The sequence below is a fragment of the Sturnus vulgaris genome, chromosome 16, assembly GCF_052056855.1.
Source record: "Sturnus vulgaris isolate bStuVul1 chromosome 16, bStuVul1.hap1, whole genome shotgun sequence".
Taxonomy (NCBI): Eukaryota; Metazoa; Chordata; class Aves; order Passeriformes; family Sturnidae; genus Sturnus; species Sturnus vulgaris.
Genome location: NC_142258.1, coordinates 15,522,853 through 15,808,679, shown reverse-complemented (window position 1 = coordinate 15,808,679; position 285,827 = coordinate 15,522,853). Strand labels below are relative to the sequence as shown.

The 285,827-nt window shown below is 53.1% G+C and overlaps 2 protein-coding genes across 5 annotated transcripts; both read right to left on the bottom strand.

Annotated features, from left to right (window-relative positions):
- Positions 1-12,157: 12,157 nt before the first annotated feature.
- Positions 12,158-15,720, bottom strand: LOC106861672 (noggin-2-like). The gene has a single exon (XM_088174692.1). The coding sequence runs from the start codon at positions 15,476-15,478 to the stop codon at positions 14,846-14,848; it is 633 nt and encodes a 210-aa protein (XP_088030818.1). The 5' UTR covers positions 15,479-15,720; the 3' UTR covers positions 12,158-14,845.
- A 43,952-nt stretch (positions 15,721-59,672) lies between these two features.
- Positions 59,673-229,286, bottom strand: LOC106861690 (ankyrin repeat and fibronectin type-III domain-containing protein 1-like). Of its 4 annotated transcripts, XM_088174688.1 has the most exons (22): positions 229,199-229,286; positions 225,945-226,162; positions 139,519-139,559; positions 100,872-101,000; positions 75,139-75,340; positions 74,616-74,823; positions 74,131-74,325; positions 73,761-73,874; positions 73,088-73,185; positions 71,551-71,641; positions 69,674-69,781; positions 69,345-69,444; positions 68,689-68,821; positions 67,833-67,952; positions 67,267-67,482; positions 66,805-66,971; positions 66,259-66,409; positions 65,351-65,519; positions 64,930-65,096; positions 63,871-64,081; positions 62,908-63,578; positions 59,673-60,851 (listed from the first exon to the last, which is right to left on the bottom strand). In XM_088174688.1, the coding sequence occupies exons 1-22, from the start codon at positions 229,269-229,271 to the stop codon at positions 60,564-60,566; spliced, it is 3,870 nt and encodes a 1,289-aa protein (XP_088030814.1). In that variant the 5' UTR covers positions 229,272-229,286; the 3' UTR covers positions 59,673-60,563. The 4 variants fall into 4 exon arrangements, with proteins under 4 accessions (XP_088030814.1, XP_088030815.1, XP_088030816.1 ...); XM_088174689.1 differs by lacking the exon at positions 100,872-101,000; XM_088174690.1 differs by lacking the exons at positions 139,519-139,559; positions 225,945-226,162; positions 229,199-229,286 and adding an exon at positions 106,947-107,182.
- Between the last annotated feature and the right edge of the window lie 56,541 nt (positions 229,287-285,827).

Here is a 285,827-nt window from a genome sequence, read left to right as displayed (position 1 = left end):
GGTGCCTGTGCTGCTCAGCTGGGCACAGCTCAAGGGGCCTTGGTTGCCCAAGGGCTGGGGGCCCCAGCCTGCTGCTGGGATCAGGAGCTGCAGCACAGAGATGCCAGCCCAGGTCTCCAAGGCAGCAGGGCCTGTTGCTGCTCAAACTTGCCTCGAGCAGCTCCTGTGGCTCCAGCATCTGCTCAGTTGCAAGCAGCAGCAGCAGCTACTGTGATATAAACAAATGCCTGATTTTTGAAGTGGTGGTGGGACTGAAGTGCCTGCTTCCTTGTCCCCTTTGGGAGTGCTGGCACATGAGCAGGCCTGTATTGATTAAGGCAATTCACAGCCCCAAACTTGCCAGAGCTCCAGAAGTGTTTGGACAACGCTCTCAGCCACATGGTGGGAATGTTGGGATGTCCTGTGCAAGGCCAGGAGTTGGGCTTGATGTTTGGGGGCCACTTCCAACTCAGGAAATTCTGTGAATTCCTGTGAGGCAGCAGAAGTGTGAGCATATGGTCAAATGCATGTGGCCACACTTCTCCAGTCCTCCAGAGTGTCTGGAGAGGACATCCCTCCACTGCCTTTGCTGATGATTTGGGCCTGAGCTCCCAGTGAGGGAGGAGACCAGGGGCTCTCTTGGTGAAACCATGTCAGACCGAGCAGGTGACACGGGACTTGCTGGATGAGTTTTGTCTGAAGCTGTCCTGAATATGAGTTGTTCTGAAAAGTGGTGGTGGTACATGGCTGGCAGCCAGATGGTTGGGGGAAGAAGTGATACTGAGAGGAAGGGCTGGGACAAAGGGCTGGGAAGGAGGGACCAGGGTGAACAGAGAGAGAAGGAAGGCAGGAGAGGAGAAGTGGGAGGGAGGGAAGGGAAAGAAGCTCATAGGAAAACATGGTGCGAAGAGGGAGAGAAGAAAGACAGTTTGGGGGGTTGGGGGGAAGAGAAACACACAGAGAGTTTTGTAACAACTTAAATTCATTCCAGACAATGTCCAAGGAGCCCTGGCAGCACGGGTTGAAACTAACCCTGCCTTTGATTTTATGAGTTCATTATATGTTGTTTGGGACAGTGATTCATGCATCTTGGCTGCTTCACATTTTCCCTTGTGTCACAAATGAAGAGGGGACCACGAGATGGGTTCTCTGGATGGAAAGTATTCCCTCAATTGTTAGGTAGATGTCTCTGTGCCATGCAGACATCCCAGGAGAGTGGTCTCCTGGGCTGCCCCAGCTCCTGCACAGCACACACAACATCTGTGTCTTGCTCCCTCTTAAAGGGAAAGCACAGGAATGGCTGGGCAGAAGGATGCCCAGTGGTGGCCACATATGTTCTGTGCCTGCCCTTTGCTGCAAAGCCCAGGATGGGCCAGAGGATGGACAAATGGGAGAGCTCAGGCTGGTGTGGGGTGCATATCCAGCCACCAAGGATGGTCCTGTGACAAGTGTCGCAGAGCCCATCTCTGCAGATGGTGAGGGAGGGTGGCCCCAAGGTCACAGTCCCAGCTTGGAGACCATGCTGAGATCATACTGCAGCACTGCTCTGGATGCTCCTCACCTCCATTCCCACCTCAAGAGCATCACTGCACTTTCAGATTGTCACTGCACAAAGGTGTGAGGTGTTGCATGAATTACAGGAAAAAACATTCAGGAACAGGCTTCCAGACCATCTTGGTTGGGAATATTTGCAACCCTAATAATAGGCCCTGGTCAGAAAAGTAACCAAACCTGCCCAAGACAGCATCAGTTAGCATTAGAGCTTACTGAAAAACACCGATGACTTGGTTGGGTATTGTTACTATTTTTAGTTTTCTGTGTCATTTCAGACTTTCCAATGAAAGGAAGAAAAGAGTCTCACAGATTTTTAAAATCCATTGGTAGAGAAAATACAGGCCTCCAAAACTGGATACCAAAAGCTCTTTGCCTGGCATTTTCTGATTTTGATTTAAAACTTCTCTTTAAATGAGACAAAGTTCAGCAAACTGTTATATTTTGGCTGGAAAGGCATTTTTCAGTGTAATTGGTCCTAGCCTAAGCCCTATGAATGACAGTGCTTCTACATTGGCAAGCTGTGAGCAGCCTGCAGATCTTCCCATGCTGCTGTACCTTAGATTGGGCAGCGGGAAAGTGCCTTGAAGATCCACACTTACTGGGTCATGAAAACCTCTGCAAAGGCCTGAAGTAGCTCAAAAGGAGAGCTGAGACTTCCTTACAAGCTTGCACTAGTGCCAGAGGAGCTCCATGTGGACTTCCAGGTAGAACCACCATACAGAAACCCAAGTTGAGATGGGCTGTGGTGAAGAGGACAAGGAGCACTGAAGTGGGGTGGCTGAAAGCTCAGGGTCTGGCAGGGGGGGACCAATAGTCCAGCCCTGCAAGCCCCAATCTGCCCTGCTCCGACTGAGCTCTAGAGACCGAGGTAGCCCACACTCCTCCTGCCTTCAGGCCTGGGCTCAGGCACTGCTGTTCCTGCGGGGAATCTCTTCTGAGGATACAGTGCACTCATTCTGCTGGGATTGCAGGCCAGCATCTTTCCCCAGCACAAGCTTCACTTCAGGAAAATGAGGGTTTTTTTGTTTGAATGTTGTTGTTTTTAAAGAGAATTCTTAGGAAAAACACTCACTGAGACAGATCAGCTCATTTTCAAAGCTATCCTGAGGCAAAAGGCAGAGGGTGTGGGCTGTGATACACACCCACATCTGTACAATGAGGAAGGCAACAGCGCAAAGCAAAAACAATTGCATGAAAAGCTTTCCAACAACAAAGTTTGCAAACCCGCAGAGCCCAGGCTATTTCTTGTGGTCGGTGGGTAAGAGTTCCCAGATAATAGGGCCTGACAATGGAACAATGGGGGCCGAAAGACGCAGTTCATGATTAGGAGTTATATAACAGTGGCTGGCATTTATTAATAACACTCGTGTTGGGCTTCATTTTCTTAGTTAGCACTTTTCAGGTTCAGAGCACTTTACAACCCCTGGCTGTTCCATACTGGATGCTTGGCAGAGGTGACCTGGAGCAATAGGAACAACCTTCATCTCTGCTTCTCTTGCAGACCTTAGAGGGGAAAAAGGAAAATGCCAAGTAATGGGCTTTCACGGGCTATTTGGGACCTCTCCTGTACTCCACAGTCATGGAGTGGTGTAAGACCACAAAGGAACATCCTTTGGGAAAACAGAGTTTTCTGGGATGTGTTACTGAACCTTAATGCTTACAAAGTGCTCCTTTTCCTGGAGAACAAGAAAAACTGGGACTTCCATTGGAATTCAGGAATAAGTTTGGGTGTGATCTCGAAAGGGAACCAGCCCTAGAGGAAAAATCCACAGCCAGTCTGCAGTGATGGCATCTGCCTTCTGGCACAGTTCTGGGAGCAGGAGTGAGACATCCCATACAGACACCCCGATGGCTGCCATGACGTCCTGGGACACGCTGGTTGGAGCAGTGGGCACAGCTGCTCCTGGGGGATGCAGTCAGGGTGGGCTGGGCCAGGACAGCGGCTCTCTGTGCCCGGCTCTCATGAGACCCTGACGCAGAGCAGGAGATATCCCGTCAGCACAGGGGATGAGCGGTCCAGTCTGAACAGGTTGTCTCCTTCTGGTCTGGCTATTTCTTGCTCCTCTGACTGTTGCTCATGGTATGTGCTGACCGCTCAGCCTGCTCGTGAAAAACAAGAGAATTCCCGTCCAAGCTCTGGTGCCAAGCAGGCAGCGACGCTTTTCTTCTGAGCAGGCCTGAGAACCTCTCCTCAGCCCTGGGAGGCAGATGTCTCAAAAGCAGCTCAGACCTGGGAAAGTTGTGGTCCAGGATCAGACTTTGGCCTCAAACACTCAAACAGCTCATCAGACAGTCCCCAGTCTGCTCCAGAGGCAGAACCAGTGCAGGCAGGAGAAAAGCCTGCCTGTTCATGGAGGTGAAAGCAAAGGACCTCATGGCCCCACAACTCTACTCCTAAGCAGGAGGCATGGGGGAGCTGCAGATTCACACAGAACACTGCAAGGAGGAGGCAGGGTTTGCACCTACAAGGGATAGGACCTTGTGCCTTTTTCCACTGGTTCTAGAAGTGCATGTGCTCCAGAGAGCAGTCCTGAGGCATGGAAATTCACACTTCCAGCAGAGGCCCAGAGATGCTAAGCAAAGCCAAGGGCAAAAAGCCACCCCAGGCACAGGGCTATGACAAGCCCCAGGAGTCCTGGGGAGTTGCCTGAACCTGACTGGAGGCACAGGGCTGTGATGCCGAAGTAATTCCCAGAGCCCGCTGAGCAGTGCCAAGCTGAAACATCCTGCAAGAGGAAATCTCTTTGGTAAGATCAAAATCATTCACATCCGTCTGGATGTGCCCGCCTGCACAGGACAGATCTTGAGATACTGTGACCCTGCTTTTTTTTTTCACCTGGTCTCTCAGAGATGCTGGCAGCACCAGGAGCAATTTTAGCACTTGTAAGCCATCCTCCCACATGGGAGAAAGCCTCCCAAACCATCAGCTAATGCTGTCTGGTGGAGAGCAGATTGCACTCCAAATGCCAGAAGCATTGATGGTTCAGGGACTGCTCACTGGCAACCATCTGCCTGTTGATGGCTTATCAGCTCTTTTTCCTCAAAAGGGTTTGGGGTCTCACCCTGCAGACTAGTCCCTGCACATCTTCCCTGCCTGCCTGCCAAGTGGTCTGTAGGGCAGAGACAGCACGGTGCCAGTGGCTGAACATCCTCTGTGGTGCAGCCAAGTACAGACAGGGCTGCTAGCAGGGGTCACTGGTGACACGCGGGTGGGGCTGGGCTGCTCTCAGGTCTTTGGCTGCAGAATGTATTGCTGGTGGTGCCAGAGGAAACCAGGGTGTTTCTTGGGGTTCATGTCTCCTCATGGGTCTGGCTCTGGCTTGGGAAATTCAGTCCTGGGGCTTCTTCCAGCTCCTCCTGTGCGCCTTCCTGCACAGTTGGGGTGAATGACAACCAGGCTGGATCAGGGGACCCCACACAGCATGACCATGGTCATGCTATGTGATATGGAGACTAAGAGGGGACTAGTGCCCCTCAAGCCTCCAGCCCAGGACATCTGATCCTGATGATCACTGATGGACTACCCAGGACAGCCCAGCATATGGGATCCAGCTGCCTGTGCCTGACTTCCGGTGAGGTGGGATGAGGTGAGACTGCCTGGATGAGATGAGCAGCCAGGGGAGATGATGAGAGTAATTTCAGACCTTTTAAATCAAGACTTAGATGTGCCCTTTGCTGCTGAGATTGAAATCAGGACTCTCCTAGCTTCAAAGACAGTGAGCATAAAAGGTCAGATTTCTTTACTGTATGTCCCAGGTGAGAGCTATAGCCAGATCTGTCTAACAGCCGAGTGTTCCAGGCAGGAAAATCCTTTTGTTATGTGCCCTGAAGTACTGAACAGAAAAGGCTTAAATACAAATTATTTTTTTGCAGGGAGAAATACATACTGACCCAGGCAAGCTGATGAGGATTAAAACATTCTCCTCACACTTACTGGGAAAGGATAACATTCACCATCTGGCTGAAAGGAACTTTTGGTTCTTTTTTGGCACCCTAATCTGAATGCAGAGTCAATGGGTTCAAACTGGGTCAAAAGGCTCTGGTGCTGTCTGGATGAAACCTCTAAAATCCCCATCGTGACATTTCCCCTACAATTTAATTTGTTGGGAAATTGCATAGGCAGAAAAATAATATAGTTTCAAGGTAAGTTTGGTCCAAAAAATTTTCCTGCCAATGCTAAATGCAGTTCCTGGGGCTGTTTCCTTCTGGCATTTGTCTCTGCACCCATCTTCCATGCCTTCCCACCTCCAGATGTGGTACATTCAACATTATGGCACTGGCTTAATGACAGATGGTGCCAAAGCTAGTCTCTCTGGATCGTAGTGGCAGCTACTCAATGGTTCATCTTTGTGTATTTCTCCATCTGCTCTGCCTTGTTTGAGGTTTTACCCTGTTGGAGGTTGGGGTTTTTTTGCACTTGTCCTGATCATGGTCTGTACCTCAGAGATCAAATTGAAGAGCTTTTAAGAGAGGGAAAGGAACTCCATATTCTCTGAATCCTTGTGCTGGGGATTCCCTGGCTGTGCTCCAGCAGCTCTCTGGGCACAGCAGAGCCATCCTCCCCCCTTGGAGCTCAGTGTCACAGAAGAGGAAAGGAAGAAGTAGGGAAGCCATGACTGCAACTGTAAGTCCACAGGGTTCGTTAGCAGGAATTACTGCTTTATTTACCAGTGCACTCCTCTATGCCCAGGATTAAGTCTTCACATCCCATGTTGCAGCAGGCTTGCCCAGAGTATGTGAACAAGAGCTCTTATTCTCCTATGTAGGCATTCACAGAGTCACCTCCTGTCTGTGCTACACAGAGGGGGAGGCTGGCAAATGGTCTTTCTTAAGCAGATGTGCCACATAGTCCTTGCCAGCACTATTTGATGAAAAATAGCATTAAAGTATAAGATGTTGATGAAGATCATAGGGAAAAAACCTGACTGAATTTTCACAATTCCTTTCCTGATTCCTGTCTCACTACAGTTGGTTGAATGTTTCTAAATTCAGCTATGCTTCAAAAATTTCTGACCAAAAAACATAAGGATGTTTTTAGAAAAACGTTTCTCAGTTTTTCCCTTCTGGTTTGGCCATGTGTTTGACTCACTGAGAGGAGACTCCAGTTGGTTTTTCTGACTAGAACCACACTTTAAAGAGAACAGCCATTCCCTTAATTTGGGCTGATAAATCTCGTGGGCACAGATGAAGATAAATCACATTTTGAACCCATAGTACAAATTCTCAGAGTTTAAACATTTGTGTGGTATTTGTTAAGCAATTTGAAGTCTTATTGAAGTAACTGAGCTGGACAACAGGGTTGGACCTGACCCAGGGCAACAACTGTGCACAGACACTAGGCCTGCATGGAACAGGGATAGAGGGGCCTGGATGAATCCCACTTCACTAGGAACACTCATGGAAGATATGTCCTTTCTTCTATGCAGGATATCTTTGGTTGTGCTTCTTCCACTGCTCCCTCTGGGAGGATGAAGGGATGCTCTGTCAGCCCCCGTGGGCAGGCAGCCTTTATACTCCTGGCATGCTAAAACTCTTCATGAAGAGCAAATTTTCTTCAGCCCAGAGGAGAGTCACGGAGGACTTTGGACTTCTTGTCTGCAGCCTCCAGAGGAAAAAGGGGCTCTGGCCACCAAGGGATGGCCCAAACGGGATCCCAGGGTCAGCAGTGGCTGCAGCGAAGCTGGGGTTCCTGGAAAGCCGCTGCGTGCCCAACACGTGCCATCCCACCGGGGCACAAAGCTTCGGCACTGCGAGCTCCGGCTGCTCCACAGGACGGCACCGCTCCCTAGGAGGGACGAGCTCCTTCCCGGCACCAGCACACTGCGACTCCTCCAGGGCATTTGGCAGAGGCTCTTTCATGTCCCATGGCCGGATGCTTGAGGTGGTGCACTCCCTCGCCTCCTATGGAGACACCACGAGGTGCTCCGAGCCCTCTTTGGGTTCCGGGACCCTCGGGGCTTCGAGCCCTGTGGCGGTACCAGGACCCCCCCCAGACCCAGCGGGTCCCGCCTGCCCCGCGCGGCCGCCAGGTGGCACCGCCCTCCCGCAGGACCGGGGGCGGACCGGGACAGCGCTCACGGCAGGACCGGGACCGGGGGCGGACCGGGACAGCGCTCACGGCAGGACCAGAACCGGGGCCGGACCGGGACAGCGCTCATGGCAGGATCGGGACCGGGGCCGGACCGGGACAGCGCTCACGGCAGGACCAGAAACGGGGCCGGACCGGGACAGCGCTCATGGCAGGATCGGGACCGGGGCCGGACCGGGACAGCGCTCACGGCAGGACCAGAACCGGGGCCGGACCGGGACAGCGCTCATGGCAGGATCGGGACCGGGGCCGGACCGGGACAGCGCTCATGGCAGGATCAGGACCGGGGCCGGGACCAGGGCCGGACCGTCGCTGGGACAGCGCTCTCGGATGGGGGCGGGGCAGCGCGGACAGCCCCCCCTTGTGGCTCCATGAGGACGTAGGACACTGCCGTGCTGTGTCTGGCCTGTGGTCCCTTCAGCAGCCACCGTTAGGACCCCGAGAGCAGTGTCCGGGAGCAGGCAGAGCCCCCGTGGTCCCGCTGAGAAGCCACGTCCCAGCCCAGTCCAGCAGCCTGGGCAGAGGGCACCTCCCGGTACAGTTCAGCCCAGGGCTCTGTTGGGTACCACGACAGCACGAACACCATCACCACGTCCTTTCTTAGTGTCCTTCTTTATCCAGCTTCATGGCTATGCGTTGATTCCCAGCTGCCTTTGCTGGCTCAAAGAGGTGTCCAAGAGGATTCCTGGCTGCAGTTCCTGGGTGGAAAGGGGAGAGACAAATGTAGGCACTTTCCTAAAATATGGTCAAAGAGCAGAACACCAAGTGCAGCTAGTATCTCAGCTCCAGGATGAAATATGGTCTCTGTCCCAATAAAATGGATAAACTGAGCCAAAGCTGGAGGCCCAGTCCTTTGCTAGTACCACCTCCTGGAGAGAAAGTGTCTTTTGGCAGCAAATGTGATGGAAAAAGACTGGACAATGTTCGATGACACAGCCAGCCTCAGAGGGGATCTGATGGCTCTTGCACAACCCTCCAAGAAGCTTATGGACTCAAACACCTGTACATGACCCAGTATCCATGACAAGGAACTTTTTTCTCTGGCATTGTTGTTCCATTTCCCACCCAAGACTCAGAGATGGCTCTCCAAAGGCTGTCCTGCCATGGCATCCAGGGATACAGACTTTACTTCCCTTCTCAGCCTCCTGCTAACTCCTCAAAGGCTGCCTCCAAAGCATGGAGCATGCTGCTCCATGCTCCATACAAGGAGCATGCTGCTGCTCAGTGGGTGGAATCAGCATCCTGGGAACTCCAGGGTCCCTGCTGTGGATCCCCAGCAGCTCTGGCAGCACTGGCTCTGAAGCCTCAGCTTCTTTTAGTGGCGTGCAAGACTCCCCTTGGGAAAAGGTCCAGATCTTACCAAAAATGGGGGAGCCAGTGAGCTTGGCTGGTCACCTTGCTCTCATTCACCATCACGGAGAGATCACTGGTTTCCATGGACCATGTTCACAGGTGACAAAGCACAGGACATGGCTGACCCAGTCAGGTCATCTACGAGCAACCATGTCCCATATCTGGATACTCTTCACTCCCAGCTTCCAGATACAAGAAAGAGCCTTTCTCATCACATGCTGTGTCATATTGCTGGGACCATGGGCTTCTCTGAGGGCTCCTCTCCCTTTTTAGCATATCAGTGTGATGCTGATGAGCCCACCATATCCCAGCAGTGGTCCACGGGCCCTTGGTGGTCTGTGTCCCGCTCCAGGGTGCCCGGTAGGAGGCCAAAGTTCTTTGGGCAGGTCATTGAAACTCCTTGGGAGGAATAGTGGGGCCTGCAAAAAGATGGGCAGAATCAGTCCACTGAAATTCACTGATGGGCTTGGACATGGCTGCAACAGCAACATCCCACACAACAGTTTCCGGGTTTGGGTCAGACTCATCCAGACGAAAAAATAAAATATGTAGACTGTTTTGCTGTTTGCAAACAGGCCCTTTTTTTTTTTTTTCTTTTTTTTTTTTTTTTTTTTTTTTTTTTTTTTTTTTTTTTTTTTTTTTTTGTGAATGGATTCATTCACCGTCCTCCTGAAAGGGCCATTTTAGCCAATGGCCAGTTAGCAAGCGCTGCCTCCCAGCTCTTCGTGATTTGCTCTTCGTGACTCTGCCTCTCTGATTGGGCTCCCGGTGCCACATGACGCTGTCCCTTCTCCTTGACAGCGTGTCTGACACTTTTAGGCAGAATACCAAACAGCTAATGCCGAAGAGCAGCCTTTGGACTGCCGTGGGATGCTGCTCTCTTAATGTTTGGTTTTAATCACTGAGGGGGAGGGGAGGCTCTTGCAGATGAGCCAGCAGCCTTTCTGCCACCTCCAGAGTGTCAGTGAGCCTTACACTCCCTCATGGAGAGGGGTTGGGGTCCTGCTCTGCCGAACAGCAGCTGGGCACGCGGTTGGGTTTGCTATACACGGACAGAGCGAAGGAGAACTGCGCAGGAGTGGAAAGGTATCCTGGGGTATGTCTTGCACAGAGAAAGCAGAACCCCCACCCTTGTATCCAGTAGCCCTGAGGAGATGGTGAGACGAGCCCACCTCTGCCTACCCTGCAAGGCACACCTGTGGTCAGCACAGCACCACTAAGGTTGGAAAAGACTTCTGATATCACTGAGCATGGTGCACCCTAGCACTGTTAACCTCAGCAGTGTGGCTTGATTTTCATTGAGGTGATGAACGAGGAGCTGGGGGTGCCTGAGGAAGTGGGTCCAGCTCAGCTGAAGCTCCTGACCAGCAGCAGTCAGCAGGATGAGCTCACATAGAACCTGCTGCTAGACCAATCAGGGCGTGCAGAGAGACTGGCTTTCCAATAGCTCCTGGTAGCCATGACAGGCTGTGAAGGCAATTCACAACAAATGCTCGGGCTGGAGGAGAAGGTAAACACGATTTTTCATGTTGGGAAAAAGTTTAGTCTGGGCTTTAAAGTTTGAGGAGGGCAATGACTTCCTCCAGTCCATTCATCTGCCTTTCTAGGAATGATGAGTGATGGGCTTAGGTCATCATCTGGGCCTGAGTCAGATATCTCAAGAGCTGGCACTAAGTATCTGTGAACTCTGGCCCCGTGAATCTGAGTTACCCTGGCAGAGCCGGCGTGCTGACAGAAACTGAGTTCCTGGACACTAGCCTTAGTTGAGGGGACATGAGCTAAACAGGGAGAGGCAGGGCAGAGAATGGGGATGAAAAACCATTTGCCAATGAGACAAAAGAATTAACCTGCTGCTGGTGTTAAAACTAAACTGGGATGTGAAAGAGGAATGGAAAGGTGACTTCATCCCATCGAGTCAAATGTCAGGAGCCATCCTGAACTCATTCTCTCTTCTAAGAAGAAACAGGATAATCTAAATCTGGGCTTCATGCATGGGAAAGCAATTCACCAAGTGATAGAAGGGCCTTGACATGCAGAAGGAAGAGATGGAGACCTCTGCAGACCTGAGAGAGAGGCAGTCAGGCTTTGTAGGGACTACAAGGAAGAGATCCAGCTGTGATCCAGCACATGGTGTTGGAGCAGGTGAGCTCTGGCCAGTCCTGGCTGTGGAGAGGAAAGCTGCCTTTGCTTTCCTGTCATGCCAAGGGACATGTGCCTGCAGGGCATGGAACATCCATTGGGTCCTGTGGAACTTCTGCCCTGCCTGAAGGAAGAAGTGGTTAAAGGGCTGATCCTCCAGATAACCACCTTCTGCTTAAGTGTGGAGACTCAGTGTGGAGGAGGGACATTGCAGAGCATGAGGCTCACTGCGGCTCCACAGGGCATGGGCACGTTTCCCCTGCCAGCTCTGGGCAAGCTGTGTGTCCGGGTGTGGGGGTCACAGCCCTTCCAGTAAGTGCCCACGGCTGTGCACGGCTTTTGACAATGTAATGACAGGCAGGACCTGAAGTAGAAGATGGCACCCACCCTCAGTGCTCCTGTCATTTCCCCAGGCCATGACCCCGGAATACACTGGGAAAGGCCCATGTCTTCAGAAGCTGGCACCCACCACATCTCGGGGTTCTGCCCGTTCTGCCCCTTTCCCCCTGCAGCTCATCCCTTAATCACAAGCAGCTTGGGGAGACAATGCAATAACCGCACCAAAGAACCAGGCTTGTTCCTCTTTGTCTTCCTCTCCTTTGAGGCTCGGCGGTTGAGGCGAGCCATCACGCCCACGGCCCGGCCGTCACACGTCCGGCTCACCCCTCCTGGGGCAGCCGGGCTCCTCGGCATGAGGGCACCGCACAGCAGCACCAGGTGCACAGCAGCAGAGGTGCCTGTGGTCCAGCGCTGTAGCAGATTGCCAAGGCAGGGCCTTGTGGGCTGGCACACACCCCATGGGGCTGCCCTCTGCCCCAGCCCTGGCCCTCACCGAGCACCTTGGCTCTCAGGTCTCATGCTTTTACCTCCAGACAAGCCATCATCTCAAGCGGGACCACTGAGTTGTCCCCAGAGATGAAGGCAGCCCCCCTCCTCCCTCCAGCACATGGCATGGAGGCTTTTAGGCTGGTTTTCCCTGAGTTCACACAAATCTCGCCTTCCCCTTTCCCAACCCCCCCTTCCCTGCACAACTGAACTCAGCCATTGAGCCCAGCGAATGGTTTATTTCCCAGGTTAGCACAAAGCAGGGGTCTCTGTGTGCCCCTGGAACCAGCAGAACAAAACGCACAAAGACGTTAGAGGGCCATTTGTAACCAAATCCCAACACACCAGATACTGTTGGGATTATGTCAGAAATATTTTCCCAGAATGCCTTCCCCCATGCTCCCTCTTACAGATGTTCGGCCCCCACACCACAGATGTTGTTCCTCTTGCAAAATGAGCTTTCCCCTTTCTCTCTGAAATGCCCCTGATGTTTTGCACATTGTCTTTGACGAAGTCTCGTTTTCACCCTGCCCTCTGCATCCCCCCCTTCCCCGATCCCTCACTTACAAATGTGTGGAAAGGCCAACCTCCCTCCTCACACGGGGATGAGGGGATGGCTGCAGGGCTCTGCAGGAATGGATGTCACTGTCCCTCTTGTCTTGCCCTCACCATGCCCGTCTCAACAACTTTTTAAGCATCAATCTGTGATGTCCAGGCTCTGTAGGCCTGCTTCACGGGCCTTGCTAGACCTCAGTCCCCTCAGACGATGATGGAGGGATACAAGCCTGACCCCTTGGAGGGTCCTGGTGCCTTCCCATGGGCTTGGTGTAATGATGCTCTCCTGTGCTGTATGACAAGCTGAAGTGGGGCAGGGTCTCTTTGCTGCTCCATGGCCACCTTGGGGGAGAACACCTCCTCACTGGCCAGGGCCTTTGGCAGCAGTTTGTTCCTCAGGGATGCTGGGCACGTTTCACCAGTGGGAGTGGCAAGACCTTTCCCTCCAGCACCAGTAGCCCACGCAGAATAGGCAGGGAAATGGCCTGGCAGCCCGTCAGGGCCACGCTCCAAGCCCTGTGACTGACTGACCGACAGACAGACAGACAGATCTCCATCGGCAGTGGGCTCGCACTCCGGTGCCCTGTCCGGTGCACTGTCCGGTGTAGGGCTTCTCCCCAGCCCGGCTGTCGGAGCCTGCTCTGCGGAGCCGTCCCGTTTCTGCCTTGCCCTGGCTCCATGGGAGGCACAGGAGCTGAGCCCAGGGCTCGTCTCCATCCTTCCCTCCTTTGCTAGCAGCGGCAGCCGAGAAAAAACATTTGTTCCGACACACGCGGGGTTGCTAAGCTGTGTCAGGTGCTTTGATGGCCGGGGCAGTAACCTCGACCGCTTCCTCTGCCAGCGGGAGAGCCGAATGCGAGAGCCGCAGAGCATGGAATCTCCCAAGGACTTCAGATGACACCTCCATCCCGGGACATCGGGACTCTTTTATGTGTTACGAGACATTTCTCTCCCGTCGGTGTTTTTCTCTCTCCCCAACACGTTATACACGCAAAGAAATCCCAGCGCGGGATCCCGGAGAGACAGAAACCGGTGGAGCTGTCCCGACTTTTCGGGCATCTTGTGATTTACACCAGCGTGGCCCAGGCAAAGCCTTTTATTCATCACCTGCTCTGAGCAAGAATCCGAGTCTCCACTGGTCCCCCCAGGGAGCTGGAGTGCAGCACTGGGTTTTTTCTTCAACGATAGAGTTTATTGCTAAAAATGTTTTGATCAGTGATAGCTCATATTTACATTGATATGTTTTAAAAGGAATATTCAAGTAAACATTTCCAATAGTTTCTGGCATAACTCTAGCTTTTTTTTTCCTATACACAAACGATAAAAATAAATAAACTGTACACAGAAAATTTCCTTTAACATCTCTACACGACTATATGTATTCCCACACAACAAAACAATTCCACTCTTCCATAGATTTGTAATTTTCTTTAAAACTTCCCTCTTAATTAATTGTTATACACTTTTAAAAAAACCCTAGAGATCTTGGTAAATTAGTTCAAACATCAGTGACAAGGTCTGAAGACCAAAAAAAAATACAGCACAGAGAAACAACCGTTCAGGGATGCTGTGGTTCTTGTTTTTCTTTTTTTACACCCTCCGCCGCTTTTCTCTTTTTTGATAAAAACATCTTTACAAGAAATCTCTGCCCTTCCCTTCGGCAGGGAAGTGCTTGGGTTCTGTGGGGATGGGTTCAAAATGTGGTCCTATGTCTTTAAAATAATAATAATAATAACAATAATAATTATAATAATAATTAAAAAACAGCTGCGATTTCCCCCCTTTTCCTTTAAAATCTCTCTATTTACACTGCTGGTAGTGTTTTTTTTGCTTTTTTTTGTGGTTTTTTGTTTTTTTTTTTTTTTAATTTTCCTTTTGTTAGAAGGCTATATATGTATAAAAATAGACATCTGATTGTAGTGCTTTACTGTGCCTTTGGCCTGCCCTGCAGTTCCTGGGTTCGCTTTTCCCCCTTTTGAATAAAATAACATTAAAAGAAGTCCAAAGAAAAAAAATTAACAACAAAAATCAAACAACAAAAACCCCCAAAAAATTAACAAACCCCCCCCAATAAAAAAACCAAAACCAAAACAAAACAAAAACGAAACAAAACAAAACAAAACAAAACAAAAAACAAACCCAAAACAATACCAAGAAAAATCCAGCAAAACCCCAAAGCGGTTCATCTTCTCCCACTTCGCTCTGGGCGGGGAGGGTGGGAAAAAAAAATACCCCCAATAAACTATCCCAAAAAACCCCACCCCCCCCCCCCCAAAAAAAACCACCCGAAAAACCTCCCCCCGCCAAAGTGATCCGGAGGAGGAGGGCGGCAGTGCAAGGGGCCGGGGAGGCTTAGCAGGAGCACTTGCACTCGGAGATGAGCGGGTACTGCACGGGGATCCAGGTGCAGTACTTCTGACTGGACCAGCCCTGGCAGTGCCAGCGCAGGAAGGTCTTGGTGACCGACTTGACGGGCTTGCAGAACATGCCCTCGGGCAGCGAGCAGGACTTCTCGGCCAGGCAGTTGCCCTCCTTGATGTAGCGCGGCCAGAAGCGCACCCCCAGGTCCTTCCAGGCGTAGAGCACGGGGCAGTGGGTGTGCGCCCAGAGCCACTGCAGCACCTTCCGCCGCGCCTTCTTGCCCAGCCGCAGGCGCGGGCCCCGGGGCGGCCCCAGCTCCAGCCGCCGCAGCTCGGCCGGCAGCGCCGCCCGCCCCCGCCCCGCCGCCGCCGCGGCGCCCGAGGCGTTGGCCGGCCCCGGCACGGCCACGGCCATGAAGCCGGGGTCGAAATGGCTGCCCAGCTTCTTCCTCAGCGTCCTCTCGTCCAGGTCCTGCTCCTTGGGGTCGTACTCGGGGTCCGGGTGCTCCACGATGTCCTTGACGGGCAGGTTGTCGCTGGGCGAGGGTCGCAGGCGCAGGAAGGGCTGCCCGCCCGCCGGCAGCCCCAGGCAGAGGAAGAGCAGCAGCGCCCGGATCGCCGTCATGCTCCGGGCGGGCCCCGGCGCTGCTCCCGGCGGCCTCGGCTCCTAGCGCTGCCCGGCGGCGCCCGCCGGCTCCCGGGGGCTCATAAATAGGCAGAGACACCAGTATCCGGCGGGGCCCGTTACTTTAAATAGCCCGGCCGGGGTTGTGTGACAGCCGCATCTGAGGCTCGCCCCGCGCCCGCGACCGCTGGCTCCCGGGGCTCCCCGCCGGGCCGGCTCCAGCCGCGGTCGGCAGCGCCGGGGGGTCCGAGCCTCCCCCGCGGGGGAGGGCAGGGCACGGCGGCGGCCGAGCCTTCCTCCTCCTCCTCCTCTGCCGCCGCCGCTGCTCTCGCTCGCTCGCTCCCCCCCAAAATTCACAGCGGACTCGTCTCCATCGCCATGGTGACAGCTGGGCCGAGCCCCACGACAGCTCGTCTAGACGGTGTGACAGGGTTTGGCGTGAGACCGGAGCCCGAGAATAAAACCCTCCTTTATAGCCGGGCGCGCCGGGCGAGGGGGCGGGAGGAGGGTCACGGCGCCGGGGCGGTCGGGTGGCCCCTGCGCGGGCACGGCCGGGGCACGGGGCTCAGGCGGCGGTGGGCGGCGGCAGCAGCGCCCGCAGCCCGGCCGGGTTCCTCCTCATGGCGAGCGGCGGGGGCGGCCCGCGGGCCCCCGGGGCATCCTCGGCGTGATGGGGCTGGGGGGCCGGACGGTGTCTCCGGGACCGGCGAGGCGGCGCGTCCCTATTCCCTGGCGGCTCCTCGGCGGGGACGGGCAGGGGCGGGCTCGGCCGCCGCTCAGCAGCCCCGGCAACCCATGCCACTGCCGCTGCTGCTGCCGGTTCTCCGCAGACCCGGTCCCCACCGCGCTCAGCGCATCCAGCCGCGGCTCAGCTCCTGCCCTGCGCTGCCGGCTCGGCTCGGCTCGGTGCGGTGCAGCCCGGCCCGGCGGGGCTCGGCTCGGTGTCGCTCGGCTTGGCTCGGTGTCGCCGGCGTCGCCCGATATCGCCCGCTGTCGCGATGTCCCGGCCGCCCGCCGCGCTCTGCCGCGCCGCCGCTGCCGCCCAAGTTAAATACGCGCCGGGAGCGGCCGCCCCGCCCCCCCTGTCACTTTCCCCGCGCGCTGAGTGACAGCCGGGTCCTGCCACCACCCCCTGGAGCCGCCCACCCCCCTCCGCGGAACCGCGTCCCACCTGCGGCCCCGGGCCCGCCGGGGGCCGTCACCCCAGCGGCGGGCACGGCACGCGGCTGGAGGCGATGGTCCCGGAGCAGCGGGGCACTGCACCAGCCCTGGGTCCGGGCACCGCACGGACCCCCGGGGAGCTGGACCCTCACTCTGCCTCTGCTTTCCACAGCTGCTTTGCTGCCCCGTGTCTGCTTCTCCACAGGGGCCCAGCCGCCATCAAACCACCTTCCGGCCTTCCGCAGAGCTTTAGTAGAACAGGGTACCGTGTCCTTAGAGCCCCTCTGGGACAGCACACCAGGGTGGGACTGCTCCAGCACTAGCATCTCGGCACCCTCTGCAAGGGAGCCTGTAGTCTTCCAGGAGCATCACTCTCACTTGAAAGAAAGCGTCCCTGCATCCCTCAGTGCAACACGGTGTGATAACCAGCCAGGTTAAAACACTGGCTCTTCCCTCACCTCCTCAGTGGTGTGGGGCTGCATCTTTTTTTTTTGGAGAAGAGCTGGACCCTCAGCCTTTGAGGCACAGAAACTGGTGTGTGTCAACAGTGCAAAACCTCAAACCCTCCTCACCTCCTTTACCTCCACATTGCTGAGCACTGAGCTCACACTTGAACCATATCCAGAAATTGGACACACAGCTGGTTTCTCCAGGCTGTCAGTGTGTAAGAACATTCCTGCCCATGCCAGTCACTCTCTCCCAAAGCCATGAGATAACCAGTTACCCACTGGAACCAAGGCAGGGTGCAGAGGGACTGAGGTGGATGGTGGGGCCAGTTTCTCACTGCAGTGTTTCTGACCTAGCAAAGTGAGCGGCTGCAGCGATAGGTCAGCCCAGAGCATCCCTCTGGAACATGCTGGGAGTTGTACAGAGCTGGCTTCACTTACTAGACTAAGTAACAGAGCATCTCCCCGGCTTCTGTCTCTTCATCATCCCAGAAATGCCAAATGTTGGGTTCAGACAGGAAACAAAAACAAACCTCCCTAAAACAGAGAGACTGGACATCCAGCCCTGAGTCTGCATAGTCAGAGCATCTGCTGGACACTGGGGAGACAGAGCTGCAGCGCCAGCGTGGGAGCTGATCCCAGTGCATCCCAGTAATTTACTGTGTGTAGAGGTTTAAATGCATCTGGCCTTTCTTCCCTCCCTTTGTATTTCCGCTTTCATGATTCCAGCTTGATTTGCTGAACTTGGAGCTTTTCTTCATTCATTTGGCTCACACATACTCTGCAATTAGACCCATGAAACTGTACCGTTTCCCAGCTTTTTCAGCATTAACGCTCAACAATTTTCAAAAGAGATGGGTATTGCTGTCTCCTGAGGCTGAATATTATTCGTAAAATGTTCTCATTATCTATTTTCTGACCCCAATGCACATACAGTGCTTGAAGCGAAAGCAACCTGAATGTGCAAGATGTGCTCTGCCATCACTTGCTGCTGGGTGGGAAAATGCAGCGCTCTCAGCACTGTCAGAACTAAAGCAAACACAGAAATGAGAAGCAGCTTAGGGCAGAGACACCCAAGAGTCAGGAAGGGGGCAATTACTCAGCAAGATGTACTGCTGTTGGCACTGCTGCCTGAGTAAATCCTGGTGGAGTGATTAACATCTGACTGTAATTGTAATAATAAAATCTGACATGTATACAGCATTTTTCACCCTAAAAGATCCCAAAGCACTCAAGTAACTTAACTCCTTCCGCTGTCTCCTGGACTTTATAAACATGCTTCTTAATCATCTCACTCCAAGCAAAGATGTCTTTGGTCTGGCCACCCTCACCTTGCTTCGACAGGTTCCCCCGTGGGAGAGGAAAGGCTCTCAGGATGGCCTGGAGATGATTTCCCCTTCTGGAGGCAAGAAAAAGACAAGCCCCAAGGCAGGAAATTTAAGGCTTCATTCTGTCTGCAAGGTCCACCATGAGAGTCAAAGGCTGCTTCACCCTCCCCTCCCCTCCCTTCCCCTCCCTTCCCCTCCCTTCCCCTCCCTTCCCCTCCCCTCCCCTCCCCTCCCCTCCCCTCCCCTCCCCTCCCCTCCCCTCCCCTCCCCTCCCCTCCCCTCCCCTCCCCTCCCCTCCCCTCCCCTCCCCTCCCCTCTTTATCATCCCAGAAATGCCAAATGTTGGGTTCAGACAGGAAACAAAAACAAACCCCCCTAAAACAGCGTGGCTGGACATCCAGCCCTGAGCCTCTTCTCTTCTCTTCTCTTCTCTTCTCTTCTCTTCTCTTCTCTTCTCTTCTCTTCTCTTCTCTTCTCTTCTCTTCTCTTCTCTTCTCTTCTCTTCTCTTCTCTTCTCTTCTCTTCTCTTCTCTTCTCTTCTCTTCTCTTCTCTCCTCTCCTCTCCTCTCCTCTCCTCTCCTCTCCTCTCCTCTCCTCTCCTCTCCTCTCTCCTCTCTCCTCTCTCCTCTCTCCTATGGCTGCCTGCATGGACCAAGAGGCTGAGCAGTACTGAGCAGCATTCACATGCACCTTCTCTCTTACTGCTCCCTGTGAGCACACAGCCCAGCTCCCAGTCTGGCCCTTAATTAAAGGATTTCTAGTTGGACAGGGTACATATTCCATATAGAAAAGCCTTATCAAAATAATTCTATATAAGAAGAAAGATGTGATGTTAAAAGCACTTTCTGAAAGGCTAAAATGGTTATCAGCTGCTTATTTTTGCTTCTTTTCCTTATCTGGCATAATTTTGCCAGCTAAAGAAGACCTGGACAATTTTGTGACAAAGTAAAAGGGCATTTTTAGTTCATGTTTGAAACTGTTTTCACTTGAAGACTGTAAGCTACCTACTCACAGTAGCAGCTCCAAGTAGCAGCAAAGCATCAGTGATACTCTCTTACCAACAAAGTTTTCCATCTGACAAAGTGTTTTATCTTTTAGCTTGTGTCAGACAGCATGAATGGAACTCAAAGCCAGATGTAAAGATACCGAGTAAAACTGTGTTTATTACAAAGGCGTTCCTATTCCTTCAGCTGTAGGTACAGAAGCTTCATATCCACACCTGAAACCTTGGAAAAGTCTCTTGCCAAAAGCAGCACAGGAAGCCCACACTTGGGAAGACGAGACTGAGAGGAGAGAATTGATGAGAATTGAAGAGAATTGAAGAAAGGGAGAGGAGAAGAGAAAAAGAGAAGAAAAGAGAAGAGGAAAATAGAAGAGGAGAACACAACTCCCAGCCAAATATATTTTGTCTCTTTTGGTTGTATTTTTCATGCTGCTTTCTATAAGTTTTCCAGGATCTCTTTATGCTTGAGAAATAATGGTGATAGGCTGGCATGGCAAATAGGAGGAAAGGCTTGGGTCTGACAAGACAAAACCCTAATTTTCCCTTAAAGAACCAAAAAAACAAACCAAACCAAACCAGAAAACAAAAACAAAACCAGCAACAACAACAACAACAACAAAAACAAACAAAAAAACCCTCAAAAAATAAAAAACAACCACCCAACCAAGAAAACAAAACCCCCAAAAACAGTGGTGCACCAGGTTTCCATTAGAGATACGTTTATTTTCCAGTAAAAATACATTACCCTGCTCTCATCAGTAAGTCTAAAGAAGCAGTTCTCAAAGTCTGCCACAGCAAGTGGCTGGTAGGGATCCATGGGCAGCCTCGGCAGCAGCTCAGGGGCTGGCTGGCTCCTGCTCTCTGCTGCGAGCAGGACACGTTCAGAGTCTGAGAGCAGCTGGCTGGCCCCAAATCCTGGTGAAGGTGACAGGGACAGCAAAGGCCACACAGCCTCTGGGGCTGGCGGTCACTTGGCACCTCTGCACAATGTGTCTTTAATTGGCCAAATTCTCCCGGGGAGAAAAGGTCACTATAAGGGTCTGATGAATGGGACATGGACACACAGACACACAGAGTGTCCCTCATGTTCAGCACAGAGCTACTGAAGTTTATTTCATGTGAGTAGTTCAATAATCCTGGTTTTAATGAAGTTACTCACCGGCTCACATGTTTCTCTGAAAGTCAAGCTAACAGTGTCCCAGTGGAACCCTCCAGCCGTGCCTGGGAGGTCAGCACTCACCCTGTGCTGAGTTCACATGTTCCAAAAAGCTGATGGGAAAAAAAATCACCTCTGAAGCTCCAAGGAAGAGATTACTTGGAGATTAGGGGATTAACCCTAACACTAACCCTCAGAAATACATTTTCTCTCTATCAGGTAGGGTGGTTTTGCTATTCTGAGCTTTCTGGCATCATTTTTTGCCCCTATCATGACACATTTTTCAGTTTTCCAAGCTCCTTGTGACTTTGTCCCTCTTGGCATCATGATTTTGTGCCCCATCCCTCTCTGCCTCACCCCTTTCCAGTGGTCACCATCCCTGGAAGTGCTCAAAAGACATATGGATATGGCACTTGGGGACATGGTTTAGTGGTGGCCTTGGCCGTGCTGGGGTAATGGTCGGACTCAATTATCTTAGGGGGCTTTTCCAAACTAAAGGAATCTAAGATTCTATTACTTGTGTCCAAACTTATTTCTTGCCATACACCAGGCCTGGTATCTCCTTTTTTTCTGTGGAGATGTGCCTTCAATTTCCCTTCAACCTCCTTGAGTTGGTCCTTCTGCATTCCCACTGTGATTCCTGCTCTCTGCACTGGCTGCAGCACCTGCATCTACCGTACCTGATGCCACTCAGTTCAATGCCCCATTTCCCTATTGTCCCTGAGACTTCTAAAATTACTCTACCAGTTCCAGTTAACAATCAGCCCAATTTCTGACACATTTTAAGTGATGCCTGATGTTATAAATACTTTTTAAAAACCTGCTCTATCCCCATTATATGGGAAGAAGTCCAAGGTGGTGGTTTCCTCCGGCCTCTCTTAGAGCTTGGAGTTGGTTACATCCAATTTACTATGGCCTATATCCTGGACAACCAGGAGACATTCCCAAGGTGGTGGAGAAGGCTGCTCTGAGCTAAAGATTTGGTTGCTCTCGAACCCATTCCTAGTGATTACAAAACTCTTCAGCCGCTGGGCCATATTGACCAGGCTGATGCCTGCACACAGCACAGCAGGCAGGAAGCAGGAGGTCGTTTCCCTGCAGCCATCAGCAGGTTTGCTGTTATTTGCACTGTGAACGTTCACACACATCAGTTGTTGTGGTCCAGTGCTTGTGGGAAGGAGAGCTCACCCTCCAGCAAGGGAATCTGCAGAAGGAAAGTCCCTGGTACAGCAGTTTGATCTTCCTGAGCCCTGCTCAGCCTAAAGCATGCACCACACATCCTGGGAGCTCGGAAAAAGCTGGGATATCAGGATGGATCCCTCTAAAACTCCTCTCCCAGGCAACCTGGAGGAACACTGCTCAGTGCAGAGACCAGGAATGATCCCTGGACATCCGCCAACATTAAAAAACAACAACATGGAGCTCTGAGGTTTCTGCCCGCTTGGCATACATCTGTCATCACATGTGTTGACACAGAGAAATGCTGCCACGTCACGTTGTACGTGGCAGTTGCTGTCAACACCAGTTCAGGGCAGAGAGAACTGCTCAGGGCAGCTATTTTTTGAAAATGCCCTGAATAAAGGGCTGGACCAAGCCTTGGAGACACAGCCTACCACTAGAGGTGGCCATGCTGGAGAGCACTCTGGCTCAGAGACTCCTGAGACACGGCCCAAGGAGAATGTGTGTAAACCAAAGACAAATGACCAACCTCAGGCCAACCTGGTGACACCAGGTTTTGAAAAGTTCGCTTTCTGCTCGGACAGGCCTTTTGTCACTCTGGAATACAGGAAAACCTGGTGGCCAGTGTGAGGAACTCTTGTCAGGCAGATAAACAGGGCATAGAATCACAGAATCATTAAGGTTGGAAAACACCTCAAAGATCAGGAAAACAGCTCAAAGATCATTGAGTTCAACCATTAACCTGGCACTTCCAGGTCCACTGACAAGCCAGAGCTCTACACAGCACATCGAGCCATTGCCCAACACAAATGGGAATCTATAAGGACCAAAGATCCAGCTACAGCCCACCCCCAGCCCACTTCCCGTCCAAACAGCCATCCCCCAGAAAATGCTGCTGAAGGACACAGCACTTTCTTTCTGCTGCCTCCTCTCACCTGTCCTCAGTGCTGGCTGAAGCTCTCCCTCCTGAGGGCTCTGGCAGGCTGGTCCCAGCTTGCCTTTGATCCCTTCCCCAAGCGACTGCTGCAGGCTCCCTGTTAGGCGCAGGCCCATGTCCCATCCCAGGGATCCCCTTACAGTGATCCCATCCCAGTAATTCCATCCCAGCCAGCTAGAGGCTGAAGCAGCACCAGCAATGATGCTCCCAAGGACATCAGGCTGTGGCTGTAACCAATGTGGGATGGAGGGCAGGACTGTGACTGATGTGCATTGGACGGACCTCAGCATGCTCCAGCTCAGCTGACAGAAAGGACAGGAATGCACAAGGAACATCCAGAGGTTTGGTCACCTGCACTCAACCCTACTGCCCTTGCACCACCTAGTGTACTACTACCCAGGACATTGGCACCTGGGTGACCTGCCACGCTTCGTCTGCCTCTGCAACTGCACCTGCGCCCCAGTCTGGCACCCCAAGCACACCCCATCTTCCCCTGGCTGTGTCTTGGGAGTTGCACTGAAAGCAAATGTGCATGGGTGAATTTTTTACTTTTTTTTTTTCTACTTCAACGTATTTTTAACCTTTAAGGATTTTTTTATCTTCTTTGATTTTTTCCTTCTTCAAATATTGTCCTGGTGGGTGGCCTCAAGAGGCAGAGAGGTGCTCCCATAACCATGCTGGGGTGCTGCCTGTGAGAATGCCTTGCCAGCTGACACAGTGAGTGACTTGTGCCCCTTGCTCCAGGACACTGTGGGGTCTCAGAGCACTTTGCTCCAAGCTCATACACATGCACAGCCTTTGCTGGGTCTTTCCTACAGAGACACTCCAACCTACTGACTAGCTTAGGGAAGCTACATCCCAGAGATTCTCCTAAGGAGAGGCATCTCCTCCTTCCAGCACTGCTCCTCTCCATCTTCAAAACATCAGAGGAGGGCAGAGCTAGGAGGGTCTGACAGCTTTAATCACCAAGAGTCAGGGAACCTCAGTGACTTTGAGGAGCTGGGCCCAGTGCCCACTAAACCAAAGTCTGTGGAGTAATCCTAGGAGAGTGTGTTCAGGGGTTCAGTGTGTCCTGCGAATCCTGCAAATCCCTCTCCTGTACAAGGAACAAAGGTCAGTTCTAGGGTACCTGCGTTTGCATCCTCCTGTTTCACGTATCTCCAGGAAGGACATTTCTCACTGCAGTGACATGGGTCCCTGCCCAGGAGAAGCTAACGGAAAACAGCAGGAGGCATGAGCTGACACAGGATGGAAAATAGGATCCTATGTCAGCATGTGGCCTCGTGCTGTCCCTGAGGATGTCACTTTTCATAGAATCATGGAATCTCCTGAATGGGAAGACACCCACAGGATTCATCAAGTCCAGCCCCTGTCCCTGCACAGACATCCCAACAATCCCACCCTGGGCATCCCTGGCAGCGCTGCCCAAACACTCCTGGAGCTCTGGCAGCCTCGGGGCCGTGCCCATTCCCTGGGGAGCCTGGGCAGTGCCCAGCACCCTCTGGGAGAAGAACCTTTCCCTGATCTCCAGTCACATCTCCTTCTGGTCCATTCCTTCTGCTTCTCAATGCCAGCAGAGTCACTCCACACTAGCAGCTGAAGGGAAAATTCCTTTTATGTTTAAATCCCAGGGAATCTGGCTGTGCCCCTGAGAGTGGATAGCACTGAACCACCTCATCCCTCAACAAAGCCCACCTCAAAGCCAAGAGGGGCAGAGCAGGGCTGCTGGTGTTCAGGAGATTCTCCTGATGGGAGAGATTTCTTTTCACCCTTTTTGCGGTCTAAAGAGGGAAACTGGTAACAACTCAGAGCATCCTCTGCAGCCCAGTGCTGGGGGTCACACCAGCTCTGAGTAGCCTCCTACCTTTTGTTTTCTCCCACAGACTTGTTCTTAAAAAAAGAACAGGAATCTTGCCTGTTGCAGATGGTTCATCTGGAATTTTTTCCTTCAATCTGAAAATTCAATTTATTTCAGCTACAGGAGACAAAGTTTTACATCTGACAAAGATCATTCTAACTCAAGTTATAGGAGACAAGGTTATATATTTGACAAAGATAATTCTAACTCAAGACACAGAGCAGCATCCCAGTTTTCCTGTGTGCAGGCTGGAAGTCCTGCTACCTGCTTCAAAATCTGTGGGAAAGACAGCTTTCCAGCTTTCCTTGGGCTTTGGTCAGATCCCTAGGGGAGTTTATATTGCACCCATGCAGCATCCTCTCAGCTGTATTCTGCCACTCTATTTGTCTTCTCTTGATTCAGCTCCAGCTTTACTCGTTGTCATGGTTTAACCAGCACACTTGTCCGTGAGGTGCTGTGGAGATGTAGGGAGATAAACACAGAGCCAGGTGACTCAGGGACGTGGCACAGCTAGGGGGTGGGTGCCAAATACTCCCTAAATGCTTGTTTGAGAAAGTCTGCCTGTGAATAACAATTCAATGTAATAACGTCATCTCTGAGTGGTTCTAGCTGTCCCTTGGTGCCTGAGGAGTGGAGCAGAGCAGCTGTTGTGGAGCAGGGGAATGAGCATCCCAGAGCATGGCCAGAGCAGGCAGCGAGGGCCCACAGCAGCACATCCCAGTGCCCACCAAGTGTTTCTCATTCCACTTGGATGGGAGCTCCAGCTCTGCATTCAGAACCTGTTGACCTGGCAGTGGTCAGGGCTTGGGCTGTGCCTTGGGTGCTGCTGCCTGAGCTGGGCTTTGCTCGCCTCCCCTGGGACAGCCGGTGTAGCTCACACGGCCAGAACCTGAGAAGGCATTTGCATTTTAGCCCAGATTTCCCACTTAATCGGGACCCTTCCGTCTAGTCACTTGCTTTTTTAAAGCAATGAAAGAGATTTCCCAAATCCAGGCAGCTCTAAGATTACACACAGGCAGAGACACCATCAGTCTCTGTCAGTCATTCACTCTGGCTGGAAAGTTGGCGGCAAAGGCGTTCAATTGCAGGAGCAGTGAAACTGAGCCTGGCTCCGGCCCTTGGTGGGTGCGTGGAGCTGCTGCTCTGCCCTGTGACATCTCACTCCTCCTCAGCCCATGCAAATGGTTGCAAAAGATGCAGATTCACACCCAGAAGCTCATGGGTTCTTGACATGATCTTTGTTCTGATGGACATTTCAGAGGGCATCAGCAAAGAAAGAGCAGAGGCAGGGAATAACATGAGAAGGAACAACATCAAGCTTGGGAGAGCTGTGAAATGTCTGTTTCAATGTGAGAATGGACTCTTCAGGACTCTTCCCACCCAGGAGAGAAATCCCTTGTGTTCATACCACCCTGAATGGCCCCTCCGAGGGCTGCGGGGTCTCCCAGGAGAAACAGTGAGCTTTTCAGAAAAGCTGCATCACCTCCCTTAGAGCCCTCTGGGGCTGGGGCTCTCGTCTGGGGACAGACACTGTCAGGCAGATAGGGCAGTGCCTGCCTGTAGGGTGACTAGAGGAGGGGAGGAGTTCCAGCACTGGCTGGCTCCTGGTGAGTTCCCTGGCAGGCAGGGCTTCCTCTGCACCCCCTGTTTCAGCAAGCAGTGGGAGTGACTCTTGTGCAGCCCCTGCACATGGAACCAGCCACTGAGGGATGCCATGGGGGCAGGACAGGTGCTACAGGAGAGAGGACACGAGCATTGGTTGCAACAGATTAGAGGTGAATTGGGGAGGGACAACTGCACCTGCAGCTTTGAAACTGGGCTTTCCCTTGGCATCTGCATGGAGTCCCCAGCTCTGCTTCCCCAGCTGGTCAGGAACAGAGGAAATTTTTTCCTTAATTTGATCTAAATTCAGGACAAGTCTTGATTGTCTTAACCTGCATTTAACAAAAAAAAGCGATATAATATTTCTCTAAAAGTTTTGATTCAGCACTATCTAGACTTTCCTGCTCCAGCATTTGGCCCCCTACAGGGAATATGGTGTGGAGAGTGGAGGTGAGGAAAGGATATGAAAGGTCACCCCTGGCAGCATGTGGCATCTGAGGGCTTGGAAGGCAGGGTGATGCAGACAGAGAGGATGTGAGTTCCTTGCTGGAGAAGAGTGAGAAAGGCAGCACTTGCTGTAGGAGCACATCCTTCCCTCCATGCTGATACGCAGCCCAGACCTGAAGCTGCTTCAGGTTACAGCAGGGGCTTGGCAGGTTTTTTCCAGTGAGGAGTCATTTGTTGACGTTCTGCACCAAAGGACATTCCTTGTTATTCAAGCCAACTTCAATTAACCAAGTCAAACTTACAGTCCTGCTTCTCAGCGCCTTCAGACATCCCCATTGTCCCATCCCCTCCTGGTCACCACCAGGGTTCCTGCTGTGTTCTTGCACTCTTGACTGCTGCACCAAGCCAGAAGCAATAGTAGCTCAAGTAAGAGACAGCATAAACCTGATGCTTGTTCCCATGCCAGGAGCACTGACTGGACCTGGCTAGAGACTGGCCGTGCTGGAGCTGGCTGGAGCCAGGCTTTGTGGATATGTTGAATGGGATAATCTACTAAATTAAGTATCTTATTCTGCAGCTCATCACCTTGTCTGTCTCATTTTGTAACTCTTCAGCTTAGCTGGGAAGATTTGGATGCTGGTTATTCAGCAGCACTGTTTAAATGTTGGCATGTCTCCTTGGCTCACGAGAGACTACAGTTAGATACACCAGCAGTTAAAGAGGGGTGTTTACATCTGTGCTAATCACAGAATCACTTCCAGTCCAGACTGGCTTGGGTTGGAAGGAACCTTAAAACTCATCTTTTCCCATCCCCTGTCACGGACATGGGCACCTTCCACTACCCCAGGTTGCTTCAAGCCCCATCCAACCTGATGAACACTTCCAGGGATGGGGCAGCCACATCTTCTCTGGTTCTCAGCTATCAACAATCGATCTCATAGACTGTCTGGAGATCCCAAAACAACCACCTGGACCAGACTGTCAGCAATGGCAGAACAAGCCCTGAGGGTACACGTTTCTGCCCTCTTCCAGGCAGCCCCACTCCAGGAAAATACAGCAGCAGATACCCAGGTTTTGCTGCTACAGCTCTGCTCAGCTGCATCCCAGCCACAGCCCATCTGCCTGTCTTCTTTCTGTCATCCTGCTTTGCACAAGGCCTCACTCTGGTGTCTCACACCCTCTGACTCCTTGTCCCAAGCTTCCCATCTCCAACTGGTGACACAAGCTGCCACAGGAACCTCAGTGAATCACAAAACTCTTGATTTCACATTCCTAGGCCTCATACAGGTCTCCCACATCCACTCCCTGCTGCAGCAGGTTGGCAAACAGTGTCACCGAGCCCAGGCCCTCCAAGACCCTCCATCTGCATTGGGCACAAGCATCCTGTTCGCTTTCAACTTGAGAGATCGTCTGGAGCTGTGCCAGGGGAGGTTTAGGTCGGATATCAGGAAAGGTTCTTCCCCAGAGGGTGCTGGGCACTGCCCAGGCTCCCCAGGGAATGGGCACGGCCCCGAGGCTGCCAGAGCTCCAGGAGTGTTTGGACAGCGCTGCCAGGGATGCCCAGGGTGGGATTGTTGGGGTGTCTGTGCAGGGACAGGGGTTGGCCTGGATGGTCCTGATGGGTCCCTTCAGACTCCGGAGATTCTGTGATTCTGTAACTCCCCATGTGTTCCACTGAGGTCAGCCCTGACTGCCTGCCTCCAAAGACTCCTCCAGCTAAAAGGGTGCCAGTCACAGGAGTCCCAGCACTTTGCTGACTAATTTCCAGTGGAATCAGGAAGCTGGGGTTACAGGGGGAAGTTATGAATGAAAGGAGCAGCACAGGGTTCCACGCAGACCAAGGGCATTACTATCCTACGCGACGTGTAATTAAATTGTGGCGCTCATGGCCACAGGATGCCACACGGGCTAAAAATACACACGGCTTTGAAATGAGATTAGACAAACTCACCGAGGGCAGGCTCGTGGTGGCTGTTACACGCATACCACTCCTGGCTCAGGAAGTCACTAAGGCATCAATTGCTGGAAGATGGAAGGGTATTACAAGGGCAGATCTCCTGCCTCTATCTGCTTGCAATTTGTCACCATCGCTGGCTGGGACTGAGTTACCTTGGCTGACCCAGCCCTCACTGCTGCTCTCCCTGTGCAAAGGATGGCAGTGGTAGTTTTGAGGGTCTTGGCACTCTGCCTGAGCCCATCTGTGTGCTCTCCTGCACCGCCTCAGAGCTGCCTCACCCAAACCTCTGAAACCAGGGCTCAAACCCCTCCTATTACGTACAACCATCCAGAGATGCTGCTGCAAGGTGAGCAGTTCCTGGCCCTCTGTGGCCTGATAAACCCATAAGCCCATGAACCCTTTGGGCTTGTCCTATCCTTACATGCTGGGGAGCTCTTGGGATGGATGAGCACCAACTCAAATCCTTGCCTGCCCCACTGAAACTGGAACTGCTGGGTATGTGCTCTTCCCAAATCCCAGAAACAAAATCTCTGTCTCTGCAGGCATTTCACCAGCAGCCTTGGGGTGCTGCTGGTGCAGAACTGATCCTTGTGATCTGTCAATGTCTGGCTGAGACCATATCCCATCCAGGGCAGGTGATCCAGATGTGCCATGAGCTGACAGCAGGGTTCTGGTCCTGGCAGTGGGAAGTCACACCACACTGCTTGCCCCTCTCCATCCCCACTGGGCTCAGTCTTTGCACACCTCAGGGATTTCTTCAGGCTCTCTCATCTCTCCTCTTCCCTGTCCTCTGTCCTCTTTCTTACACTGCAGAGGTTTTTCAGGTTCACTGGGCTGCAGTCGGTGAGTTTCAGGAATCTTGCTCTGCTGTTAGCTCTTTAGGCTGGAGTCTCCAATCCTGATGCCTTCTTCTCTGTGTCTCTACAGCATCCCTTGGCCTGGATGGACAGACACACTGGAGCATGTCCAGGGAAGGGAACAGAGCTGGGGAAGGGGCTGGAGCACCAGGAGAGGCTGAGGGAGCTGGGAAAGGGGCTCAGCCTGGAGAAAAGGAGGCTCAGGGGGAACCTTCTGGCCCTGCACAACTCCCTGACAGGAGGGGGTAGCCAGGTAGGGGTAAGGCTCTGCTCCCAGGGAACAAGGACAGGATGAGAGGAAATGGCCTCAAGTTGTACCAGGATAGATTTAGATTGAATAATAGGAAAAATTTCCTCACTGTAAGTGTGGTCAGGCATTGGAGCAGGCTGCCTAGGGGAGTGGTGGACGCACCATTCCTGGAAGTGTTCAAAAAATTATGTAGATATGGGACTTGGGGACATGGTCACTGGTGGCTTTGGCAGTGGCAGGGTGAATGGCTGGACTCAGTGGTCTTAGAGAACTTTTCCAGCCCTAGTGATTCTGTGATTCTGTGAAGAACTCCACAATTAAGGCTCATGCTATCTCAGACAGCAATGGCTTGTCAATGTTTCCATCCCTCCACGATCCAGATCTGCTCTGGTGCCTCAGTCTCTTCTGCTTATCTGGTTGTACCCTGTAGCCTGACCCCGTGATGGTGCCTGTGGTTTAGAATGCTGGGCAGGGAGCATGGAAATGCTGGGCCGGCCATGGTGCCATGCATGTGGACAGGCTGGTGCAGGGATGGGGCACCGTGTGTAGCCTCCTCTCCCAGGAGTTTCCTTCACCCTCCCTGGTGAAGGGCTAGATCCTCGATGGAAAGCGAAGGAATAAAATCCTGATAAAAACGTTGACTTTGGGATTTGTTTTTGGTTTTTGATAGATCACCAGGAAAAAAAATTTAAAATTAATAAGTCACTCTGTTGAGGAATTAGGTCCAAAGCCTGGTGCAGCTGAGGAAGAAACTGTTTCTTTATATAAAACATGAGAGGGGCCATGAACATGCCAAATCTGAATTTGTGTGGATTATTTTGGAGACATGAAATATTGTCACCTTAAAGAGAGGGTGGTTAGAGAGGTATGGCTTGAGAGCATTTAGAAACATCCAGTACTGAAGAAAGTGAGAAAAGACACAAGTGACAGGATGGCCTCATGTGCTCACAGGCTTGTGCTCCAGTGCTGCCCTGAAAACTCTGCCTGAAAACTGTCAGCCTAACCACAGGGAGGACACAGCAGCTGCATGAAGGTGTTTGAAGCAGGAAGGGTGTAGGTGGTGTATGCACAGAAGCAGCACTGGCAACTTGCAGTGGATCTGGGACTGGTCCCCACTCCACAGACCGACCCAGCTTGTACATGCCAGGTAGCTGGCCAGGCCTTAGGGACCGAGCTGAACACAGCTCAGCACGTTGGCTGGCACCTCCCCACCCCATTCCCTGCCCAGAGGCAGCACAGGCAGCCTGGGCTTTGGGGAAGCTTTAGCTGGAGGGAAGCAGGAGCACAGCAGCTGGAGCAGCCAGTGGCCCATGACAGAGAGCAGTGGAAGGATGCACGGCCATTCCCTGGGTTCCCTGCTCTTCTCTTTGGAGTAAGGCTCACCCACGTTATTTTGAGGTGAGAGAGGTAAATCTGCAGCACCCAAGGGACAAGAGAGCAGTGCCAAAACCATAGTAAAGAAAGCAGCTGCTGGATGGGAGAAGGGCCATGCAGATGCACCCATGGCTCAGGGACATCTCAGACTCTGGATGTTCCTGGGATAGGTGAGGATTACAGGGGCCTTGGTTGCATTACCAGACTAGATGGAGGTCAGGAAAAGTGGCTAATACTTTTTATGCTGTTGCTTTTTCCCTTTCACTCTTTAGTCGCTAACTTTTTATTTTTCCCTTTTCAAAGGAGTAACTTTCAATTCACTTCTTAAAAACCTACTTTTTCTGTCCGCTCACTTCCTCCACAAACATTTCCACGACTCTGCTCACCCCTCTTCTGCCTCATCTCCATCCTGCCTTTCCCTATTACATGCTTCCCCCTCGTCCCTCCTCCCACGTCTCCGTCTCTCCTCCCTCACCCGCCCCTGCCCCCTTCCCAGGCCCGGAGGTACAAATGATTAGATTTTCAGCCCAATTAAGGCAGGCTGTCTCCTGGCTGAGACAGAAAAGGTTGGCTCTGGAAGGTGGGAAACAAGCTTTGACAGGTCCTGGCGTCCCCAGCGCCCTCCGATGGCTCTGCCCGCTGAGCCCCTTTGTGCTGCTCCAGAAGCGGGACCAGAGCTCGGCTGGGGGCTGGGGTCTCCTCTGCCCCTCCTCTTCCCCAGCCCAGCAAAAAGAATAGCTAATTAAGAGGTCTAAACGCAGGCAAAGCTAATGCCCTATTCAGAGCTCTGAGGGACAGCGGAGAGGGAGGGGAAGGCAGCAGGCGGTGAGCTGGGGAGCGTGGCAGCATCTTCTGCAAGAGCGAGGAGCCGGGGCAGAGTTAACCCTCTCCTCCCTGCCCTCTGGGGCGATGAGTCGGGCCAGACCCATCGTCCCATGTCCCCCTGGTCCCCTGCAGCAGGGATGCCCAGCCACGAATGCTGCCGCTGCTGCCTCGACCCAGGGTTGGCTCCATCCCAAACAGGCTCTGTGAGATGTGCCATAGCTTTTCCACCCCTGTTTCCCTTCCTTACCACACACGGGCAGTATCAAAGGGCTCGCTGGTGCCCAGCAGCACCGTGTCCCCCCTGTGCTTCCCTGCACAGGGCTCTGGCTCTGTCCCAGTACTGAGCCCCTTGCTACCTGTTGGACCTCTTATGGTCCAAGCCTTGAGCCATAAGCTACCTCCCAAGGCAGCTGGGGACAGGCCTGAAGAGCTCAGCCACCTGCTTGTGACTGGATCCTGGAATGAAGGGTTCAGCCCTGCAATAACCCAGGGAGGCTGCTCCTCACCCTGCCCAGCACAGGCAGCTCTGAGCAGGGCATGCTGCCTTTCCCTGCTTCTCACAGCCTGCCCTGAGCCTGCTACAAGACCTCTTACCTGGAGGTGAAGGGTTGAAGATTCCTTGGAAAAGGAGCCAGGAATTTTGGCCAGCCCAAAGGGATGCTTCTGGGATTTACTTTGCTTTGGATAAAAGGAACCATGTCCACCCAGTTGACATCAAGGTGCCCAAGGTGAAATGCAGCACTCCTCAGCACCTGTGCAGGGAATTCCATGAGTGTTCCTGCAGGCAGGATACATGCACAAACCATCCTGTCTCTCCAAAGCCAACTTCCCACCCAGCCCCAAGTCTGAATTGCTGAGCCATGACCCAGGCACAGCACTAGGCAGAGTTGGGCACTGCTCCTGGGTCCCCATGCAGAGGCATGGGACACGGAGAGGAGCAGGATTTCTCATAATGTTTAAAACACTCTTCCAGAAGTCTGTCCCTTTGGGGTTCTTGTGGGAGCTGAGCTTCCTGGAAAGAGCTGAACTCGGGTCCTCATTGCACTAGGAGTGTTTTCAGGGTGAGAGAGGAAATAACAGGTAGAGATGTCTGCCTGCAGTGTCAGCCTCCTTCCCTCCCTCCAGTTCCTGGAGGATTCACATTTGAGTGAGGACATCCTCATTCCAGGTATCCCTGTCCTCCCACTCCAGAGGCTGGGTGCTCACCCACGATGGACCAGTAAAACTTTGCTCTATCCAGGACAGAGCAATTCATGCCAAGAAGCTGGTTAGGTCTTCCCAAACTCCACCCACTTTTTCCATCTCTGCCATGCATGGCACACTCAGAAGTGCCCAGTTTTCCCTGGGCACCCCATGGCCACCAGCCCGTTGTGGCACAGTGCAGTGGGGATGCTGCTCCTGCTGCAGGACTGAGTGCTGCCCATGGAGCTGCTTCTTCCCAGTGACTGCCTGGAGCCAGGGACTGCGGACAAGCTTCTCCATGTCCCCACTACTGCAGGACACTGATGCCATCTGCACTGGATTGAGTCCTTTGGGTGGTGGCAGGTGATGAATGGGCAGCCCCAGTCCATCCCAAACGTTTTCTGTGGAGGGATAGGGGTATCCAACAAAAATGAGCCTCCCAGCATGAATCACTGCCCTGCTGGGAGTGATGAATGGTGCCAGACAGCAATCCAAAAGCTTTTTCCTGCCAGAGAGCTGGGATATTCAGGCCAAACTGTGGTTAGGAGGAGACTGTAATCTCCAGAGCTTCTCAGCCCTGCTTGGAAGCAGCCATGCTCCATCTCCCTGGCCCTGGGTCTCCAGAGGAGCTGGAAGCAGCTACAGGCTGGTGCAAAAGGCACGAAGATTTGTTCCTAGTGCTCTTCACCATCCTAAAATATTGTGGGAACAGGACTCTGCTCTGAGCAGCAGGCAGGGCTCCAGCAGCTGTTTCCATCACAAGCCTCCTCCTGCTTCCCAGCACCTTGAGGCTGCTGCAGACTTTGATTCTGCCTAGCTTTACTCTGCTCTAGGAAGGGTTTTCCCCATGAATTTCCAGTAGATTTCTGTGGTATTTTATTTTAAAAAAGCTCAACATGGTCTTGTCCTGCCTTCAAGTGAAGCATGGATTGCACTTGCACTTCTCCTTTCCAAAAGAAGTCCTTGCTCCTGGCAGAGTCCAAGGCCAGGTTGGACAGGGCTTGGAGCAACCTGGGACAGTGGAAAGTGTCCCTGCCAATGGCAGGGGGGTGGAAAGACATGGTGTCTAAGGTCCCTTCCAGCACAAACCATTCCAGGACTTTCTGATGACTCTCTCACTCCATGACCTGGGGAGTGTGGAGCCATCAGGTCTCACATCACCATCCATCTCAGTTTCCTGTCCGTGGCTTGGATTCACTGGCACCACCCAAGACAATGCCCACACTGGGCCACATGCCCCACACACTCACCGATGGTAAATCTCCTTCAGCCAAAGGGCTGAGACAGACAGAGGGTTGTGGGAGAAAATATAGGTCTCCTCCTCTCTATTTTTCTTTAACACTGAATTGTTTTCTTTAGAAGAACCTGGAGGGAAAGCATCAATAAAAATCTGGAGAATTTCCAGGAGGTTTTACAATGTCATGTCTTTCAAAGGGATTCCATGGAAAATAACATCAGCCAAGTGCCTCCAGACTATGGAGAGTTGGGGGAGATGGTTTTGGGTGATACATCTTGAAATCTTTGAGTGACTTGACCCAAAGCAGGGAGAGGGATTTAGAGAAGAAGCAGAAATGCCAATGAACATCTCCAGCCCAACTTTCCCTAGTCCAACCAGGGTGCCCAAGTGGCCAAGGCAAGCTGGGTACTCCCATCCTGGCCCAAGTGTGCATCTGCCAAAGGGGATGGTGCGAGTTGGGGCAGTTGGAGGGGATGCTCAGGGCCCCTCAGGAGAACCAGCCCTCTTCCTGCTCAGGCTCTGTGGTGTGGCCATTTCCTTGGTCTGGGCCCCAATTAAAAGAGCTAAATGGAAATTGCTGGAGAGAAAGAGTGAAAGAAACAACATTTCCTGCCTGAGGAGATTAACTCTCCAAATTACATGTGAACAGAGGGGGAGGCGAGAGGGGAAAAGGAAACCCAGTTTCCACCCCAATAAAAGCCAGTTCATTTAATAAAGGAGGAGCATGGAGGGGGAAGGTGGCTGAAAGAAAATGAGGCTGGGGGGTGTGGAATTAGCCTTGTCAAACAAGGGGCTCTGCTGTCCCAGAACTACTTCTTTATTGTTCCAATTTTTCATGCTTACTTAGCTCTCAATGCTGCACAAGACAACAGCTCATTATTGGAGGGTGGGGGGGACAGGACGGGACAGACATGGCTGTGGCAGTACCAAGAAATGGAAGGAAAATGCAATTTTTAAAAAAGGAGTCCTTTCCCTGGGCCTTCAGCCTCTTCCCCCTGTGTGGAGCTACAGACATTGTGGCTGGGAGAAGCAGGGCATTACCAAGATGGGCAAAAGGGTTTTCCACAACCTTTGGCATCAGCACTGGGAAAGAAGCAGCTGACCCTGAAATGCCATCTTATGGCCTGGTGAGGGGGAAGAGGGGGCTCCCCCACACAGGGGGGCTCTCCCATCTCCTTCATACTCCTGAAGCCTGTCCCAGTGGCTGCTGAGGGAAGAGGGGCTGAAACAGGGCCGGGGCAAGCAGGGCCGTGGGGACAAAGCCCCTTCTGCCCCGTGGCCAGGCTGTTGGAGCCCTTGCAGATCAGCCAGCCAAGGCACATCTGTGGCATCACTGTCTACTAAACAACATCTGCTCTGACTCTGGAAAGCGACTTCAGCCTCCTCCCCGGTCTCCTTGTTTGTTTTCTCCCCAGGATTTTCCTGATCAGATTGGCTTGGCTTACAAAGCCAAACTCACACCAGAAAGGCTATCAGGATGTTTGTGGGTAGGGAGGTTATGCTCCATATTAGTGATGCTGCCTTATAAAGCCCTGTTTGCACAGGCTCATAAGTCTCCGAAAAATGCTCCCTTTTAGGATCAGGCGCGGGGACAGCTCTAAGAGGCAGAACTGTGCAGCTGATGCTTCCCACTGAGTCACCTCCTACCCCCGCATGAGCGCAGCACTGGGGAGAGGGCAAGCTGGAGGACCTGCAGGGGACTGGGGGGCATAGGAGCACAGATCAGGGAGACGAGCAGTTGTGGCCAGGCTGGATGGTTTTCTGTGGTCCTTGGTAGAAATCCAGCAGACGAGAGTGCAGACTCACCTTCCAGGTAAGAGCCATTCAGAGATGTCAGCCTCTAAAGGTGACAGTCACGGCAGATCAGTTAGGGACACCCCTGGCCCACAAGGAGCACTGATAGGTCCAGTCAGAACTTGCTTGGCTCTGGCAATGGATGGAGGGATTACATTTTGTTTTCAAATGTTTTTTTGATATTTACTTGCTATCCACAGCTCAATCCATCACGGGATGTCCAAGTGCTCCTATGCTGAAGCTGTTCCTGAGCACTGAGACCCAGCTGCACTGTTGTCCCCAGTAAAATTTATGGAAGGCTTCCACAGATGAAGATGTTGGACTTGGAGATGACTTGTACCCACATTCACATGCTACAAGGTTGAGCTACCATTTCTAAGTGGAAGATGGTCAACCCTTCCAAAGCAGAAGCCTCTGCAAATGGATATTTTCCCAGAGTGGAACCAAAATATTTCCCCATTCTCCTCAGTCTGATCAAGTTTTCCAGTTACTGGGTGCAGCTCCCATTTGGGAAGCTAGAAATCCAGTGGGGTCTGTTCTGGAGGCAGGAGAGGCGAGGGTTCCTCAGGATACCCTTAAGCTTCAGGGCGTTTTCCCTTCACCAGGCACAGTCTGGTCAGGGGCACACTATCAACAGTGAGAGAGAAGTCACAGAGCAGGCATATTGCTTTTGGTGCCCGGGGAACCTTTGTAGCCCAAGAAGCTCCTGATGCACTGGACCCAAATCCACTCTGGGTATGGCAGAGGGTGCACCCAAGCTGTGGACACCCCTGTGTCCCTTTGCTCTGTGACAAGGGCTGGTGCCGGATGCCTGGTCCAGAGCGAGCCCTGCTGCTCTCATAGCACTGTGATATGAATGCTGGAAACTTCTCAACTATTCAGAAACAGCTCCTTTTCTCCAAAAATTTGAGGCATGCCTCACTTAGAGAGCTGCATTCCATTTCTCCACCATGACAGTGGCAACATGTGGCAGCTTGGGCTGCAAGCCTGGGGAAAGCCTACCTGAGGGGGAGGCTGCAGCCCATGGATTATAGCTCTGCTGTGACTGCTGTTCTGGAAGTGTCCCAGGTCCTTTTATGCTTGGGAATACTATCCCAGCACCCTCCCAAACCTGGAGCAGCTGCAAAACCTTTTTTGAGACAGGAGATGGAGGATAAACTGGACAATAAATGCCACGGTGCCATGCGCTGGAGTACTTTGGTGGCATTTTGCATTGATCCCTGAGCCTGCTTGGCTTCTGGCTGCAGCTCTGGGCAGGATGACAGTCCATGAGATAGATGACAAACAGCTCCAAAATACTGGAGCTGAAGTTTTACCTGGCAGAGATTGGTTTGGCCTCCCTCACCTGCCTGCAGCAAGGCACAGCAGCAATGGGGGCAGGCTGGGCCTCTCTCAGCCCTTGCACCCAGCGCAGGACAAGGGCTTTTGTGGGCAGCAGTGTCACTGTGCTCCCGTTGCCTGTCCTGCCTGAGGCTTTCACAGCCTGTGAGGATGTCCCAGTTCCTGGAGGACACCACTGGGCTGATGCTCTGCTGCTCCCAGCAGCAGGTGCTGAGTGGGACCAAAGCTCAACTCCTCGTCAGATGCTTTTCAAGGCAGGATGGACAGACAGACAGCAGGAATCTAAAGCTAGGCTGACACCTTGCATCACTGCTCAAGACCTTGCAGGATGGTAATCCCAGGCTCTCCATGAGAAACTGCTTCTCTGAGAATTTTCCCATCACCGCTCAAGTGTGAGCTCCAGAGATGCACATCCACCTGGGGCACAGTTTGGGTTTGTGCCCATCTTCACTGGGGACTGACACCTTCTTTTCTTCCCCCCTCTCTTCTCTGCACTCTCCTCCTTCATCTTTGCCTTCACACAGTAAGGAACAAATTCCAGGGATTTTGCCTGGGGGCCCACAGAGCGGGGGTGCGAGCTGGTCTCCATCTGACTGCGACTGAGTCTCTCCCCCTCACTGGAAATTGAAAGCAGAAGCCGTGGAGCGGTGACAAAAATCTGCATTACGTTATGGCAACAGGATTTCTTTTTTTTTTTTTTTTTTTTTTAGATTTTATAATACATTGTTTTGAAACTCTGCCAGTGATCATCATCAAAGCGAGAGGAGCGCCTTGGAAAGAACAATGGTGGCGGAGGGTGGGGAGCAGGGTGCCTGGGTATTGATGTGTATTCCTTTTTAAAGTCGGTTCTAGAGACAGCATGGAAGATTTCTTTTTGTATTTTCCTGAAGTGCAGATACAATTCAGTCTGGTAAGGGCAGGCAGCAATGCCAGAGCTCTAGATTAAGGTACTGGATTGCAGTCGAGCTGTGGAGCAGTCAATCCCCCCACATTGCCTTTGTCCCCAGGAGGCCAAGGAGTGAGCAGGGAGGACAGGAAACATAGAAAGGTCCAAAACAGAAGCTGAGGAGAGGAGAGGAGAGGAGAGGAGAGGAGAGGAGAGGAGAGGAGAGGAGAGGAGAGGAGAGGAGAGGAGAGGAGAGGAGAGGAGAGGAGAGGAGAGGAGAGGAGAGGAGAGGAGAGGAGAGGAGAGGAGAGGAGAGGAGAGGAGAAGAGAGGAGGGGAGGGGAGCACACTACTGCTAATGCAGAAGGGCCAGGGCTCTGGATCCTGCTGGGAATCACAGCCCAGAGACATCGTCACCTCATAGGAGAGCAGCTTGTGTTCTGCCAGCTCCTCTGGCCACCCATCTGCCCCTCCATCAAAGCCCAGCCAAGCTGGGGGAAGACTCCCACAGCCCCCAGTGCTTTGACATCAGCTCCTTGACCTGTGTGCCACCCTCTCTGCTCAAGCAGTCATTCCACTGCCCTCATTTCTCTCGCTACAAGGCATCTTTCTTCAAGCCAAGCAAAACAAGGGACTTCTCCCAGTCCTTGCCTGCTAAACTCCTGCTGCACAGAATGAGGGGAATGACACAGCACAGCACATGTCCCAGTGACAGCAAATGCTGAGAAACCCCAGTGGCTCAGAGAGACGGCGTGTCAGAGGTGCTCAGATGTTCCCCAGAGCCTGAGTCTCACTTCTGTTCTTCTGGCTTGAAAATAAAGAAAGGCAAATCCCCAGAAATCAGCCATTCACAGTAATTTTCTCACAGAAGCTGTATCAGAAACCTGTCACTCGGTACAAACTCATGAGGATAAAGCTCATTATTTTGGCGTCTTTGCAACATCAGATCACCAGCCATGCCAGTTGCCCAGGTGTGGGACTTCATGGGAGACTGCTGACCAGGTGGGAAGAGCCCACAGTGTCATGGGACCATTTTGCATCACCTGCTGCTGCTCTGGAGTTCAGTGACCTACAAAGCCCTGGCCTGGCTCATGCTGACCCAGATATACTCATCCAGGATGCCAGGCCTGGCTCATGCTTGACCTGTTCCAGATTGGATCTTCAGAAGCTGTTCCTTGCTGCTGCCAGGGTAAATCAGGCTGGAAGTTCTTCTCTGTGCCCTTACCAGCAGGGTCCAGCCCTAAGGCATCTTGCATGGCTTTCATGTTCCTATCACTGAAGCAGGGGTTCCCACATCTTCATAGCCTTGTTTCCTTTCAGGAAGGACAGAAAAAATGCTTCCTTCCTCCAAGCAACTCATAGAAAGTCCCTGTCCCCAGTGAACCCAGTGCCAAGCTTGGTGCTCCAGCTCACTGGGGTGCTCTGCTGTGTCCCACAGTCTCATACCTGGGAGCAGACCTCATCCCATGCATGCCAGGATGAAGCAGAGCTGGGGGAGGCGGACAAAGGCAGGTCCAAGACCATGATTCAAAGCTTCTGAGGCCAGGCTTTCAGGAGATAACAAATCACCTGGGCTCGCTGCTGGTCTGTGCAAGTGAGGCCACCAGAGTGAAACAGTGCTCACACAGCCCACTCCTTCCAGGATGGGCACTGCCAAGGCCACCACCAACCCATATCCCCAGGCACCACATCCACATAGCTCTTAAATCCCTTCAGGGATGGGGACTCCACCATTGTCCTGGGCAACTGTGCCAGTGCCTGACCACCCTTTTCATAAAGAATTTTCCCTGATATCTAATCTAAACCTTCCCCGGCACAGCTTGAGGCCGTTTCCCCTTGTCCTGTCCCTGCTCCCAGGGAGCAGAGCCTGATCCCTCACCTGGCTGTCCCCTCCTGTCAGGGAGTTGTGCAGGGCCAGAAGGTTCCCCCTGAGCCTCCTTTTCTCCAGGCTGAGCCCCTTTCCCAGCTCCCTCAGCTGCTCCTTATCAAACTCGTGCTCCAGACTTTCCCCAGCTCTGTTCCCTTCCCTGGACAACGCACATTAAGCCCAGATCACCTCCTCTGTGCAGCAGCCTCTACAGTGCCACGTTCAGGTGCCCTCTCTCTTTTCCTTGCCAGATCACCTAACAGCAATTGCTCAATTCCCTCACACCACGGAGAATTACACTGCCCATCAGAAACGGTAAATCTTTAAGCTCCAGCCCATCTCGTTAGAAGTGCCCGATGGCAGCAGCTTGGTGCTTCCCAGCTGAGGACATAGCCTGCCAGCTAACGATGGGCTGATAATTAAGTCCAGTCCTTTCCAAGATCAGCTTCCCCTACCAGTTAATCCCAACAGCAAATAACGCTGATTGACTTTGCCTTGGTCTGTAAATGCAGGACTGCTCTGTTCCAAGAGCTCCCTGCTGTCCTCTTACGAGGGGTCCCACTGTACCCCAGGGTCTGCCTGGGTGGGGAGTAGGTGCAAAATGCCTCAGTGAGGTGCAAGCTCAGCTGGGGTTGGGCCATCCCCTCACAAGGTGGGGGGTGCAGCCCCAGCTCACCATGTGGGTGCAAAGTGTGAGTGTTTTGGGATGGTCCAGGAAGGTAGACCAGGGGTGGAAGATCAGAGACCCCCCAGCCTGTGTCCTGTTCTCCATGAGGCAGCCTGGGTTTGTTGAGGCAGCAAGCACTGATGGGAGAGACTGGCCAGGGGAGCAATTCAGCTCCTGCCACCCTGCCCTGCTCCTTCAGCACTGGGCACCAGCATGAAGAGGTGTCCTCAGCTGAGCCCTGGTGCCCACAGGAGATGGCCTTGGTCATTATCATTAAGCCCATCATTATTTTGAAAGCATTATGTGTTCATGGCTTAGTATCAAGGGGAGTTTTGACCCAAAACCAGCCAAAGCCTGACCTCATCTTCCTGCCCCCAGCGAAGATGCCATGGCAAGTCAGGCAGAGTAAATGGGGAAGGTACTAGCAGTGGTAGCAGGTCTTTAAGGATGGTCCCAGATAACCATGGCAAGAACAGGAATTCCTTTGCATTGGTGATTTCAAACCACTGTCCTTTTCACCCATCTCCTCATGTGCACCCATTTTAACAGCAGAACTCTGGGCTCTTGCCCAGAGCAGATCCCAGTCCCACTGTCTTGTTCCTTGCTTTGGGTGGATGGGGACAGCATCCTGAGATGCTGTGTGTGCTCTGTTCCCATTGTGCACAGCACAGCCCCACAGCCAGCTGTGCCTCGGTGGGTACGAGGGGGGCATTTGGCTCTGCCCTGTTAGTGGAGGCCCTTCACCACCCAGCATCTTCAGGAGGCAGATAGCACCAGTCACTTGTCCCTGGCTCCAATTTCGGTGACAAATGTTCTCCTGGAGACACCTTCTGCATTTATATCAGACAGGGTGAAGACAAGAGAGTCTGCCACTATGGCCAGAGATGTGCTATGCAAAGCCCCAGGGTCAAACACGGGGGGATCCCTGGTTGCTTTGAAAGGTTTTCCCTCTCCTTGGGGTTGTGGAGCACAGAAGAGGAATGCTGTGACATTGTAGGAGGGTTCCTGCCACCAGCTGCCTGCTACTAGCTGCACCTGGTGGGAGCCTGCAGGGGCACCAGGAAGCCCAGTTCCATCCCCTCCTCACTCTCTTTGCTCAAAATTAGGACTGGTTGGTATCACTGGGTGCCCTGCTCTCAGGGGAATGGTCCCTGCCCCAACACCTTCCAGGCACTGCACAGTGTTGATGTCTCTCTGTTCAGCTGGGAGATGATGGGCCCATCCTGCCCAGCTGCTCCTGTGAGCTGTCAGTGGGTAACAGCCAAAGAAAGGGCCAGACATTAAAAAGCACTTTGTACCTTGCTGGGCCATGGCTGTCACCGAGGTGTGGAGAGGCATCGTGTCTGTATCCTCTCCTCCTGCCTGTGAGGTGGAGAGCGCTTGCTGCTATCCAGCCTCAGGATCCAGCCTTCTCTCTCCCAGTCTGGGAAGGTGTCAGTGTACTGGATATGGGATCCAGGCAGGATGGCCACCTCCTCCCTTTCACCCTCGGATAACTCGGAGGCTCTCATGTCTCTGTCCCTGTGTGCGTGGGATGGCTCCCAGCCCCAGCTGCCTCCCGCCCTCCTTCTCAACGGGTGCTGCCACGGAGGGTGGCCAGCACACCCCCACAGCCTTCCACAGCCCTCTCCGAGAGGATCGGACTCTCTTTAATGATAAGCAACAGATGGGTATAACTGGCAAGTGCAGGCTTCCAGGGCGGGGGCGTTTAATGATGTCTTTAAACATTGTGAGCGTGTCTGTCTCTCACTCGTGTCCCTTCTGCTGTGCAGTGGGGACGCCTCTCCCCAGGCCGGTGCCTTGGGAAGAACCCTCTCGGCAGCGGGGCAGGTCAGGGAGATGAAAGCATGCCTGTGAGACCCAGCTCCCACCTCCTAGGAGACGGACATCGCCTCCCAGCCGGGGGACAATGGCGGGGTCTGGTCCCCCTGCGTCGTCTCTAGGTGATGTCACATCGATCAGAGCGGCCGTACCGAGGGGAGGGGAACAAACACGCACACACACAAAGGAGCCCGCTTTGAAGTCCCGCGGAGGAGCGTGCCTGCGCCTCCGGGCTGCCCGAACCTCCGAGCACTCGGGCCACGGCCGTGTGTGAACGGGCCCGGCCCGGCCCGGCCCGGCCCGGCCCGGCCCGGCATGGCACGGCACGGCACGGCACAACATGGCACTGCCCGGTACGGCACGGCATGGCACAGAGCAGGCACGGCACAACATGGCATATAGCGAGCATGGCACAGGATGGCACGGCACGGCACAGAGCCTGGTCCCTGCTCAGAGATCTCCCTGAAGACAGGCATAGACAGGGATGAGGGCTCCTCTCAGATATCTCTTCTAGAGGCTGAACAGTTCCAGCTCCTCCAGCCTTTCCTTGTAAGAGCATCACATGGCTCCAGGAGCAGGGGATTTGGTAGGAAAACACTCTTGGGTGCTGCCTGTGCTGACTACTGCCGTAACCAAGCCTGGTGTGTGACCAGCGTTCAGCAACTTGTGAAGAATATGGGAATATTAAAATGTTATGAACTATATGTACCAGTGACTGGCTTTGCCAGCAAATTTTCTCCCTAGCTGTACAGAGCAGCGGTTCCCACCCACAAAAGGAACATGTAGCACACATTACCCTATACTACATCTGCCTTGCTCTCGCTTCAAGCCAACATTGCTGCACTGGTGGCATTACTGGAGTCACCATGATCCTTCCAGCTTGCTACTGCAAGAGGAAAAACACATGAAATCTCCATGGGGCAGCTTGAGCCAGACCACTTGGTGCCCCAAAGCTGTGAGATGAGCTGTGGTGCCTCAGAAAGCTGAGCAGAAGAGCAGTGAGGAGCTGCCCAGGCCTGCAAAAGGAGCACATGGAGCAGGAGCAGTGACTGCAGGCTGGACAAGCTCTCATGCATAGAGCACCATGTCCCCAGCACAGTCCAGTGCTGGTGGGATGGACAGCATTTCCTACTGACTTCAGAGCTCATCTCAGAGGCTGCACCTCCTCCTCAGAGAATAACTCTCTGATTGGTATAATTTTCACTCATTTTACACACCCACTAAGTGCCACATCCGTGCCAACCACCCTGGTTTCCGACCTCCACCCAGAGCATAACTTCTGGCCTTGGTCACATCACAGCTGAACGAAGCAAAAGAAACTGTTGGCTCCAATTTTTAAAAAGTGAGTAATTGTTTTCAGCATCTTCTTTTTAATTAAAAAGTTAGGGATCAACCCAAAAATACATGAGAAGAATTCAATTTTTAGAGAGAGCAGCGCACTTGTCATCCAGAAAAATGAGGCAGCAGGCAGCTAAAAATAGTGTTCTCCTGAACTTTGAAAATCTGTGCCCACTTGTCTTGTGTTGGTTTTCTTATGCTCCAGCTACACGTGAAGCCATCAAAACCTTTTCTCAGCTGCTCTGTTTGGGCAGTAGTTTAATCCCAGAACCCAGGAGCAGAAGAGCCCCAGCTGCCAGGGGGCTGTCAGCCGAGCCCCGCTGAAGCAGCCTCTGCAAACCCTGACTCCAGAGTTCGTTCACAGTGTTAAACACTGAAGAAAGTGGCGGCAATATTTAAAAATAAGGATTTTTCTTCATCTTCTGAAGAAAGTCCTGGCCTGGCCTGTGTTGTTGCAGCTCCTCATGAGCCGGTCGATGCTACAGCAGCTCCTGCAGTGAGGGAGGATGATGTTCATGCCAGAAGCCTCTCCTGCCGGTGCCAAGCAAGCACCAGACCCACTGCGACTACACAACATCCCTGCTCCTCCAAACCTCTCTGGACAAAGGACATACCTCAGCAGCAGCTGGGCTGAGCATGCCTTGGGAACACAGGTGTGGTGGTGCCCACAGTTTGCCATCCTTGCTGATGGAGACAGGAGGGTGCAGCACTTGGGGATGCAGCTCTTTCTGCACTCACAGTGTTGGCAGATGTTCCCACATGGCACAGCACACTTTTCATTTGTAGAGCATCTTCCAGAGCATCTCCACCTTTAAAAGAAACCCCTTGGAAGCCCAACCTGGAATTCCTTGCAGCCAACAAAACAAAAGTCCCATCTTTTGTGTGTTGGATCAGCTGCCTCACATCTGGAGGAGACAAGACACCAAATACAAGAACTGAACCATGCAAAGGAAAACACCAACACCACTATGCACACCTGCGGCCTGAGAGGATAGGGAGGAAGAGAAAAGACATGAAAGAATAATCAAACATTTAAGCAAAAGTTCTAGGGTATCTGAAAAGGAAATCTTCAAGTACCCTCACATCTTTTTCCTGTAGAGCTCCTCTCTGATAACAACACAGAGCATAATTGCCCCTATACACTGGCCAACACCCACTAACCCACTGGTGGAAAACTTCTGGGCTTTCATTTTCCATCCAGCGGATACATTTCTTTGGCATCTTGTATGTCAAACATTCTTGAGGCAACACGGTGAAAACACACTCAGCTCACAAATGGGGGATGTTTTGGGGCTGCAGTAAACACCAGTGCTACTCCCTTTTGGGGACTTCTCCTCCCTCCTCCCCTCTCCGTAACCCAGACTGCACCACAAAGCAGCAGATGCTGGCGCTGCTGCAATTTATTTTAATTCCAACCCCTCTATTTTTTTGTGTGTGTGTGTTGTTGGGTTTTTTGGGTTTTTTGGGGTTTTTTTGGTTTTGGTTTTTTTTTTTTTTTAATTTTGCGTGTGTCTGGGTAAATTTAGTTCCCATAAAAGTGAAGGACTGTCAACACCAGCTTTGGAGCCAACCATACTGTCGGCAGCTGTTGTGCGGGCTGTGCACACAAAGCCCCTGAGTGCACCTCGGGCTGTCCCCCCCAGCCCCCCCCAGCCCTTCAGCAGCTCCAGCTCATGACTCCTTGGCTCTGTCCCGTGGTCCAGAGCCCCTCCTCAGCTCAGATCACACAGCCCTGCCTCCACTCCTCCCAGCCACCCCATCCCTTCCACCCGGCTTGATCCCTCCTGATCTCCGTTCATCCCTGCAGCCAGGCTGCTCCTCCCAAGCTCCCTGTCCTCTCCCATTTCCTACAACCTCTTCCAAGGGGACAGCCAGCCAGAGACACCATCCCTTCGGCCAAGGCAGTGTTCCAAGGCAGCTGGGGAGGGACAGGACATGGGACTGCTGAGGGAGCTCTCCTTGCACAGGGATGTCACCACGGGAGCTGCACATGGCCCAGATGGGATGACCATGTTGGAGGGTCCTGCAGCATTCTCCATTCCCACCCCTCTGCCCTGATGCTCCCTTGTGCATCCCTTGGTTCCCTCTGGGCACCAGAGGAAGCTCAGTGGAGGTTTCCTCCCACCTGAGTTTCTACCACCATGGGGTTCCTATGTGCAGCCTCCTGCAAGCAGGGGCTGAGGAGCTTTGCAGGCAGCAGCCCTTTGACAACTGCTCTTCCATCAGCAAAATTCAAGTATTTTCCTGGAGTTTCCTGTGAAATGGTGTCTGAAGACATTTGGGAGGAACAGGCCCTCTGCACAATGGGGGTAGCCCAGGCTGTCACCACCTGACACCTCAGAGCACAGAGCAGCAGCTCTTGGGCTTGGGGTCACTTCTGCTTCCCAAGCAGCACCACCTCCAGAGTCCCATGGAAGCAAACTGCTTGTTATTCAGATGCTGAGGGACCCCATCCCCACTGTGGGCAATCCAAGGGGGACCTAAGGGCTGAGATCATCTCTCCACTTCCCCACAGCTCCAGGATGACAAGGGGATTGGCTCTTCTCTCCTGAATCATGGAAAGAGAGTTTCCCCCTCTTCAAAGCCGAAGGGAACACTTTGTTTACACACTGCTCTTCAAATGGAGAAGTTTGGAATTGATGTTGGATATGTTTTGTGTGTTGATGTATCTTTGCTGGTTCCTTCCTGCTCCTCCCTGTGCAGGAGTCCTGTCAGCACGGCACTGCTGGCATTGCCCACATACCATGCTGCATCTCTCTACCCCTGGGGTACCAGTTCCTCTGAGTGCCCCTTGGCCGTGCTTACCCATGGCATCACATCATCTCGTCCCTCCTGTGCAGCTCCTGGCACTGCCTGGGTGTCCTGATCATGGCTGGGGTTAAACCACAACACCGGGGCTGCAGGCCCTGCAGAAAAGCCAGCATGGGTCTGGGTCTGGGCTTCCTCCATGCATAGAACCTAGTTGTCCAAGGCAAGGGATCCTTCTTGGAGGCTCTTCTACAGGTGGCAGACTGAATGTCCAGCAAAGAATTGAAATTTCTTGGGGTATGGCCAGAGGACTCTGAGACCCCAGTGAGAAGCATAAACCTTGCTTATGGACTTGTACCAGCAAGCACTGAGCACAGAGCATCCAAGCCTGCTCTGCACCCCACATGCCTTCTCAAGCTCCTAAGCACATCCGACAGGAGGCCCCAGAGTCTGTCTCAGGGTCTACTGTGTGGGTGAGGAAGCCACAGAGGAGCCCCCAGGCTGGAGCAAGTCCCTGGCATTGCAGGAGGTTTGTTCTTCCAGCGCACTGCAGTCCCACGAGGACATGGTCTGCTGGCCTCCAGTTCCTCCAAGCTGCTCATGGGCCAAGGACTCATCCTGCTCCTGACCCGCTGGGACGTCAGCTGCTCAGACAGCCGGGCTGAGCTCCATCAGCCTCTGCTGCTCTGCTAGAGCCTTCTCCATCCAGCACCTCCAGCCACCCCTGCGGCCCATGGGGAGGCTCCTCATGGCTGGGACTGTGACACCAGCCCCCTCCATCTCCATCCCTCTTCTCGGGAACAAGGGGTGACTCAGGAGCCAGGGGGCAGCTTGGGGGCATGGCAAAGTGCCATGCTTGCCAGGGACCAGCACAACTTCACCTTGCTTGGATTCAGCTGGGAAGCGGTTAACACTTTGGTACTGCATTGATTTCTCCTGGAAGGAAGGAAGGAAGTGTCCTCACGGAGAAAAAATGCAGAAATAACAGGGTTCGGGTGGGTGGGTTTTTTGTGGTTGGTTTTTTTTTTTGTAGGGGGGAGTGGGTTTGTTTGTTTGTTTGTTTGTTTTAAAATAACTATTCTTTTTTTTCCAGCCATCTGAGCCACTTGCAGCTGATGGGAGAGAGGACAATGCTGATGAGGGGAATCATTGGGTTTGGGACCAGTACTGCATTTACAGTGTACAAAACAAGGGAGGACATCTGTCCCCAGTGGAGTATTATGCACAGGTCCAGGATTTTAGCACTGTTCTCACGTCCAGTGCTGTCATTATAGATGCACAAAGCAGAGATGGTCATGCACAACCCTGTGTTCCCTCCTCCTTGCTGTCTTCCTTGTCTGCATCCACCATCCCATTGCCCATGGTCCTGCTATTCCCAAATTTCTGAGTGCTTTCCAGCCTCCTCCAGCCTTCTCCCATCCCTCTTCCTGCCCATGGATGCTTTGGGGAAGCTGCAGGCAGAAGCCAAAGCCTGGTCCTTCACACCTCTCCAAAGCTAGCCATGGAGAACACCTTCCTGGGCTGAATGAGGGTCTCCAAGCCTGATTGAGGGACAGCCCTCAAATGCTGGACTCATCTAGATAAAATGTGATCACAGACAGTGTCCTGCCAAGGGACAAGATGTGTGTGGTGCTGCAGCTTGCCTCTTTGGTGAGCCCAGCCCCTGGCTGTGCTCCCTGATAGCAGCAAAAGGGTATTTTTGTCACAGCCCTGTGGCAAGCATGCCAGGCCTGTCTGCAGAAGAGGATCTGGGTGCTCTGCTGGTGTTTCCACAGGGATAACTCGAACTGGAGCAGAGCAGCAGAGCCACTGGCTTGGGAATGGCTGCTGGGAGCATCCCTGGGGAGCTTGTGGAGGGCAGGAGGCTGTTCCTGCCAAGACCGAGCCCTGCCAGGAAGATCGAAATGTTGTACTGAGCCTTCGGCTAGGATGTCCTTGGGCACAGTCCTGTCACTCAGACAATGGGCCCTCATTAGCCCTGTCACACACCTGAGGGTCCCTGGGCCGGCCAGGCTGTGACCAGTGTGGCTTTGCCAAGAGATTTTCAACGAAACCTTTTAGTTGGCTCCAGCTTTCACTTTCGACATGTCCCTCCTCTGCCTTTCCCAGTTATTTCACCCATGCAGTATTTCCAATCCCACCAAAAGAGGTAACTTGAATTGTTAGTGAATATTCTAATGAAGAGAGATGCCTTTCTGTTGGCTTGAATGAGACAGGACTTGTTTGTATGCAATGTGTGCAATGTGTGAGAACTTCGATATAAAAGCAACCTGGGGAATTTGGATGTGTTGGAGAGATCTGTTGCCCTGCTCCTGCCCTTGACTTTGGAGGGTTGAGAGGAGAGGGGCAGGTGAAAGATGAACCAGAGGAGAGAAAAGAGAGAATTGGAGGAGCAGAGCAGGCCATGTTGATTGTATTTTATATATATATATACATATTATATATATGTGAAGGTTTGCACATGCCAACTGGAGGTTTGTGGCCGGGAGGAGAGGCAGTGGTTACAGGGCAGAGATGGCTACCAGTGGTAAGGAGTACCTGCTCTGAGAGCAGGGAAGTGAGCACGTGCCCCACTGCTCTGTACGGCTGCTCAGGCAATTAATTTCCCTTGCCTTGGGACCGTGGAGCAGAGAAGCAGCAGACTGGTGGCTGTGTCCTGTGATTTACAATACATCTGATAGTTCTAGCCCATTAATAAAACATAGAGTTGGCCATGAAAGGCACATCTGCCTATTTTAAAGACTATAATAATGGATAAAGCTCTGACACATGGATTTCTGTAAGAAAACTAGCACTGTAAATAGCATTCCAAAATTATGTATTCCATCAAATTCAATGGGACAGTTATTGTATGCTAATTAAATACTACTGAACTATTTGGATGGTGAATAGAGACACGATTTCAGAAATGCACAGTCCCCCTCAGAACACCCACAGACTCCCAAGATTTTACTGTAATTCCCAGCCTGCAATCCATTCCGATAACGGGCTGCAGGCAGGACAGGGATTCACAGCTCAAGTGACCTGTTTGTAAGGAGTTCTGGCAACATAGGGACATGGTTTAGTGGTGGACTTGGCAGTGCTGGGTTGAGGGTTGGACATGATAATCTTAGAGGGATTTTCCCATTTTAACACTTCTATGATTCTCACAGATGTAATTCACTGTCCAGGTGGGTAATGATGGTAAACAAAGATTACTCATCCTGTCTCCTGGAATCAGACCAGGCCAGAGCAAAACCCGCTCCACTGCTGCTCTTTGTCTCTGGAGAGAAGAGCTCCACATGCTCCTCACTGATGACTCTTCCCCCTTCCTGGTAAGATTTCCTGACCACACTGCTTTCTGAGACTTCCTTCACTTTAATTCACCTGGTTCTGTTGGGTGTATGTCTTGGGCCCTCCATGCAGTGCAAACCCATTTCCATGTGGGTTACAAACAAGCGAAGGCATGAGAAAGGGCTGACTTCAAAGGCACGTCCAGTGTTTGCAATAGGAAGAGAAGCTGGATAAAAGAAAGATCTCGTGCCAGCTCTAAACCGACCTGCTCCAGGTTTGGGATGTTCCCTGGCAGGGATGGAGAAGCCAGGGAGGTTTCCAGGAGTGATGCTGTGCTCCATGATCTCACAGAAGACTCTTGTCCGAAATCCTGGGCTGTAGCACACCACCTCTCATCCACCTCCTGCCAGTGGGACTTCCTCCCCTGCCTCCTCCATATCCCTTTCCAGAAACAGCCAGACCAGAAGCTGATGAAGCAGAGACTGACAGACAGAGAGACTTACAAATCTTCACAGATGCCTCACATTATAGCCCAATACCAGAGGTCTGAACAGGACCTCATTCCACCCAGTCCCTTGGTCTGGGAGCTTTCACATGTCCCAGGACTGACAAGCTCTCTGCACCAGAGCTGGGTATTGATAAAGCCTGTGGACACTTCCAAATCTGCTAAAAAGATGTTCTGAGGTGACAGATCTTAAGCAACACACAGAGCCGAGCGCTGCTCTGCTCTCCACACCCTTCACTGCTGCAAGGGAAAAGCAGCCACTATCAGTGATAGCTGGATCCAATTTATTAGGCGCTTCGAGGAGACATTCATCAGGCAGAGAGATAAATAATCTTCAGATGGAACAATTAAATTTAATTGCCTGAATATTATTTGTCTCCTTCCCTGATGATTGTCTCTGCTGAGCGCCTTATAAATTGGATCCAGCTATCAGCAATATTAAAGGCACTTCCCCTCAGGACTGGCCCAGCTGCCCAAACCAAAACATTGGGCTCAGAATGAACTTTCACTGTTATCGAAACTGATGCTGCCTCAAGACTCATGGGTGTTTTTTTCTTGCAGTTAGACAGGGCTGTGCTCAAGGTGTCTGGGTTTTCTGGTCCCTGGTGGTGCATCTTGAACTCAGCAGAACTGCTCCAACTCTGGTGGCCCTGTGGCAGTGATGTCCCACTTGGCAAAGGCTTGAGGAGGGATGCAGTGAGCCCCAAGGTGAATTGTGCAAGATTTCAGTGTGCTGGATTTTGTTGTGGCTGCAGAAATGAGGAACTGAAATTGTGGGGTCTACTATGGAGTAGCGATGGCATTTTGTGCTGACCATGCTTGTGCTGGCCATGAGAGACCCACATCTCAGCCTGAAGAGACCTTCAGGATGTGTGGGCTCACACTGGCCTGCCCCAGCCAGTCTGCCAGATCAAGAGCCAGCACACTGCAGGATCACATCTTTTCCATGCAGAGACAGAGCCAGGGTAGCCACCTTATTCATATTACTCCAGGCCAAGACCAAAGCTGGAACCCCTTCAACAACCCAGGAGCCATCAACTCCTTCCTCTGTATATGTCTGAAGTCTGGAAAATATCTTAAATATGAGAGAGGAAAGGGAGGGGTTTGATCCTCAGCTGGTGTAAATCAACGGAGCTGCATTGACGTTGTTGGACGATTACTGAGACTTATGTCCTCTGACCCCAAAAATTTCTAGGGTGGGAGGTAATGACTGCAGAGCATTCCAGTGTTGCAAGAGATCTTCCTCCAGCCTGGCTTCAGAAAGGCTGTTAACTCCAGGGGCTGGGAAGCACGGAGATGAGTGTCTGGGTGAAAGAAAGGGAGAAGGAAAGCCCCATGGTACCCAGCTCTGGATACCAACATCATGATGTTCTCAGCCCCTTCTGGGCAGTGGTGGAGCCTAATGCTTCTGGTCTAGCCCCACTGGTGCCCACCCTGCACCCAGGGTACCCTGGAGCAGTCAGTAACTCACCCCACATCGTCCACCCTGCCTGCCTTGGGAAAGATTTGGGTTGTTGGCAGTTGCCAAGAGACACGGTAACACACCCTCCACTCCAGCACTGCCAATCCTCCGACAGATGAGCTGTGTCCAGCCGTCCCTGAGTGAGAGGCAGTGTTTGGAGGTGCAGGCCGGGCACCAGCGCTGTGCTCCTTTCCTGTGAGCAGCAGGAAAAGAAAAGACCCTAGAATCAACATGTTTACTGACGGACTCCTGCACTGTTGGCTACTTTTCTAAGGAAATGAAGCTTGTGCAATCATATTGTCTGGGGGTGTCTGTTCCTAATAACTTCTCAGTCCACCAGCCAATTCCAATCCAACTTGTCGAATGGGGAGAGGTCTCAAAATATTGCGTCCTGCCCAGTCTCCCTGCAGTGTGCTGGGTGGCAAAATGGGGTACAGGAAACTTGGACCACATGAGAAATAGGAGCACCTTCTACACAAAGTCATGGAGAAAAGCAGTAGGGTCAGAGCTGACGCCCAGTAGGCAGCCCCAGCCCTGTTGGGAAGAGGAGCTCTCCAGCTGTGGCCAGAGCCAGATGAGCACCATCAGCTGAGAGAAAATGTGTGTCTGCAAGGATGGAGCTCCAGCTCCTTCCCATACATCCGGGAAGAGAGGACGGAGTGTGCACAAGCTATGGCTGCCAGAACGCCTGGGGCTGGGCGCTGAACAGCCTCCAGCTCCAAGAAGGGGCTGAGGGTCCTCAACTGGAAGGCAAGGGCTTCCAGTGGGCAGAATGTCCTTCTGCTGGGGATGGGCATTTCCAGGAGTGAGCCCCTGGCCAAGCAGAGCAGGACCTGTGGCTGCCAGGCACCATGCTGTGTCTCGCTGCAGTCTGGACAGGGTCTGGACAGCAGTGCCTTGTTTCTTCTTTGGATGCTGGTTTAATTTGCTGAAGGCATTCAATGGCCCACTTGGTCTCTCCACTTCAGCTCTGCCAGTAACATGAGCTTAACAGAGCTAGAGAGGACTATTTTTTTAAGCTCCTATACAAACATGATTTGTTTTGTAATAACTCTTCTTCTGTTCTGTTTTGAAGGAGATGATGGCTCTGGGATCTGAGGAGCTCCGAGACAGCTCAGAGCAGCTCAAATTCCTCCCCACGTGCTTTCAATTAACATCTTCATTAAACACCCATTCAAAGCCACTTCCAGCCAGAGCATGACAGTGCAACAGAGTTTGGCTTCGTGAAGTCACCCAGAATCGATGACAAATCCAGAAGGGCTTGGTTTGTCCCGTACCAGCCATACGTGCAAATGGGAGGTAGCTGCCAACGGAGGGAGTGAGTTAGTGAGTTCCCCTTCTCAGCTCCTCATCACCATCGAGACCCAGAAACAGCACCCAAGCCACAGGAAGGACCTGCTGCCTGTGCACTTGCTGGGAGAGGAATTGGCTGCAGTGGCAAATCACCTCCCCTGGCCTGGCAGCCTGCTCCCAGGCCAAAGCCCTGGTCCCACCAGTGCCAAGGGCAGCTCTCCAGTTGACTTCATTGAGACTTGACCTTCAGTTAACCCAGCAAAGCAGGGAGGTTGGGAAAGCCATCTGGAGGGAAACACCACTACAAAATAGTCCAGATTGGTGTTTCTCTCCATTGTATGTTCTCCCTCTAATTTACTTAACTTGTGGGCATCCAGGAATCCAGTGTATGAACTGCCTGTCTGCATCCCCATGAACAGCCTTGTGTCCTCAGGGGTGACCAGAAGGGACCATAGCCTTCTGCTAGCAGGGCTCCATCTCTGCTTGCACGGCAGTAATGGCACCAGCTGGCTCTGAGCCAGCCAATCCCACATCCCAGATTTGGTGCAGATATTTGTATTTCAGCCTGAGGCAAAAAGGTATGTTTCCATTTTCAGTCAAAACAAAGAAATTTGGGATTGAAATCCCTGTGAGAACTCAGGTGCACTGATAATCCACGCTGAATGCTCAGCCTAGACTGCTGACCTCATCACAGGCTCTTCCCCTTTGTTAGACATCAGGAAATCTGAATCCCCTGGTGAAACCTGGCAGCACTGGGTCCCACCATGCAGGTAGCCCATCCACCTCTCTCTTCCCATCCTCCTTCCTGGTCAGGGTGTACTGGGCACCACCACCTCACCGTGGTTTCTCACTTGGTGCTTGCAACAGTCAGGGCAGCAGGACCAGGCAGCTCCTGCGAGAGGATAAATTGGGAATGGCCAGAGGCTGTCTGCCAGCCTGGGAGTGGGATCCACAGTCATATTTTACAAGGACAACAGTGGGACCTTGGAATATTCTCCCTCCCTTGGTTCTGTGCCCAAATACACACGGTACTTGGGGCTGTTCTACTAAATGTCATCCAAGGGACCTATTCTTTAAATTTTTTATTTTTTAGAGATACCATATATTTAAAGATATTTTTTATTCTTTAAAGATACCATAAAGTCATGGAACCACAGGTTGGGGTTGGAAGAGACCTTAAAGCTCATTTTGTTCTAGCCCCCTGCCATGGGCAGGGACACCTCCCACTATCCCAGGGTGCTCCAAGCCTTGTCCAGCCCAGCCTTGAACACTTCCAGGGATCAGCCACAGCCTCTCTGGGTAACCTGTGCCAGGGCCTCACCACAGATTCAGATACATGGATCTATAATTAGCAATTCATTTCCCACATCCTTTAAGATAAATCTAGCAGACTTTGGCACCTGGTTTGTTTGATGGTGACATTGCAGGGCAAACCTTTGCGAGAGTGACAAACCAGCATGGACCTCACTTCTGCCATGCTCTTTGTACAGAAACCTCCATCTGTGACCTGCTGAGCTTTGCATCAGAGGGTGGCACCAGGCTAAGTTTGTTCTTAATAAGGATCATTTACTGAGTGTGCTGCTCATGGGGGAGCAGGAACAGCAGTGCTGGGACTGGGAGTAGGGAATATCAGAACACTAGGGGCCGTAACACTTCCCAGTACTCTGTCCCACCCCATCACTCACCTGTGTGTGAAGCACACCACGTACTCGAATCCTTTCCTTCACCTTCCTCTTCTTCACCTTCCTCTGCCTCCTTCTCCATGCAGTGTGGCCAGGTGCTCAGTGGGATGGACTTCCACGATCTGGCACCCAGCGCATTTGTTTTCCAATGTTGAGGCATGGTTGGAAACCAGCTGTGTTAAGGGAGAACACTGGGAGTCACCAGGAGTTAACTGATACCAGCAAGGTGATGGGTCCATACAACTGCAAGCAAGAGTGGTGCCATTTGTTTGCAGAGCACTCTGTTGTGGTTTGGCTGTGGCTGGTTCCACACGGGGCTTTGGTGGGGAGATGAATGTGGCTGGGTTCAGAGCAGCATGCACAGCTATGCCTGTCACAGCAAACAGCACCTCGATGGAGGAGCTGCCGCGATCTTCAGCAGGTTGGGCAGCCAGTTCCAACCTGGGATGTCCTGGGGACTGAGACAGCTGGAAGGTGGGGAAACTGGTGAATGAGAGGCTGGACATGTGCTCACAGCCCAGAAAGTCATCTGTGTCCTGGGCTGCATCTTCAGCTCCATTCAGGTGAGACCCCACCTACAGGACTGCCTCCAGATCTGGGGTCCTTAGCTTAAGAAGGACATGGAGCTGCTGGAACAACTCCAGAGGAGGCCACAGAGATGAGGGCTAGAGCCCCTCTGCTCTGAAGCCAGGCTGAGAGAGCTGGGGGGGGGGCTCATGGAGAAGGCACTGGGGAGACCTCAGAACCCCTTGCAGGGCCTAAAGGGCCTCCAGGAGAACTGGAGAGGGACTGAGGACAAGGGATGGAGGGACAGGACATAGAGAATGGCTTCCCATTGCCAGAGGGCAGGGTTAGATGGGATATTGGGAAGGAATTGTTCTCTGGGAGGGTGGTGAGGCCCTGGCACAGGGTGCCCAGAGAAGCTGTTGCTGCACTTGGGTCCCTGGGAGTGTCCAAGGATGGGGCTTGGCGCAACCTGGGCTAGTGGAAGGTGTCCCTGCCCATAGCAGGGGGTGGAAGGAGGTGATCTTGCAGGTTCCTTCCAACCCAAACCATTCTGTGAGTCTGTGAAGTTGAGGACTGCAGTCCATCCACTTAAAAACTATCAAAGAAAGAAGAGCAGAATCATAATTTGTTGCTATCTTCATGTGCAGATCAAATTAAACTTCTTCATGACAAGCACATTTGCATCTTCAAATGTTCTTTGAAGCCTGAGACAGCAATGTACACACTCAGCTTTGAGCATGTGGTTTATGATCTGTGGCATTAAGCTAGGCCTTGAGGGAATACTGATATAAAAACATTGTCTTAACACATTATCTGTTGTGGGTTTTTTCCTTCCCACCAAAAAATGCAATTTTATCCATAGTATACATGTTCATAAAGGATTCTTGGTTTCAACAGAAGATATCCTCCAAAATTCCTGAGTTAGAATAAACTTTTAGATAGTCACTTGTTTGTTTCTGTTTTGGTTTTTCAATGAAAGTGAGTTTGGTTAAAAAAAACCCCAGATTGCTTTTCTTTTTTAAGTGGAAATAAAATAAAATAATACACTGCCGCTTCCTCATGAGTTTGTATCTTTGTGTTCTCAGTTCCTGTTTTCATAACATTTTATTTTTCAGGTTGCTTTGGGAACAGAAGACTTTCCTGTGTGCCAGGAATTTTCTTGGGATGGAAAGAGCTGTTTCCTGCCTGCTCGGCACATGGGTTTGGAGAACCTCAAGCCAAAAAATCCTAGACACACCAAAGTCATCTGGAGCTTTCTGGTGGTGCTAATGTTACCTGGACTCTCATCTCCTCCAGCCCAAGTGTCCTTGTGGTTGGGAAATTGCAATCTTACTCTAAAATCTGTGCTGTCCAGCCCGCTTGCACATGGGAAGTGGTTTTGCCCACAGCGCACAGAGCAGACCAGTGTGTGGTTTCCCAGGAAGACTGGGATCCTGAGCAAAGGCTCCTGGACACGAGCCTCAGGCCAACGGGGTTTTGCTCAGCAGAGCTGCATCTTCTGTGGGCATCTGGGCGGGGGATGGAAAGTGTGGGCACCCTGCAGCAGCCCCTGGATTCAGCAGCATGGACCCGATCACACACCTTCCAATTATACAGCAATGCTATTCATAAGCTCCATGGGTAAACAGTCCCTGTCACTGCACAGGGTGGCACAGAGCTCCTACAGATGATACAGAACTAATTCACTTAGTAATTGAATGTGCTGGGATAGTCCTAGAACTTCCATGCTGTTTTGGATGGCTGGGATGGGTCTTACTTGTATTCTCACCTCCTGTTTGAGGGGAGAAAGGCTTTCACTGCCTTCAATGGGGCAGGCTTGGAGCATCTCACCTCTGTGGCCATTGCAGCAGCCCCTCAGCCATCCCCTATGAGCCAGAACCCATGTCTCAGACTCAGAGAGCAATCTTTGTGAAGCACAAACCTGGATTCATATCTGATAAAGTGAGCAACTCCCCTTGGACAGGAGAAAATATATAAAAAAAGATACTTCAGAATTGATGTCAACAAGTTCCTGATTTTGGGGAGGAAATTCAGTGTCACAATTCAGGTTTATTTCTATCAATTCATACAAAGTGAGCAGAATACCACTGAGGCACGGCTCCTTTGGCAATGGCAATGAACACATTCCAATTAAGCTGCATGGAAGTACTCTGGTTTTCCCCTGCTGTGATTCTGGACCTGGGCCTACCTCCAAGTGACAGGAGAAGACCTGTTTGTCCACCCAGACAGGTTCATACTTTGCTTCACAGTGCCCAGAAGCAAAAACCAATACACTGATCTGCATTTTTATGCCATTAGTGATGAAATGACAAGGACAAAGAGACAAAAAACCCTCAAAAAGTACAAATTGTTCTGCAGCATTATCTCTTGGTGCTCCACAGCACCTGGAAGAGTAGATTATCAGCTGCTTCCAAGGGAAGCTGGGAAATGCATCCCCCTGTGGTGTCTACTGCTGCCTCAAATCCTGCTTCTCCCCACCTCCCAGATGAGCACTACTCATACCTACCCCAGCCCAGATGGGATTTTAAAGGACTCACATCTCCAGGATGTGGGATTGTCCAGGGAGAGTTGGTACCAAACCCAGGAAGGGATGGTGTGTGCAGGTGTTGGGGTGGTGTCAGTGTGTCCAGTGGGACCCGGGTCATGACAATGTCTCTGTGCTGGGCCACTGGTGAGGACAGTGGTGAATCCTGGGGTCATTTCTGGGCCCCTCATGACAGGAAGGCTCCTTCCCTCTTCCTCTCCCAGGCAAGGGGAGGAGGTCCCATACTGTTCCCTGCAGCCAAGCGATCCAAGCTACTGTGTGCCAGAACAGCTCCTGCAGAAAAGCTTTGCAGGGCCAGTGAGACTCTTCCAGGGGCAGAGCTCTGTGCAGAGGTGTGGGCAACCAGCTCCCAGATGCAAATATTGTCCCAGCTTCAGCTGCAGACATTGTCCCAGGTCCACCCCGAAGATCAGCACCTGGCTTTGGGTCATGGCTCCATCTCTCTTGATGGAACAGGGCTTCTAGGAAGGGAGAACAAATTCTTAAGGAAAGGGGAGGCCTTTTCCCCTTCTGGGGTCAAATAAAAGGGCATCAGGATCCATGCTGAGGAGCATCAGGGACGCAGATGTGCCTTTCTGTACACAGCCCTGATCTAACACTGAATTCACTCTGTGACTTCCAAAAAGGCACTTAGTTTTCCATCAGTTGTGCCTTCCCTCTGCCTTGCCTCAGGCTCTGAGCATCAGTAGGTGACACATGCAAAAGGAAGGGCCACCCTGCAGCTCCTGCCCCTTTGGGATGTCAATGCCTGTGGATGTCCAACAACAACAAACACCACGGGAGCCTCTGCACTTACCAACCCACTTCTTCCTTAACCTGGGAGAGTGGGATTGGTTTTAACTTGAGGCAGAAGACAAGCAAAGGAGAGAGGAGATGGGAGAAGTGCCTTTTAAAAAGTTCCTTTGTCGCTCGCCTGCACATCCCATGGTGGTGCCTGCACTGACGTCAGTGCGGTGCTGGTTGATTTGCACCAGCTGAGAGGCTGGCACAGGATCCTCCCCTCCACAGTGGCTCTGACGTGGGGCAGGAAGGGTTCGTGCTGGGATATTCCTGCCCGTGCCACACTGGCTGCCGCAAGGCGAGGAATGGGGAACCTCTGTGGAGCCACAGTTGACACATGCAGCTGCCCACAGAGCCCCTCCTGCACCCTGGCACCAAACGACGGGGGGCTGCTGATCCCTGATCCCTCCATGCCAAGGGAAGGGCAGTGAGGTGGCTGCTGCAGGGGCATCAGCAGCGGGAGCCTCGCCTTGCCAAGGAGTGCCAGACTGGCACCTTGCTGGCAGTGTTTGTGCCAGCTGTGACACAGCTATGAGCTCTCGCTTCCATCCCTGCTCCTCTCCAAGTGTTCTTCCCTCAGTGGAGGCTGCAGGACCAGACCTAGGCATCCAGCCCTATAGCTCTGGGGTGTCACCACCCTGGGGAGGTAATGCCTTGGCACGCCCAAGCTTATCTTGCTCCCTTCCAGAGCAATGAATCCCAAAGAGCATTTTTGTCTTGTACTTTGCTCCCACACATGATTTGTATGTTAATGTAATGCTGCGCAGCATGGAAAGCATCCCACTAAACACTCCTGGGAAAGAACCTTTGGAATCAGGATTGTTTTGGGAGATGGATGGATGATGGAATGCTACACACCAAGCCCAAGAAGGACAAGTGACATGCGGTCAGCAGCAGTTGTCTTTACTATGGACCACAGGAGATCAGAAAGGTAACCTTGTTAACAGGAGACCTAGTGGCTAACAAAATGTCATGCTGTAGGACATACTAGAGAAGCACAATCACCAGAACAAAACGGCATCCAGGGAGACAGGGAAGCCCAGGGGGTTGCAAGAGATGCCCTATAGCAAATCTCTAGTGTTGTACTGACACATCTGCAAGTGCAGGGGGCTGGCTGCATGGGTTCCTTTAGTCTTGGACACAAGTCAAAGGGTCTTCATCTTTAGCCAGCTCCAGTGGCTCTGGCACAACGATTATTGACTTTTTTTCAGAATAAAAATACTAATATAATTTTGTTCCACAAACTGTTTGCAAGAATCATTTCTCCAGGTGCAGTGAAAGGAGGGCAGATAGGAAAACACCCTTCCCAGGGTTGTCCTTGTGGCTCTTGCCCTCTCCTCACTGACACCACAGCCCTCCCCAGCAATCCTCTGAGGCTTTGCCTTCAGTGAATCCCAAACAAAGCTTTTCCAAAAAAAAAAAAAGGAAGGGGAAAAAAAAAAAGTATTGCTGCTTCTTCTTGTAATATTTTTCCTCTCTCTCTCTCCCCTCTCTTCCTCCTTAAAAATGTTTACTTTCAAAAATTCCATTCCTGCAGAGATTTCTCCTGTGCTCTGAGGTCTCTGGACTCCACCCTCCTCTTCTCCAGTCAGAAAAACTGAGTCTCGATGTCTCTTTGGTTAAAAAAAAAAAATCTAAAAAAATAGCACAAACAAATAACACACAACCCAATATGATCCCATTCCACCCCACGGACGCCTGATGAGAGGGTGTCTGTGGAAGAAGGAAGCATCAGAGACGAGCTGTCTGCTCTCTGGAAGCCGAGGTCTCCGCTCCTCTCATACGGTGGTCGCTGGCCCATACTGGAGCACCAGAGGGGAGGTCTCCTTGATGCGCACGTAGAACCGCCCCTCGGGCTGGCTGGTGTGGAGGGACAGAGGCAAGAAGTCATCGGGGAGCCACTGCTCGCTCTCGTCAGCAGCAAACACCAGTCCGAAGTGCTCCAGCTGCTCCTCGCCATAGCAGACGGCGGCCGAGCCGCCCAGCACGTCCTGAGAGACGTCGTTCATCTCCAGCACCACCAACTTCACCACCTCCCTGGCAGGCGTCTGGCTGGTGATGTGCAGCTGTGGAGAGAGAGAGGTGGGAGAGATGGATGGTAAAGGGGAGGAATGAGGAGGAACAGGTCCAGAGGTAGCATATGGCAGGGAGGAATGGTGAGGGTGGAGAAACGGCTGCCCCAGTGGTGCCTGTGAGCAGGTGGCAGCAGCCTGGCACAGAGCCATGGGCACACCGTGCCCAGGGAATGCCCAAGGGGTGACCCAGCATGCCAGGGCTCAAACTGATGGACTGCTTTCCTGCCTCCACTCCTCTCTCCAAGCCCTTGCCAGTCAACCCTTGTAAGTGCCACCTACAGCTCTGCTGAGGCTGCCCCACCATCTCATCACATGTAGCTGGAGACAGACAGTCCTTGTCCTGCTCCTGGTACCATGGAGGGATGTGTGTGAAGTCCTTCCTGTGAGTGGAGCCCACACCCTCAGACCAGCTGGATCACAACAGCTCTGCCAAACTACAACTAAAAGCTCTTTGGAACATGGCGCTAAATTTCATCCCACGCACAAGCTTGGGGTTCTCCCACCAACAGCTACCCTGGCCCTCTGCTCCCCTGGGGACAGCCCTGTGAATCTCAAATCAAGAAAATGAGCTCATCAGGGGCCTGTCTGCTAACAACAGGACTAATGCTGCTTGGCTTCAAAAACCCAAAGGCAGGACATCCATCCTCGCCCAGGCAAGGCAACGTTTCCTTTGGCACATCTTTGAGGGCTTGTGGAGTGCCAGGAGTGCTGCCCCAGCAGGGCGGTCCCAGCCCTGGGCCCACGTGAGCACTGCCAGCCCTGAACAGCCGTGGCAGGGCTCAGCTGATTTACACCAGCCGAGGAGCCGTGCCTTTGAACTCGCCTTTCTTCAAGGAGAACATCATAAAACGCTTTCAAGCAGGCGTGTCCAGAGCTTTGCAACTTCAAAAGCCACATGGGCAGCCCGCCAAGAACCCAAGTGCTGCATCTCAGTTCCATAGAAATCTATGGACATTCCTCAAATGGAAAATAATCTGGACAGGCAGAGTTGTCTCTGCTAGGATGTCCTGGCTGGGTGCAGAGACACTGGCTATCAAACCTCCCCAGCAATAAACCAATCAGCCTGTTGGCTCTGTTCTTCCTCTGCCATTCCCTTAGGGTCGCTTTCAACCCAAACCAGTCCATGATTTAATGATTTTCTGCTCCATCATCCTCAATCCTGGGCACCAGGAATGTCTTGGAAGGGAAATTTCAACATGGGAATGATCTCCATGGCTGGGACCAAAGAAGGCCACAAAGCCAGAGGGGGACCTGCCCAAGATGTGTGTCCTGGGGTATGTCCTCTGTGGAGGATCCCACCTGGAGCAGGTGTGAATGATCAGAGCTGGGGGGATCAGCTCTTGGCAGCAAAGCCCTCATGGAGAGGAGTCAGGTCACATATCTGCTCCAGCATAGTCTGAAGGAGCATGGAAGGAGCTCTGCCTGTTGCCCCAGGTGGAACTGGAGTGGGCTCTGCCACTGGAGTTGCCACAAGCTGCAGAAAAAAGGCTCCTGCTCTCCCTTCCATAATGTGAAGGCTGGAGCAGAGATCAAACACCTGGGAAGGGGAAGCTGTAGGAGGAGCACAGCCATAGCAGGGGTGATGGCTGAATTTTGGCCTGGAAGGATGATGTGTTTGAACACCAGGATATGGCAAGGACGTGGCAAGGACGTGACAATGTGTCCTTTGCTCTGCCTGCCCACACTGGGTGGCAGCAACCTACCGTCACCTGCTGAACCACAGACCAAGAGCTGAACTTCAGCCCCACCACCTTGTCCCCAGAATTCACTGAATGTGGCCCTGGCTCACTCCTTCTGCAGCAGTAGCCATCGCTCCTGCAGAAATACCCTGTCCTACCAGGAGCCTCATTACTATAGCAGGGACAGAGGGACTCAGGGCAGGAGTGCTGTGGGCCTCCAGGCGACCTCACCCCTGGGACGGTGGAGGATGGGGAGGGCAGTGCCAGATATGGGGCACATGAGCCCTGCTGCCTCTGTCCCCATCCTGCCAGCCCTGTCCCTCTGGGCACGGCACAGCCACTCTGCCACCTGTTACAGGCTCTGGTACCTTGACACTGGTCTCTTTGGAGAGTCCCGTTTCATACTGAGGACAGACCCTCAAGGTGACAGAGCCCAGCTTCTTCCCTTGGTCGGTCAAACCCCCGGGCTGCTCTGGCTGCTGCTCCGCCAAGTTCTGAGTCCACTCATCTGAGCGCGTCTGGCAGACGGGCTCGGAGCCCTGCCCGCCCAGGTGGTGCTCGGGGCTGGCTGTCGAGCCAGTCCCCAGCCTGAGCTGGCTGCAGTGGCCCGTGGTCCTGCGCTCGGTCGGGGAGCTGTCCACGGATCCGGGGCAGGACTTTCTCGGGGCGGGGCAGTGGGGCTTGGGGAAGTCCAGGCTGCTGGTGCGCACGCAGTACGCCTGTCGCTTCTCCGTGATGCGCAGCAGCTCGATCTGCCGGCTGGGTAGAACGAAGTCACTGTCATAGAGTGCGGGCGGTGGCTGCGGCTCCCCGGGCGGTGGCGGCACTGCCGATAGGGTCTTGAGCTCGTGGCTCTGCAGGACATCTGGGGCACTGTCCCGCAAGGTGCGGGCCACCCTCCGGCTGCAGCACTCGGGCCCCGAGGAGGAGTACACCAGGTCGAGCTCCTTCGGGCTCTGCGCCCGGCTGGAGTCATAGTCACTGTCGGTGGCCAGGAACACCTCCGAGGAGCCTTCCTCATCTGACAGCCCGTGCGAGTCTGCGAGGGGTGAGAGAAGCAGAGAGGGGCTTAGCCTGAGTGTGGACGACCCTCGCTGAGGTGGAATCCAAGGAAGCCTCTGAAGCTTAGCCCCTTAGCCCCTTGTCACACACCTGTGCTGCGCTCTCTACGGCACAGGCAGAACAGGTCCTGCCCCGGCTGAGTCCGACTGCCCTGCCTATCCTCCCGGCCCCAGCCCTGGCCGCACCTCTGGCACAGCCATCTCTGACCCACCGGGAACGGGCAGCCCCCGAGCCCACCGAGCAGGAGCTTGGCACAGCCGGGTCCTTACCAGAGTTGAGCTTGCGGCTGGTCTCTGGTGAGGGCACTGGGGACGGAAGGTAGTCAAGGTGGGACGAGGAGGATTGGGTTTCCTCCTTCATTGGCCCCCCGGCCTCGCTGAGGAAGCCACTGAGAGAGACCCCACAGGATGGCTGCTTGTAGCGGGCGTGCTGCAGGACATCCATGATCCAGCGCATCTCTCGCCAGATCTCCTCCATTTGCTGCCAACAGAGGAAATGGAGGAGCCCTTTCACACAGCAAAGGACAGCAACAAGGAAATCCCATGGCAAAACACGGAGTCTGTACACACAGCTCTCCCCAGAGCTTGGGGGGAATCCCTGAACTGGGAAATGCACAGAAAGTGCTCTCAGGTAGGAGGAGGATGCAGTTGCTGGTTCAGCACGGGTGCTGAGGACAGGGGCAGCGTGGGAAGCTCTTTTGCAAGTCCATCCCAAAATGCACTTGCAGGCCCTTTTCTAGCTAAGACGGCACATGCACTGCAGAAGCCTTTGGGTGTCTTCTTGGGATTTTTAATGCGATCATTGCAGTAAGAACTTGCTTGATAAAGCAACTGTGTCCTGGAGAAGAAAATGCTCCAGAGAGACCTCAGAGCCCCTTCCAGTGCCTAAAAGGACTCCAAGAAAGATGAAGAGGGACTTGGGACAAGGGCCTGGAGTGATGGGACAAGAGCTGGGATGGACAGGACAAGGGTGACAGGATTCTTACTTCCAGAGGGCAGGGTTAGATGGGATATTAGGAAGGAACTGTTCCCTTGGAAGGTGAGGAGGCCCTGGCACAGGGTGCCCAGAGAAGCTGTGGCTGTCCCTGGATCCCTGGCAGCGTCCAAGGCCAGGTTGGACATGGCTTTGAGCCATCTGGGATAGGGGAAGGTGGAACTGGATGAGGTTTAATGTCTGTTTCAACCCCAATCATTCCATGAATCTGCGAAAGATCAGCCTGCTGCTGCCCACCAAGGGCCACCAACACCAGGGAACACCCCTGGTGCAGATGCTGCTGCCTGAGTCCTGGCAGGTCAGGGGCACTGTCGAGCCTGGCTCCCACCCCATACCTGGATGTAGTCCTGAACCTGCTGGTGCCTCTGCTTGGCGGTGGAGAGCTCGGCATCGGAGAAAGCCTCCCTGAGGCTCTGCTGGGAGAGGAGAGACTCCAGCTCCAGCAGGGCAGACACCTGGCAGTACTGCATGATGAATTCCCGGTCGTACGTGAAGAAGTGAACTGGGAGAGGAAACAAGAGAGGGATGAAAAACGAGGTCCCGTGCTGTGGATGCCATACAAGCTCCTTCCTATTACCCAAGATGAGGAGGCAACACTATCCGTTAGTCCACCCGGACAGCCCTCACTACAACCCTCCATCCCACCCTCCAGGGAGTGAGGGAACTCAAGCCACCCCACTGCTCAGCCCAGATCTCAGGAGGCCTCAGAGGACAAGGGGATCAGCAGGGTTGGGTTTTGGCATTGCCTCTTCTCACCCAGCTCGAAGATTTGCAGTGGCAGTGTGAGGAAGCCAGAGCGAGGGGTGTAGGGGTTGTTCTGGCCTGGAGCAGTGCAGACGTCGTCTGATGGAGGCAGCAGCAGCAGGAAGGAGACCTGATCCCCAAAGTCCAGCACCTCTTGGCTGTACAGACGGAAGTCTTTGGCCTGCAAGAAGATAGTGCAGGTAACAGCTGCACACATGACCTGGTGGGGCCTCTGCCCAGCCCTCGTGCACAGAGCAGTCCTCAGAGACCACCTGCAACCAGGGGACACTGCAGCTTCAGCACACAACCACAGGCTCCTTGCTTCTGGTATCATCTGCATCATCTCATCACCTCTTCTCTAATTTTTCCTAAAAGTCTCGAAACATCTGGTCAAAGTCACCATGGCAGGGTGTCAAAAACGTGCCACCAGCGATGGCTCAGCAATGTGTAGAGAGGTACCCTCCCAGCCGCCCAGCCAGAAGCACATGCCTGTGACTGGGGCTGGTGGGTTGCTTCCCAGCAGATACTTGGCTTGGTGGAAGAAGGTTTCTCTCCATGCAGTCAGGCCCCAGAGGCTGCAGCTCCAGCCCAGCACTGGCCAGGGACCAGCCTGCTTTGGAGGGGCAGAGTTGAGCTGGTCTTGTGCTGCCCAGGACCAAATTACTGGCAGCAGTAACAAACCCAGATTTGCTGTTGTTGCTTTGGGGGTACAGTGTGGGAAGGACAAACAGCTCCTGTGGACACTGTCCCTTGGGCAGGCAGACTCACCACTCACCTTTTGTTTGCACAGCACTAAAATCTGGGTGCTCCAGCCCCACAAGGAGGGCCAGACATGTAGTTCCCCACCTGCTGCAACCACCAGCACTGTGCTCACAGCCCCGTCCCCTTCCTCTGCCCCAGACCTTGGCTCCTGCCTCTACCTCCTGCAATGGGATGTTCACCAGGGTCATCAGCTCCTTGATGGCCACTTGGAGCTCCTGAAACAAGGGGTTCTGGGACCTGTCAGCATCTGTCTCTGTGGGAACATGCTCCTCCACGCTGGCCGTCTTCTGCAGCCACTCCCACTCCTCCCTGCAGAAGGCCAGAGACAGACAGGTAAAGGAGGGAGCAGCTCAGGTGGACACAATTACTCTGAGAGCTGTGTTTGCTTGGCTGTTCCTCTCCCAGACAGTGCAGCATCCCCAGAGATGTGGGAGAGGTGGAGGTAGAGAGGGAAATTGGTTTGCTCTAGGATGAATCAGAATCACAGAATATGCTGAGCTGGATGGGACCCACAAGGATTGTCAAGTTCAGCCCTGACCCCACACAGGACACCCCAACAATCCCACCCTGTGCCTGAGAGTGCTGCATGGCAGGGATAAGAGGGAATATTATGCTGCTGCTGAATCAGGAGGTGATTGAGGCTGTTAGCCTGGGTGGGACAAAGCAGCCTGGCTGCCCTGGCTGAGCAGCCCTGCAAATCCCACCTGGAGATGTTGGGGTTGGAGCGAATCTTGACGTGGCACAGGATGTTGGGGAGCTGCTCTGGCACCAGCACTCGGATCTGATCCACGGCACTGCACAACTTCAAGTAGCCCAGGTAGAGGCCCGGGGAGAGGGCATGGCTGCTCCGCTGGTGATAAGCCAGCTTGTCCTGGGAACAAAGGCACTGCTGGACTGAGCAAGTCCTCACAGTGGGACCCGTGCTGATGCCCTAGCACAGCCAGTCCAGCTGGAGAAGGGGAGTGGCACAGGAAGACAACCGGTGCTGCCAAGGTGAATCTGGCACCAAATTGATGCCTCCCCTTGAAACAACAGGATTTTTGGAGGCTGGCTGGGCTCTGCTCCCCCTCTGCTGTGACCTTTCCAGGCTGAGGGGGAGCAGGGAGCACTGGTGTTTCCCAGGGGAGCCCAGTTGCAATCCCTGGCCCAAGAGCCCCAGCACAGACCTGGACGGAGATGAGCAGCATGTCCAGAGCACTGGGCTCCTCTGGGGAGGACACGGACTTGCGGCTGCTCTGCAGCTTGCAGATGGGGGCCCAGCGGACGCTCTCAAAAGTCTGATTGGTCTTCACCTCCTTCAGGGTGACAATGAGGATGTTGCCCTGTTTGTCTTTGATGGGCTCGAAGAAGACCTGCCCCAGGTCCTGGATGCCCAGCAGCCCCTGTGCGACAGGGTGAGAAGGCAGGAGAAAGCAGAGGGTCAGGGGATATCCTGGAGGCACGGTGGGTCTGGGCAGCTGGGATGTGCCTGCAGCTGCCTGCTGGAAACCAGTCTGCCCAGAAAAGCACCCTGATGGTTCCCAGCCCCTCTGCATGAGACTGCCATGACACCTGGCACCTTGCTGTCCCACGGCCAGAGTCCTGCCAGGGAGGATGAGGCAGGAACACACAGTCATGGCCAGCAGATCCTGGGTTTATCCTGACTGTGGTACATCTGCATGCTGCTCCCACGGCAGCTAAGTCTCCAGCATCCCACTTAAGGTGTTTGCTCCCATCCCAGGCTGACTCTCACCTGCATCTGCGAGATGGCCAGCAGCATCTTGAAGCGTGTCTGCAGGGTGCAGGAGCAGGAGGACTGGGACACAGTGACACACTGCCGCAGCCACAGGATCTCGTCCCACATACATGACACCTGCACACACCAGAGAGTGTCACTGCTGCTGCAGCTGGGTCACACGAGGGGGTTTTGGGGAAATTGCCTCTCTGAGTTGGGTTAGGGTCATGCATGGGCATGCAGCACCTGTCAGCAGGGTGCAAATAAATCCCCGTGCCACAGGTACTGAGATGCCCCCAGAGTCTGTACCGGAGGGCAGCCCTGAGCCCTGTCCATTCAGACATCCATCTTCATCTAGGACTGAAACCTCAAGTTTGAATACAAGTTCGCCAAGGTGGGGAGGGAGAAGAAAGCACTCTCCATCAGTAGATAAGCACCGTCCAGCAAATGATTTTGGCCCTGAGCTGCCCACCTGCCCTTTCCCTAAGTCTGCTGACATTGGAGGAGCCAGGGGCACCTCCCTGTGCATCCCACAGCAGAGGCAGAGGTGCCATGGCAGGATGCTGAGGGGAAGCAGTTCAACAGCCACTGACATCCCTGTGGAGAGGCAGTGCCCACCAGCCCTGGCACACAGCCTGCCCAGTGTGGCACTGGTCTGTCACATCTTTGGGCTTCCAGGGGTTGGGACGAAATGCCATTCCCTGGAAGTTTCCTGGTCCATGCTGAACCCCAGCAAGCAGCAACTCCATGGGCTGCCTGCACTGCCAAGCCCCAGTGTCTGGGCTGGAGGGGCGGAGGTGTTGCCTGATGCCTGCCTGGGTCACCCTGACACTCCTGGCTCTCTGCCCAAGCCCACGGTCCCTCAGCCACCCACCTTGGTAAGCCAGAGGAAATCCTGCATGAGCAGGCAGGAGTAGGTGTCATCAATCTCCACTACAGGGATCTGGTCTTCATGGGTCACCAGGATGTTGTCATCCTTGTAGAAGATGGCTGTCAGGTAGAGGCCCCTGCATGGGAGGGAAAACAGACTTCAGTGTCACTCCCAGCTGCCAGCTCCATCTCCCAAAGGGTCTCTTTCCTGAGGGAAGATGAGATGCCCTGCCCCAGGTCTCCACTTGTCTCCAACAGCCCATTGCAAAGGAGGCCTGTGGCTGGTACGGGAAGCAGGAACAGGAACCCAGGGTGTCCCAGCAGATACCATGGCCCATCATCCTGCAGCACATGGGACAGAGATGGGGCAGACTGTGCAGGGGATACTCTGGGTCTGGATGGGGTTCCAGGTAAGCCTCAGACGTGATGCAGGGGTCTGGGCACCAGCACAGCTTGGCCAGTCCAAATGGAGACACCAAGAGAACCTTTGATCTCAGGGTGATGGGACTCATCTCCACTGACACCACCAGCACACTCCCGGTGCAGACCCTGCTCTAAGCACCCCCAGCCCCCAGTGTGCACCTCCAGTTTTCAGGACGGGCAGCTCTGCGGCCCTGCTGGGACAGGGGTTCTCACCAACCCCGTGCACCAGCCTCTCACCGCTTCAGTGTCTTGAGAAACTTGCTGCCAGGGTGGAAGAGGTGCTTGAGGCTCTTGGAGACCGAATGCTTTCTGCTCTGGGGCTGGTTCTTGCAGGGTTCTGTGGAGCAGAGAGCAGAGGATGCTGCAGCAGGAGATGAAGAGCTGATTTCAACCCATTGGGAAGGCTCTGCCGAGGTCTCTGCTGCCTGAGCTGCCTCCCTGCTCTGCTCATCCATGGCACAGCCCTGTTCCTGCACACCATCCCAGCTCTGTGCATCACACCACAACCCTGGGCAACTCAGCTGTCGTCCACCTAGCCCCCCTGGAGCACTGTGCTGTGGGCTCACCATGGCAAATGCAGTGCTGGTGGACGGTCTTCACCTGGCCCAGCAGATGGTCCAGAGCCTCAGCCTGTCCCCTCCGCCGCGGCGCCCGGCCGTCGTACTCCCGCCAGTCTGTGGGGACACACCAGCATCACCCTGCACCCCTTTGCCTGGGGGACTAGGGGCTCCCATCCCCTCCTCACACATCATCTGAGTGTCCCCCCCGTGCCCCAGCCTGGCAGCAGCTGTGGGTGCTGGGCACCTCTGGGTGTGCTGGGAGATGCCCGGTTTTGTGCCACTCTTCCCAGGAACACCCAGCTCTGCAGAGCACCTCGTGACCACCGACCTCCCCATAGCGTGGTAGGGACACACCAGAGGGAAGGAACAAGGTTCTGTCTGTTGCTGCTGCACTTCACTGGCCTTAAAAAATAAAATTCTTTCCAGTGTCTTCCTCCAGGTCTTCCCCAGTTACTCCAGATGAGTGCTGGGTGCTAGGCTTACCTCGACAAACACATAAATAAACTCCCAGCAGTTCCACCCACTGTGGGACGGCAGCAGAACCATGAGCAGGGCTGGGGACCTGGCAGCTCTTCTCCCTCAGCTTTATATTAATTGCTTTAAACACCCCGTGTCCTGCCCGCTGCTGTTTTCCATGGAAAGTTCAGCTCTGTTAACTTTGGCTAGAACTTGCCGCTATTTTTAGTAGCTTTAAAAACACCCAGGGAGGTGCCTGACTATATTCTGCTGGGCCAGGGAGGGATCTCAACTGAAGGGAGAAATGTTACTGGCAATAAAAATAAATAAACTCCACTCCTGTCTGATTCACTTCAGCCACACTCAATTGATGCCACCTGGATCTTGGTCACAGGGAATGTGACTGGTGAGATGGCAAATGAGCTTTAAAGTGGGTGCAAACATGACAGGGACAAGATAAAGCCAGGGGAGTGGATGGCTGTGCCCTTGCTATGTGAATTCCTAGACATGAAAATGGATTTTTGGTGTTTTCAGCGCTCTGTGGATCTGCAACCAGAGCTGTGCATGGTGCTGCACATCTCTGACCCATCACTGATCACCTCCACCTGTCCCCGATGTCCTCACTGCTCCTGGGAGCAGCAGCCTTGCTCCCTGGGTGCCTGCAGAATGGTGGTAGAGGATGTGCTTCCATGACCTGATCCTTGGGACAAGCTCAGCCTCCCATGGGACTGCTCCTTGTCATTCACCGCACCAATCCCATGGGACACCACACAGGCACCTGTTTTGGGACTGGTGACAAGTGGCAGAGGCCATTCTGGAGCCCCCATAGTCCTGAGCTTCACCCTTTGGGCTGCTCCTTCTAGCTCAGTCCTCCTGGTTCTTCTCCACCCAGCACCCCGGGGTGCCTTGTGTGACATTGGGTGACTGTGTCCTGACACTTTTCCTGGGGCCAGCATGGGGAGGAGAGTGCTGACAGCCCAGAGGTGGTCTATGTTGAGGCTCGTGACCTCCATCCCAGCTCCATGCCAGGGAATTCAGGTCCTTGGGTCTGGGCTGGATGGAAGAGACCATGTGATGGCACAGAGTGGGAGGCCACTGCCACCCAGGACCACTCTGAGTCCTGGCTCGTAGCTACCTCCCAGTTTCCTCAGTGGGATGAGCTGATCCAGGTGGCCTGAAATGGCTCAGCCTTTCCCAGGCAGCAAGGACAATTCAAGGGTGAAAAATCACTATTTGGCAAAGCACCTGTTGGCTGGAGGCAGCATCCTAGACCCCCAGGCACAGCCTGGCCTGAGACTCCAAATTCTGCCTCTGCCCCTGGGTCTGCTCATCCCCATCCCAGCAGTGAGAGGGACCCCTTGATGGAGCTGCTTATCCCCCACCTGCCCTGGGCTGGCTGCTGTGGGAGTGGTCCTGGGGGTACTCACTGGAAGGGATGGCGAAAGGGGGTGTGGAGGCTTGTGGGGGACCCCAGCCCTTCATGTTGTAGGCAGACACGCGGACGTGGTACGCCGTGCCCTGCAAGGAGACAGCACACTCAACACATCCTCACCTCTCCTGGCTTGGCAGGTGAGGCAAGGAGGATTCCCCCCAGCCCACTGTTCCAGTACACCATGAGGAGCACTCAACTAGGAGCCCATAGGCTGGGTCACTGGCTCTTACCCTCCCTCCTATACAGAGTCCTTGTTATGAGATACTAGAGAATCCCTGTGGCCCTGCTGGGCGGGTTTGGGGCACACAGAGGAAGGACTGGACATTGCAAATGCACTGGGGAGATGCTCCAGCCTGAAAGACTCAGTGCTTCTGTGGATTGGGGTGCTGGTGATCCCCTGGAGACAGGGAGGTGGTCCAGCACTATCAAGGACTTGTAGCACAGTGACAGTGATTAAAGCCTCTGATTAAAGCTCAGTCAAGCTGACAGATGTTGCCAAACCTCCAGGCACTCATGAAGGCGACAGGAGCCTGTGAAGCAGCTCTGAGAGTGTGATTGATGGGCTTGGAGCAGTTTGCAGGGATGCTGCTCCGGGCTCCACTCGAGCCCCTCCTGCCACACTGAGGGCAGGTCCCGCCCTGACAGCGCTCCTGGGCTCAGCATTGCTGCTGTGCCTAAGCCCCTCTCACCTCATCAAGGGTGTTCTCTGCTCCCCGAGTCAGTGCTCCCTGCCTGCCTACCCCTGATAAGGGTGACCCATTTATCCCAGCATCTGCCCATGTTCCCATCCTGAGCTCCATCCCTCTGCAGTCCCATGTCCCCAGTGCTGGCCCAGGCATGGCTCTGGTGCTTCTCAGGGAGATAAACCAGCAGGGAGCCACAGTCCCACCAACTATGACTTTGCCGAGCTGCCGAAGATGGAGATGGGGCTGGTCCCCCCTCTCGGTGACATCGACGCTGGGGTGAGGGGTTGGACTGTGCAGGTGGCAGAGGGATGAGCCACTGATTTATTGCCCAGGAAGAGCCTGGGTGGAGATAGGAGTGGGATGGGGGATGAAGGATAAATCAGGCGTTGGGTGAATGAGCCCATTCTGCCTGTCACTGCCGAGTCCCCAGGCACCCTGTCAGGGAGGTTCCCCCCTGTCAGTGGCTGTGGCCGTGTAGGGACAGACAGATGCCTCTCCCAGTCCCACACTCTTGGCTCTGCCCAGGCTGTGCCCATGGCACACAGCGTGGCACAATCCCATTGTTCCTGCTCAGAATAATCATAGAAAAAAAGAATCATTAAGGCTGGAAAAGGCGTCTAAGATCACTGAGTCCAACCACTGCCAAGGTCATCACTAAATCATGTCCCCAAGTACCAAATGCACATCTTTTGAACATTTCAAGGGATGGTAACGCCACCACTGCCCTGGGCAGCCTGTGCTAGTGCCTGATCCCCTCCCCATGGGCTGCACTATGGCCTGTAGCTTTTCCCAACTGCGGACTCTCCGTATTGAGCCCTGCCCACTATGGGCATTCCTGGCACTCACCGACACCAGCCCCTGGATGGTGAAGTGCAGCTCCTTCAGCTTGTCGATCACGGCTTCTCCCAGCAGTGGTGAGAAGCTGGGGGAGCAGCTCCACTCCACTGCAAGGAGAGAGACCCCAAGGTGCCATGAGACCCTGCAGTGGGGACAGGCCACCAGGGCTGGGGCAGCACATCACAGACAGCAGCTCCAGGGGGACTGCAGACAGCACAGGAGGTGGAGGCAGTGGAGTGAAGGCAGGGGAAATGGTGATTCATAGTGGGGGCAAGGTCATCGGGAGCTGCTGTGCTCACCAAGCCACAGAAGATGGGGTCAGCACCTTTAATTGGTGGCTCAGAAGTGGGGAATGGAAGAAATTCTTCCAGAAGCCAAAAATAGCTGGTTTAAGTGGGTGAGGGGTGCAGGACAACAAAGTCTTCTCAGTGTGCAGGATGAGGGGGCAGTCAACAAATGACACCCCAATTTTTGCCTTGGTGCAGGATGATGTTTGGTCTAGCTCAGAGCATTTGAGTGGTGGCCAGGCAGTCTAGCAGCCTTGGCTTCTTCTGTGCTCCAGCATAAAAGTGGCCTGACTGAGGCTTGGCAGCACTGCCCACGGCTCTGTTGTGCTGACATGGGGTACAAGGGGTGCTGTGGCTGTGTGATGCTGCCCTGCTGCAGGGATCCTGGTCCTTACCTTTGTACTTGGTGACAACAGCTGAGTTGACACTCAGGGGCTCCCAGAAGGTCACTTGCAATGAGGAGCTGCTGGCCACAGAGAGGTGGACGCTGCTGGGGGCATCTGGCACTCCTGGGGACAGACATTGCAGGGACTGCTACAGTGAAGACGGTTGCTCTGAACCTCCCCATGTCCCTCTTGGGCCCTTCCCCGGCCACAGGGACATATTCCCTGATGAAACAGGTTCTCCCCTCCATGCACCCATATTGCAAGTCCTGGCCACAGGGTGCAGGGACCCTCTGATGGGTGCTGGTGCCACGCACAGCCCCACTCCTTCCCCCGGAGCAGGGACAGCCTCCCAGCCCCCAGCCCTCCTGCGGTCACTCACGGGCATGCTCAAACCCTGCCTTCATGCGTTTGTAAAGCCGGAATCGCCACTCCCAGGCCTTGAGCTGCTTCTCCTTCTCGGAGCAGTCAGCGTTGGGCGCCTCGTTCACCACCTGTGCCATCAGCTCGTTGACACGCTGCTCCGCTTCCCGCACCAGCGTGGACAGGTGCAGTGAGCGGCTTTCCAGGCTCACAACTGTGGGAGGGTGACCATGGCCGCAGAGCCCAGAAGGAAAGGGAGGAGAAGGTGATTAGGGCAAGCTCTGCCTCTGTTGGCAATGAATCCCCACCCTGAGAATCCATCCCCTCCTCCGTGTCCTGGTCCTGGGCTCCACTGGAGTGCATGGTTCCCCTCAAGCCCTGCTGCAGCCTGCACCAGTCTCCCAGAGCCCAGTGATCGCCTCCCCACCTCCATCCAAAACCCCTGCTGCCCCACTGCACCACACCCAGGTGATGGGCACAGCACAACTTCCTGTCCCAACTCACAGTGTGGGCTCTCCTTCGCTCCTGCCTGCAGCAGGGCCCTGGCAATAGGAGCGTTGTTGGTCATGATGGCGATGTCCAGGGGCAGGAGCCCCTCACTGTTTGGGGTGTTGAGGTCCAGCTCCTCAGGGCTGTAGTGCTTCAGCATCTCCTGCACCCTGTCAAGATCCTGCAGCTCCACAGCCTCAAAGAGGGCAGCATTGCTCTGGAACTGGGTGAAAGGAGAAATGCAGCTGGGTTGAGCACAAGTCAGCCTCCTCCATCCCACCAAACACCCCGGACCCTCACCAGCACCCCATGAACCTAATCAGGGAGAGGGTATCCTCATTCCAAGGGCTTGGGAGCGTCAGCTCTTTGCAGACACATCGGGATGATGCAAAGCAAACACCTGGACCAGCTCCAAATGAACTTGCTACAGCTTAACGCACTCCTGTGCTCCCACCCAGATTCCAGCACCACCCACACAGGGACCCTCAACCCACACAGACCCTCTGTCCCCATCTGGACGGAGCCAGCAGGCACTGACCAGGTAAGACTTGCGGAGCTTCTCCTTCTCTCCCCGTCCCACCAGGCTGCCCTCGTCGAAGGAGGTGTAGTTGACGCGGAATTTCCCAGACAGGTTTCGGTAAAGCCTCTTGGCTGCGTTTGGTGAGGAAGGGCCTGGTGGCTTCCTGGCCTGCACCAACTGCAGGTCCCGCATCTGCTGCGTCATTTTAGGGTAGGATGACCTGGGAAAAAGCCAGGAGGGAAATGAGGCATGAAGGACGTGCCAGAAAGGCAGAGGCACATCTGTATTGTCAGGACCAAGACAGGAATCAGAAGAGCCAGAGTGCTCCTGGGCAGTAGCAGTGGGAGTGGCTGCAAGGTGATAGCCAGTGCCAGCAATGCCCTCACCCATCTGTTTTCAGCTGAGGCAGATCTATTCCTTCTCCTCACCACCGCTGCTGGCCCTGCAGGGGTGTCAAAGGGCTCATATGATCCCTGCAGGTAAGTAATTTCCTTCTAGACACAAGCTGGGATGCCCAAAGCAACCTCAGGCTGCTCAGCTCTACAACTAGTCTGGATCCATCTCACCAGGGCAATCTCCACACACCCAGTCTCCACCATCCAGCTCTTACAGAGATGGGCTGCCCCATCCAGGGATGCCCAGCCTCCTCAGCAGTGCAGGCTGCAGGGCCTGGCAGCCCCCAGATCCTTGCTGGGTGAGTGCTGTCCATCACTGTTGGCTTGGGACAGCCTCATGTACCCTCTTCACACTCACCCTTCCACAGGAACCCGTGTCCTGCAATTACCACCATCCCTCAGCCCTTCTGAGTACATGACTTTTCTCAGTTGTTATTGCAGCAAATAGCACTCTCTGGAAGTGAAGTGGGAGCAGGGAACATTAAGGGCCACTTCTAAGGGCATCCAGACAATGTCAGGTCCTGATGGGGACCAGTGACCCCAGTCTTCTGCTCACCAAGAAATCTAGGCTCCATAGCTGCTCCCTACCTTCTTAATCCATTAACCTACAAAATCTTTTCTCCTCTCTGATTATAGCATCACAGACCGGTTTGGGTTGGAAGGGACCTTGAAGACCATCTAGTTCCAATGCCCTGCCATTGGGACATGATTTTAGTTCTTATTTTCAGTATCTACAAGTCACAAGGAAAGCTAGTGTCTTTTCTGGGGCTCTCCAGGGTGGGAGTTGTCCCTCTCTCTGCAGCCAGGGCCTTCCTGTCTCCACCAAGATCTCATCCCACCAGTCAAAATCCCCTGTTTTGGTGTGAGTGTGGCCCTGTTACTGTGTGGGGCTTTTGCCCATGAGTCATCCCCTATGGCATGCGGGGTTTTCACTGTGTCAAACATCTGATCCCCTTCTTGCTGGATCTCTGGCACAGTTCCCAGAGAGGAGCATCAGGTCTAAGAAGAATTCAGCATGGCTATACTTAACAGTTTCTCTCAGTTTTGACTCCAACCCCCTGTGTATAAAGTCAGATATTTAGGGGCAAGGTCTTCCCCCCTTGCTTTATTGGTTAAATATCAGGTGTGATAAAAGCATGACATGCGCCTGAAGGTCATGCACAAACACTGCAGCAAGGCTGTGCCTGTGGTAAGGATGTTTATAAAGCCATCACTGTGAGACAGGATATTAATAACCCCTTACTCTGTGCTCTTTGTCCTCCTCATTTCAGATGAGGCACAGTGGGCTGCAGAAGGATTCTAATGATTTTACCTTTTATTACTGTGAAATTTAAGAGTGGAAAATGCTGTGGAGGTTGGCTCCTAGCAATCATTCATCTCACCAGCTTCAGCCTGTGGATTTAGAGGTGTCCAGTGTGGCCCAAGCCACGGTGTCAAGTTGCTGCCCTGGGTTGCTCCAGGAATGGACATTATCTGAACACAGGGCTTCATGGATAAGACACTGAGCACCAATCCCACCAATCAAAGGCCCATTTGAAAAAGCAGGCAGGTGTTTTGTCACTTCAGGTGGCAAAATACCCCTGAGTAGCCATGTTGCAAGTAGGTGAGTTTTGAGCAGCAGAATCCTCCTGGTTCTGGTGGGGAGGAAGGGACTATCACCCAGGAACACGTCACCATGTTGAGACACGTGCACAATGCAAGGAAGGGCTGGAACACCAGTCCTGCGTTCTCCAAGACCTGCCTGGCTCTGGACACTGAGTCCTCAGCCTGTGCACACCACGTGTCATCATGGACAGGTTGCAGCTCCTGGCACGGCCTCTCTTGAAAGCTCCTCATGCCAAAGACTCACACACAGCCTTCTGCAGAGGGCAGGGACAGCATCCCAGAGGGCACAGAGGCAGAACAGCAGCAGAGCTTTGTTGTCCCGGGTGCTCAGAGCTGAGAGAAAAGCCACCTGTGCCTGAGCAGGCAGCTGTTCTGGCAGGAAGAGTCAGGAAGGCAGGTCCTGACCCTCAGGCGAAGCCTGAGATGCAAAACACTGCCTGGCATATTTAGGATAGAGAACTAACTCGAGAGGTTCTCCAGCAAAACCTTGCCCTTTCTCTTGTATTTAAGAGCTCCCTGCTGCCCAAGTTCTTCTCTCTCCTCTCCACCTTCAGCTGCTGCTCAGAGGTGAAGGTGGCTCTTTCAGCAGGCTCATCAACAAGATGTGTAAATTCCACTGTGGCTCCCCTTCTTCAAAGGAGGCAACAATGCTCTCCCACACAGAATGCTCTTCCCTCTACGGAAGCTGAAGCAGACCCTGTTGTAACAGATCCCTGCTCCATTAGTGCCTGCAGAATCAGGGTTTTTAAATGGAGTGGTGCTTTGGAGAGAAAGTTCTTTGTTCTGCCAATTAAAATACACAGCAAATGACCCAGTGCAGGCAGACTGCACAGCTGGGAGGAAGCTCTCTCAGAGATGGCAGAAACAGAGACAGAGAAATTTCTCACTGTTTTCCCTCCTCTGATTTGCTGTTAATGAGAAGTAAAGAGATGGAAATTATTCAGGGCTCAGGAGTGAACATCTATGTATATTAAAACAGCTGCCCTCAAGATAAAAGAGTTTCCTGCCCTGTGGTTATGAGTCATCTGGACTCAGTGAAATGGTCTTGATTTATCTAGAGCTAAACTTTGCCCTGGAGCAACTGATAGCTGAAAACAACACCTACAGATGTCCTGCCCTCAGGGGCCGACCAGCCAACACCAGCTCACCCGTGGCAAAGCCCCATCCTGCAGGGAGGTGTGGGAGGAGATCCCACCTTCTCTGCCTGAAGAGTCTCAGTGCAGCCAAACTAAATTTATCCCAGCCGCAATTGGTTCTTGTTGCTAATTATTGTCCTACAGTTTGCAAGGAGGGGACGGGTGCTTTGCCTGCCCCAGCAGTTCAACTCTCTGGCCATGGGGGATGTGTTTGTGACCAGCGGGGAGGTGATGTGGACATCAGGTTTGCAGTGCCCTAAAACCACACACCAGCAAACTCCATCACCCTCTTCATGGAAGAGGCTGAGGTTCTGTGGAAGGATGAGCTGGGGCTGGTCAGATCTGTCTTGGTCAGTTCTGGGCCTCTCATGACAAGAAAAACCTTGAGGGGCTGGAGAGTGTCCAGAGAAGGGAATGGAGATGAGGAAGGGTCTGGAGCCCCAGGAGAAGCTGAGGGAGTTGGGGAGGCTCAGCCTGGAGAAAAGGAGGCTCGGGGGGACCTTCTGGCTCTGCACAACTCCCTGACAGGAGAGGGAGCTGGGATCCAGGGATGACTGGGGGGGTCAGGCTCTGCTCTCAGGGAACACGGACAGGGCAAGAGGAAACGGCCTCAGGCTGTGCCAGAGGAGGTTTAGATTGGATATTGGGGAAATTTCATCCCTGCAAGGGTGGTCAGGCACTGGCACAGCTGCCCAGGGCAGTGGTGGAAGCACCATCTCTTGAGGGATTGAAAAGCCATGTGGATGTAGCATTTAGGGACATTGTTTAGTGGTGGCCTTGGCAGTGCTGGGTTAATTGTTGGATTTGATGATCTTAAATATTTTTTCCAACCTTAGTGATTCTAACTATGATTCTGTCTCAGGAAACCAATGCAATAGAGGTGGCTTTCTATCATCCATCATCCAGAGGATGGATGAGCATAAGACACCTTCATTTTTTCCCTTCAGCATCAAATATAAGCAAATCCAGGTAGTTTATAATGTGGTCTATGGATATTCTGAATGTTAGCGTTTGCAACACTGCAGATCCTGGCCTAGTAATAAGAGTTAATAATTGTTGAAATTCCTTGATTTTAAGCGCATTTTGTTGAAGGTCGTAGCCCCTCTGAATCTCCAGCTGGGAAGCAGTCCCTGACAGACAGGGCTGCTGTGTCCATGACAGAGCCCAGAGCCCACCCTGAGCCCAGTGGGTATCTGAACAGGCAGGGACCTGCCAACAGGTCACCAGGCCTGACATAAGGAAGAAATTTTTTACCACGAAGGTGGGGAGGCCCTGCACAGGCTGCCCAAAGAAGCTGTGGCTCCTCCTGTATCCCTGGAAGTGTCCAAGGCCAGGTTGAATGGGGCTTGGAGCAGCCTGAGACAGTGGAAGGTGCCCCTGCCCATGGCAGGGAGTGAGATGAGATAAACAATCTTTAAGGGTCCTTCCAACCCAGAGGAGTCCACGATTCTATGCTGTGGCTGATGGGGACCGTGCTGGCCATCCCCATAGCCCTGTCACCACCAGGAGCCTGGGCTGTGAACAGCTCGTGTGCCAGTCCTGCTGCTGCTGGCAGCAGTGACCTTCCAGCCACACCCCGAGGCTGCCTGGTCCCTGCTGCCCCCCAGGCTGGCTGTGGGAAGGAAAAGCTCCCGGGTGCCTGCCCAAGGTGGCAGGGAGAGAGCAGGCTCCAAGCACAGCAGCTGACATGAGCTCAGCACTATGCTCCAGTCCCTGGGGTCAGTGTGGGTGGCTGTCATTCCAGGGCACTGCTCCCACCATTCCCAGCCTGATGCAGCAAACAAGGAAGCAGCAGGGCCCCATGTACGAGAAAAAGGGAGCCTGAAGGATGGGGGATGAAACGTGTTGATGACTTTCAAAGGACAAGGGTTGGTACTGGGAGCAGAAGAGGGACTGGGCCCTTGCAGAGTTTGCTGAAGCCTCACAGCCACGTGGATGTCAGTGGTACGTTACCACAAGATGCCAGGGATGCTCTCCTGAACCATGCTCCAATTCAGTCTACAGGGATATCCAGGGATGGAACGGGCAAAAGACAGGAGAAGCCTAAAAACCAGTTAACAGGGAGAGACAACCCAATCCAGCAAAGCTCACCCCAGCTGCGAGCTTGCAGCACCAAGCATAGGCAGCAGGGCAAGGGGGCAAATCTGCCCCTCTGCCCTGCTCAGATGAGACTTCACCTGCAGAGCTGCCTCCGGATCTAGGGCTCCAGCACAGGAAAGTGAGTTTGGAAGAGGCCACAGAGATGCTCCAAGGGCTGGAGCCCCTCTGCAGCCAGGCTGGGAGAGCTGGGGGTGCTCATCTGGTGAAGAGAAGGTTCCAGGGATACCTCAGAGCCCCTTCCGAGGCCTAAAGGGGCTCCAGGAGAGCTGGAGAAGGACTGGGGACAAGGGATGGAGGGACAGGACACAGGGAATGGCTTCCCACTGCCAGAGGGCAGAGATGGATGGGATATGGGGAAGGAATTATTCTTTGTGAGGTTGGGCAGGCCCTGGCACAGGGTGCCCAGAGAAGCTGTGGCTGCCCCTGGATCCCTGGCAATGTCCAAGGCCAGGCTGGACGGGGCTTGGAGCAATCTGGGATAGTGGAAGGTGTCCCTGCAGGGGTGGAACCTGAGCTGTTCCATGACTGTATGATCCTATGAGATCAAGTGGCAAGATCAATATACAGGTGTTTCCTGAGTGAAAAATCTGAGTGTGAGAGGTCTCTCCATACCTGAACACACTTGACCCAGGTCCAGGGATATGCTCACCCCTGTGCAGCAGGAATTCACAACTTAGGGCCATGGAGAGTCAGACACCAATACTCTACAGCAGAGAGCAACACTCAGACCAGCTCCTCTACAGCCATGGGGACAGGAACAAGAATTGCCACGTCTGACATGAAGAGGAGCTGCTGATGCATTTGCATTTTCCACTCTTTTTGCCCAAGCATAAGCAATTTTTCATGACTGGCAAAATAGAGACTGGATTAAAAACGGAACATGAGTAGGGGAGCCATTCCAAAGATGGGATTTCATAACCCACCAAAAGCATGCTCAGAACTAGGACCAAATGCCATGATCAGCATCCCTGCAAGGCAGTAGAGCTCATGGAGCAGCAGGCACAGCAGTTACCCACCCTGGGTTGTGCAGACCACCAAGGCATTTAGGTGCTGTGCAGTGACCTGGCCATGTAGACATGGAAGAAAACACCCCTGCTCCATGGAAACATCTGTCTGCCTAGAAAGTGCACTTGCTTATTGCGACCTGGGTCCAGGGAAAGGCACCAAAGCAGACTTTGTTTGTTTGTTTGTTAGTTTCCTCCAGCTTTTCTCTTTTCTCCTACTTGGCAAACCTGCTGGGTTTTGTTTTGAGTGGAGCTGAAGCGAGCATGCTTCTTTTGTTTAGCAATAACAACTAACTTATATAGATGCTGCTCCTGCCAGGATATGTTTATTGGCGTTCCAGAAGCCCAGTGCTGTTAGACCCCAATGCTCGGAGGAGCTCAGGCCCCTGGGTCAGTGCAGAACTTCCTGAGCACCGATGGCAGCACATGGTCCCTGCTGTCCCCATGCCAGGCACGCTGTGGTTTGTCTGTGCTGCCCAAGGAGTTCATGGCCCATGGCAGCAGAGAACATCCCCTGGACTCACAGCCCACCCTGGTGCAGCACGGCTCTGGAGTGGAGAGCTGACTCCCAGCAGCTCAGTACCCACATGAAAAGCACATCCTGGGTGAGATCTGTAATACCCACCCTGCACCTCTCCAGGGGATGAAGAGGAACATTCCCCCTTGGAGCACTTCCCCTCCAAGCATTCCCCCTGTGCCATCCAGGCTACTTACTCCTCAAATCAGAGGGATTTTGCACCCTTTGGGGAACACTTGTGCTGGGAGAACATGGCAAGGATCTCCTCCCCTCTTTCCCCTCCTGGGTCCAGTCCTCACTCAGCCGTGGTAGAAGGGACTCACACAGGCTGGACACATGAGATCCCACACCACAGGGCCAGCTGGGGGTCGGCAGTGTCCTCCTGAGGCACAGCCATGTCCTCTGGCACAGCACAAAAGAGCCTGCCCAAATGTCTCACCCCCACTGCATCTCCCTCTTAAACCACAGGCTGAATTTGGGAAAGACAGAGACTTCAGGACTCCGAGAGAAGCTCAGAGCCAACCAAGTAGATCACTCGCTGACAGAGTCACATAAAACACCCCACTGCTGCAGGCTCAGCAGTGCCTTTGGGAAGGAAGGGATCACAGATGCTTGAGCAAACTCTGCTGCAACACAATAATGCTGCCTCTTCTTGCTTTTCTTTATTTTTTTAATTAGACTTCCTGATCACGGTTTAAAAGTGAAACCAGAAGGATCCTGTGGTTCAATGCCCATTGAAATGTACCCCAAATCACTTTCACTTGCAGTGTCCCTGTGACATCTGCTGCCAGGCAGGTGCTGCCATCACAAAGTGCCACTGTCCCGGCTGTGCCACGCACGGACACCACCCTGCACCCCACCTCAGGCAGCACTGCCAGGCCATGGGGACACTTCTCCCTGGGACTGTGCTCAGGGACAGGGCACAATGACTGGCTCATCAGCCAAGGCAGGGGAGGATGCTGGCAACAACAGCAGCCCACGAGCACCACCTTGGGCTACAGGGAAGGGGGCACCAGTGAGCACAGTCTGGCTCTTGTCATTCTAGCCCAGCTCCAGGCACCCCAAACCATCCCTTGAGGGAGGAGGCACAAGATTTCAGAGGCTCACACAGTCTCCATCCACAGATCTGTGTCAGGAAGGAGATGCTGGAAGCTTCTACACCCAGTCCAGCTCTGCTGGTTTTACTGTTTTCCCAAGTATTGACCCCAGCAGAGCTCCTGCATGTCCTGCCCAGAGGTTCCTACCTAGAAAATCCACAGAAAATCCACTTATCTGCTTCTGTGCTGCCAAACTTCTGTGGGGATGGAGCTGAGTAGGTCTGTGCATTACGGATTGAGAGCATCTCTGACTGTAGGGGTTCGGGAGCTGCTGCTCGGGATGCAGCATCCCTGTGTGACCCACACGTGTCCCTGGGGCACCTCCCAGTGCCAAAAGCCGCCAGTCCCTCGCCACCGGCACAGGCACTGGAGATGGCTCAGTCCTGGGCTCCTATCTCCCGGCCAGGGCAAACCTTCCTCGCTGCCTCACCACAAAGACAGCCTTTAATTGCTGCTTGACATTAAGTATCTGAGCAAGGAAGTCTTGGGTAAATGTTCTTGCTATGGGAACACACAGTGCTGAGTCTCTTTAATTACATTGTTTTTGTTTGGCTTTTTTTATTAGTTGTGCTGCGGCTTCCCCTCCCTGACAGGCCAGCGAGGCTCACGCTAAATAAGGCCGGGTTTAAAGTCCGCCGTGAAACCCGAACCGCGGCACCAGACTGGCTGGACGCGGTGCAAGCCAGGGTTACGCGGGACACGCATTCCAGCCGCCGGGTCCGGCCCGGGCCCGCGCTCCCCCCGCCCTGCTCACACATCGAAGCCTCTCTGAGAACAACCACCAGGCTCCAAACCACCTCTACAGCTTCCTCCTCCTTGCCCTGTGAAATCCTGTGAACAGCCCAGCCCTGGGCCTCAGGCTGCCCTATTTCTGTTGTGCTCATCACTTCCACACTGGCCCCCCATCTCCATAGCACCCATCGAGCCTGTCTCCATCACATCCCTCACTTCTGTGCTCTCCCCATCCCAAACCACTCTGCCCCACACCTGCTGAGTCCACCTCCAGGCTGCCCCTCAGGAGTCAAAGAGCCTTCTTCCCACTGGCCACACTGCTTTCATCTTCCTCTGCCCTCCTTGTTATTTTAAAGGCATTCCAGAGGATGCTGTCAGGCTTGGATGTGGTTTGGTTGGGTTGTTTGTTTTTGTACTGGAGGTTTTATGATCGCATTGGGAACAAGCCCTAATTGAGCTGCAATTCGAATTGCAGTCCGTGGGTATTTGTTTCATTTTTGGAAGGGCTCAAATGGCTGTGCAGCTTAGGCTGGAGAATGCATTTGGTTTTAACTGGAACCTGATGGAGACAGGACAGAGCAGGACAGGCTGCCCTGAGTCATGATCAAAGTTCCTGGGGAAGTCCAGTGTGGTCAGCCCAGTGCCAGGTACCCACGACACAACAGGCAGTGTTGGTTGTGATCACAGCCCTGTGACCACCCAAAAACCCTGGCACCAGCAGGGAGAGGCAGACTGAGCCAGAACTCTGGTGCCAAGAGCCAAGCGCACAACTTCGGGGCCTGGCTTGGTGGAAGTTTGCAGCCACCCTGCAAATCTCTGTCCCTGAAAAACCCTGTCCCCTGCAAACCCCTGTGCTCTGCAAAAACCCCTGTCTCCTGAAAAATGCTGTCCCCTGACAACCCATGTTCTACAAACATCTGTGCCCAGAAAATCCCTGCAGTTTGTAAACCCGTTCCCTGCAAATCTCTGCAGGGGTTTGTGACCTTGTGCTTGCCTGGCCCCCTAAGAAAAGGAGCTCAGCACCCCAGAGGGAGCCCAGCACCACTCCTGACTGCTCCTTTCTGAGTCAGGAGCTGCTCCAGACCAGAGCTGCTCACAGGGAACAGGAAGCAAGAAGGGGCAGGACCTAAAGGTCAGTGCCCAGACTGCCCTTCATGGGAACTGCGTGGTATCACCTTCCACTGACCATGTCCCACAATCAAATGTGTTCAGCCCCACACCCAAACGTGCCTGATGCTTCCAGCACCAGCAACCAGCCAGACCTTTGCAGGAAGGGATGGGTGGACAGGCAGACAGAGGGACCAGAGAGCACCTGCTCTGCTCCACTCCTGTCCTGCCAGGATCTCACAAGCCCAGGTCAGCAGAGCTCTAGGAGATACCTCCAAGCCACTACCACCACCCTGATTAAATCAGACTTTCACATGGGGAAGCAGATGATCCGTGGGGACTCGCTGCCCCTCTGTCAGAAGGAAACCCTATCCCAGCCTGGCCTGCCAGGAACGAGCAGCACTCCTGCCACAGCTGCATGTGTGCAAACCCTGCTCTAGGGGATCAAATGCAGGAGCTGAGTCATACAACAACTGAAATCAAAGATCACTGAAGGCAAATGAAGAGAGAAAAAGTAACCTTCTGGGTTCACAGGGGCCCACTTTGGATCCAACAAGAGCAGGAGGGAGATGCTCAGCACAGAGATGCCCAGGGCACAACTGGCATACCGAGAGGAGTGAGAAGGGATGTAAAGTCACACTCACCCAAGCCTGGTCCTGTCCCCTTTCCTTTTGGGGAGGAAGCAGAGCAGGGGACTGGCAGAGCCCATGGGGCCAGAGGTTATTCCAATGGGAGAAGGAAGGGGGTTTAGAATAGCAGTGTCCCAGCTGCTGTGAAGGCTGCTGCCATGCACCTGCACTCCACCAAAATGTCGGGGACCTTCCAGGAGCCAGGAAGAAGCACTCACCTGTCTGAGCTTGTGCCAGAGGGATGTCATGTGTTTTGTCATGGCCTCACCCCAGGGTAAGGTTCCACTGTCTCCTCACACCCCTGACACAATCAGGGCTCTCCTCCCGGATGTGGCTCCTCCACATCATTGTGCCTTTTCCTGGCATGGTGGGGTCCACACTCAGGGCTCCCACAGTGGTTGAAAGGTTGGGTCAGCTCCTGGTTCTGCTAGAAACAGGGCTCCAGGGAACCCCATCACCACTGCCTCGTCCTGGGTCTGAGGCTGGCCTGGCATGAGGGCACAGCTCTGCATGCTGGGGGCTGAGACCTGCAGACTCATCACAGCAGTGGGAGGCAATCCATCTGCACCCAGCCCTGCAGAGAACCAAATCTTTTAACCTCCTGCGCCACCTGGTGCCCCCGGGAGAGACGTGCCACCAGGACGCGCCACCCGGCGGGAACCACCTCTTCTCCAGAACCATCAAATTGTAGAAAAATGACCCAAGAAGGTCTTCTGGAGGTCCCCTGAGCTCGCTCCCCCATGCCTATGGCTGGGCTCCATCCTCAGCCTCCTACATCCCACCTGTACTTCCCAGTCCTCCAGTCCATCAGTGGGATGTTTTTTCTGGTGGAAACCCACCTCCATTCCATTGTCCCACACAAGACATCCAGTCAGATGGGACGAGCACTCTGATGGAAACCAGGCTGAAGACTTCCAGAGCTGCACCCAAAGGGGTTACAAAAGGGAGCCCACAGCCATTGATCTCGGCGGGGAGGAGGAGACATCGGCCAAGTCACAATGGAAGAGCAGACAAATGCACACACCCGGCTCCAGAGCTGCTGCCCAGCTGGTAAATGTTACTGGAGTCAGAAACCCGCTTCCTGCTGGAAGGCACCCAGCAGGAGCCAGCCAGCAGTGCTGGGCATGCTGGCCACTGCCCACAGACTGTCCCTGGCACAGCTACCAAGAACAGACACCCCCACTGGGATCTCCCTGGACCGGCATGTCCCAGCCTGGCAAACCCCTTGCCTGGCACAGCTTCATGCCGGGATTTGCTCCTAGCTTGCTCCAGATCAGCTCCCTGCCCAGCACCCTCCGGGATCTTCTCTAACCACCCCACCACGTTGCCCTGGGGCTGGTCTCATACTAGCACCACCCAACTCATGAGCAATACCAGAGGGGCTGGGCCACTGCCACCCAACTACAACAGCATCTCCATGGAGTCAGGGCCCAAAGCCTGCAGTCCAAGAGGAGAAGCCAGTTTTTTCCACCATTTTGCTAGAAAACAGCCTAAGAGTGCCCGAGCACTCTTGTAACCACACTAACAGGGGACAGTAACCACCAGCAGGGCCTCCTTCCAGCTGGGGCTTGCCTGCTCCTTCATCAGACCAGAGCCTTCTCAGCTCATGTGTCATTCCTCTCTCTGCAGAAAGTTCTGAGGTACCACCAAGTAGAGAAACCCCAGCTGAAGATAATGGAGTCTGTGGAGGAATTTCCAAAGCCCCCAGGACAGCAATTAGAAAAAGTTTCCACTCTAATATAAAAGAACAACTATGAAAACCATAGGGATCACCAGGTCAAAACTCCAGCTACCAGGACCTGCTCAGCCTGGACTTGATGGCCTTGAAGGTCTTTCCCAGCTGTAATGATTCTGTGATTCTGTCCCTCCATGCACGGATGTGATGCTGCTGAACTCACCCATGGGACAGGCAGGTCTACAAACACCTTTTCCCAGGTCTCATACGACAGGAGCATTTCCTCAGCATCTCCTCCCCTCACAAGGCACTGCCCAAGCTGGCCGGAGCTCTGCTCCTTCTCTCTGCTGAGGGTGAGAGGCAGGTGATACCCACAGTGAATGCCACGCATGGGAAAGGACAACGTGGTCTTGGCTAAACTGCTTTTGAGATTTGGTATTAAAAAACAGATCCTTCAGCCATCACTCCTGACCTGGACTTGTGTGGGCAAGGAGGTGTCCCTAGAGAAAGGGACAGGACACAGAGTGGCCAGAGCCCCTTTGCTGAAGAGCTCCCCTAGGCATGCCCAGCCACATTTTCCAGTGGCTAACCATTTGACCAAATCCATGCTGATCTCCAGCAGGAATGCATCATCTCTGCCAAATTTCAAGTCTCTTTTTCAAAGAGTGGAGACACCAGAAGCCCTCAAACAAAGAGACAGGAAGAAAAAAAAAGAAATTGGCAAAGCTACCATTTTCCCCCAACCTTCTGTGGAAAATTGAGATAAATAGAGGAAAAAAAAGGAGAAAGTTCAGCCTGAGGCAGAAAAGCATGGAACATTATAGCCCAAACAGTTAAAGCCTGGCAAAGGTTAAAGCAAACAAACTTCCACTGGGAAGTGCTGTACAGCCCTACCAAGGGTAAGCTGTGGTACCCTCCTTGCGCCTCCATGCAGCTCACAAGGATGACTTCCCTGCACCTCAAAAGACCAAGGGTGGCAGGGGCCAATGGCTGCAGGTGGTCCTGGAGATAGGAGGTGGCAGAGGAGCGAGAGGAGACAGCACCACCAAGATCTCCCAAAGCCTTGGGACATCCCTGCTCACACAGCAACACCAAGCAGGACCTTTGAGCCACACACAGCCAGCTTGTGTCTCCAGAGCAAATGGTGGATGCTGCTTCTTCCTTCCTCCCCCTCCTCATCCCCTGAGCAGTGAGGTGAGGGGTGGGATACGCTCATGCTCCTCAGATACCCAGCTCTTCCCACCATACTCCTCGCTGTGCTTTTCACATGTGCTGCAAGAGCTTCCTCAGGACCAAGATGCTCACAGATCTGGGAAACCCCACTGTGCCCACTGTGCCCTGCCACAGGCTGGCCTAGGATGCCACAGCTTGTCCCAGTGTTCACACAGGTGGCTCATGCTGCAATCACACCTTCCCATCATTGACCCAACGAGCCCACAGCCCTAAGGGCTTCCCTTGCTCCATTACCCCAATTTTTCTGTGGTTTGAATGCAGACAAGGGAGGTAGTAAGAGTGACCTCTAGGTAAAGTGTGGGAGCATCATGAGGAGGGGAATTTAACTCTCTCACAGACCACCTGGGTGACCCTGAGCAGGCCACTAAAGCACAGGCCACTGAGCAGGCCTGGTGCTGCGATGGGGTGCCCACCATCCCCTGGGACCAGGGAGAGCAAAAGTTACAACAGCACAGTCCCAGTGTAACACAGGAATAGCTCCACCTGTCTGCTGGTGTTCCTGCCTGGACACCAAGAATTACAGAATCCTGGAGTAGCCAGAGCTGGAAGGGACCAACAAAGGTCAGAAGTCCAGCCCCTGGCCCTGCACAGACATTCCCACAATCCCATCCTGTGCCTGAGATCATTACCCAAACAGTCCTGGAGTTCTGGCAGCCTTGAGGCCGTGCCCATTCCCTGGGCAGCCTGGGCAGTGCCCAGCACCCTCTGGGGAAGAACCTTTGTGAGAGATCCAGCCCGACCCTGCCCTGGAACAGCTCTAGCCATTCCCTGGGTCCTGTCCCTGGTCACAGAGAGCAGAGGTTGAAGCTGCCCCTGTCCTTCAGAAGAATGACGTGATCATGCTGGTGCACGACAAAGACAGCCTTGGGTCCCTGTGCAGTGCAGGATCCCCATCCTGACCTGCCTGCATCATCAGGAAAGAAAACAGCCAGAGAAACTCCGAGTTCATGTGAAGTTCACCCGGTTGAGCTCCTCTCCATAAGCAAAACTTTCCTGCCTGCCACGAGCGTTCCAGAGCTCATGACCGGGGCAGAGCAGAGCCAGGACTGTAGTGGGAGGATGGGATCTCCTGGCAGAATCCATCTTCCACTTGCAGAGATCAGGCAGGAATTCCATCTCCTGGCTCCCAGAACTCCAGGAGTGTGCTCACCACTGAGATCCCAGCTGGACAGCAGCAGGACACCAGGCACAGTCAGGAAAAACAGGAGCACTGACTAAATGCCACAGCAGCTTATCTGTGCGGAATTTCAGGGCACAGAAAACCCAGTCCAGGTTGCCTGCCCGCACAGACCTGTGGGCACAGCACGACTTGGCTTTGGAGCCCGGCTCGTGCAGGGAGGATGGAGCAGGAGGACAGGGGCACAAGCAGGGACAAGGCACATGTCAGAGCTCGAAAAACCTGCACCAGCAAAGCCTTGTCTTCGCCCGGTCCCACTTCCCAAGGAGATCTGGACGCAGAGCAGTCCGCTCTGGGAGGAATCACAACGCAGCCTCACCAAGTGCCTCTGCGCCTGGGGCTGGTCCCTGGCATGGGACAGCAGGGACTGATCCCCCAGGAGTCTCTGATGGGTCACTCTTTCAGGACTCTGTCCTCTGACACAGGCCAGGCTTGCAGAGGCTGATGGCTCCAGCACACAGGGGGAGTGAGCACCCTACAACTCCAGGGCCTGGTGCACAGTGACATTTAAACTGTCCTAGGTTACAATGTAAAGATGTGCCCAAAAGTATGTATTCTACACCATCTGTTGAAACCAGGCGGGGCAGTGACCCTTGTCTCTGGGAAAGATACCCTCTGTTAATGGACCATCTGTTAAAAACCAGGTGGGGCAGTGTTCTTTATCTTTTCCACAACCCATCCTTCCTCCAGGAAGATATCTTCTGTTAATGGGCCATTGAGTGCCACTGCATGACTAATAAAATTACATCATCCCATTGGGAGATGCTCCACTCAGGGGGAGGAGCCAAGCATTTCCTACCTAGATAAAATTTGAGATTTGGAACACCAAAGTTGCCCTTACCCACTGGTTTACAGAGAACAAGAGCTACCAGACCTTTCTACAGGATCACCACTTCAACAAGACCACTTCATCGGGACTGCTACCACCACCCTAACTAGCGGGGTGTCAGGTTGTATTCTGATTCTGTCAGTGGTTTTCTTTTGTACTATTGCATATATTTTATTTTTTCTCTTTTTTCCTATTAAATTGTATTTCTGAACTTGGGAGTCTCTCACTGGTTTTGCTTTCAAACCAGCACATACACCCAAAAGAATTTGGGTTAAGATCATATCTGCCTGGATCTCCCCAGACTATCTCTGCTCCTGTCACTGCCTCTGACCACAGTAACTGCCCTCTCCTCCCGAGGGAAGATGCTTATGAATGAGAATGCTGCTTGGGAATGAAAAAAAAGACACTTTTTTTAGACCCTGCTCCCTGGGCAGAAGTTTCAGCCTCTCTGGACATCACTTACAGTACACAAACCCTGACCTTGGAGGTCTTACCTGCAGTGCCAGCACAAGCTGATGTACAAAGACTAACAGGAAAACTTGAGCTGTAAGCTCAGAGCAAGCCCACAAGTCAGCCGTGGGTCTGGGGGATGACCAACACGAGACCCCAGATGCCAGGTGTCCTAGAGCAACAGCAGCTCCTTCACCAGCAGCTCTCACAGAATCAGAAGATCCTGGAATGGTTTGGGTTGGAAAGGACCTGAAAGATCATCTTCTTCCAGTCTCTCTCCATGAGCAGGAATGCCAAAGTGCCTGAAAAAGGAGGTCAGCATGCCTTGCTCCTTTTAAAGAGTGAGAAGCTGAGGGACAAGGAGGGCCAACTCTTGCCCTCAGCTGCTCAGTGGGCCAGGAGAAACCATAGGTACTACAGGTACCCCAGTCCTCTCTGCAGCGGGTGAAGCTCAGAAGCTCTGGTAAGTCAGTTTGGGTTCTGACCTTAAATGTGGGGTCGGGGGTGCAGAGGAGAAGCAAGAACAGGGGAAGAGGTGAGTAACTACGGTGCCAGGTCATCCTGCAGTCCCTGCCCTCTCAGGGCCCTCGACAACCCCATACTAGGAAACCTGCAGGGTTTGTATGGAGACCACAGCTCAACAAGCCAGAGTCCCCCCTGAGGTGACAGTGGCTCCTTTTGGGCCAGTGGGCCAGAACCCATCCTGACAACACCAAGAAGATATGTTCCTCAGAGCTCTGCTCATCTCAGCAGCTGTTCTGTGGCCATGCTTAACAAACCCTACGTAATGTCACATGTTCATTTTTCAAAGCTCATGAAAAACAGCTTTTTACAGCAAATCAAGAACGCAGCACAAGAAAGAAGTAGACTTGTTGGAGAGATTCCAGAGGAGGCCATGAAGATGCTCCAAGGGCTGACGCTCTGGAGACTGAGAGAGTTGGGAGTGTTCAGCCTGGAGAAGACTCCTGGGAAACCTCAGAGCCCCTTCCAGTGCCTAAAGGGCAGGAGGGCTGCAGAGGCAATTTTTGGAAGGGCGGGCAGTGATACGACAAGGAGGAATGGCTTTAGGCTGAAGGAGGGCAAATTTAGATTGGGTATTGGGAGGAATTTCTTCCCTGCAATAGAGGTGATGACCTGGTGCAGGGTGACCAGAGAAGCTGTGGCTGCCCCTGGATCCCTGGCAGTGTCCAAGGCCAGGCTGGATGGGACTTGGAGTAACCTGGGATAATGGACGGTGTCCCTGCCCATGGCAGGGGGTTGGAATGAGATGATCTTGAATGCCCCTTCCAACTCAAACCATTCCATGATCTTATGACTGAAGGTTAAGGAGAGCTCAGACCTCTCTAGGGAAGGGATGGGCAAAACAAAGCCCCTCCATGATTCTATGGTTGTATGAACCCATTAGTAAGAAACCTGCCCTGACTACAGGCAGGAGATTAACTCCCAGTTAGTGCCTGATGAGCCCTGGCAGTCCCTGTTGGGACATTTCTTGGATGGAAACCAGACTCTGAACAGACCTGGAGGGGGCTCGGATGAACCTCTGCACTGTGGGCAGGGTGAAGACCACATGCATTTTCTCAGTGTGACACTGGCACCTGCTGCCAAGTGTCCAGTTTCACTTTGGACACGGCCAGGCATGAACCTTGCCTTTTCCTGGCCTGAAATCTATCAGATCTGCACTATCTGGCACTGCCTATGTGGGAAATTCTCGTCCATATTGCCCAACAGTTCCTTGTGGCAGAAGATCTTCATCCCTGTCTGACCTTCCCTGTTACCAGAAAAATAAAGGCAGCAAAGGCAAAGTGAGACAGGGAGAGGAATGTCCCTGGGGAGGGAACTTCTGGGGTAGATGGATGAATAGTTTAATTTTGAGGAGAAAGGGAGGGAATATGGAAGTCAGGAGTGGAAGGGAGCATAACTTTCCTCTCTGACATCCACCAGGCATAAGGCTCAGAGGATGTGGAAGCTACGGGCTCACAACTTCCCTGAAAAGATCCAGCCCACACAGGAAGGGTGAGTATGAGGGATGGGGAAGAGTCAGTGCTCAGTAAGACTCCATCAAAGGTGAAAAAAGGTCCTAGCACATGGTCCTCCTTGTCCCAATGTCCTGGGCTAACTCCTCCCTCTCATTTGGACTCCCCAGAGAGTGCTGCCCATCCTGCCAGCATCCAAGCCAGTAGATCCAATATCAACCTGGCACTGTGAGACACTCTCCAGGAAGATAAACAGGAGGTTCCTGAAGCCCTGGCAGGCGGAATTGTCTCTGCCAGAGGAAAACTATCCAAGAGCAGAGGAAACCTGCCCAACAGTGACTGCCACTGCTCAAGCAACAAGGAAGGATTAGAAGTACTAGAATACCTTGGAAGTGCCAGTTGTCAGGACTATCTAGGTACGTCCATGCTTCTGTGTTTCCTGACCCAGTGTCTCCAGATGCATTAGCAGCAGGACCAGTGATCCCTTCTGCTTCCGAGGATGGAGGGAGTGCAGCCTGGCATTCCAGAACGGGAGTGAGCTGCTGCCCTTGCTGGAGCTGATCTGGACACGCAACTCCTCCACACTGCCCTTCCCCAAGTCCAAACTGGCTCATGGAGGAGGAGGTTCATGGCTGGAGAGTTGAAGGGCTGACCAGTAGTAGGAAACCAAGACTATTATGGATATTCCCATTAAAAGAAACATACTGAGATACTTTCATGTGCTGGATAAGGGGATTGGGAGAGCAAAGACCTTCCAAATCCAGTGCACTGGCACTATTTAGTGATGAATAAGGGGGAATGGCTTCACACCAAAAGGTTAAGGCTGGATATTGGGAAGGAATTGCTCCCTGTGAGGCTGGAGAGGCCCTGGCACAGGGCGCCCAGAGAAGCTGTGGCTGCCCCTGGATCCCTTGAAGCGTCCAAGGCCAGGCTGGACAGGGCTTGGAACAACCTGGGCTAGTGGAAGGTATCCCTGCCCATGGCAGGGGATGGAACAAGAAGAGCTTTAAGGTCTGTTCCATCCTAAACCTTCCTATGATTCCATGGGAATACCAGGTGGTGTGGAAAGGCTTAACTTGCACTGATTTTGATACCCATGAGGTTTCCCTTTTATACCAAGGATTGTGACATTTCTGCAATCTACCCAGTATATCCATGGTGATTGGGTTGCCTATTGTAGAAATCCACTGGCACCTTCCAGGCAGAGGCACGTACATGGAGAAGAACCAGTGGAGATCCTGCAGAGCATCCTCCACACTCTTCAGCAGTGGCCAAGGCATTCATCCTGCTTTGCAGATCCTGGCCATGGGAAATGGCAGAGGGATGACGACAATAAAACAAAACAAATCAGGCAATTGGGCTATTTGAGAGAAATTAAAGTGTGCTGAGGGTAATGGACTGAGAAATAATCTTATTGGAGGTATCACCCACCAGTAGAGGAAAGTGGCCAGAGCACCAAATCAGCACAATATTTTATATTTGTCTTTTAAATGTTATTTGTTGCCTGTGATCTCAGAGAGGAAGGGATCTGGCTGAGGGCTCAGGTCCCAGACAGAGAGAACCTGAACATCAGTCTTCTCTAAATATTTTCCTTCTGTTGCTTCCCCAGAGGGCTCAATTTCTCCCACTGCAGTGACATGAGAAACAAATGAATATGAGAGTGCTGGACCTGCTGGAGCCTGTGGCAGCACAGAGAGGGTCCAGGTCTCGCTCTGCTCTCCAGTCTCATTGTAATCACAAGCTGAGCTGCCTCTCCTGAGGAGAAAAACTGGGCTCCCAGAGGCTTGTGGCATCAGGAGGGGAGGCACAAGATCTCTCCTTTCCCATCTGCACCCATAGGTCAGGATGCAGAACCATGACTCCTCTGCCAGAGCTGCCTCTGGGCTAAGGACTGGCTGCAGTCCCACCGGGACCAGCAGCTGCCCTCCAGCCTCTGCCTGCCTGCAGGCAACTCAGAAAATGAGGATAAAAAGTGATCGTTCACAAGTAAATTATTCCTTTGCAATGCTTTCCTGAGGTTAACCCGACTTTCAGGGAGATGTTCGCTCCTACCCACCCCCATCAGCATGTCCCTCTCAGTCATTGTTAAATCATTGTCCCTCCAGCTCTGGGGAAGGGGTGTGAACCCCTGCTCTCCCAGTACATCCAGAGGCACTGGCCATGGCCATTCTCAGGCTGCTGGGGACACCATCAAGCTCTTGAACCACATTGCCTCACGTATAGTTCAACACCAGGACCTCTGGGGCTCCCTGCCTGGCACCCACCTCAGTCGCAGAGAGGTGAGCTGAGGGGATGGCAGCATCAGAACAGCAGCAGAGCCCCTGGCACAAGAATGTCTCTGCAGATAGAGCCCTCCTTGTTCGCTGGGGCTGCAGCTCCTCTTGACCACATTTAATGCCTCTAAACCAACTGTGCAGCGTCCTGCTGATGGCAAGCAAGGTCCATGTGCCACATGGGGGAAGCTCCGGCTGCACGGAGCCCCGGGCAGGGGGCCCTGCCACGGGCTGGCTCTGGGAGCTCGGACACCCCAGCAGAGCCTGGCGCACTGTGGAAGTCCAGCTCCCATCCGGCTAATTCAATAAGTCACAGATACCATGACTTCATAAGGCACACAGGCTCCACAGCTATTAGGGGAATTGGGAGCAGGGGGAGGAGGAGCTGAAATGGAGAAGGGATGGAGACTGGGAGGGTGGAGAGGGGGAAGCTAAAACAAGCAGCAGAACAAAACATCCCATAAATCATGAGGAGCTGCTGAAATACCAGAACAAATGACCCCATAGCTTGGCCATTGTTCCCCAGCGAGGGCTTAAAGCGCTCCCAGTTGAGACAAAGCGCCTCGCGTTTCGTTTCAGCGCCGCGCCGGCCCAGCCGGGACCTGCGCTCGGCACACCCGGGCTGAGCCTGGGGGCTGTGCTCCATCCACCTCGGGTCACACCCGGGCTGGGAGCTGTGTTTCACCCCGGGTCCGCGGCTGGCACCGGCGGCATGGGGCTGGTCACCCACAGAAGGCGCTGCCAATGCGGTGCCCGCAGCTCAGACTGCCTGGAGCATCTCCTCACTCCCACATGTCCCTACAGCTACCAGGCTCTCGCATTCCTCCCCTTCCAATGCAAGGCTCAGGGCCTCATTTTCTTTGTTTTCCCTCACTCAGGCTAAGAGTTTCCTGGTCTGGGAAGAGAGAGATCTCCAAGACTTCTCTGGAGTCTGACAACTCGAGCAGGGCTGTGAAACCTGGAGGAGGCTCTGAGCCTGCCGTCTTCATCATGCTGCTACTCTTTGCCTACCAAAAAGTTGATGACAACTCACTTTGCGCTGGCTGGCTGACAAAGGGACAGATGTCACACAGAGAGTCCTGGGGACAGTTCCACATGACTGTGGACAGCTGTGGGAACAGCACCAGGCTCTCAGTGAGCTGTGCAACAGCAGCACTGCCATGCACTGGATCAGGAACAGTGAGATGGATCAGTCGGCAGCTCGGCATCTCCCCCAAGCCCTGCAGCTCCACCAGGACCACAGCACTTGGTGCCAGAGATGAGGACCTCATGGATGGGGACAGGTCATATGGCTGCTTGCCCACAGCAGCAACAGCACCAATGTTAGGAAGCACTTCCACAGCACGGATTCCATGCCCAGCCACACAGGGAGAACCTCCACACCACTTGAGACCACTTAAAGAGGAAACATTACACTACGACACTTTAAATAACCTTAATGAAAACAGTTCCCTCAAAAACTTCTTAATAACCAAACCCAAAACATGAGGCGGAGTGCAGCAGCATCACACGTGCCACCTCCACCAAGCCAGCAAGGTTGCCATGTCCGGTGGCTCCTGCTCACTTGGCACCTTTCACCTGGGCCTGTGTGGTCTGCACGGTGGCTGCTGGGCAGACAGTTCCAGGCACATCCCAGCGTTCGGCAGTGAGGAGCTGGGATCCAGGGCCGTGCCAGGGGTCAGGCAGGAAAACAATCTGCAGGCAGGGCTGAGCCCGAGGCAGCAGCCTGTCGCCAAGAACAGACACACTGCTGCCAGCATGGCTTCAGCCTCGTGGTGGGCAGCCAAGGAGCAGAACCGAGATAACAGCATGGAGGGAGACAGGAATGTGATGCATTTTTCCTGAGCTGCCATGGGAATAGGCTATTCCGACCGTGGATCACAAGGAGGCTGTCTGACAGGGAAAATGAGAGCAGCCCGAAGAGAAAAAGCAGTGAGTAAGCAATGAAGAAGAAAATAGACGGAAATCAGGGTGAACAAGTGGTGAGTATGGGAAAAGGAGTGTGGGGGAAAAGCAAGCCCAGGAACAAACAGAAGAAGGAAAACCAGAGGTAGAGCTAGAAAGGAAAAGGAAGGGACAAAAGGATTTCGGAAGGACAAACCTGACAGGGCTAAAGCTCCCAATGAGCAATGGAGCTGAGAGGATGTGAGAGGGAACAGAGGCTCCCAGTTCTGCCCACACAAGAGCAAACCAGGGATCGCAGCCCTTCCATTGGATTAAGCTTCTCTTAAGAGGGAAGATAAATGTGAAGCAGATCTCAGGTAACAGGCACTGGAGGAGAGGAGGCCTCAGCTCACTCTAAGTGGGGATAACAGGGATTGTTGGAGTTTTGGCGATGTAGGACAGTGTGAGGTCTCCATGGGAATCACCAGCTTTCACCTTCTTCACTCCAACAGCAGAATGTGGTGGGCTTCAAGTCAAAAGTGCTTTAGTAGCCTTGTGCTGTTTAGGCTTGGGAGCTAGATTAGGACCAGAGACCACAGAAAGCAGAGCTTTAATATAAATGAAATCCCAAACTCTTCCTTGCCTTAGTTACCAGGTTTTGCCTCATCTGGAGCACAAGCAGCCTTGATGACCCAGCACACCATCCAGCAAAGAGGAGAAGGGAATCAGCAAACCTGGGCAAAGTCAGACGTGCAGCCCCCCAGGTTTCTCCCGAAGACTGGGAAAGCTCCTCTCCAGCACCTCCCGGCAGCAGGACATCAGCACAGGGAGCCATGGGCTGAGGTGATCTAGCCCATTCACAGGCCTGAACACTGGGGACTTTGTGGCGCTGGCTTTAAAAAAATACCCTAAAAAAGGCCTAATAATGAAGTATTTATTTCAGTAAACAACGTATGAATGAAAGAAGTGTTTTCTCAATACTTCACTTTTACTCTGCCTTCTCTCCCTTCCCCCCCCGCAATTTTGTTTTTAATAAGTGGAACTAACAGGGCTTTGCTTGCTGCTGGCCTGGCAGGGGAGCAGGGCCATGCTGCACTGGCCTGGTGCAGCACAGGAACACGTGCCATGGGAATAGAGCTGCCCTTGTGCCTGGGGGAGCACGACCCATCAGCATGTCCCAGCCACTGAGCCAGGGAGATGTGCTCTGATGGACTCTGCGAGAGCTGCCTTGGGAGCATCTCTGGGCTGGGACAGCAGCATGGGACATCCAGCCCTTTATTCACCATGGCAGCAAAGAACTGCACCTCCTGGCCCAGGGCTCCTGGCACTGAAGAAGGGCCAAGTGGAGGTGAAGGCATCTGTGTCCTGTCCTGCCTGGCTGTGCTCAGTGCAGGAACACAGTATCAAGCAGACTCTGTGACCCTGTGCAGCTCCTTCTCTTCTACCTCGGCTCCATCCACCCCTACGCTGAGCACCTGGATAACTCGGAACACTGGAAAACTGCCTCAGCTTGCCCTGTGTGGGGATGGGTTGTACTGACAATGCATTTGTAGGAATTTCAAGCAGGAAACCCTAATCCCTGCCCCAGACTGACACCTAGCTTTTCAATGCAAAGAGCACAGATGATGTCATGCTTTTCTACCTCCTCCTTGGCAACAGGCAACAGCAGGTTGAGAAACTGTCCTTTGCCTTCAAGCCTTGGGGTCAAGATGGGCAGGATTGTCAGGAGCTGCTGATTTGGGAAAACATGGTCCATTGCTCTTCCATGCCACTCCTACCCATGTGGGATGAGCTGAACCTGTCACACACAGTGTGGGTGTTCACCTCTGTGCTGAGGCAGGTGAAAGGATGCAGTGGTAACCCTGGGTTGTAAATACAGGCAGATTTGATGCGGGTAGGTATTTGCTCTGGAAGACAAATTAGGCATCTGTAGATTTCACAGAATATGAACCAAGCTTCCCATCAGAGCACAGAGGAGCAGCCTCACCTGCAGCCCAGGATGGTTTGGAGTGACTGAGTGCTGATCCTGCTGCGATGAGCACAGATCCCTGGTGATGTACAGGGAACACAGAGAAAAGCTGTTTCACACCAAGGAAAAGGCCAGGAGGTCCCTTAGCAGGTCATGGCTGCAGAAAAGGCTGGAAAAATCTCCAAATGCCTCTCTGAGGACCTGTGCATGTGAGATGGATGGGAGCAGGCAGCAGGCAGCGTCCCCAGCCCACTGCCACCCCTCATCATTGTGTCCCTCTGGGGTGACCCCTCTGTGCCCTGCCAGCACCTGAGCTCCAGCAGTCCAACCCACCCAATCCTGGCTGCCAGGGCCATACCTGATCCAGCTCAAGACTCCAAGCCATGGATAAAACAGCCAGTACAGGGTGGGAGTCCTGCCTGGCTGTGTCTGTGTCCCTGCAGGACGGGGACATTGGGTCTGTCTCTCTCAGCCTCACAGCCTGAGCTCTGGCACAATGGTACACAGCAAACCAAAGGCAAAGGCAGTCCCTCCTCATCCAGAGCTCCTTTCCAGGCTGCTTCATAAAATCCCTCTAAAAGAGCATCGTCTACCACAGCTGCGAGTCGCTGCCGCACAAGGTGGTTTGCCAAATGCAAGACAGATGGTTTCCCCCAGGAAAACGCTATGGAGTGGGGGAAAATGTACCACAAATATCCCCCAACAGGGCTAAACTGGGACCCGGGGGCTTCAAAGACACATTTAGAGGGGAAAAAGATTTGCTGGCTTCTCATGCTTCTTTGTTATGAATAAAGACAAACTCTGATTGTTTTTAATGAGCTCTTTGTTGTTTCCCTATTTGCTACATTACAAATTCACATATTTGTCTCCTTGGGAGATTGAGAGTAATTTCAGACCAGGTTTCCTCAATATATTGTCTTAGCAAAGGGAAGAAAGTTGTGTAAGTGGAGAAGAAAGCAGTCTGTCCCCAAATACCCAGAATTCTTTGTCTGGTTCATTAATACCTGGTGAGCTTTGATGCTCAAGGAACCTCACAGATAGAGGAAGCCTTTGAGGAGGGTTCCACAGTCTCACACTGAAGTGTTAGAACACACAATAAATGCCAGAAAGACCTCCAAAAAAAGCAGGGAAATTGAAAACCAAACTCTACATTCTTGCAATTTCTAAGCATTTTTCTCTCTTTTTTTTTCCCTTAAGTTTTACCCTCCTTTATCCATCTAAGGAAGCAGAAAGCAATGCAATTTCCAGCTCTTTTAAATGTCCTTACAGGTCACCTCTAACACTGCAATGGCTGGCTGTAATCTGCTTCCAAGACTGTTGCATCAGAGCTCAGAAGCCCAGGACGAATGACTCCCTGCTGAGTGGGGACAGCCCTTTGAGATCTGTGCTCACACCAGGGGCCTCAGGCAGTGCAGCAGTGGGGAAGGAGGGAGCACTTCATCCCTCTGGGCCTTGGGGCTGCCCCCGGGGTGGCTCAAGTGGAACAGCCCGGGACCCCCTCACTGCTCACTCCGGGTGTGGGGACACAATGCAGCCACTGAAAGTGTCCCTGCAGATCCCAGATCTCTCACAGAGACCACCCCACTGCAGCTCTCAGCTCTGGATGATCCCACAGAGGAGCATTGGGCAGTGAGGGACCATGGGATGCATCCTCTAGCAGCTCCCATTCCCTATGGCTCCTTATTCCTGCTCCTGGGGGAAGGGAAGCAGACAGTGATGGGGGTTGCCAGAGGCTGCTCATGTGCCCCAGCTCAGCAGACACTCCCATTACCCACATGAGTCCTGACAGACCTTCAGCTGGGGGATGTTCTGGTTTGACACCTTAGCGGAGCCTGTGCTGTGGAGGGGTTTGTAGGTGCGTTCCGCAGGACAGCGCTTCGACAATGGCAGCAGTGGGAAAAGGGAACAGGAGGGCAACTGGAGAGGCAGAAGCTTCTTCCCCCAGCCCTGTCCCTGCAGCTCTTACCATTCAATGCTCAGAGACCTGGGCCGGAAGGCAGACAGCTCGGCTGAGCCATACTCAGCTTTCCTTCTCTTCTCCTGCTTCTGCTTCACCGACAAGCGGTGGGCAAACCTAGCGAGGCTGCTCTCCGACCTGGGGAGGGGAGAGGAAAGGTGTTAATGGCACTGCAGCCCTTGCTCCAGGCACACCCAGGGCACAGCGCCAGGAGTGCTCAGTGATGAAAGGAGGGGGCTCGAAGCGGGCCAGAGCCACGAGTCCCGGGGCTGGGAAGTGGAGGAACAGCAGCAGGTTTGATATTGCTCAGCAGGCCAGGACCAGCATAGGTCCATGTTAACCAAACTGGAGCTCCAGCCTGGCAGGCTGAGAGAGCCAGGTCCTGCTCCCTGTGCAGCAAAATCACCTCCCCAGGCTGTGCATCCCTCCCCAGACTCCAACTGGTGACAGCCAGCGCCGAAGAAACAGCCAGGGACACGTCGGTGGAGAGAACCAAAACAGACTGAACCAAAGGCCACACACTTCAGGGAAACCCTGGAGCCCCTGTGACCTCCCAGCTGGGGCTCCCAAACACTGGAACCACTTCCCTGAGGAGGATGGACATGGAAATCAGCCGACATGGTAGAGGTTTTGGAGGAGGAAACAGAAATGTGTAAACGGATTCAACTGAAGGACTCGTCTGTGCTGACAAAGCCCCTTCCCACGAGGTGGGGGGCTCCGGTGTCACTCCCAGCCCCTGGGACCAAGAGAAGCACATCGGAAGGCTCTAGGAATGTGCTGCACATTCCAATCCATCCCAGCCCGTCCAGGGGAGAGCTGCTGGTACAGGGCACACCCGCCGTGTCTGTAAGCCCAGTGGCACACAGGCACACCGGCTGAGATTGGCTGGGAGATGCCTGCCCCCCAGAGACCCTTAGCCCTCTGCCCCGGAGCCCCCTGTGCCAAGGGTGGCACCCCCAGCCTGAGACTGGACATGGCACCACAGCCTGTCCCTGCTGCCAGTGTGGAGGACGAGCCTGGGGAGCTGGGACACCCAGACTTGGGCACATGACCAGGCACTGGGGCTGTGTGCCAGCCCTGCCACACACGCTGTCACAGCCACTGCATCTTGTCCTCCTTTCATGTGCCAGCACAACCTGCTCCCACTGCTCAGCCAGCCCCGGGCTGGGCATGGAAGGGGACTGGAGGGATTTGACAGAGGTCCTAGGGGATGAGGGACAGAGCTGGGGGCAACTTGAACCTACACACATAGCTAAAGCCAATCCTCTCTCCTCTCCTCTCCTCTCCTCTCCTCTCCTCTCCTCTCCTCTCCTCTCCTCTCCTCTCCTCTCCTCTCCTCTCCTCTCCTCTCCTCTCCTCTCCTCTCCTCTCCTCTCCTCTCCTCTCCTCTCCTCTCCTCTCCTCTCCTCTCCTCTCCTCTCCTCTCCTCTCCTCTCCTCTCCTCTCCTCTCCTCTCCTCTCCTCTCCTCTCTCCTGCCTCAACCAAAGTATCTCCAAAAAAAAAGAAAAAGAGCAGCTGGTTTTCAGAACTGAGAGCTCCCTGCCTTTCCTCACAGTAATTAGGCCAGCCCCGACCAGCTAACAATTTTTTCCCCGATACATTTTAATCACAGACATCTTCAATTCATTAACTGGTTATTGATTTATTTTTCAGCTTATGAATTGCTGTTGCTGGGCAAGGGGTGGAGACAGCTTTCTGGAGAGGGCTCTTGTCTCTCCAGTCCCCGCCAGCAAAGAGCTGTTCAGACCTTCCAGGGTCATTCTTTGCATTCTTGAGAAAAAAATCCTACTTTGATGTAAAGGATGAGGTTTGCCTTAAAAGAAACCCAACAAGAAACCCAACAAGAAACCCAAACCCCAGCTTTCCCTCGCTCACAGCCGGAGGAAGAGACAATGAAGAGGAATGATCCTGGTGCCCATAGAGCAGAGCCCAGCACCAACACCATCCCCACCACCTCACTCTCCTTTGATCCAGTGTCAAAGCTCAGCTGGAATGAAGAAGATCCCATTTAGGGAGGAGTGAGAGGTGGGCATTGACAACCAGTGCTCTGCAGCAGTCCCAGGCATGGTGTGGACACCAGGATGAGCAGGGCTGACCCAGGAATGGGGCTGGGCAGTGGGAACAGGTGCTGCTGGTTCCCTATAGTACCTCCTCAGTGGCATTTTGCTGTTCCTGCCCCTTCCCACCTGCCCAGGAGGAGCTCCTGCCACCCTGCAGGAATGAGGGCTCTAGCCCCAGATGAAAGGATGCTGAGGGTGTTCATCTCCTGAGATCTTGGGATTGCCTGGAGAATCCTGCCCTGTCTGCTGTGCTGACCCCACCTCCACCACACTCCCTGCACCATTACAGCCACCCCTCCCAAACCGGTCCCCAACAGGCATGAGGGGCTGGGAAATCCTAGATGCCCTGCACAGATGCAGGAAGGCAGCAGCCCCTGTGACAAGAGCCTCTGTGGTGCTGGTACATGGCCCTTGCAATGACCACCACAGGGCCAATAACACACCCAGGAGCTTTACCTGGATGTATCCACCTTCTCCAGCATGGCAGGAGCAGCCACTGCATCCTTCAGATTGGATAAAGCATCTGTGAAGAAGAGCTGGTGGGTGAAAACAGGGCAATGTGCTGCCTGTCATCAGGGTTAGGGATGAAGGAGAGTTAGCCCTTGGGCAAGGTGGGCTGCTGGGGATGGAGAAGCCACCTGGGTGCTCAGGAACATGTGACCTTGCTGTGAGTCGCTAGACAAGGCATCAAGGGCAAGGCACAGGGAGACAGGAGATGGATGCTCTCCAGGCCAGGGCAGGTGCTGCCCAGATCTGCCTGACGCAGGACAGACAAGTCAAAGCCAGTCCATGAATGAGTCAGAAGTTGACCAAGAATCTTGGGATGCTGATTTCACTCCCCAGACCTGCTGGCCACAACCTCCAGCTGCTACATCCGAGGTAAAGGAATGGCTGTGACAGTTCTGACAGCCCACCTCCCCCCTGAGAGCTGTCAGCAGCTCATCCAGCACGAACCAGCCTCCCTCACCTCTGCCAGACCCAAAGCTTCAGCAGAAGTATCACTAATTAGAAGCCAGGAGCACATTACAGATCATCTGGTGATTTATCCAGAGCTGCTTTACATAAACTATGCTGCAGAAGGGGGAATGAATCATACCTGCTCTGCCATGGCTGCGCTGGGAGCACAGCCGACCCACTGCCCCTCACCCCAGCAGGGCCATGCTGCTCCTCAGCTCCTCCGAGCTCCTGTGCTGAGCTACTCCAGGCCCCTAGGGTCAGAATGCTCCCAGGGCTGGGATGCTCCCACAGGCATGGTGTGCCCAGAGCTGGGATACTCCCACAGGGCTGGGATGCTCCCACAGACATGGTGTGCCCAGGGCTGGGATACTCCCACAGGGCTGGGATGCTCCCACAGGCATGGTGTGCCCAGGGCTGGGATGCTCTCCCAGCGCTGGGCACTGTGCCAGGTCTGGGCTCTGCGGGTGGCACTGGGGGTGAGCCTATAGAACAGGGAGGGGGATGCTGTTGACACCACACTGTTACTTACCAAGCACTCTCCAAACAATAACAGATGTCCCTGTCCCCTATGAAGGATCAGTGTTAGGGATTTTAAGGTAGAAACAGGGAAACTGAGGCACAGAGAGGGCATGCAGGTAAAATAGACTCTGTGCTTCTCAGCATCCTTCCCCTTGTGCACTTATCTGATGGGTAAGATTTCGCTGCCTTCCCCCATCAGGACCACACACAGCTCCACAAGTGCTGGTCTGGAGAACGGCAGCCCCAGGTGCCACTGTCATCTTGAGCCAGCTCCATCCCAGCCATGGGATGGGGACAAGGCCAGCACTGCTTCCCCAGCCTTGGGGCACTGCTCCAGGTCCATCTGGGCAGGATCTGGGCTCACCTGCTCAGCCCTCCATCAGAGGCAGCATCTCTGCAGCAGCTCAGCACCCAAGCACTCAGGGCTGACACGATGGGCACAACTGGCACCTGCCAAGGCAGTCCCCACACACCAAAGGGACACGTGGGAAAAGCCATCAATCAGAACATCAACCGCAGCACCAGGAAGAATTGTCTCCTGACAACCAGAGAAGGTTGTTCAGCTACTGTGCTGTATCATAAATCACACCTCTATGACTTGCCATCTGTCAGCCAGATTACACGTGTTCAGAGTCCCATGTCAGCATTTAAGTCAGAACACAGCATCTTTTCCCAGAAATAATTATCAGTGCTGAAGGTTCTTGCAGCAATAGCCATCCTCAGCCCTTTCCTCCAAAGCTTTGGACAGAAGAGAGCTGGCATTCCCAGAGGGCAGGACCACCACTGTGGCACAGTGATGCACAGCCTCCACGTGATATGTGCCCCCTAAGCCCACTGCTTCAGGCACACGGAAAGGCAGGGTCTGGCATGCTAACTCCCCCCTGGCATCAGCCATGGCACCCAGCACCCTGAACAGAGCAGGCAGGGATAGGCAGAGGCAGAGGCTGCTGCTAAAGGGAGACAGGGACAGTGCTGTCCCCAGCCTAGGGTGTGCTGAGAGCCCGGGACTGTCCAACAAGGATGAGCAGAGTGCCCAGAGCAGCACTTGGACCCCAGCCTGGCCTAGGGAGAAGAGTCCAGCTAAGCACAGGGCACAGCTCCTGCTGCCCCAATGCGCTGTGTGACATGGGTCTGTACCCACCCCTTCACCCCACAGGTTTTCTGGGAGCCCAACCCCACGGGGGCGACTGCCAAAGCCCCTAGCCTGCGAGGCAGTGGGAAGGCAGGCAGAGCACCAATGTGGTGGGCTGGCAGCCTGTGCCTCCGGCAGCTCGCTGAGCCGGCACCGGACACGGCACTCCAGCACACAAATCCCTCAGCTGCCCCGGGATGAGGACAAGGGGCTGAAAGCGCCGCTCGCCACCCCCTCGCTGGCCAGGCAGGCGGATGAGCAGTGACATTTCCCAAAGCTCAGGACAGAAATACACAGGCACTGGATTCATCCCTCCGGCTTCACCCGCCACACACAGGTATGAATCCGGCCAGGGGTTCGCAATCACCACCGCATTCCCCACACCACAACTGGGAAGTGATGACAAGCAGAATCCCGCTCTCTCCTTCCCTCCCTCCCTCCCCTGTGGTGATCCGCTAAAAGCCTTTTGGCAGTTTGCAGCCGCCGGGGTGAGCGTGTGCCTGCAGGAGCCCGGGTGCCTCAGCCCCTGCTAGCACAGCCACTCCGCCATGGCCAGAGCTGCAGGGACACCAGAGCCACGGGAGAGGGATGACCAATGTCACGAGAGTGCCAGCCCAGGCACCAGCGCAGGATTACCAGCACCAGCAACACCTCTGCTCCACCACCACATCCAGTCACATCCCTCACCACCACATACGGACCAGCCATCCATTCCACAAGGGATCACAAGCTCCCACTTGTTGCACACTCCATAGTCTGAGACTCGGGAGTCAGCACGTGCCTATGGCTCTGAACTAACCCAGACGTGGGCAGGCAGCTCTCAGCCTCTTCCATCAGCACAGACAACAGTCCCAAGATGAGCCGTGGGCTGCAGGCAGCCTGGGCAAGCAAGCAGTGTTTCAGCTGGTCCTCCCTCCTTGGGGAGCAGCCCCTGCACAAACAGTTTTGAGCTGGGCTTATCCCCAGCGGCATCACTGCTGCAGCCACTCTGGGGAAGGTGGCAGTGCCCGGGGTGAGCAGTGCTGGGAGCACACAGCCCTACACTTCCTGCAGCTGCGGGGTTCGCCTGCTGCCAGTGGCTTATTTGCACAGGTACAGTCAGGATAAAATAGAGGGAAAATAACCAAATTTGGAAAGGTTCTTCCCAAGCAGGGAGCAGTCTTTCGGGAGAGAGACGGTTTGGAAGAGACAGACTCAGGGCCCCGAACACGCAGCCAGCCTCCAGGCAAGCGCTGGCTGCGCACATCGCTCCGGCAAGCCCCACTCACCGGCACGCTTCCCACTGACCACAGTCCCGGTCACGAGAGTGTCTCCAAAGCAGCAACCTGTCCCTGAAGGGCCAGGACCCCAGTGAGCCATGCCCAGCTGTGCCCTGCAGGGACAGGGACAGATGCCCACGAGCGATGCTCACTCACCTGCACAGCCTCTGCTCCCCGTGCTCCTGGTGCTCAGCTCAATCACTGCCACAGCAGCAGCCCATCCCAGAGCGTCTCTTCAGGAGAGTCCCTGTCCCCTCTGTGCACGCTCCCATCCTGAACGGGGTCCCCTGCTCCCATCTGCGTCGCCTGACCTCCTCAGCTGCCACCTCCGCTTCCCTCACCCATCACCTCAGGTTTCTCGTTTGCTCTGTGCTTGGCTCTTTTTTTTTCTTTTATTTTTTTTTCCTCCCAATCTTGTTTCTATAGAAACGAGATTAGCAGAGGGGGAAATAAAACAGCCCCATGTGACTCAGATTCCGACACTGAAGAGATCTCCTGGTTGCGCTTTACATAACCAGGAGCCTGTGCGGGCTCAGATGGGGGTACTGGGTTCGGATGAGGGACACAGGGCTCAGCCAGGGAGAATCAGGCTCAGGAGAGCGGGATCAGGCTCAAGTGAGGAGTACGAGGCTCAGCTCTGAAAGGACTACCAGGCAGAAGGCAGTGAAGCCTCAACTCCGCTTGCTTTGGGTTTGCTGTGACACCCCTGATGCAATGATATGTCACCAAACCCTGGTGGCACCCCCGTGAGCCCCACCCTGAATGGCCCTGCCTCACAAGGGGACAAAGCAGATGCAGGGATGCTGAAAACTACTCTGAATTCCACCAAAACCTTTGGGGTCCTCAGGTGAGCTTTGGAGCAGAAAGCCCCAGGACCCCCCAAGCTGCCAGGCTGTCCTACCCCTGCCCTCCGCACTCGGGAAAGTGCTTTGGGCCACTGGTCTCCGACCTTCGTGGACTCATGGGTGACCATGCAGGCAATCTGGTGAGCTGAAGGCAGCCACATTCCTCTGCTGACATTCCTCCTGCTCAATCTCCCAAATCTCTGAGCAGTGCCCATGGCTGGGACACACAAACCATGGACTCAGCTCTTCATCACTGTTTTGGGGACTGACACAGGACACTGCCCGAAAGAGATTTGCCAAGCCCAAACCTTAGCTCCAGGTGAGCTGGGAAGCGCTGAGCACCCTGCTTGAAGATCCCTCATGTGTTTCCTTAGCTTGGAGACAGATGCTGATTGCACATGGCCAGTGCTGCCTGCCAGGGTGACCTACCCAGGGCTTCTGCTGATGAAACTCCCATGTCTGCATGGGATACTGCCCTTCTGCTGCACCTCCGGAGGCTCAACTCACCTCCCACTCTCCAGGTACTGCCCAGGACTGAGAGGCAGCGTGTCCTTTTACTTGGATACTTTTAATAGTGATAGGACAAGAAGAAACAGTTTTAAAGTAAAAGAAGGGAGATTTAAATTAGATGTTTGGAAGAAATTCTTTGCCTATAGTGTGATGAGGCCCTGGCATAGGTTGCCCAGAGAAGTTGTGGCTGTCCCTGGATACCTGGAAATGTCCAAGGCCAGGATGGATGGGGCTGGGAGCAACTTGGGATAGTGGAAGGTGTCCCTGCCCATAGTAGAGGGGTGGAACAAGATTATCATGGAGGTCCCTTCCGACCCAAACCATTTCATGATCTCTAAGATTCTATGAAATGGGAATCTAGGATGATGTCCTGCCAGAACACAGCAGTGAGGTGCTTTTCCCATGGAACAGCACAGGAGCTCAGCTGGGCTAGCAAGGCAGCAGAACATCTCAGGAAGTTTGGCTCCTACCCAAAGGATGGGACATTGGCTTATCCAGTTTCTCCAAGTTCCTGGTTTTCCTTTGGGATTTCAGTGTCCCACTTCTCAGGCTGACTCAGCTGTGATTAGCTGGTGAATTCTGCTGCTGTGCCAGCCCCAGGCCTGCCTGCAGGATATGACATTAGGAAACCTCTCCCCACCTAGGGCACACTGGTGTTCAAGGAGGTCTCATTTCCCTCCCTGACAAGCTCAGGACAGATCAGACTTGTCAGAGCAGCTGTGGGCAGCCACGCTGAGAGCAAGTGATGAATTTGGGTAGATCCACCCAACCAAGCTTCTCCATCCCAGAGGGCTGTGGATCTGTGTGATGTGCCAAGGCTGAGTGGTGCTGCAGAGAAGGAGCCAAAGGCTCATGCAGTGCTGAGGGGATGAACTCTGTGAGGACCCTGGCTCACCCACCTGCTGAGAACAGCTTCACACCCAAACCACCCTGTCTGGTAGGAGCCAGCAGAGCTGGAGATGCCTGTTCTGATGCAGCGAGGAGGGTGCTCAAGTGCAGGATGGCTGGGCAGCAGCCTAAGGCTTCCCAAGCCCAGGGAGAGGGACCCTGGGGACTCTACAGATGGGGAAGGAGTGACAGGACTTGCATGAGAGGGCAAAGAAAGAATGCAGAGGGTTCATCAAAAGGGAACAAGGAGAGATGTCTGACAGCCCTGGGATACGAGGCTGCAGCTCTGTACAAGTTGATCCTGAGACCCTGAACCACTCCAACCCCTGCCACAGCTCACCCCAATATGAGCCATTGCTTTGATTACCCTAAAAGAGTAAAGGAAAGATGGGTCAGAATGCAAGCCCCTGAAAACCACAGCCCAGGCAGCCCCTTTCATTGGCCCAACACAGCTATGGTCACTGGGGACTTGAGGAAGAGATTTTTATAACAACAAAAGTCTCAGTGGTGACTGACACTTGCCAGATATTGGGGGGCATAATTAGTGCCTAAAGCCTGCCAGTGAGCACTGCTGTGCCAAGCCTGGCTCTTCACAAGCCAAGCAGATGCAGGCACCAGGACTGATGCTTGGAGGGACCAAGCTGGACTCTGCAGGACCTGGCTCTGCAGCCAGAAGCCAGGCAGAGCAGACGGGATCCTCTATTTAAAGTATGATAACAGGGTCACAGAAATGTCTGCCAGCAAAAGCACTTGGATACCTTGATCTAATTATAGCTGGCATTATCAGGCTGCATTACAATTAGCACGTCAGTGGCCAGTCTCTATTTCTGGTCTGGAATATGAGGCAGGTCGGTATTCCAAGGAAGAAGGAGAAGGGAAGCAGGGGGAGCAGGATGGAGATACCTCAAAGTGTGTTTAAATAAGAAGCACAGCTGCTTCCAAGTGCTGTGGAAAGGCGAGTTTTATTTGGAGGGTGTTTATATGGAAAGTTAAGGAGAGAAACACAAGCCATCCCTTCAGCACAGCCTCTCAGTCATCTACAGGCAGCTCCTGACCCTGCACCTGCTCGCTCCTCACGATGGTGAGGGCTGTCTGCACCTCCAGGTGAGCTCTGGGTCCCACCAGACCTGTGGGGTCCTGTGCCTCAGAGCAGAACCCTGGCCTAGCTTTTCATGGAATTGTTAGGGTTGGAAAAGTCCTCTCAGATAATCAAATCCAACCATTCCCCCTGCACTGCCAAGGCAACCACTGAACCATGTCCCCAGGTGACACATCCACACAATTTTTAAATCCTTCCGGGGATGGGGAGTCCACCCTGCCCTAGGGCAGCCTTTTCCAATGTCTGACCATTCTTCCATTTCTTCCAGTGAAGAAATAGTCCTCAACATCCAATCTTTTCTAAGCTATTTAGAAGCCAGATTAAAGCAGCATCCACACACCCTATTTGAACTCCACAAAGCCTATTCCCATCAGCCTGTCCAGTGTTCAGCACCAGGCCAGTAACTTAAGGACAGTCAACCACAGCCAGAATCCCTGGAAATGGCTGGCATTTTTAGAATATCTTTTTGTTTTCTTTGAAAACCAGAGTTTTGTCAAACTTAGAGCATTTGATGCAAGTATATGATGCTAATCGAAGCAGAAGGAACCATCTGACGAGCACCAAATTAAAATGTTCCTTTGTTTTGGCTTTCAAACACTGCATTTTAATACTAATGCACAATCTGAATGGAAGGTAAATTTGCATGTCCTTCTCCTAAAAATTCTCTCTCAAAACAATAATTTTACTCATTTGCATTTTGACAATAACAACTGTCCCCTCTCTGACCAACATCTGTGCTATGACAGAGATGCTGGGCACATCTGCAACAGCCTGGTGAGTCATTCTGCACCCCAACGTGCCTATGCCACTTGGGGGACTGGACCTGCAGCATCTCGCCCCTGAGCAGACACCTTCCAGCTGGAAATCCATCCCCACAGAAAGCATCCCAAGGGTGGACACAGCAACGAGGCAGCAGGATGTGCTGCTGAGAGCCCAGGGGTATGAATGTGGTCTGGAAAGGGACCCTGGGAGAGGTGGGATCTTGAAGACAATGTAAGACAGTCAGGAAGTTTCCTCTCTCTCCAGACTCCATGCAATATTTAGACTAGGATCTGCACACTTGTGCCACTGTCACATGAAGATCCTGCTGTCACCATTTGGTGAAGGGTTTGGGGCTGCTGCTGGCTGAGAGCTGGAGATGCCCCAGCTATGTACACCCAGAACCCCCCAAGTCAGGGCTGAGCCCCAGTGTGGGCAGCAGGGGAGGGGGGATTCTGCCCCTTCAGGTGAGACTCCACCTGCACAGTTGCCTCCAGCCCTGGAGTGCCAGCCCAGTAATGATGTGGAGCTGCTGCAGTGAATCCAGAGGAGGCCATGGAGATGCTCCAAGGATGGAGCCCCTCTGCTCTGGAGCCAGGCTGGGAGAGCTGAGGGTGCTCACCTGGAGAAGAGAAGGCTCCAGGGACACCTCAGAGCCCCTTGCAGGGCCTAAAGGGGCTCCAGGAGAGCTGGAGAGGGACTGAGGACAGGGGATGGAGGGAGAGGACACAGGGAATGGCTTCCCACTGCCAGAGGGCAGGGATGGATGGGATATTAGGAAGAAATTGTTCTCTGTGAGGGTGAGGAGGCCCTGGCACAGGGTGCCCAGAGAACCTGTGGCTGCTCCTGGACCCCTGGCAGTGTCCAAGGCCAGGTTGGACAGGTCTTGGAGCAGCCTGGGCTAGTGGAAGGTGTCCCTGCCCATGGCAGGGGGTGGAACAAAATGAACTTTAAGATCCTTTTCAATGCAAACTGTTCCACAATCCTATGATTGTATGCAAGCAAAGATCTTTTTCTGACTCCCAACTATGAACCAGATTGCTGACAAGGACCATTGCATGACTGGCACATGCCAGTGTGCTTCACTCACTTTAAACCCAAAAATCCATCCATATACAGACAACAAATAAACAAAACCTACAAAATAACGTGGCCAAAAATTCCTTTCCTTGGGCAAAATCCCCATCACTTTGCTTGTTTTCAAGAATTCTAGAATTTCCCTCTGTGATTGTTTTTAATGAAGATATCTATCACTTCTTCCTGAGCAGCAGGATGGAGCACTTGCGCTCTTCCGAGCAGACTGTGTGAGCATGATGGATTGTCCACGTGCCAAGTCAGAGGAACGTGCAGACTTACCCCTGTCTTGCCAGGAGCCAGGTTTTCAGAATTCCCCTACTACCAATTACAGATTTCATCCTAATTAAAAAGATACTAGGGAAAATAAAGAAAAGGACGAAATCCAACCAATGTCTTTGCTCACGTGCAATCAGCAAGGATGGGTGAGGCGGTTCCTGAGGGGCTCAGCCCTCCTGAGACCTTCACCTCCCTCCAGTCCCGCCAGCTGGGCCCACACATGGTGAGCGGCCCCACGCCGTGCTGGCAGCCCTGCCATGCTGTCCCCAGTCCCCACGCACCCCCATCACCCCGTGTGTGCCTTCAGCCTGCTCTCTGTGTGCGGGGACAGACGCCCAGGGGGATGTGCCATTGTTTAGTCTGTGCGCAGCCCTGGCGCTGCAGCCGCCTCTTGTTTTCCATGGCCCTGCATCTCACAGCAATGGAAACGCTTGTTATTCTGGGCTGCTGGGCTGCCAGGCCCTTCCAAGAGCACAGAGCACTGATGTGGTTAAGGCGAGCCGGCCGCACAGCCTCCATGGCTTCGGCTCCTGGCTGGCACCATCTGCTCCAGCAGACCACACCGCCTGCAGAGCGGGACAGGCAGGTGACATGAGCTGCCTGTGCCGGGCACACGGCCCTGCAGGGAGGGTGAAGAATGGGACAAGGGTAACAGAGAACAAGCCCGGACCCCAAATGCACCAGGATAACTGCCCAGAAATAGACCCTCAGCATCCCACTGGACTCAGTGCTCAGGAATGGTGCAAAGCAGGGCCAGGACATGTCCCTTTGGGTGATGGAGCACTGCAACAGGCTGCCCAGGAGGCCTGGGGAGGCTCCTTCCCTGGATATATCAAAACCACACCTGGGCAGGATACAGCAGCCACCTGCTGTAGGTAATGCTGTGCTTTAGCAGGGGTTGGACAAGATGATCTCCAGAGGTGCCTTTTAACCCCAACCATTCCCTGATCCCACGGCACACATAGCCTGACCCATGGCTCTACTGCCTATGCAAGATCTGGGTAGTTGGGGGGTCCTGGTGACCCCCAAGGACACCCAGTACCTCTGTGTTTCACTCACGAAGTTCCTCAAACTGGTTAAGACCTATCAAAGAAATTAAGACCTATTAAATCTCAACCTATGGAGGATACTGGGCAACCAAAGGGAAAAAGGAGAATGGCAAAATTCCACAAGTCTGATTATGAGATATAACACTGGTGTTCACCAGCACCAAAGAGGAAAAACCCATTGAAGTATTTTAATGGTCAGAAGAACATGACCATAAAATGCCACTGTATTACCACAGCACTATTCTGCCCTCTAAGGTTCCTCCCCTACAGAGAGTAAGTGATTATTAGGGACAGCTGGGCCCACACCACAGAGCCCACTCTGCTGCCAGCACTTCCTGGAACCAGGATGGGGCTGCAAGAAGATGCAGAACTAGGGGGTACCTGTGGAATTCCTGCCCTGGCCCCTGGGTGGATCTGGCTGGAGGCTGGGAGGTGGAGACCCTCCAGGCCACAGTTCCAACCACATTTGTCCATGCTAAACAAAAACCTCCCTCTCTGGTTTTCCCTCAGGACTTGTGAGCATGACAGGAATTAAATTCCAGTCTCCTGGCTGGGCTCATTGCACTGGTGCAGGAATCTGCATCTTTTTCTCTTCCTTGTCCCAGTTCTTCTAAGTTCAGTGAAAACCCCTCCACACGTTTCCCAAGGCACTTCAACACACATGGGGACGAAGGATGCTGTTTAGCAGCCCTTGAAATAATGGGGACCAGGAGAATGGGAAACACATCCCTACAGGCACACCATGGCTTCTTCAAACTTCCTCCCAGTCCAAAATTTCCCTTGAAAAGGCGTGACGGGGAATTACAAAGGGCTCTCTTGCAAGAAGGGGAAAATGCAGGAGAGAAAAGCCCTTGGCATGCCTCCCCCCAGCCGGCTCCGGCCCTGCGGCTGCCATGAACGTTTGAGGGACTTGAAGGGATTTGCAACGCAATAAAAACATTCCTGTTTGCAAAGCATGAAACCCCAAAAGTTTATGGGAAACCACTGTCTTCAGGATGTCTGCATATCTTCAGGCATCCTGGGAGCTGTAGTTCAAAGAAACCAAGAAAAAGCAAGCAGCCGATAATGACGGTTTCTGGACAGAGGTTGTGTGACTATTGGCTCCCACACGAAAAGTCTGCATTTCTGGGATGCTGAACCCATTTCTGCAGCCAAGTGAGAGGAGAGCTCCTTGGTGCCTGGGGCATGAGGGACTCCAGCACCACAGCGAGGGAGAGTGAGAGGCACCCAGGGAAGGGCAACCCAAAAACCAGGCATTGATGACTGGGAAGAGGGAGGCGCTGCAGCAGATGCCAAGAGGGATAGGCCAAAGCCATTTCCAGGGCTGGGAACTTGGCTGGAGCATGACCTCTCCCGCGAGCTAAAACCTCTGTGCCTCAGTTTCCCCATTAATTTTTATTATCTCCCTATTCCCAAGGGATACAAGGATTGGCCTTTGCTGTTTGAACACTCATGGGGAGCTGAACTCCTCAGAAGCCAGCTGTTCACATTGCACCAGCAGCATTAAATCACCTCCAGTCCCATTTCCTTTGAGCCCACAAGGGACAGCTGTACCAGCCAGGCTGCTGAAGGGCACTTTATTCCCACACAAGATACTCTTCATGCAATAGTCACCTCCCAGCAGGAGAACCAGGAGCATGTGATGTGACAGCCTCCAGATGAGGCAGTGCCCATCAGCAGAACTGCCTCACCTGAAATGCCCTGGGGTGCAGGGGCAATGGTGGAGGTACAGAGGTACAGAGATGTGAGAGGCTGTCATCCTGGACTGAGCACGGAGTGATGCAGGAGGTACTTTCATTTCCAGCCAAGGAATCCTGAAGCAAAGACCACAACCTGGGTAAAGCCAGGACTGGAGACATGAGTCAGGCAGGTGACCTTCTCACTACCTGCTTTTTATCGTGGGCCTGGGCTTCACAGGTGTCCTGGGGTACAATGCAAAAATGTGTATTCTATCACCATCTGTTAAAATGTAGGAGGGGTGGTGATCCTTATCTCTGTGGGAGATATCCTCTGCTGTTGTGCCATCTGATAAGATCAGGGGGATGATTATCGTTATCTTTTCACAACCCATCCTTCCTCCAGAAGATATCTTCTGTTAATGGGCCATTAAGTCCTATTGTGTGACTGATAAGATTACATCATCCCACTGGGAGATGCTCCAGCCAGGGGCAGGAGCCAAGCCTTTCCTACCTAGATAAAAAACTGGGGTTTGGGACCCGAGGGCAGACCTTTCCACTGGATCCCAGAGGAAAGTCGGACCATTTCCACATCATCGCTGGACCTTCGGAGGAAAACTGCACCTTCTACAGGAGCACTGCTTCAACTGAACCACATCCGTCATCCAGGAGGACTGCAGCCACCATTTATATGGACTGCTACCAACACCCTGACTGACAGGGTGTCAGGTTGTATTTCTGACTGTGTCGGTGGTTGTTTATTTTATATTATTGCATGTATTTTATTTTTTCTCTTTTCTCCTATTAAATTGTATTACTGACTTGGAGTCTCGCACTGGTTTTACTTTCAAACCAACACATTTATTGGCGCCCAACGTGGGGCACGAAGGGTACTGAGAAAAGTCAGTATTACAATTTTGTTTTCACCATGATTCTCAACATGCTTACATGGGTTTTATATCTTGCTCTCTATATTTTTCCACACATGAGGAACTATCTGCCAGCTGCAATGCTCCTGTGTAGACCAGGATATGGTATAAAAATTGCTTTATTGGCCTATTATGTCTACTGCATGATCACCTCTGAGGCAATGAACATAATCCGGAATATATACTCGACTTTGTTTGCTTGTCCTAGTCTAGGTTGTTACATCTGAGGTTTTAACAATCACACCCAGCCCTTGGGGGGAGGGGTAAAGGATGATTTTTTCCAATCTTTCCGGCCTGATACAGTAGTTTTTGGAAATGTTGAGTTCCCGTTGGATGCAAAGGACAGCATAATATTGTTGTTAGTTCTGCTTTGTCTCCTCTGCACAGCCTGCAACATGCTTAGAAACAAAACACTACATGATGTATTGCAGCGTATTCTTGAGGAAGAGGAAAAAAGAAACAAATCAACTTCGTCCACGTCTGCACAGAATGTCACAAAGAGGAGAAGAACCAAACAAAAAGCAACAGTGTCCGTGTCTACGCAGACTGCCACAGAGGAGGAAAAAGCCAAAAGCGCCATCAGCATCTCCACACAAACCATCACTGAACCAGAACAGCCTAGACCAGTAGCAGTTGCCCCCGTTCAGAAGAAGAAATCAAAGAACAAATCAGTTCACATAGTGACTGACAAGGACATGGCAGGACCTTCGCACACAGTGGAAGAGACAGAGCCAGAAATCATCACTCGCTCTCTATCCCTGGGTGAGCTGCGTGACCTGCGGAGGGAATTCACCCGCCAGACAAATGAGTCCATCCCGACCTGGCTGCTCCACATCTGGGACGCTGCAGCCAATGACACCATTCTGGATGGAAGTGAGGCCAGGCATCTGGGATCTCTGTCCCGGGATGTGGTCATTGACCAGGGGATTGGGAGAACCCAAGAAACTCTCAGCCTCTGGCAGCGACTGCTGACAAGTGTGAAGGACAGATACCTTTGTAAAGAAGATCTTCAGGTGCACCAAGGAAAATGGAGCACAATAGAACAAGGTATCCGATGCCTGGGGGAATTGGCCATGCTGGAGATCATTTTCTCAGAAGATGAGAGGTTTCCTAAGAGCCCAGACTGTGTCCGGTGCACGTCACAGATGTGGTTGAGATTTGCACGGCTTGGACCAGAGATGTATTCCCGTTACCTGGCAACGCTGCAGTGGAGGGAAGGTGAGGACATGGTAGGCATCTTGGCCAATAAACTAAGAATTTATGAGGACACTGTCACAGCCCCATTTCATACTCATGTCTCATCCGTGGAAACAAGGCTGGTGGAGCAAGTCCGAAGCTTGATTGAAGAGGGCCATCAGAAACTAAAAAAAGAACTTAAGGAAAACAACTACCAGATCTCTCCTGAACCAACAAGAGTTTCTGCCATTAGGAGCCGGCGTTCCTCAGGCAGGGAGAGAGGACACACTCCACGAGGTAACCTCTGGTTTTTCCTTCAGGAGCATGGAGAAGACATGAGGAAGTGGGATGGAAAACCCACCTCCTCCTTAGCAGCCCGGGTACGTGAGCTGAAAAGAGGGACACCTACCACAAGAAGTTCATCTAGAGTCAATGCTGCTCCAGTCTCTCGTGTACAGAACTCCAGACAGTATCAGAATGATGATATGACTGATCCTCTTGAAGGAACCTCAAGAACCTATTTACAGGGAGAGAGCAACGTGTACCAAGATCAGGAATAGAGGAGCCCTGCCTCTAGCCAGGTAGAGGAGAGGGATAATCGGATCTATTGGACTGTGTGGATCCGATGGCCTGGCACATCTGACCCACAAAAACATAAGGCTTTGGTTGACACCGGTGCCCAGTGTACTCTGATGCCATCAAAGTATGTAGGAGAAGAATCCATCTCTATTTCTGGGGTAACAGGAGGATCCCAGCAGCTGACTGTAGTGGAGGCCGAAGTGAGTTTAACTGGGAACAGGTGGCAGAAACACCCCATCGTGACTGGCCCAGAGGCCCCATGCATCCTTGGCATAGACTATCTTAGAAATGGATACTTCAAAGACCCAAAAGGATATCGCTGGGCTTTCGGGATAGCTGCTGTAGAGACAGACACATTAGAAAACTGAGCACCTTGCCTGGTCTTGCAGATGACCCCTCTGCTGTGGGACTACTGAGAGTTGAAGAGCAACAGGTACCAATCGCCAGAACAACAGTACACCGCTGGCAATACCGTACTGACAGAGACTCAGTGATTCCCATCCATGAAATGATCTGGATGGGAAATAAACTGGAGAGTCAAGGGGTGGTCAGCAAAACCCACTCACCCTTCAACAGCCCCATCTGGCCTGTGCGTAAATCTGAAGGAGAATGGAGATTGACCGTAGACTATCGTGCATTGAATGAGGTGACTCCACCGCTGAGCGCTGCTGTGCCAGACATGCTGGAACTCCAGTACGAGCTGGAGTCTAGGGCAGCAAAGTGGTATGCCACTATCGATATCGCCAATGCATTTTTCTCCATTCCTCTGGCAGCAGAATGCAGGCCTCAGTTTGCTTTCACCTGGAGGGGTGTGCAGTACACCTGGAATCGTCTGCCCCAGGGGTGGAAGCACAGTCCCACCATCTGCCATGGACTGATCCAGGCTGCACTGGAGAAGGGTGAGGCCCCCGAACATCTACAGTATATCAATGACATCATTGTATGGGGCAGCACAGCAGGGGAAGTCTTCGAGAAAGGAGAGAAGATTATCCAGATCCTGCTGAAAGCTGGTTTTGCCATTAAGTGAAGTAAAGTTAAGGGACCGGCTCAGGAAATTCAATTTCTAGGAGTCAAGTGGCAAGATGGACGTCATCAGATCCCAACAGAGGTAATTAATAAGATCACCGCTATGTCTCCACCTACCAACAAGAAGGAAACACAAGCTTTCCTAGGTGCCATAGGCTTTTGGAGAATGCACATTCCTGAGTAAAGCCAGATTGTGAGCCCTCTTTACCTGGTCACCCGCAAGAAGAACGATTTCCACTGGGGCCCTGAGCAGCAGCAAGCCTTTGCCCAGATCAAGCAAGAGATTGCTCATGCAGTAGCCCTTGGCCCAGTCAGGATGGGACCAGAAGTGAAGAACGTGCTCTACTCTGCAGCCGGGAACCATGGTTTGTCTTGGAGCCTGTGGCAGAAGGTGCCTGGTGAGACTCGGGGTCGACCACTGGGATTCTGGAGCAGAAGCTACAAAGGATCTGAAGCCAGCTACACTCCCACAGAGAGGGAGATCTTGGCTGCCTATGAAGGAGTTCAAGCTGCCTCAGAGGTGATTGGCACAGAAACACAACTCCTCCTGGCACCCCGACTACCAGTGCTGGGCTGGATGTTCAAGGGAAAGGTGCCTTCCACACATCACGCCACTGACACCACATGGAGCAAGTGGATTGCCCTCATCACTCAGCATGGCCGTATTGGGAATCCAAATCGCCCTGGGATTCTGGAAATAATTACAAACTGGCCTGAAGGTGAGACTTTTGGATTGTCTTCTGAAGAAGAAGAGGAGCAAGTGGCATGTGCTGAGGAAGCCCCACCATATAATGAGCTACCGGAGACTGAAAAACAATATGCCCTCTTCACTGATGGTTCCTGCCGAATTGTAGGCACTAACCGGAAATGGAAAGCTGCAGTATGGAGCCCCACACAACAAGTTGCACAAGCTACCGAGGGACAAGGTGGATCGAGTCAGGTCACAGAGCTAAAAGCCGTCCAGTTGGCTTTGGATATTGCTGAACGAGAGAAGTGGCCAAGGCTCTATCTCTACACTGACTCATGGATGGTAGCTAATGCTCTGTGGGGATGGCTGGATCGCTGGAAAAAGGCCAACTGGCAGCACAGAGGGAAACCCATCTGGGCAGCTGAGATTTGGCAGGACATTGCTGCCCGAGTAGAGAAATTGACCATAAAGGTTCGACACGTGGATGCACATGTATCCAAAAGCCAGGCTAATGAAGAACATCACAACAACGAGCAGGTGGACCGAGCTGCCAAAGTGAAAGTATCACAGGTGGATCTAGACTGGCAGCACAAGGGAGAATCATTCCTAGCTCGTTGGGCCCATGATGCCTCTGGTCATCAGGGGAGAGATGCGACATACCGATGGGCCCGTGACCGAGGGGTGGACCTTACCGTGGACAGCATCTCACAGGTCATCCACAACTGTGAGACCTGTGCTGCAATCAAACAGGCCAAGCGGGTGAAGCCTCTGTGGTACGGTGGACGATGGTCGAAGTACAGGTAAGGGGAAGCCTGGCAAATTGACTACATCACCCTTCCCCAAACCCGCCAGGGCAAACGCTACGTACTGACCATGGTGGAAGCAGCTACAGGATGGTTAGAGACCTACCCTGTGCCTCATGCTACTGCCCGGAACACCATCTTGGGCCTAGAAAAACAAGTCCTTTGGAGGCATGGTACCCCTGAGAGAATTGAATCAGACAATGGAACCCATTTCAAGAACGGCCTTATCAACACCTGGGCCAAAGAACATGGCATTGAATGGATATATCATATCCCTTACCATGCGCCAGCTGCCGGGAAAGTTGAACGGTGTAATGGACTCCTTAAGACTACTTTGAAAGCACTCGGTGGTGGAACCTTCAGAAATTGGGAAATGAACTTGGCCAAAGCCACCTGGATGGTTAACACCCGAGGGTCCATCAATCGAGCCGGTCCTGCCCACTCTGAACCCCTGCACACAGTAGATGGGGACAAGGTCCCTGTGGTACACCTGAAAGGTATTTTAGGAAAGACTGTTTGGATTAATCCCACCACAGGCAAAGGCAAACCAATCCGTGGGATTGTTTTTGCTCAAGGACCTGGTTGCACTTGGTGGGTAATGCAGAAAGATGGGGAAACCCGTTGTGTACCGCAAGGAGACCTAATTTTTAGTGAGAACTGTATGTAAGGTTTCATTTTGTATTATATATCTGTAAGAGGGTATTGGTTTGGGTATGATGTAGATGGCAATAGAATAAGGGGTGGATTATGTCCTGGGGTACAATGCAAAAATGTGTATTCTATCACCATCTGTTAAAATGTAGGAGGGGTGGTGATCCTTATCTCTGTGGGAGATATCCTCTGCTGTTGTGCCATCTGATAAGATCAGGGGGATGATTATCGTTATCTTTTCACAACCCATCCTTCCTCCAGAAGATATATTCCGTTAATGGGCCATTAAGTCCCATTGTGTGACTGATAAGATTACATCATCCCACTGGGAGATGCCCCAGCCAGGGGCAGGAGCCAAGCCTTTCCTACCTAGATAAAAAACTGGGGTTTGGGACCCGAGGGCAGACCTTTCCACTGGATCCCAGAGGAAAGTCGGACCTTTTCCACATCATCGCTGGACCTTCGGAGGAAAACTGCACCTTCTACAGGAGCACTGCTTCAACAGAACCACATCCGTCATCCAGGAGGACTGCAGCCACCATTTATACAGACTGCTACCAACACCCTGACCGACAGGGTGTCAGGTTGTATTTCTGACTGTGTCGGTGGTTGTTTATTTTATATTATTGCATGTATTTTATTTTTTCTCTTTTCTCCTATTAAATTGTATTACTGACTTGGAGTCTCGCACTGGTTTTACTTTCAAACCAACACAACAGGCCAGAGCATGAGCTTGCCCCGTGACTGTGCAAGGCCCTCTCTGACACAGGACAACACCTGCCCAACAACACAGAACTGCAGGGACAAACCCACAGCATCAGACTTTGCAGCAACTGCAACCAACCCCAACCTGGTGTGCTCTACTGGCTGCAGTGAACCTGTGAAGGTCTCAAAAGTAGTTTCCAACACTTGTAAAGCAAAGATTAACCACAGGAGAATTTGTCCTTAGGGAAAACCTGTAGCCCTGAAGAACAAAGAAGAGGTGGAGCATTCACACTGGCAATAGCAGCAGGGATGCTATTCCATGGACAGTCTCCAGCTGTGGCATCTCCCCATTCCAAAGCAGAACATGGTGCACATTGTTGCCAAAGTCACACGTTGGTGCTCGCCAAACACTGCCCACTAACCACAGGAGGCAGGTCCCCAAGACACAGCACTCTTCACACTTTTCTGCCACTCCATCCAAGCTGTCACAGAGCAGGTGCTTTCAACTCCTCAGCACTACTCTGGTGTGACAAGGCAGCAGGTCCACAGGCCAATGCAGCCCAGAGCTGAGTTTCTGGATGTTCTGCAGAGCTGAGCCCTCTTCTCTGGAGAAGAGTGGCTGGAATGTTTCTGGGCCAGCTATGCCTTCACAGGCAGTGGAAAGGGCATCATGAAATCGTCAAAGCCAGGGCACATAAGCTGAAGACCTACCAAGATTTAGGACATGATGCTGGTGCCTCTTGCTTCCTTTTCCTTGACTGACAAACTCACACAGCAATCCTGATCTCCCCTGTAACTAAATCCAGATGGACTGAAACGCCCCAGTGGACACAGCCAGTTCCCTGTTCCAAGGCTCCAAACTCCAGGCAATACCCACAGGCCATGGGCCAACATCTGCTCCATCTCTCCCAAGGGGGGAAGTCTGCACTGTGGTCTTGCAATGGTTGTCCCTGCTCACTTCAAACCTCAGTTTGGAGCCCTCGTCCTGCTCCTCAGAGATGATAAAACCCAACTGAGGAAGATAGTGGGGGCTTCAGGAGCAGAGCAGGTGCTCAGAAGCCAAGACTAGCTCCCAGTCAAACCAGCCAAGGCACAGCATGTGCCTCCTACATCCCCCTCTTGCACTGCAGGTCTTCTCCTGTGCTGCTCAACCTTGACTGAGCCTTTTCACTTCACCACGAGCCTCAGGAATAGACACCTTCAAAGCAGAACCTCAGGGAGAGAAGGGAGGAGCAGGAAGCTGCTGTTACAGGCCATTCCTGAAACGAAAAGCAACCATCTGGGTTCAGAACACCTCTCAGCAGCGGGAGGAACACACAGACACTGCCATGGTTTGAGACAGGTTGGCTCAATGCTCCCCAACATGTACTCCGGGCCTTCTGCAGTCATTTCCCTTTGAATTAACACTGCTTTTCAGATCTGACTGACAATGCTGACGTCTGTCATTCCCAAAGCTCCTGTATCTTTTTCCAAAGGAGCTAAAGCAGCAAAGGGTTATTAACCAGGGAGACAGTGAGCACAGGGAGGAAACGTGCTGTTCTTTGACAGGAACTGTGCTAATGAACGTTACAGAATTAAAGATCAGGAAAACCTCAATGACAACTTCAACCCTAGAAAAGCTGCCATTCAACCCCAAGGAAAATGGCCAAGAAAGAAGAAAGTTCACTGTGGATTCTGGGTCCACATTCCAGAACTTTCACCTCCAGCACCAGGTTGCTCCATTAAAGCAGAATCTGGCATTAGGCTCATCACAGAGGTATCCCAAGGCCCTCTGCTAATTCTGGGTATGATTCCAGCCAGTCACCACCCGATCCTGATGGAAAGCAGTTAGGTGATAACTGAACTAGGGCTTTGCAAGCCACTAAGAACACCATGCAGGCACAGATCTCTGTCTTTTCTTTCAGCACATTCCTTGGGGGCGAGTGGTCCTGGTGTCCTCTCTCCTCATGCCTCCTTGGAGCTAGTTAATCCACAGAGAGGAAGAGGAGCTGCCACACCACGATGTTTGTGGCCTAGCAAGTGGCTTTCAGGTTTGCTTGAAAACTTGAGTGGTTTTCAGGCTTCATCTCCTTGGCCACTGCTCCTTGGACTGCTTTTATAGGACCAAGTCCAACTAAATACCTCACCATGTGCTTATCTCCCCGGTAAGAGCAGCCTGCGGAGATTAGTGCTTCAGAAAAACACTTCCCTGGATGTGATGGAGATTCCACCACCAAAGCCCTACCTGAGTGAGACCTCCCAGGGCTGCCTCTCCTTAGGAAAAACAGCAAACCTATATTCAATATCAACCTACAGTTTAGGTGTTTAAAAACAAGCACAACTCACTCTGCTCTACAAAATAACAAAAATCCTGGAAAGAACAGAGCACAAACTGTACCTTCACACATGCCCCACCAAGTGTCAACACAGGGTGAGCAGAAGCATCTGAGTCCAAAGAGAGTCGCATTTTCTAGGGAACATTAATGCAGCCTGGAGCTGGTGGTGACAGGTGAGGCCCAGGCTCCTGGCTGGGCTGGGCTCAGTGGGAGATGGAGCTGAACCCCTGTGGGGCAGATGCTCTAAATTAGGAATGCAAATATTGCCCCCCTGCTCAGCAGAAGGGTACACTCAAAGTGAACCCTTGTCTGGGACAGCCAGCGGGCAAAGGAAGGTGTTAACAACAGCCCTACCAGAGTCCAAAATACACCTGCGACTTGTTTTGAATTACTTTGTGCTGGGCTTTAAAATACGCTGAAAAATTTCCATCCAGCCTGGCTGTGGAGCGGCAGGAGGAGCCAGGGGTTTGTTTCCAGGTACAGTGATGCTGATCTGAATTTCTCCGCATGGGTGGTGAGAAGAGACAACTCTCCGGGAGGGCAGCACTGAGAGGAGCAAGGGGACAAGCAGACACCCAGTGTGGTCAGGCAGAGATTTCGGGTGGGGACTGCACAGTACCCACACCAGTGGCTGTAGGGGGAGCGAGGCTCCTTCCCAGCACAGGGAAGCATCCCATGGACACACCAAGCTGAGTTAAAGCACAGAGGGAGATCTGCTCCCCTGCCCCCACCGGCACTGGAACCTCTTGCTTGTGGCTCAAATCAACGTGGCTCCATTACAAACAAACCTGTGGGAGGGAGAAACAGAGAAAGAATCCCTCGAGGAATCTGCAAGGCACTGGAGGAGCTAAAAATAACCACCACCAGTAAATCAATCTAGAAACAGAAAGCTAAAATTCCTAATAATAGAGGGTTGCCAGGTGGAGGAGAGAGATGCCTGGCACCCTGCACCCTGGCTCTGCCCACCAAGGATCCTGCAGAGAGCGGGGGCACAAGAATGTGAGACTGAGGGCCTCTGTCTCCAACAGACACCAGCTCCCAGCATATACAGAGAAGCGTGGCATTGTTTCCCTGTTGTTTCTTACCTTTGTGTTTTTAGATTGTCTCTTGAGATGGGCTGGCTGACTCCTAGGAATCAAGGTGCTCCAGCCAAACTCCCCAGTCCCTCCTCCACTCCATTCCAAGCTACATAAATGGACCTAAATCTTGTGTCCTTTCCAGTTCTGGTCAACATCTTTCCCACATCTCTGTGGTAAGATCAGTCTGATCTTAGGACTCATCTCTGTATCAGTCAATGCTTGGCTCTGCTATTTTCCCCCTCCCAGACCCCTCCAAGGATGCAGATCCCAATCCAGGCCTTCCACCCCTGAACATGTGCCATCATAGAGCCCTCAGAGGCTCATTGTGAGGGTAATGATGATCTCACAACTGCAAAGTAACAGAAACACTCTTGGAAAGTGGATAATAGGCTCTGGATGGCAACTCAATTGCAATGTGAAATACAAGTGTGAATTTCAGGACTTCACAGGACCAGAACAATCTGGCCTGAATGTAGTAAGTGAGTAGGGTGAAGACTCCTGGGTTTGTTCACCAAGCGCACAGGAGAATTCCCAGCAGATGGGCAGAGAGCTGCTCCTGTCCTCCACATCCCCAAGGCCAGCAGGGAAGAATGGCTCCCAAGGGGGATTGGAAGAGCCCCCCATGCTGGTGCCATCCCCACCCCATCCCCACATCTACTACAGTATGGCATGTCCACAGCCAAGCAGAGATGTTCCATGGGGGCTGCACCCATCCATGGTCTGGGACAACGTCCTCCGTCTGTCCCCACCCCAGCCATGGCACAGCTCTCCCACACCTAGAGGGGGGACAAGGACAGGCCACCCAGGAGCAGGGACAGGAGGCGGGGAGGAGGTAATTCGATGTCTTGCCCTTGCCTTCCTTCCCCAGCCCAGCTCAGCTCGGATGACAAGTGCTGCAGGAAAGGGGATGCTGCTCTCCTGACACAATACCCGCTGCTAATCCCACGGCTTGATCTGTCACATCCTGCCTGGTTCCCGAGGTGCTGCACAGCCTCCAGCTCACCCAGTTCTGCTCCCTGCCTGCCTCCCTGCCTGCTTCCCCATCCCAGCTCCTCGCTCCGTCCTTTGCGATAAAAACTCCACCGGGGAAAAAGGGTGTTGACAGGGTGTTTGTTAAATCAGCTGAGGTGGGAATGAGTGGGAGCCTCATCAGGCAGTGCTCCCAGGTCTCCTGCCACTAAGTACTTCCCTGGGCTGGGAGGGGAGAGCAGGGCTGGAGAGGGGCTGGGGACTCGCCCGTGCAGTCGATGCCGACAGGACACCCTGCGAGCGTGCCGTAGGTTTAGCCCTGGGCACGGAACTATGGAAGCACAGGAGCAAATTTTCCAGTGGCCACCAGCGCTTGCCCTCCTGGGTACCTCCCCGCCCACTGCTCCCTGCAGGGACCTCCACATTCCTCAGATCCCCAACCTCCGGGGACCAGGGCTCGCCCTGACATTCCCATCTAGCACCTCCTCTCTGGCTGTGAAGCAAAAGTCCTGGACATGCCTGGAGGGACGTGCCCAGGGACACACAGCCCAGCCGGGGGTCCCCATGGCAGCGCCCACCCGGGCCAGTGGAGCTCCAGAGGCAGATAACCTGCACTGTGCAAGTGCTGAGGCATGCAGCTCGGCAATAGCCCAGCTCTCCAGCTCAGGAATGTCCAAATAAATACAGAAATACATAAAAAGGCCATAAATAAGGTTGCCTGAGATGGCTGTTTGTCTCCCGCCTGGCCAGGACCCCCGCTCCCCCGCTGCTGTTTGCCTTGGCAGATGACAGCTGGGTAATTTGTTTCCACTGCAATGAAGTCCCAATTAACTGGAATAAACTTTTTACACTAAGTGTGTTTGTTTAACAAACTGGCTCTTTCAGAGCCTCACCGAGACCTGATTGATGCATTTGAGGGGAGTGGAAACACGCTGGGTGCTTGGACATTAAAGCTGCAGTGTCTGAGCAGGCTGGGGCTGAAAGGGCTCTCTCTATGTTTGGGAAATCAAAACTGACACCTCGGATGTCTGGACTGGGACAGGGATTTCAGCGTGGCCTTTGTGTACAAATATTGACAGTGTCTCATTCGCTGTGGCTAACACCCCCTCTGGTGTCCCCGCGGGGCAGGAGATCCCCCAGGGCCAAGCTCCGCTCTGCTGGGAGAAGGTGGGATCCATCACGCTGCTAGGATGCACGTGGTCCCTCCTGGGGACGGCACTGGGGGCTCCAGCCAGCCAACAAAATCCCAAAGAAAGGTGGGATTGACTCCACAAGGCACTCTTAACGCAGCAGAGCCAATGTCTGCAGAAGCAGCCATGCTCCTCTTCCCAGCCTTCAGAGATCAGCTTCATGGCTCATGAAACCATTGATTTACAGCAGCAAAGCCAAGGCGGTGAGAGACCAGTCTGAGATGGCTAGAAAGCAGTCTGAGATGGCTAGAAACTGGTTGGGAGTCTGAGTCTGGTTTCTGTCTCACACCAGAGTTTTCAGCAACACACTCCAGCTGAGGGGAGGTGAGAGAACAGAGAAACCTGATAGAAGCCCAGAAGCAGAGTCCTCCTCATCCTGAGTTGGGATGGAAATGGCAAAGCCAAGTGGAGGAATTGCGTAATAGGGCTCTGGCACAACTGAGACCCAAGGGGGTCAAGTGCAGGGGCTGCCTGGGCACATCCGGAGACAGCAGCTCTTGTGCTGAGCCTCCTTCAGGAACGTTGCTGCTTGGCGCACCCTCGGGACAAGCAAAACTAAGCCCCCACATCTGCTAGATGGTGGCCTGGGATGCAGAGGGACAAAAGAGGAACACCATGGGGAAAAGATGACCCAACCACCCCTAGCAGTGGTACCAAAGGCAGGTCCCAAGCACCACTGCTGGCTCTGGTGGGATGTCCCAGGAGGAGGGAAAAGCCACAGCACAGCTCCATGGCACAGCCCACGCCAGGACCAGCCTCATGCTGGAGCTGTGTTCCAGCTGCCTGGTGAGACACTGCATGAATAATAAGCACTTCTGGAAAACAAAGCACTTCTGACATCCGAGGGGACAATGACTGCAGCTGAGCTTTCTCTCCCTGGGTATTTTTTCCTTCCTACCTCAAACTGCAAAGGAAAATCTCCAACAGACCCCGCTTGAGAACCGTCAGCTCCAGAGCTGTTCTTGAAGCATTCACTGGGAAGGCATTTCTATTTCAACTCTAAAAATGGGAATTTTCAGGTCCTAGAGTTCCTTTCATCTGCTTCTCCAGCCCATTTTCTTAAAGCACCACACGTATTTCCATTTACTGTGGGACAAGGTGGTGTTTTCCTGTGGCTGGGGATTGAGCTGATCTCCCAAAATCCCTTAGTAAAATGCTCCAAAGTCTGCCTGAAGTCAGCCTGCCTGGGCTGTCCACAGCTTGATTCAGTCAAGTCTTTAATTTAGGTGTAAATACCATTATTCATTGTTCCAGGACCTGGTATAGGGTGCCCAGAGAAGCTGTGGCTGCCCCTGGATCCCTGGAGGTGTCCAAAGGCCAGGTTGGATGGGGCTGGGAACAGCCTGGGATAGTGGAAGGTGTCCCTGCCCATAGCAGAGGGTGGAACAGGATGGGATTTAAGATCCCTTCCACCCAAAGCATTCTGGGATTCCATGATTTTTCAATGATTATTATCAGCTTATCCTATGTTCAGGATGTGTTGAAGCCACCAGTGGCAGCACTGATGGCAGAGCTCTGCACTGTCTGCCCAGGTTCTCTGTGCAGTCTGTGGGGAGATTAGAATTCATTTCCCCATAAATTAGATGGAATGCTGGTTGTGATGCCCTTTCACATGATTCCTAAGCCTGAAGAGACAAATAAGCACCCTCACCCTCATCCCTTCCACTGCACAGCCACCGTACTACCCTAAATCTTGTGTCTGTCAATACCAGAAACCTGTAGGAAAGCTGAAATCCTTGGATCACCCTCCATGCACACAGCTTTGTGAGGATGCGGGAAAGACAGAGCATTTCCTCCTTTAGCACCCTTAGTGGCACTTTTCCCTGAGCAAATCAGCACTGTCTCCATGTGTCCCCAGTCTGCCAAGCACAGCCCAGTCCTGCTGACCATCCCCAGCAGAGAGAGCTGAAGAAGCTCCCAGAGATCTGGCTGATTGCTCACAGAACCTGGGGCTGCCCCATCCCTGGAAGTGAATGGGGCTTGGAGCACCCTGGGACAGTGGAAGATGCCCCTGTCCATGGCAGAGGGGTATAACTAGACGATCCTTAAGGTCACTTCCAACCCAAACCCTTGTGTGATTCTCTAGTGCCTTGACCCAGCTGTCAATCTGGCACTGCAGGTGGGAGCATGGAGAGAAAATACCACAATGGCATTTGAATAAAAAACTCAGATTAATCTGTGGCTGTTCCAAGAAACCATATCAGAGCTCTGCTTGTGCTGTGCTGAGGGACAAAGCTCTTGAGATGATTTGAGGCAGCAAGGTGGAGAACAGAGAATGAGGAATGGGAAATTCTCCCTCATGAGCAGAAATTGAAGGCACTCCACACTCCTGGAACTGCTCTGCTGCTGTACGTGATCGGCAGTGCCTGCGTGGGAGGGTGGCAGGGAGTGAGGAGGAGGGCACTGCACACTTACAATACACACCATTGTACATTTTTCTTTGCAATTACAGATCTTTTAGCAGTCGGTGCTTGAATAAACATGTATTTTCCCTCTCACCAAGGACGGGGATGAGGCACAGCACATCATACCTGAGCCAGCTGCAGGAGCTCAGCCTTAAATGCATGTTCCCAATGGATAAGGAATAATGTGTTAGCACACTGGGAGACTCACAGAGCCAGCAATAAAACATGGAGTCATGGGAGGGGTTGGGTTCCATCTAGTTCCAACCTCCTGCCAGAGAGTGCAGAATAGAGCAGTCAATACAAATTAAATATTACAATATATAGGAAAATTATTAGGGAAACTAAAGAAGGGGGAAATGCATGGCTGGACATGGAAAATCTGCTATTGGGAGCCAAACAAAGGCTAGCAGTAGGTCTGGTTTTAAGGAGCACTGGGGCTACTTTAAAGCAGAGTCTGTAGGATGCTCAAATGATGCAGATACAGAAAACACAGTCCATATTTATTCTGTGTTTGGGGGGAAAAAAGTGAGTAAACCAATTCCTAGGAGAGATAAAGCTCTCCTAAATCATTAGCATCCACATGTATCAAAAGTGGCCAAATAGCACCAAGCAGCCAGCACAGCCAACAGGTACCCAAAAGCTGGGGTGAGGTTTTTGGGCTCTGCTGCTTTTTTTGAGCAAAGTTCAGGCTGCCACATCCAGATGGAAATGGCTCCCCCAACATTCCCACCCAGCAGTAAGGGTGACCTAGTTAACAACCAAATGGTCAGCCTAATAGAGGACCCAGAAGGCAGGGCTCATCTGGAATTAAATTAAGAAATAATTAAAGGATGTAAGTTCTAATTAGAGTCAGTCACTCTGTCTTGGTGGAAGAGATCTTATCAAATGAGCCTGGTGTCACTCTGTAATGAACACTCGCTGGCAGGAAAAGGCCCTGTGCACATCCCGGCTGTGCAGGCAGAGCTCTCAATGCTCTTTGACATTCTGATCTCAGAAGATGGGGCTGTGCAGCCCAAATCAAGTACTTTAAACAGATTTAGAGCCAGCTGACAGGTCTCACACAGGAGGTGTCAATGGGGAATCGTTAGTGAGGCTCCATGGGGAACATGCCAGTCAATATTTCCATCAATGATCACGGTGAAAATACAAAATCTTCACTCAAAAAATTAGTGGATGACAGGAAGATTGATGTAATGGTAAATATTGATGAGGAGAGAGGGAAATGTGGGCTGCTGGTAATGCAGAGCCCATTCAAACACTGCACATGATAATGCAGCCCATCACGGGATAACGCAGCTCTGGAGAGGGATTTCAGGCTGTATTTTTGAACAGGGACTGGATCCCAGACAAGAAGGAGCCTCTAGAATGGGTCAGGGGTCACCACGGGTGAGCAACCCAGCACAAGGCTCTGATGTGATGCTGTGATGAAAAAAGCTGATGCAGTTCTTGGGGGGCAGCAGGAGAGCAGCATGTACTGCACTGCTGGGACTGCCACTGCCAGTCCTGCAGTTAAGGTGTCCACATTTAAAGGGGACACTAAAACAGCAAAGCCTGGAAGGATGAGGCACAAAATTGACCTGACGGCTGGAAAAAATATCATGCTGCAAAAGATTTGAGCTATATTGAGTTTATTGATAAAAATCTGCCACCCACCAAAAACCAGAGTGGTGCCAACTGCTTTTATGAGTGAGACATGCAAGAGGCAGGGACTGAGAAGTGGAGCCCAGCAAATTCTAGCAAGGTTTGGGTCAGGATTAGATACATCTCAGGGAATGCTCAGAGAATTAGGTAACTCTCAGAAGACAACCAAAACCTCTCCAGGAGCTTGTGGGCAATTCATATCCCTGCAGCAGATGGGAGGCCAAAGGAGTGATCTAATGGACGTAAATCCCACCCAAAGGAATCCCAGCAGACAACCGGAGCTCCAGGGCTGACTCCTGCCATGCACAGGAGGGGTATTTCATGGCTTTAAACTGACAGAGAGCAGGTGTGCAGTAAGTGCTAGGAAAAGATTGTTCCTTGTGAGGGTAGTGAGACCCGGGCACAGGGTGCTCAGAGAAGATGTGGCTGCCCCATCCCTGGAAATTCCAAGGCCAGTTTGGACAGGGCTTGGAGCAACCTCGGACAGAGGGAGGTGTCCCTGCCCATGGCAGGTGTGGAACTGGATGAGTTTTCAAGTTCTTTCCAACCCAGACAATTCTGGGATCCTATGAGAGAGTCCTGGCCTTGCAGCAATGAAGAGCTGAGGTGCCACCAAGCTCCTCAAAGCAGTTCTGAGTTACGAGTCCAGGTACCTCTGAGGAGTCCCCATCAAGTCTTGTGCCAGAAGCAAAGCATGAGGGAAAAGATTCCTCTGCCTTGGAGAAAGCCCAGCAGGGATTGCTGGCTCAGCAGCTCAGGAACCACCTCTCCCCACTTGTCCCTTTGGCACTCGGCTGTCTTTGGGACCGATGGCTGCTGTGGATGGGAGCAGTACCTCCCATGGCTAAAGCATCTCTGTGTTGACTCACTGCAGCAAACATTTTGCTCTCTTGCTTAGGGGAGAATGCATGCTTGGTTATTTGTTAAAAACTGTCCGCCTTCCTACGCTCAATTCCCTTTCCGTGATTAATGCCAGGAGCCGCAGTCGTGGCAGGGCTGCAGCTGGTGCTCAGGTGGCTCCTGTGCCAGCCTGAGTGCTGAGCTGGCAGCATCGTCCTCCCAGCACCCGAGGGGAAGGCAGCACCAGGCTCAGAGCAGCAGGGCAGGCAGATGCCATCCCAATGTCCCCACCAGTGGCCCCGGGAGTCCCAGTGCCCGGGCAGGGAGGGGCTGTGCCCACTCGGCTCCCTCCTCCTGGAAAAAGCAGCAAGGAGAGGGACGCCATCGTGTGCAAGGAGTCTTGTGCTGCCCGGAGGCACTGCAGGGTGTCAAGGGCTGAGCCCCTGTCCCTGCTGGCATTTCATGGGGACAGAATCCCCTCAGTTCACAGTGCAGGGGAGCACATGCCCTTCAGCTGGGACAACAGGAAGCACAACAGAAAGACTTTGAGTCCTTGTGTGGCAGTGCTGGAGACAGGGAATCAGGCCCAGGCAGGTTTTTAATTGGAATGGAATTGAAATTACAGGGAGGACAAAATCCAACCCTGCTTTGGTGTAAAGAAAGGGGCTGGGGGGATCAGGGAAAAAAGTCCTGCAAGTTTCTATGACAAATGGCACAGTAAGAGCCTACACTGCAACCTCACCTAACACGTTAAAAGCTGCAGAGAAACAATGAAACCCAAAACTTTATTTTATACCAGGTTCAGGAGAGCAGGCACAGGGCCTGGGGTTGGTCCAGTGGTCCCGTGGCCTGTGCACCCAATGCAGGGTGAAATGCGTTCAGCCAGCCCCAACAACTCCTCCTGCTGTCCCTTGGGCTCCAGGGACCACTAAAACCAAATCCTTGTCCAAACCCTTCTTGGGCCAACATATTTAATTCTGGCTATCAAGGGTCCTGATCCCAGCCAGGGCATCTGTGTCCTGAAAAACAATGGATCCAGAATGGTTTGTGTTGGAGGGGACCTTAAAGCTCACCTTGTTCCACCCCCTGTCATGGGCAGGGACACCTTCCACTGTCCCAGGTTGCTCCAAGCCCCATCCAGCCTGGCCTTGGACACTTCCAGGGATCCAGGGACAGCCACAGCTTCTCTGGGAAACAGTGCCAGGGCCTCCCCACTCTCACAGGAAAGAACTTCTCCCCAGTACCGAATCTAAATCTCTTCTTTTACTTTAAAATCATTCCCTTATGTCCTATCACTGTCTGTCCATGTAAAAAAGTCACTCTCCCTGTCTTTAATAAGCTCTTCTCCAGGCTGAACATCCCCAGCTCTCAGAGTCTGTCTCCAGAGCAGAGGGCCCAGCCCTGGGAGCATCTTTGTGGCTTCCTCTGGACCCATTCTGTGTGCAGAGCATCCCACCATGATCCTCCGGGTTCAGCGGGCAAAGAAGCCCAGGGTGAGCACTCTCACCCAAGGAGCAATAGAAAAGAAAATGAGTAAGAGCTGTGCTCATCCAGACTTCCCCAGAACAGTGGTCTCAGCAGGAGCTCCCAGGCACATCCTGCAGTGCTGCTGTGGGGAGGAGACAGGAGCAGGACAGCCAGGCCTTTCGCAGGGGGCCCTGCTCTCATCCCCGGGTACAAACTGGTACCAGTTTCCAGCTTCCCAAGCAAACAGGAGTGTTAGCCTAGGCAGGGAGCCCAGAGGCCACAGTGCAAACCAGCAGCGTGATGGCTCCTCCATGCCTGACTCCTGTAGGATCCCTGCCAGCACCACTCCTCCTCGAGGCCCTGTCCCATTCCCTCCACAGCCCAGAGGAACACCCTGCACCTGGCTGTTCTGAACTGGCAGGAGATCAGCTGAACTCCTGCACCCACTGCAAAGATCCAGAGCAATCTTCTGCCATGCCATGAGATAGCACACCCCCCCCCCCCCCAGTTCATTCCCACTTCTGCTAATTCCCAGCTCCCTGCTGCTTCCCACTGCTCATTCCTGCTTCTCCTAACTTCCCAGGCTGCTCAGGGTCAGCTCTGCTCTCCATTCCCAAACTGGAATTTGTTGAATTACATTACTCTGAAGTGCCTCTCCAGGATTCCCTTCCTTTCCCTGCACTCCAGGGTATTAAATCTCCTCCACCTGCCTGGAGCTCAGACTGAATCCACTGGCCAAACTCCAGGGGAAATATTTTATAAGCTTGCTGTACAGTTTCAGTGGCTCAGCCCCACTGCCAGGATACCCCAACCAGCACCAGAATCTTCTTTAATTATGTTGTGTGTAAAAGACATCACTCAGCAACTCTCCAGATATCTGCATTGGCCAGGATCTGGGGTTGGAAGGGAGGAGACCGGGTTCATGATCCTTTCTCGAGGGCTACACTCCCCTTCAGCTTCCAACCTGCACGCACCCGAAGAGCACCCACCCCACAGACCCCAACACTGCTCTTCCACCCTCCCCATCTGCCATCCCACTGCCGCCAGAGATGTTGGTGAGGGTGCTTCATCCTTTTCTACAACCAAAGCTGGGAGCATTCTCCAAATCAGTGCAGGTGGTTTGGAGACAGTTTCTTGCATCATTGAGTATCCCAGTGAGTATCCTTCAGTACACAGAGATGGCAAGACCATTGCTTCTCCTAGCCCACAGCTCCCCAGTGTCACTGGCATCACGTCTTCCTTCCCACTTCCCATGTGTGTCCTCCTCCCTCTGCTCAGCACTTGGAACCTGAGCTCCCAGCTGAACTACTCTCAGCCACCATGGAAGAAGTCAACGCAGCCTATATGTGTGTGATTATCATCATTACTACAGCAATAATGTCTGAGGGAAGGAGGTACTGAAATGAAAACCTGGCTTAGGAACACATTGCGCTAATTATGATGGTCCTTAATGCTTCCAAAATGTAAATACTGATTTCTAGAGCCTTAAAACCACCAACGTTTTATGAGATAATGATTCAGCAAGGAAATACTTTCATCTAAGTGCTTGCATGGCAAGATTGGAGTCTGGGAGATGAAATGTTCTGCTGTAAGGGCCAGGTGATGAATTAGCTGCGGAGACAGCTCCGTGTAATGACTTTGAGGCAAACAAACAGGAGCTGCTGCTTTCTGGGAGGTGGTTTCAAAGGTTCCTCGCGTGTTTGTACATCTGAGGCTGGAGGACAGAGGGTGGGGGCAGCCTTTAATCCGAGATGGAGACAGAGCCACGAGGTGCCTGCCTGCGAGGGCAGTGGGATCTGCTGCTGTGAGACAGCCACCACGTCCCAGGGGACAGGAGGAGAGGATCCATGGAGAGCGTTTGGTGTCACTACAGCTGTGTCTCTCCTGACACGTCAGAGTGCATAGCAGATACTCCCTGCTCCCGAGTGACAGCTCCCTGACAGCTGAGCATCGCCCACGGCACCAGAAGCAGCACAGGGGAGGCATGAGGGCAGCTCCCACTCCAAAGCACTGACACTTTATTAAGCCCAGGTATTTCAGCCTGCACTTGCTAGGGGGTTTATGAGTGCCATTACTACCAACATTTCTTTCTGTTCTAAAGAAAATGAGCTCCTGACACTGAAGAGCAAATATATGCCGGGGCAATTAGCAAACACACCGGACAACCTCAGTTCCTGTCAAGACACTTCCACCTAGCCCTCCCAGGAGAGCTATTACCTCCTGTCCCAGGAAAGCCTATTCCTGTCTCTGAGCATGGTGTCCTTGCCCCTGGGTCCACAGCCAGTGGCTCTTTGCTGCCTTGACAGAGAAGTCAGGGCCCTGTGTTAGACATTTGGAAGGACCTCTGGAAGCCTGAATATTCTGTCAGCATTACAGTTGTATCAGCACCTTCCAAAAGTGGAGTGACAAAGCAGTGAGCAGCTCAGGGGCTGGACTGATACCACCCCGTGTTTCTTCCCTGATCCCCACAAACTCTGGTCATATCCCAGACAGAGCAGAGTTGTAGCCAGGGCTGCACTGGGGAGGCATGTGCCCACACTGCATCAGATGAGAGTTGTTAGGTCAGGATAAACCATTCTGACATCAGAACACACTGTTTTGGAAGCACAGGGAGGCACCTGTACCTGTTCACGTGGGACAGCTGGAGCAGTCAGGGCAGGTGAGGATACCTGTGCAGATGTTAACTAACAGCTGCACTTGTGGCCATTCCCAATATGCCAGTTTTCTCTCTCAGGTATTTCAGCTACAGGAGCTCGTTATGTAGCTGTGCCAGTCCTTCCTTGGCTGCTCTCTACCTTTTTCAGTTCTCAGTTGATGTAACTTTTCCTAAGATTAATGCTTCAGTGTTCTCGACTCAGGCTGCATCCTTCCATTTAACATGGGAAGAGGGAACATTACATCCCAGACTAAAAACCCGGAGATCCAGCTCCTGACATGGGCCAGCTCTTGCAGGGATATCCATAGGCCCCATCACTGAAGCCCTTGCAAGCAGAAGGACATCCCCAGAGCAGGCAGCAGCAGCGTTTCAGCTCCAGCAGCTCCATTCTGGCATCTCTGACTTGCTATAGCCGAGCTCCACCTGCACTACACCTCCCTATGTGCTTTCTGCTGCATCTTGGGGCAACCCCGTGGGACATCGGTACCTCAAAACCTCATGGACGGACTGGGAGGAAGGTAAGGGCCATCAGAGCCTGATGGGCGAGGGTGGACACGTCTCCATGCCCTTGATCAGCACTGGGATATTCCAGGAGCTTAGGAAACACCTGCCTGCTGGCTGAGACAGACTGATGGGAACTATGGGGTGAGGACAGCATTTCCATTTCTGAGGGGAAGAGGCAACAAAGGAAGGAAAGGAGTGACTCCGGGAGACACAAAGAAATTCAGCATGTGTACTATCTGATGTCCATTGAGGAAGAGGGCACCTGATTAGAGAAAGCTGAACACAGCAGGAACAGAGCAGGAGTCACTCCCAGGACAAGCAGCGACAAAACTCACTGCTGAGATTTCTGGCATGTGTGTCTCCTTTTTCTGCTTTCAGGACCAACGTCTGCTGTGGGAGACCCCTAAAGCCTGACACAAGAGCAGGGTGGCTCCCACCCTGCTCCCGCAGCTCAGGACTTTGGTGGCAGGTGAACCAATGCCTCAGAAGCCAGAAAAGGAAAAGCAGAAGCACAGTCAAGTTTGCTCTGGCACATAGGAGCTGCAGAACCAGCTACACACTGCCAGACTTCTCTCAGCTCACCAGCCTCATTGCACAGATGTGTCCAGGAACCACCACAGCTCAGCTCAGCTCTGGGGACCAGCTCTTCCCATGCTCTGGCTGTTCGCTACCACTTTGTCCAAGGCTCGGGGAACTGTGAATCTGGGCTGTGCAGCTGCTGCAGAAGACCTGAGCTGTCTCAAGTCCTTGGCAGGGCCATCTGACCTCTGGCATTTTCCAGCAACCTTTCTCTGCTGAGGAAGATCAGTTCCAGCCTGCCAGCAACTGAAGGGCTCCATAGAGAGCACCTGGTCCAGCCTGGCAGACGGGTTCCAACAGACATAGTTTGGCATCAGCTGGTGGATCAAAAAGCCAGATGGGATGGGGGCAGTGGTACCACAAACTTACCCATCACAACCCTAAAACAGCCACTGTGGAGTGTAAATGGGCTGGGCATTAACCAAAGTCACAGTGTTATAACCAGCCAAGTCACAGCTTCTGGGCCAAACTGTGGAGGCCCCGTGGCCTTGTGGCACAGAGAAACAAACACCCATAAAACATCTTGTATCTACAAGAGCTCCTGCACCACCACCCCCCACTCTGACCCAGCAGCTCCACACCTTCAGCAAGATGGGAAGACTATGTTCTCCTATTCAAGGTACAGAAACATTCCTTATTTCTCAGAGGAGATGAGTTATAAATCCAGCACCACAAATTGTTGCTACCAACCGCCAAAACCACAGGAAACGACAGGAAATCTGAACAGTGAGAGCTCTGTACAGCTCCAAAGATTTCCTCCAAATCTTCTACTTCAAGGCTCCCCAAAGCTTCAGCTGGAACTGAGACATGGGAGATGCTTCCATCTGTTCTAAACCTGCTTGTCAAAACAGACTCCTCACAAACACAGCACTACACTCAGGAGCACCGAAATCTTGGACAGCTGTTGGGAAAGGTCACAACACAGCCACGAGTTCTTTGCCAAATGTGTGTTCATGTTGTTGTGGCAGTCCACAATGATTCCATAACCTCCTGTGATACTCCTCTGAGCTCGCAGAAAGCCATGCAGCATTAAACAGATATTGTGCATTTCCAGAAGTCTTTGTCTGCCTGAGGTCTTGGAAAGCTGAGAAGCCACACTGACTTGGGGTGAACAGGCAGAGGAGCTCCCTCAAGTCAGCCTTTCAGTATGGACCTAGAAACCAGCACCTAGTTTTAAAAACTCTTGGTGGCATAAAGAGGAATCAGCAGATAACTGAAGAACATACACACACCCCATACTTGTTCTCCCACCACAGACAGGGAGCAGGCAGATCTGTACAGCGTTCCCTGACACAGCCTGTTATGCCTGGACCTGCTCCCTCTGAGCCAAGCCTAGCTCAGATCAAGGATGCTGCCACGCTACTTGCACCTGTGGGATGTAGCTCTGCAGGAATGCTTGGGAAAGCAGCAAAGAGTGAGCAAGAGCAGAACGACAGTGAGCTTTGGAGGAGAAATATCCTCAACCCAATTCCTTCTGAATTTTTCAAAGCCATGCTTCCCCTGACAATCCTGCCCATCAGAGCACTGTCCCACAACTTTGAATCCACCTATGCTTTTTGGGGTTTTTTTCAGAAGGATGATAACCTGAAGACCTTCACTTCCCCAAGCAAAGCAGAAACAACACAAGGTTCCACAGGCGACGTGCTCAGCAGCACAACACATAATTCAGTGCCAGGGCAGAACCAGAACTCTCAGCAGGGCTTTTAACAGAGTTTGCCATTATCCAAATGATGATGGGAACAAACTTGTCCTTCCAGCAAGCACAACCTTCTTACCTGGAAGGTGCCATGCTGTGGTGAGGTTCTGTTACCGAATCCACACACCAAGTAACCAACTACTTGTGTTGGCGGAGTGGTTTGCAGTAACTTTCTCATGTCCATAGCTTTAAAAACCCCTTGCCCTCCTCTCCCCCTGCAGCTCACGGTGCTGTACCGAGCACAGCAGGTGCAGACAACAGGAACAGCATACACACACAGCTTTGGGAGCTGAGACCAGCCCGCTGTGACACACAACGAAACCCTTCCATCCTCCAAAGTAGCTCAGCTGAGCAAACCAGGAGCAGAGGGAGCCAGAGGTGGGAAAGGTCACCTGTGCACCCCCCTTTCCCAGCCCCGTCCCCCGGGCTAAGTCAAGCTGTCACGGCTCCTTCTGACCTGATGGAAGGATTTGCATATGCCCCGAAGCCAGCATGACTGACAGCCCTTCCACTGTTATCCTCACTTGTGTAATTGCAGCAGCTATTCTTGTACACTGAAATGTCTAATCTTAGCAAGCCATGGAGCTGCTGGGTAATATGGACCAGCCGGGAATTTCCATGCAATTACTCACTACTGCTACTGGCACTTACTTTGGCTGGTAAAAGTCCTTCTTGTCCGCCGACCCCAGGCTCTGCAAGACACAAAAGACAGATGTATTTATTTTTTTAACCCTTTGCCAAGCAAGTATCACTGATGATGATGTGTGGGGAAGCACTGAAAGGCACATGTCTGTTATTTTCCGGCCCGATGGATCTTAGTGTGCTGGCTGGACAGGACAGCAATAGGCAGAGCCCACAGCAGCCAAAGATGTAAAAATAGAGAGTTAAACTAGAGGTGAGAGGATGCATTACATCTGAACTCCATATACTCAGGCATGTGTCTCCTGCAGAAGTGTGGCACCGTGTGTCAGGGGGGAACTCGAGTCCTTTCAAGTCTGCCCAGCTGGAAAGAGGACAAAGTGCACAGTTTGGTGGAGGGGCTGAGCCACCACCACTGCAAAGACCCTCTGGCAGGTCAGGGGCTGAGCCCCAGGCACACAGTTCCTGCCAGGAGCAGGACAATAAAATTCTTCTGCCCCAAGCACATACAAAACTGGGAAGCAGAGACAGTCCCCATGCTCGCTCAGGTCCCCATCCCTCCAACTCCTCCCCCAGCATGATGGAGTAGAAGTTTGAGAGCACCAGAGATGGGCTGTGCCACGGTCTCCTGTGAGACCCCAGTGAGGCCAAGCACGCCAAGGGGTCCCTGGGGGCGATGGGCACTGAACACACCCCACCTGGGGTGTGTGGCCAGGTGTGTGCATGACACACGCGAGAGCATGTGCTCAGCTCCTCACGCCATAAGGACAGGGCTGTGTGTGCCCTACACACATCCCAGTCTCTTCCCCAACACACCTTGTCCCAGAGGCACCCACAGCAGGGATGGCTCCAGCCCTGCTCCGAGCTCCAGTGCATGACACAAGCTCCCTGAGCACACAATGGTACCTGCACCAAGGGACGTGCAGGGCAGGCTGTGCCAGCACTGTGGGATGTTCATGGCAGGTGGCACCAGGACAGACAGACATAGACGCACCAGACCTGGGTGTCACCACAGCTGTTGCACCGCCACACCCCTCTTCTTCTCCTCCTCCTCCTCCTCCTCCTCCTCCTCCTCCTCCTCCTCGGGATGATCCTTGTCGTGCACCCTGTGGGGTGGGGGGCAGTGAGCAGCAGTGGGGGTGGTCCCGCCGCCCTGTCCCCTGTGCCGGTGTGCACAGCCTGGCGGGCACCGCTCGTGCTCGGGGCTCCGGGGTTGCTGTTGTAGTTTTGCTCTGCGGTTGCCAGGCAATGGCGAGCTCCAACTCGAAACAGCGGGAGCAGAGGGGCCGAATGCTAATCAGGCCCGCAAGAGCGATCCCAAAGCTTCCCCTTGCCAGCCAAAGCGAGCTCCCACCAAAGCCAGCAAGGAGAGGAGGACCCCAGCCTTTAAGCAGGCAGGGATCAACTGTCACCAAAACATAACCAAATGGGTACTCTGGCCAAACCAGCAAGATGGGGATGTGGTTCTGTGATGGGTAACCCTCTCCATGGCACGGAGATGTGGGCTCATCAGCAGCAGAGTGGGGAGGCTGCAGGCACCCAGGGCACAGGGTACCTCAGTCTGCATATGTGACATCCTCATGCTCAGCCCAGGACACACCGAGGTCTGGGGGTAGAACTGGGAGCACACGAGGAGCAGCTTCCCTTTGGGGTGGGAAGCTCATTGGGAATGGCTGGAGCTGTGCCAGGGAAGGTTTAGGTTGGATCTCAGGGAAAGGTTCTTCCCCAGAGGGTGCTGGGCACTGCCCAGGCTCCCCAGGGAATGGGCACAGTACCGAGGCTGCCAGAGCTCCAGGAGTGTTTGGACAGCACTGCCAGGGATGCCCAGGGTGGGATTGTTGGGGTGTCTGTGCAGGAATAGGGGTTGGCCTGGATGATCCCTGTGGGACCCTTCCCACTCAGGAGATTTTGTGATTCTGTGGTTCTAAGATGTCACCTGCCCTGGTGCCAACTGTCAACATGCAAGAGCTTTGAGCAGCCCATGGCTGTCCCTGCTGCTCCTCTGACCCCACAGCAGCAAGAAGCAGCAGCAAAGCCCCACGAATCAATGACCAGATACCAAATTGGGCTGATCCAACACTGGTACGACCTGCCCGGATAGGTGGTGGAGTCTCCATCCTTGGAGATATCCAAGACCCACTGGACATGGTCCTGGGTGTCCAGGATAATCCAGGACAGGTGATCCTGCATTGATTCGGCTGAGAGATTTCCAGGAGATCCCCAGATCTCCCAAAATACTCCATGCATTCCTGAGGTAGCAGAAAAATGAGCACAGCAGTAACTGCTCAGGGTGAGTGATGGAACCTGAGTGATGGGAGCTGTGCTGCAAGCCCACAGCACACTCAGGAACAGCCCCAGTCCTTCAGCACAGCATTCCCAGGTGGTATTTCCTTACTTCCTTAAACTTGCACCCAAAACCCAAAGTGGTACTTCCCGAACTATGGATTGGTTTCAACAAAGTTCATGAGCCACGACAAGTTCAGCTCCTTGTGCTCTCTGTGCTAGTGGGAATCATGAAGAACTGCTGATATTTAAGGAGAAATCACTCACAAACAGCATTCTCAATGCTATTGAAACAACCTGCACCTCATAGCCAAACCCTCCACCTAGCCACACCTGAGGTCCATGGGAAAAGCTCCCATCAATGCCACAGCCAGTGAAAAACAAAGATTTTAGATAACTGGGATAAAAAAATGAGGAACTAACTTTGCAGAGAGATAAAAAAAACTCCAACAATGAACTGGGCAGTGATTACAGCAATGATGAGCCAAAATTACTAGTTTTAAAGTTAATGAAGAAAATAGCAAATAAGGAGGAAAAGCAGAATTTCAGCAACAAGTCCAAGGAATTGGGCCTGGGACAAGACCAGGAGCTTTGAATCAGCTGGTGGCTCCACCGCCAGCCCAAAGTCTGACCTTGAGCCATTTCTTCCCAATTTGTGCCTCAGTTTCCCCATATTGCCCATGCTCAGACCTTTGCCTCCTTACTCTCTTTCCATAAGAGATTAGGATCATGCCCAGCAGGCAAATGCATAGGTCAAAAAGTGGCCAAGGGAAGGGTAGGATGTAAGGAAGCAGGGTCAGGCAAAGGGAACACACATCCTGGATCTTAGGAAAAATGTTCTGTCACTGGACTTGAACAATTTCAACACCGCCAAGTGGGAGGGATAGAGCAGGTTTTTTAGCACTCACTAAACAAACCAGTGTAGTGGGGACAGGTCGTGACCTTACTGGGAGCTGGGACTGGCTTTTCTTTTCCTGCATTGTGCCTGAAGTCTGGGAACTGAAAGAAGCAGAGGAGCAAAAAGTGGTCTGCTGGTTTCCTGTGCCTTCTGGGAGGAAAGATCAATTCCTCCTGGACTGAGAGGGGATCTGCAGGCTTCTATCAATGCAAATAAACAATAAAAGCTCAAATGCCGTGTGTGTGCATGCTCTGCTCCTGGATGGTCTCCAGGCTTCTGGAGGAAGGACTGCTCGTGGCTCCTGTGCATCAAGGCACAGCTGGGGATGGCAGAGGGTGCAACTACAGTGTGGCTCAGCTCCCAAATCAATCCTGCTGCTGCTCAGGGTGCTGGGAGCCCCCAGCCATCCTGAGACAGAGAGAGAGGAGCATCACCCAGCTGTGAGTCCCTGTGAGCCCCACGCCGCAGTGTGAGTCACCCTCCGGCAGGACCCACTGCTGCTCCTCACTTGCTCACTTCACTGATGACTCAGGGCTGAGGAAGCACAGTTTAAGGCCCTTAATGACATAATTTTTATTAGCTTGTCTTTCTAAAACAAACACCTCAAGCGAGGCTTGCACCCATCTCCACCCTTTCCTCCTGAGACACCGAGGCAAAGGAACTGTGGGCGTGGGCAGCACAGAGGCACCTGTGGGAGCAGCCCCTGCTGCCCTGGCATGTGGCACTGGGCAGGGCAGCCACCAAAACCTCCCAGGATATGTGCTCCATCCCTTCAGTGCCCCAGCAGGGCCAGGAGAGGAAGGCGGGACACAAGGGTGCTGTCCCAGGTGATGAATGCCCCCTCCCTGGAAGTCTCCAAGGTCAGGTTGGACAGGGCTTGGAGAAACCAGGGATAGTGGTAGGTGCTCATGGCAAGGGGTAGGGCAGGATGAGGTTTAAAGTCCTTTCCAACCCAAACCACTCCTTGATTCTATGAATCTGGGCCAACAGGGATGCTTGAATTTGTTTGTTTAATTTCACTTTTCAGGCACTAACTAAATAATTTTGTGAGCTACACAATGTAGGTAAGATAGCAGCCCAGATTCCCTAGGCCAGCTCATCTCCAGAGCCAGCCCTGCTGGTCCCTAGTCAGAATTAGCACAACATGCTGCAGACAGAAATGATGAGTGATTTAAAGTAGTGTGCTGAATTCCAAAATTCAACCATGCTGGGGAGATAACAGATCTGGGTTTGGAAACAAGGATGTTCACGGAGGGGCTAGGACAGAGGTATTGTTTTATTTATTTCTAACCCCCAGCAGACATCAATCCTGTTGTACTTTTTCCTCTTGTAAATGTTGCCAAGCATAATCTTGGCTCATCTTTTTTCTAGGCAGTGTCCCTGGGAGAACAAAGTTATTAGCAGTGTCCCTGAGCTGCACTTGGAGCTGGGCTGGACAGATTGCAGGAGATTTGGGCACGAGCAGGAGGTGCTTGGCCCCCAGGGCAGGGCAGGTTTTGGGCACCAGGGCTGCACAGCCTGTCACCCCCCATCCTGGCTGTCCCTCTGGATCCTGTGGTTCTGCTCCAGGCACAGCCATTCCTCAGACTCCGTGTATCTGCAACATGCTGCAGTTATGAGTAATCAGGAGGTGATGCCTGACTGTCAGAAGGGGAATAAAATTCAGAGCCTGGCATGTGAGTGGTTGTTTGGGAGGAGGAGGAAGGAGATGGCAGCCCCCCCCCCCCAGCTCACAGCAACCTTCCAAGCACGGGCTGGAGCAGGGCCAGGCTGGGTACTCCATGTACCCCATCTCCCTCCAGCCTCTGGCAAGGGCTGGCTGAGGAGCCAAAGGGCTCTGGGAATGCTGCCTCCCCTCTGTGGACTTCAGCACTCATCCCACCTGCCATCATCTGCCCCCAAGACTGCACTCCTCAAACAGCCCCAGCACTGCCAGGGCCCTGAGCTAATATAGTCCCAAGCAGCCCCACAACATCAGCTGAGGCCAGATGAACCCTCAAAACCTAAAACTTCAATTTCAGGCTGGATGAAGTAGATTGCAGAGCTGAAAATCACAGAGGTAACTCCTGCCTTCAGTATGGGTCCCAGCCTGGAGGGAGCTCCAGGCCACCAAGCTGGGGGCAGCCCAGATTCCCAAAGGCCATCCTAGATGGAGAGCAGACCTGCCTGTGTGCTAAGTATGGAGAACAAGGAATGGAGAACTGGGCTGTCTAATAAAGGGTGGATGATGCAGCAAAACAAATCTGGTGGCAGTGGAGAGGCCAGGTGAGGCAGACAGGACTGCCCAGATGAGAATAGCTGGCTCAAGGAAAGGAGGGAAGAGAACACAACCCACTGGGAATCACAGAAGGGTCTTTGTGGGAGGATGGTTCTTTGGCAAGGCCAAAGCACCCGTTGGACCACGGGGAGGAGGGGTGTGAGCCATCAGACCCAGCCTCTCACCATCATGATCCTGCCTCGACTGCAAAGGATCCAAGGAGGGAGCGGTGATCCCCCCAGACCCAACCCAGCCAGGGGAGGATGCCAATGGCTCCAGCACATTCATTCTTCTACAGCTGCCTCATCCCAGCCAGCTCAGAGCAGGAGCCTGACCCAGCTCTCACACTTGTCTGCAAACAGCCCTGACCCTGTGCACACACATGGGGCAGTGATGCACATCCAAATTGGGCTTTGAGTCCAATAAAAGGTGAAAAAACAAGCTGGAAACCAGAGAGACACTGAGGGGGGAAGGAGAAGGGAACCATGACTACGCACACATGGCACACTGAAGTAATCCAGAGAACAGAACCAAGGCCTTGCAGCCAGCCCTCAGCAGGGCAGCAAACTCCACACTCGGGAGCTAGGCAGCCCCTGGTGTCCTCCAGACACCTGCCCAGGACACCACAGACCCACTGGGGAAGAGGGACTGTGTTTCACTGTCTCCCTGATGCCACAGCCTTGCTCAGACACCAACCTGACCCCAGCCCCTGACAATGCCAGGACATCCTTCTGTGGGCAGGTGGGCACCACCCTGCTCCAGCTCAGCTCAGCACAAGCTCAATGGCAACTCTGGCTGCTCAACCACCCTCACAGCTGGGACCCAGGAGGGCAGGCCTTGGTGGTTTCTGGGGCCTTAAACACAAACATAAACCTGGTTCTTTGAAAAATAGGGTGAGCACCAGAGGATGGTGGAGCACTGTCCAGCGTCCCCAGGGAATGGGCACGGCCCCGAGGCTGCCAGAGCCCCAGGAGTGTTTGGACAGTGCTGCCAGGGATGCCCAGGGTGGGATTGTTGGGGTGTCTGTGCAGGAACAGGGGCTGGACTTGGGTCCAGTTCTTATTGTCCAACTTAGGTCCAGTTCCTGTGGGTCCATTCCAAGGTATTCCATGATTCTGTTATCTCCACCCAGCCTCTCCCTGAGCCCCAGGGCAGTGATGGGATGGGCTCTCCAGGACAGCAGCCCCATCACTGGCCCCTCACTCCGAAGTATGTCTCTGCAGCTCAGCTTGGCCCTGCCAGCAGGTTGTTACACTCTTCAGGGCCAGGCCAAGACAGAACAGTGTCAAATTTCCCAACACCATTCATTCTGCTTCCTCTTCCTTCTCCTGCAGCCCGGAGCTCACCCCTACAGGTGCACTGCACAGTGGAACAGGGATGTGTGTTGGAGCAGGAGGAAGGAGCCAGGCCCTGGTTCCACAAAGCCATGCCAGCATGGTTCCAGGGACCCCCTGCCCCCACTACCTCCCTCCCACAGCAATGACACCCACACAACTGGGCTGGCTGCTGCACAGACCCTCAGTGACTTGGGCTTCTCATCAGCCCTGAAAAGAAGAACAACTCCATCCCAGCCTGCCTTCCTGCGGGAGGAAAAGTGAGTCTGCTCGTGAGCATCGGCCAGCACCCCCATTAAACAAGTCCCTTTGCATTCGCTCCTTGCCCTCCCACCCCTTGCAGCATCTTCCCAGCCCTGCTTTCCCCAGCTGAGCCTCTTCCCAGCCACACTCCCCGTGCCAAGGGGAGCTCACCCACAAACCCCTCGCAGCTCACACTATGCTAAGGCTGACCCAAGCTTCAAAGCATTTCTTTACTGAGAGCTCATCCAGGAAACTTTGCTTTCCCCAGTGCTATTGTAGTGCTGCATGCCTGTAGGAATTCATTCATGCTCAGACAGCCACGCAGGCACGCACAGGCTCTGTGCTGGAGTCTCCTGTGGAAGGAGCTCCCAGAGCCCTGCCGGGGCCGGCACAGGCAGACCCTGCACTTGCTGCTTCTCGGATGGAAGAACTTGTCAAATTGCTGGCAAAACCACGGGGGCTTGTAAACCTGCCAGCCCCACAGCACCCAGAGTGACACGCACACACAGGCCTGGGCACCTTGGCTCCCTGCTGTCGCTCATGCAAGCCTCGGGAGCGGCAGGAAGCTGCAGGATGTGCCGGGGGAGGCTCAGGCACAGGGTGCACAGTCGCCCATGGCCAGTACCACCCGTACTGGGCTGCACATCCTCCCTTCTCCACCTTCTTTTTCTTTCTTTTTCGTGATTACAGCCTGCAAACCATTACAGCAGCTTGGAGCACATCGGGAAGGAGCTGTGCTTGGGCTTAAGTGTTTGCAGGATCAGGGCTGAGCTGTGGAGCTGAACTCGCTGCTATTTATAGCGAGGAGCCCTGAGCACAGCACGCACTGGAGAGGAGCGTGGCCAGGCCTTTGCTCCTGCTAAAACCTGGTGGGTTTTTTATTTTGCCTCATTTTGGGGATGTCAGCTGCCTGATCATGAATTGCATTCATGTGCTGCTTGGTAGTTACAAATGGTTTTGTTATTTTTTAATCTTTGGGAACACCAGGTCATAGAATCACAGAGTGGTCTGAGTTGTAAGACACCTTAAAGCTCATCCCATTCCACCTCCTGCCATGGGCAGGGACACCTTCCACTATCCTAGTTACTCCAAGCCCCATCCACTCTGGCCTTGAACACTTCCATCCTCCTACATATTTATACTAGTTTATAGGTGAATTTCTATCTTTCATCACTAGTTTAAAAAAAAGGCAGAAAAGGAAGCTGGATCCGAGTAACAAGTTCCCAGCTCCCAGGGCCTGCAGCTAATTAATTTCACCCTGTCCTCCAGCGTGCACTTCACACGTGGCCCTGCATGCCCGCAGCCTGGCTGGGTGTCAGCAGCCCGGCAGCAGCTCTGCCCACCAGCTCAGCTAATTATAGCATGGGGAGCAAACGAGGGTGCCCTCCCTGCCCTCCTCTTCCCTCGCTTCCCCCCTCCTCCCTCCCCTCCCTGCTGGTAGCTCCACTGGGACCCAGGGCTGCAGCTCGGGCTGGGGAAGACCTTTCCCTAAGGCGCCCAGGGGGACCAGTGAGCAGCACAAGGATGAGTCTCTAGGAGACTGTCAGGGGTGTCCAAGGGCGCTGATATCCCTAGGGGTACCTGGGCAGGGAGCAGGCCTCCACTATACCCCTACCCTCACCCTACCCCACTGCAGAGCCAGGCTGCTGGTCCCACCCCATCCCTGCTGTCCTTCCAGCCACCCCACCTCTCCTTGGACACAGCTGTGCATCTCCATGGTCTCTCCCGCTGCCTTCATACACCCCCCCGCACCAGAACCCCTCCAGTCTGCCTGGAAAACCAAGTTCATGGGAATGTCCCTCTCCTCCAGCAGCCTCAGCCCCTCGACAAGGACAAGGCACTAGATGTAAGTGAACCACAGTGGGGTGTCCCATCTCCACTGCCTGGGGTTTGCTGCCCCACAGGGGAACCTGGGCACCACAGACCCCCGAGCAGGCAGCAACGCCTTCGTCTCAGTGAGCGGGACCAGGACCAACAAAGCACAGCACTCTCAGGAAGTGTCCCTGTCATCATACCACCCCTGGGGTAACACACATGGAAAACAGGGAGGATCTGAGCAGAGCAGGGATCCAGGGGACCTGGTTGGTCACCCACCCACAAGTTATTAACAACCAGGGCACACACGAGACCTGCAGGGACACGAACAGAACCCACACTCGCATGAGACGCAGAACCCTTTCATGAGACACAAGGCTGGAATGGGTTGGAAGTGACCTTAAAATCTCATCTCATTTTATCCCCTGCTACGGGGTTCTAGCTCTGTCCTACCTGGCCTAAAACACTTCCAGGGATTCAGAGGCAGCCATGGCTTCTCTGAACAACAACATCCACCCAGAGTTCAAAATACCATTTTTGACATCTCTCATGCTTTTGGCCCTGGAAGTGGCTCCCCAAGGTCACACAACATTTGACTTAATCAGTGTAAAAGTGAATCCCCACTCCCAGGAGTGCGGCTGCCAGCACAAAATGATTTTAACTGCTCCTAGTCCTGGAGGAAGAGGAGGGCTGTTTGCAGAATGACATGCCTACCATAAAACAAGGATGCTCCTCACAGCTGGCCTCTTCATCATCCTCCTCCTCAGTACCCAGCACCAAGCCCAATGCACGGGAAGCCTGCTCCTCCTGCAGTCCTCATCTCTGGGAAGCTGTAGGGCTGGGCAAGCTGGGTGCTACAGAAGGTTACAACACGCTCCTGGGGTGCTGCCTCAGCTTTATCTCAAGCCAACAGAAGCTAACATAGGCTTTGGTGAGGACAAGGACAGATGTGACTCGGAAGGAGCAACTGAGTTCCACCAACACAGAGCAAACCCACTGCTTAGACATAGCAGGAACCACTTCACTGCCTGGGTAACACTGAAAAGTCTGTTCTAAGCACCACCATCACTGGCCCAAGGTAACTCCTCTAGGCCTAAAACTTCACTTTTACTCTCAAGTTAAAAATGTTTGGTTGGTTGTTTTTAAATAGGGCTTGTAACTACATCAACCAACCCATTTCGGAGCAGCAACCTCTCTGAAATTCATATGAAGCTGTGTGTGCCCCATCCCTGGAAGTGCCAGTGTGGATAGGGCTTGGAGCAACCTTGGATGGTGGAAGATGTCCCTGCCCATGGCAGGGGGTGGATGAGATGGGCTTTAAGGTCCCTTCGAGATGGGTCCCTTCCATTGCAAACCACCCTGTGATTCTAGGATAATATGGTACAGATTTTTGGGAGCATCACCAATGTGAGCAGAGAAAAACTTACAAGAACTTTATCTGTTTTGGTCACAAGTGGTGCTTTAAGAAGAAGGAGCCCCTGGAGCTTTGCACATTTCTCTTGGAACTGCCTTTCCTGAGGGATGGAGGCACTGGTTCAGTCCTGGCTGCCCATTTCTCATCCAGACAGGAGGGAAGAAGGAGCCAGGGGATGATGATGCCCCTCCATCCCCACAAAGCACACAGCTTGCCACAGAGCCACCCCACCTGGTAGTCAGATTGAGGTCAGCAGTAAGGTGGGGACAATGACGACCTTGCTATGTCCCCAAGTCCACCTTCCCAAGTGGAAAGGGACTGAGGCAGCCAGTACCTCACTGCTCCCACAACTGCATCCATACCCTGAGCATTTACAAAGGCTCCAGCCAGCCAACCACCACCAAATATTTAGGAATCAGACTCTATAAAGGAAGCACAAGACACACTACAGAATAAATTGAGTACATTAGAAAAAACCCAGAGAGGAAAAATAGATTTTTGGAACGTGTTCTCAATCTCATTAATTGGGAAGACAGCCTTGGGGGGGGGGGGGGGAAATTATTATATCCTCCCCAAACCATTATCCGCTTTTCAGAGTGTATCATATGAAAACAGTTATATAAAAGAATAAATTATATTTGGAATGGCAAGAACCCCAGAATAAAGCTAGGAACTCTGATGTTCCCATATAAAGATAGGAGACAGTTATCTGTTCCAAATTTTCCAGTTTTCTGCTGCGCCAATTCAAATTCACTACATACCAGCATGGCCATATAAAGGGGACTCCACCCATGTGAGCTTGGAAAGAGCAGTAATCCCCCAAACTATCAATTTAATGTATGGGGATAGAAAATGAGGGAAGAATGTACTCCCAGAAGGAGCGCTCTGTTAACGACATGGCACAGGGCTCCAGAACGTGCACACAGGAATATCATTTACAGAGATTTTTGCATTGTGAGACCCGAGCTGAAATCAAGATTTCTGCACGCAGACGCCATTCATGCTGCAAATTAAATGTCCGTTTCCAGATCCAACGTGAACTTTATTTTTGTTTTATTTTCTACTATTTGCTCAGTGTCACGTTTCTTGGCCGGCACTAGGAAATCATCTCTTCCTTGGGGGTTTTTAAATTAATTTTCAGCCCATCTTGCTTGGGCTCTCCTGAGAAGCAGAGGAGTGAGGATGGCTGAGGGCAGGGCTAGCACCAGGCAGGGTCCTCTCAGCCTGACGCCTGTGGAGGTGCTCCAGTCCCAGCCTGAGATGTGGGTGCTGACCATAGCACTCAACCATGCAGGAACCCCCACTCAAGCAGCCTCAAGCTCCCCCTCACTCTGCACTGGATCTGAGGTGGATAAAAATCCTCCTTTTTCCTGGATTTCTGCAGATGCAACACAGCACTAGGGATGCTGTTAGCATGAGCACATGGCACTGGTGTGGGCTGGGGCACAGCAGCAGGGGCCAGGTGACAAACACAGGAGGCAGAATGTGACCCTGAATCTGGCCACACACTCCTGAGCCTCCAGGAATGTGTTGTCATGTTTGAAACAGCACAGCAAGCTGGTTCCTCTCCTGAACTACACACACAATACACAAAGTGCAGGTAGGATATTTCCAAGTTTTCTTTCCTGTTTGGAATTCCTGCGCAGAAGACCCAGGGAATGCCCCAAAACCTCCATGTTCCTCCCACCAGACCTGTGGAGCCACCGCTCACAGCAGGAGGTGAGAAGACAGGAAGGATGGCTAGGAGATGGAAATCGGGGCCAGGAGATGGAAATGAGGGCTACAGCCCATCTTTTATCAGTTTTTAAACCGGTCAAGGGCTGGGCACAGAGCCCCCTTGTCACTGGTCTGAAGCTTCCAGGTCTCCCTCCCTGGAAGTGTTCAAGGATAGGTTGGATGGGGCTTGGAGAAACGTTTTATGGTGGAAAGTGTCCCTGCCGATGGCAGGGGGTTGGTACAACATGAGCTTTAAGTTTCCTTCCAACCCAAACCATTCCATCATTCTACTAAGAAGCAGCCTGAAGAAGAAATTATTTTCTCCAGCTCTACATTAATCTAAGAAAAATCATTACAGAATAAAACAAAACAAAACAAACCTAAAAAATAAGAACCTTCTAGAAAGAACCTCTTCTCATGCCCTGAGACCCTGATGAGGAGCAGCAGCACCACATCTGAGCTCCCCCCACGCCATCAGCACCACACGGCACCGGCACCAGAGCCAGCAGCGCCCTGGAAAGGAGCCTGCAGCCAGCAGCGAGCCCCGTCCAAGCCATGAGGATGGATTTGCAGATAAACCAGGTCACAGAAGTGTTTCCATCCCAGCCAGACAGTGACTAAGAGACGGCATTAATTTGTTACTCAGCCGAAGTTTAACTTTTCAGACCAAGAAGAGCCAAATGGTCATTCCAAGTGAAAAAATACTGCAGGATGCATTCCTTTGCCCTGTCCTAGGAATACCCAGGGATTCATGATTTCAAGATCGAGTTGACAGCTCTTTCATATATCACTAAGAATAACAAACCAACCTTTCTATTTTTCTTTTCATTCCCCAAATGTTATTTACTGGTCACAAGAAGCCACACGTCATGTTCACAGGAGCTCCACATGCTCTTAGTGCAGCACATCAAACCAGCACAGACAACAAAAAGTCGTTTTAATGGCAGTCCTGCTGTCAGCAAGGAGAATGAAGTGTGTGTGAGGGAGCATCCACCTTACACCCCTTTCTGTACTCAGTGTGAAGGCTCCTGGGAGCTTTACCAAGGATGTGAGACTGAGAACACAACTGACAAATCCTTTGGAGCTTGAAAGCCCTTCCAAATTTATTCAGAATATGATAACCCGCTACAGCACCTGTGCCTGTTGCAGTGCCTGGTTGGGACAGTCCCTACATCACAGCAGGTACAGGGGCAGCACCTCCGTGCCAGGGTGCAGGGAGCAACCTGCATGCCCAGGTGAAGGGACAGCAGCCCAATGCCTCACTGCAGGGCCCAGTGACCCCAACACCACACAGAGGGTTGGGTATCACCAGAACCTATCACACAACAGCCTTTTATTAATTTTTGCCTTTTAGGGCATCCAGAAAATGGTGTTTTCAATGTCTAGGCTCAGAGATTCATCCAACATCATGCCAAGATGGTGGAAGTTGTGCCCAGGGAGAGGCATCCCCAGCCCCACCAGTGCCCTCCTGGCCCTGGGCTGAGGCTGAAGGGCCTGGGGCACCACAGCGTCCCTGGGATGCCCCACACCACTACAAAGCAGTTGTTCCTCCTGCAGAGGAGATTTGATGCTGTCAGCCAAGTGCAGCACAGCAGAGCTCTAAACACACACTGCCACAGCATTCGTGTCCAACTCCGTCCGCAGATGGAGCAGAAGGGATGCCCATGACATGATACAGCCTCAGTAAATCCTGACAGAGAGCTCAGACCATGTCATACCCACATCTTGTTTTATAAAACTATGTGCTGTCTCACAGTAGGTCAGGTCAGAGCTGTGCAGAGCTTTCAGCCCCAGCACTCCTCTCCTGAAGAATTCCCAACCAAGGGGCCATGATCCAGAGCTCCAAATCCACCTCCCTGTGGCCACCCAGCATGAGAGCTGGTACCACACACTGCTGCCTGGCCCCTTTGGAGCTCAAACCATCCCTTGTCCTTCACCGCTCAGGTCCTTGGAACCAGTTTTAGCCCATAACCAAACAAGCCTAAGGAATGCCTGTGAGGCAGTGGTGTGATGGGAACACCCAGAGAGGCCGAGCCCTACAAAGGACAGCACGCTGTCACTTGAGGGACAGCACAGACAGTCCTCACACCCCCTGGACATGGAAATCAGGGAGACAGGACCCACCTGGTGTCCAGTAAAACCCCAGCCAGCTCCAGCTGAGCTGGGTTGCTGTAGGAGGGCAGCCCAGCCCAGCATCCCCAGGCAAGGCAACACTCACAGGGAGAGGGCTCTTCCATCGAGGCAGGGCATCCTCCCGCGGCAGCCGAGGCGTTGCAAGGGCTGTGCCGAAATGCAGCAGCTGCTCAGGAGCAGGTGACACATCCTGCGTGCAAAGGGCACATCTCCAACCTGCTGGGGCTTCCAGGGCTGGGCAGGGCTCCTGCTCCTCCCCGTGCCGCCCACAGCCCTTCCTTGTGGCACCTACTCTGGTCCCACCCTGCAGCTCCTGCCATGTCCTCATGCTCACTCCATCCCGCCAGCTCTGCCCAGCTCTGGCTCCAAGGCCATGGGAACCCTCCAAAACCGGGGAAAGGATTGGGCCAAACCCATACGCCACTTAGCCATGGCTCAGAGCCACGGCAGCTCAGGGCTGGTTGCTGCAATGCTACTGGAGAGGTCCCTCCTCGGCGTGTCCCCCGTCAGGCACAGCCCCTCCTCTGGCACATCCTCCCACACACAAGGGTCTGGGCAGAGCTCACCTCTGCACTCCACAGGGCAGCAGTCCCCCAAGGTGCTTGCTGAGCCCATCTGGCCTTCACCACAGCCAGAGCCACAAAGTGTTCATGAACCTCGTGAATAAAACAACTGCCTTGAATGCATTTTTGCTTTTTCCCAATAAATCTCTTTGGTACCCCTCTATTCTGATGTGAAATCACTCACCATCCCTGTAGTACTCAGAGCTGCACAGACGTCCCTGCTTCTTTCCTATTGTTTTCTTCTTCCTTCTTCTCTCCTTGTCTTCCTCCTCTCCCTCCTGGGTGGCCAGGCTCTCCCTGCCAGGAGGGCAGCAGTCTATTCCAAGATTCCTATCCGGCCGCCCACAGCCTCTCCCAGCAATTACAGGCCTCTGCGGCTGTCCCAGGTAAGCAGCAATGACAGACCTCGAGGCAACTTCATGGAAATGCCTGTTCAGAGGCAGGGTTACCTGTCTCTGCCAGCTCCTGCCTGAAAAGGAGCATCCTGCACAGCCCAGCAGTGTGACGATGCCAAACAACTGGAGGGAGGGAAATGAAATTACACTAACCTGTCCCTAGAAAACATATAAGGGTATAAGTATTTCCTAGGATCCCTGCATTATTCTAGTGGCCCCATCCCCAGTTCCATGGCTTCTTCCAAGCACAGACAGGTCTGTGGGGCTGGGGTGCCCACTCCAAAAACTTGCACGAGCCCAGCAATTGCAAAGACAAAGTGATCCTTTAATGCCACATCCACATCCAAAGGTTATTGGTGAAAACCTACAGGACAATATTTGGCATCCACACTTAAAATGTGGGTGCTGGGCACTGGGCAGTGCAGGGAAGGGCCTGGGCAGGAGAAGCCTCAACTCCTGAGCTCAGGGTGCAGCCATTCCCCATGGAGGCACCACTGGGGGTGGCAGTGGGGCACAGAGATGATAGGCTGTGGCTCTCACCAAACACTCGCTTCACCTCTGACTTCCTGGGTGTGATCACCATGAAAGCCCAGAACTCCCATCTGAAGGGCAAAGATGGGAATTCCCAACTGCAGCAGACACCAAAGCCACACTGCTGATACAAGGTACAGCAAATCTACAGCTTCTCTCACCAGAAACCCCTCCACTCCACAAGGAACAAATGGCATTGTTCCCCCTGTCCGGTCCCACAGGAGCCACTGAAGGCATCACTCCCCTTGCCTTATCCCTGTGTGACTCCCAGCCCTGCCCAGCAGCACTGTCCCTGCCAGACCAAGGCTCAGCACAGACTCACTCCAGCTTCCCTGTGCTTTGAAAACAGCAGCCTCTGGCCTCAGGAGGGGTTTGTGCCCTCAACAGGGTCCTGTGTCTCCCACTCCCCCAGTCTGTCCCATAAAAGCCCTCACACCTCCCTGCTAAGCAGGACAAGCAGGACCCCCAGTCCTGTCCATCTGCTGCCCAGAGGCAGCAGCACTGCAAGCAGTCACTTCCTGCTGGTCTGCCTGTGTATTTCAGGGACATGTGGCAGATGGGCACACCAGGGAGGATGCAGGAGCCTCTGGTCCAGCACAAGCTTGTGGCAAGTGAACAGCACCCAAATCTTGCTGACCACAGGTGGAGAGAGTGACTTAAAAATAAATATGAGGATAGATCTTTGGCAACGGTAAGGAGGAAAAAGGCTGAGGAAGAACTTGCTGAACTGGGATAAAGAAACTCTTGCATACAGACACCATTTCTCCCCAGAAAGAGCCAAAACCTTAAAAGGGTTTAAGTGTTAAAGTCTCGATCTTCACTGGGTTTTCACCCCTGGGCACCACATGTTCACACAGTCAGGGACAGCCACTACCCAAATTCAACTTTAATCCAAATAACACTGAAAAGGTACTCCAGGGATTAAGTGACCTGACAAGCTACAGGCACACCCAGGGACAGAAAACCAATGGTGCGTGTCACAACAGGGCTGTGATCACATGGCCCTCCTGGCGCTCAACCCGTGTGCCTCAGTTTACCCAGTCATTATGGGCAGGGGCAGCACTGCCCAGCACCTGCAGGGCAGGGGGGGAGGTCAGGTGCATATCATAGAATCATGGAATCGTGGAATGGTTTGGGTTGGAAAGGACCTTAAAATCCATCTCATCCTACCCCCTGCCATGGGCAGAGACACCTTTCCACTGTCCCAGGCTGCTCCAAGCCCCGTCCAACCTGGCCTTGGACACTTCCAGGGATCCAGGGGCAGCCACAGCTTCCCTGGGCACCCTGTGCCTGCCCACCGTCCCAGGGAACAATTCCTTTCCAATGTCCCATCTAATCCTACTTTCTCTCAGTTCAAAGCCATTCTCCCGTGTCCTATCATTACATGCCCTTGCAAATATATATAAATAAATATATATATACACACACACACTCTCCCACCCACACGTATTATATATGAATTTGTATTTTATGTTTAATAGTGCTGTTCCCAGGACTGCTCCCATGGGAAGCACAGTCCCATACTGCTTTGGCTGGGGGTCGGGATGAATAAGCAAGATGAATAAGCTGGGGGGTCTGCCTGCAATCAGGCAGCATTTCAGCAGTGGTGAGGGAAAAAATTAAAGAAATAAATAAATGTTCGTGCTTAGTGAACACTCACTAGAGAGTCATGATGAAACCACACATATGCTTTTCCAGGCAGGAGACAGCAGTGCTTGGAATCACGGGCTGGTCCCGGGGTGGCACAGGGATGTGGGTACTCACAGCAGGAACAGGATGGATGCTGACAGGGAAGGAGGTGTCAGAGCACAGGGAGCTTCGGCTGGGGATTTGGGGTAGAGCAAGGGATTTGCTATGCCTGAAAAGCTGGGCTGAGATGGGATGGTGAGAGAGGAGCTGAGGGAGGAGAGGGGAGGTGCAGCCTGAGCCCTGCAGCTGGCACAAGAGGGGCAGCAGAAAACCCCCATCACAGGACAGACCCTGCCCGATGCCACCATGGCACTGCTGGGGCTGGGGATCACCCGCTCCCCTGCCTGCGCCCTGACATTGGGAATGAGCTGGCCAGGAGCATCCCAACACCTCGGGATTCCCAGCAGCAGCAGAGTGGGCATAGTGCCTGCTACAAAAAAATGAATTGGAAAAGCCAGTTTTGGGGCAAAAGGACCATTTTTGGAGAGGAGAGAAGAAAATAAATTTAGAAAAAAAAAAAGGGGGGAAAGGAAAAGACAAAACCGCTGTGTAAGAGATGAAGGGGGGAAAAAAAGTTGAAAAGAAATCCCTGGGGAATTGTGGAGAAGAAGAAAGAGCATAGACACGCCAGGCGAGCTGGAGTGAGAGCCAGGGAGCAGGAAGCGCCTAACTAGGATGGAGACAGAGATACTACAGAACCCTGGTGACGTCATGCCGGAGTCGCAGCGGTTTCCAAAACAACTCCAAACTCCAGCGCCCTGAGAGGGAGTGAGGAGTGCAGGAGAAGTGGAAACGAGAGGGGCTCGGCGCTCAGAGGGAGCTGGAACAGGAGCTGGAGGCGTCTGCGGAGCTGAGCCTGCTCCCAGCTCCCCATCGATTTGCTCTGGCAGGACGGGCTCTGGGGAGCCGGCAGCCACGGAGACAGAGATTATTGTAGAGGCAGGCAGCATCAGAAAGGAAATTCCTGAGGGTGTTTTCCTAATTGACACGTACAATGAAGTTACAGTCCCCCAAAGCCCCTTGCTGCAGGAAGGTAAATGCTGGATGCTCCCAGAAGCAGAGCTAAGGAGTGAGCAACGGCAGAGCCGGCGACCCAGAGGAAATAAATCTGCACTAAATAGGAACCACACACAGAGAGTAGTCCCGATGGCAGCGGGCAGCTCTGCCCCAGCCTGTTCGGATTAGAGGGTTTTATGGCTGTGCTGGCCCTGGGGAGCCCGGCCAAGGCGGCTGGGTCGGCTCAGGGCTCTGTGAGGAGGGTGGAGAACGAAGTGAGAAGGCAGAGTGAACCCCCAGGATCAGGCCGTGGTGCTCCTCGTCCGAGGCTTGCAATGTGGGGATGCTCCCTGTGCCCCCAGTCTACCTCACAGCTGCTGGATGGGTATGGCAGCCCTGGCACCCACCCTATGAATGAGGAAGGGTGGCACAAAGTCCATGGTGACTTTTCCTGTCCCCCAACTCCAGGTGTGTTTCTGCCCTGCCGGAGGCTGCAGGAATTCCTGCAGGTTCTCCACTGCCTGCCTGGCAAGAGCCAAGCCCAAAGCAGCACCTGGGTGCTCCCACACCTTTGCCCTCTCAGCTTCACCTCCTGCCAGGCTGGAGCCTGCCTGCTCTCATAGGCCTGTGCTGCTGGTAATCGGCACAAAAAAAGGTGTAACTGGGCTGTCCTGGGTCTGGGGCTGATCCTGGAGGTCTGGTATCCTGCAGCAATCTAGGCCTGGACCCTGCTGGGACACAAAGATCCCCACTCTGTAACACTGCTGCACATGTGATGAACCTGCTTGGTCTCAGTACTGTCCTACAGCTCCCGTGGCTTCTGCCAAGGGATGCAGATGCAGGGAACACTTCCAAACACAGGGCACACCTGCAGGCTGGTGGAGGGGTCCAGGGTGGGAATAGGACCCAAGAGGGGTGAGCAGGACACAATCATCTCTCTGCCTCCAAACCTGTGACAAGCAGCAGGAGGGCACAGGCTGCCCAAAGCAGGTTTGGCCAGGAGCTCACCTTGCAAACAACTCAGGGAAATCCACAGGAAGGCAACAAGACCCCCAAGCTGGCGAGACAGGCAATTGTTAGAATGGAACTGCCAAGAGATATCCTCGGTGCCGGCCCAGCCACGTCCCCTCTGCACAAGCTGGCTGGCTCAGAGCCGGCAGCACCGGGAGCGGGCTGGCCACAGCAGCAGCCCCTGCCTGTCACCCTCCCCTGGGCCCCTTCCCGGCTCACTGCTTAAATCCCACCACGGCTGCTTTCCTGCCCGGGGGCGAGGAGAGCCTGACTCACGCACTAGCAGAGATTAATAAGCGAGCAGAGGAGCCGGGCTCATCCTCTGAGCCGGCAGCTGAATCACCGGCCCCGGCTGCCTTGCGCATTGTTCCAGCGCTGAGTCAGTGCTGCTGCGCTGGGCAACAACGTAGCGAGCAAAACTTGTGGCCTGTGAAATGCAGCAACACGGAGAAATTAAACAAGAAGTGTTGCTGTAAGCAAGCTAATAGGGCTACCCACGGAGTCCCAGAAAAGCAGTGCCCTGGGCTCCAGTTTCCACCCCCAGAAATCCAAACCCCCAGCCTCTCACAGGGGCACTGTGCTTGGCAGCAGCAGCTTTCATTCTGCTTAAAAGCTGCCACCTCTGTATTTATCATTTTTTATGTTCAATCTTAATTGGATGACGTGGTCTGGTTGTTCCTCCCACCCCGGCTGGGCTGTGCGTGCACTGCACACAGATATCCCAAACCTTTCCCATCCCTGGCAGTGTCCAAGGCCAGGCTGGACATTGGGGCTTGGAGCAACCCGTGACAGTGGGGTGCAGGGGGGTGGGATGGGGTGAGCTAGGTCTTTTCCAACCCAAACCTATGCTATTCCCACAGCTCCCAAACTCACAGTCCTGGTCTACCACTTCCTCCAGAAGTACAAGATGGGATTTTGAAGGATGAGCAAAACAGTAACTCCTGGAGAAAGTGCTGTCTCAGAGCAAGTGACAACCATCCTTCTCAAACTCTCCAGTTCATCTCTAGCTGCCAGGCTGCCAGGGTTCTCCATCTGTCCCACATAAGGAGAAAGTCCCACTCCAGCCAGGTGTGCCAGCCCCCTTTTGCCACCCCAGAATAGCCCTTGCCATACAGCAATGTGAACAGACACCACTTGCTGGGCCTTGCAAAATAAATCATATTTCAACTCAAAATGAAACAAAAGCCTCCTTCACTCAACATCCTGCTTCCTGAGGTTGGGAAGGACTCCTCTTAGGGTCCTTGTCCACCCACAAGCCACACACTCGGCAACCTGGAAAGTACTTTGCTGATACACAGGACACAAAATCTCGGAGAAACAAATGACTAGAACCTGGATTAATGGAGGAGAGAGATGGGAATCAGCTTGAGAAATAGGGTCAGCTGATGGTCTGTCCTTAAACACAGCCCTGAATTGCAAACATCACTGCCCTAAGTGCCTCTTTCTGATCCTATCACCCCTAGACGAGTCTCAGCCTCCCCTGACACCAGCTAATGACTGGGCTTTGAAGGTGCTGCATGGCAGCAAGTTCTGCAGGTTAATGGGAACGTGTGGCAGCACAGCATCTCCTTCCTTCCAGCCTGGTGTGATGTCCTGCCCTAGAGAAAGACCAAGTGCCCAAAGGACACAGCAGGAGTCACAGCATCACCCACCGCCAGCAACCCCCAGTGCAGGTCTGGGAGCCTCTGTGTCCCAGATGGAAGGTCCCAGCCTGAGTGCTGCCAGCAGCCCCTGCATCCCCCGTGCCCCACTCCGGGCTGACCATAGTGGCGGTGCTTCTGCAGGTCCCACATGAACACAATGTGAAACCTACTTGTCCATCATCCAGCCCAGTGTCATCCAATCTCCAAACCACCCCAATCTCAATGAACCATCAACCTGAAATAAAACAAAATCTGCTCAAAATCCCAGTGAGTGCCAGGTTGCCTTTGTTTGCTCTTACAAGGATCTAATTCAGGTCTAATAGGACAGTTATTATGATATATTAAATGAGTGGCAATTGATTATTAAGAGCTTATTCATTGGACTTGGGCAGATGGGTAATCAGATACCTGCCTATTACATGGCTGTGAAACCACTCTGAATATGCTTCTAATGACCAAGTGATATTTACTTAACATTCAATATCCATTACTAGGAAAGGTCTGTCTAGATTTAATAAGCCTCTGTTATTTTATGTTTAATTAAATACCATCCACTATTAAAAACATATTTAACTGAGGTCAAAACCAGTAAAAACTGTATCTTATAACATAGCTGTTAAACCTCAAATATCTTCTTAATGATTAATTGGGATTTAGCACACGATCACTGTCCTACTGGGAGCGGATGGAAAGCGGAAGCTTCAGGGACCAAAGTGCTTTGCTTCTTCAAACAATCCTGCTGGTTAAATGGTTTGGCTAATAGATATAGAGCAGTAGGAGCCTCCGTTCCTACATCACCCAACTTTGAGAAATTCAGAATACAGCACAGTCACTTCACAGTGCCCAGCAACTCACACGGCCACATGGGGAGTCTAGATCATCTTCCTCCCAGAGAGCTGGGTACCACAGGTGCATTCCTGCAGGCCAGGACACCAGCAGGACCTTTCCAGAGCTGCTCTGCCCCAGCTTCAAGGCAGAAGCTCTAGAGCAGTGGGCCAGGGGACTCCTGATGGGACAGTTCCGGTTGGGATTGTGAATGGCATCCTTTCTGCTTGGGCTGGCCAGCTGAGGCAGTTCAGTGGTCCATCACACCTACCAGTTTCCCCAGCAGAAACAGTGCCTGGAAGAAGCGGAGACAGATTTCATAGAATCATGTAATGATTTGTGTTGGAAGGACCTTAAGACTCAGCCTATTCCAACCCTGTCCCACAGGCCAGGACCCCTTTCATAGACTAGGCTGCTTCAAGCCCCATCCAACCTGACCTAGGCCACTTCCAGGAGGGCAGCCACAGCTTCTCTGGGGCAACCTGTTTGCCACAATGATCCAAAACTTCAATGTTAGAAACAAAGAGATGTTTCCAGGCCAAGGGACCAGCGAGTTCACAGAACAAAGGGCCCTGGAATATTAAGTCCTGCAGTAGTAGACTAAGGACAGATGTTTCTGTCACTGCTCTGCACAAGTGTCCTCCATGCCCTCCACTACAGGCAGCCCTAAACATACACAGCACCACACATCACATGCTTGCTTCACCCCTGGGCACAGGGACAGCTGATGGGGGGAAAGAGCCTCTAGGCAAGGGGGAATAAGCTTGGACAGGGAGCAGGGAAAAGTCCAAAGCATGTCAGCACTTGGGAAAAAGCCATTCCACCTCAGTGACCTCCTGCAAGAGGATTTATTTTTATTAGTTTTGTTTTGAAAGACCTTGAAAGCAAAATCTCATACTAGCAAAGCATTAAATATAGCAGTACAGACCCACATGGATTGCACAAGAAAACAATTTCAGAATAGAAACAGCAAGAATGTCTACAAACACTGAGAAAAATACCAAGAGAGGGAAGCCAAGAGGGTCCTTTCTTTCTGTTGTTCCCCTCACAGCCTCAGGAACGCTGGGGAAATAGGGGTTAGACCGTGGGCTGCAGGCTTCAGTCCTGGGAAATGAGTCAAGAACCTGGAACGTGTGCTCAGCATCAGGCACAGCCAGGGAAGCCCTGGGCTATGAGCTCCTGAGCTTCCCTGGAGGGACCTTGGTGGGTCAGACCTGGGCTTGTGGTCCTCCAGGGAGAGGCACAGAGGGAGCATCCCAAGGGAACTGCTGCATGGGCTTGGAGAAAAACAAAGCTCTTCCCCAAAGTCATGTCCTAAGAGTGAATCATCATCCTGCCATGAATGACATACCAAAGGCATAAGAAAACATTCCCAATGTCTGACAAGACACTGTGTTATGCATGAAGGGGGTTCCAAATATCCACATGGAAAAGATGTTTCTGGAGGAAAACCTCGCTGCTATTCAGTGTTTCTAAAAACAAGAGTTTCTGGGAGTCATGGAATCCCAGGATGGTTTGTGTTGCAAGGGACCTTAAAGCCCACCAAGTGCCACCCCCTGCCATGGGCAGGGACACCTTCCACTGTCCCATGTGGTCCCAAGCCCCGTCCAGCCAGGGATCCAGGGGCAGCCACAGCTTCTCTGGGGAAGAACAAGTCTTTGTTTTCTTTTTTTTCACCATAGAAGTCCAAGAGAGTCCAAGTACCAGAGATGCAAGAACCCCAAGCAGAGGGAAGCAGTTCAGAGCAGACCTGGGCAGCTGGCTCTGCAGGCCAAGTGGAGGCTGCCTGCACAGAGGCTCCATGGAGAGGACATGAATCTCCTGGGAGAACACTCGTAGAGTAACCTTGTCATCAAAAACACTCTATCACTTCCCAAATTTGAGGACCAGGAGTAAAGTCCAGCTGGATTTCATCTCCTTCCCCAAGCACTGCTGCGTCTGTATTTGTATATATACAAATACACAAACTACCTCCTCACCTTCAGCATCTCCCTCCCATGCAGGAGCCCCGGCCCAGGGCAGGCGGGCCCAGAGATGCTATCTGGGTACCAGATACCATCTGGGCTGCTTCAAAGCCATGAAGCTGATTAGGGAAATAGCAGAGGTGCCTGTCTGAGGGATATGGTGATTAAGGATGTCTCCATCTCCAATCAGGCTTGAAGACTTTGCTAGAATATTGACTAGTGCCCCACAATGCCATGGGAGCAACTCCACACCTGATGTGTCCTGTCTTATTCTGGAGAAGTCAGAGGATGTGAAGAGTGAGGAAGAAGCCTCTGGAGATGGCTCTCTCATGCAGTGGAAGAGAGCAAGACATCTGCTCCCAACACATCCATCTCCACTGGACAGGGCTGGACATTTTTCCTTCCTCTCCTTCAGACAGAAACTACTGCTCATTTAGAGTGAGTTAATCTCACTTTTGATCAACTCTTCACAAGAGCCTCACAACCTACAACTGCATTTTGGTGTCTGCAAATCACTCCCACGGGGTAGGGGAGGCCTCAGGAGCTGCCCCAGCACCAACACAAGGGTTTGCCTGCTTAAAATTTTCCCTTTGTATCCTCGCAACCCCAAGGTTCCCAAGAAGGAAAGGAGCACCTTTTCCACCAATCCAGTCCTCCAGCTGAGGCTCCAGGCCACATCCTGTTGAGTTTGTGTGTTTCCAGGAAAAACTTCAGAGATGAACAGAGGAGGGCCCAGGTGGGCATCATGGATGCGTGGGATAAGGAAACAGATGGGATGTAAGAGCCTCCACAGAGGTCCCCTTGCAAGTTTCCTTTCATAGCAACCAGGACACTCCTGGCTCAAAGCTGAGGTGGGGCAGGCCAAGCCCTCCATGGAGGCAGACAAATAAACACACACAGGACCCACGACAGAGCCCAGCCCCACTCCTGCTTCTGCTGCATGTTCCTTACATCACTTGGGAAACACTACCAGGCCCATCTTCCTTTCCATGCCTGAAGCAGAGGCATCTTCTCCAGTCCATGGCAGCATGGTGGTATCCAGATGTGCTCCTCTCCTGCTCCACATCCCCACCCACACAAAAGAGCACTCTGGTGATGCCCACTTCCCTCCACCACCTTCCATGGCACTCCAGACACCCAATCCAGACACCACCAGTTCTCTATTTGGACAGGCAAATCCTATCCCTCCTCTTCCCATGACTCAGTTTCCCCTGTGGGAGAAGCAAACCAGCCTGTGGGTGCCATCCCACACCAAATTCATCCCAGCCTGCAAACTCCCTGAGATCCTTCTCCAGCACCACATAAATCCCAAGCTGGTGTTTGTTTAACCCCGGTGTGCAGATGAAGGCAGGCACCCAAATCCACAGCCCCACTGTCCTCCCACAGCCCCACTGCCTTCTCCCAAAGGGCAGCACATGGATGGGTTGCTGTGAAACAACAACTTTCCTCTTTCTTTTTGCTGGAGTTAACTGGATTTAGACTGGGATCTCAGTTACATTTGTGGGCAGCCTTTCTGGAGACATCCACCCGCCTGATGCTGGGGAGAGCTGTCTGAAACCTCGGGCACTTCATGTATGTTTAGATTCCAATCTTCCTCTTGTTCAAAATCCTGGGAAAATGAGTTGATGCTGATGAGGTAAATTTTTTGGTTTGGAAATGTTAGACTGGAGGTAACTGGCTGTGCAGCCAAGCTGCTGAGAGTTTGGGCTCCCTCCTTTGGTTGTCCCAAACCACCCTGAGCAGGAGTTTGCAAGGATCGAAGCCATGTGCATGGCCTCTGGGACATTTAGGGGCTTGCAGGGCAGGGGAGCACAGGCACACACGGAGTTGCCCTCTGTCAAAACCCAGCACCGCTCTGGAATGCAGAAACTGCAAATGATACTTTAATTCCACAGTCACTCAACAGTAGCTCTGGCCTTGGGAAATACTGGGAAAGGCACATGCTCAGCAGCACTTACACGGAGCACATCCAGCCCCAGCCTAATCCACGAGCTGGAAGCCATGCTATCTTTATCAAAACTTCCCACCCCAGCAGTCCCCCACCTGCCTGCCCTTGAATCAGCAAGAAACCCTCTGAGGCACTGGCCAGGCCTGGAGACACAGCTCAGCTCAGCCCAGCTCAGCTCCCTGCTGGTGCCATGGGAAGGGACACTGGCAGTGGGGACACTGCCCATGGTGCCATCCTGCCACACCGCACCTGGATGGCCAAAAGGCCCTCTCATCCATGGGCACTGCCAATGTCACCGTTGTCCTACCCCCTAGGACACTTGTGATAGTTGTGATAGTGGGAAGTTTTGATAAAGATAGCATGGTTTCCAGCCCGTGGATTAGGCTGGGGCTGGATGTGCTCCGTGTAAGTGCTGCTGAGCATGTGCCTGAATGGTTTTGTGCAGATGCCACTCTCCCCACAGGGAACATCCCAGAGCACAGCCCAAGCCCTGGGCACAGGGGCTCTGCACTAAGTTCTGCACTTGCTGGCTCCCAGCCGTGTCTGGTGCTGCTGGGTCAGCGCTGCAGGAGCCTGTGTCCCCACAGTGGGGACGTGCTCAGACACAGCATCCAAGGAGCTGAGAGAACCTGCAGAACCACTCAGCCCCCAAGGGCTCTGCTTCCCCAGGAGCTCACAGCTTCTGTGCTTTCACCCTGCTCTGCCTCCCCTGCAGGGGGACATGACATCACCAGCACATCCGTGGGGACCACGCGGTGGTGAAGAGTCAGGACAGACCCACAGAAACAAAGGTCAGAGGATATGGTAAACTCAGAAGAGCCACATAAGGAACTCAGAAAGGGCCACGGTTGGATTTATTAACAGGAGGGAGGATGTGAACTTCAGGAGAGTTTGCAGTTAAGATTTAGCACCTCTCAGTGCTCAGGCAATGACCCTGGGGAGTAGAGCTCAGCACACTGGGATGAAGGCTGTTCTCACCTTTCAGGAACTTCCTACTCTGGTTTCAGCTCTTCCTTCCTTCCTCTCAAGCTGTCCCCTCCGAAGTGGATGGTTTTGGAGACCAAAGGATAAAACAATTTGTTTCTCCATTTCTGAAAAGGGGCTTTCAGGTCCCTGCTGTCATGCTCCCAAAGCTCTCAGTGGCACAAGGGCCGGGTTTGGCAACCCCAGGGCACCTGCCACATCCCACAGCTCAGCAGACTTCCCTGGGCCCCTGCCGGTGCTTCCACCTCCTCCCCTCCTGCTCAATCACCATGGGCAGCAGTGGATGGGGTCCTGTTCTTGTCTGCAAACTCCTCTTGCCCTCCAGCAATGCACTGCACAGTGAGAGCTGTCCCACAGCTTACTGCCGTCACCTGACATGTCACACCATGTCCTGTGTGTGACACAGCCCAGACCTGCAACATGAGGTCCCTCTCCACATCACAGCCTGCCTGGATGGAGACACACTGTGCCTGCATGTCAGCATAAGAATTCAGTGCTTCTCCTGCCCTGGGTCACACAGCTACTGTGACCTTAAAATCTCACCTGCCTCAGAGGTGTGCCAGAGGTGACCTGCACTGGATTAAGCTTATCATGATGGAAAAAAACTACAGTTTTTAGTGTAAAACCCTCCTCCTAACCTCTGGCATTGAACCAGCCCCTCAACTCAAGGCTCTGCATGGTGAACATGCAGGGCTCTGGACGAGGGACAACTATTGCTCCCCTTGCCCTGGTCCCCAGAGTCTCTGTGTTCAGACACAGAAAAACAGGCTTCATGTTATGTCCTGTGTCAAATACTGGTTCTTCAACAGAAAAGACTCAGTGGGATATCTAAGGCTTTGCACGAGTTCTCATTAATCCTGCATGTAGCTGGTCTCTTGAATGTTCCATAAAATCACAGAATCACAGAATATCCTGAGTGGGAAGAGACTTATAAGGATCATCCAGTCCAATCCCTGTCCCTGCACAGACACCCCAACAATCCCACCCTGGGCATCCCTGGCAGCGCTGTCCAAACACTCCTGGAGCTCTGGCAGCCTCGGGGCCGTGCCCATTCCCTGGGGAGCCTGGGCAGTGCCCAGCACCCTCTGAGGAAGAACCTTTCCCTGAGATCCAACCTAAACCTCCCCTGGCACAGCTCAGCTGTTCCTTTGGGTCCTGTCCCTGTCACTGAAAGCAGAGATCAGAGCTGCCCTCGGGATGAAGCTGTAGCCACTGATGAGGTCTGACCTCAGTCCCCTCCAGCTGAACAGACCAAGCACCTTCAGCCCTTCGTTTGGCCAGGTGAGATCCCTGCACCATGGGAGACAACACCCGAAGGTAAAGGTTCCCATGTCCTGTGGTACCAATGTCCACCTATACCCTTCCAAGGGTCCTGATTAGTATAAGCTCTGAGTCAGGTCAGAGAGCCTGGCACAGGGCGTCCAGAAGCACAACCATCACTCCAGGAACCACTGAGCACAAAGTAGTTCTTTGGGAGGCTCAGATCGCACACACTACCATTGGAGAACATCTCTGCCTGAGTGCTCCTCCATGTAGGTCTGGTTTCCTGGGGAGGCTCGACCTGTGACCTAATCCCTCAAAACCACGAGTCAAAAGAGAGCCCTGGCTATTTTAGGGCATGTGTCACATCAGACAGTGGGGAGGGCACTGCTCTCCCAGTGCCATCTGCACTGGTTTCTCCTCCCAGAGAGCCCTGTTTGCCACCGGGAGTGAGCAACCCCCATCTGCCTGTGTGTTGCCACTTCCCAGCAGCGATCCCTCTTCCCACAGAGCTCCTGCAGGCCAGGACTGGGCTTTGTGCTGTGTCTTAGCGAGGCAGGGAAGGAGAAGCCCCTTGTGTCATCTCACCAGAGCACCATGTCGTGCGCTGGAACAGGGTAACCCGAGCTGTGGCTTCCCGACATTCCTTGTGGCTCCAGCTCCCCAGCCAAAACAAAACCAACATTTTCCTTTTTTTTTTTTTTTTTTTTAAATTCCCTCTTCTCCTTGAGGCCAAACAGGAGGAGGGGGTCCCCCACAGCACTTAGCCGAAGTTGCATTGGCTGGAAAGCAGCTATTCCCAGGCAGTTCCCTACTTCCAGCCGTTCCTGCAGCCCTGTCCCCACAGCAGCCCTTGGGCAAGCAGTGACACCGTGGGATCACACCGTGGAGCGATGCTATGGCATTGGGGCATGCAGTGATCACACAGGGACACTGTCTGCTCCTGGCTCATGGAAATCACTGCTGTTCCTGGAGGAACTGGGGAAGCACCACCGGGCTCCAGCGACAGGGAGCCAGAGCGTCCCTCTTTGGAAACCTCCCCGAGAAAAGCGAGTGAGAGGAAGGACAATGCAGCTGCAGGGATAACACCAGCCATGCTCATATGACATGTGGCCACATCAGGAGCTGTGGAGCTTCCCAAGGAATATGAAAAATTATCTGGAGGCTGTCCCCCACATGGTGTGAGCACAGCAAGCATTGCCGAGGTAGAAAGGAGGGAATCACCTTGAGGCTGCAGAGTGGACACAGATTCACTCAATATTCTGAGTTGGATGGGATTCACAGGGATTATTGAGTCCAACTCTTAAAATAAATGGCCTGCATGGGGATTGAAGAGAGCCCTGTTTGTGCCAGTTTGATGAGCCAGTGGCATCCCCGTCTGTCACCTTCACAGAGGCTCCTGCTATCCACACCACCCCACAGCAGGGCTGGCAGCCATGGGATGGTGTCAGGAGGAGGGCACAGCTTCTCTGCTGTCACCAAGCATCCAAATCCATACCATCCAACTCTGCTACAGAGCACAGTGAAATACAACTGGGAAGGCAGGCTCACTCTCCAAAACACTGAGGCACAAGGACATGCTGAGCCATGTCTCCAAGCAGAAGTAGCAGGGAGCAGTGAGGAGACCCCCTGCCAGGGATGGCTGGGGTTTACCGTGGCTTGCTGCCCAACACCCCCCAAACTGGTCTCTCACTCCCTCTCCTCAACAGCAGCCCCAGAGCTGCAAATCCCAAACAGTTCCGAGCTGGCATGGGAAGCTGCATCGTTTGCTAAAGCACAGCTCAAAGCCCACAAGCCCATGGTGCTGAGGCACCACGCAAAGGTGCCAGCCTGGACAGGGCAAGGGGGCAGTGCTGGGCTGTCCCATGCAGAGCAAGTGCTGAGCAATGTGGTCACATTAGTCCATTGTGCCAAGGGACTCTGAGGATGGCAGAAGAGGAGTGTGAGCACAGTGCCCTCACCAAAACAGGTGTTTTTCAGACCCACACAGTGGGCAGAGCTGTGAAATTTAACTTTGATCACCCCAGGGCAAACCCTGGCACTGCTGCTCTGCAGCTGAGTGCGAGCTCAGTGAGAATGGGGTGAGAGTGGAGTGAGCAGGGGCTGCCAGCCTGGGTATCCTCCTGCCTGGGTGTCTGCTGCCAACACCAAGCTGAAATTCTCTGCTTCCATTAGAGGAGCACAGATTCAACAATTATAGCAGTTGGAGCAGTGGGTCAAGCCCCACTATATGAGGTTTAACAAGGCTCAGTGCCGAGTCCTGCTCTTGGGTCACCACAACGCCCTGCAGCTCCAGGCTTGGGGGCAGGGTGGCTGGAAAGGCCCTGGGGGTGCTAGCGACAGCAGCTGAACCTGAGCCCAGGTGTGCCCAGGTGGGCAAGAGGCCAATGGCACCTGGCCTGGATCAGCCATAGTGGCCACTGGCCCAGGGCAGTGACGTATGCTGGACACTGCTGAAGCACCTCCAGTCCTGGGGTCAATTCTGGCTCCTCATGACAGAAGAACCTTGAGGGGCTGGAGCAGGATCAGAGAAAGGAACAGAGCTGGGGAAGGGGCTGGAGCACCAGGAGAGGCTGAGGGAGCTGGGAAAGGGGCTCAGCCTGGAGAAAAGGAGGCTCAGGGGGAACCTTCTGGCTCTGCACAACTCCCTGACAGGAGGGGACAGCCGGGGGGACTGGGCTCTGCTCCCAGGGAACAGGGACAGGACAAGAGGAAACAGCCTCAACTTACACCAGGAGAGGTTTAGATTGGACACTGGGAAAATTTCTTAACAGTAAGGGTGGTCAGGCACTGACACAGGCTGCTCAGGGCAGTGATGGAGTCCCTATCCCTCGAGGGATTTAAAGGCTCTGTGGATGTGCCACTTGTGGCTTGGCAGTTCTGGGTTAATGGTTGGACTTGATTATCTTAATGGTCTTTTCCGAACTTAGTGATTATGTGACTCTATGAGTCTGTGCTTAATGGCTTACAAAGCAACTGCTGCCTGCTGGCCATAGCAGGAGAGTCTCCATGATGGGGAAAAAAATTATGTTCACCAAGGAATGGGAAAAAGGAAATGCTGTCCTGGTGAGCAGGAAATGTCACCAAGGACAGGGCAGGAGTACATACCAGTGTGAGGTAGGAAGTGGTTCCAGCTGGGCTGGTACAGCCAAGAGGCAGAGGCACTTCCCATATGGAGAACATCCACTCTGGAAATGCTAAAAGCTGCTCTCAGTCACCAGGACAGAGAAAAAATCAGAGATGCGCCAAATTTAACAGCAAGCAATGCCTTGTCAGTTAACACTACTTAATTGGTAAATTCCTAACTAATTCAAAAGTTCTGTGGTAAAACGTGCCACACTCTGCACCCCTCAGTCAGGCTACCATCAGATGGGGGACCACGTTCCCATCGTTCTTGTCCCTGTGCCTGGGGCAATCTTGGGACAAGAGATCCCCCAGGGCTGGGTTTGAATATCCCGAGCCCTGCCCATGGAACCACAGCTCCTCTGCAGAGGCTCCCAGAGTGAGCTGCAGCCTAGGGAAAGAGTTAACGTTTCCCCCGTTTCTGACAGTGTTATTCAATACATTATTGACGTTGAAAAGTCGTCACATTACAAGCCAGCAGTCCACGAGTATTAGGGGTAAAGCAGAGGCACGCAGACACACAGAGCATGGAGCTGTGGGCCCCTCCGAGCTACGGTTACGTTACCACACACAAACTCCTTTCCCAGACTCGCTTTCCTCCCCCATTTGGGGCGAAGCCGACTCGTCTGTTATTTGCATTTAATGCCACAGTGAATCCCTAAATCCAGCTCAGGGAATGGATTACTGAGGGGGAGGGATGGCTGCACTAGTTTTTTTTTCTCTTGGGCTTCAGCAGTTCTGATGGTCTAAGGCTGAAATGAGGAGTGAGACAGTGGTGCCGGGGACTGGAGTCTCTTCATGGGTGCCTGGCCAGACCCATGTCCCCAGACTGGACCGACCTCCCCAGCTGTGCTGGCTGCAGAGACTCTCCCAGCAGAGCCCACGTGCTCTGCCCAGCACATCCCTGCCGGCTCGGAGTGCTGAGGTTCCCACGGAGCCGAGGCTGGCAGCTGTCTGTGCCAATTTCACAGAATCCTAGATGGTTGGGCTTGGGAGGGACCTTAAAGCTCATCTCATTCCACCCCCTGCCATGGGCAGGGACACCTTCCACTATCCTAGGTTGCTCCAAGACCTGTCCAACCCAGTCTGGAACACTTCCAGGGATCCAGGGGCAGCCACGGCTTCTCTGGGCAACCTGTGCCAGGGCCTGCCCACCCTCCCAGGGAACAATTCTTTCTCAATATCCCATCCATCCCTGTCCTCTGGCAGTGGGAAGTCATTTCCCCCGGATCCTGTCACTGTCTACTCACATGGAAACTCTCTCTCCCTCCTTTTTATAACCCCCTTTAGGCACTGGAAGGGCTCTGAGATCTCCTTGGAGCCTTCTCTTCTCCAGGTGAGCACATCCAGCTCTTCCAGCCTGGCTCCAGAGCAGAGGGGCTCCAGCTCTCGGAGCATCTTTATGGGCCTTAGAACCATTACTTCCAGAACACCAACATCATGATAGTTCACAGGAAGAGCTGTTTTTTATCCCTGTCTCTTCCTCCAGCCCACACCTCATCCACACTCCAAACCTCATGATGGTGATGGTGCTCCTCTGAGGAGGTCAAGTCCAGCAGCAGGAAAAGAAAATTTTAAAATAATTTAAGGAGTGTCATCCGTATAGGCAGTACTGACGAGAGGAATCCCACTATGGTACAGACCTTGGTCCACCATGAGGCCAGAGCATCCGGAGGGCTCCAGGTTCCATCAGCTGCTCCAGCCATGGGCATCTCCACCCTGCCAAGCCTAGGGGAGCCCCAAAACTGCACCTTGTGCCTCTGCCCACCCTAGGTGATCTGGGAAGGTCATGAGGCACCATGTGATGGCAGGCAGAGTCCAGTAGCACCTGCACAGCACAGGGCTGGCCACGCACGGGGCAGAGGAGGCTGGACAGACACAGGGGGCTCGCCAGGCATGCTCCCTCCCTGCTCATATTTTATTTCATCTCCTGATGGGTGAAATGTGTCCTTAATTTGTTCAGAAAGAAAAAGCGAGTGAGCTGCATTCTCACACCCCTAACGAAGACAACACGCAAAGCCCTTTCAAAGCCGGCGCCACACATACGACGTGCTGCCTTGTTCTAATTAACGATGTCTTTTCTCATTAGCCATAGCCGCGCATGCTCCGGGCCACGCTGCCTCTTGGGCGAGGGCCCCACGGTGCCCGCTCCTGTCCCAGCACCGGCTGGGCACTCCCTGGCCTGGGGCTGACCGATGCCTCTGGGCTCCGAGGCTGAGCAGGGGCAAAGCAGCACATCCAAATCCTTCCCAGACTATCCATCCCCAGAGGGCTGTTTCTGGCTTCACTGGCGTTTGAGATAGAGGGGTGCATCTGGTTTTAATCTCACCCCTCGCGGTAGCTGTCACCATGGGTTTGCTGTCAGCGTAAAAGATGCCTTCACACAGCTCCGTGCCAAAGCAGCAGACATGGAAACCCCAGGCCACAGCAAAGCACCAATGTCCTGGGCTACCCTGGGCTCTTGCCCTGGTCCAGAGGGTAAAGCAGGGACTGATAGTCCCCCGTGCCATTGCTCACAGGGTGGGCAGAGTGGGCGCAGAAGCCCAGGGACGTGGCAGTGGGGAGCACACGGCTCCCTGTCAGCCCTGGGCTGTGGGCACCGTGCCAGGCACTGCAAACCCCCAGGGCCGCTCGCCTGACCCGCAGTGTGCTCCAGCCCAGAATCTGGGCTCCAGTTGCCTCCTCCCTTCTCACAAAAAACACAGGGAACCACAAGAGCCACAAAAATGCCTCTTGTCCGCAGCTCAGAGCCTGTCTCTCTGAAGGGCAGGGCAAGCTGCCGGAGGACCGGCCACACCACTCACCCCGCCCGGGCTCCTGGAGAGCCGCCAGCCTTTGGAAGCAGCTGTCACATAAAAGCAAACACTGAAAGCGATCGCACTGACAGCGGAGCAGCTCTGATGCCCGCCCGGCTTTGAGGTTGCTCCATCCCGGTTCAACTCAATGGTTCCCTCCGCAGTCCCTCCCGCGTGTTCATGCCTGCCAGGAGCCTCCTCCTTGGGATCACGGCGCTGTGACATCACCCTGCCACGCCACGGTGACAGCAGTGACATCACAGCTCACGGAGACCAGCAAATCTACCCCCTTCCCAAGCATGGGGAAAAAGGGAGGGAGCAAGGGAAAAGGCTGGTGTGGACATCACAGAATCATGGAATCATGACGATTGGAAAAGCCCTCTAAGATCGAGTCCTACCACTAACCAAGGACTGCCAGGTGCCCCACTGAACTCTGTCCCCAGATGCCATAGCCACATCTTTTCTGAACACTTCCAGGGATGCTGAGTCCACCGGCGATGTCAGCAGAGGCTGGAGCAGAGCAGCACCCAGGCTGTCCAAGCAGGAACTGACCTCCCTCCATCCCCAGGCCAGGCCAGGTCATTCCACTGAAGGAACCTGCAGGAAAATGGGTTGGAAGGAATCTTGGAAGTCAGATGAGCACTCCCCAGCTGCATCTGGGAATGCCAGCCAACACCAGTGTAGGAAAATCAGCTCTCCTTGCCATGTCCTGGGATGTCCTGGCACATATAACTCCTCTTGCACCATGCCCAGCTGGAAAAGAGGCCAGCTCCAAAATATCCCCAGTCCCACGGGCCATGTTTTGTTCCATGCCAAGGGGCTCCAAGGACATCCCCACTGCCACCCCTGAGACTGGCCAGGGTTTCACTTTCCAAACGGGCTAACAACCCAAGAAAGCCCAGCAGCATCCCTGGAGTTTCTCTGATGGGCTGAATCAGGAGCAGTTAATGCCAGTAAAATGCCAATTGGCAAATACAGTTATTTGTATAATAACTGGGTCTCATGAAAGGGCAGGGTCTGGGTCTCATGAAAGGCCATTAAGGATACATGCATCCCAGTAATCACAATAAAAAGTGCAACATGTCAGGATTTATTGTATTTCATGGACTGGTGTCTCCTCTCCCTCTTAGAGTCACTGAGGAATGAAGTCTTCCTCCAGGCTGCCACCCCCACAGCAAGCCCAGGAATGGCTGATGGGCTGGGAAGCAGCACCTGGCTGGTTGCAGTGTGCTGGCAAAGTTGGCAGCAAAGGGCTCCAAAGTACAAAACCCCTGACCCAGCCAGTTCCTCTGCCTGGGCTGAGGAATCTCCAAGTGCTTGCTGCTGCTACACCGACATCCCTGCACCTGAGGACAGAGGGGCAGTGCAGCTGCCAACATCCCTGCACCTGAGCATGGAGGAGCAGAGCAGCTGCTGGCACACTCCAGCTGGAGTCACACAGGGTAAGGAGACATCACACTGCCAGGTCCCCCATCCAACCCCCAGGAACCCTGAGCCCCAGATTTCAGTGGGCACAGCATCTGGGAATGGTGCTGGCAATCCTGACAGAAAACCTGAGCCGAGGCAGCACCTGCCCTGAGCTGCCACGGCACAGTTGGCCAGAGTGCCACGACTCTGGAGCTGGGCTGGCTCCTCTGATTCCCAAAGACTTCCATTTTGCCCTTGGGTTTGCTGCCTCGTCCATAATCCAGAAGAGTTTTATGGACGCCAGAAATGACTGGCACAGCCCCAATGGTCGGGAACAAGTCTCTCGGTGCTGTGTCCCTGCCCAGCCTGCAAACACGGAGGCTTGGAGGTGCCAACTGTCCCCAGTCCCGCTTAATAAGGTGTTAATTCCTGGCCTAATTGCCACCACTTAATATGTCAACACCCTTCACCTCACTGCCGACGAACAAGAAGAAAGTTTGAACCAGCACTGTTTCCTTTCCACCTCGTTCCCCTCCAATGCTCCAGGGTGGGAGCTCAGTGTACCCCCATCTCCCCGAGTCCCTCTCCCCAAGCAGGGGAGCATCTCCCCTCCAACCATCCACGTTCGGCCCTCCCTCTTTCCCCACACACCGACAAAGGGAACTTCGCTTACAACATTCTGACGTTTCACAGGGGAAAAAAAGGGCAGGAAATTAAAAAGGTTCTTGTAACAACAGTAACAGAGCTGCAATGCACAGCTAGGATGTATACAAAATACCTTCTAAAATAACTTCTGGGGAGTCCAGCCCCTCCCCATTGGGGCAGGACCATGCCAGTGCCTGTATCCACACAGCACGGGATTTGTGCAGAAGGCAGCACACACATTTGCCATGATCACAGCCGTGTCCTTCCAGTTTTTTCTAAGATTTTTCCAAATTTGGCCATTACAGTGTTTTATATCTATCCACGTCACTCCATCTTTTGCTTTTTAAGGCACAGAAGATGGAAAAACAATAAAATCAGTCTTTGAGTTTAGTCCTCTGCCCTATTCGCACAGACAGTTTCAGCAATTTATTTGAGGTTGCTGTCATAAATGCCTCTTGCTCACGTCCTAACAAACTGGCAGCACAGAACTCTCCAGAAAAGGGTGAATCATGCATTATTTTTCTTTTAAAAGGCTACGTCCTAGAGCATCCAAAGCAGCTCTTCGCTGCTGTAGTGGGATACAGTTCCCATCCTTGCAGAAGTGAGTAGGAGACCAGGGATGGGCTCAGGACTGTGAGAGCCAGCACCAACACTTACACTTGCAGAGTATCTGCCCGACCCCCAGAGGCTCAGCCAACACCTTCAACTTTCAGCAGATCAGAAAATTCACCTGGTCTCCAGCTGGTCCAGCCCTTCCACTGTCCTCTTTCCAAGCACTCCCCTGCAGAGTCCCAAGGGATGAGCCAATTCCACCCTGGCATTGTGGGCCCTTGGATTCAGTGCTTAAACGCACTTTGGGTGATCAGGCTCTTTCTTCACCCACCTCACTCCCTGACTTGGAACCAGGGAAATCTAAGCAGTGCTATCTCCCCATCTTCACCTCCATGGTCTCCCTCCCTGGCCCTGGCTTTGAAGGTCACTCCAAGGCTTGCAGAGTTGTCTGTGCTATGGACTGGCAGCAAATTCACACCCTGAAGTTAAAAGGCAAATGCCAGCATAGCCATGAGCTTCCATGCAGATGCTCCCTCTCAAAGCTGGGGTGACCTTGAGAAGCAGAGGAACAGGCTCCAGTCACTTCTGCAATGATGCTAATGAGATGGACACTGATCTACGTGCCTTGGCTTCACCCTTTGGAGACACACCTGGGCTCTCCCAGGATTCTCCCTTGCATGGATGTAGGTGAGGACCCACAATCCTGTCACAGCAAGCTGTGGGCTGGGACATAGTCCAGCCTGGTGCCAGCCCTCAGCCTCCTACTGCACATGGACATCCACCAAACTTAGAAGAGATATTTTTTCTGCAACTTATGGCCGTCCTGGTTCCCCCACCCCTTCCTCACCAGGGAAAGAGCCAAGAGCTGAGCAAGTCAAAGAGTGTCCTTTGCCATGGGTACCCAAAAGCCACCTACAGACGCCCCAGAGCCTGGCACACCATCTCATGGCCTGGGTGGAATGGTTGAGATGACCTGACCCTCCACTGTAGTCACAAACCCCCTTACAGGGCTGGTCCCATCACTGACCCACCAGAGACTGAATCATAAACAGAGAGCCAAGTCTCTTGGTCGAACACAGCCAGGTCTCCTTCCTCAGCTGTCCACCTTCCCTGAGTGAGGAAACAGAGACGAAGGGACGAGGGGAATTACCCTGCTCTAGACTCTAGTTTTCTGCCAGGACACCCCACTGGAGCAGAGCAAGGGTTCTGATGGATGTGATGGCTGATCCTGATCCACACACCAGTGAGGGGACAGGAGCTCTCCAAGAACCCCACACAGAGATGGGCCCAACCAACTTCTAGCAGCATCAGAAATTAAAGCTCAACTTGAACTGAGGAAGTGGATGGAGAACCTGCAATGTGGTCAATGCCATGAGAGAGAGGAAGGAGGGCCTGGAGCAGATCAAGGAAGAGAAATGGGAAAGGCCAGGTTTGGGAAAGCAAAACCCAGACAGCCAAGGGATTGTGCTCCATCACCAGCGTCAGAGCCACGGCCCGGAGCGCTCAATGGGGATGTGAACAGTGAAACCTGATCGGCTGTTAACCCAGGAATGCGTGGAAATGGCAACTGCACATAACTCCAGGGAATCCGCCAGCGGTGCCCCAGCACCCGGAATCACACGGATAACCCGCGAGCTTCGCGCATGAGCTCATCCTGGGGATAATGCTCTCACATGAGGCCAGCCAGCAGGAATTCTCCGCACGCTCGGTGGGGCGGGGGGGCTCAGGGGGACACCCTTCTCCTCCTGCTCCTTTCCTCTCGCCCTCCTGCCACCATCCCACATTTCCCACGGACCGTGCGCTGCACCCTGGGAGTGCGCGGGTCCCAAAGCCCTGCGAGCTGTGCCTGGTGCTCTGCAGGGCTGCAGAGGGGCTGGGACAGACCCCACAGAACACTGTAAAGTCAGGGGGAAAGAAAAGGAGGGGAGAAGCATCTGTGATCCCACATTCCTAGCACTGAACCTCCAGCCTGCTGGGTAAGGGAAGGAGGATGTCTTCCCTGTTTCACCCACATCCTGCCTGCTGCTGGTGCTTCATGCACTCAGCAGGGCCCAGCAGCACTGGGAGGGATCATGCTCCAGCCCTGGCAGCACGCTGGTCACCATTAGGTGCTGTACCAATCCTCACAGCGCTGCATCCATGTAACTCCTCTTAACTCCTCTCCTTACCTCTGCCTTCCCCTTTCACCATAGTCAGCCTTGTGGAAAGAAGCTGGAATCCACGGAGGTCTCCTCTCCCTGAGGACCATCCAGCAACCAACACAGCTTCCTTATCACAAGCAGCAAATAACCCACAGAAGAACCATAAATAATATTTGCTTATTCTGTTCCTCCCCCTCCCAAATGCATCAGGTCAGAACTTCTTGTCTGCTGAAAGGGATGGTAAAAGCCTCATGGAGCAGGAGCAGGACTTGACCTTTGGTGGAGGATTAGCCGTGCTCCACAGGGCAGACATCCAGGTGGTCCAGGAAGCCACCTTGGCTCACAGAGGACACGTCTGTCACCATTCAGGCTCTGACACCTCCTGCCCATGGTGGCTTTTCTGGGGACCACCTACAAGTGAAAGTCAAATTCCTGCCCCTTCCACACCTCAAGGTGTCTCCTCCAGAAAGCAGCTTCCCTGTATCCATCTCCTGGTGGGAGCCAAGGACAGATAAAGCCACCCCAGGTGGAGGAAGAACTCAGACCTGCTTGGCAGGAATTCAAGCTGCACTGCACCTGGCACAGGGAGTGCTGCAAACCAGGGAGCTTCAAGGGCCATCATGTCAGGGGGAATACATTCAGCTCCTCAAACAGCACCCCAGCATGTCCTGAGGGCCGGGCTGCATCCTGCTGGGATGAGATCCCTTCCAGAGCCTGACAGGGGGTGTCTTGCAGGGCACACAGCATTCATGCCCAAGGTCAGGTGATTGGAGTTTTGGAAGCAATTCCAGGCTTTTTTGAACTACCTCCAGAAAAGCAGAATCTTCTACCTTTGAACTGAATGATCCAGTCTTTTTACAACCAAATCCATCTCTCTCCAGTGGCTCAGCTCTGAAGCCTCTGATGTCACTCACCCTGGAAATGCCAGGGCAGGAACAAAACTAACCAGCCGAAAAACAGCTTGGTCAAGACAAAAAGCAGGCAGGGCATGACAGTGGGTCCATAACCTGTCCTCCTCTGGTTGGACAGGTTCCCAAAGAGGACTGGAAATGCAATTTAATGTGACAGAAGAAGAATACTTTACACCTGGACAGCTCTGTTCAAAGAGGTGCCACACTGGGCTGTGGGTCCCTTGGAGACCCAGTCTCATTCCCCTGGAGCTTCCATTTTCTCCTCCAGGCAGGGCTCTCCCCTTCCACGGGGCAGCATCACCCAGGAGCCAGCTCAGGACCCAGGGGTGGGCAGAGAGCTAGCAGTGGGAGGAGAAGGGACCAAGGCTCAGACTGTAAAAGGAACAAGAAAATGAAAAATTAGGCTAAGATAATGGAAAGCTGAGAGATAACACAACAGTGGGGCAAAAATCCCAGGGGGACAGAGAGATGGGAGAGGTCACAACCAGCCCTGGGGGAGAGGGGTAGGAGCAGATGCAGAGTGGGGGTAGCTTCTCATTTTGACCCCTTCCAATCCTGCATCCCACCCCAGAGCTGGATTTCTGCTTGATCTCCAGTGCACGGGCCATGGTGCAACAGGAGATGAGTGTTCCTGTCCCAGGAGTTCCCAGCATTCCCTAAAACGTTGCCCACACGGTGTCACCAGCGGTGGACTGGGATTTTCCCCAGAGCCGGCCAAGAGCCCTGAGCAAAGCATTGGCATGTGGGACAGCCCGGCCCTGCGAGGGGGATGCCCCAGAGCCCGGGGTGCGGGGACACCCTGCAGGGACAGCGACTGATACACCCCTGTGGTGGGGGAAACGGCACCAGGCAGCGCCCGGGGAGATCCCATGAGATCCCAAAGATCCCAGCAGATCTCCAAGCTATTTCCAAGCCACAGACTAGAGTCCTGCCAGCCCTTCCCGTACGTGCCGGCGATGTGGTAGCCACGGCTCCGCGTGACTCCAGGCGCCAGCAGACAGAGTTACCGAGTGTCCCGCGGCCAGGCTGCAGGCGAGGAGGAGGAGGAGGCCGAGGGCTCAGGGGGACTCGCTGCTCCAGCGCGACATCTAAAGGGCTCCGCGGGCGGCTGCACGGGAAGGATTCCTCGCTGCATCCCCGTTCCCACCGCATCCCTCCGGCTGCAGGCACCAAACACCCGGCTCCCCTCCCGGCTCGGAGCAGAGCGACGTGGTGCTGGGATTCAGATCCCGGAGTGACTGCACAACTCGCAGGGATTTTCAGCCCCAGAGGGGACGAGGGAGCGGGGGTTGTAGGGATGCACCAACATCTCCCTGTCAGCTCTTTGGCTTCCCAGGGGCCGCAGAAACAGCAGCTCTGCCCCTTGCAGACACAGCCAACCCTGGCCAAAGCATCCCAGAGCTTATGGATGGAGGTGCTGGATGCTTGGGAAGGTAAGGAGCAGAGCGGGGGCTGCCTTTTATCCTCTACAGAGCCGTGGGCTGGTGCCACACTCTCAGTTCAGGCAAGGAACAAAACTACTGCTGAAAAGGAAAATAAGCAAGATGGAAAGGTGCAGAACACAGCAGGTGTGGGCATAGAGACAAGAGCAGCCCCCACACCCTAAACTTCTGATTCTGCCTGCCCTGCCCTCCCCTGCTTCCCATCACTCTCTGACACCTGATAAATGCCTGGTGGCAAAGTCCTGCAAGGAACTTCACAGGTATCAAACCATTATGCTGCTCAAGACATTCCTTTGAAACCTAGAGAGTTTATTATTCTCAAGAGTATTTGCTTGGCTTCTTCTATACCAGTCCGAAATACTCCTCAGCAGGTGCAAATTTTTTTCCTGAATTCCAAACAAAGGTTTATTCCTAACAAATTACAGTCATTGCTGTGAAGCAACTGAGAGATTGCAATGCAAGGGCCTCACCCCAGCTAAATCACCAGGACCCCCATTTGCCCCACTCAGAGCAGGACATTTTTTCTTTTAATGGGTACAGGATTTTTGGAGCAGCCACAAATGCAGGGAGCAGAGGTGGATTTGGGTTGGTACTTCCACTCCCAAATCCCTGCAGGTGATGAGTTGGATGCAGACAGAACTCTGACACCAGACCTCAGCCAGAAAACACCTGTGGGTGATGCCAGGGCTCAGCATGTACTGAAACAGCTGAGGGATGGAACATCTCTCCTATAGGGAAAGGCTGACAGGGCTTGGAGCAACCTGTTCTAGTGGCAGGTGTCCCTGCCCATGGCAGAGGGGTGGCATGAGATGCTCTTGAAGGTACCTTTCAATCCAAACCATTCTGGGATTCTGTGTACACCCTTACCCCAGCTTCCCATCCAGCCCCTCTCTGACCCATCTCTGCACAGATCTGCTCTTGGAGGGGGGAACCAAGATGTCCCAAGTGCTTCAGAAACTTTTCTTGTCCCTCTCAGCATCTTTCCCTTGTCCAAAGCTCCTCACCAGCTCTCTTGTAGCCCCTTTAGGAACCGGAAGAGTCTCCAAGGTCTCTCCAGGCTGAATAACCCATTAGAGGGGGAGACAGACCCAGGAGCCAATGGAGCCCACTAATTACCCTGGCTAATTCTGTCAGTGAAGCCCCAGGTCGGTCTGGGTGGTGGGAAGGGGGGGGCAGGGACCCCCTCAGCAGCTTTCCCAGCCGGTGTGGGGGAGTGGGGCAGCTCTGCCTTCCCTGCCAGAGTCTCCTGTTTCCAAACACCTCTCTCTCGTCTGCCAGGGTTGCATCAGCTCCCGCACTCGTATTTATAACCGGGGTTTAAAACCTGATATTCCATTTCCAGTAGCTCGGTGGGGGTGAGCTGAATCCACAGGGCCCCCAGCCAAGCAGCTGCTGCCAGCGTGATCCCTCTTCCTTTCACATCCTGCTCAGAAAACCTCCCCATCGTCAACCTGGTGCCATGACTTACTGGCATGGGCTCTTTAATTAGCTGAGTGAGGCAAGAGGCAGGCTCTCATTAAAGACTGAGCTAATTAAGCCTGGGCAGGGGGACAGGGAGCTTGGTGGTGTTTGACATGGTGCTGGTTAATTGAACCGAGTGCACTCTCAGGCACATCACTCCCTCCCCTTCCCAACCAATTTCGCCACCATTCTGAGGCTTTTGGGATTAAAAAGCCCCCCAGCAGCCACTTTTATACTGATGGATGGGTGGGAAGGAGTTGGGTGAGAAAGGGAGGGGAGTCTGTCTCCATCCCGAGTACCATCTCTCTCAGCCCAGCCTCTTCTTGCAGGAAAGCCCGTGGGCTGAGAGGAGGTGCAGATCTTTCTCCAGAGTTGCTTCTCTGCTCCTTCCCCATGCCAGAGCGGGGGAGATCCCAGCTCCAGCCACCATAGCTCCAGGACTCACCCTGAGGGCAGCTCACAGCAGGCTGGTGACAGCAGGACCAACCCTGCCAGGGTGGCTCTGCCACCTCCGCTCCCTCCAAGAGGAAACTTCCAGCTGCTTTAGGTTATAAATAAAGAATGACCTGATGAGAACGGCCAATCTCCTGGCACCAGGATCAGTCACACACCTATTAAGTGTACAAAGCTACCTCTCAGATTAACAGCAATCCATAAACCCTGGCATCAGGAGCAGATTTGGAGCTTGGCTGGGACCCATCATCCCGTCTGCTTCCATGTACCATCTAATTCCACTTTTATTTTGCCTTGGCTACCTTTTGTGGAGAGTCATAGACCCAAATCTGGCAGAAACAGCATAAAAAGGAGAACTCAAGCCAGGGACTCTTAAATGAATCCTCTCCCTGGGAGAGAATCCTCTCCCAAGCTGCACTGTGTGTCTGCAGAGGCCAAGCAGCTCCCGTGTGCCCAAAATTGCTTCAGTGGAAAAGGAAAATAGCATTTAGTAGCCTGAAAGGGGCAGTAAAAAGAAAAATTGCCTATTATTTGAAACGTGCTTTGGGAACCTCTGCTTAAAAGTATTTGAGAAACACAAAATAAGCCTGAAATTATCCAGGCTCCAGGCTGGGTGCTACAGCACTGCTCCACCCCCACCTTGAGCACTGAGGACTAGCTCATTTTTGGGGGTATTTAGGGCAGGAGGGGTGGGTGTCCAGCAGGCAGCAGCACATTTCCCTGCTTTTATATCCAAAGCAGCCGTCTGGCCCTGTCCCATTCCCAGGCACCCGATGTCACCTCACTGGCCCCAAGCCCTGCTGGCCAGCCCCTTGCAGCACAGCACAGAGTACTGGCTGGGAAAACCCTCCACACAGGGAAAACACTGCACATCTCCAGCCCCAGTGCTGTGGGGACATTCCAGCCACCCAGGACTCATGGCTGCTGCAGGGACAGCCCCAATCCTGCTGGCTGCAGATGTTCCCTGTGGAGCAAAACCATCACCTGCTTTCATAATGGCCCGGCTGAGGGAGGTGAGGAATTTCCTGGTATCCAGCATGGGTTTCAAAGCACTTACTTACAAGAGGAGAGTTCCTCTCCATAATCAGCCCTCTGTCATCCTGTCCCCCTTCATTTTGGGACTCCCAGCAGCTGCAGGGGTGGAACAGGCTGAAACCACCAGACATTCTGTGACATTCAAGGCAGGGATGTGATCCCATTTTGGAGAAGGTAGCAGTTACTGTCTAATAATCTCGGAAAAGAATCTGAGCAGATGCTCAGTGAAGATGAAAAATAAATGCAAAACTCAGTCCTGCTGCAGACTGGTGCTTGAGGCCATGCTGAAACCCATCCTTCCCTGATGGGAAGCTATTTTAGACAAGGCTTTTTCTGGCACCCACAGAGCAGGAGAAAGTATGGGGGCATCCCAGCAGTCATGACAAACTGTTTGGAGCTGAAAATCCACTTGCCTGCAACAGGGAAGCCAGGCAGGGCTTAACTCTGATCCACCTCCACCTCATTACTCCCACACAGCATCCTCAGGAGGGAGGCAGCCTGTGTAAGGAGGGATGAACGAGTGCCTGCAGATCCCGTCCCAAGCAGGGACAGTCCCTGAGCCTCAGTCCTGTCACTGAGGAGAGAGCAGAGCATCCTCAGGAGCCTTTCCCTGAGCAGCTTCGCCTCTGGGAAGCAAGGATAAACCTACACCCAGAGCATAACATCTATCGCAGAACCAGAGGGTCCTGAAGGTCCCTTTCAACTCGCCCCATTCTAACCCCATTGCAGGGATACCTTCCACTAGAATAGGTTGTTCACGGCCTTGGACACTTCCAGGCATCCAGGGGCAGCCACAGCTTCTCAGGGCACCCAACCCTCCCAGGGAACAATTCCTTCCCAATATCCCATCCAGCCCTGCCCTCTGGCAGTGGGAAGTCATTCCCCCTTGTCCTGTGACTCCAGGCTCTTGTCCAAAGTCCTTCTCCAGCTCTCTTAGAGCCACTTTAGGTACCTGAGGGCTGGACTCATAATTTCTACTTCAACCTAGAATTACTGCATCTGCTCTATCCAATTACCCCACTCCTGCTGTGTTACAAGTGGGGAATACTTGAGCCATACATGACGAGAGGGATCCCATCCCCAGCCCTGTGTGGGTTTGCTGAGCACATCCCAACCCTGCTGCAGAGCTGCCTCCTCTCCCAAGGAGCACAAAGACTCTCTGTCTTCCCCCTTGCTGATAACTTGGAGCTGGCTCAGCTGAAAGGCACCACAGCACCACAAACCATGAGTGTGTTTGAAGTTGGAAGGATTTAATTTAAGAAACACCGTTATCAGTTTTAATATTGAGATAAGCCTTGTACCTGACAAGCTCAGCTGAAGAGATCCCAGTACCAGAGGCAGGGAGGTGCTGTCTGAGATCCTTATCTGTGACAGCAAGATGCTTCCACATGATACCACCAGCAAATGTTGGTCATTAGCTTGCAGCTACTCAGCAGTCAAGTTTGGTTAGTGCAGAACTGGTACCGAGCCATTATTTCCATTCCCATTTCCCCCCCAGTCGGAGACATCATCAGAGCAGGGCAAGGCAGGCTGATAGCCAGAGGCAGCAAACAGAGCATAGCTAAGTACACATTGCTTTCACACACCAGACTTGGATTGTCTGGATAAATTTGGTTCTCCACCTTCAAGTAAGATGGCTTTGGGTGTCCTCACACATTGTGGTTAGCACTGAGCAATCCAGCAGCTGAGATTTGGATGGGAACTCCAGGATGAATTAAACCCATCAATCACTCTAACCCCAAATCCTGGGAAGCTGCAGGACACGGCAGCAGGACATGCAGCATCTGCACTCAGACATCTGCATGCTCCTTTTAACAGGAAAATGGGATTTTCTTCTCACCCAGCTGCTGTGTAGGCCCCTGTGAAGGCAATAGGTGGGAGCACCCTAGGAAAGTTGTGTGCTTGGTTTCCAGCTCGTCCCAGTGACCCAGATCCAGGAGAGCCTGGAGAACAAGGGATCTTCCTGCACTTTTCACTGACCAGCAAACAAAAGTGGAAACAGAATCACAGACTGGTTTGGGTTGGAAAGAGACCTTAAAGCTCATCTCATTCTACCCCATACCAATAGCAGGAACACCTTCCACATTGCCCCAGACCCCGTCCAGCCTAGCCTTGAGCACTTCCAGGGATGGGACATAGAAGCTGCCACGCTGCCATTGCTACTTGTCACAGGAAAGAACAGCAACAAGACTTGTGACATTTTCACTTTGGTTGTAGGTTCCCTGTAATTAAGAGCAAGAGCTACTGCAACAAAACAAATTGCAGTGCAAATCTTCTGCATGAGCAATGAGAGCCCAGGCAGAGTCATCACCACTTGTAGGGGAGGGTGAGGTGACAGCCCTGCAGGGTTCAACAGGCTGAGGGTGGCCAGGTGATGTGCCCAGATTAAAATCTGGTTCTCACTGGGCTGAATGCTAAAGAAATGTAGAAACTGGCAATCCCAGATTGCCTGAGCTGCTGTATCTCAGCCATAGGAACCAAGGCATCTTCAGGGTGGCCACTCCTTCCTGCCCACAGACCACTCCTGCCCAAATGCAGATAATGCTTAACAGCCAGGGCGCCCCAAGGGCCTTGACAAGTCCAAAACCAAAAATCCCAGGGGTGCAGAAAGGATGCTATGAAAGAGCTACATCCAGAGCAGACCTTGTGGTCCACCAGGAAAGAGGTGACTCAAGCACAGAGCCTGCAGCTCCAGCTGGCATTCCTAAAAAGCTACTCTTTGCTGGTCCCACAGGTGAGCCAGCTGGGTGAAGCAGAGCCTGTTCGCAGAGACAAGCACCCGAGAAAGGAATAAGGGCAGGAAAACCCCAAGGGGTTGAGAGGGAGACAGTTTCCTGTTGGCTGAAGGTGTCTGGTAATGGCCAGCTCTTGGCTGGCGGAAGGAGGCAGAAAGTGCTTGGGCTGTATTGAGAAGAGCCCACAGGAACTTCCTCCAACACAGCAGCCAAAGGCCATGAAACCCAGTATGAAAATGTCAGATAAACCTATAAACACAGAAGTGACCCCTGCAGACAGGACTGGACAGAGCACAGACGGGAGCCATGGTCTGTGCCAGCCAGGGCTCTCTGTCCCTCACAGACAAGGAGCACCACCAGACACCCAGAGAGCACATCCCAGCATGAACAGAGAACATGAACAGGTGATTCTGGCAGTCACCCCAACAGCCAGGTGAGAGACATCTCTCCTGCCCTCACCAAGGGGAGATACCTCTACCTGCTGCTCCCAGAAATCTCTAGACGAGCACAGGTGGTTTAAAATACCACCTCTTCTCAGGTAAAGCTTCCTGGTCCTGAGAACATCCAACAAACAAGAGCAGTGCACACCTTGCTCAGCTGGCTGAGGAGAGCAGTGACCCCAAGGATCCAGTCCCACGCCAGGATGCTGGGACCACAGGGTTGCTGTGTCCTGCATCAACAGAGCAGCTGAAGGGAGAAACCCTTCTCCTGTGCCTTTGGAAACCAGAATCCACCACTTTCCAGTCTTTGGTGAAAGTCCTGGACCAGGAAACACAAAGGAGTGTGAGATCCCCTGCCTGGCTGAAGGACAACCCACCTGCTGAGCCTTCCAACAGCTGAGATTCTTTTAACCGCCTCCATCTCCACTCCTGGCTTAATCCTGGGCAATGAAGTACTTAAAAACCACAAAGATTCCTAAGAACCAACAGGTGTGACATCCCAATTGGACTGAGGCACTGAATAATAGGGAAAACCTGATCCTTTGGATCTTTCTTAAAGACATAAAGAATCTAATTTTAGGAATAAAGAGACTTTTAGCAATTATGACTTTTCATTCTTTAAACCTAGAAACAACCCCCCCCCCAAAAAAAAATCTTCTGGGTCTTTCTCAGTTATTGAAGAGGAAAAAAAAAAAAGCAAAGGAAAAAAAAAAGAGGCAAAAATCCATGTTTCTAGTGTAAAAGCAAGTGTGTGCACACACACGTGAAACAACACACAGATAATTGCACCCTCTGACAAGATTAGTGACCTGCATGTATGTGCAAGTGCAGCCGCTAGCACAGTGTATGGCAGAGCACAAGGGTGCCTCTGGAGCTTTGGGGGTTCTGTTGTCATGCCAGAGGCACAAATTCATTGATTCCTTCCCACAGAGGCAGAACTCCAGTAACTGATTTCCTCCCTGCCCCTTGATCAGCACTTGTGCCATTGGGGAGATCTGCTCCTGAGGCAACGAAACCTTCCTGCTTGTCACTGCCACATTCATATAAATGATGGGCAGTAGAAAAACCACCCCAGCCTCCTGCCCCTTGGCATTAGCTCTGCCCACTCCAGGGGTGAAGGACCCACTGAGTGCAGCACCCAGTGACACCAGGAGCCAGATCCACTGCCAGATCCTAGGGCACAGACTGCTTCCAAAGCTAAGCAACCTTGCTGCTGGCAGGCTGGGATTGTGCTGATTTAATGAAATCTGACTGCAATGCTCAGGAGCAGCCCTGCAGCAAACAGGACAGGCAGATGTTCTTCTGCTCCACATCATTCCCAGTCCAAGGCAGGCAGGCTCAGGCTCAGGACCAGAGCTGAGGTTTACAGTGCTGAGCAACAATTCCAGCTCTTATCTGAAATGCACTGATGCCAAAAGAAACCTTGACACTGGCTTCCAAGGGCTGCTGGGGGAAAGCCTCTGCCCACCCTGCCAAGGCCTTGGAGCAAAGACAGATGATCCATGTAAGCAGCAGGGTGAGGCCAGCCCAGGGCTTGATGCAGGCTGAGCTGCCTGGAGGAGAGATGCTTGGAAACACATCATTGGTGTGGACAGCCAGGCTCAAGGGAAGCAAGGACTAGCCACTTTCAAAGGTGACTCCATGGGGCTCTGGGGGACTTTGGAGGCTCTGGCTTCCTCATCCACTGGGCTCCTGAGACAACCTCTGTCTTGACCTCAGAGCAAGATGAGCAAGCAAATCCTCCCTAGGGTGTGTTTGCTGTCCTTGAGCTGGTCCCTCACGGTGATGTTCCCAGCCAGAGCGAGGTGCCCTGTCTGGCAGCTGCCCATGAGCAAACAACTGCTCTACCCTGCCCTGCCCAGGGGAATGGGCCCTGTCCGTCACCACTCTCTGCTCTGCTGGACCCTCAGGAGATCACAGAATCCCAGGATGGTTTGGGTTGGAAGAGACCTTCAAGCTCATCTCATTCCATCCCCTGCCATGGCAGAGACACCTTCCACTGTCCCAGGCTGCTCCAAGCCCTGTCCAACCTGGCCTTGAACACTGACAGGGATCCAGGGACAGCCACGGCTTCTCTGGGAAACAGTGCCAGGGCCTGCCCACCCTCACAGGGAAGAATTTACTCCTAACATCTGGTCTAAATCGCTCCTGCTTCAGCTTAAAGCCATTCCCCCTTGTCCTACCAGTGTACCTTAAATCAAGATCTTACAGCAAGGTCCCATAGCAGGTCAGGGAAGGCAGGTGACAATCTCCACTATGAAGAAGGTTAGCAATGGGACAAAGATTTTTACTCAGATCAGCTGATGGCATGGTGGGTAAAACATCCTCAAAAGTTTTGCATTAAGCCTGGTCCTAACACTGTATTGAGCTTAAAATGGTGCAAACCACTCCTGCATTCTGTCCTGACGGGTGTCCTAGTGGAAAAAAGACTTTGCAGAGGACAGAGCAAGATCACACCAGACTCCCTGCAGGCAGAAAAGCCAAGTGCTGGTTTGGTTTGGATGATTACTCAGGCTCCAGCACTGCTCCACCCCAGCAAAGTGTGCAGCAGCTCAAGGCTGGACATGAGGACAGCCAGGCAGCTGCCATGGCTTAGCGTGGGAGTTGGAGACAGTTCTGCACCATCAGCAGCCAAGTGGCTGCCCAGGGCCACCAGCAGAGCAGCTCTGAGCTGGCCATGTCTCCTGCAGGCATCACCCTGCTGCCTCCTGCTGTGGGTTTCAACCCCCCCATGTCCCAGGGCACTCCCTCCCAGGCTGTTCCCAACCCTCTGTGCTCTCCCAGGCTTGGGTGGGCAGTTGTGATGTCTGGGGGCCATAGTGGGGAGAAGCAGAGCCTGGCTGAGCCCTGGCCTGCCCTGCAAAGACCAGGGATGTGCCTGTGCCCAGCTCCACCAGTGCCCAGCTGGGGACCAGTATGCAGAAAGGAGCCAGAGCCAGACCCCAAGGCATAGGTTTGCTTTGCCCACCTCTGTTGCAGCTGCCTGGCTGGGAGCTGGGAATTCCCTCTGGAGACACAGGGGTTCATCCATACCCAGCTGGAAACCAAAAGGCGACATGTCCTGTCTTCAGGCAGTGCTGGGCATGAGCACAGGTACCAACAACAGATTGAGAGCATTGTCAGGGCTGGGGCTGCCCCTTCCTCAGCCCCAGTGGGGAGGACAGGAGGGGGATGGAGAGCCAAAAGGCCTTTGCAGCCTCCTCCAGGATCCCAGCAGCTCAGAGGAGTGTGAGCAGCAGAACTCTCTGTCTCTGAGACACCCTGGTCTCTGGACAAGAAGGACAAGTGTGTGGTGTGTTGGTGGGCCTGGGGATCACAGCCAGGTGTGCCTGGGGATCACAGCCAGGTGTGCCATGGGGATCACAGCCAGGTGAGCCAGGACCCAGAGCCAGGTGTGCCAGGACACACAGCCACGTGGAGATTACTTAATCAGAAACACGTTACTTGACATGACGCCACGAGCCAAACGATTGGGTATTGGAAGTGCCAGACCAAGAACTGGTAATAAGGGCTTTAGCCAAGAAGAAATAGGGCAGGGAATTGGTGTGAGCACTGGGACTCGTCCCAAGCATGAGAGAGAAACTAAAGAACAACTTTGTCTGTATCCTATGGGGAGAAAAAACACACCAGATCTTAATAATAGAGAAACCCCTATTACCATTTGGAAAGGTTCAATCCCTGCAGCCTAAGCACTAACACAGATAAGCTCCCCCCTAGGAGAGGCCAGAGCCTTTCCCAACAGAGGTGCTGCCCACAGAAATGGCCATGTCTTACCTCTTCTCCCAGACTTCCCCATCCAACCATCCCAAAACAACAGAAGATTTAGGGCACAGAAGTCTCTGCATTTCAGGGGAGAGTCTATCATGTCCCACCATGCCCAGTTCTACTGGGAAAAAAATATACCACCAGATCCTTTAAAAAAACGCCAGGTTTGCACACTGGGAACAGGGATTTTGGTCAGGTGAGTGTAAGAGGAGTAAAGGTATCTCTTCCCTTGTTCATTTTCACAGCACCTGCCTACCTGCCCACCGATGCTGCAAACCAGAGAGCATCCTTCAGGAGGAGATGGGCCCTGGAACCCCTTGTGGCACAAGCAGCTGGCCCAGTGACAAGGACAAGGGCTGAGGTTTTTAAGCTGAGCAGCAAGTACTGCCACAAGCTGCCATGGAGCACAGGCTGGAGACAGCAGATGCAGGGAAGGGCAGCAGGAAGAGCTCACACACCTCTATTTCTTCACAAAACTTTGGAGCTGAAAGGTGGTCGCTGAGGTTGCAGTGTTTAAAATTCCATCTGGGAGGAGGCTGGGGAGGCAGCGCACGAGAAGTGACATCGCTCCCGAGATAAATGAGAGCCAGTGTTTGAGCTTGGAGGGGGAGCACCACACGGGGGGCATCCCTGGGCCTCCCCCCTTCCCATCAAAACCTTCTGGGTGGGCTCTGCTCACTCCCTGCGTTCCAAGGAAAGTTCAAGTCCACGCTGGGCGAGGGCACGGGGAGCTCCAGGATTTACGGAGATGCTGACAGGCAGCCGGAGGGGTGACCTGGGCTCTGCAGCGCGCCGTGACCGAGCCTCGGGGGGTGCAGCAGCACCAGCGTGGGGGCAGCCCGGGAGGGGCAGGGCTGGCCCCAATAAACACACCGGGTTCTCCTGGGGGCTCGTGCACAGTAACCACTAAATATACACCCGACGGAAAGTGTGGAGTGATTTATTTTTGTTATTGTTGGTCTGACGTCCTGCCGGCGCTGCTGAGTTCTAGGCACTGGCTGAGCACACACCAAGTACTATCAGGGATGTGTCATAAAGCAAATATTACCAGGGCCTGTGCTGGAGGTGACGTGGGGCCACCAGAGCCGAGCACAGCCACCACACAGCGGGAGCCACCGCAGAGGGTGACATAATCCTGCAGGTCCTGCAGCGGCCTGGCCACCATCCAGCAGGGTGGAGGAGGAGGAAGACCATGGCATGATCCTACCTTGGGAAGATGCCAAGGTGGAACAGGCTCAGCTGCATCAGACTCCCAGCCATCATGCATGAGGCAGGAGAAAAATCCCACCTGGAGAAGGGGTCTGAGCTGCCTGGCTTTTCCCTGGAGCTCATCTCTGGTAGCAAGATGGAATTCCCTCAGGAGCTCCCATCCGGGAGTTATTAGCCTTTCGTCATCCAATGTGTAGGTGAATGTTGTAAAAGTCCCAAAGCCACCGTGAACTCTAGACACTCAAACCACCCAAACTCAGGGGTGCGTTTCTCTGGGACATGTTTCCAGAATTTATTTGGTGCTGGAGGGGAAGGCACACCAGCAGGAACCTCCCTGTCTTCTCACAGGGGTGCTTCCCGGCTGCCTTTCACCGCAGTGACCATAACATTGTCCTGTCTGTGTCCCATCACCCTGCACATGCCTGCAAAGCACAGTGACCCTTTGCCACTGGGCTTTGCATGGGAAGCAGGGAGCCCTCTCTGCTCCTCACCCAGGTGTCTGCTTGCCCAGTAGAAATGCCCATCCATGGAGAGACTGAGAAAAGAGACAGGAAGGTCCCACCAGCAGAGCTCATGCCAAGCTGAAGAGCTGCACTGGCTGCACGGGTGAGCAGTAGTGCAGGGCCATGGGTGCCTGGGTGGACCCTGGGCATGAGGCTCAGAGCTCCCACATCCCCTGGCAGTGGAACAGAACCTGCGCAGCCCCTCAGCTCCCCTGGCCCCATACAGGGAACCCAGGGCAGCAGCCTCCTCACTAAAACAGCAGTGACGAGATACCAAGCCAGCACCACACTTTGGGAAGCTCTCCGAAACAATAATTCCCCCTGTACAGGCTGCTTCGGGTGTGGAGCAGGATACAGAGGGATCCGAGCTCAACCTCAATGAAGTTATGGTAAACCACGAGGCAGGCTGTTTTTTAGGCAGCATCATGCTGTGCAAGCTTGAGCCCTGCATACACACAGGTCACAGCTCCTGAGCTCCAGCTCATGAAATGTGCTGATCCCTGCACCTGAAACCCTGGCACTGTGCAGATCCAGTGCCCATGGCAAGGGTCAGGGCAATCCCCAGCACAAGAACAGGCTGGGCAGAGAACAGATCAAGTGAAGCCCTGAGCAGGGGGACTGGGGGTGCTGATGGATGAGAAAGCAGCCATGGCCCAGCTGTGTGCACACAGAAACCCCTGTGTGTGCTGGGCTGATCCCACTGCACGGGCAGAAGGGGAGGGAGGGATCTCTCAGGTGAGGCCACACCTGCAGAGCTGCTTCCAGCTCAGGGCCCCCAGCACAGGCACATGATTCCAGGGGAGGCCATGGAGATGCTTCAAGGTCTGGAGCCCCTCTGCTCTGGAGCCAGGCTGGGAGAGCTGGGGGTGCTCACCTGGAGAGGAGAAGGCTTCAGGGACACCTCAGAGCCCCTTGCAGGGCCTAAAGGAGCTCCAGGAGAGCTGGAGAGGGACTGGGGACAAGGGATAGAGGGAGAGGACAGAGAATGGCTTCTCACTGCCAGAGGGCAGGGATATATGGGATACTGGGAAGGAATTCTTGGCTGAGGAGCTGTTGAGGCCCTGGCACAGGGTGCCCAGAGAAGCTGTGACTGTCCCTGGATCCCTGGAAGTGTCCAAGGCCAGGCTGGATGGGGCTTGGAGCAACCTGGGAGAGTGGAAGGTGTCCCTGCCCATGGCAAGGGGTGGAACAAGATGAGCTTTAAGGTCCCCTACAACACAAACCATTCTGGGATTCTTGATTATTCCATGATAAGGTGGCACTTGGAGACATAGTTTAGTGGTGGCCTTGCAGTCCCATGTTTATGGCTGGACTTGAAATTAAAGGGTTTTTCCAACCTAAAATGATTGTAGGATCCTACAGCCACCACTTCAAATGCAATCACAAAGCTCCTCCACCTAATGGTCTCCCTGCCTCATCCTGAGCCAGCTCAGGAGGCAGTTGCCTGCAGGAGCATTACAAACTGCTTACTCAGTGCTGCTGACTGCTGCCATCTCCTCTCTCCTGGGGGCAGAGGGGTGCAGAGCCCAGTGCCTCTCCCTCCCATGGTCCCATCTCACGCCCATCCATCCCAAAGCACATTCTGTCCTATTAAACCCTCCAGGCTGCCCTCCTGGTTCTTCCTCCCTCTCTCAGCAGCTCCTGCACACCCGCGCTCACTCCACTCAAGAGACAGAAGAGCTGAACAAGCTTCATGTACAGAAGGGAAAATTAAGACAACCAACTCTCCCTACAGATCATCTTTAAAGTTGTTGGGTTTTTTTTTTTCAAATTGTCCTTCTTTATTATTCCCAGACAGAAATCTGAAACCCCTTTAAAAAAAACCAGAGATACATAATGATTTTCAAAGCTGTGTCACATAATTAATGTCACATTTATCTCTTCAGTTGTAGAGATAAAAAGAAACCATCTATCCATGTCCTCATTATTTTTTATTCTCCTTTTAAAGCCAGAGTTTAAATCCATGGGATGGGGTACTCTAGAGGGGGAAGGTCTGGCTTTCTCTTTACCCCCCACAACTATGGTGATAGAAAAATTGTCCCTCCCCTCTCCCTGCTCCCTTTTCCTCGTCGTTGCTGATCTGAGGGTAGAGTATCCTTTAAACAAATCCTGTGTAACTGCTCCTCTCCCTCCTCTGTCCCACCACCCTCCATTCAATAGACACATTCCAGTAGCCAGGAGCTTTTCTCCCGTTTTCTTGGGCCAAGCCAAGGGCCAACCTTTCAGGTCTCCTGTGACACACTGCCCGAGTCCCACAGCAATATTAGTTTTTAAAAGCCATGGACATTTTCCACCATTAACACGGCTTTGATTCATCTCATGTTGCATTTTGCTCCGTTTAGGGGGCTGCTGTCCCCATTAAAATGACATTTAACACCGCGCCGCTGCCCTCGGAGCGGGACCACCAGCGCTCCTCCCATGGCTCTCATTCCCACCCCTCACTCCCCTCAGCTCAGAGCTTCCTCCTCCTGGACCAGACAAGGATGTGGCAGTCACAGTCTCACAACAAAGCCCCAAGAAGTGAGAAGGATCCTTTAAGATCTGTGATGGATGCAGATAATCTGGTTTTGATCAGTTTATGACAGCTCTGAACATCACAGCTGGAGCTCTCAGGGCTTGCAGCGTGTTTTGTGTCCCACACATCCACACTCAGCTTTCACTGAGCCCCACAGAATCCCTCTGCCCCCAGCCCCTGTCCAGGACCCCGTCACTGGATGTTCCCCACAAAGGAGAGATTGAATAACGGGAGGTTCAAATGCAGCAATCAGTGAATGAGTTGGAAGAGAAAGGGCTGCTGGACCTTGGGAAGCACAGGAGAGCCAAGGCCTTGCCATGGACACCTCTCTCAAGGAGACCCCTCCTCTCCAAGCAAGCACCCAGGCTGACTGTGGTGATACTGGGGAAGCTGCTCCTCTCCCCAAATAGCCCAGAAAGCTGAATAGTATTTGGAAAACTCCAGGAATACAGAGAATCCCATCGCCAGAGCCCTGTATCCCACTCAGGGCAGCATAAACCACATGGCTCCTCCACAGCAGCTGGGCACAGGATGTGGCCCTTCTGACACCAATGGCACTGGCAAAGGGAAAAACACCCCATCTCCTTCTCCCCACTGTCCAGGACCCTGCAAGTCCACATCCCTGGCATGTGCTTAGAAGAAGCACATGAAAAAGAGCAACCTGCCCCACTCCTGGTGCTCCAAGGTAACGTTTTTGGTGGCAGATACCCACACCTTCAAATGGCAGCTCCGGCATGCCAGGCTGCTTTCATCCCAGCTCACTGCCAGCAGGTCAGAGACCATTCACCCCACATGTGCCTTCACCTTGAACCAGGGTCAAGCAGCTGCCACACACCCAAGCAGACACAGAGGAGGACAGGTCACTGTCCCCTAGGCAAAGCAGTGCCCAGCTTGAGAAACATGCCCCTGCTGAGCCAAACCAATCAGCACAACCCATGGATAGCTGTAAGTTAGCATTCCTCCCTTCGCTGTGGCAGAAAAGTAGAGTCATGAAAGGAAAACAAGTCTGGAGCATCCTCTGGGCTGGGAGCAGCCCGGGCAATGCAGCCCAGCACCTGCCTTTTGCCAGGGGGGGCACGGCCAGCCAAAATCCAGCTCAGAATCACACTTGCTTTGGGGTGAAGAGGGTCACCTCTGGAACAGGGTCCTGGGGCAGCTCAGGAAGGGGCAGCATGAAAACCAGGGACAGCTTTGCTGTGTCGAGGCACCTGAGCACTGCCAGGCTCTGCAGCTCCAGCAAAGAAAATGAATCTGTGTTAGCTCTTCCAAAGGGATACTTTTGCTCCACAACCACTTGAGCGCACTTGTGGTCATCTAACAATCTCTTCCATTCAATCTCTCTTGAGAAAGGGGAAAGAAAAAGCAGGACAGTCAAAGTGCCTCTTCACTTGTTCCCACTGAGCACGTGGAGTCTTGAAATCAAGCAGTTGCCCTGGGCAAGGGATCTTCAACACCCCTGTGAGCACACAGGGCCACAGCTCCCAGCACACCTGAGCATCAATGCCTCCTTCTGCCCTGAAACACACACAGGTAGCCAGGGAAAAGCATTTAATAGAGGAATTCCATCCCACAGAGCCACTTACAAATAAATTACAAACTGAAATTGTGGCTTGTCCACAAACTTCTAACCAAGTTGGTGAAGGGCAGGGCAAGTGTCCTCGTGCCTCCAGAGTGAGCTGCACAGGCTCTGAGCATCCTGTGTGGGACGTGCAGGGAGAGGCAAGAGTGCTCCCCAGTGTACAGACACACAAGTGGCAAATGGGAATAAACGACTCTGCAGGGAGCTTGGAGCTGACAGAGGGCACAGCTGTGTCCCTGGACCAGCAGAAGGGTTGGGCTGCTGTGACAGCTCCACTCACAGAGCAGGGGCTGAACCAGCTGGGAGGGGATGGGGCACTTTGGAGTTGTCAGCTCCCAACACCTGGAATAGAATCATGGAATGGTTTGGATTAGAAAAGCCCTTAAAACCCCAACTCATCCCATCCCCTGCCATGGGCAGGGACACCTCCCACTACCCCAGGTTGTTCCAAGCCCTATCCAACTGGGCTTGGAACACTTCTGGGGATCCAGGGGCAGCCACAGCTTCTGCCCCTCCCCACCCTCACAGGGAAGGATTTCTTCCCTGTATCACATCTATCCCTGCCCTCTGGCAGTTTAAAACCATTCTCCCTTGTCCTGATGCTATCTGCCCATACAAAAAGTCGCTCTCCCTCATTTTTATGAGCCCCCTTAAAGTTCTGGAAGATGCAGTGACAAGTGGCAATAGAGAAGAGATGGGAGTCCCTTCATGGGGTTTCCAAATGTGGGGTGCTCCTCCTACTTATCTCAAGCCACGCTGTCCCTGTCCTCCTCCTGCCCCAGGGACTCCTGCTGTCTCAACCCCCTTTCTCCTTTCCCTTCCCACCTTTCCTCCTTTCCCTTCCCACCTTTCCTCCTCCAAACCCCTCTCCAACTCCCCCAGCAGAGCCCAGAACCTCCCACAGCAGGCTCTGCCCTCTGCAACCCAGTTCAGCCCCCAGCTGCTTGGCTTCACTCAGCAATTCTGGGAGGAAGAGTGATTACATTCCCCTTTGGGAGGAACGACCAGGACATCCCAGCTCTCTGGGATCCAGGCTGGGAAAGAGCTCTCCTGCACCCGTGCCCAGGCAAAGACACCATTTTCATTTGGCAGTGGCACAAACACCTGCACGGGGCAGGGGAAACACAGGAGCAGACTGGCTCCAGATCCAGCAATCTGCATTTCACCTTCTGGAAGCAACCCCACACAGCATGCCCCCACTGTGGACAGCAGGCTCAGAGGGGGCTTCTGTCCCTCTGCTCCATCTGGGACCCCACCTGCAGAGCTGCCTCCAGCTCTGGGGATCCCAGCACTGAAGGGACATAGAGCTGCTGGAGCCAGTCCAGGGGAGGCCATGGAGATGCTCCAAGGGCTGGAGCCCTCTGCTCTGAAGCCAGGCTGGGAGAGCTGAGGGTGCTCACCTGGAGAAGAGAAGGATCCAGGGACACCTCAGAGCCCCTTGCAGGGCCTAAAGGGGCTCCAGGAGAGCTGGAGAGGGACTGGGGACAAGGGATGGAGGGACAGGACACAGGAAATGGCTTCCCACTGCCAGAGGGCAGGGATGGATGGGATATTGGGAAGGAATTGTTCCCTGGGAGGGTGGGGAGGCCCTAGCACAGGGTGCCCAGAGAAGCTGTGACTGTTCCTGGATCCCTGGAAGTGTCCAAGGCCAGGCTGGAAAGGCTTGGAGCAATCTGGGATAGTGGAAGATGTCCCTGGACATGGCAGGGGGTGAAACAAGATGGTCTTTAAAGTCCTTTCCAAACGAAACCATTCCATGATTCCCTGATCTCTTCAAGTCCAGCCATGTTTCCCAAAGCCAAAGCAGGTTTCCCTTTGGGCACTGTGTCTCTCCTGATCCAGCAGCCATGGTCACAGCTGGGAGCAGAGCTGTCCCTGTCCTCTGGTTGTTCTGGCCCCGGCTCCCCCCAGACCCGACCCTGCTCTGAGTCATGGCCACATCCCTTGTGAGGGACAGCTGGAGCAGCAGCAGCTCCCAACAAACCAGCTCCTTACCAGCAAAGCAGGACACCAGGAGTCCCTTCTCCCTTTTCGGCTCTGTCTGAGCCATGGTGTCACCAGAGGCAGAACCACCATTCCACCCTCACTGTGGATAAACCCTCCATCCACCCCAAAGAGAGGAGGGAGGCTCAATACCTGTTGTGGGTTCTGGAGGAATCCACCTGCTCCACCATCCCATCCTCCCTTCAAAGACCCCTCCCCAGATAGGCCACTTTGCCCTGTTCTTGTAAGTGAGGTTATTTTACACACGAGGCTTTGCAGACACACCAGAGCCTGTGTGCAGGGACACCCACAGCAGCAACCCTTTTCTCTGTTCGTTTATTTATAGGAAACTATTTCTGCAGGGTAGCACACCCCTGGAGACACAGCCACCCTGCTCAGACACTCCTGGCTCACAGAAGCAGCCACATACACACCTCCTAGGGGAGGATGTTTAACTAAACCCACTCTGGACTCACACAGGGAACCACCCCCAGGCAGCACAGGCTGCTGAGTAAACTTGGATCTTGAGCACCTGGAGACTTTGAGTCTGGACTCTCTGTGCATGTGGTCTCGGGCAAGATACTGAGCTCATGTTCCCCCACAAGGAATGACAACATCTGGGCAGCTCAGAGTGGGGACAGAGGCTCCAGGCCGGTCTTTGCCACAGCTACCCCTTGGAAAAACCCCTGAAGAAATCCCTTCTTTATCTTGCCCCACCTTGTGCAACTGTAACAGGGCACCCACTACCCACCATGCAGGGAAAACTCCAAAAAACAAATCAGACCACAGCACCTCTACCTTTCTTTGTTGTGGTTGCACCTACAGGTCCATTTTCTCCACACAGAGCAGGGAGGAGCAGATAATGGCAGGAGATGCAGCCAGGTTAAAACATGAAAAGCAGCAGCACTGTGGAGGAGACCCAGGAAATAATTTCCCAGACACCACCTTGTGCAGGGACAGATTTTGTGGTTCCACTCATGAAAAATTACGTCCCTTCTGCTTTTCTAAGAGGAAACACATGCTCCTGATCCTAACAGGAAGTCTGGGAAGGCTCTAGAGTTAGGCACTTTGTTTCTAAGAGAAAAAGCTTAAAAAATTTGGTGGGACAGCAGCCTGTGTGCTTCTCCAAGAAACGTGTACTGAAGCCATCAAGATCTGTGCTGCTGTATTCTCCTCAAAGGAGAATCCAGCTTTCAAAAATCACTTCCAAGTCCCTGACCAGCTTACATGGACAGGGGCAGGATGCATGCCCATGAGCCTAGGAGGCACATGAGCTGTGCTGCTGAGCCCTCTGGGTCACACAGGACAGGGTCTTCTGCCCTCAGCAAGCCCAACCATCATTGCAGTGATGCTCTTCCACCACTGGAGAAGCCTTGTCAGTGTAAGGCTTTGGAGCAATCTGGTCTAGTGGAAGGTATCCCTGCCCATGGCAGGGCGTGGAACAGGATGGGCTTTAAGCTCCCTTCCAATCCAAATGATCCTGGAACTGTGCCCCCAACACAGGAGTCTTCCTCCCAGCAGTGGGATCAGCCCAGCACTCTGAAAGGGGCTGCCAGAGGGGAGGTGCTCACTGGAGGTCTGAAGGATGTGAAAAGAGAGAACAAGAAGAAGGAACACCTGTTGCACAGTCTAGGTTAGGGGGTTAAACCCTTCCCTTTCTACCAGAGCGGGAAAGGGTAAAAGCCCACGGGAAATCTAGGCATTGGGAACAGGATCAGGAGGCTCTGTCAGCATGGAGAAAGTTGGTGCCAGCATGAGTGGAGTGAAAACAGCAAGGGAAGAAAAGGGATAGAAAAAGTCCAAAGCCAAGGCAAGGGCTTCCACCAGCCAGCTGGGGCGTCCAGAACCTCTTCCTCCCCTGCAGCACAAGTCATTCCCTCCTGCACCAGCGCTGGTCCCAAAGCTGAGGCTGCAGGCCCAGCACCCACAGCCGCTGCTGGGGACCCCACTGAGCCCCACAGGTCCTTGCACTTGTTCTCCTTCCCCAGTCCCACCACTGCAAAGCTCCTCTGCTCCACTCCAGAGGAAGGCAAAGCACCTCCTTCATCCCTGGGCTCTGCTCTCCATCTACATTAACTCAGGGAAGTATCCCAGTCTCCATTCTTCCTCCCAGTTCCACCCAAAACACTTTGGCACAGCCACTCCACAGACAGGAAAAAAATAACCACAAATTCTTCTTAACATTCCTGCACTAAAAATCCTTAAATTCTAAAAGCAAAAGGAAGAGCACAGCACCTCCTGCTGCCACCAGGCAAGCCCTTGCTGCAGCTCGGGGACAGCACGAGCCTCCACCAGGAGCATGTGGGGCCACCCAAGTCCAAGAGCTGGATCAGCACTGACATCTGCACCAGGTCACACACTGGGAAGTGTGGAGGGTTTAGACTGAGGTAGATACTGAAAGGTGAATTGTGAGTCTAATTAATTAATTTGTACTAAAGAAACCTGCTAAGGTGTGCAGGTCACATCCTTATTGCACACTGCAGGCAAAAACTGAAAAGCAGTTTGTCAGGAATTCTGTATCCTGAATTAAATTAGTTCATTTTAACAGATACAGTCAGTGCTGAATCACAGACCCTTTGCAGCCCACTGAAAAATCAGTGTCCCAGTGCTCAGCACCACAGTAACCCCCACAGCAGCTGTGGGTCCAACCAGAGCCAATAAAACACAGCCTGCTCACCCAGCTGAACACAGGGCACTGAAGATTCCCAGTGCTTGGGTTGGGCCATTCACAGCATCAATGCAGGACTGGAAGATGAGATGCAGAGGGTGGTCTTCTCCCACAGCCCATCTCAGTGAGGCTGGCACAGATCCCACCTGTCCTGCTCATCCCCAGGGGCTCAGAGCTCTGACAGGCCAGTCCCTCTGTCCAGAGTCATCCTCTGTGGAGGAAGACAAAGGCCTGAACTGAGTCTCACCACAGGGACAGGCTGTTCTGCCTTGGTGCTGCTCAGCATCTCCTTCACCCCCAGAGCAAAGGGCAAAGCCACAAATCACAGAACCCCAGACTGGTCTGGACTGAAAGAGACCTTAAAACTCATCTCATTCCAAACCCCTGCCATGGGCAGGGACACCTTCCATAGACCATGCTGCTCCAAGTCCCACTCAACCTGATTCCCATCGGCATGGGATGGGAAGGGACTGGGATACTTGGCTCTTTGACCCCTCTATGATGTTTGCACACCTGGGGGGTGGGATTTGCTTTGCCTCTCCTGAAGCCATCCCCAGATGCTCTCCCATCACTGCTCTCTTCTGCAGGTTTTCCCCAACTGTGACCAAATTCCACGTCTCCCAGCACCACCAAAATAAAGAACTGATGGTAGAGCTCACAAGCGTGGGGGCCACTACCATTCTTCATATTACTTGGAATGGAGGAATTTTCTTTAATTTGGTCAACTATGGGTTCCCCACCTATTTTTCCATGTGAAAAATGGGGTGCAGTTGACATGTTTCTGTTAAACTGTCCCAAAGCAGGCAGAGAAAATGCCCTGAGCTGCTGCTGCCCAAAGCCCTGCTGGTGACTCACCTTCTCACATGCAATAACACTCCCTGCATGGAGCCACCAGCCGGCTCCGCTCTGTGAGTCTGGTGGAGCTGGTGACACAGCTCGCTGTGTTTTTCTTGGGAGGGAGAGCAGTGGGAGATGTGGACATTACTGAATAAAAAATCATTGCTCCACACGAACAACGAGCCAGTCATCCAAAGGCAAAATATTTCCCCCAAAAAAGCAGATAACTCTTTAGACACTTTTTGCTGTGTGGCTCCTCGAAGCCCATGGAAATGGGCTGGGCCTCGGCCTCCCCTGCACATCAGGCCAACACAGGATCCTTGTGCAGCAAAGCTCGGATGACCAAATTCTTCCAAGCACCAGGAGATATCATCAACACTGCAAAGTAATGAATGCCTTGAAAATCCCACTGGAAAAGGCAGGCACTTTTGCTGCCAAGCCCACCAAGAAGGGATGAAAGGGGAGCCCTGATGACTGTAATTTGCACCAGGCTGGATAAATGGAGGGCTGGGTGTTACCAGTTCTCATCCCAGATACTCTGCATGGATGGGGCCAACCTTGGAGCCACACCTGCTGATCATATGCGAATCACAGAATCCCAGAATGGTTTGGGTTGGGAAAGACCCCAAAACTCATCTCAATGCAACCCTCTGCCATTGGCAGGGACACCTCCCACTATCCCAGGCTACTCCAAGCTACATCTAAGCTGGCCTTGGACACTTCCAGGGATCCATGAGCAGCCACAGCTTCCCTAGGCAACCTGTGGCAGGGCCTCACCACCCACCCAAACAAGAATTTCTTCCCAGTATCTCATCTAAATCTCTTCTCTTTTAATTTAAAACTGTTCCCTCCCACTTACGGAGGTGACAACAGAGAATTCCTGGTGGTGGATGAGCCAAACCCAGGCACAGCCACGTTCTGTGGTCCCCAGCCATGCAGGTCCCTGCTGTGCCAATCACCCCAGCCAGAGCAGGAACACCCTGTCCTGTCTCTGCTCTCCCAGGATGCCAGTCCAGCAAAGCTCTGCTCCCACCACGGGACCCTGACAGCACTCTGAACCACATGGAGAGACAACACCAAGAAACTGTCCCATCCAGGCACCTGGAGCCAAGCACTGACACCATTAAGAAGAAAAAACAAATAAAAATAAAACACACTGTGTTCTCTGACCGCCCACTGGTTCACTCCTGCCATTCCTGGGCCTGGGCTGCGCAATCCGTCTCCCAGCTTGGCGCCCGAGCTTCCCTCAGAAATGCAAGTCTTTACCCAGGAATTCATGGCAGGAGAAATCAAGAAAAGAAAGGGGAGGGTTGGAAAAACAAAAAACACTTTTTGTATTTTATCCAAACTGTTTTGCAGGTCTACTTCCCCTTGGCTCACTCACTCTGCTGGGTCTACCAGCATATTTTGGGTAATGAAATACACATTTGCTGGTCAGCCCTAATAGACCCAGAGGGACTGGGTTTCACGTGTGTTTGTTTTGAACTTAAGGGCGTTGTAAAGTTTTTCCAAGAGCCCAGGGCTGGGATGATAAGCCATGGCAGGCAGTGCCTAGTTAGTGGGTGGTTGTGGTGTTAATATTTATCCTATAACTGAAGGAAGACGTGACAACATGAGCGAAGCAAACCACCACCGCCACACTTCCTCACAGGGCACACACTGAACCTCTGCAGGGACCACCACAGAGGAGGCATTTCATACAATCCTTGTGTATTGCGCGAAAAACGACAAGTTTATTAAAAAAAGAAAATAAAGCAGAGTTTAGAGTGAGAATCAGGCTGTCTAGTCCCAGAGACTTTCCAGCCAGATCCTTCAGAACCTATGTGTGGGACCAGTTAGAATGAGTCCAGAGGAGGCCATGGAGATGCTCCAAGGATGGAGCTCCTCTGCTCTGGAGCCAAGCTGGGAAAGCTGGGGGTGTTCACCTGGAGAGGAGAAGGCTTCAGGGACACCTCAGAGTCCCTTCCAGGGCCTAAAGGGGGTTATAAAAAGGAGGGAGAGAGACTTTCCATGTGAGTAGACAGTGACAGGATCAGGGGGTAATGGCCAGAGGGCAGGGATGGATGGGATATTGGGAAGGAATTGTTCCCTGGGAGAGTGAGGAGGCCCTGGCACAGGGTGCCCAGAGAAGCCATGGCTGCCCCTGGATCCCTGGCAGTGTCCAAGGCCAGGTTGGATGGGACTTGGAGCAGCCTGGGCTAGTGGAAGGTGTCCCTGCCCATGGCAGGGGATTGAATGAGATGAGCTGTACAGTCCCTTCCAACCCAAACCATTCTATAATTCTGTCTTCCTTGGCCAATGCTCAGGTCCCAGCTGCACACTGGACCATTCCTATGGAGCCCATCCTGCCTCAGCCCTGCCAGGCTCAGAGGATGTGGCTCCATCTCTGCACTGTCAAACCCCCCACGGACAAGCTCTGCTTCCACCTCCAGGCACTCTACAGATCACGAGTGGAGCTCACCTCCCAAAGCTACAGGGGAAATATTCTCAAGTAAATCGATTTTGTGCTTAGAAAACTCAAGATACCTTATTCTCCTTGAATAGCAGCAACAGGCATCCTGCCTGGAGCAGGCACCACAAATTCTGTGAAGCTACAGAACAGCAAGCACCAGGAGCACAGTGAGAGGGCAGGGAAGCTCCAGCTGATGGGAAGGCAGCACTGACCAGGCCATCACTGTCCATGGAGACCTGTACCCTGGGTGAGCAGTGGGTGCAAGAGGGACAAAACTCCCCTGCAGAAAGGACAATGTAATCTAAAATCACTGCCCCAGTCTGGGGATATCAGGGCCAGCTTTCCCTTGCTTGAAAAATACAGAGGAGGAAGAAAAAGCAAGCATAAGGAAAAGTGAGGTGAAACCGTGTAGGGAGATCTGGAGGCCACATGTCTGCATTTGGGGATGGGGAACACAACACAGAGACTCCATCCCCACGACTTACCCACTCTCTCCGCACTAACAGAAGTGCTCAGGTACTCAGCTCAATGGCAGGGGAAGCCCTGTCACTCCCTTGGCAGCCTCTTCCCTTCCCAGTTCCCTTCTGTTCCACACAGACTAACAGCAAGAGATAGAAAGGAACACAATTCCCCATAAAATCCCCCAGCTGTGGGCAAGAATCAAAGTAATTAATGACACTTAATGCTTGCTGGATACGGAACACGGGTGAGGAAGGCAAGAGCTGATGTGGCCAGGCTGCTGCAGAGCCTGGGGGTCCCACTGGGACTTTGCTGGTGGGCAGCAAGGAGTGAGCTGGGACAACCTCAGGACACAGACCCATTCCAAAGCCACCTTTCATCTCCTGTGGTCACTTCACTTAAATTAAAAGCAGCTTCTTCTACCTACAACCTGCCTAAAACCCAACAGAGGCTGCCTTTACTTCAAGATTTCAGAGACCATTTAGTAGAACAAGTCTGTGCAAACCCATAGCATCCGAGCTGTCCTCTGCTAAAAGTAAAAGGGGAGCTGGGATTTCTCCCACAGCCACGCACATTTGTCATCTCAGATTTGCAGAATCTGTGGTTTCACTCTCACTTCTCTTGTGCAACACAGGTCCAGGTTCCTATATGGAGCATCTCAGATTGTTCTCACATCTGAGCTCCCTTGGCATAGCAGGAGATGCTCAAGTCAGCATCCTCCCACAGCAGTGCTGTCCTGCACTCTGACAATTTTCACGTTTTCCACTGCTGTCCTTTTTTTCCAGGACAGGCAGGACTTTATTTATGGTATTATTTGGTTACTTGCAGGAAGACACATGCTCATCTAGGCAATCAGAAACTCTGAATGAATGGCTTAGGGACAGAAATTCAGTTTATCCCAGTTTTAAGCACCTTGTACTGCACAAGGTGCTCAGTGATGCATTCCTGCAGCTGATCTTCCTCAGCTTTATCTCTTGTTTGGACAAAAATTTGGAAGTGACTGATCACCAGTCCTCCCCCTGCACACAGTTTCTGCCAGGCTCATTTATGGAGAGGTTCTGGGAAGAGACAAATACATGATTTAAATTATTTTACACCAACAGCACAATTCCAATTATTCCAACACCACACAAGGCTTATCCATGGCAGACAACATCCCTGCCCAATAAACCCTTTAAAGGTTCACTGATCACAGCTAGACGTGTCATAAACTTCCCTACATAGTTTATTATCCCCATAAATCTCTATAAAACTATTTTATCTCATCTGGGTTGGCAATGAAGCAAACTTTGCTCTGTTTATGGCTTCCCAAGCCAGCCTCTAATAACAACACATGTGCTGCCTAAAAGGGGGGATGAAGATCTTGGCCCTGCCCAGCCCTCCCCACCACACATCCTTCCAACTCTATATACCACAGGCACAGCAAACACCCCACGTGCTCCATGTGCTTGCCTCCAGGAACAGACCTACTATCAAGTAACGTTTCTTCTACTTTCTTATCTTCCAAATGTGCTAGTTAAAGGGGGAGAAAAAAACACCTTGGAGGCTTACTCAACCCACTCTTCCAAAATGTGTGCCCTGAATTTCATTCAAAGAGAATTTTTGTTCCTGGGAGCTTTGCAGCTACTATGTCAAAAGCTTCTTATTGGGAAATGGTGATGTGTTATGGTTTCATTTAAATCAGGTAGATGGCTGTAAAACTATAATCTGTTTGGCTTTTGATTAGAAAACACAGAAATAAAAGCACATTCCATGTTGTCCTACCTACTACATGACTTCCAGCTTTCCCATGCAGCCCTATCCATTTTTGCTTTAGAATCCTAGGATGGTTTGGGTTGGAAGGGACCTTAAAGTTCCTCCCATTCCAGCCCTGTCACGGGCAGGGACACTTCCCACTACCCCAGATTGCTCCAAGCCCCATGCAGCCTGGCCTTGGATACCAGTAAGACCACAAGGTGGATCACCTTCCACCCAGCCCTGGTGCCTAAGACAAATGCTGCACCATGTATCTGTCACCCACCAATGCCACAACAGCCTGTGCCAGCCATGGTAGAGCTGCCCTTGCCCAGCCTTTCGGGCATGACCACCAACATCCCACAAGATGTGCCCATAAGCCCCCGGCCACCACTGTGCAGCAGAAGACAGTTAGTGATCACCCTGAGAGCTCCCAGACACCACCATCCCCACAGAGGGACCCAGAGAAACCTCAAGTCCCCCACTGAGCCCTCCTCTCACGCTGGAATTCTTGGAGCTTCAATGCTCCTCAGTGGAGCTTGGGAAAAACATTCAATACCATCACATGCACACTCCCCTGCTTCCCCAGTCAGGAAGGTCCCACAGCCCTGCAAATTTGGTTTCTACACCATTCACATGGCCTTGGGCCAGGGCTCACCCCAAGTTCCACCTGCCCTCTGCCACCACTCCCACACAAACCCTTCATGCCATGCCAGGAATGGAGCAACTGCCCCTATCACCACCTCGGGAAGGGACCAGGAACCTGTCCAGCACCCAGTGCAGAGGTCCCAGGCATCTCTGAGGAGTTTTTAATGAGCAAATACCTCACACTCTCAGACTCCAGGAGAGTGAGGACCAGAATCTGCAGTCACTTCAGGAACCTTTAGCATGAGCTGTGGGTGATTACTGGAACCTCACCTTAAGGCAATGGCAGCGTGGATGTAGGCTATAACTCCTGGGAACAGGAGGCAAAACTGCTTGGTCATGGAAAACAGGGGCCAGAGAGTGACCAGACACCCACACTGCCACCAGCAGCACAGGTCACCACTTCTCCTGACTGTCACACTTCGGACACCGATAAAAAGTAAAAGCCACAACTACAACGTGCCAGAGGGGAGCACTGCTGATGCCACCTGTGACCCAGACCCTGCTGCTGCTGGGCATGTGTTGGCCTCCAGCCACCAAAGTACCAGCCACAGGTCCAGTAGGAACCACACCACCTCCATAGCAGGAACCATCCACCTCCACAGCAGGAGCCACGCCACCTCTCCAGCAGGAACCATGCCACCTCCCCAGTGGGTCACCCCCGGCTCCAACTCTCCAGCAGGCAGAGGTGAAGCGTCTTACCCAGCAGATGGCAATTTCCATGGCAACACAGGGATGCCATGGCAGAGGATTAAGCTCCGGTGGGAGGGGAAGCAGGACCATGGGGAGGGAGCTTGATCAACAAGCACCCGACAGGAACGCTGAGGAGGAACAGAGGCCCACGGCAGCGATTTTCACGCCCATCTTCCCCTTTCAATTCTTCTTTAGCATGAAAGTCCCAATTAAAATGGCAGAATTTGACACCATTAGAAACTATCAGACCATTTAACACACTGCATCTTCCTCCCACGTCACTGCACCCATGGCTGCCACAGGAATAAAGAGCACTGCAAGATCCAGACATCTCCCAGCAGTCCCAGCATCAAAGTGCAGCAAATCTGCGTCACACAGAGACCCTTTGAAAGAGGATGAATGTGAAGTGCAGGGAGAAATGATTACTTTATTTGTAAAGACCATGTCTCTTGTCATTCTAATTCATCTCAAATCCTCCCGGCACTGGACAGCTGCAGGTTTAATCATGAATATACAAATCAGCAACACATGAACAACAAAGAGCCTCCAAAGGCAACAGACAAGGCCTAGAATTCGGCCTGGTTCCTTTGCATTGAAAAAAGTACATTGAAAAAAGTACAGCCAGGACCTGCCACCTCCTCCTGCCACCACAGTGCCTCTCCCATTGAACCCCAATCATGGGAATGCTGCCTGCACCTCTCCCTGCTCTGACAAAGCGTGCCCAGCACTGCGCAGGAAGCAGCGGCTGCAAAAGGGGAGCACAGGGGAGAGGAGAGGGAGAAGCGAGGGATGGCGAGGCTGGGTGACAGAGGGGGGTTGGAGCTGCACAGGCACTCTAGCTGAAGGAAAAACGTGAGGTTTAATCCATGCAGAAGATGGAATTGCTTGCCTTGTGCAGCCTTGGCCGGGCAGAGCACAGGGGTGACACCACAGGGCAGGGGTTCCCAGGGAGGGGTGCAAGTCCCCAGGCAGGCACTGCTGCTGCTACACTCAACATCAAACACCAGCCCTGCTAAAGAGGGGCTCTTGAGGTGCTGCTGCTGCCAAGCAGGCTAAGGACCCTTCCCAAGCATCCAACACCTGCCTCTGCTGCCTTTCAGGTGTTTTCTACACATTCAGATGCTCCAAGCAACTGCACACGGGGCAGGCAGTGATACCCATCAGTGCAAAGCACTGTGTGCCACGTGGGAAAGAAAGCTGGAAAGCAGAAGCTATCCAGAGGCTTGCTTTGCAGAAGGAATCTCACCAGATCTACAGCTTCCCCAGGAGGGGCAGTGCAGGGACAGCTTCAATCTCTGCTCTCTGTGACCAGGGACAGGACCCAGGGATCGGCTGGAGCTGTGCCAGGGGAGGTTTATGTTGCTATCAGGAAACGTTCTTCCCCAGAGGGTGCTGGGCACTGCCCAGGCTCCCCAGGGAATGGGCATGGCCCCGAGGCTGCCAGAGCTCCAGAAGTGTTTGACAGCACTGCCAGGGATGCCCAGGGTGGGATTGCTGGGGTGTCTGTGCAGAGACAGGGCTTGGACTCATGATCCTTGTGGGTCCTTTCCATCTCAGGATATTCTGTGATGCTGTGAAAAGGGCAGCGATCAAGTACACAGCTGAGCATCAGGCCAGCACAAACCTCGTCTCTCCTGCTGCTGGGAGCTGCTCAATGCTTGCCACCTCCCAGGCCTGCTTGCCAAAACTCACAAGGAATTTTCTTTCCAAGGGCCTGAGATCCTGCAGGACATTGTATCAGAGATCTGGACTGAGGTCTCACTTTTCAATCCAATGCTATTTCTGCAGAATTATCTGCTTTAACTTTAACCACTTTATGGCATTATTCATTTGATCTGGAGTACCACTTGCCTAGAAGTGATGGGGTGAAGACGTTGTGCTTCCAAAGTGCAAGTTTTAGAAATGAAAATAACCAAACCAGTCAGGGGAAAACGTGGTTTTTGAGCCTCCCAGAGCACATTCAGCCTCCCCTTATCTGCCAGGCTGTACTGGGGTTGTGGGTTGGACATCACGGTAGACACGCAGACAGTCCTGACAGCCTAGGAGACCAAAATCTGTGCAACGCATGGTCAGTCCCAGCAACACCTTCCTGTGTCATAACAAGCTGCTCCACATCAAGCTTCAAAATTACATGGTGCTCATATTCTCATGCAGTGGGAATCAAATCCATTTTGCTGCCCACTGCAGTGCAGTACTTGGATCTCAACAGGGCATCTACATCCATCAGTCTCCAAAAGGGAAGGTCCCAGCTGCCCCATGCTGGGAAGGGCTCCACCCTCTTCTCTTGCACAGGGACCTTCTGGCTTTCCACAACTCCCTGACAGGAGGCTGCAATCAGGTGAGGGTCAGGCTCTGTTCCCAGGGAACAAGGATCAGAGGAAATGACCTCAAATTGTGCCAGGGAAAGATAGGATATTGGGGATTAGATTGGATATTGGGGATGATTTCTTCATGGAATGGGCCATCAGGCACTGGCTCAGGCTGTCCAGACAGTGGTGGAGTCACCATCCCTGGGGGTATTTTAAAAATCTGTGGATGTGATACATGGGGACATGGGTTAGTGGTGAGCACAGTGATGCTGGGTTAACTGTTGGACTCAATGATCTTAAAGGGTTTTTCCAGTGTTTTTCATTCCATGATCCCCAAACAGGCTTGCCCATGGAGGGAGAGAGGTGTTCCGGGAATTCACCTGAGCCCTCGAACTTGCAAACTCTCTGTATCTCCTTCTGCAGACTCCCCCACAATATTTGATATTTCTCTGGGGATATTTGAGCTTTGAGGTTCCCAAGACACCCAGAGCACCGTTTCTGGCACTCTCCCTCTCTCCAGCCCAGCTCTAGGGAGCACCTCCAGGGCCAGCCCACTCCTGACACCCTTACCTCCCCTCCATCTCCACCACAGGACCGCGAGACAAAGCTCCCTCCAAACATTACATCAGGTTCCCACATGAATCCTGGGGCCACCAGACAACACCAAATGCAGAATGCTGACACAATAAAAACCACTGTACATAAGAAAAAAGGCCAGTTCCCTATTATGGAAAGAATCAGACAGGAATAACCCCTCCTCTCCAGTACCACCAATCTGGAGCCTCCAGGATTCTATAGCTCATCAGCCTTTGTCCTCTGGGCACAAGCACCTCATGGCAATGCCAGCACCCCCCTGTCTGCCATAACGCTCCCAGAAAGCTCCACATCTGTAGGGGACCACAGGAGCCTGCTGTGAGACTGGAGTTACCTGTGCAAACATCCTGCATGACAAAATGACATGACAAAGTGTCAAAATAAACAGCACCAGAGATGCCCCACCAGCCAACCCCATTTGTAACTAAAATTTCAGGGTTTCATCCAAGCAAAGTACTTGCTTCACATATGATAAGTCCTGAGCCCAGCTGGGCTGTGACATCTGGGACAGTTGTGATGTAACCAGAACGAGATGGGAATGCAAGGGCATCCACATCCCTACAGTCACCACCAAAATGAGACCTTAGAGCCCCTTCCAGTAACTTCAAGGGGCCTACTGGAAGGCTGGAGAAGGGCTTTGGATGGAGACACAGCACAAGGAGTAACAGCTTCCCATTGCCAGAGGTCAGGGTTAAATGGCATACTGGGACGAAATCCTTTCCTGTGAGGGTGGAGAGGCCCTGGCACAGGGTGCCCAGAGAAGCCGTGGCTTCCCAAGTGCCCACAGTCAGCTTAGATAGGGCAGCCTGGGATAGTGGCAGGTGTCCCTGGACACAGCAGGGGCTGGAACAAGTTGAGATTTAAGGTGCCTTTCAATCCAAACCATTCTGTAGTTCTGTGATTCTAAAACCCCTCCACTGGTTCAACTCGTGAATCCAAAGCCCAGTGAGCAGGAAAACAAAAATACTGATGCCTGCCTGGATAAACAAACCTCCAAGCCTGCAGGCAAACTTGACCTGCAGCCTTTTCACCATGGGGTGTCTGAGCTCTGAGGAGGGGTGGCTGCCTCCAGCCCAGCCCCATAGCTGGGGCTCTCCAGCCAGCTGTGCACACCTGTGGGAATTGTCACCTCTGCCACAAACCACAGCCTGGGGCTGGGACGAGCTATCAGGGCTGCACTCGATGGAGTATTCACCCCTGAGAAACACAGGCATGAACCCATAGTCCCCCTGGCATGCGTTAGTGGCATTTCAGGGATGGCCTCAAACCGCATCCTCGCCGGGAAAACCTCTCCCCACGGGCACAGGCTCGGTCCCAGTCCTGCAGTGCCACGCTGACTGGGCTGGCAGGAGGTGGGATGGGGTCCCAGGCCCCACAGCGGGCAGGGAGCAGCACCCTGAGCACCCACACATGATCTATTTGCTTCCCACTACAGACACAGGCTGGATTTCACATTCCCTGTCTCCCAGTCTCAACAAGGAAAGACAAGGAAACGCTCACATTCCCTCCCATGCATGAAGCCTGACTGACCCTGGGAACAGCAGCAATGACAAACCCACTCCTGTGCCCACCTCTGCCCACCGTAACTCATCTGTCCCTGCAGCAAGAGAAACAAGGGAGTTGTACCCCCCACCCTCCTTAAAAATTGCCTTTCTTTGAAAAAACATTCCTTGAACAAATGGCAGCAAATCCCAAGGCAGAGTTGCACAATGGACACTTCAGTCTGCCCAGGGGAGGAGAGACAGGACCTTCAATGCCTAAATAAATGCAATTTGCTTGTTAAGAGGGGGCTGGGGAAGGTTAGGCAGAGGGGAGCCCGGGTATTCACTTCCCCCAATTAACATTCCAGAAGAGCTGCTCTGTTTTCTAGGAACAATAACTTTTTGGGAAGGGGGAGTGATGCCCGTGGAGGCATTGGATGGTCCTGGAGAAAGGAGACATGTCCAAGGGTGTGAGGATGCAAGTCTGTGTGTGATGGGAACTGCTAAACAAAACCAAGACTAAATAAAGGTCTACCCTATGCAAAAAGAACCTGAAAAGTAAACCCTTCATGTCCCTGGACCAAGATTTGCCTTTGCAGCTGATCTAAATGCCTTTCTGGGGCCAAGGAGGCCTGCACAGAAAAGAGGTGGCTTGTCACTGTTTCAAAGAGGTCTCCAAATGCAGGATATTTTGCACATCACTCTGTGACAGTAACTTTGTCATCTATTTACTTGCCAGGATGAAAAACTTGTCTTTCCTCAGCAAGAGCATTGATTTCTTCATAAGGACTTTGCAGCACACTTGGTGGCTCTTGTGGCTTCCCCAATGCTCTCCTAAGGGAGGCAACTGGGCTTTTGCTAGACCCACACACAGAAAACAAGAAGAGCGAACTGAAACCAACTGTGGCTGGGATGGAAAAGCAGCAGAGGGGCTCTGCATGCCAAGCACTGCCCATCCTGCCTGGCAGATCCTTGGAACACTCCCAGGAGAGCTCCCACAATGCAAGACAAAGGCTGACCCCGGAGGAAGACATGCCTGCTGCTGTCTCAAGCACTGCAGGCCTGAAAGGAGCAGGCTCACCCTGGCAAAGCTGAAAGGAACTCCCCGAGAATGAACAGGTCCATCCATACCCCCAGGCACGTGTGCTGGGGCAGATCTATTTCACCACACCACAGTTCCTGAGGATTCCCATGAAAATCTAGCTCAGACAGACAGATGGCTGCAGCTCAGCACTCCCAGCCACCACTGTCAGCAAGAATAGGGCACCCAGAAGCAGGACCCTGGCTGGACAAACACCCACCCTGGAGGGAGGACAGACACCCCCCAGAAGGAGCTCACTGACATCATCTAGGGATGCCTGTGCTAGGGTAGGTAAGGAAAACATTCTGATCTGCTGAATGTGTCAGGAATTAAACCCAGTTTAGTTGGTTGGTTGGTTTGACACCTGCAGGACAACATGCCCAACTGACAGAGCTCTGGTCATGCCATGTTCAGCTGCTCCAGCTCCATGTGTCCTGTAGGACTCAGAGCAGGCAATGTCCAGGGATGCCCCAGTTTTTGATTCACAGCAACACTCAAGCTGAAGATTTGGAGTTTGCCCTCTTGACTTCCCAGATGCCAAATCAGCTTTGCTGATGTACCAGGCAATGCATAATCACATCCAAAGGCTCTCTGGTGGCGATGCCATCTCAGGAAGAAGATGAAGGATGGCAGAAGGGCTGCACCTCCCTGAGAAGATGCCTCCTGACAGGCTCACTGCAGAAAGGTTAGGAAATCGGGATCAGACCACCAGTACTGTTACAGAATGCCAGAATACTTCAGGTTGCAAAGACCACTGGAGGGGTCATCGGATCCCAGCCTCCCTGCTCAAGCAGGGTCATCCCAGAGTACACAACACAGGATTGTATCCAGGAGGGTTTTGAATATCCCCAGTGAGGGAGACTCCACAAATTCTCTGGGCAGCCTCTTCAGTGCTTTCCAGAAGTGAGATGAACAAAACATCACCCTGAGGCTCTTGGTAAAAGCACACAGAACCACAGACCAGCCAGAGCTCTGGGGAAAAGGCTGGATTCACCCGAAGCCCACTGGAACTCTCCAGGAACACCTCCTGCTTCCTGCCCAAATCCTTCCCATGGGCTCAACAACAGAAAGGCTTCCAGGAAACCATTATCTGTGTGCTCCTTTTGGAGCACTACAAGGCTCAATCCCAGGGCAAAGAATTTGGTGCTTTTTCACAGCAAGCAAAGGGCTGCAGTCAGAACAAACCCCCTCCCAGGCAAGTACCAGGCACTAGGACCCTATTTTCCCTACCTTTGGGGCAGCCAGTGCTCCAGCCTACCACCCATTGTACAACAAACTGCTGCAGAGCCAACGCTGCACATGTCACCAGAGGTACCTGGTGGTCCCATGGAATAGTAAATGGTCACATGGACAAAACCTGGCTGATCAGCAGAGCTGTGGGGTTTGCTACTGACTTTCAAGCCTGAAAGAGGAACACACCCACAAAGATACAGAAGCCAATTATTGAAAGAGAATGACCTCCATAAGAGGGGAAGCAGCACAAACCCCAACCAGAGTGGGCATGAGCTCTCTTCCAGCCCAAGTGCCACAGCCCAGTGTGTGGTTCCTCCTCCCTCTGCACCAGTTACTGCCAGAGGAGAACGCAGCAGGAGCTGAACCAGGGCCCAGGCCCAGCAGGGACCTATCAATGTCCCTTGGAGATTCCTGACATTAAGCTCCATCCCTGATCTGCTCCAGCAATCAGTTTCCTCCCTCTCCCCCCAGAAGTAACAGGGGCCTAGATAAGAGTGTCAAGACCCCAACACCCCAAGTTGAAACTGGGGTCTTTCCAGGACCCCACCACCTCCACAGGGGCACTGTCAGCATATAGGGTCATTCCAGGCAGCTGTTTCATCCTGCTTTCCTCCAAGCGTCCAGAAGTGCTGAAACTTATCACAAGGCTGGACATTTCTGCTGTCAGGGAACAGGGACAGCCAGAAGTTGAATGTTGTCATGCTGATAGCCAGACATCTCAGAAAAGTTCCTCTCTACCTTGGAAAGTCACCTCTGTAACAGCCAAAGAAACAGGGAATTTTCTTCTGCAAAAATATCATTCAGCCTTCTTGTTCCCCTGCCAGTTGCTCCTGAGTATCAGGTCCTCTTCTCCTGGGCTGCCTGGAAGCTTCAGCAAGAACAGGTTCAGCAGGCCAGCAACAAACCATTGCCGTTAAACAAGCATCAAGAGCTCCACAGACAAAGCACCCATCCCACCCCTATTCCTCCCAGCCCTCCCTCCCCCGGGGTGAGGGTCTGAGGGTCTCACAGAAACCCCTCTACCACCCCACTGTGGCTGTTCTCAGTCCTCTGGTGGGACTGGGCTCAGACTGGGAATGTGACTGGAAGCATCTCCAACAGAAAGAAGGAGAAAAAACAGCTTTACACGTGACATGTAAATAGTCAGAGCAGAGAGAGAAATGTCCTTTTCTTTCCAGGAGACCAAGACCCGACTATGCAGGTGAGGCACCTCCAAAGGCACCTTCCTCTGTGCAGCAGCCTGGGCACCCTCTGCCACTGCAAGTGCTCCCTTACAGAGATAAGGTGTAGTTGCTGAACCTCACCAACTCAGCATTAAAAAATAAAACACAAATGAGATGAACAAAATGCTAATAGGAACCCCCAGGTCAAACCGCCTCCCTGTCACCAGGGCTCTCCACTTGCCAGCACATTCCTGTCACTAGTGAGGTCCCATCACTTCCTCCTCCCTCCTCAAGTTGCTCCTGGTGATGCAAATCCATCGTCTTTGTTTCTATTCTTGGAGTAAAACCAGAACCAAAGTAGCTCTTAGGTTTCAGGATCCTTTCTTTTTCCATCTTTCCCAACTGCACCAAGGCTGCTGCTGCACTCAAAGCAGGGTGACACCTGACCCCAGACATCAGCCTGTTCCCACAGGAAATGCTCCACTTAATCTCCAACCTTCAGGTCCCTTTGAGATCGCTGCCAGCTCGTTCCTGAGCTGTGCTCCTCGGGAAGTGGCAGGCGTCCCCACAAGCCTCTTGGAGAGGGAGAGAAGCTGTGGGGGCCCTGCCAGGGACCCTGGGATGGCAGAGAGCTCTCTCCAGCCCCATTCCCTACCAGACCTTTCACTGTCAGCCTTCCCCAAGAAGCTGAATCAGCTCCAGCCTGTGCCCAAACTCATGGTGCCCACAGGTTCCTCTGTGCCAGGGTGGGCACTGTGCAACAAAGGGGGAAAGGAGACACATGGAAACTCCACTGGGACAGTCAGCTCTGCCTTGTACATGCCAGTGTCCCATGGAGCAAGGTGGCACTGTCCTGCCACATCCCACTGCCAGGGGACTACTGAATGTTGGCTCTGTCACTGCGAGCCCCACGGGAGCTGCAGGGCAAGAGGGCAGCTAAGGCTAGCTGTGTGCCACAGGAGATATGTTCACGTCGAGTTCTGGTCGTAACAACATCCCCTCAAAGTCCCTCCTGCCCCAGCTGAGATCAGCAATACCCAGCCTGCAGCAAACCTTGCATGAAGTGCTGGGACCTGCAGCAAGACAAGCACATTCTGGGAGCACCAGTGTCATGTCCTACCACTCACCCCAGTCACAGGCCATTCTGGAGAGTGGGCAGCAGCAAAGAGCTGAGCCTCGGCTCCACGTGCAGGGACAGCACAGAGCCCTAACAGTGCTCACTAATGATGGACAGTCAGATGTGACCACTGAGTGCTGCCACAGTGACCCACTGTGCTGGGGGGAGCTTTGGGAGGTTCCCAGAGACTCCCAGACATAAGGAATGAGGAAATTGTGAGGTACACGAGAGCTGGACAGGGCTTTGGATAAGGACTTGGAGTGACAGGACAGAGGGAATGGCTGCCCACTGCCAGAGGGCAGGGATAGATGGGATTTTGGGAAGACATTCTTGGCTGTGAGGGTGGGGAGGCCCTGGCACAGAGTGCCCAGAGCAGCTGTGGCTGCCCCTGGACCCCTGGGAATATCCAGGGCCAGACTGGATGGGGCTTGGATCACCCTGGGCTAGTGGAAAGTGTCCTTGCCCATGGCAGGGGGCAGACTGGGATGAGCGTTAAGGTCCATCCTAACTCAAACCCATCCCATGGAATCCCATGATTCAGAGTCTGAGAACTCAGACCTCTGTAGCGAGAGCAGAGGCAGGTAAAAGCTAGCACTTGAGCCAGAGGAAGTAAGGAAAGCTGGAGCAGTGGGGGAGCAGCAGCTGCGGGCTGGGTGTGTGAAGCGCGGTGCTGTAGAGACCTCTTGCAGCACAGAGCTGGTACTGCATCTCTCACATCAGCTACTGCAGCCCACTGCCGCTGCTACTGCAGCTCACAACAGGTACTGCAGTTCACATCAGCTACTACAGCTCACTGCCACTGCTACTGCAGCCCACATCAACTACTGCAGCCCACATCAACTACTGCAGCTCACTGCCGCTGCTACTGCAGCACACATCAACGACTGCAGCTCACTGCCACTGCTACTGCAGCCCACATCAACTACTGCAGCACACTGCCGCTGCTACTGCAGCACACATCAACGACTGCAGCTCACTGCCACTGCTACTGCAGCCCACATCAACTACTGCAGCACACTGCCGCTGCTACTGCAGCACACATCAACGACTGCAGCTCACTGCCACTGCTACTGCAGCCCACATCAACTACTGCAGCACACATCAACGACTGCAGCTCACTGCCACTGCTACTGCAGCCCACATCAACTACTGCAGCACACTGCCGCTGCTACTGCAGCACACATCAACTACTGCAGCTCACTGCCACTGCTACTGCAGCCCACATCAACTACTGCAGCTCACTGCCACTGCTACTGCCCAGCGCTCCCCAGCAGCTCAGACCTCATGGAAAATCTGCCTTAAATCCCTGGAGATTTATCCAGCGCATCCCAGGCAGGCTGCACCCGGAGCTGCTCATGGCACCTGGTACACACAAAGCATCACTTCCACACAGCCACTGCACTCCAGTGCTTTCAGTCCTGCAGCTGAGTCCACTTGAGTCTCTATGAAGCCACAGCCGTATCCCAAAGGGCTCATTCAGGCACAAGCACCTCTCTGCAGGAATATGTTTGTGGGGAAAGAGCTCTGAAGGATTTAAACCTCAGGCTGTCAAAGCACTTTCTTCCCTAGCACACTCCAATTGCATAGGAAAGGCATATGGGGATTGCACTACTTGCTCACAAACCTGGTTTGTGGTACCTGGTTCCCTCACACCAAGAGGACCCAAAGAGCTGCAGACTGTGTCTGTGTTGTAAGAGGACACACTACAACAGCCAGATTTCCTTTCTGCAATGGGCTTGAGAGGAAAAGCAGAGGAACATTTCTCTGAGGAAACAAAAGGAAGGACTGCAGGTGGACTAAGAGGCCCCATGGGCAGCAGATGATGGGATTTAGTACATCTGATCAGAGCAGTGACCTGGCTGCATCCAGGCACTTTGGGATTAACAAGAACAGCTCCAGTAGCCAGGACCTCTCTTGCTGGATGTCAAGGCCAGAAAGGGCCTGGGCAGCAAACATGTGGCTATTGTCACCACCTCAGCCAGCTGTTGGGAGGGTACAACCAGCCAAAGGCAGATGGAGAGGTCAAGCACCCCCTCACACCAACCAGACACTGATCTGGGTCATGCCAGCACAAGCCCTCATGCTCAGAGGATGGAGCCAAATGCTTTTGGTTTTCCACACAGCTGGATCATTGCTGGCTGCAGCCCAAAGCATCCCCAGCCCACACTGCACTGCCAAGAGCCCAGACGGGGCTGCAGCTCCAGCCCAAAAAATCTTTTGCCTTTCATGTAAGACTCCAGTCCTGCCATGGAAGAGGAATACTCCAGCTCACAAAAGAGTGTCTCACTTATTTTAAATCACTGTGGTTATTTTCTTTTTTCACACAAACTTCACATACCAAAGGACACGGTACACATTTTTGGTGAGTCTCGCTTGTAGAAGCAGAGTAAAATTGGAAGTTGGCAAACAACTCTGCTCTCCTCCTTCTCAGCCCCGCTGCTCGCCAAGCAGTTGATGTTCCTTGTGCAGAAATATAAAATGGTAACACATCAGAGGCTGAAAACTTCATAGAATCATAGAATGGGTTGGATTGGAAGGCCTGTTAAAACTCATCCCATTCCACCCCCTGCCATGGGCAGGGACACCTCTCACTAGCCCAGGGTGCTCCCAGCCCCAATGTCCAACCTGGCCTTGGACACTGCCAGTGATCCAGGGACAGTCACAGCTTCTCTGGGCACCCTGTGCCAGGGCCTGCCCACCCTCCCAGGGAACAATTCCTTCCCAATGTCCCATCCATCCCTGCCCTCTGGCAGTGGGAAGCCATTCCCTGTGTCCTGTCCCTCCATCCCTTGTCCCCAGTCCCTCTCCAGCTCTCCTGGAGCCCCTTTAGGCCCTGCAAGGGGCTCTGAGGTGTCCCTGAAGCCTTCTCCTCTCCAGGTGAGCACCCCCAGCTCTCCCAGCCTGGCTCCAGAGCAGAGGGGCTCCAGACCTTGAAGCATCTCCACGGCCTCCCCTGGACTCTCTCCAGCAGCTCCACATCTTTGCGCTGTTGGCCCCAGGGCTGGAGGCAGCTCTGCAGGTGGGGTCTCACCTGAGGGGGGCAGAATCCCCCCTCCTGCTGCCCACGCTGGGGGCTCAGCCCACGCTTGGAGGGTTCTGGGTGCACACAGCTGGGGGAGGTCCAAGCCTCCATCTACCAGCACCTGTAAGTCCTACTCAGGACTTCCCTTGATCCATTCCCTGCCCGATCTGTGCTTGGGATTGCCCCGAGCTGGGTGTGGGATGTCGCACAGGGGCTCGTTGAAGCTGCTGCTTTTGTCTCTGCCAGCCTGTAGGATGCCCCATGCACCCCAGCACTGCCAGCCCTCGGCAGGTGGATCCAGGCTCTCCTCCCCAGAGCAAAGCCAGCAGAGGGAGCCTGCTGGTTTCTCACTGTGGTTGTTACATTTTGAATCCAGAGGTTATCTCGTGGGAGTTTGCGTAAGTTATTTGGAAAGGCCTCGGTTAGGACCAAAGCCAGCCTGCATATTTTCTTGTAAAGTGACATGTCAGTCTCACTAGCACCCACCCTGCAACAGCAGCATTGAAATCAAACCCAAAGTCTGGTCCTTAGAACAAACCCCCTCCAGTTTCAAGCTCAGGATCCCACATCTTCTGTGTGTTAATTTTAGATTCCTGTGTCCTCAACCTTCCCAGCACTATGCTCACCTTTCTCACAGCAAACAGGAGAGGCCTCACCCAGCCCAGCTCACACAGACTGTCACAGGTGCCTGCTCCCAGCCTGGCTTTGACAAAGTGGGATGTCTCACACTGTCCCCAGCCCCAACAAAACCCCCTCTCTAGCAGCACGGCCTGCAGCATTCCCCACAAACTGCTCCTCCCCTTCCTAATTCCTCCCCCAGGAGACACCTCCCTTTGTGTGGGAATGCTGAGAACAGTCCCACAGCACACTGTGCTCTTCTGGAGCCATCCCTGCTTTACTACAGGCACCACGAAGTGCCAGCTGGGACGTCACAAGCTGCTGTTGTAAATAAAACCACGTTCACCAGAGAAATGAGCAGGGTACGCTTCGGTTTCGAGCTTTGCTGTGCCTGTTCACTCCCACACTAATTTGCAAAGTGGGGTGATTCACAGGGAGCCTCTTCCCAGCTCCCAGGGACTGCTCTCCAGGGAATGAGTCGCTCTCTGGCTCCAAACACGTCATTTACCAGGTTTGGGTTTTTCTGTTAAGCACTCGGTGAACAACAGTCGGCAAGTGAGCAATGTGAGGAGGAGGGGCTGGGCACAGGAGTGATACACTGAGCTCAAACATCACCTGCCTTTGCAATTACCTCCCTCAGGTAGTCACTGCCACTCTGCTCTGGGAGCTGAGGCAGCCGTGTGGAGCTCAAGGATGACTCTCATCGCTCTGCTCCACCTCCTCACCAAGCACAGCTGACCTGCCTCTCACAAGGTCATTTCTCCAACCCAGAGAAGCTGTGGCTGCCCCACCCCTGGAAGTGCTCAAGGCCAGCATGGATGGGGCTTGGAGCAACCTGGGATAGTGAAAGGTGTCCCTGTCATGGCAGTGGTTAGGACGAGATAACTTTTAGGGCGCCTTCCAAACCAAACTACCCTGTGATTCTATTTTTATGTATTTCTTTATTTTTATCACAATGACCTACAGACACAGCCAGGAATCCTCTGTCTGCTTGCTGATCCTTTCTGAAATCATGTATGAGAGTGCATGGTTCATAGCAGTGTCGAAAGAGAGCCCAATAAAGTACAGCAAGGAGAGAGTGGGATTTCACTGGCACCAGAGGCATTATGGCAGGGTGAGAATGACCTTGCTGTCACCATAAGCATCACACCAGAGCCTCCAGCAGGCTGCACACAGGAGACAACAGGCTGCACCCAGCCAAGCTGGGGAGGTCCCTACACAATTAGGAACAAGACCAAACCACTGGGATGACAAACAGATGGCTTCTACCAAGGTCCTACCTTGTCTCCAGCTCACCTGGCACCCAAAACCCAGACCAGGATAATTACATCCCTTGGACTGGTGCTGCTCTGGGGTGAGGCAGCTTCTGCACCCCCCAGCATCACTGCAGTGACCATCAGGGACAGGAGGCATTTCTGGGTTTATCATTGGAATAGGAAAATCTGGACAGGTACCTGTCAGCTGGTGCCAGTCCAGGTGCTGTCAGTGAGCTCCAGGCGTGACCAGGTCTCTGCCACATAGTGAGTTCTTCCCCTCACTGCCCCCCTTCCCAGGCTCTGCTATCTCAATTCACCTTGTCTCTGTCATCATCACTTTGTCAGGCAGGGATTTCCTCTGCTCAACTCATCTGTAGAACTCCCAAGACAAGCAGAGTCTAAGTGCTTCCTGCAGGGCACAGACATTTCATATCAGAATCACTGCCTGGAAAAATACCATACACAAATAATAATAATTAAAAAATTAATTAGTGCATGAGAGCACAGAGTAAAATTAATTAGTGCAGAGGCAGGAAAGCAACACAACCTTGAGTCATCTACTTGAAACTTGCAGGAACTACAGTGAGCAGAAGTGCCAGGGCATCTGGGGCAGCACCAAGGATACCATGGCAATGCCAAGGGCTGCTCTCCTCTACCTCCACTGCACAAACCAGGTGACTCCTCCACGATGCTCAGAGAGCAGCACATCATTTCAGAGCTGCAGAGGGCTCAGGGTAGGGACCTCAAAGCAAGCTGGGTCAGCATGTGGGTCCCCAGGCACTGCTGGCTCCTCCTCTTCAGAGGCAGCAGGATATGTGCCACAACATCACCAAATGAGTGGGCAATGCCAGAACAACTGGCCTAGACACAGAGAACTTGAAATTCCCATAGGGAAAAGGGAAGAGCATCACTCTCTCAGAGCCCTGCTGCAATCTGCACTGACTCTCCCAGCAGCCACCACAGAGACTCAGTCCTGGTGACCTCTTTTAATGCTCCATAAGGTTAATACTGAGTTTAACAGGGTTAACTCTGCCTTTAATGACCGGTTTTCCAGTGAAGACAAGATCAGCACAGTCTGTAACTCAGCCATGTCTCACTTCTCCTCCCCAGCAAGAGACACTGCAGAAGGTCCCATCCCTACTCCTGCTGCCTATCTCAGGAGCCAGCTGGGCACAAAACCAAAACAGTCCCTTGGCCATCACCAAATAGCCCCAAACAACATGCCCAAGGTCACAGAGCACAGTCCCAGCCTGGCCATGGTCGCTGTCTCTGTCACAGCTGGAGTGACTGGGACAAGGCAGGGGATCCGAGTGAGAGACAGATGTCAAAAGCAATCAGCTGCTTCTCTGCCTCCAAGGCAGGAATGCTGACAGCACTACAGGCCTTGGAGGAGTTAAAAGGAAAAGCTTATTAGAAAGAAAACTCGTTCTGACAATCACAAAAATTGGAATTCATTTAAAATTCAAATTATGCAAATTCCAGTAATCTGTACGTGCAGATCCATCACACAGCAAAGTGGGACTGCAGACACCTGCCACCAGCGACATGGCTGGAGAAATCCCACCCTCCCCACTGCTCTGGGAGGAAGGCAGGTGTGCTGGCCTCTGGCAGGCACAGGAAGAGCAGCTGCTCCAGGACAGTGGGGCCAGACAGGATTTGCAGGTGCTCCCCCTGCACTGAAAGATGCTTCAGCAGCCCTGGCAGCATCCAGCACATCAGAGCACGGGGAGCAGGGAAGCCAGACTCCAGTGTTCTCACATAAATTATAGCAATTTCTCCCTTGGACAAGCTCAGGTGCCCATGATCAGCACTAAACCTTTCTTAAGCAGCACCTGATCACATGGATGGGAGGTGGCCACACAGCACTGGATGCACGTGGGCAACAGCTCTGCCCTGCCACCATCCACCCTGCCATGGGACGGGTCCACCCAAAGCCTGAGGAGCCTCTCCCCTCTTTCAGCAATTCCCAAAATTCTGGTTTGGGGGAATTTTAAAACCAAGCCAAGCAGCTGCATCACACAGCAAAGGTGGCTCAGACTGTCAGCACGGAAACAGAAAACCAGAAATCAACATTACAGGTTGGGGAAGTGCAACAGCCCAGAAAAATGAATCCTGCTTCTTCCTAAAAGATGAGCCACTGTGATACGGCAAATTGTGCTCTCTCCTGTACGTGCTGTGCCATATACGAGGAAAGCAGATCCCACCTGGCAGCGACTCCTCCCCCAGCCAGGGCTGGGCAGAGCCAGTGTCACACAGAGCCAGGGCACAACACACGCCCAGGGGAAGCTGAAACACCTCCAGCAAAAAGATGGTGTCCTGGTTTAGGGCAAATTTGGGAGAAAATCTCTGAATAGAGTCCCTCTAGGAAACAGATTCAAGCAGTCCCTCCCCCAGCTGGTTCAGGGAAACAAACTGATAACAAACTCTGCACCTCTTTTCTCCCCCTTCACTCCTGGAAACAGTCGTAAAGCTGCAGAACTCAATATTCAACACCAACAGAACAGGCGATTGGAGATACAAGCATCATAAAGTCACCCCAAGAAGGATGGAAAGTAACTAACCCAGCCCTAGGAGGACACAGAGCCCAGAACTGTTCTTGGAAATCATTTCCCCAACTTGGCAGGATCTATACTTTAAACTGACAAACCAAGCTCTGGGGCTGTGTCAGGAGTGCTGGTCCTGTACTGGCCCAAGCCTCAGCCAAGTGATGCCAGTACACCTTTCTCTACACTTTCTGCCTCTGCTGAGGGCTCTCTGCAAGCCCTTTCCAAGTAGGATGATTCTGCTTTTCTCAGCAGGTCTCACAAGGTCAGAGCCCATGGCTGAGTTTACAGAAACAACTTTTACGTTGGAATGAGCCAGAAATGATTTAGCAACATCCCCAGATCCTACAAAAAACCTGCTCTGTTCCTTGACAGTCAGCTCCGTGGGTACACCAAGGAAAGCTAAAGGTCTCCAAAATCCGAGTAAGTCAAAGGCCAAATCAAACTGGCCACAGACGGCACAGAGAGGTGCTGGCATGGCACCGAGGAGGGAGGGACAGGGGGCTGCTCCACAGGAAGGGGAGAACCCAGTTCTCTGCAGGTACCAGGACACTGTGCTTAAAACACAAGCGCTTCTACACCTTTTCTGCCCATCTCCACTAATACACGGAGGCTGTGGGGAACAGGTCCCACAGAGATACTGGAAAAACATCCCTGAAAAACAATGGTCCCCAACATCTCAGCATCCTCCTGTCTCTCCTGCTGTCCTGGGTACAGCTTGGAGCCACAGATCCAGGCAGACAGAAAAAGCAGACAGTTTCTTACCCCACAGCAGGGCCGCCTCATCTTAAACATCTCCAACATCTTTCAGCCACTCATCAGGTGCCCCATCCTGCTTGTGCTGATCTCCATCCCTGAGGTTTCAAGTGCTTCCTGAGCCTGAGGCAGCAGCTCCCACAGAGAAAGTTCACTGGCAGTGCTGGGACTGTGAGCAGCTCCCACAGACTCACCCACAGCACCCACTGCTGCCCCAGGACGCTGCAAGGTCAGAGCTGCCCTCCTGGGACAAAAGTGCCAACTACATCCAACAATGCAGGCGCAAGCAGGGAGGGTAAGCCCCAGAGCCACACTGCTCAGCTACACCAGGAGAAACTCCCAGTGCATGTGAGCCCAGAGGGACCAGCCCTTCTCCCGGGGCACAGAAAGTCCGTGCTTGCAGGGTCCCAGCAGATATGTGTGTGCCCAGCCTGGAGCAGGGTGAGCTGTGCTCCCTCAGCCCATCCCTGCTCCATTCTCATTGTACCGACTCTCTCAGCCATTGATAATCAACACGAGTGCTCCTCATCACCACGACACCTGAGCCCTCATTACAACCACGAGCGGGTAACGAGGCGGGGGGAAGGACATCTGAACCCTGGAGTTGGGTGTCTCTGGGAAGGAGAGGAGGCAGAGCCCATTAAACATTCATCAGAGGCTCCCACAGCTGCAGTGTAGCCCTCTCACATCCCTGCTGTCCTGCTACCCTGTTACCCAGAGCTCCCAAGAGCCAGGAAGGTCTGAGCTGCCCCAGGGACTTGGTGCTGGCTCCTTGGCCCCAGCCCCTCACTGGTGGCCCCCGCAAACCTTTGGGAAGGTGCAGTTCCTCAGAGACACAAAGCTGAGGAAGGAAAACTCATTTCCCACTTTCAGCCTTGTTCCGTGCTTTGGACAGCAGTTCCCAGAGTGCAGGCCCTCATCTCACACTTCACCCAGCTGAGCAGCAGCTGCCCAGAGCCGGTGAGGGCCCATCGGGAGCCGGGGGGACAGAACCCCCGAGAGAACGAGCTCTGTCACGGGCTGGGCAAAGTCGAGCTGCCACCACCATCTGCTCCACCACTCTGGAGCAGCCTCTCTTTCTGCTGTTTTACTCATGGTGGGCACAAAAATAGCTCTCCAAGATGTCAGTGTTTTTGGGAAGCCGTGCGTGTGAACGTGGGGGGCCAGAGGCCGATACTCACGAACTGCCGCCGCAGCTTGGTCCTGACGCGCTCGGCCTTGCTCTCGGCCGGGTGCACGGCGTAGCTCAGGGAGCCCAGGTGGTTGTCCACGGACAGACTCTTCCTCATGTAGCAGGAGCGGCTGCGGAAGTAGCTGAACGGGGCGTCCTCCACTGCCGTGCCCAGCTGGGGGGCCCTGGGGGGCTCCGAGCAGTCATCCTCGAGCTGCCAAGCCTCCCCTGCCGAGGAGAAGGAGAGACCTTCCCATCAGAGCATGAGCCAGATACGTCCTACCCCTCGAGCCAGCTCTGGGGATGCTCAGTGGGCATCCCTGGACCCCCTCTGGCCATCCCACAGCCATAGGGTACAAATGCTGGGAACTTACTCAGAGAGCAGGTCCCTCCCACAAATCCCAGGCAACAGGCCCTGCACCCAAGCTGCCCATCCCAGGTACCCACAGTCCCCACCATCTTCCTAGCAGGAATCAGCCAAATATAGTTACAATCATGAAATGGTTTTTTTTGTTGGAAGGAAGCTCATCTCATTCCAACTTCCTGCTGTGGGCAGGGACACCTTCCACTTCATCAGGCTGCTCCAAGCCCTGTCCAACCTGGCCTTGAATGGGAAAAATGAGGCATCACAAGTGTTAAAAATTACAAAAGGATTTACTGCCATCTCCTCCTGAAAAAAAAAAAAAAAACACCTTTATGGCACAGCCAGGAGCAAATCAACAGCCCCATGAAGGACAGAAGCCAGATCTCCCTTTGCCACAGCAACGGAATGCAGCAGTGCAGGACTGAGAGCCCTGGGGACAAACCTCAATAGCACTGTGACAGTGGCAGCAGTGGCAGAGGACAGCTGGCACCATGCAGCGCTGGTGATCCCAGGGCAGGACTGGCCACATTTCATTGCAACAAAAGGGAAAAACAACAAAACAACGGGAGATGTTTCCAGAATATCACTGTTGCACTCTTTTCCCTTTGGCTCGGATTGTCGCCTGCTTTTTGATGCCAGTCTCCTCTCTATATCTAGACCTTGCCCTGCCTCCTCCCCTCAGCCAAAATCACTGCTCAAGCCATGACAAACAATCAATAAAAGCCTCTTCTCAATTATTAACCCAAAAGGGCATCTCACAGGACTGCCTCCAGGGGCTCTCCCCTTCCTGCAGCCTCTTACCAAAGCAACATCCTTTGCCTCTCATTTCTGAAAAACCCAGCCCCTTCGAGCATGAACTGATCCCACTACACCAGGGCAGAACACCTCTGGGGTTTAAAGCAGATCATGACCCTAAGCCCCAATTCAGCAGTGCAGTCCAGTTTACCCAGAAAGCCTATGGGGTTTACATGGAATATGATGAGACACAGGCCGGACTACAAGTCACAAGAGGGGGAACCACCTATACACACTGCGAGAAGGGCAGGATTAGATTGGACCTTAGGAAGGAATTGTTCCCTGGGAGGGTGGGCAGGCCCTGGTACAAGTGCCCAGAGAAGCTGTGGCTGCCCCTGGATCCCTGGAAGTGCCCAAGGCCAGGCTGGATGGGACTGGGAGCAGCCTGGGATAGTGGGAGGTGTCTGCTCATGACAGGGGGTAGAACAAGATTATCTTGAAGGTCCCTTCCAACCCAAACCCAAACCATTCCATGAAAGAGGCAACCCGGAACACAGGACTCCAAGCATCGTGCAGATTTTTCTTCCCCTACTTTCAATTTAATAAGCTGCTGCTGCTTCTCTCCAAATGTCACCTCATACAACACAGGAACTGCTGTTTGAAAGCTGTGATTATTCCATGCACAAACACATCAATCGGAGGCAGATCCTGACTGCCATTGTGAGCTAGCATCGCTCTGGGAGCGCAGCAGGGAACACTGACACAGGAGACAGGGGACACGCGGGGAAATCGCACATCAAGGGAGGAACCCGCCCCTGTGCTCACCTGAGATGGCCCTGTGCCACCCTGTGTCCTTGAGACTGTCCCCCCGCAGCCCCACAGCTCACCCAGACACAGCCCCCACTGCTCTGCTGCCCTGAGCAAGGGAGGGCCAAGGTCTTGTGCTGAATGAGGGGAGGGATTCACCCGCTGTACCCACGCCTCTGTGCGGGGCACTTCACCCAAAGATGAGGAGTTGAGTTTCAATCAGAGCAGCTGGGCCACATCTGCTCTCACTGATCCCAGTTCCCTCCCCAAGGCTTTTGCTGCTTTTGGTCTTGTCTCTCATCTATAGGAGCTGCACTCTCCAGCACAGGCCTGGAGCGGGACCAGAGGCAGTTGCTCCCTGGCATGCCCAAGGGGTGGTCCTCACCAAACTGGCTCAGCGATGTGCAAAGATCTGCTCTGTGCACAACTTTTGGGAGAATTAGTAGCACCAGGAAATGAAATGCAGCCTGCAAAGCATCAAAATTAATCCAGGGTTTGGACAGCTGCTCTGCTGAGCAACACAGAGATCTAACTGTGAGAGGGATAATTTAAAAAAAAACCATAAAAATAAAAAAATCCAAGGGTGCTGTTTGAAGGGAGCTGTTTTATAAGGATTTTATTCAGCACTGGACTGTTAGCCCTGGCTTCCAGGCCTTATCTTTGTTTCAGCATTAAAAATCCCCTTTCCCATCACTTTTACAGTCCCAGCATGGTTCTGCTGGCACCAAAAGTACTGAAACACTTTGGCCATCAGCAGCTTTGACAAAAAACTTGCTCAGAGCAGCTGGCCCAGCCATATTAGTATTTCATCAGGATCAGCATGAGAGTAGAACATGATAAAAATCCTCAGGGCTGACCCAAAGGCCAACACACAGTGCTAGGCTGGGAGCATTTGCAAATCTCCAAGGCTAGGGCTGTGGGAAGAGTACAGTGATGATGTTCCCGCCACCACTCCTGGTAGACACCAGCCACAAGTGCCCTAGAGCTGTTTTGTGACATAGAAAAGAGGCACCTGCACCTGTTGCATTGGCAAAGGAGACTTCCCAGTGGATCTCACCCCAGCACCCTTGGGCAGAAGGCTCCAAGTATAACCTCCCCACCTCGGGTGGCTTCCAACAACCAACACTTCTCTTTCACCAGCATAATATGAAGGATGGAGAGGTTCACGTATCAAGCTCAAAGAAAGACTCAACCAGGGGCAAAAACCCCAAAGGTTCACCAAGAAGGACTATCTTCAGAGCAGAATGAACTCCACGTGGGCGGGAGTAGGATTTGTGCCCCTGGAGAAGCACAAAGCCTAGAAGGCTTTGCTGGGATCCTGTAGCCACAGAGGGGTGGGCGCTTGCCCTGGCACTCACCAGCAGAAGGGACCGTGCAGCCTTTCTGGTGCTCAGGGGCCGAGTGCTTCTTGTAGGGCTTCTGCTCGGGCATCTCGTCCCTGCAGGCTGCGGACTCCAGCAGGGGCAGCCGGCTCAGCACCGGAGACTGCGGGATGCTGGGCAGAGTCCGAGACTTCCCCAGGAGCGGCCGCTGCAGCTTCCTGTCCAGAGACCTGCAGGGACAGAGCACAGGGCAAGGGCTTCAGGAGGGACAGCACACACAACAGGGGATTCAGGAGGGGGACAGGACACATGACAGGAGCTCAGGAGGGGGACAGGGCACAGAGCAGGGGCTTCAGGAGGGACAGAACACAGGGCAGGAGCTGTTCAGGAGGTGGGATGGATCCTTCAAGCCAGGACCCCTCTGTGACACACACGCAGCCCCTGGCTGAGTATATATATAACCATGGAATCGTGGAATTGTTCAGGTTGAAAAAGCCCTCTAGGATGAGTAAGTGCAACCATTACCCCAGCACTAAACCATGTCCCTAAGTGCCACATCCACAGGTGTTTTCAACACTTCCAGGAATAGTGACTCCATGATTGCCCTGGGCAGATTGTTCCAATACCCTAACACCTTTCCCATGAAGAAATTTTCCCCAAGATCCAATCTAACCCTCCCCTAACTGCACAACTTGAGGCTGTTTCCTCTTGTCCAGTCCCAAACCCCCCCGGCTGTCCCCTCCTGTCAGGGAGTTGTGCAGAGCCAGAAGGTTCCCCCTGAGCCTGCTTTTCTCCAGACTGAGCCCCTTTCCCAGCTCTCTCAGCCTGTCCTGGTGCTCCAGCCCCTTCCCCAGCTCTATTCCCTTCCCTGTACATGCCCCAGCCCCTCAGTGTCCTTCTTGTTGTGAGGACCCTAGAACTGACCCCAGGACTGGAGGTGCCTCAGCAGTGTCCAGCACAGGGGATGGTCATTGCCCTGGGCCTGTGGCCACACCATGGCTGGTACAGACAAGGTGCCATTGGCCTCTTGCCCACCTGGGCACACCTGACTCAGCACCACACTGCACCCTCTGTTAGCAAAGCTGTGCCAGCGAAGCCTTCTCCCCTGGCCGGGTACTGTAATTAGGATTTGCATCTTGAGCTGCAAGGCACAATCAGCACAATAAGAATCCAAGCCCTCAGCCCACCTCAAAACTCCCAGATAATCTGAATTAACCAAATTAAAAAAACAGACGGTTCAAGACTGAAGCAAAAAAAATTTCCTTTGAGACAGTAAAACCCCCATTAAACATCATCCACAACATCAGAAAGGGATTTGAGGTAGAAAACATGTACTAGGACACATACTAGGGAAGGTCCAGACTCCAGAAAACCAAACTCACACAGAAGGGACTGCAGAGGTCCCCAAGGTGTCATGGAACATACAGAAACATAAATTAAATGTCTCTGTCAAAACTCAAACGAGTTTGATAGTGGGGCTCCAAATCTGTAAGGGTGACCAGGACACACATCCATGTGTCAGCATGGCCACCTCTTTCCAAAGCTGGCAACTCCTTCCAAAGCCCAGAGGCAGCCCAGGCCTGCAGGGGCATGGGAGCATCATGGCCCCCTCCTGCTCCAGCCAGAGCCAGGGGATGGTCCTCAGGTGACCCCTCAGGGACAACAGTGGCCCAGGCCATGCTCCAAGGATCCCAGAAATGCAATAAAAAGGAGCAGAGCCCAGCACTGTTGTGGGGTGTCCTGTGCTGAGGGTCACCCCAAGGCTGTCCCTTGCCCCCTGCTTCCACAGAATCCACAGCTGAGCCCAAAGGAGCTCCCTAGCACACACAAGGCTGTTCCAAAATCACAGAAACACAGAATGCTTTGGGTTGGAAAGGACCTTAAAGATCATTTCCAACCCCCTGCCATGGGCAAATCTCATAATGAATGGTACAGATCCTTCAAACTTCCATCTAAACCTCAATTCTTCACCACTTATGCTCATTCGTTCTTGTGCCAATAGTAACCTTTAGCTTAAATAATTATCCCCCCTCAACGGTGTTTGCTCCCATATTAATTTTCATTATAATGAAGTTCCAGCCCCTTTCTGCCTGCATTTTTCAAGGCTGATTAATGCAAGTTCTTTCAGTCTCCTCTCACAAAATTAGCTTTCATTTCCCCATGGATGTTTCTATACCCCTCACTGCCCTCCCTCTATCTTGGACTCAGCTTTCTCCACCCATCCTGGAGCATCATAGAATCCCAGGATGGTCTGGGTCAGAGGGAACCTTAAAGCCCATCTCATTTTCTCCCTCGCCATGGGTAGGGACACCTTCCACTATCCCAGGCTGCTCCAAGCCCTGTCCAACCCAGTCTGGAACACTGCCAGTGATCCAGGGGCAACCACGGCTTCTCTGGGCACCCTGTGCCAGGGTCTGCCAACCGACCCAGGGAACAATTCCTTCCCAATGTCCCATCCATCCCTGCCCTCTGGCAGTGGGAAGCCATTCCCTGTGTCCTGTCCCTCCATCCCTTGTCCCCAGTCCCTCTCCAGCTCTCCTGGAGCCCCTTTAGGCCCTGCAAGGGGCTCTGAGGTGTCCCTGGAGCCTTCTCCTCTCCAGGTGAGCACCCCCAGCTCTCCCAGCCTGGCTCCAGAGCAGAGGGGCTCCAGCCTGGTGATCATGCAGACCTGAGCTCTTGGTGCAGGGTAACTCCTCTGCCTCCCCGCATGTTCCACCACTAAATTTTATCCCATTTTACGCTCCAGTGCTCAAGGTCATGCAGGCAGAGTCTATCTTGCCAAAGCTCCTGACCCTCGGTGCTTGCCTGTCACTGTGATGTTTGTCACCATGAGTCTTTACTCCCATTCTGGACACAGCAGCAGCTCCCAAGTGGTGCCAGTCCGATGCCACCCAGGAGAGCAGGCACAGGGCCAGAGTGGTGCCACAGGGCCATGCAGCCACCTCCAGGGACACAGGTCGCACCAAGAGCAGTGCCACAGCCACCTCCAGGGACACAGGTCACGCCAAGCCCTGGGCACACGGCCACGGGGAGCAGCTGGGGCACAGGGCAGTATGGGCACCCCTGCCAGCCCTCAGCCATGGTACATCCCTCACAGCAGGGCTGGGCAGCACATTTGGACATTATTGGTCACATTGGACACATTCGGCCAGCAGTTTGCTGGTATAAATCAATCACATTCTCTCTCACTTCCCAGGTGCTGCTGGTCTGCTGCAGAGGAGAATCAGGAAAAGGTAAGATCCATGAGTTGTAATAATTGAAATAGAGTTGTTGGTGGTGTTTATTATCATTATTATTATTGTTGTTGTTATTATTGCAATGAAATGGAGATAAATCAATCACATTCTCTCTCAATTCCCAGATGCTGCTGGTTTCTGGGGCTGGGGCAGGGACAGCAGTGCCCTAGGCCTGGCCACAGCCGTGCCAGGCACTCAGCACCATTCTGCCCACCTCAGCGTGCTTCAGTGGGATCAGCATGGAAACAAGCTGTGCCAAGAGATACATAGCCAGAATTAGCTTCCCAAGCAGTTTCCATTCCAGCAGAGCATTTGTACCTCTCATCGTAACATATTTCACTGGCACAAGGCAACAGGGACAGAGCTTAACACATCGCTGTGCTGCATAAATGAGTGCAAAATATTCCTTTTTCTGTGCATGTAAATCCCAGGATACCTGTGTGCAGCTCCATCACCTGCAGAACCCCATTAGCATTTTAGTGCTCCCATTCCTTTTGTGCTCACAGGGCCACTCACAAGAGTCACACGGGGGAAAAAAACAGAAGAATTCACTCTGTTAGAGAAGCAATTTTCAAGCTATGTATCTTCAGGCAGCGATTTATATTGTCAGGAAAAGCAAAGCAACTAGAAACCTGTTTAGCTCTGAAATCTGAACTCAAATTCCCAAGCACAATTCAGCTCTATGAATTTACCATCCCACTTGGCATTGTTGAACCACAGCTGGCACATAAGTACCACACAGCCCCCGGTTCATCCCAACCTTCCAGTGGGTGGGGAGGAGAATCAGGGAAAGGTAAAATCCATGAGTTGAGGCAATAATTGAAACAGAGTTGTGGTTGGTGTTTATTATTATTATTATTGTTGTTATTGTTATTATGGAGATAAGAAAAAGAGAGAGAGGAATATAATCCCAGATAGAAAAGTGGTGCTCAGTACAGTCTCTCACTACCCAGAAAGCCCACCCAGCCTGCTCCTCAGCAGCAGTAAGCCTCTCCCAGCCAACCCCCCCAGTTTCCATACTGGGTATGACATTCCATGGTGTGGAATATCTCGCTATCCTGGCTGCAATCCCTCCCAGTTCTCGTCACCTCCCCAGTGGCAGAGCATGGGAAATGGAAAAGTCCTTGACTTAGGGAGAGCATTTCCCAGCAACAACCAAACCACCAGTGTGTTATCAACATTGTTCTCACCCTGAATCCAAAACACAGCCCTGGTCCAGCTAGGGGAAGAAAATGAATTCAATTCCAGCCCAAAGCAGGGCTGGTGCACAGCTCCAGAGGCCTCAGCAGCCAGTGCCAGGCGGGACCTGACAGCACCAGGAAGTCACACTGCATCTCCGTCTGCTTCCCAAGCAGGCATCCCAGCTGGGTGCTATCAAGGATGCTACATCCCATTAGTAAAGATCCCTGATGGAGTGTAAAGCTCAATTAGAAAAGCCACAATCAACGCTGTTACAGCATATATTTAGCTGCCGTTTGGCATTTGGGTAGGAAGGAGAGCACATAATCAAGTCATGACAGGGGTGGAAAAATCCTCCTGGCTGGCTATGAGAGCTCAGGCAGGAGCCCAGTGACAGCTCTGTCACCCTCAGTCCACAAACAGATGGGGAAATGTGGGAACATCAGCAGGGCCAGGTCCCTGCCCCCAGCCTTGGGGACAGCCGTGGGGCAGTAGTGACTGTGCCAGGCAGAGGCAAGGCTGCTCCAGCCGCCCCTGACACCCAGCAGCACGGGAAGAAAAGAAGGAGAACTCTCCAAGCTGTACTGTGTCCAGCACCTTCCCCGTGGTGATTCCTTCTCCAACCCAGAAAAGAGAGGGGATGGGCTCAGATAAAGGGAAGAGAGGGAGAAAGAAAAGTTTAATGCAAATTAAAAGCCAGCTCCTGCTCATTTCTGTGTAGGAGAAGCTGCTCTCCAGAGGGCACTTCCAGCCCAACCCTGAGAGCGTGGAGTCTGCAGCTCCCCAGGGCAGGATGGGGGAGTTACCAAAGCTGCCCCAGCAGCACCAGAGAGGGCGGCAGGAGGGGAAATACCCCTAAACCCACTGCTCTCACAACCCAAAAAGGACCCCAATGAGCCTCACTGATTTATATTATTTGCCCAGGAACAAAGCAAGGAAACCTCCTGCACGTGTCCTGGAAATGCCTGAGGATAGTGGCTCTCCAGAGATGTCCCACTCCCGGGAATAGGGAAGCCTTCATCCTGCCACAGCACCCAGTCCCAGCAGCTCTGACACAAACCTGAGCGCTCACTGTGTTAATCCCTTCCCAGAGGCAGGCTAGTGGTGGAACATAGCAAGGAGAAGAGGAGGTTAATCCAGGGAGGAAGACTAAGGAGGGAAAGGGGCAGAGCAGCAGGGCAGCAGCTACTCCAGACCTTGCCCACCTGCTCCAGAGCTGTGGCTTGGTGACAACCATAAGCCCTGTGAGGAACATGTGAGGCCACTTCCAAGATCCACGGAGGACAGCACGTGTCCCAAAGAGCTCACAGCCCCAAAACTCAAATCAAAAATAGACAGAGAAGACAAAGGGCTGCCCCTCTTCCTGCAGCACCGCACAGCATCCCACAGGTAACTGGAGGGGACTCCTCTACGCCCCCCCCAGTTAATAAATTCACTAAATCTACTGAGCAAAGGAAGCTGATAAAGCAAATGTTTAGGGAAGAACAGCTAAACGTGATACAGGCTGAGGGGGTGGCAGGGATAGGGGCCAGGAGAGCATAGTTATTGCAGAGGGACGCTGCTCCCAGATCTTCCTAGCCCGTGGCTGTTCACTCACTTCTCAGCCCACTCCTCTAAGGAGGTGTAACTTAGCAACCTGACCTTAAAAACTCGGCAAGGGTTCCAGCTGGATTCAGGAAAATGAGAGATGCTACAAGCCAGGAGGAGCCATTACCCACCAAACCCCCTCTCAAAGCAGGGTGTGGGGAGGGGCATGCACCTCCTGCACAGCCTGAGCCCTATGACAACACAAACAACGGCTGCAAAATGGAAACAAATCAACAAAAGACCCACATCCCTTCCTGAAACAGCTTGTGGAGATGCAGCTGGGTGTGACAGGTACGGGGGAGAACAGAGGTCCCAAAGGGCTCACAGTCCTAAAGGCAGACAAGGGTTAAACAGCAAGGGCAGGAGGAGCACTGCATCCAGGTCTGGGGCCTCAGCATGAGAGGGATGTGGCACTGCTGGAACAAGTTCAGAGGAGACCACAAAGATCTTCTGAGGGCTGGAGCCCCTCTGCTCTGGAGCCAGGCTGGGAGAGCAGGGGGGTCAGCGTGGAGAAGAGAAGGCTCCACAGAGACCTCAGAGCCCTTCCAGGGCCTAAGGGGGCTCGAGGAGAGCTGCAGAGGGATTGTAGAATGACAGGACGCAGGGAGTGACTTCCCTCTGCCAGAGGGCAGAGATAGATGGGATACTGGGAAGGAATTCTTGGCTGAGGGCTGTTGAGGCCCTGGCACAGGGTGCCCAAAGAAACTGTGGCTGCCCTTGGAAGTGTCCAAGACCAGGCTGGACAGGGCTTGGAGCCACCTGGGCTAGTGGAAGGTGTCCCTGCCCATGGCAGGGGTAGAACAAGATGAGCTTTAAGGTTCCTTCTAACCCAAATCCTTCTGGGATTCTGTGAGGTTTCCCCCAGTGCTCAGCTCCATGGCACAGGATTCATCCTGTCCTGCCATGGTGCCTTGCCCCACTTTGTGTCCCTGCCCAGGGCAGACACAGAACTTGCTCCTGCAGGAAGCAACTGGAGTACCCCACCAGGCTGGGCTGCAACCAGGCCAGCCCAGCTCCCAAAGCCCGAGGCAAGGCACCACTGTGCCTCTGACACCCCAGGAATGCACAGTGCTCACTGGGTGAGAGCTCTGCTGTGGGCCACAGGGCTGAGCAGAGATTTGAGCAAGGATCTTCTCCATCCCCATCCCAACAGCAGCAGGAGACAAGCCAACATCTACCTGCAGCTGGTTTCTGCAAAGGGGCTCTGCAGGAGAAGGCAGCAGCAGAGGAAGAGGGGAAGCACATGAGGCTGCTGTGCCCCAAAAGCTCTTTCTGGACAGAAGCAGGGGCAGCAGTGGCAGGACCCCATGGAGGGCAGGAAGTGCAGTTTAAGGGGATCACATAGCAGTGCTGAAGGAGTGTGAGAGGAAGAAGTCAAGTGGTAACACACAGAGTAGCCTTGGAAACCAAAGCCTGAGGATTTTGGCAGAGCAGAGCCTTCGCAGGGCATCCTCACCTGTTCAAATCACCAGTTTGCTCTGCAAGCCTTATCGGCTGTGAGCAAACCCCTGAGTCACTGGCACTATTTCCAGTGACCCGGTGGATGACAAAGCCAGAGAAAATCACTGAGAAATCTTCCCCTTCACATTCAAAAAATACCCAAACAAAACACCTTCCTTTCTGGCTGGCGGGTGTATGTGTGTGAAGAGTAGAAAATGAGAGCTGAAACAGAGCATCTTTCATCTGACTGTGAGACAGTTTCAAAGCAAAACAAAACCCAGAACAGCATTCAGTGTGCAAGTTCAGAAAAGGAGAAAACCAACCATGTGAAGCTATAAAAATACCTTCCCAGGCTCAGCTGTGAGCTGGTAAATACCATGATTTCCACCAGCTGGTTTCCAAAAGCTTCTTCTCCTGCCACCTTTCCAACTTGCAGAGCATCTCTGCAGCAGGGCCATCGCCTGAGCACTAAACTAAGCACCACCAGCATCCAGGGAATAATGGCTCCTGTCCCTGTGAACTGCATTTTAATTCAGAGGGGTGTGGGAGGGCAGGACAGGGGGTCACACACCCCTGGTGCTGAGGGCAGCCCTCAGGAAAACATTTCAGAGCTGCCTGGAGAGGATTCAGGACCATTCCCCACTATGAGCCCCCCGTCTCTGAAGCCCAGCCCTGCTCCCAGCACCCAGGGGGTTGGGAGCCCTGAAAAGGGACAGATGTTCTTTTAGTGGCAGATGCTGCCTGAAAAGCCCTGAGTTCTTGGGTGTGTGACAGCCAGTGTCACACCAGCCACTGCCCACAGCGTCTCTCTCACCAGGTATTCAACTAAGGCTAAAGAGCTGCTGCTGCTACTCACCCCTGGCACCACGACATCCTGGCATCCCGGCACGCCAAGCTGGGCAAAGCCATCCCCAGGGAAACAAGGTGAAAAAACACAAACCCTTCACGTCAGCACTCACAAACTATGAGCTGTGGCTGTGTTTTGTAGCAACGCCTCTATTTCACCATTCACCGGAATCCAATTGTTGAACGGATAAGGAAATGCATTGGAGCTAGACACTGCCATTCATTCATTCAAAAGTATGTTGGTTTCTTTGTTAAAAGAACCTTCTTTTCCAGCTCTGTCGCAGGCAGTGGTGAAGACATCCTCAGCCAGGGGGATGCTCCCTCTTCTCCCTAGCTCAGGAGCACCCCACAGGGTCCTTGCTGGTGGTCACCCTGTCCTCTCTGTCACTCTCTGTCCCTGTGGTGCCACCAGACCATCCCCTCCACATCCTGCAGGGGAGAGGAGCCCTGTGCACTCCCTGCCCTCCTGCTGCCCTCATCACACCCCATTACCAGGGGCAGAACAGGGACCAGGCGCTTGGGAAGGCTCTGGCAGAGCCCAGCTCAGACCTGCTGGACCTGCACCTGCACTACAAAAAGTCCAAAGACAAAAATTCCCTAGGGCCAGGGAAAGAAGCAGGAATATTCATGGAACATGAACTTTTATCCTGCTCACGTAGTTCTCTCTGATAAATGGGGAGAGATGGCAGACAAAGGTGAAATGAATCCCAGTGGAGCCCTCCTGGCAGCTCCAGAGCGTGACCTGCATCCTCAGGGACCAGTGTGGTGACTGTCCCTGGGTCCCTGTGCTTACAGCCAGGCTATGCCATCCAGTTGAAGCAGACAGGATGGCCAAAGGCATCCGAGATGCTCCACAAGAAGCTCAGGGATCACTCTCCAAAAGGAATAGGGCCGAGGCTTACAAAGAAGGATGTTTGAGATGCAAAGGAAGCTCCTTCCACACTGAAAGTCAGCTCACGAGCAGGATGTGACCTCCAGAGACAGCAGTGCCTGGCCAGCCCCGAGGCAGGAGAGACACAGCAAAGCATGGTTGGGAACACAGCAAGGGCAGAGAGAGCACAGAGCAGAGCGGGGAAGGCAGGAGCAGCTCCGGGCTGGGAAGGACAGAGCCTGGGAAGGAAGGACAGAGCCTCGCTGCCACCCCGGCAGGAACCAGCACACTCCGGTGACCTGCCGAGGCCAGGACACAGCAAACACCTCCCATTCCCCAGGCTCACCAGACCGGGCCACAGACGTTGTGTCCTGGCTCCTAGCTTTTCTTCTGTGGTGTTTATGTATCCCCTGTCTCCTCTGAAACATTTCAGAGACAAAAGCTAATGAAGCACAAGGAATGGATGACAAACATCCGGCTCTGATGTTCAAAGGCTGGCTAATTTACAAGATATATAACGTAACACGACTGTCTCCTTTGCATTTACAAACACCTTTCAGGGAGGATGTGAAAGGGTTCAGCATCACAGCCACCTCCAGCACCTCCTGCCCTCCTCCCATCACCCCTGCATTCCCAACAGAATCCCTGGAGCAGGACTGGAGCCCAGATGCTCCTGCACCACAACCCCCAGCTGCTGGTCCCGTTCCCAGTCTCATGACACAGGACTGGTCTCCCCTGTTGCTTCAAATCCAAGTCACACGGCAGAGGAGACAAAAAGCTGCTGAGATCATTTGGAAGGGATACTGCTGCTCCTGACAACCACAGGGGAGATGCTTCAGGCCTGAATTTGACATGCTCCAGCACAGAAAGACGCTCCAGACAGCTGGTGGAGCTGCTTGTTTTGCTTGAAATCCTGTAATTTCTGCAGCATCACCAAGTTTTCCAGCATTGGCGGTGAGCTGATTCATCTCTGACCATTAATCCCTGGCAAAAATCATTATTCATATATGTTTTGGTCAAAAAGCAGATTTATAATCAATCACAGGGCATGTTACTGTTTCAAACCTTCCTGGGCACCACCTTTCAACCAGAGCCTTAGGCTGCTTTTCATTTTCCTCTGAAGCACAAGAGGCAGATCACCACCATGGTCAGAGAGACAAGCTCATTGAACAGGAAACATTTGTTATGCTCCCAATGTATCACAGTAAAATTCCTTAAAAAGAGGGTTTTCAGTGCAGGATTAATGGGGGCTGAGGGGAGCTGGCAGCAGAGCTCTGGCAAAGCCCAGCAGCTGCTCGTGGCCAGGATAATGGAGTTCATCTGTCTTGTGAGGGCAAGAACAGGAGCAAGCAGCCCCTAAACAGCCCGAGGAAGGCCAGCCTGAGCAGCAGCACTCGAGGACAGCATTCCTCCAGGGCAGAATCAGGTCTGGGTCCCAGCAAGCCCCAGGGTTCTGCTGCACAGCAGGAACTGACCCATGGGGCTGGGCTAGGGGCTGCCCATGGGGTGCAAGGAAGCAGAGCCCAAAAACTTCCTACTCCAGACCAGAACCCTGGCACAGCTTCACACTGGCTGTCTGGAGAATCACAGAATCTTCAAGGTTGGAAAAGATCTCTAAGATTATAAAATCCAACAAGCAAGCCAGCACCACCATCATCTTCCATGTCCTCAAGTGCCACATCCACACATTTTTTCAATGCCACCAGGGATGGGGACTCTGCCACTTCTGTGAGCAGCTGCAGCTCAGCGCCCACAGAGAAAGGTAGAGCCAGGTTCTGCAGGGGAAACACATCCCTGCTGCAGGAAAAACATCCCCTAAAATCCTCAGCTGGAATAGCCTCCCACTCTCCCAGTGAAGAACTTGTGCCTGCCCCATCCCTGGAGGTGTCCAAGATCAGCTTGGATGGGATAGTGGAAGGTGTCCCTGTCCATGGGGTTGGAACGAGGTGAGCTGAAAGCTCCATGCCAGCCTAAACCATCCTGGGATTCTGTGATAAATTTTATCTATTTGTTCTTTAAAGCAACATAAAAATGTACTGGAGCTTTCCAGTTTTTCTACAAACATGGATTTGCAGCCAAAACATAGATGTACCAGAGACAGGCACACAAATCCTGCACACAGGACAGGCAGCAGAGGGCCCAGAGCATCCAAACAGCCAACAGGAATTAACGCCAGCTCAAGGGGCTTCCAAACACCTCTGGAGGCACGCGGATGCTCCAGGCAGCAGCACCCACACCCTGCTGCTTTGGGTGGGGGCTCTGCTCTGCTCCCCCCATGCCAGGGGCTGCTACAGCCAGGGAACCAGGAGGAGCTGCTTATTCCCACCTGCTTTCTTTTCATCGAAAAATCAAAAAATGCAAACTAAAAATATCTTGCATTAATTTGTATAATTTCCAACTATTCCTACAGGAAAAAACACTGAATTTTTGTGGGGAAAAGACTGTTTTAATTATTAAAATAAGATTTCTAGTTTTCCCATCTGAAATATTCCCAATAGTAGTGTCCTTTTTTCCTTTCCTCTTTGAAATGCTTCTTCCTGGGTCCAGATAAAATCCCTTTTGTTGATATATCCCCTCTCCCTTCCTTCCCAGCTCTCCCTGAGCTGGCTCAGCCCACCTCCTGCAGGACAGCATCACCTGGAGCAGCCCTCTCCTCCCAGAGGGGCTCTCCCCCACCCAGGGGCTGTTTGAAGGTCAAATCCTCCTTCAACTTCCTCACAGGAGGGTGCTGGGCTCCTGCACCAGGGCATGCATAGAGGATATTCTGTGCCCAGACGCCTCCAAATCCCAGTGGCATCTCCTCCCTGCTCTGCCACCATCCCATAGGCACTGACAGCTCTGACACTTCCATCCTTCCACTGTCCCCACGTGCCACTCAGCTCAATGTGACACAGACACCAAGCCCCTTCCCTTCACCCCCAGACGATGCCACTGCAGCAGGACATTTCCCAGGTGTCATGGGGCAGGCAGCACCCCACAGCTGCCCTGTGCCTGGCAGAGCACCCCCAGCTCCCACTCCCACCTGGAGCAGAGTGACAAAGCCACCCCTGCCACCCAAGCCAGGACCTGGGCTGCCCAGTGTCCCCCAAACATCCCAGGGGCTGCCCAGTGTCCCCTTGCACCCTGGGGGCTGCCCAGTGTCCCCCAAACATCCCAGGGACTGCCCAGTGTCCCCCACACATCCCAGGGGCTGCCCTGCACAGTTAGGAGCAGGCAGAGAAGGGTGCCCAGGAACAATCCCATTCAGAGTTTTCCCCAGCCAGCCACCACTTCTCTCAGAAGCTGTTAACATTCCCACTGCTGTCTGGAATCACTTCCTCCCTTCTCTCCCTGCACAAATCCTAGTGTGGATGCTGGGGCTTCTGTTCCCTACCTGCGCCTCCACCCAGCTGTGACTCAGTACCAAAACAGTGGGAATTAGGAATCCAACAGCCTTTCGAGCAAAGTGTGATTCACAGGCCAAGGCTTTCTGCTGAACGAGCCAGCTCCTGCAGTCACGCTCTGTAATTCCCCTTAATACCGGTTTCATTCCCTTCCTCCCACTACCCCATCCAACTACCACTCTGAAATAAAGGATGTCCATTCATCTTTTTCTGCCTAATCCAGGCAAAGATAAGCTTCATCTTGTGCAGAAATTAGGCAACTCTCAAGCTCATCTTCCGTCCCAAAGATTGGCCTTCAAAGGAGACTGGAAGCCAGGCAGAAAGGGAGAACACCGGGTGCAATCCTTGTCTTTAGCTAAAACATGGCCTTGAACCCCAAAAAGATGACCCTGAGAGCTCAGATGTGGTCTGTCCGATCCAGAAGGCTTTCCCTGCCAGCTCCCAGGTGACACAATCAGGCACTTTTATGAGATAGATCTTAAACATCCCTCTACACACAGCCGTGGGAGCAGGTTTTTGAGAAGCAGGAAGAAGCAGAAGCCCAGAGCATGGCTGGCTCTGTCCACATCACCTCCCCCTGCACCCCAACAGCACAAGAGGGGCAGAGCCACAGCCCACAGTGAGACCAGGAGCTCCGTGGAGCTGAGACCACATCCAGGGGAGCTGGAACTGGGAATGTACCCAGGTGTCCCCCTGTGCAACCATGGAGAACCAGGAGAAGTCAAAGTCTGGTGGAGAGGCCCCTTGCAAGAACAGGTCTGTTGTGGGGACAGATTTCTTCTCTGTGCTGCTCCCCAAGCCCCTTCCTGACAGATCCAGGCACGGGAGAACAAAGCCAAAAGGCTTCTTCAGGTTTAATACACAAAACCCAGGCAGTTCAATCAAGCAACAAAAGCAAAATGTCATTTCCTCCCGTGGCACTGCCACTCTGCTCACAGTTGTTCACATCTGACAGCTTGTCATTGTCATGAGACACCAGGGACACAGCCTGGGGAAAGGTTGGCACAGAGGAGAGGGGAGGAAGGCTCAGTCCTGCAGCTCACCACAGACACCAGCACCGAGAGGGATGGGCTCCTGTGTGAGCTGAAGGGCACAAGTGACCCCAGCAGGCACAACCACACGGGGCAGGTGGGAAACAGCACAGAACCATGGAATGGTTTGGGGTGGAAGAGACCTTAAATCCCGTCCCATTCCACCCCCTGCCATGTCCAGCGACACCCTCCACTGTCCCAGGCTGCTCCAAGCCCTGTCCAGCCTGGCCTTGGACACTCCCAGGAACCCAGGGGCAGCCACAGCTTCTCTGGGCACCCTGTGCCAGGGCCTGCCCACCCTCACAGGGAATCTAAATCTCCCCTCTTGTAGTTTAAAACCATTCCCCCTTGTCCTGTCACTGTCTGCCCATGCAAAAAGTCGCTCTCCCTCTTTTTATAGCCCCCCTTTAGGTGCTGGAAGGGGCTTGAAGGTCTCCTCAGAGCCTTCTCTTCTCCAGCTTTCAGCCTGTCTCCATGGCAGAGGGGCTCCAGTCTTTGGAGCATCATTCCAAACAAGCCTCACCCAAGAGGACACAGGCTGCCTTAAAGACAGTCCCAAAGAGCTGTACAGGCTCAGGCACCCCAAAACCTGTCACCACATTCCCAGTCTCCAGCTGAATAAGGCCGAAGTTTCCAGCTCTGGCCCTGAAGTTCTTTCCCTCATTCTTGCCCAGCCTAGCTGCAAAAATGCTGAGGCTTGGCTGCCCGTTCCAGTTAAGAGGATTAATGGATGCTCTGTGAGACAGGCATGGGCTGAGTCACCCACACTGGATTTAGGGCTTCCAGCACCAGCAGTGACCATTCCATGCAGTGGTGATGGACTTCCATTTGTTAACAGGTTACAATGATCTGTTGCGGCCAAAAATGAGAATCCATGCAGCCACACAAATTTTCCCGCTGGCATCTCAGCAGGCAAGGGAGGTGCAAGCGCTGGGAAGTTTGGAGTACAAGTGTCACAAACACCTTATTGACTAATTCCAAGTGGAAACTTTCCACTTAACCTGAAACACTTTCAAGTTCCTTGCTAGTTTTCTCCTTTCAAATGCAGATATCTTTCCATACGGATGTGTCATTTGGAAGCAGAAAGGTTTTGTACAAAATGTGCCAAAAACGGAGCAGGAAAAGTCAGTCAAACTCTCGGTCATCTAGGACAGCCCCTCAGAGTCGCCCCTTTGGGCATCTTTACATGCCATCTTTACCTGTCTCACCCTGTGTGCTGCTAACACAGGAGATGTTCCCTCAGTGCAATTTCCCAGCGCCAAAACTTGCCAGTTCCTCCTGTCCCCCATCACAATCGTGTGCTTGAATACAGACGTGCTGTCAGAGCTGAGGAGATATTTTTAAGCACCCAAAAACAACTAAACACAATCCTGCCACGAAAACATTCTCCACCACCCCTCCTCACCTCAAAGCCCATCACACTGCACACTGAGAACATGGATCAGGGTATCAGTATGGAAAAGACCCTTGAAAGAGTGGGGGTAACAGCAAAAAAGCAAAAAGCAGCTCCTTGGTCCAGCTTCCTACAAGGCCTGGGACAGGCTCTGACCCTGAGAGCAACAGGAATGCCTAGACCCACCTCTGCCCTCCAGAACTGCAAAGATGGAGCACCACCCCGAGCACTCCTTCTTCAGCTGGACATTATCTAATGACATGGCCAAAAACAGGCCCAGCGAGTTAGAATTTTTATGTAATTTAATTCTTACATAATCTAATTCATTGCTAATTAACACCAACTTCCAACTCGGGTACTTTGAGAAAAAAGGCAGCAGAACCCTAAAGCTGCCACCCTGCAGGCCCAGCACAGCCAAACTCTTCTCCTCCCCCTTCCCCACGCCCAGCTTCCCTGGCTTTCACCAGAGGCCACCCAAAGCCAGAGAGAAGCTCCTCTCCTGGAGTGCATTGAGGACATAAGGTCTTCACCCCCAGGTTTTTGGGGGTTGTCAGCTCTGCTGCCTCCAGGGCTGAAGGTATCCCCTAGGAGCAAGATGCAGGATCCAAACCCAAGCACAAATCTCCCCCATCCTGAATATCTTCTTTCCCATAACTAGGCAGTGATCTCCTGAGGAGCCCATCAAAGCCTGTCTGTGGGGACCCTGTGGGACTCTGGGGACCACAGAGAAGGGGAGAGGTCAAAGAGGGAGGAATACCAGGGAAGGGATCTATCTCAGAACAGCCCTGGGCCAACAGTGAAAGCCACTGAATTAGTCCACAAGTCCCTGCCTAGAGGTGAAAATTTCTCTCAAAAGCCACCCCTGGACAGGACTTGAGATTTTTAACAACTTTCAATATGGATTTTTAATGACTTTTTAAATGAATTAGTTACTGTTGCAGGTCACCTCTGTGGTGACAGACCTGGCATTCTCAAGCAGTTCTGCTTTCCTGCATTGCACCCAGACTTACAGCAGCTCCAAGAGCATCGTTGAGAAATTCTCCCACACCTGTTAACTCTGACATGGGATCCCTGTCCTCTCAGAATCACTGCAGGCCCCCAGGGTCCCAGCCCAGTGCTCTGCCAGGTTGGCTCACTGCTACCTGGCAGCCAACAGCAGCCTGGGAATTGCCATCATGCTCCAGAGAGCTCCAGCCCAACCTGGAGCCTCCCTGGCACATTCACAGCATGGCAGAGCTGCTCTCAGCCCAGTGACAGCACAACAACTCAACAGTGATGTTCTGATCCACTTGGCAAAAGCTGCAGGCACCCAAAATCCGTTGTCCAGACCTTTCAGTTTACAAATAGCTCACTAAAAAAAAGAAAAAAAAAAAAAAAAAAGAAGAGCTATTTAGTGGAACTTGCCTTTCCCTTTCATTTCTCCTCCATCCCAGAGTGGATCCTCTGTGCCCTTCCAGACAACGCTGAGAGCTGGGCACAAGCACCTCAAGGCTGGCACCACAAGATAGCACAAAGAACAACCCCCCAGAGCTCAGTAAGCACCCTCAGACCCTCCTGTGCTGCACCCACAGGCACCTGCACCCAGCTCTGCAGACAAACCCTCATACCCCTGTGATGCTCCAGGCTTCATCCCTCACGAAGCACTCCTGCTCCAGAGCCTGTCAGCTGGAGTTTCTCGTTCATCCATCACTGCCCCTCCTAGACGGAAAAAAAATTGCTGCAAATAAATCAGCTGCTGCCCTGGGCTGGGCTTGGCTGGGGAGTTCACTCACACTGCCAGTCCCCGTCCCAGCAGAGCTGCACAGGGGACACCCTGATCCCCACCTTGTCACACCTGGGGCCTCCCAGCCCCAGGGACAACTGTCCAGGTGATGGATTTAATAACAGGAGGTAGCTGTGCCACAGCCCCTCCTGCAGCACAGGGCTCAGGCTGACACAACACAGAGGGACAAATCAGGACACTCTGTGCCACAGGTGGGGACAGAGCAGGGAGGCAGAGGCTGAAGAGCTCCTGCAATCAGCGCCTTTGCCCAAAAGCACCTCGAGTGAGATGATCTCCTGCTGGGCTCCACTTCTGCGCACAAGTCTGAGCCCACAAATTCTCAAGCCCAGCAGACTTACTCATCCCAGCTCACTCATGTTGCTTATCTGGAGGCGTAGTTTAAAAATGCAGGAATATTATTTAAAACCGTAACTGCACACCTGCTGATTTCTGTGAGGTCCTATGAGAATGCGTGGGACCACTATATTTAGAATTTAATAACTCCAGTCAGTGCATGCTCTCGACTGAGTACCTGCCTACGTCTGTTCCCTGTGGTCCCAGGGGACTATGCAGCCTTGGGAAGCGTGGTGGGAGCCTGGCTGCCCTGAGCAAGACCAGGGCAGCGCTGTGCTCAGGGCTGTCACACATCACCCTGCTGAACCGGGCTGCAGGATCTCTGGTACCTCCATGCACGTGGAAATGTGGGAGATGAGGATCTTATCTCTATGCCTCACTTGCCCACAACAGTGTGAAGAAATGAAGTAAAAGCAGAAAGTTGATCAGCAGAGCTGGAAGAAGCACCATCTAGAGCAAGGGCAGGGCCAGACATTGCAGCAGCTTCATTGTATTGGCTTTTGGATCCCAGCCGTGGAGATTTCCTGGGACTTCTCAAGGTACAGACATTGGGAGGGTTGAGGGGGTAACAGGCAGAAACTCAAGCAGCTGGGGTGACAAGTGACACTGATTTCAAAGCACCCCACACTTCAATCAATACTTAGCTTCACTTTCATAATCAACCGTGGCAATCAAGGCAATGGGCTCAGCATCCACAGGTGCACTCGAGTCCGGTCACTGTGGGGACAGGGACACCAGGAAATCTGTCCACACACTCGGATCCAGCCCAGAGGAGCTGCCCTGGAGCAGCTGCATGGCCCAGTGGGCAGAACAGGCAGAGCACAGCTCCGTGCAACACGAGCTTGGCCACAGCAGAGCACTGGGGCACACACAGGATCTCTGCTGGGGGGAAGGGGGTCACCAGCCCCAGAGCTAAGCCCTGACAAGCAGTGGCCCTGGTGGTCCCATCTGATGCACAGCAAGCCACAGTCCTGCATGAGGGGACAACTCAGACACAGAATGGTTTGGGTTGAAGGGACCTTAAAGCTCATCCCGTTGCACTCCCTGCCATGACGATGCCAGGGATGCCTTCCACCAAAGCAGGTTGCTCAGAGTCCACATCCATAGCCAGCAACTCCTGGAAAATTTGGTACATGAGATACACACCATCAATGCTGCTTTTGTGTGGCTCACGTCCCAGAGCTAGGAAGGCACCATGACGTCTCCCATTACAGAGGAAACCACCCAACTCACCCCAAACCCCAAGGTCCAGGATTGTGGCACCCTGTGCATGGGGCAGCATCACCTCCTCTCCCTCGGGCCAGGCACTGACACATGCTTAGCTGCACACAGCAAACCCCAGGCACGTACTGTGCTCAGCAGCACCTGGACAACAGACCTTCCTCACACCCAGCTCCACACCAGGACAGCAAAAACCTGAGGGCAGGAACCAGGGTTTCTGTCCACAACGCCAAAAAGGAGCAGAACAAAGCTCCTGGCTCTACCAGGAATGTTTCCGGAGAAACGAGCAAGCGGGGGAAGAGGTGACTCCTGTTCAGCCCCCGAGGGGAAGAAGGGAGACAGCGGCGCCTCACATCAACACCGGCAGCAGCAGAAGGGGCTCCAACTTCATCCCAATCCGTAGATATTTTAATTACCTTTACAGAGTACAAAGTGCTCAACGACCAGGGAGGACGGTAAGTGAACACCTTGGTGTGATTTTTTGCTCAGTGTCCGTTCCTACACAGACCTACACCCCACAGCAGCAGGGAGGCACCGTCTGCAGGTCAGCAGGAGATTTGGGGACACACTGCTCAGACTGAGCCCACACAAATGGGGAAGAGCAGCACCGAGTGATAGCCCTGTCCTACAGGCTGCACAAAATATCCAAGGAGAAGCCACACAGGCACAGAGCAATTTTCTTAATTGCAGTAACTGTGTTTACATGCAAAACAGGGATGTGTGCAAACCCCCCCAAAACAACTCTGAGCACTCACACGCTCCTAGAGGATTTCCAGTCAACCTAAATGCCGCCCTCCCCATCCCCACTGTGATCCTCTCAACAATCCATGCCCCAAGCAAGCTGCCGATGAACCGTGTGTCTGCCTGCTCAGAGGAGCTCCCCTCTCCACTGCCCAGATCCTTCCTACACGACAGGAGGTTCCATGAGCACCTCATACACACAAATTCCACTTCCCCCGAGAAGCTACTTCTTGCTGCCCCTGCAGAGGCTTTTGTATGGGGCAGGTATGCACGGAGGGAAGGGCAATTTTGGTGCAATGACTTCGCTCCTCTGATGAGGGGACAGTGCAGCGGCACAGCAGAGAGCACCAGGCAGAGGCAGGCAGGCACAGGTACACGTGGTCACCCAGCAGACGCCCAGGATGTGCCACCGACACCTGGGACGTGCCCTGGGCAGGGATGCCAGGTCACAGAGCGTGTCAGAGTCATCCTGCAGCACTGAGCTGTGTGGGACCCCCAGACAGGAAAGGGGTGATGCTTCCAGAGCCCTTGGCTTGCTCCCAGCCCCCTCCCAGCCCCAAGAGAGGTAAACAGAAAGCAAAGCACCGAGGATTGCACATCCCATCCCGCAGCCCCCGGGCACACACGGAGGCACCAGGACAGTCGGGTCGCTGCCACCCCGTACCTGCACTCCGTGACACTACAGCAACAGCTCCCGCTCCGCCGGCCCCAGCGCCTGGAGCGCAGCTCCGGCCTCGACTTCCTCAGGCTGAAATACTCCGTCAGCTTCCCAAACGAAGCCATGGCTCCCGCCGGTGTCCCTGTGTCCCTCGACACACTCGTGCATGCTATACCCCGGCCGTGCCCGCTGCCAGCCCTTGGCACCGGGAGGGAGCAGGGCTGCGGGGACCCAGCACAGGGCACGAGGAGCTCAGCCACGAGTTACTTGGACAGTCCACAGCATGTTCCAGTGAGCCCTCAGATCTGGAGGGTGCTAAGTCCTGTCTCCCTGAGCCAAGCACAGGTCCCAGCTCAGGGCAGCTGGCGGCTGCACATGTATTTCATGTGATGCTGCAGAGCTGAGTGAAGGAGGAAGAGAAAAATTTAAAAGTGCTCACTGGAAAGGGTCCCTCGGTAGCACTGGCACAGGTCTGCAAGCCCCCACGGTGAGTGGCACTGGGCAGGTTGGAGGAGCTGCCCTCTGAGTAGGTGGCTCAGCGTGGCTGTAGTGGCCCTCGGATGAGGAAAGGCAAGGGATTTGATCTCAGAAGCGATGAGAAACCCCAAGAAATCGGCTGCTCAGATGAATTTCCAAAGGGTCTGCTCTCACAGCGTGGAGAGGATCCCCGCTTGCTCTTCCCAAGGCTATTCAGAGTCCACCAGTTTTCCTCCCTCCCTGTTTTCCAGAGCAGAAGGCACCCTCAGCTGCCAGCAGCACCTGCCTACCATGACTTTCCAGCCTGCCACCAAACACCTGAGCCTAAGGAGAGGGACAGGCATTTAAAGCAAGCGAGGTTGATCCAGGTAGAGGTCACCTGTGAGCTCTGCTCCACACGCTCCAGCACAAAGCCTTTCCACAGCAGACAGCAGACACGGGGATGCTGCGAACCCGAAGGGAAATCCTCCTGCCAGCCCTCCCCTAGTCAGGAGCACTTGTCTCTGCATCCTCGGCGCCTGACGCTAGCTGGGCGGAGAAAAAACAAGGGCTTCAGAAAAAAACCACCCAAACCTTGCTCCAGCCCCACGGAGCAAAGCCAGATCAAGTCAGTGAAGTGTATCCAGGGGAAGGGGTGACTGACGGCGACTCCCAGCCGTGCCAATAGAGGAAACAGCAAGAAAAGCTGGTGGTAACTCAGCTGGCAGAGCCTCAAGCTCCCTGAACACCCTTTTATCCCTCCGGTGTGGATGCCATGTTAAAAAATAAACAACCTGCATTCATTGCTACTTCCCTGCTTAGAGCCATCCCCTGCAAGCAGCCCCCTCGCCACCAGGGACAGCCGTCTGTCGCCGAAAACCCTTCCTGACCTCCGCTTCCCTCCTCCCTTATTTTCTTTCTTTTCCTGTGACCGGCAGAGTCCCCGTCCCTGTCCGCGCTTCTTGGGGGCCGTAATTTGTTTGCAGCATCCCCACCCCTGCTCCCCGCTCCGGGCGCTGCCATTCATCCCGCAAATAGAGCGAGCCGCAGACCTGTACACAAAGCAGGGGCTGGCGATGCTCGGCGGCTCCGCGGTCACGGGGGACCCTGGCAGCAGCTCCACCGGGCAGGCACACCGGGTGCTCCCCCGGGCACCTTCTCCCTCCCTGGCACATGCGGGGAGGGAGAGCGAGGGCTGCTCCCCTCTGGCAGCCGGGGAAATAAAGCGCTCACACACTGCTCCGCACAGCCACCCTCCCCCGGCTCCCACCTTCTCCCTCCGAGGGGCTCCGCCGCAGCTGGGCAGGGTCCAGGGCGCTCCCCCAGGTCGATGGGTTTGTGCAGAGGGCAGAGCATCCGCGGGCTGGCTCTGCGCGGCGCAGCGTGAGCCGGCAACACTGTCACTAACACTGTCACCCCTCTTATCTGCCATCGGCTCCCCGTTACCCAGCACGGTGAAATGCAACACGTCAAAGGAGGTCAGATGAGCCGGAGCAGAGCGGAGCAGCCGGGGGAGAGCAGAGGGGGCTGGCAGGAGGCAGCGGGAAGCAGCCGAGGGGGAGATCAGAGAAGGGGAGGCAGAAGGAGACAAAGTCTTGTTTCCCTGGTATGGAAAAAGGCACAGCACCGGCTCTCCCGGAGGAAACTCGGCTGAGGCACACACACCTTGGAGTGTGAGGAGGACAGCGGGGTCACCTGGCAGCGGTGATGTTACCTGTTCCTGCCTATGCCAAGGCAACGGGAGAGGGGGCTGGACAGGGCAGCAGGAAGAGTGGAGAGGAAGAGCGGTGTTAATTTGAATCCCTCTCTTCCCCCTTCCTCTCATCACCTGTTGAGAGGGCAGAGGAGCAGCGACGCTGCCCTAGGGATCCTCCTTTGGTATTTGCAAAGCAAAAACTGTTTGGGGACAAAAGGGCGATCTGGAAGACTGCAGAGAAAAAAACAGCAGGAGGATTCGACAGACTGGTAGACACAAAATCCAAGGAGCAAGCCAGACTTCCCCAGCATTCCGGCTGCATGGGGGACACCCTACAGCCAGGGACAGCACACATCCTGCAGTACCCTCCGGTGGGGGGTGGGTAGGAGGCACAGCCCTTGGCAGGGAGTCAGGCTCCCAACAAAGCTGCAGAGCTCAGTCCGTGAGCCCAACAGTGCCAGAACTTGGAAAACAAACAGGAGGAAATGCTACCTTCGTGAAACCTCTGGGGAAGCTGGGGATGGTAACATCGAAGGTACCAATGCCTGAAAGCTCAGACGACTCCATAAACACCTCCTTCTGTGCCCAAAAAGGGGATTCCAGCCCCGCAGCCCCCCAGCATACCCCAGTCACCTGGACCAGGCTAACTGGGACCTATGGGGCTGAAAGCACAACCAGTGCTGTTACAGAGGCAGCACAAGCTCCCACATCACTCCTCTGAGTTACAGCCTCTGCTTTTGTGCGGGTGCCTTGGGGCAAGGGAAGGGCGGTCTCCTTTGCCCCAAGGACGTGGAACAGCCCTCAGGCCCTTCCTTGCTCAAAGAATGAGTGGTCAGCCCTTCAGACAGGGCTGTCACATCAGCTGGCTCCCAGAGGAGCTCGGTGCCTCCTATTAGGCAGCAGAGGCAATTGCTGAACTCTAATTTCACATTAGCAATCTGCTGTGCTGGGGTTTGCAGCCACGTACTCAGCGATGCGACAGCTTCCCACTTCCACTTATCAGTGGAATGAAACACTTCATAAGCGAAACAGTGGTTTAATTTGGAGAGACATAAACTGATTTTTAAGAGGAGCTGTGGAGGAGATGTTAAAGCAGGAATCAGAACCGGCACAGCACTGGGACTCGGGGGATGCAGAGCACGGCTGCACAGCCATCACCCAACCCTGGCACAGGCATCTCACACCTCTAGCTGCAGCATTTGGGAGGAGAAAAATACCCACAAGTCAAACACAGCGTGGTTGTCTGGGTCATCTCACACATTGCTGTGCATATACTGCTTTGGGCCCTAGAGACCAACATTCCCCATTTCAGAACCCTCCAAACACAGTGAAGCCATCACAGATACAGGAACCAGCACCAGTCCCAGCTTGCAAACAACCACAATGCTTTTTCAGGCAGAAATCATCACAGCTACATGCCAGCACCTCAGACATCCTAAGTGTGAACTGGGAAGCTTCTCTTCCAGGTCCTGTGGTCCAGTGGGACAAGCCAGACAGCCCTGAAGGTAGCCCTTGCATCATTCCCAGAGACACCTTGCAGACCCCAGTCCCTATGCTCCTGAGCCTATGGTGAGCAAACCAGATCTGGTTACATCTCTGTGGCTTCCCCAAGCAGGTTTTGCTCCAATTACACTTCTTAAATATGGATAGGCAGAAGCAGGGAAAGAGGAAAAGAGGGTTCTTCTGACCTGACAGCTCCTCCATCAACTCCTACAGTTCAGAAGGACCCTAACTGTATTTCTACAGAGCTCCAGTTCTACTCCACCCCTAGACCACTCAACACCAGTTAAACACATCCATTTTCCAGCCCTGGCTCTTCTGGGAAGCTGCATCCCTAAAAGCCACTCAGCAGCTGAGGCAGAGCCCATCCTGTTCCTCCTTCAGACATGCTTCCCACAGCTCATCCCTACCCCAGAACAGCATGGTGGGGTGGGGATGCTCACCAGTACCGGACCTCCCAGTGTTTGGGGGAAGCTATTAAAACAGGTTTAAGCCATTGTGGGAGCAGCCACCCCATCTCCACAAGCAAAACCCTGGCTGGTTTAAGGCTCCCTTTCCCCTTGTCCCTTTCCCAGGCTGGCTGGTACCTGGAGAGCAGAGCTCCACGCAGAGTTCTGGAGCAGAGAACGGAGTGCAGGATGCACAAGTGGAGCCTTAGACTGGAGCAGTGACATGGTCCTAGACATTGAGCAGTGACAACAGCAGAACAGTCTAGAAAAGCTGGCAGGTGGGCCAAAAGAGGAACTGGAGCCTGAGCAGCTCTTCAGGAACAGAGCCTGGAGTAGGAGGCACTGCTGCCTGCTCATCCAGGATGTCCTGTGCCAAAGGGATCATTGCACCATGGGAGTCCTGGTAACCCAGTTCCTATCTGCTGTCATCAGAGTCCCTCTCCCCACAAGGGAAAAATATCTGCTGAGATACCCAAAACTGGGTGACAGGAAGCTTCCTAATCCCCCAAGAACACCTGTGTCCTCAGGTCAGGTGGAAGAGAATTTTTTATGATCCTTCTCCCAGTGCCAGCTGGGGAGAGACCAGCCTCTTCAAGTTATCTGGGAAGTCACCTGAAAGCACCGTGGGGACTTCAAATTACTTTGGGGCAGGAATTTTCCTAACTGCTGAAACTGGCCACTGATGTCACACTCCTGGTCAAATCTTTCAGCCAATTGGAAGAATTTTTCTAATTACTATTTTTTTTAAATTCTGAGCACTAACTCTTGGGGTTTAGAAAGTAAACTTCTTCCACCATATTTTAAATACACCCAACGGTAACTGAGGCCAAATTTTTCACTGCTGGTTAACCCAGCATACCAGAGAATCATCAAATGTTTTGGGACAGCTATAAAAATAAAACTGAAGTACATTATTTCACAGGATGTTCAAAACCAATTATCAAGACGTGCATGTGAAGAAATATGTTAAATGCAAGTATGAACTGATTTAAGAAACAGATGCACAAGAGACATTGGAACAAATCTAGGGGAGCCTATGGAGATGCTCCAAGGGCTGGAGCCCCGCTGGAGCCAGGCTGGGAGAGCTGGGGGTGCTCACCTGGAGAAGAGAAGGCTTCAGGGACACCTCAGAGCCCCTTCCAGGGCCTAAAGGGGCTCCAGGAGAGCTGGAGAGGGACTTTGGAGTGACAGAACAAGGGGGAATGGCTTCCCATTGACCAAGGGCAGAATTAGATGGGATATTGGAAAGAAATCTTTCTGTGTGAGTGTACATGAGTGGGCTTGGCGGTGCTGAGGTAACAGTTGGACTCAATGATCTTGGAGGACTTTTCCAACCTAAATGATTCCATCCAGAATTCATCAAAGCATTTCATCTTGATTCTAAATGTGCCCATGCTCTGTGCAAACATGAGCCCACAGTGACACAACACACTGCAGGTCCTCTCTGGTGCCCAGCACCCTGGAGAAACACAACTGGAGGTTCCTGGAGCCAACTCCTGGGAACAGCATAGCTCTGGGAGCAACACATACTTGCTGGCAGAGCTGTGGAGCCCTCTGGAAAGTGCTACATCTCAACACAGCTGTAATAAAGTGCAGAGTGTGCAAGAGGCTCAATAATTTCAGTCTAAGCAGGCACTTTGTTGTAATTGCCAGCTCTATTGCATTACTCACACACTTCTGTGCCAGTACCTGCCTAGAGCCAACCACATCAATTTACTGATTTACCCAATGTATCACTTAGCACAACTACTCTAATTCCAGCAGCAAACCCAGATGTGCTGCCCAAATTAAGGTAAAATACCCTCAGTCTCAAGTTAAATTAAAATACCCTCTTTCTTGGAAATAACATAGAATCATATAGGGAGAGGGTTGCACTGCAAGGATGGGGAAGGGTTTGGAGGGGAAGCCATAGTAGGAGAGCTGAAGGCACTTGGTTTGTTCAGCTGGAGGAGATGGAGCACAGAGCTCACCTAGGCTGCAGCTCCTCCAGAGGGGCAGCTCTGATCTCTGCTCCCTGGGACAGGGACAGGAAACAGCAGGAGCTGCATCAAGGGAGGTATAGGTCGGATATCAGGAAAGGTTCTTCCCCAGAGGGTGCTGGGCACTGCCCAGGCTCCCCAGGGAATGGGCACGGCCCTGAGGCTGCCAGAGCTCCAGGAGTGTTTGGACAGCACTGCCAGGGATGCCCAGGGTGGGATTGTTGGGGTGTCTGTGCAGGGCCAGCAGTTGGACTCATGATCCTCGTGGGTCCTGCCTATAATTCTATGAAAATTCACCTTCGCAGAGAAGCACCCAGGAAGAAGTGGAATCAGCACCAAATCCAGTGTAGCAGCACAGAGGCAGCCCCAGCCCCCAGCACAGAGAGGCCGGTGCTGATCCAGTAACCCACCTGCAGTCACTGATCAGCATCTGTCCCTTTTTGGAGCAGCATGGGATGTGCATGCTCCTGAAATCCAATTCCCTTTTTAACCCCCTGGACGGATGGAAATTGCCAGGTTATTTCATCACACTTCAAAACGTTCTCCCCACTCACAGCACTGTGCAGTTAAATCATGGGCATACAGGGATAATAACCTCCCAAAGCAGGGCTGTCCCTGGTGCTGCTCCCTGACAGCTGCATAAAAACCTGGCTCGGGCTTGCAGGGAAGAGATAAGAGCAGGGAAAAACAGACAGCAGCACAGGCAGCTGGAGGAATCATACAGGCCTTTAGATACTAAGTGAAAAAAAGGAGAGAGAAAATTGATTAATACCTCCTAAAAATAGTTGGTTGCGTTCAAAAAGGACTGAAGAAAGTCTAAAACATCAACAGTGAGGTGATGGGAGTAAACACAGACAAAGGCAGGATAATTTGAGGGCTGTCTTATGGGCAAGGGGTGCTGCCTCTACTGAACCATTCCCCAAAGCAGCCCCGTTGGCTCTACCCCCACACTGCTTGAGATCCACCCAAATTCCATTTGATCCCCAGGGAATGATCTCAGCCCCAAGGCTGCCAGAGCTCCAGGAGTGCTTGGACAACTCTCTCAGGGATGCACAGAGTGGGATTGCTGGGCAGTGTGTGCAGGGCCAGGAGCTGGACTCTGTGATCATCGTGGGTCCCATCCAAGTCAGGACATTCTGTAATTCTGTGATTCTTTCAAAATAAAAAGGGAAAAAATACCCAGATCCTGCCCAAGTGGGACAAACTGGGACATGTACAATCCCCACTTACTCATGCAGCCTGGGAACAGACCCAGCTCACTGCAAACCAGTTGTTCTTTTTCCCTGAAAAACCAAAAACATGAAGCAAAAATTGGAAAACTCATTACCTTGATCAAGGGCTTCAGAAAATGGGAAGCAGAATAATTCATGCAATTAGAGCCCAGCAAACTTCATCAGTCTTCAGAAAAAAAAAAATTATAATCAATATGGAGCAAGCAGTCTCCAGGCTGGGAGAGCAGGGGGCTGAATCGATGCAGCTGCCGACATCCCACAGACAGCAGAGCTCCAAGGAGGAGCAGCCCCCTCCCACAGCTGGCTCCTGACAATTGTGTCCCCCACCACCCCTGTCACACCCAGGGGGACTGCTACAAGGGTTTCCTTAGCAACACACAACCCCCAAGGCTTCCCAAAAGGGACCAGGATTGGCAGTGTTGTGATTGGAGAAAGACAAGCAAAAAAGGGACACAGGTTTGTGGCAAAGCCACCCTGGCCACACAACTTTCACTGTGTGATGTGCTGTCCCCACTCCTCCTGGTCCTGCACACACCGTGGTGGCTGCTCAGGGAGCCCCTGCTCCTCCCTTCACCCCAGCCTTGTGCCCACAGCTTCCTAAACCTCCTGTGACTGCTGGGCACTGCCCACGGCCGCTATGTGCCCTCATGGCAGGGCAGGGAGGTGGCACCAGTGGCCACAGGCTGGAGAGGGATCAAAATTCAATTAACAGCCAGGCATGGGAATCACCTCATACACAAGATGAGCAGGATGAGCATCTGACCAGCTCCTCCTCAGCACTTGGCATGGCCTGCTTGGAAAGGAATTATGGATAAATCACAGAATCATGGAATCACAGGATGGTTTGGGTTGGAAGGGACCTTCAAGCTCATCTCGTTCCACCCTCTGCCATGGCAGAGACACCTTCCACTGTCCCAGGCTGCTCCAAGCCCTGTCCAACCTGGCCTTGGACACTGCCAGGGATCCAGGGGCAGCCACAGCTTCTCTGGGCACCCTGTGCCAGGGCCTGCCCACCCTCCCAGGGAAAAATCTCTTCTAATATGCAACAGCCTCTCTGGGAAATTACTCATCCACAGACTCAAGCTGCCCTCTGATTTTTAGGAAGTCCTTCCACTGATCCCATGGGCACAGGCACAGTCCTGAGCACCTCTCCTTCTCAGGGCTTCACAACTCAAGCTCACCTGGACTTCTGAGAGCTGGCAGCAGACTCAGCCTGGCAGCTGGGGTTTGTGGGGTGGAGAGGCTGTTCCAGGAGGAGACAGTGCTCAGACCCCACAGGAATTTGCATCCTCCCTACTCTCCAAATAAGCACCACATCCCTCAGGAAGCACTGGCCCAGAGGGGCACAGACACCCTCAACAAACCCAAGATCCAATGCCAGGCACCACTTCTACTTCCAACCATTTTCTTTTCACCTCTCAAGCAGTAATTATCCCATTTCCGCATCAAAACAGAATCTATTAAAATCTTACTTCCTTCCCAAACAACAGATTAACGTAGAACTCTTACAAGAACTGAGCTGGCTCTTCCTGTTGCAGTCAATGATTGCAAACTTTCAAGCCTGGAGTAAAATTTAAACATTCCTGTCAAAACTCTGAACAGCACAATCACCAGTTAGACAGGGATGTTGGATTTACTCAGAATAAGGCTTTCCATTTAAATTAAGGCCAAAGATTTCCCCCAGGTTATAGCAATTTAATTAAAACAAAGACAAAACAAACCTCTACAACTTCTGAAATGCTAGTTGTGTAAAATTAAAACCTCCAAGACTGCCAGAGTACAGAGCCCAAATAGTACCCAAGAGAAAACAAATACTTTGACTTATTTCAGGAAAATAAGACAACTGACAATGCAGATCACATCCAATCCTCCACAATATAGCAAAATATTTAAAGCGCCATTGGGCAGGACAAAGACAATTACACAGATGGGTCAGTGCCACCAAAATGAGCAGCTGCATGGTGAAACTCCTCACCTGAGAGAACTCTGCTGCTGCTCAGCTCCCAGGCACGGCTGTCCATGCCCACATCCCCTGCAGGCAGCAGGGACAGAGCTCCAGTCACGGAGCTGCTCAGGACACTCACATAAGCTCCCTAAGCTCTGGCACCTCAGGGACACCCACTGGCCTGGAAACTGGTGGGATTAGCTGTGCATGGGGCAGCCACACACTGGGGTTCCATTTTCCAGCATGAGCCCTGAGGAACCCGGCTGCTTCCAGGACTCTGCTCCACGTGCTGACGCTATGCTCATGCCAGGAACGCCTGGTTCAAACCTGACACTACAGCCCTGTGTGCTGAGACCAAAGTTTCTGCTGCTGCAGAGAAGGAGGGAGACCCTGGCATCCTGCAGCACCAGCTCTTCTCACCTCTATTCCCACCTTTACCTCGCTTCTGCCTTCAAAGGATGCTGCTGTGCTGACAGAGGGAAGGGAAACATCAGGGAGGTGTCTGTGCAGACTGATGGGAACTGGCTGTGGGACAGGTCTGTGTCACACTATGAAACTCACACCACCAGCAGAAAGGAGCAAGAAATGAGTCAGCGCAGCTGATCTGCTGAGAACCAAAACACAACCCAGTCCAACCACACTTCCTCAGCACCAGAGTGAGCTGACTCATCCCATGGCCACGCAAGCACTGGACCCAACACAGGGGCAGAGGAAGGAGGGGGCTCATTCCAGGGCTGGGGGATTTGAACCTTGCCCCAGCACCCACTAGGGGATGAGCAATATGAAGTTGTGCCCTGAAGAGCTATGGGGTGACAACACTTCAGCCCTTGCAAAGCATCCTAGGATCCTGCCAGAGCCTGGACCACACCAGGAAAGGCACTATAACTACTGTATATCCAGCACATTCAAACCCCAGCATTGAAGTGCTAGCTGGCCAGAGGGTTTAGCCAAGGGGATTTCTGCCAAACAGTCGGGGTCAAGGATCCACTGGGTTCCCACCATAATTCAGTGCCCTTCTGCAAAGAGAGGAGGGCAACAGCTGTAAGGCAACATCTTTTATGAACACCCCACTGGGGTCTGCCAAGCTGTGCCAGACATGAGAAGCAGAGCACACCTTGCCTGCAGTGTGGAGGAAGGAGGTCCAGCATGCAGCCACGTTCCACAGCAGAAAACCCCCCAAACTTCCAACCTCATGATGTCAATGTGGCGAGAAAAATAACTCACAGCACATGTTCTGCACAGGCACTGCTAGGAAACAGCAACCACTGAAAGGAGGAAAACACCTTCTGCTTAAAAGAGAAAGTGAATTAGAAATGGAAACTTCTACATCAATTACCAGCTGCCATGGGAGAGATGGTAGAACACAAGGCACTGAGGTCAGTGGTTCCCTGTCCAATACAGCATCACAAGTGTGTGACAGAACAGGCTGCTTACTACATCTGCTCTCATCAGCCTATGAACACACAGGTTGTCTTCAGCTAAAATGCCAAGGAATCCATCTCTTTGTATCCCCAAATGAGAAAAAAAGCTTGAAATACACCAAAGATTCATTCATCACATTGCTGTGAGCCATAGCTCAGCCCAACATGCACCCTGCACAGGCAGAGACACCAGCACACCTCAACACCTCAGCCCCATCTCTCAGTGCACAGGTAGGACCAGCACCATGGTACCTGCAGGGCTGAGCAGCTTCTCTGTCCCATGCAGCAGCTGGCAGCAGCCAAGACACCTCTACCAGCACCTCAGGCAGCTCTGGGAACTGTGTTTTGGCCCCCCCAAATGCTGGAGAGCCCCATCTGAGGTGCCTGCCTCCCCCTAGGCAGCACAGGTCTCCCACTGCCCAAGGCTTGCAGAAAACATCGGGGAGTATCCTGACACAGCACAAACCTGCCCTTCCTGCCTACCCCTGGGCCAGAGGCCCCCAGGTTCAATAAACTCCCTGGGGCAGAGGCCACAGTCCTGGGAATGGCCGGGCTGATGGCCAGGCTGCCAGGGGCAGGCAGAGCTCAGTGCTGCAGCTTGGCATGGAGCAATTCCCACACGATTAAAATCGGGATATGTCCCTTCCCGCAGACCTGCAGGCAAATCTCAGGTGCTGCTCTCCCTCCAAAACACGGCTCAGGAAGGTCTTTTGGGCTACTTCCAGGGCTGGAGCCCCTCTGCTCTGGAGCCAGACTGGGAGAGCTGGGGTGTTCACTTGGAGAAGAGAAGGATCCAGGGACACCTCAGAGCCCCTTCCAGGGCCTAAAGGGGCTCCAGGAGAGCTGGAGAGGGACTGGGGACAAGGGATGGAGGGACAGGACACAGGGAATGGCTTCCACTGCCAGAGGGCAGGGCTGGATGGGATATTGGGAAGGAATTGTTCCCTGGGAGGGTGGGCAGGCCCTGACACAGGGTGTCCAGAGCAGCTGTGGCCGCCCCATCCCTTGGGAGTGTCCAAGGCCAGGTTGGACGGGACTTGGAGCAGCCTGGGATAGTGGAAGGCGTCCCTGCCCATGGCAGGGGGTGGAATGGGATAAGCTTTAATAATCCTCCAACCCAAATCATCCTGGGATTCTACTTTACTGCATGTTTATCCCAGGTGCCAACAACTCCCCAGCTGGTGCCAAGCTGGCTTGAGAGCGCAGGAGAGGTTTCCCCACCTGTAACACCTCAACAGAAAAAGGGAGAAACCAAGAAAAAAGAAGGAAAAAAGGAAGATTGCATCTTAGCCCAAGCTGTCAGTTCTGAATGTCTCTGCTTTGGTCCCCAACTCATAGGCAGCAGCTCTCTGCCCTTTTGTCACACCATGGTCTCATCCACTCAGAGACCCTCAAACCCACCTCAGCCTTCACTTCCAAGGGAAGAGCCAGCAGCTTTGTGACCCCCAATCTACATCCATAAGTGTCATCTGGGGCCTGAGGCACGCAGGGAAAACTCCTCCCAAAGGCCCCAGAAGAAATTCTGGAAAAAGAAGCCGCGATCTCACCAAAATCAGGAACCCTCATCATTCTCTTCAGAGCTGTTCCAAATCACCCGGATCTGCCCACAGCAGCCCTCTGGCAACATAGAAAAAGTAAAAGCAGAACACAGGCAGACACATTTCAAATGCAGGAGCTGATGAGTTTCCCTGGTGTAGCCTCCCATGGCTCATCTCCATGGGTCCCACCACAGCTCTGCCCTCATGTCAGGGCCTGCAGCATCCCCACAAGAAGCAGCAGTTTGGGGATGTTCAGCAAACCCCTGGGGCTCCTTCACATCAGCTGCTGCAGGGCATGGACAGCGGAGGGCCACAGAGCAAGAGCAACCAGCACCCACAATGGACAAGGCCACCCCAGGCTGCCCTGCAGCACCCAGGCTGCCAAAAACAGTCTGAGACTTCTTCAATATCCTCAGGCTCTGCCCAGCTGGGCAATGGTTCTAACTCAGCTGTGTTTTTCCAGCTGTTCATTTTCCAACAAAGCTTAGCTTTCCCTCCTGTGCAGTGAAACCCATGCCTCTCTGCTGTGGGGGCTATGGCAGGACCAGGCAGTGGTCCATGGCAATCCATGCCCTCAGCCTCTTGTTGGCCAGAGATTTGGCCACAAATGGGTGGGACCTAAAGAGGTCAGGGGATGATTTTCTGCTTGGGGCTGGCAGCAGGGCTGGAAAGGTGTCCCTGCCTGCCTGGACAGGTGTCAGGATGCTGCTCAGAGCCCATAGAGTGACCACACAGGAATGTTGCTCAGCAGGACCAACCTCCCCTGCACCAGCAGCTTAAAGAAGGAATGATGCACCAGGAGAGCAGCCTCTTGTCCTGCAGGAGGGACAATCACCAGGACAACTGACCCACATCCTCCCCAGAGCAAACAGCTTGGCATCTCTTGTGCTACCCCCAGGCATGCAGAGAAGGCAGGGCACAGATGCCTTACGGACAAATCTTCATCCGCATCCAGGAGAACACATTTAAAAGGGCACTCTGCATTTCATACATGGAGCAAGGAAAATTGCAAATGAGCAGTGAAGGTGGCAAGTACCAGAGGACATCAGACAGGCCACACTGTCACTGCTGGCAGGATGGTGGTGTCGCAGCCAGGCAGAGATGGGGGCTGCCAGCAGAGCAGCCAGAGCTGTGAACGCTCATGGATGAATGCTCTTGGAACAGCACGAGCAGCCCCACGGGACTCAGGAATAAGATGAAGTGATAACAGGGCAGCTCTGGCACTTGGAGCAGCTTTCCTGCTCCAGACACTCAGCCCAGAGCACGGGAGTGGTGGTGTCTGAGCCAGGTGTCACCCGTGGGGCACATGTGCAACACTGGGTGCCACTGCCTGGGAGACTGGTCACGGCTGAATCCACCTGAACCACCCGAGACATAGGCAGTGAGTCCAACCCTGGAGCAGAAGGGCCAGAACTCCTGTGGCCCTGGGTTAGGTGCTGGCATCCCAAGAGCCCAGCCATGGGAGCACGGAGAGGTGCTCAGAACTAAGGCCTTTTCAAGGCACCAATATGCAAATACAAATAGATAACATGAAAATTAAACATAAATAAAGATGCAAAGCATCTTTTTCATCCACAGAAAAGCCTCATGCAGAACTACAGCTACAGCAGCCAAGCTGTGCAATCCAAGCTTAATGACCCTCCCTCCAGCCTTGGTGATCAGTGATATCCAGGCTCCCCAAGGAATAGTCACAGCCCCAAAGCTGCTGGAGCCTAGGAATGCACAGGGTGGGATTGTTTGGGTGTCTGTGCAGGGCCAGGAGCTGGACTGGATGATCCTCGTGGATTTATTCCCACTCTGGACATTCCATGATTCTATGATAAGTTTGAAGATGTCCCAGCCATCCTCAGGCCCCTTTTTCTTTGGGAAGCTGCATCCCCTGTTGAACTCTGTCTGATTTGCAGATGTGTCTTTGTTACCTGCCCACTATTTGCAGAGGAAGACATCAGCTTAAGGTGCCTCCCAGGCACCAGCTTTGAGTCTTTGATTTACTCTTTCATGGGTCACTGTCTCTGTAAATGTCTATCAGAGGTAATTGCCAGCACAGTCAACAGCTGCACCCGTGGTTGAGCACAAAAAATGAATAAGGCTTTCCTCCTAGATTAGTCCTGCCTCACAGAGAAGGCTATCAGGGCAGAAAGCAGGGGACAGGAAGGAAGAAAAGGTCAGAGCATGCAGCAAATGCAACATAAAAGTCAAAACAGCACAAGTAGGATGGGACAGCATGAGCTGGGCTAGCAGAGCCCTCTCTCTCCCCTGCCCAGAAGCAGGACAGGCAGCACCAGGCTCAGCAAAATGTCACCTGATTTCCAAAAGGCATTTTATAAAAAAAGCCACCAAAAATGACAGTCAGCAACCCTGAAACTCATAAGAAATTGGGGCAAGCAAGGATTTTGGAGGATGGAAAGAAAAGAAATCACAAGCAGAAGCAACCTGCTAGGACAGTTTTTGGTAGCAGCCCTGCAACAGCACATCCCAAATCCTACAGTTTATCTCACATTGTTCCAGCCAATGTGACCTAAGTACACTCAACACAGAGAGGATCCTGCTCCCCTGGCACACAGTGGATATGGCATTACAGAAAAGGACAGGGAGAAAACAGGGCAGCAACGAGGCCCTTTGCCACCCCAGCTCCCTTCCAAAGGCTCCAACTGCAGCAGCTCCAGCTACTCCGGAGGGGAAAGCCTCTTGGGTAACATCAGGGCAGTGCAAGAGCTCCACAGCAAAGGCAGGGAGCATGACTCTTCTCCCTTAGCAGCTGGCTGCATTAAAGATTTAATGCAATGGGTCCCCTTGGAAAAAATTACACAGGCTATTAAGAAAGATGCGCCTCTCTCTCATCTGATGAAATCCAGCAAATATTGCAGCTCTCCAGGCACCCAAGCGGCTCTGCAGAGCAAAGGAAAAGCTGCAGTTGCTCTCGTGAGCCCTTTCTGGAGGCAGGAACCAATGGGTAAAGCAGCAGCTCCATTAGCAATAAAGCAAATGTGCAGACACAGCCGTGCTGTGCCTGCAGAGAGTGAGGCAGACCTTGGATTCCAATGAAGAAGCAAAGGAATGCTGAGCTGCAATCACTCACTGATTCCCACTGGAATCCAGGGGCTCCCGAGGCTGCAGGAGCAGGACAAACAGCCCCAGGCCAGGGGCAGCAGGGAGCTTCAACACCTCACAGGGCCTTCCTTCCCAGAGAAGAGTGAGTGACACGGCCAACCCCCCTTGAGAGTGGCACTTTGGGAACCCAAAGCACTTGGTGGTGCTCACCCTGACAGGCAGGCAGGCAGGAATTAACCCCAGCTCCCTGCCCTGAGCTGATCAGACAGAGGAGCACGGGCTGTCACAGCATCAGGAACATCACACGCACGCTAAAGAATCTCATGGGGAGATAACCCAGTTTAGTACAGCATCATTGAGGGTGTAGCAAGTGCCACTTCCTAAGCAGCACAGACTCCATTAAATTGGACACTGACATCCCCTCAGTGCTCAGCACCTTCACAATGGAGCCTGAGCAGTAAAAATTGGACTTATCCAGAGGAGTAAACGCAGGGGAAGAGTTCACACAGCAGAGCTCCCATTGGCATCCACAGAGCCCTTCTGCACAGCAAAGCCATCCACCCGGCACCTGCACAGCATTTTCCCAGGGAACCAGAGCTGACACCCTGGGCTCACTCACAGATGCACAGAGCACTTCCAGGTCCTGAGTGTGAGTTTCTAGGTCCAGCACCTGCACATCTCACACTCTTTCCTGCTCTGTAGGCTTACAGCTGCCAATTCCCACTCCTTTCCAAGGGAACCTGTTGGCTTGGATGCAGTGCTAGGCTCCACTGCAGAGACGCAGGTGCTTTCACAAGCACAGAATGTCTGGAGGAGGGTTACACTCGTGGCTAACACTCCTCTGCAGTGCACCTCTAGTGCAGTTTGCTTCCCACATGTTGCACACACCTGGAGACAGGTGCCTGAAGCAACTGCCCCCACCACCTTCGCTGCTGTAGTGCTTTGCTCCTTGCAAAGGCCTTTCCACAGTCCAAGCCTGGCTCTGGAAACATCCCAGGCAGCCAAGCATTACCCTGTGGTGTCGCTCCCCATGCCACAGGGCTGGGCTCAGTTCCATAAACACAGCCTGTCCTTCACTCACTCCCCAGCACTGTCCTCATCCCCCAGGTCCTCCCAGCTTCCCATCACAGGGTGAAGCTGAGCCACTCAGGTCCTCTCCCAACCCTTCCCCCCTCCCTTTAAACCCCTCATGGTTCAGGAGCTTGTGTGAAAGCTCCTGCAGGACCTGGATGAAGGTGGACCTACAGAAGGAAATAACAGCTAAAATTCAATTGCTCTGATCCAAGCAAGGATGCCCACAGATTTCTAAACTCCAATGGGGAGAGAAGTTGGAAAAATTGGAAAATAGATGCCAGCAGACCACCCGAAATGACAGCTTGGTGTGAAATGACAACTCGGTGTGAAATGACAACTCCTGCCATTGGTGTGGGAGGCACTGCAGGGCACTGCCCTGGGCTGGCCCTTTGGGGTGACAGCAGCTCCTTACCCATGTCCCCCAGCACCCACAAAGCTCACAGGGCTGCTGCAGGCAGAGCACTCATCACCTCCACGTTTTTCTGCTATGAGCACCAGCATGGACCCAGCAGAGAAACCCCTTCCCCAAAGCCACGGTGCTGCCCATGCACCTCAGGAAAGCTGCTGGGTTTGGGGAGAGCCTCAGTAGCCAGTGAGTGCAGCCCCAGGAGCTGCAGGCCCTGTTTGTCAGCTAAACCTGTCAGCTTTGAGCATTGGTGCTTCTGGCAGCTCCCTGTGGCCAAGCACAGAGCACAAACACATCCCACTGCTCAGCTGGTGAGCAGCTATTTGCAGGTTATTAATAAATCATTTACTGTTTATTGCAATCATTCTGCCAAAACACAAACAAAAAAGCATTGCAGTCACTACCAGCAAAGCTGCCTGTTCACAGAGGTCAGGGAAACAGACGTTTTGGGTACTGGCCTCTGAGAAGGGGCTTTACAGAACCCTGGGTGGCCCAGGCTCCTCCAGCTGTGCTTGTATGATGGTGTCCAGGACAAACTTTGTCTCCTGCCAAAGGCCCTGTGCAGAGGAACAGACAGCAATAGAATCACTCCCTGCAGAAGCTCTCCTGAGGAGCTCGTGTTCTCTCTGGACACTGTTTGGCAGGGCTGCAGGGAACCCAGCAGGGCTGTGGGTCTCTCCCCCACCTTCCCACAACTGCAGGAAAGGACCAAGCCCCCGAGTCAGCCCCAGCACTGCACAGAGGTCCAAGGGCTGCTGACAGCCTCTTCACCCAGCTTCCCCAAAAATACCATGGGAAAAGCACAGAAAGGAAAGAAACTGCTAACCTGCCCTTACTTTGCTGTTTAACAGGAAATCTGCTTTCATCAGCACATCAAGAGCCTGTGGAGGTCAACGAAATGCATTCCTCCATACACTCTCCAGGGCATGGAGCTATTTGCAACCTGAAAAACAGCTGCTGTCACTGCACATCTGAGCAATGATCCTGAGCACAACAACGCGGCTTTAAAGGAACAAGTACTAACCATACTGCAGCTTGTTGCATGTTCCTTCCAAAGTGGCTCTGGATAGACTGGAAAGTGATTTGACTGGAAAGTGATTTGCAGTGAGGACCAACACCATCTCACCCACAGAGAGAAGGCACAAGGATCCCCCAAACCCCAGCACTACCACTAGATCTCTGCAGACCTGCTGCTGGCAGCCCCTCTCCAGGAGACTCCAAGATCCCTGTGGTCAAGGCTCACTGTGAAAGCCCTGGCCAAGGTGGAGGTGCCCACCCAAACTGGGAGGCTGAGACAAGGCTTTGGGGACATCCATCACAGGGACTTCTAGGGAGGAGGAACAGCAGCACGAGCTGAAATTGTGCCACTGAAGACCAGAATTAGGTTTTCTGCTTAAACAGAGTGAAAACAAATAAAAGGACCAGAGCAACACACAACTACATCATGATGTGCTCCCCAATAGGCACTGGCACAGTGGATATGCCCTTGGGACACCTGGGGACAGACCAGCACCTGTCTTCAAGCCAGGAACCCTGAGCAGGTTGGCCAAGAGTGTTAGGAGTAGACATTACCCTCCCTCCCCATACTCTCTGAATAATTAATCCTCCAGAAATTAGTCAAGTCTTTAACTAAGCCAGCTCAGCAAATGTAGTAAGGAATTTCTAGGTCAGAACTACAAGTGCTGGGGAGGAAAAAAAAAAGGGAAAAGAGCCTTAGTGCTCTGTCTCCTGCTCATTCCCAAGGGATTAGCACCCTGCTCTGCCTCTCCCTACGAGTCAGCACCTCGTAGCAAGAGCTTAGATGGGAATTGCACCATGTCATCCTGACATCTCTGACACCTCAGCTGCCTCTAACACCACCAAAGAACACATTTCTGTGCAGAGCATCTCTCTCCATCTCATACAGCTCATTCCCAGCGCCGAGAGGGAAGCACCCCATGACAATTATATTTGTTACATCCCTCCTGCTCCAATGCCTTTGATGTCTTAACCACCATCTTCTGCAGAGGCGTTTTTCCCTCTCCCAGAGCTGTAACCCAGGCATGGAGCTCGCAGCAGAAGCTCCAAGAGCACCAGATTTCACAGCACCAGAGAAAGAGCAGCCTCTGCAGTACCATCCATCCCCGTGCCCAGCAGCACAAAGGGCAGGAGGTGACCAGGCACAAGGGACAGCAGCAACTCCCACAGGGAATGGGGGACAGATGCTCCTTCAGCAGGAGCTGTATCCAGTGCTCCAACAGCATGAGGTCTGTCCTCAGAAGACAACCCTTGTGAAAATGAAGAAGTAATTCTTCGCAAAGATGGAACTTCCATGAGACAGATGCATATATTTGGCCACCCAAAAGAGTCTGGTGCTGAGGGAAGAGCACACAGAGGTAGGTGGAACAAGGCAATGGGATTGAGACAGGGTAGAGGGCTGAGCACAGGTGAGGGATTCCAGCAGTGCATCCCAGTCCCACAAGTACCAGAGCCATAAGAGCAGCAGTGCCTTGCTGCCCTCCTGTGCCCCTACCTCACACACCATGGGGACATAAATCACTTCTCCCCTGGGGACCCACGCTGCAGCAGCTCCAGTCTCCTGCTACTCCCTCCTCTCCTCCCACCTTCATCTAGAAAGCTGCATGGGAGATCAGAGACAGATCAGGGGTAGTGCCTGCAGTTTCCCAGTTCTCAAGGAAAGAGCTCACCCTGAAATTCCACTGTGGGAGCATGGAAGAGGGGACAGAGGGCTCTAGTCACAGCTGCCAGACCCCCCCAGACCATCCCCATGCAGACAGGAAACACAGAGGGATCAGAGTCCTGCCAGGAGCCTGGGGTGGAGGGACCCATAGAAACCTGCTCCCACCCTTGCTCAGGCATTAAAACAACCCTGATCACCATTCCTACAACCTCTGAGCATCCAAGGAGGTGTTCACAGGCAGATCCAAAGAAGAAGGGTGGCAGAAACCAGCCAAGGGACACAGCCCATGTTGTCTTGCCAAGGGACACAGCCATGTGCTGCTTTGTGCCACCTCTTCTTGCAGCAGCCATAAAGACCACGTTGTCTGCAGGTAGCTCCTCCCAAGCTCTCCCTGACCACATCCCTGCTGGTCTCTTCCTTCAGGTTGACCTGAAGGACGCTGCAGTCCAACCGTTCTCTAGCTGCACTTGGAGAACATACAGCACACATGCCCCAAGGCCCTGTGCGGATCCACATTTGCCAAGCCCCAGTCCCAGCTCCAGCACCATTGTCCCTGCACTATCCACAGAATGGTTTTTCCACTTTCTCCTTCCGTAGCCTAAGACAGATATGGACAAAAGGAGAGCAGAGGAGAGCAGGGAGTCAGGGAGCAACAGTGCAGAGGGTTGGTCCCTACACCTGGTGGGCTACACACTTTCCAAGGGCTCCATCCCTCTGTCCTGTGGTAGGAGCACTAAAACCCTGCTGGAAGGGGGGTATCCCACACCCCCCTTCTCTCACTCACATGGCAGCAGTGCAGATGGCAAAGGCTGAGGTTAGTGCAGCTCCATCTGAGCAGGACCACGTGCTCTTGGGAGGAATCCTCCTCCCTGCTCGGAGGGGCTGGGCAGCCAGAGCACAGGTCCCTGCAGGAGCAAGGGGACCATGGGGACAGCCGGGGTCAGCACAGCAGCTCTTTGCCCCAGGCAGGTGCAAGGGGGCACGGCCAGCACCCCCTGCCTGTGCCCCCAAGGGAGGAGGGGTGGCCACAGACAATGCCAGCATTGAGCAGCCACTCGCCCCAGCCCATCTGCAGCTCCGGGAGCCCAGGGCACACAAAGCCAACGCTGGGCCATGGCGAGCCCTGCCAAGGCAGGAACACAGACCCGCCTTTGTGTCTGCAAAGGCAAAGTTAGCTTTGGGGAAAAGATGAGGGAGAGCTCCACCACTAGAGCCTGTGCTTTGGCTGCTTTTCATCTGAAGGTGGTGACGCACGTGCAGGCAGCAGCAGAAGTGTCCAACACTCCCCTTCTCCTGCCTGCCTCACTCATGAGACCAGGTGGGGGACCACCACAGGTACCCCCCGTGCAAGGACCAGGAGCACACAGAGGGGCCATGAGAGCACTCTCATATCAACAGACCAAGACAAGAGGGGTTTCAAAGAATCACAGAATAGTTTGGGTTTGAGCTGGGAAGGACCTTAAAGCCCATCCCATTCCACCCCTGCTATAGGCAGGAACACCTTCCACTACCCCAGGTTGCTCCAAGCCCTGTCCAGCCTGGACTGGAACACCTCCAGGGGCAGCAACAGCTTCTCTGGGGACCCTGTGCCAGGGCCTCCCCACCCTCACAGCCAAGAATTTTCTTCCCCAATATCCCATCTCTCCCTGCCCTCTGGCAGTTTGAAGCCATTCCCTTTGGTCCATCACTCCAGGCCCTCGTCCCAAGCCCCTCTCCATCTCTCTTGCAGCCCTTCCTCTTGCATGGTTTGACACACCTCAGCTTAAATCCCTTGATCATCCCTGTTTTTCTTTTGCCCCCAGACTGGCAGAGAGCCAGGGGCTCCAAAGAGTTCCTTCAGGGGACCAAACCAAGCCTGTGCTCCTACCCTTGGACCCAGCCCATCCCGTCCCTTCCCAGCACTTGCACTTCACATCCCTGCCAGCAATGATTTCCATATGCAGAAAAACAAATCCCCAAGGACAACAGGTTTTATCCCAGTTCCTTCATTTCCCAGCTCTGGGATGAGAGCAGCTCTGCTGCCTGCAGGGAGTCAGTGCCCATCCTCACTGCTGCCCATGTCACACAAGAGCACAGGCACTGCCTTTACCCCCACACTGCATGCACAGCTCAGCAAGAGTGCCCAATTCATTCACTCACTGCCATGCTGATGGTCATTTATTAATGACATAGCCCCACTCGTTAGCCTGCATCCTGGGGTGTTAACAGAGGTGATAGGCCCTGCTCAGAAGCCAAGGCACCAGGACAAACTGCTGGGGAAAGAGAAACCCTGCTTCCAGGAGTGGGAACTGGTGAGGATCAGTCACACTGCAGGGGGAAAAAGCCCAGCACCATGTACCCAGGGTGTCCTGGGCCAGCCTGCCACTGCAGAGAGCATGGAGATGGGAAGGAAAAGGGCTAAATGGGGGGAGGCCTCATTACTGTGGGCTGAAGGGGTTGCTGTCCCAGGGGGACAGCTGATGCACAGGGAGCCTGGGGCAGTGGGAGCCACAGCCCCTCTGGCAGCACTGCCCCTCTCATGGCACCGTGCAGGCTCCCCTGAGGGAACGCTCACTGGGATTTTGTTAACAAAAAACAGGGAGTACAGGGAAGTACCAAAAGCTGTCAGGACAGAAACCTTTAGCATCAAATTTCCCTCCATTAGGGATAATAGAGGAAAAACTCACCCACTAAAAAGAGGCCTCTACATGCTTTTTGTGCACAACCCTGCTCCAATTTCCTCTGCTTCAGCTCATGACACCTGTGCTTTTAGCCCCCAAACCCTGACATGCCTGTCACTCACTGTCTGTTGCACATTCACCCTGTCACAGACAGAAAAAATGTTGCCAGCTTTCAGCATCACTGAATTCAGATAAATCTGAGCCTGGCTTCAGTCTCCACGATGGACCTGCTGGTAGTCCAGCATTTACATTCAAAGCAAATCTGTGGGGAGTCAAAAACACAACAGAGACCATGATGTGCAAATTATTATTTTGCTTCACTAGAACTGGACACTGATGCAAAAGGAACATTTGAATCAAATCCTTAGTCATACCTGCTAATTCAGGGCTCCTGCTCTCAGCCTGCCAGGACTGAAATTGAATTAATGCACACAACCAAGTGAACTGCTTCCCTTGCTCCAGGCCCAGACAGGGCTGCCAAAGCAGCAGAAAGCATCTCCCAAAAATTATTTACCCTCAGAAAATCTTACAAACTCCAGGCCATGAAGTCCCTGTCCATTTCAAGGGGGTAGAATGAGATGATCTTTAGGGTCTCTTCCGTGATTCTATGACAATTGACAGGTGGAAGCCTGGAAAACCCTGTTTCAGCCAGAATTACTTTTCTGGTTGTAAATTGGAGACTGCAACCTCAGCCAAGTAGTTATGGATCAAAACACTGTGTCTGATATGGAAAAAGGTGTCAGGGAAATTTTGTTGCAACACAGCAAATGGGGTTTGACCTTAAGCACTGGACAAATCTTCCAGTTCATCACCCAATGTTAAGAAACACCCGGACAAATTAGAGATTGGAAAACTGAAGCTGCAGAGCAGCTCTGATTTAACTTAAACTGATCCACAAAAGAAAACATCCCATCTGCCCCTCCTGGTCACCCTCACCACACAGCAGCCCCATCAGCACCATCCCGAGTGCAGGGCAGGGGTAGGCAGCTAATTGCAATTGGTAATTGCAAAACTGATTTCCCCTCTCACTTTTTGAGCATCTCTCAGCCAAGGGATGCTGGTGCCTGGTTTGAATGGAAAGCTGAAACAAAGCTGAGGCTTCCTTGGGCTCCCGAAGTACATGGGAAGCATCAAATTTTTGACAAAAAGTCTGGAAGAACACTTCTGCATACTCAAGTGATGCAGATGGCAGAGAATTTAAAAGCCAAGATGGAGACAAAAAGAATGCAGCAAGCGGGATGAGTGTAACTGCCAAGGCCATGAAGGGCATCCTGACCACAGCCAAAGGGCAGCTTGGCCATCACTTCTCTCCCCAGTGCCTCTGCTCTTCCACCTGGGCTGCTCCTGCAGGCAGGAAGGGAGGTTTGCTGGAGGCAGAGGACAACACCAAAGGGAATTGGGCGCTCTGTGACAGTCCCACACAGACACACCAGGCCTGTGCTGCTGAGGAGTAAAATCACAGAATCATGGAATATCTCGAATCAAAAGGCACCCATAATCATCAATTTCTGCACAGACACCCCAACAATCCCACACTGAGCATCCTTGGGAACACTGCCCAAACACTCCTGGAGCTCTGGCAGCCTCGGGGCCGTGCCCATTCCCTGGGGAGCCTGGGCAGTGCCCAGCACCCAGCACCCTCTGGGGAAGAACCTTTCCTGATATCCAACCTAAACCTCCCCTGGCACAGCTCCTTCTGTCTCCTGTCGCTGTCCCAGGGAACAGAGATTGGAGCTGCCCCTCTGGAGGAGCTGCAGCCCAGGTGAGCTCTGTGCTCCATCTCCTCTTCTCCAGCTGAACAAACCAAGTGCTCTCAGCTGCTGCTCCTATGGCTTCCCCTCCAAACCCTTCCCCATCCTGTGTCCCTCTCTTGGACACTCTCTAATACTTTTAGGTCCTTCTGATATTGTGGTGCCCCAAAGTGCTCCCAGCACTCGAGGTGAGGCTGCCCCAGTCAGGGACAATCCCCTCCCTCCCTCAGCAATGCTGGGCCGATGCACCCCAGGACATGGCTGTCCCTCCTGCCTGCTAGGGCACACTGTCACTCATAGTCAACTTGCCCGTGACCAGAAGCCCCAGGTCCTGAAGCAAGGAAGGTGGGGAAGAGCCAAAGCAGCTGGAGATGTTCCTCAAATGGTGGCAGTCACAAGAACCAGCTTCACCTGGTGCTTCAGGAATGAAGATCATGGTATGGCTGAGGTTAGTGGGGGCCTCTGGAGATCCCCCAGCCCAGACCCTTCCCAGAAGGACCAGCTACAGTGCTCAGGACAGCTTCTCCTTGAGTTTTGAATATCTCCAAGGCTGAAGATTCCACAACCTCTCTGGGGCTAGCCCAGTAAAACATTTTTTGGTGTTTTAAGTGTAATTCTTGTGCTTTAGATTGTGCTCTCTACCCCTGTCCTGGCACCAGCACCAAAGATGAGCCCACTGAGGGCAAACCCCTTCATAATGATAACTGAGCTGGGCAGGGCTCACTGCCAGGACCTGACAGCAGAGCTACAGATCAGCTTCCTCTGGGTGCTGAGCACTTCAAAACCCACCTGTGGCTGTGGATAGGGAACCACAGCACCCAAGGTGGGAAGAAGTGGTTTCCAGCCTTCCTCTCAAACCTGTGCAAAACCAGGTTTTATCTCAGCAATACATCTCCTCCATAGCCAGGACAAGGCAATTGAAATTCTCATGGAATAGAAAGAAAATAGTTTTTTGCCCTTAAAGGACAGACCCAAAAGGAGCTGTGATGGGATACTGCCTCTTGTCTCCCCCAGAGCCTGTTTCAGCACCTCTGGCCATAGATTTGCTCTCCAGAACTTGTCCAGCTGGGGCCAAGAGATTGAGGAAAGTAAATGCAGGAAGCTATGAACACCCACACTTCCCACTTCAGAGAGACACCTGGCTTTTCCCTCTGCAAAGAGGGTGCTTGGGCACAAACCCACCTTGGGAAAGGTTCCCTGTTGCTGTCACTGCAGGACAGAGCCAGAGCAGCAAAGCTCTTCTACCACAAAACCTGGGTTACTCTTTCTACTTTTCCAATGTTGCCACAGGACCTGGGAAATTGTTCTGTCAAACAAAGTAAAACTGTCCAGATGTGCACAGGACCAGAAGGATGGTCACTGCAGGTTTGGTCCTGTGGTGTTGCAGCAGCTGCTTCCCGGAAGAGGATTTATTCCATACTCCAGGACATTAGCACTGACAGCCAGGGACACAAACCCACAGCCCACACAGGATCCCTTACAGGAACAGCCCCACCTGTCTTCTCTCAAAAGAGGGTTGAGCTCATACAGGGCCCAGTCACTGCATTTTTAGCCAAATCTTCTGCAGTATTTGCAGAGTGAGGATCACTGGCCTGGCAACCTCTTGCTTTTACATTAATGGTTTTGACTTCTTTGCATAAAATGGTCCCAGCCAAGCAAGCCAGGAAATAAACAACTTCAGCAGGTTCCTTCAAAAGAAAGGAGAGAAAAACCCCTTTTGCCAAGAGCAAATACAGACCATTCAGGAATTCCTGGGAGCTTGGGTTGGTTTTGTTTGGCTGGTCTTGCTTTTAATTCATAGTCACTGAAAGAGTTTTGTGCCCTTAACTATTGCATGTGCCACCAGCTAAGCACTTAATGAGGAGGAAGTGAGACTGACACAGTCACTGCTCAGACAGGAGGGAGACACAGCCGTGCCAGCCTCTGCAGCCATCCTGATCCAGAGCAGCTGGCAGGAGCTGGCACGGGGCAGGACTCTCAATCCCTGCCCACCCACCCCGTTGTACAAAGGGAAAGCTTCACACCACACCATACCAGGAGCCCCATGTCCCTGGGCACAGACAGTGATGCCACATGCACTGCACAGCCCTGCAGCCCTCAAAGGGCTGCCCAAGCTGCCAAATCCCCTCACCCTTTCCAAGGGCAGGTACTTGGGAAAGAGAAGGATGGAAACAAAATACAGAGAAACTTTCAGATTTCATGTGGAATAAGAGCAATGCCATAAACTCTTGCCACAGCAGCTCGGGGTGGGGATCTGGCACAGCACTGCTGTGAGTTATAAAGTCTCCCCAGCTCAGGGAGGACCAGAGCTGCACTTGTCCACAGGAAGGGATACAGACACACTACTCATAGATTGGTACACAACACATCATCTCCTCAATACCAGGGCAGAGGGTCAAGAGACCAGCCACACAGTGCTGCACATACAGCCTTTAAACCCCTTGGGCTGGGCTTTGCTCCCCAGGCTGAGATCAAAGGGACCTTGGTTTGAGAAGGCTGCTGCTCTGCTGTGGGTTAGATCCTCCAAGACCAGAGCAGGCAGCACCAGATCCACAGGACCAGCACAGGGCATGAGCCAGAATCCAAGAAGAGGAATTAACCCCACATCCCACAGAGGCAAAAGCATTTGGAGGTCAGAGGTGGGAGCTGATAGCTGCCAGAGACTGCCTGCCACCCTCCAGCCCTGCCACGGCAGGGAGGAGAGCCCAGCTCCTCTGCAGCTTCCCCTCCACACTGCTGCCCAGCAGGAACGGGGATTGCTGCACAGTCCATGTAAAACACTCACTCTGTTAGGATTGGCAAGCACTCAGGAACAAGCTACTCCCTTGCCTGCCAAATCGAGAAGATGGAGAAAACTCATTAAAGGCAAGACACAGTCTTTGGATGCAGAGCAAGGCAGGACAAGCCATTCCAGGCACCCAGGAGCCTGTTTGGATGGGGAGCTGTCGGCCACACCCCGGCAGATGCAGGGTGGGCTGCATCACTCTGTCCCCAAAACAGCAGCAGCTCTTCCATTTCATTCCCAACCAGTTCCCCTCCTCCTTGCAAAGGCAGACAGCCCTTTGCTTTCAGAGCTGGCTCCAGACTGTTGCAGATCCCAGCTGGAGCTGTGCAAGGGGACCAGACCACGAAGAGCAGGGACTGTGCCACGCTATGACAGTCGCAGGCTGCATCCAAGAGCGTTCCTGCTTTTGTGCCCAAACACGAATTCTCTCTGTCCATGACCCAGCCACAGCCCTGGCTAAGCTGTCCCCAGCACCAGGCAGGACACAGCCCCCACATGTGGTCACAGCTGCTGTAAGGGGCAACTGCCCATTGCTCCAGCACCTGGCACGCCAGAGCTGCCACTGCCCTGGGTCTTCTTCAAAGTGGGTTCGTCTGCCACAGACACAGAAGAGACATCATAGGCACAGAGAAAACTCCAACCCCCATGGAAAGCAAGCACCATAACTCACAGGGCTCCAAACAAGGCACCAGGAGGCCGTGTGTCCCTGGGCAGAGCCTGGCTCACCGAGGAGCACATGGTCTGGAAGAGAGGGCTAGGCTGTGTGCCTGATCAACACAGCCCGGTGCAGCCACATCCCTGCTCACCAGCATGACAAGGAGAATAACATCCCTCACTTTTCACAGCATCTCTTCTCGGTGGAAGAAGAAAAGGGGCATCACAGGAGCTGCCAGTGATTCCCGGCCAGAGCCAATACAAAGGAGCCTCACACAAACCCACATCACCGTGACAAGCTGTGACACCATGGATCAGCCCGGCACCCCAGGGGCACAGCAAAGCAGCAAGAGGAACAGGGCTACGTACTCATCGTGCACCGGCAGCCCCCGCGCCAGGCCCAGCTGGGAAGCGCCAGCTCCGTCCAGGTCGGTCACGCCGAGGAGGGGGGGGAGCCACCTCAGCCTCCCGTCCCCATCGCCACCAGCACCGTGCAGCAACAGTTTAATTCACTGATCCCAGGAAACAGGAGAATCGGGAAGTTCCCCCAGCACCCAAGGCAAGTGGCTGCTAACAGGCACGGCCGTGCTGCCCCGGCACCCGCAGCCCCGCTCCCTGCCACACTCCGGCATGTCAGCAAGCAAATCCTCTTTGCCTATGGGCAAAGGAACTGGAGGGGGGAGGAAAAAAAAGCATCAAGAAACTCTTTGTCTACAAACATCCCAGCCGGGCGCACGTGCAGCCTGAGCTTCCTGGCAAGGGCGGAGGGGGGGCCTGGACTTGGGAGCCATCATTTCCGCTGCAGATCCCTCCGCTCACTTATTGTCTTCTAAAAATAAAAGTAAACACCAAAGAAGAGCTCTTTGTTTTTACTTCTGCTGTGTCAGAGAGATTTCTCTGATAGGAACAAGTTTGTGGGGCCTCTTCCCAAACCTGTGGGAGCTTCCCCTCCGACCAGAGCAGTGCTGAGAAGGCTGTGGGTGTCCCAGGGACTGGCAGGGAAAAGAAGCTGTCCTCTCTTCCCTCCAACCTTCAGCTTCTCATGGTGGGGACCGTAAATCCCAGAATGGTTTGGGTTGGAAAGGATCTTAAAGCACATCTCATCCCACCCTCTGCCATGTCCAGGGACACCTGCCACTGTCCCAGGCTGCTCCAAGCCCTGTCCAACCTGGCCTTGGACACTGCCAGGAATCCAGGGGCAGCCAGAGCTTCTCTGGGCACCCTGTGCCAGGGCCTGCCCACCCTCCCAGGGAATAATTCCTTCCCAATGTCCAATCTAACCACACCCTGTGTCAGTTGGAAGCCATTCCCCTTGTCCTGTCACTCCATGCCCTTGTGTGGTGAGGATTACCTGTCCAGCATTCCCACTTGCACTGGGCAAACCATTTTCCCTCTGTTTCAGCTCAGAGAGAAGACCATTGCCCAAAGTGCAGGAAGCCTCAGTTTAAGCCACACCACTCTCCTTAATAAAGCAGCAAAGCACAAGGAAAGCCAGGAAAGCCATTTTAACAAATAAAATACATATTTAAAAAATGAGACTATGATATCCACGTATATCTCTCCCTGGTCTTGCTTCCCAAATCTCTCTTCCTGACAGCCCCAGAGGCTGACAAGGCCAAGCCTGAGACCTACACAGCCAACATCACTGATTAAACACAAGCACAAACTTCCTCACCAGGCAGCTGCCCTAATCTAAGATCTCACAGCTTTCTCTGTTGTTTGTTCAGCTTCTTCCTTTACTATGGAGTTGCTCTACAAAACTGCAGGGTGATGAGAAACACACACACACACACAATTACCTTTTTTTGACCTGCATTAGGAGTAAGTCCATCAGTAATAGCCCAAAGCCTCAGGTATCCTCCATGACTTGATAAAGTTGCTTATCTAAGCAAAACCCTGCAGGGACCAGCCTCATTACTCAGAGCAAAGCTCTTCCCCCACACTCTGATTAACAGTGTTTCTTTAAATCTGCCAGTTCCAAAAAAACCTACAGATTAAAACAAAAGGACAAGAGGAGACTTTTTTTTCTCCATTTGAGTGCTCAAATGACTTCCCAAGGAAAGGCCCATGGGACCTGTGACCAGGCTGCTCAGGACACCTCGGGGATGGGCACGTGCAAAGGGCAGTGGGGCTCCTGGGAGACAGGAGTCACCCATCCCAGAGGCAAGGGGCAGCTCAGAGGGACAGGAGGAGACACAAGTGGAGCCCTGACTGCCATGGTTCCCTCCTGGAGCACTCCAGAGCTCCCAGCTCTGTCCTCCTCTGGGACAGGGCCTGGCTCTCCACCCCTCGTGGGGACGGATGTGCTCAAAGATAACGGGTTTAACAAGGCCCCAGCTCCAGTACAGCAGCTCCTGGGGAAACAAAAGGGGAGAAAAAAGAAAAAAAATGGAAAAGAGCTCATGATTGGAAATTTCCTCCCCAGGGCCTGATTACCCCTGAGAGTAATGAGCTGCAATAAGCAGTTCTGGACCAGTAAAGCAGCCCAGCCCTGAGCAATAAAGCAGCCTGGGAATACACACACCAAAGTCTGCTGATAAAAATGCTGTTAATTCCCAAACCATCCACTTCTTGGCTGCCAAGTTACCCACTCTGTTTGCCTGGGTGTTTTTTCTCCCGTAGAGCACTGACAGTGATCTCTACCTGGGTGCAGCCTCCAGGGCACTGCAGGATCCTCCTGCAGCTCAGCACAACTGGAAGAAGAGGAGCCTTCCACCTCCAAACACAACTCAGCCTCCCAGAAACCCAGCAGAACTCTATAGCTTCAGATGTAACAACTTATGAGTACCAGAGTATGAAAAAATGGTCATTACACCCATCATGTGTCAGGCAGGGGCTCCGGGACCGGGCTGCCTCCCCCAGCCCAGGCTGGCACCATCATCCTCCTCTCCCTGTGCCAGGGCTGCAGCCAAGCCCTGCAGAACCATCCTGCTGCTTCAGACAACGAGCTCCAGCACGGAGGGAGAACTCAGCAGTGCAACCTCCCTCCAACTCTGCCAGCGTTCTTCTGCTCTAACAGTTGGGTCTACCACAGGAGGCCTCCTCCTCCTCAGCCATCCAACCTCTGCCTCTTCCAGTGGCTCTGTTAGGCTGCACATCAGCTCTAGTGACCTGCCACCATTTCACACCACGCAAATAAAACCCAAATCAAATCCATGAAGCAAGAAAGGACAGAAAATAGCTTTGTTTCTTGTTAGTTCCCCTATGAGCCAGAAAGCCAAGTCATACAATAAAATCTGCAGGCAAGAGACAGCAAGATGTCAGACTGATGAGCTTCCAGCATCCTCCACTGCAGCAGGATGAACCCAGGACCCAGGAGGGGCTGAGATCCAGGCAGGCACAAGCCCTGTGTGCCCAGAGACACCGGGACAGTCAGCTCTCACCTTTGCCTGGCCTGGCACAGCACACCAAAATCCCAGAACCTGAGAAGCAATGCCAGGAACAGCGCCAGGGCCAAACTCAGCAGCAGCTGTAGGACTGGCACAGGGACGTGAGCTGGATGTGCCTGTGCTGCTGGAAGTGCAGCTGGAAGTGCTGACATCCTGCATGGGATATGCTGGCACACAGGGCCAAGCTAAGAGCTGGCAGGAACAGAATTGTTAACCAGGACACCTAAAGCAGACTAATCAAAGAAAAGCCACATCCCTGTTAAAAACTGACCAGCAGTAGTGTGAAAGAACACCACTGACCTTACAGGGCCCAGCCATTACAGCTCTAAACTCTTGGGACACTCAGCTCACAGAGCCACCAGGGTAAGCTGCAATGCATAGTCAATACATTGTGCAGCTATAACTTTACAGGTGTATGGATTGATTCACCCAATGCACATCTCCTGGGAGCCCAAGGAATGCTCATCAGCTCCCATCTCAACCTGACTTACAGCACAGAGCTGATCCAGGCACAGACGGACACTTCAGGCCTTGAGCATTTTGCTTGGAGTGCCTCCAGCAGGAGCCATGGGGAGACTTTGGTTTTCCACTCATTATCTTAATTCATTGTAGTGTGCTTCCTGATGCTGGCACTGGAGGCAAAACCAACAGTAAGAACTTGCCAAGGCTCCCATCAGGTGCCTGGAGCCAGGGCCAGGCCAGGGAGCCCCCCGGGGCAGGGCTGGGGGCTGGCAGTGCTCAGGCTGTGTCCTGCTAGCCTCCAGCATCTCACCTTGGGCCTTCTCTGGAGAAAGGGCCATTCCCAAACCCCAGGCACAGGCAGTGCTCTGGGCTGCACACACACACCTGGACTGGGAAAGCTTCACAACACTCCATGCAACGAGGCCATGTCCCCTAAGGTGCTCTCCCACCCGCCTCTCCATGATGAGCCAAGAGGACAAGAACAGCCAGAGCTCCCCCAGGACATCCACCACCATGGAGGCTGTCCCCTCTGAGAGCACAGCCTATTCTCTACCCACCAGGAGAGGAGGAGTGGCTGTCTCGGGAACCACCGTACCCAAAGGCACTCCACACCCAGCCCTCACTGCCAGGACATGCTCAGCATTCCCTGGAAGGTATCATGGAAGGCAAAACCCAGTCCTCACCCCTGCTGTCCCTTGCATTAAGCTCTGTGCAGGCACTGCAATGCACCTAGGAGGGCTAATCCTGAGAATATCTGTCTCAGTTAATTATTGCCTGGCCAGCTATCAGTGTTTCTGTGCAGGGACAGCCTTGCTCAAACTCAGGGAAGAAGGTAAAAGTGGTTTCCCATTTGCTGAGCCCCAGGCAGCCTGCCCAGCTCATCGTGGCCCCTCTGCACACACCTAAGGGAGAGCAGAGCAGGACTCCTGTTCTGAGGAAGTGGGGCACAGAGAGGTGGCACAACCTGCACAGGCAAGCAGGGTCATGCTGCCTCTCCCAGGTGCCCTATCCACTGATCCTCATCAGCTCCAGGCATACACAGGAGGGGCTGTGAAATGAAAAGCAGGACAGTTTTGCTGGGTTTGAGCCCCAGTACCTCCAGCTGTTCCTTGTCTGCCATCATAGCTCATTTCAACCTCTAAGGATCTCTCCTGGAGCACGCTCACCTGCTCCTCTTCTCTTCCAAGTCCTCCTCCATGTGCTACAAAGCCAAGTGCACCAGTGCCTGTGCTTGGCTCCAAGGCTGGTTCCAGCATGCTGCCTGAGGGTGTGCCAGGAACAGAGACCTCACTGGGGCTCACAGGGTAGAGGAAGAGCCCAGCAAACCAGTCACAGAGGGCAGGGCTGGCTTTGACCTCCCCAGTTCTGCCAAATCCAACAGCACACCCCTACTACAAGAGAAGGTTTCACAGCAGGCAGACCAAAACCGCTTCAAATCTAGAAGTTATTTCTAAGGCATGTACAAGGGACTATGTTACAGTTACAGTTATGCTACAGGCCAACCCTCACATCTAAGAAGATCCTACTGCATTTTGCACCTCTACTGAAGCATTCCTAGAGAGCCAGCAGTTAAAATAAGTTGCAAATCTTATTTGCACCATCATTAAAGGGAGGAAAGGAGATTAAGAAGATATGATAAGATCAAGTGCTGTCAGCCTCAAGCAAACCTCAAAATTAAGTCCCAAGGTAAGAAGAGCAAAGTAATTACCTCACTGAAAAGCTTTTCTTTTACCCAAGAACGTTCCCACTCAGGACTGGGTGTGTTCAGGGGAAATGTTCTTTGATGCAGTCAGTGGTACCAAGATTAGGCAGAGGCAAGCCTGCTGCAAACCTTCCACAGCCTCATATTTTTGCAGGATGCTCGCAGTTCCAGCTGCCATGTTTCCACAGGACAGGGAAGGGATGGGCATGTACTTCCCTTTCTGATAGCTGCAGCTCCTGGGACCCTGCTAAATGCAGGGTCCCGGGGGAGGAGCCTGCCCAGAGGCCCTGGGCAAGGGTATAGAGTCACCAGTTAGTGATGAGACTTTTAGGCAAGTTATGTCATAAATGCAGCCGGGAATGTCTCTGCCTGGAGGGTAAATCCGTCCAGTGACCTTATTGAGTCACTGCCTGCTGACTCACTCACTTGGGCAGCCTGAGCTGAGTTGTAGGCAAGAAGATGTCGTGGTGACAAGGACTCAGTGACTGTCCCCTAACACAGAAGTCTTACAGGTTCTGCAGGAAGGCAGGAGCTTGTTTGCAACAGCAATCAGCCCCCCTTCTGCTCTTCTGCACTCACTCCCACCTCCTCATGCCACAGGCCATCATCACACGGGAAGGGATTCAGCTGCTCTTGTGACAGTGAGAGAAGTCCTGTCACTGTTCCGTGTCCCAAGGAGTCAAGTGGACAGGAGCAAAAGGCCACAATGCAGCACAAAGCAGAGAATTCAGAGCCAAACCAGCAGCCAGCCCCCAGGCACCACACCCTGACCTGCTGCACGGCAGCCTGGGCTGCAGTGCCACGCAAGCCACATGTCCCAGCCACCACAGGGCACACTTGTGCTGCTACCTGTGCTGCTCTGCCCAGCAGAAGTCAGCCCTCTGCAGCCACTGCCCCAGCCCCAGAGAGCAGGCAAGAGGGATGCAAGGCTCAGCCAGCTCCTTCCCCCTCACAAACACAAAGATCTCTTCACTGGAGCCACGTGAAAGGGTTGGTGTCAGTGCTTGCTCTGGGAGCAACACACGGGGTCAGAGCTCTAATATTGGAGCACAGATGATGACAGCGAAGAAGGGAAGCAACAAGAAAAGAACCATATAAATAGCAGCATTGTCCTTATTGGGTTTCACAGGGCATCTGATGTCAAATAGGATCGTTCAGTCAGAGATGAAGTCTCTAATTGATTCCCATCTGACAGTTTCTTATCCAGCACTTGTTCACCGGCCAAACAAGCTGAGTAAATATGCTTTGTTCTACCATTAAAGCCAGTGACAAATCATTGGCTTGCAACAAACCCAGTGTAAACAGCATCCTTCCTCCTGGGCCAGATCTCCTCCTACTCCCCTGACACCCTCCCACTGCTGCACTTGGATGCTCTGCCAACCCCAGTCCTGGCATGGGATAAAGACCTACGCCATGGGCACCAGCACACACTTGGCTTTGGGAAGAAAAGTTGCTCTCTCAAGGGGGTTTGGGCATCAAATCACCTTTGCAGACCTCAAGTGAAACTTGCTGCAGCCCAGAACATTCATTTAATAACAGAGACATCCAGTCTACAGCCTAGAAATAAGAGTCTTTACAGGTGGCAGAGCCTGATCTGAGTAGAGGCAGTTTAGCCCGGCAGCGCCACAGACACATTTAATGGTCAAGCAGAGTTCAAGACAGACTGGGGATGTTCTTGCCCTAGACATGTTTGTCCTGACTTTTGGAGTGTCCCCAGCAGCCTTCAGCACCCCCAAGACCATCACTAACTGCCAGTTTTTCTGCTCTTCTCTAAAGAGGCTGCTTAGGGAGAACACAGGAGACTGGGTGCTCCATGACCCATTCCTGGCACCCACAACTATGGGATGAGGTATGACAGTGGATATAGCCCAGGTAAGTCCTTTTTGGCTCCATCTATAGACCTGCTGGCCAAGAATGTGCCTAGTGCCTTCCAAATGAGCCACCTACCTCCCCAACCTACTGCAGCACCAAGGTCCAGGCATCTGTTACCTGCTCGGGGACGCAGGACCTCCCTTCATCCTTTTTCCATTAACCACCCCCAAGTTTCACTACCAACTTCTAGTTTTTGTATAGAGAAACGAGATGAGCGACAGTACACCTTCCTCTGACTCAGAGCCTTCATGATTTTGTAAGCCTGAACCAGATACTCATTTCCATTTTCATTCAATCAATGCACATTTCATTTCACTCCTGTTTCCAGACTGCTGATGGAGCTCCCACACCAGTCCTGAGGTGTTACCACCACCCACTTCTCCATCCTTAACACTCCAAAGGTGACACACAGCTGACCCTCTGCCTTCTATCACAGAACTCCTTTCCAGCACCTGAAAGACTCTTCTTAGAAACAAAAGAGTTATTAAGGTTGGACAGGACCTTTAAGATCACCAAATTCAACCATCCACCCAGCACCAGCACCATGTTCACCTCCTCTTTGTGTGCTGGAGCACCAGCAGTGACAAACAGCTGAGCTGAATCCTGCAGGGGCACATGGGGCCAAGGGTGCTGCTCACCCAAGAGAGCACCAATCCAGGTGCATCCCACCATCCAGCCAGCACCTGGACCCATCAGCACACACCAGACTCCATGGAAAAGCCAGCTGGTGGCACCTGAGGGAGTGGAAAACAGGTTGTGTACCTCCTGTTGTCCAGCTGCTGGCTGGATCAGGCTCAGAGACTCTCAATTCTTCCATGCTGGGCACACAGCATCCTTCAGTGCAAAGCCCATGGCTCACTCTCCTGCTGCTACGACTGACAGCAAAGCCACAGTTTGGACAAACAGCCATCACCCATCCCAACAGGAGAGCAGCCCAGCAAACGAAGCAAACCCTGCTGCCTCAGGTTATGCTTCACCAGAGGCTTTGCTCAAACACCCTGTGATCCCAGTGTAAGCTACATCTCTGCTTCTCAACATTTGCTAAACCCCAAAGTGCCCAGCTTGGAGGAAATCCAAAGAGAGGAAAAAAAAAAACCCCAACATTTTTCAAACATATGATTGCTGAGAGCTAGGGAGACCTTGTGGTTTTGTGAAGGCCCACTCAAAGCATATATTGCTTTTCAAACCCAGATGAGAACCACTGCCAAAACAACAGCCTTGTATCCATTTCGGCCTCAGTGAGGAGTAGGGTAGAAATTTAGGTCCAGATATTTGCTATAAGGGCCAAAGTCCTACCTTAACACTCGCCTTTCAAGGAACACATATGAAAACATGTGAGGAAGCACAGGTATAAACTTCTACCTGAGCCCTACTCTACGATGTTTCCTAAATTCTGACTTGGAATTTTCCTAAGCAAAGCTGGAATCAGGTTCATCACAACTCCAGAGGAAGCAGCACTGAGAGCCCCAGTTCAAGCCCAGAGGGAAGGGATGGCTCTGACCAAACAGGATGAACAGGACCCTTGGAGTCACACAGAGTATCTGTTTTGTTCCCAAATCCACTGACAAATGCCCTGGCCAGGGCACCTCCAGATGGTGCCAGACCCATGCCCGCAGTAAAACCTCATGAGAGAGTGCCACAGCTACCACTCTGAAAGGTAGCCACAAGACCATCCTGCAGGAGTGACTCCCAATCCCCTACTCTGGAGGACTGCAGTGCTCTGTCACTTGAAAGCATTGTTGTCATGATCTGGGAAACAGAGGAATAATATGATCACATGTTTCTGATATCTCTGTTTACAACTAAATTTCCAAGTCCTCCCAGAAAACATCTCTTGGGAACATTTCTGTAAGCATAGCTTAGCTGGAAGACCTTGGGCTCTGGCTCAGAGATTACAGCAAATTCATCTCACATGGTTCACAGTGAACTGGGAACAAGGGACAGCTTGGGGCTCAGCTGAGAGCTCAAACAGGAGAAGAGGAGGGAAAGTGGGAACATCCTCAGATAGTCTTAGCTGCTCACAGGCTCCTGGTGTAGCACATCCTGAGCTCATCTCTGTACACACATGGCAAGTATTCCCAGCCAAAAACCATACAAGTCTATGGCAAGACCTTCCCCTCAACTCTGCTACCACTGGACTTGGCCCCAGGAAATCCCATACTGATTATGCCACGCCAAGTTACTCACACTTAAGTCCTTATTCCAGGGTCAGACCTGCCACAATTGTCACTTCTGCAGGAGAATTCCTAGTTATGTTTGAA

Bases quoted from the DNA above. Each gene is read 5' to 3' on its own strand.
- LOC106861672 (XM_088174692.1), bottom strand. From the start codon at position 15,478: ATGACGGCGATCCGGGCGCTGCTGCTCTTCCTCTGCCTGGGGCTGCCG.
- LOC106861690 (XM_088174688.1), bottom strand. From the start codon at position 229,271: ATGCCCGAGCAGAAGCCCTACAAGAAGCACTCGGCCCCTGAGCACCAG. The intron at 66,972-67,266 runs GTCTGTGCTGGG...CTTTGTTCCCAG, and splicing joins TGCTGCTCATCTCCGTCCAG to GACAAGCTGGCTTATCACCA. The intron at 64,082-64,929 runs GTATGGGGTGGG...CTCTGTTGGCAG, and splicing joins AGGTTCAGGACTACATCCAG to CAAATGGAGGAGATCTGGCG.